This window comes from Sorex fumeus, unplaced genomic scaffold (genome assembly GCF_029834395.1).
Source record: "Sorex fumeus unplaced genomic scaffold, SorFum_2.1 ptg000064l, whole genome shotgun sequence".
Classification (NCBI taxonomy): domain Eukaryota; kingdom Metazoa; phylum Chordata; class Mammalia; order Eulipotyphla; family Soricidae; genus Sorex; species Sorex fumeus.
In genome coordinates this window covers 2,164,387-2,427,061 of record NW_026606121.1, presented here as the reverse complement: position 1 = coordinate 2,427,061, position 262,675 = coordinate 2,164,387, and the positions used below count along the sequence as shown (strand labels likewise).

At 51.5% G+C, this 262,675-nt stretch overlaps 5 protein-coding genes across 7 annotated transcripts; 3 read left to right on the top strand and 2 right to left on the bottom strand.

Annotated features, from left to right (window-relative positions):
* The first annotated feature begins 40,584 nt into the window (after positions 1–40,584).
* On the top strand, positions 40,585–113,570 carry LMTK2 (lemur tyrosine kinase 2). 2 transcript variants are annotated; one of them, XM_056128493.1, is made up of 14 exons: positions 40,585–40,976; positions 70,226–70,350; positions 72,421–72,565; positions 78,824–78,894; positions 83,245–83,363; positions 87,274–87,361; positions 90,564–90,697; positions 97,695–97,779; positions 99,042–99,163; positions 100,703–100,852; positions 102,401–105,188; positions 109,610–109,745; positions 109,845–110,090; positions 110,679–113,570. In XM_056128493.1, exons 1-14 carry the CDS (start codon positions 40,895–40,897, stop codon positions 110,705–110,707), a joined length of 4,320 nt encoding a protein of 1,439 aa, XP_055984468.1. In that variant the 5' UTR covers positions 40,585–40,894; the 3' UTR covers positions 110,708–113,570. The 2 variants fall into 2 exon arrangements, with proteins under 2 accessions (XP_055984468.1, XP_055984467.1); XM_056128492.1 differs by having other exon boundaries at positions 78,821–78,894.
* A 1,396-nt stretch (positions 113,571–114,966) lies between these two features.
* On the top strand, positions 114,967–116,579 carry BHLHA15 (basic helix-loop-helix family member a15). Its single transcript, XM_056128546.1, has 2 exons — positions 114,967–114,991; positions 115,516–116,579. The coding sequence occupies exon 2, from the start codon at positions 115,567–115,569 to the stop codon at positions 116,134–116,136; it is 570 nt and encodes a 189-aa protein (XP_055984521.1). The 5' UTR covers positions 114,967–114,991; positions 115,516–115,566; the 3' UTR covers positions 116,137–116,579.
* A 1,195-nt stretch (positions 116,580–117,774) lies between these two features.
* Positions 117,775–136,779, bottom strand: TECPR1 (tectonin beta-propeller repeat containing 1). Its single transcript, XM_056128554.1, has 24 exons — positions 136,732–136,779; positions 133,907–134,169; positions 133,418–133,600; positions 133,106–133,228; positions 132,442–132,570; positions 130,840–131,014; positions 130,652–130,752; positions 129,514–129,615; positions 128,884–129,029; positions 125,398–125,768; positions 125,161–125,306; positions 124,502–124,657; positions 124,129–124,278; positions 123,892–124,049; positions 123,398–123,525; positions 122,762–122,858; positions 121,163–121,259; positions 121,009–121,088; positions 120,414–120,470; positions 119,969–120,149; positions 119,680–119,815; positions 119,271–119,363; positions 118,805–119,031; positions 117,775–118,652 (listed from the first exon to the last, which is right to left on the bottom strand). The coding sequence occupies exons 2-24, from the start codon at positions 134,129–134,131 to the stop codon at positions 118,518–118,520; spliced, it is 3,396 nt and encodes a 1,131-aa protein (XP_055984529.1). The 5' UTR covers positions 134,132–134,169; positions 136,732–136,779; the 3' UTR covers positions 117,775–118,517.
* Positions 136,780–137,115: 336 nt separating this feature from the next.
* Positions 137,116–157,004, top strand: BRI3 (brain protein I3). 2 transcript variants are annotated; one of them, XM_056128551.1, is made up of 4 exons: positions 137,116–137,191; positions 146,219–146,393; positions 153,432–153,534; positions 156,629–157,004. In XM_056128551.1, exons 2-4 carry the CDS (start codon positions 146,285–146,287, stop codon positions 156,759–156,761), a joined length of 345 nt encoding a protein of 114 aa, XP_055984526.1. In that variant the 5' UTR covers positions 137,116–137,191; positions 146,219–146,284; the 3' UTR covers positions 156,762–157,004. The 2 variants fall into 2 exon arrangements, with proteins under 2 accessions (XP_055984526.1, XP_055984525.1); XM_056128550.1 differs by lacking the exons at positions 137,116–137,191; positions 146,219–146,393 and adding an exon at positions 152,794–153,068.
* An 893-nt stretch (positions 157,005–157,897) lies between these two features.
* Positions 157,898–237,957, bottom strand: BAIAP2L1 (BAR/IMD domain containing adaptor protein 2 like 1). Its single transcript, XM_056128511.1, has 14 exons — positions 237,682–237,957; positions 205,004–205,079; positions 199,723–199,809; positions 170,693–170,754; positions 170,518–170,589; positions 169,207–169,344; positions 168,561–168,713; positions 166,412–166,579; positions 165,435–165,582; positions 163,556–163,763; positions 162,974–163,051; positions 161,442–161,610; positions 158,809–158,846; positions 157,898–158,421 (listed from the first exon to the last, which is right to left on the bottom strand). The coding sequence occupies exons 1-14, from the start codon at positions 237,730–237,732 to the stop codon at positions 158,346–158,348; spliced, it is 1,524 nt and encodes a 507-aa protein (XP_055984486.1). The 5' UTR covers positions 237,733–237,957; the 3' UTR covers positions 157,898–158,345.
* Positions 237,958–262,675: the final 24,718 nt, after the last annotated feature.

The window sequence follows — 262,675 nt, the reverse complement described above, 5'->3', positions numbered from 1 at the left end:
GGGTATCCCCAGAACCCCAGGAGACAAACTGTATCACAACTTCAGACCCCTGCACTGAACTTCTGAGAATCCCAGTGGGTCCCCTGGGGGCCTCCTGAGCACTGCTAGGGACCCCACCTCTCAGCAAGAACAATGAAGGCCCTTAAACTGTGTAATATAAAGCAAAGCCATCCTTGGTGCTCCCCGTTCCCTTCTGTTTCGAGTGTGAGAGCTGAGTATGGAGGGCCCAGTGTTCCCCGACGCATGTGATCTTCACAGCTCAGCCATGAGCCCGTGAGCACCACAGCCAGATGTGAGGATGCACACCATCACCCCCACCCCCCACCCCGCTTCTGTGGGCACACGAGGACCAAGCAGAAAACCTAGAACTGCGTGAGTTTTGGCCTTCTGTGGAGGCCTGTGTGAGGTGGAAGGTGGAGAAGGTTCTAGAATTACTGGAGCAGTTATTTATAAATGAGCCACTTCTGGGCCAGGCGTGGTTTTTTTTTTTTTTTATTGCTTTTTGGGTCACACCCGGCGATGCACAGGGGTTACTCCTGACTCCACACTCAGGAATTACCCCTGGCGGTGCTCAGGGGACCATATGGGCTGCTGGGAATTGAACCTTGGTCGGCCGTGTGCAAGGCAAACGCCCTACCTGCCGTGCTATTGCTCCAGCCCTGGCCCTGGGCCAGGTGTTTCTTTCCCCCTCAAAGAAACTCAGCAACTGTTGGTCAAATCCCCATCATGTGTTGTGCAGGATGAGCTCCCAAGAAGGCCATGATTTGGCTGTTCACCCACAAAGCTGGACAAGGACCCCAAGAGTGGGAATTGGAGATGTCCCAGAGGCAGGAGGAGTTCGGCAGGTGGGTCCCGGCACACAGCTCCTGTCCCCCACCTCCCCTGGGCTTGGCATCAGTGATGTCTTGGACAGAAGTATCCCCGGTGACTGCTGGCAGCTGGGGTGAAGACTCTGTTCTGCCACGACATTCGGGTGTTGATAGTGTCACTCGTGGTGGTCCACACCAGGCAGGCAGCGGGTAGCTGATGGGCATCTGAGTCTGTCCCAGCACCCAGGGTGGACACCCTCGTTTCAGGGCCTCAGTGTACCTGTGACCTGGGCGTTCCCCAGACCTATGGCCTACAGGACTGGCAAAACAACCTGACAATGTAGAGGGTCCCCCAGCCCTGCCCGAGTGGTCTCTGGGCACAGAGCCAGGAGTAAGCCCTGAGCACCGCCCAGCGTGGCCCCAAACCCATCATCATTATCTGGAGATTCTGGCCTTCATGTCTTTCTTTATCTTGGAGATTTGTTTTTTTGTTTGTTTGTTTATTTTTTGCTTTTTGGGTCACACCCAGTGATGCACAGGGGTTACTCCTGCTTCATGCATTCAGGAATTACTCCCGGCCGTGCTTGGGGGACCATATGGAATGCTGGGAATCGAACCCGGGTCGGACTGCGTGCAAGGCAAATGCCCTACCTGCTGTGCTATCACTCCAGCCCCATCCGTCTTGGAGATTTGTTCTGATTTCTCAGCAGAGCTTGTGGCACGATCTGCCCTGGGTTTGACACACGCACCGCGGCCAGCCGTGTCCGTGTGGCTTTGCCTGGCCCTATAGGAGGGTCAGGGCTGAGATGGGTGAAGCTTTCCCGGCTCCCGGCCCTTCTGAACTCCCCAGGCATTTCTCTCTTCTTTCTCAAGCTGCTGGCAGTCTCCAACATGGACTTCTCAGGGACCGTGATGCCAGTGGGAGCCGGCTAGGGACCCAGGGGCAGCCTCGAGCCCAGACCCACTGCCGAAATGCGCCTGAAGCAGAACATTCATGGAACAGGACTGGCCACTGGCCCGCCTTGCCCACGAACCCACTGTTCTGCACTGATCACCCCAGCCAAGAGCTTGACTCAGATGACCAGAGGGGAGCCGCAGAGTGACCCCCTGACCTGGTGTGGGCCAACACAGTCCCCAGAACTGATGTTCCCTCTGGAACTACCTTGACCCTAGAGTCAGGCCCGGAGTGGGCACTGGACACACTAATGAGACCTGGGCCTGACTCCACACTGGGCACTTCTGGCCTCTGCTGGGGCAGGCAGGGGGTCTGGGGAGGTTTTTTGCCATTTCTGTAGACCCTGAGAGGAGCATCTGCTGACCAGCTCCCCCATCCTCTGACAGAGACTCTCAGAGCCTTGTCCCAACCACCGAGATCAGCTGTAAGGTCCAGAGCATGTGACTGGGGACAGGGCCCCAGGGCCTAAGACACATGGCTAGGGACAAGAGGTCCAAGGTCCAGAGCATGTGACTGGAGAGCAGCAGGCCCCAGGTTTGATCCCTGGAATCGCATGGTCCCCCAAGCGCTCCAGGTGAGACCCCTCCATGCTCCCTAGTACCACTGGGCCCGAGCACCATGTCACCAGCCAGATCCCTAAACCTGAATTAGGCCCATGCACCCTAGTGGACCCTGAGCACTGATGTGGAGCACCCCAAGAGAAGTCTGATTCGAGCATCTGCCTGTGCCCATTTTTTCCCCAAGTGCCGCTGAAGAAGAATCATGGCCAGACCCCCCAAGTTGTCTCTAAGTATTACGCTCCTTATTTCTCTACCAGCAATATTTAGCCAGTTGATAAATGATTAACTTCAATTCCCGGGTCAGGCTTGCAGAACAGCACATTAGAAACACTTATTGCTAAATGCAGACCCACATCCTCAGGCAGCAGGAAAGATCCGCGGGGTGTGTGTGTTGTGGGGGGTGGGGGCTGTCTTGTAGCTTAAGCTTAGGGGAACTGGAGGGACTTCTGGGCCTGGGACCAGCTCCCCAGGGGAATCTACTGGGTTTTGGGATCACCATGATGCCCTTGAAGTATCTTATTGGACCTCTTGCCTGGGGGTTGGCCTCGTTTTCTGCCCACTTGCACGGCGGGGTGGACATGATGGGTACAGTTCGGTCTCCCCGAAAAGCCTTTGCTGCCTTTCCCTCCCCTCCGGCCTGCCGAAAGTTGAGCCCCAGATACTCACGTTTCTTGTTCATGAAAAAATCAGTTTCCCGACGCTTTCCGTTTCTGTCCTCCTCTTTCACAGCGTCTGAGCATTTGGGGTTTGCCCAGTAATTTCTTCTCTCAGAAAATACAATGGTCAGAGCTGATGCCCTGTTCAGATAATCCCAGGAGCTTGTCACCATAAACATTCCAGGACAGTGTGGGAAGGTTGGGACACACTCCTGGCTGCTTGGGGGTCCTCCTGCTGGGCTCAGGGGACTGTGTGGGGTGCATGGAACAAACAGAGGGCAGCTGCATGCAAGGCAAGAGTCTTAACCCCTAAATTTCCTTTCTGGCCCTTTTTGTTTGATGTTTATTTAAACCGAAAATGCCTCAAGATCTTGTCAAGAAGTCCCTGAATGTGGGGTTACAGGGCAGCTTGACACCCGCCCAGTGATGGTGGCATTGGTGGTGTGGTGGTTGGGGTGATGGTGGTTATGACGATGGATGGTGGTGATGGAGGGGGACACTGGTGGCGAGTGTGCACAGGTCAGGACCCTTCAGAATCCCCTTCAGAGGTGGTGGTGGCAGCCGCAGTGGACGAAGTGGCACTATTACTACCTGATTAAAGAGTGGATGTCGAGTGACCATGCCCCAGTAACTGCTCGGTTCTGGCCCTGCACTCGGGTAGGGAGCTCAGCCCCCAAGCATCCAGGGGGTCCCCCCCACACCTGACTCACCATACCTGGCACTGCTGGGGGTGCTGGGGGGGCATGCCTGAGCATGCTCAGGGCTCCTAATTCAGCGCTGGGTCTTGGGGGTCCCCGAGGACCCCGCACACAGGTCCTCCCTCCCAGCTGACCCCTCCCAGACCTGGTCTCTCCTCGCTGCCTTCTCCCGTTGGGGCCTGCTGAGGTCTGTTGGCCTGCGTTTCTCCTGTGTCTAGTCACAGCGAGCACAGTTTCAGGTGCTTAGACCGAATGTCCCGAAACTCCCACAGGGAACCCCCGGCCTCACGGGGTGGTGTTTGCAGGGGGGTCCTGAGTGATGAGGGTGGGATCAGCGCTTCGGCCCCTTGATGGAACACAGAGCCGAGCGTGTGAAGCAGCTCTGCATGGCCCAGGCAGTGACTTCCAGCCCCTACCAGGGATTTCCACTGCGTGAGCGCTCACAGCCCAGCCTGGGATCCCTGCCGTGGCCACAGCCTTCGTGAGCGCCCGGAGGGTTGAGGGGCTGAACCCCATGAAGAGGTGGGGGGTCGGGCTCAGAGCAGGGAAGTGGATCTTTCCTCCACGAGGTGTCGCGATCCAGAGCCATGTGGTGCAGACGCTGGTGGTGGCAAGAGGTGGGAGGTAGTGGGGTGGGGAGTCAAGGCAGGGCTGGGCCCCGGCTGAGAGGGGCACAGGCTGGGGGTGGGGGGGGACTCGGGGGGCTAGCCAGGCGGATTGTGGGGAGCAAGGAGGCAAGTTCACTTTTCAGAGACACCGAGGCCAGAGCCGCTGGCCCGCAGGACCGCTGACACCGCTGGACGGGACCCGGGACTCCCATTAGCCAAATTTGGTGTCATCCTGACCCGCCACCTGAGCCGCTGCCCCGAACCTGTCCCCAGAAGTGTGGCAGCACCTGCATTATTCAGGCCTTCCACCCCCCGCGGGCCCGGTCACCAGTCTCAATTATTGAGCAGCTGGACGAGGTCTTGACCTGGGGCATGTGGGGTGCTCTCTGCAGGGTGGTCCCTGTGGAGTACTCTCTGCAGGGTGCTCTCTGGAGTGCTCTCTGCAGGGTGCTCTATGAAGGTTGCTCTTGGTGGGTGCTCTCTGCGAGGTACTCTCTGAAGGGTGCTCTATGGAGTGCTCTCTGAAGGTTGCTCTTGGTGGGGTACTCTCTGCAGGGTGCTCTCAATGGGATGTTCTCTGCACTGAGCTCTCCGCAGGGTGCTCTTGGTGGAGTACGCTCTGTAGGGTGCTTTCTGTGCGGTGCTCTCTGTAGGATGCTCTCTGCAGGTTGCTCTTGGTGGGGTACTCTCTGTGAGGTACTCTCTGCAGGGTGCTCTCTGGAGTGCTCTCTGCAGGTTGCTCTTGGTGGGGTACTCTCTGCAGGGTGCTCTCATTGGGATGCTCTCTGCAAGGTACTCTGCAGGGTGCTCTGTGGGGTACTCTCTGCAGGGTGCACTCAGTGGGGTGCTCTCTGCAGGGTGCTCTTTTGGGTACTTTCTGCAGGGTGCTCTCTGGAAAGCAGCGGAAGTAAATTTTTTTGTTATTTGGGGCCAAGTCTGGCCAGATTCAGGCCTACTCCTGGCTCCATGCTCCTGGGTGCCCAGGGTTGCTGTGTGAAGACAGGCGCCCTCCCCTCTGTCCCCTCTCTCCCCGGGTGTGGCTTCCCAGGGGAACTGGGTCTTTACTAACACTTCCCAGGGGCTCCCACGCCAGTCACCCTGACACTGTATAGCCTGGACAGCCTCGGGTGCAGAGGACCCTAAGTTGGCCCTGGAGGGTCCCGCCTCTACCTGAAAGGAAGCACTTTGAGTTCCTGTGAGATGGTTGGTGGAGACAGCTGTCATCCCACTGCTGTTTGTATCCAAACAAACTTCACGTGGGCCACCTGATGTCATGCTGCTTGGGCACAGGCAAGCTCAGGGTCCACCAAGCCACATCCGGTGCTGCTAGGACTCCCTGAGGTGCCAGGGACCTGACTCAGGGCCCTGAGCATGCCAGGCATAAGCCCTGCCACTTGAGCTCGCCCCCTGCCCCCAGAGGGGCTCTGTTTTCTCTCTCACCGATGATCATCTGGCATCTATTATCAGACTGTTTTGAGGGTCGTGGGGCCTTATCTAGCTGTGCTTAGGGATTGAGTCAAGGTCCCCATCAGGCCACAGCACGTGCCTTCACCCCTCTACTCTCTCCCTGATACCCCAGACCAGCTCGAACATGAATCACTCCTGGCAATAGAAGAAAATTCCATCCTGGAAGCAAAGCACAATGATCCCTAGTGCTGGGCCCAGTGGGCCTGACTCTGTCTGAAGGTGAGTTGATAAGGACAATACTCAAATCCTTGCTTTGCTGAGTTTGGGGAGCAAAAAAGTGAACCCACATACCTGGCTGCCAGGTCTGTGTGCCGACATTTCCCTGTTGATGTTGCTGATGGCCGGGTTTGGATTTCTGGCTGGGGGCCATGCTCGGCGATGTCCAGGGCTACTCCCAGCTCAGGGGTCTAGGCGGCGCTCGGGTGGGTGCTGGGTCTAAGCCAGGATGGAACTGGACACCCATGGCCATTGCATTCGCCCAGCCCCTTCCAGCTCTCTCCTGGTCTCTTGCTTATCTTGTTCTCAAGCTGGCTAAAGATTTTAATCCCTTACGCCCCACAAGTGCAGGGCAGCAAGAGACCATTCATGCATATTATATGTATTTGTGCCAGACTCTAGAGCTAAAACGTTTCTCTTTTTTCAGGTCATACCTGGCAGTACTCAGGGCCTACCTCAGGCTCTGTGCTCAGGAATCACTCCTGATTGTGCTTGGGGAATCATATTTGGTGCCACCGATCAAATTCAGGTGAGCTGCATGCAAGGCAAGCGCCTTAACCCCTATACTATCTCTCCAGTTTATTTTTAACCTGGACACCATAATTAACAATGACATTAATACACACAATACATATCTCGTTCTTACCTTGGAGAAACCGGCAGGCTACCGAAAGTATCCTGCTCGCACGGCAGAGTCTGGCAAACTTCCCGTGTCGTACTCAATATGCCAAGTACCAGTAACAATGATAGGTCTCATTCTCCTAGTCCTGAAAGAGCATTGAATATGGCTCTTTCAAAATTTCAGGGCCGGGAAGAAGGAGACATTACTGGTGCCTGCTCGAGGCAATCGACGAACAACAGGATGATTGTGATCGTGACCGTGATTGTTAATACATATATTTCAGGATGGTGATGTTACCCCACCATCCCTGCCACTAGAGCATCCCTCCTTCCCTGACCTTAGCTCACTCACTGTCCTACCCTCCACCCCAGCCTTAGACCCTTGAGGCATTGAAATGGGGCACGCATGAGAGGAAGGAATAGGAAAAGAGAAGAATCTATTTACTACACATGAAGTGCATGCATGTTGTCTGTGTGGTTAGCTTCAAGGATCAGCACTCTCATTTTGTAGATGGGGGAGACTGAGGCTCAGGGGACTCACCCACAAATGAGCTGGGGTTTGCTCTAGCCCCGTGCACTGAGGCAAGCCCACAACCTCATGGGGTAACCGTTCAGGTCGCCTGCCACCTTCAAGGAACATCCCTGGAGCATGGTGAGAAATTCCCTTCCTTTTCCTACTGAGAACTCTTCTCTTTTTTGCCAGGACCATGTCTTCTTTTGTTTGTTCTGTTTTGGGCCCACACCCAACAATGCTCAGGGTTACTCCTGGCTCTGCACTCAGGGATCGCTCCTGGTGGTGCTCGGGGGACCATATGGGATGGCGGGGATTGAACCTGGGTTTGCCACATGCAAGGCAAACACCCTCCCCGCTGGACTATCGCTCCAGCCCCAGAGCCAGTCCTTTAGATCCATGATTTGTGGCTGGTGCCTGAAGTGGTTCCCTCTGACCTCAGGAGCCCCATCTCCGTGCAGGGCCTGATTCAGAGTGAGGACACACACTCTGCCCTTGTTTCAGAAGTGGGACAGCCGCACACACCTGCTGGAGACCCGCACAGCCCTGGGATGTGATAAGAGATTCCTTTACTTCTCAGGACCGGGGAAAGAGGTAATAAGCAGAAGGGTGGTGAGAGCGCACACAATTTGTCAGCAGGTCTGTACCCCGTGGCCATCCTGGATACAGGATGGTTTTCACAGATAAGTAAATTAAGTCTAAAGAAATGAGGGCGCATTCTTCATCATGACCACTAGATGTCACCACTGCCCCGGGTAGCTCTGGCCGGTGTTTCCCCCCCCCCCCCCAGCTCCTCCTCCGGCCCTCACTAGGTTTTTGGCTTTTCCTTAACCGGCCTGCCTCCACCATCAGTCTCCCTCGCCGCCCTCACGGCCCTGGGTTGTCTTGTTTGATGCGATGGTTCCATTTGTGGTCCCAGGGACGCAAGGACAGGTTTCACAGGGAACCAAGAATTCCCACAGTGCCCAGGGCAATGTGCCCTCAGCCCAGCCCTCCTGGGAGCAGCGGATAAGCAGGCCAGTCCTGTGGCCAGGACCTCAGGCAGGGAAATGCCCCAAGGCACAGCAGGCAGCCAGAGAAGGTTCTTGAAGCTCAAAAGCCCATTGTTCAAGTAGCCAGTTGCAACTTTTTTTGGGGGGGGTAGGGTAGAGGTTTGGGGCCACTGTGCTCTGTGCTCAGGAATCACTCCTGGCAGTGCTTAGGAGGCCCTATCAGATGCTGGGGATCAAACCCAGATTGACCGCGTGCCAGGCAAGTGCCCTCCCCACTGTTCTATCTCTCTGGCTCCACAACCTTTCAAGAGAATCTAAAAAGGCAAATTTGTTTCCCCACACGGAATCTCAAAATGTTGGAACCTGGCATTTACTTCCCAGACCTTCCATCTCGGGGTCCTCTCCGAGCCCCTCAGGCCGCTTGGCACCATGTCCGGGGGTCTTGCTGGCAGACAGTGGGGACTGCGGGCTTCAAGCACTTCCGCCCTCCCTGCATCTCCCCGAACCTAAGAGCAGCAGCCTGGCATGGAAGGCCCATTCTTGCCACACTGACCAGTGCCCAGCTTCACTGCTTCCTTCCTGTCCCAGGGCTGAGAGATGTGAGAGGGCTGGGCCCTGGGCACCGAGGGCGGCAGGGGCACTTCTGGTCTAGACACCACTCTGACCTGTGCCAGGACCACTATGGAACATGGTTGGAGGTGCACGTTGGGACCACCATGGGACGTGGCTAGAGGTGGACATGGCTCAGACCTGTGCTAGGGCCATCGGGGAGCACAGTCAGAGGTGGATGCTGGGCTCTGGCCTGTGCTGGGACCACCATGGGACACAGTCAGAGGTGGATGCTGGGCTGTGCCAGGACAACATGGAACACAGAGGTGGACACAGCTCTGACCTGTGCTAGGGCCATCGGGAGCACGGTCAGAGGTGGATGCTGGGCTCTGGTCTGTGCCAGGCATGTCACGAGAACAGCAGCTCTAAGTGCACGTGAGGTTCAGACATGCTGAGGGGTCACATGGCAGGAGGTAGCCTGTTCTCATGGTCCACCCAGGAGGAGAGTATAAGGGGGGGGTTCTGCAGCTCTGCCCCCGCGTGGATCAGCTGCACCTCTGGAATGGGGAGATGTACATGGCGGCAGCCGCCTGGGTACCCAGATGCCCCTCCTGGCCAGGGCTGGTGGACCTGGCCACTTCTCCAGCCAGCAGAGCTGAGGGGTGACCCATTTCCTAACTGGGGACCGAGAGTGGCAGCTCTGTGGCCTCAGGCTTCCTCCCCGGACCAACTTCCTTCCAGTTCTGTCTGCAGCTCTTGAAAGCTGTGCTTACACAGTCATGTATGCGCAAGGACTACACACGCACATGCACGCTTGCACACGCATGTGCACATGTGCGCACATACACTCACACACATATACACACGCACGTACACTGATAAAATCCAGTGCTGAGTTTTTCAAGTGGATTGATCCAAACAGCTGGAGCTCTGGGGGCGACATCAGTTCCCTGACTCAGTGCCCATTTGAGAGTTGCTCTCAGCCACGTCCTGAGTGGTGCTAAACCGGCTTCCTGCCTGCCTTGCAGTGCAGAAGCATGCAGGTTGGTTGTGAGATCCCGCTGCTGCTGCAGTGGGGAGCAGGGGAGTGCGGGGGCCCAAAAGCCCCCTCCTCCAGGGGCACGTGAGGGCCAGCAGTGGAGGACGCAGGTGAGCCCTTGCCACTTAGGCTACACCCAGCCAGGAGAAGAGACGGTGACTCACATTCCAGCAACTCTCCCCTCCCTTCAGCATCAGGCCTGGGTCCAAGAGAACGGGGTGTTCAGGTGAGCCGGGGAGGTTCCAACAACCTGGAGGAGGGGTCACCCCACCCATTAGCCTCCTATTCCCTTGGGGCAGCCCCAGGTATGGGGGACCAGGTCCCAGAGCTGTCAGCTCTTGTCCCAGCTGGAACTTCCGGGCTGGACAGGGCCATGCCACTGACCTCAGATCCCCTTGGGCCATTGGGGCATTGAACTGTCATGGTTCAGGGAACCTCAACAGCCCCCAGGCCAGAGCCAGAGGAGGCTCCTGCACGGAGAACCTTCTGGAACCAAACTCCAAGTCACTCTGTTTCCATACCGCCAAAGACCCGGTAGCTCCAGCTGATGGAGCAACTGGAGGACGCGGATGTGGGCCTGGGGGTGAGGTACGCATGGAGGTACTGAAGCTCATGGCACCTAAGGGAATGAAGTGAGCAGCTGGGGCCCCTGTGCGAGGTGGGGGCTGTACATGGCCCCTGGAAAGCTAGGCCCTGTGCATTTGACCTGAGCCCACACCCCAGAGGTTGTGGCTGCCTTCTCGAATGGGACCCTGATCTTCATGTATGTGAGGAGAAGGACGAAGATTTGAGGGTCTCGTCCGGCTTCTTGGATCCATGTGCTTTGGGGAGACCCTGGTCTTTGCTGTGGCTGCCTGGGAAGAAACAAGGGCGTGTGACCCTTCTTCTCCTGGGGCCCATCTGCCCCCCCCCCCCCCGCTTGGCGTCAAAATCCATTGGGAGGGGCCAGAGCAATAATACAGCGGGTAGGGCTTTTGCCTTCCATGGGTTCAATTCCCGGCGTCCCATATGGTCCCCCGAGCACCTCTGGGAGTAATTCCTGAGCGCAGAGCCAGGAGTAACCCCTGAGCACTGTCAGGCATGGCACAAAAAGCTAAAAAAAAAGAAAAAAAATCAAGAGGTGTGTGAGGTCTGAGGTATGCTCAAAACCGGAAGTGGGGGAGGTTCGGTTCCGGGGTAGGGAATGCTTGTTTGGCTGCACTCCCAGGGGTGGCTGCTGGGGTGTCTGCCACGGGGACCCCGCCCGGCCCAGCCCCAAGGCGTGGCTCCTTCACTCAGCCCCTGTTCCCTGATTAATGGCAGGAGCAGATCCCATGCCTCTGGCTGAGCTCCTGCGTTGGAAGGAGCGTTTGGGCCCGGGCTCCGGAGCACAGCACACAGCCCTTCTGCCTGACGCTGCATCAGTGAAGCCAGAAATAGCGGCACAGAGCAGGAGGCCTGCAGACGGGCCCAAGGGACAGTGGGGAGGGTGCCTGCCTCGAACACCCTGCATCCCATAGGGTCCCCTGACCACCACGGGGGGTCATTCCTGAGTGCAGAGCCAGGAGTCACCCTGAACACTGCCAGGTGTGGCCCCCAAAACAAAACAAAACAAACAACAAATAAGAGGGCTCTGCCTGAGAATGACAGGTCGCCCCTGCTGCCTCCCTGGTTTGTGGAGCAGAAAAGCGTTTTGTGGGACGAAGATGAACCCACCGCACCTATAGGACCCAGCACCAGCTGATCAGCCCCTGCGGGCGACTCTGGTTTTCTCAAAGGCATTCCTGGGAAACAGGGCTGTGGGGGCTGAGGGGCACAGGGTCTCCTGGAGCCCCTCCCCGTGAGCCCCTGAGTGATGCTCCATTTTCTGCAGGGCGAAGGCACCATCGGGGCACACACGCAGGCTGGAAGTAAATTCCTCCTTGTCTCAAGGCCTCTCTGGGGTGCTAGGGGAGAATGAGCTTCTGGGACTTTGCACATTAGAAGGAACCATGACCGCATCTGAGAGCCTGACTCCATGTGGGAGGAGCCTGGTGCCTCCAACCTGGTGCCCACATGAGTTAACCTGGGGCCGGACCCAGAGGCAGGACCATTGGCACCGCCCACTGAGGCCTGAGGAAGGACATGTCTGTCCGGGGCTCACCCAAACCCCAGCCCCAAGGCTGAACTCCAGGTGGGCACGTGGGCATGTGGTCTGGGGACGCGGGATGTCCCGTCCCCAGGGCATGCTGCTCCCATCAGCTGCTTACTGTGGCCTGTCTTGGCACAGGGCACTGAGCCCAGCCTGGTCTGGGTCTCCTGTCCTACACCCTCAAGGGAGGTGAAGAAGAGGTTCCCCACGCACACCTTGCTTTTTATTATTATTATTATTATTATTATTATTATTATTTTGCTTTTTGGCTCACACCCAGTGATGCTCAGGGGTTACTCCTGATTCTGCACTTAGGAATTATTTCTGGCAGTGCTCAGGGGACCATATGGGATGCTGAGGATCGAACCCAGGTGGACCGCATGCAAGGCAAACACCCTCCACACTGTACTCCAGCTCACAGACACCCCGTTTTTGTCCACAAACACAGGGGTCAGCCACAGGGTCCTCTAATTCCAGTGCATCTGTGGGTTGCCTGGGAGGTCCCACAGTGAGTCTGTGGACAGCCGCCTCCGCACCCAGCCTGGTGTCCAAACTGCCGAGTCATTTGGACCCTTGGGATAATCACTTGGGGCTATTTTTATCCAAGGCTGCTGCTTGTGGGGGAAGCAGCCCGCAGCTACATCTGGGCAGCACTGGGCAGAGCCGGTTCCCGAGGCTCTCTCAGGAGAATCTCTGAGAAGCCCGCGGCAGGCCTCAGGGTGGCTGCAGCACAGAAGAACCGGTAAGGTCAGATTTGCTCCTGGGCGACCCGGGCACAGCGGGGAGTGACCTCTGGGCAGAGAACCTGGAGGAGCCCCTGAGCCCTGCCAGGAGTGACCCCAAAGCAAACAGTGGCTGGCCAGCATTGCAGAGTGTGGACAGACAGATGGGGCTTCCGGATCTCGGCTCCTGAGAACACGCTGCTCTGAGCAGGGGTACAGGTGCCCCTAGGAGACCCCGGCTATATCCTTTGGAGAGACGGTGTGGGAACTGGAGGCTCGGGCCTGTCTAGCTTCTGATTAGTTTGTGGGTCACACCCCCTCCCAGTGCTCAGGGCTTACTCCTGGCTCTGCACTCAGGAATCACCCCTGGTGGTGCCCAGGGGACCGTGTGGGCTGCCAAGGCTCGAATCTGGGTCAGGTGAACACAAGGCAGATTCTCTCCCTACTGTCCAATCTCTTTGACCGCTTGGTTTTGGTTGGTTTTTTTTTTTTTTCCTTTTTGGGTTACACCCAGCGATGCACAGAGGTTACTCCTGACTCTGCGCTCAGGAATTATCCCTGGCGGTGCTCAGTGGACCATATGGGATGCTGGGAATCGAAACCAGGTCGGCCGCGTGCAAGGCAAACGCCCTACCCGCTGTGCTATTGCTCCAGCTCCTTGGTTTTGGTTTTTGGAACCAACACCCCATTGCCCTGGAGTTTGTCCACCCCCAACTATGCCCCAGCAGTGTAAGTGCCCCCAGAGCAGTGGCCTGTCTGTTTTCCTTGAAACGACCTCACACAGGAGCCAGTCGTGGGCGGATGTGGCAGCTCATGTCTGCTCTGGAGAGGGAGAGACGGCATGTCCCAGAAGAGCAACATGATGTACTACGGGCCCCGGATATGCCATGGGCCACAGGTGAAAAATAGCATAAATGAAAGGGGAGGGAGGGTCACTGCATGAGACTAGGAGCCCTTGGTAAGGCCACAGGAAGAAAACAAGATCAGAAGGGGACAGTGGACAGCAGGGCTGATCGGCCAGCGGAGGACACGTTCTCGTGGTCTTGGCCCGAAAGTGTCCTGGCCGTCACCGGTGTGAACTCCATGGCCGCTATCTCGGTGGACGCCGGGGCCCGTCTGCAGTTCGAATTCGAGTTCTGCACCCCTCCTGCCTTTCTTCTGTTGGTGGCCCCACAGAGCACAGTGCTTCCCTCTTGGGGTGTCCGCCCGGCCAGACTGATGTAGGCAGGTGGACAGAGAAAGGCCCCATGGCAATGAAACTTCTGGGAAGGACAGTCCTAAGGCTGACCCACCTATGGATACAGAAAGCAAGGCCCAATGAGACCTTCAGCCGCCAGCCCTGAGGGGACTGGACCCCTCCCCATGGAAAGGGGGGGCCTGCAAGAAAAATTTTCAAAAACCCTTAGACCCCTCTCTTAATCTGATCAATCAGCTAGTCCAGACCAGAGAAGACTGGCCCCACCCTCTGAGAGGAGATCCAGCAGGAACTTAATCACTTAATCACTTAACTTCCCGTTAGTCGTCGATTTGCTCGAGCGGGCGCCAGTAACGTCTCCATTTGTCCCTGTCGCGTGCTAGTGTAGCCCAATGGCATCTGTTCGCTCCGGGAACATGAAGGGCCTCAAACCGATCGTTCATGATCTTGACGAAGAAGTCTGACCATCTGGTAGGTGGGCGGCCACGCGGTCTTTTGACATCCCGTGGAATCCAATCAGTAACAGCTCTAGTCCAACGGTCGTCTTTAAATCTCATTACATGACCAGCCCATCTGATTTTCGACACCTTGGCAAATGAGACAGCGTCCCTGATCCTTGATCGTCGACGGATGTCAGAACTCCGGATTCGTTCTCTCATTTGAGTGAAACGTGATATTCCAAGCATAGCTCTTTCTATTCTTCTTTGGGAGACCTGAACTACAACTGGTCTCATTCATTCCAGCAGGAACAAGGTCAAGAAAAGGAATTTCAAAGATGACCACTCCAAACTCTACCCACTTAGCAACAACCCTAACAACAAACTTTTTTTTCCCCCTTTCTGGGTCACACCCAGCAATGCCCAGGGGTTTCTTCTGGCTCAGCACTCAGGAATTACTCCTGGCGGTGCTTGGGGGACCATATGGGATGCTGGGGATCGAACTCGGGTCTGCTGGGTGCAAGGTAAATGCACTACCTGCTGTGCTATCACTCCGCCCCTGCAACAAACTCTTATTTAGCTAAAAAAAAAAAAAAACCCACGTGGGGGTGGCTTGGAAAAACCTATAAAAGCCACCTTAAATAAAGGAAGGGTGCATATGCTGCCCAGGCCCATGCGCTGCTTGTGCCCACGTGGCCGAGCACATTTGGCGCCTGCATCTCCCCTCTTGAGATGTGGACCTTTCATCTAACACTGGGGTGTGTGTAGGGGCTCCTCCATCTTTGGGGAAGCCCGCGCTCTCTCTGTTGACTGCCTTACTCACTCTCTCCCACTTTCCTCCTTCCCTTCAAAAATCTCCAAATAAAATCTGTTTCACATCACACTGCTCGTCTACTCGTGAAATTCCTTTCTGCGAGGTGAGACAAGAACCCAGTAACCCTGGGTCCCGAATGGCAGAGGCAGACGGGGAGAAAGTGACCATCTTTCTCCTCCCCACTTTACGTGAGACACCCATGGACCCCTGACATCGGGATTCGCCCCCTGGCCACTGGGCAGAGTCAGCCTGTAAGCTTGGCCTCCTGGCCTGACTTCCTTCCATTCATGTGGGAGCCTCCCCCTAAGGCAGACGCTGTACCCCAGGGACCCAGACATTCCCCACAGCACCCACCTGGGGCTGGGGGCTCAGGGTGCCCATGGGCACTGCTCTCCTGGCCTTGTGAGGGCTCTGTCCTGCCCTGATCACTCAAGAGTCTATTCTGAGAGTCTGCTCTCCTCACACGTGCTTGAGGCTCCCCTAGATGTTCCTCATTCCTGGCTCCCAGTAGCAGAGGCGGCCCCGGGGGAGAGAGTTCTGGGGTCCAGATGGGCCTGGGGGAGCCAAGTAGCATGTGCCGGGGTGGTGCGTGGGAACCAGCCTGCCAGTCACAGTCACGGGTTCCAGCTGGGTCCTGGGAAAATCCCCCTGCCCTCCTGCCATCTGGGGTGCCTCTGCCACCCCTACTTGGGGGAGAGGCCCTTAGTTCGGGGCAAGGGAGCAAAAGTGGTTTGCTCCCTGAGTCTGGTGCTGAGACTGGGGAGCTGCAGGCTCATGCAGAGTCCGGGGTTCCCCTTCTCATCATTCCCAGAGCGAAGTGGGGGCCTTCTCCTCCCTCACCTTTGTAATAGAATTTCCCTATTTTCACATGAGGCGGGGCCCAGCAGGGCTGGGGATCTAACCTGGGACCTCCTGGGTGCAGGGCATGACCTCACCACTTGCACCACGAGTGGTCCTTCTCTCACCCTCCTTACCTGTTCATTTTTCAGGTGAAGGTTTTTTTGTTTTGTTTTGTTTTTTGGCTTTTTGGGTGACACCCAGCGATGCTCAGGGGTTACTCCTGGCTCTGCACTCAGGAATCACTCCAGGTGGTGCTTAGGGGACCATATAGGATGCCGGGGATTCAACCCGGGTCCGCCACGTGCAAGGCAAACACCCTCCCCGCTGTGCTATTGCTCCGGCCCTTTTCAGGTGAAGTTTAAGTTCACTTATTTCAGGGCCCAAGAGAGCACAGTGGGGGGCACTGGCCTAGCACTCAGCAGAACAGGTTCCTTCACCAGCACCTCCAGGAGTGACACCTGGGTACTGCCAAGAGTAACTCAAAGAAGCAAAAAATTAATAATGTCCCTTATTCAAGGAGATGGTATACTTTTTGAAATTCAAAGCTCGAAGAACCCCCACTGGTGATTTCCGGGCATGCATCATTTAGGAAGAGCGGGCGCCCAGGGTGGCTGTGGTACAGGAGACACACCATCCTGTCTACGTACAGCTCAGCCACATCCTCTGACTGCCCTCTAGACACCCCGTTTCACACTACATAGTTACGTGTCATCCTGCTATTCTAATTCGCCATTGTGCCACTCCAGAAAAGCCTGGAGCATGTCCTGGAGGTGACCGACCTCGTGGCCTGCCTGTCCCCAACACTGCAGGGTCCTTTCAGTAGAATTGGAAATATCCCATCTGCAGAGAAATGGCAACATCAACTGCTCCTTTCTCCCTCTTATTGGAGGGAATTCTCATTGTTCTTTTTTTTTTTTTTTTTGAGCAGGGCAAGGTGAGGAGTTGTTTTATTTGTTCTTGGGTTTTTGTTTTTGTTTTTAATCCTAGAGTATCACACATGCAAGGCTGGTCCTCTACTTGGGGGGGGTCTCAGTAACATTCCACTCCTATTCTTGCATTTCTGAATTTCTGTGTTTCTGTGTTTTGTTTCGAGGTCACACTGGCAGGGCTCAGGGGACCGACCATGCAGTGCAGGAGATTGAACTGGGTCGGCCATGTACAAGACAAGGCAAGCATCCTTATATGTGTATACATACACACACACACACACACACATACATATATATATATATATATATATATATATAGAGAGAGAGAGAGAGAGAGAGAGAGAGAGAAAGAGCCCTCAGTTCTAGTTTAAAAAAAAAGTTTTGGCCGCACCCAGCATACTTAGAGCTTACTCCTAGCTCTGTGTTCAAAGATCGGTCCTGATGGTACTTGGGGGACCATATGTAGCCAGCCCCTGAGCATTGTCAGGTGTAGCCCTCCCACAAAATAAAAAAAAAGATACTCCTCCATTGTTGGGGATACCTACCTCAGAAAAGAGTGAAGACAGAGGAAGGAAGGAACGGACCCAATTCCGCAAGGGGCTGCCTCTGTGAGGAGGCACATGAGGTCCAGGAGGGCAAAGGGGATTTACATTCAGGGGGCTCAGGGCTGAAGGCCGCTCCGCTGATGCATTGAGGCATCTGTTTCCGCTGCTGTGCTGGGGAGGGGGGGCGGGGGGCTGGGGGGGCCCGCATGTGGGGGTTGAACCCAGAGCCTTGTCGGGACAGGCATTTGCTCCAGCCCTCAGCTAGTGACTGGCCCCATGGGGATTTTTAATTTTTTTTGGTCTGTGTTTGTTCTGTTTTGGAGCCACACCCAGTGGTGCTCAGGACTCACTCCTCACTCTGTACTCCGGAATAATTCCCGGAAGTGCTTAGGGAACCCTAAGTACCAGCCAGGCATCGAACCCGGGTCAGCTGGGTACAAAGCAAGCACCTTAATCACTGTCCTAGCTCTCCAGCCCTCCCACGGGGATTTCCTAAAATAGAATTCACATGCATGGCAAGCAAAATGCCAGCCTGTTCACTGTTGAGAAAGGGCGCAGTCTTCTCCCTATAGCTTTCGGTATGTTTGGATAATGCCATAATCTTTTCTATTCCATTTTTTAAAGAACCAGTGGTTTCCATGACTGTATATATTCCAGGGTACAATTTCACACCTCTTCAAAATACATCTTGCCACGCTGCTCCCACCACTTCCACAATTTTTTTCAAGAAGGGGGAAAAAAAAGATAGTGTGAAAGTTTCCCTTTTTTGTTATTTTCTCCTCCACAGTCTCTGCCCTTTTGCAGGGAGGAGGGAGGCCATTGGTGGGGATGTTGGGAGCCACACCAGGCGGTACTTGGGGACCAGGTGGTGCCAAGTAAGGAAGCAGGACAAGTGCTCCATCACTGAACCCTCCACCAGTTCAGTCTTTGGCTTTCAGAATTGGAGAAACTAGACCGAGACTGAAGGTCTTGCTCTGAGTTCTGATGTATGTACACACACACACACACACACACACACACACACACACACACACACCAGCAACAACAGAATTGGACAGTTGAACTTTACATGCAGGCAGCTGGGGCTCAATCCTCAGCCACGCGGAGCTGGAGTGGCAAAGGGGCGACAGACAGGTGTGGAAACAGGCTTGTGGGATGCTGGTGCCCTGAGAGAGACGCTTAGCTGGCGGGTCGTTTGTCTCCACCCCCTGCCCAGTTGTATCCATGGCAACGGGTGCAGGGCTGGACCAATCACCAAGTCAGACTCCCAGGCACCACCTGGTCGGAAAGGGGGTCCCCCAGACGCGTCAGAGGCCCACCTCGAGGGGCGTTCCTTAAGTACAGAGATCTGCGTCATTCTGGCTCCTGGCTGCCCTGCCGCTGGGCATCTGCTGCCCTTGGGGCCGCGGCAGTTCACTCCAGAAACGCTTTTCCCTGCGCGTCCGTGGCCGGCAATGGCTCGAGGCCACGTCCCTGTGTGCTGCTTTTTGGGGAACCCCCCCCCCCAGAACTGCGGCAGAGATCCCCGGGGATACCCAGGAGAAAACAGGTCTTTAGAATACATCAGTGCGGAGTTCTCATTTGAATTGCACGTCGTCACAGGCTTGGGGGCGGGGGGGGGGGGAGCGCCTTTCCTGTCCGCCCGAGGCTCTGCGGGCTCGCGGCTCCTGCGGGCTGGACCTGGCCGGCTCTGCGGAGAAGCGGCTGTAACGGGTCTCCGGGGTCCAGCCCGCAGCCCTCCCGCCCGGAATCCCAGGGGTCCAGCCCGCCGGGGTCCGACCCGACCCCCTCCCGCCCGGGGTCCCGCGTGGGGTCCAGCCTGCAGCCCTCGCAGTCCTGGAGACCAGCTCCTGGAGAGGCTGGGCCTGCCCACGGCCCTTCTCTCTCTCTCTCTCTCTCTCTCTCTCTCTCTCTCTCTCTCTCTCTCTCTCTCTCTCTCTCTCTCCCACCCCCCCTTTTAGGGCAGCGTGGAGTGTGATGTTCTTATCCCAGGCATACGGCCTCCCCCAGGGCTGTAACCGGCTTCTCTACACCCCACAGCTGTGGGTTCAGTCCCCGCAGCCTCCCCGGCCGCCTCCCACCGTGCCTGTCTCGCCCGCTCGGAGACGCGGCACCGAGTGACCCGCTGCAGCCAGGTACGGAGCCCGGGACTCCAAGTCTCCGCCCCCGGGACAGGTAGCCAATCAGAGCGTAGAACGGGAGGCTGGGATGGGATTTAGCTGCAGGTGACAGGAGGCCCCCAGCGCCCGCATGCCGCTTTGGCCTTTGCACCCACATCTCTCTCCCTGGAACCCCTGGGTCAGGCAGGGCTACACCCGCCTGGACAGGGCCTGGTACAGGACAGAGCCCAGCCAGGGGCAGAGCCCAGACAGGGCCCGGACGCTCAGAGGGATAGAGTGCTGAGCCCAGGACCCACCCCCACACCGGCCGTGGTCGGAGAGTAGAAAACTGAGGCTAGACGACAGGAACTGCCAGTACCGCTGGGAGGCCCACGGATGGTCTGGGCGGCTGAGGTAGGACGAAAGCGCAGGGACCAGACCAGCCTCGTTCAAAGGACGAGAGCAGACAGCATGGGACAGGACAGGGAAGTCACTCACAGGACCGGGCAGCTGTCAGGATAGGACCTGGTCATCATTCACGGGTAAAGGAGAGACCTGGACATCTGGGGAGGGATCCGGAACTACCTACCTTTTCTGTACAATAAACTTTCAGTCTTCTGAGTTTTGTCTGCAAATCTTTTATATAATTCCCAAGAACTCACCGGCTCAGAAAAATCTGTTTCCGTGCTAACACATGGGCCAGCGTAAAGCTCAATGTGGTAGCCAGATGCCCCATGCAATATAGCCCAGCGCACATGTGCAAGAGAGCACCCCTCCAAGTGCACTAACGCCCCCAAAAGGCATGTGCACTCGAGCCCCCAGGGCATACGTGGGTTAGAGACCCAGGTGCATGCAGCTCAGGGGCCTGGTGCCCGAGGCCAAGCGCTGGATGGACAAGCCATCCAAGTCGCTTGCCAGTGTCACTGACCCTGGACAGCCTGTGTCCATGGACACTGGAGACTTAGGAGGTTGCTGACATGCTGGGTGAGTGGTCACACATAGATTGGACCTGGTGCAGCCTCAGACCACGGCCTCTGCCTCCGGGTGTGACCAGCACAATCCCGGCTTCTCAGGTTGAGGGTGTGGGCAGGGCCAGGGCTGCCTCTCCTGAGGCCTGTCCCTCGTGTGCAGGCATCCTTCCTGTCTCCCCAGACAGTCACTCTGTGCAAGTTTGTCCCCATCTCCTTCCTTCCAGTCATGATGGGACACCCATGCGGCCTCCTCTCACCCCTCCTCAGCACCCCGTCTCCCCAAACCGGCCCTTGTAGGGGTGCTACAGTGCAGACAATTCAGGGGGAGCTCATGGGTTTAGGACAAACCTAGTCTTGTTCTTTGGGGTTCCCGTGGGCCTGCGCTGGCCCTGGGCCCAGAAGCTCCAGGTTCCCTGGCTGCGTGTCTGGACCAGGTAGAGACACCAAGTCTGCCAGGTGCTCTGTGTGTGTGTGTGGGGGGGGGGGTAGGCAAGACCAGACGGGGCAGGGCAGGGTGAGGGACAGGTCCTGGCGGCCCCCTGGCTCACCTGCAGGAAGACCCTGGCAGATCAACCAGCTGGTGGCCAAGTGGAAAAGAACAAGCCCTCAATTAGTGCCTCCCAGGCGGGCAGGCTGTGGGGAGATGCACAGACAGGAAAAATTTCCATCCACAGAGGCTTGCAAATCCTCAGGGACATCCCTCCTGGGGAGGCTGGCCCTCAGGTGTGATAAACAAGCCTGTGTTTCAGGCAGGGATGGGGACCTGCCAAGAGTGGGGTGATGTGATGGGGGGTGGTGACAAGGGATGATGGGGAGAGGTGGCATTTGAGCTGAAGCCTAAAAGCCAAGGACAATCGAAGTGTGGACAGATCCAGAGCCTGAGTCTCCGCATGGCACTATGGGGGCACACAGGAGGATTCTTGGTGGAGAGGGATGGGCAGTACCCCCACACCCCCCAGGAACACGTTTCCCTCCTCCCCTTGTTGTGACAGTTGTGGGGAGCTGCTGACCCCTGACCTGGAGGAAGTACGTTCCGGGAAGCGGGAACAATGAACACGCAAGCCCTGAGGTGCGGCAGCTCTTCCGGGAACAGAAGTTTCCAGAAACAAATGTTGTCAAGGAAATGACAGCTCCTGTGTGGAGGCCAATGGGAAGGAGAGTGGGGGGGCTGGCGGGGCTGTGGCTGGGGTGGAATTCAGTGGCGTGGGACAGCCCCCCACCCCACACTCTGGCCGCTGGGGTTTCTGAGCACAGGTGAATTGGACAGCTGCTGTCCGGAGACAATAGGGACAGGTCACAGCAAGCTTGTGGCTTCAAGCATCAGAAAGCCCCAGTCTGGGGGCCTGAGTCTCAGTGGAGGTGGCAGCTGGCAGGACTCTAGGGAAGGATCCTTGCTGCCTGCCCCCACATGGATGACCGGGCACCCCTTGGCTCGTGGCCACATCCTTCAGGCTCGTCAGTGACCTGTCTCTGCTCATCCCCCTTCTCCTTAGGACACCAACCACTGACCATGGGCGATTTCGGCTCCAGAACCTTGGCCACTGTCATCTGTAAAGACCTAATTTGCAAATAAGGTCCCACTCTGGGATCCTGGGTTGGTGTGAACAGGAGCAGTCGCAAAGAGAACGCTGACCATCTCCACTTAGGACTGGGTGGAACCAGCACTCCAGGGCACCCAGGGGTGGGGAACACATTCCCACAGCAGGAAATCTCCACAATGTGATGGGGTGCCCCCACTGGGGCCCTGTCCTTCGGTACTTCACCCTGTATGAAGGCTCTGACTTCAGGAGCTTGTTGTGCGGTTGGGGTACCCTCCTCTCCACCAGCATCCGGGTTCTGTGCTCCAATCCGGAGACACCTTCATTTTCCTGAGCCCCCGAGGAATCACAGGAAAAATTTTCTTCCCAGATTAGGTGCCTTTAGCTCGGGGACCCCAGGCGAGATGCCAGGATGGCCAGCACCCCTCCCCCAATGCAGGCTGTGTGGGACCCCTGTGCAGGCTGGGTGTGGGGGCTCACTTCTCAGGTTCCCGCAGGGTGGGGGGCACTTTTCTTATCTTCAATATTGAAGCCAAAGAGCAAGTGGCCTCAAGGTGGCCCCTGCAGACACTGCCCCTCCCGTCACAACTTCAGGCCAATCTGTTTGCTCTCTTTTTCTTTCTTTCTTTCTTTCTTTCTTTCTTTCTTTCTTTCTCTTTCTTTCTTTCTCTTTCTTTCTTTCTTTCTTTCTCTCTTCCTTCCTTCCCTTCCTTCCTTCCTTCCTTCCTTCCTTCCCTCCCCACTCTTTCTTTCTTTCTTTCTTTCTTTCTTTCTTTCTTTCTTTCTCTTTCTTTCTTTCTCTTTCTTTCTTTCTTTCTTTCTCTCTTCCTTCCTTCCCTTCCTTCCTTCCTTCCTTCCTTCCTTCCCTCCCCACTCTTTCTTTCTTTCTTTCTTTCTTTCTTTCTTTCTTTCTTTCTTTCTTGCCATACCCAGCGATGCTCAGGGGCTATTCCTGATTCTGCACTCAGCAATTGCTGAGTTGGGGGGACCATGCAGGATGCTGGGGATCAAACCTGCATCCACTGCATGCAAGGCGAACTCCCTACCCACTGTACTATGGCTCCGGCCTCTGGTTTTTATAACCTGGAAGCCATGGAATGGATGCATTTGTACCTCTGTACCCTCCTGTGACCCCCAAGACTTGCCAAGACTTTCCAAGACCTGGTGGCACCAGGGCAGGCCCTGCAGCCCCCAGGCAGAGCTGAGCCCCCTTTCTTAGGAGGCACCGACGGCAGGGGGGCTGCCCCTCCCATAGCCCTCAGGATCTTACACATGCAAGGCAGGTGGCACTCCTCGGACTGACCTTTCTGCCCAGACCTGCAGCCCCCAGCCGGGAACCCAGCCTCTGTCAGCTGCTCTCTGTCCCCCGTCGCAGATCCCCAAAGGTGTGGGGAGATGGACCCGGGCACAGCCACGGAGGAGGTGAAGCTCCATCAGCACCCGCAGCTAACCCAGGCAGCAGCCGCCTCTGCAAGGAGCCTCCCTCCTCCCTTCTTGGCTGTTCTCCTGGTGGCTGCGACACTTCCTTGAAGCCCCTGAGGATTTCCCCCCCAACCCTTTCTCTTTTTATTGAGAGGAAATCTACATAATACAAAATCGCCCATTAGAAGCAGACCACACAGTACCGTTCTCGGGGCTGTGTAACCTCTGTCTGGTCTTCCACGTTTTCAATGCGCCCAAAAGCACATCCCCCTCTCTGCCCCTCCTGCTAGTCCCTGGAATGCACCTTTTGACCCTGGTGCTTCCACTCCCGCTCCCAGTGTTAACTTTATTCCCTTTATTAACGTTGCCGGGCACTGTGATCTGAAGCCCCACGTCAGCATTGGTGCCTGTATCATACCGGACATCCTGGAGCTCAGAGCAGGAAAATTGCCTTGCAGGGCCCGAGGACCGAGCCAGACCTCACGCTGGTGGTTTGGGCCAGCAGGTTCCTCAGTCCTTGGAGTCTGAATGCCCGAAGGGCAGGTTCAAGGAGTGCAACAGGGTCTCCGGAACATCAGGGCTCTGTGGTGATGGTGGGTGGGAGTTTGGGGGTGGGGGAGGCACTTCAACTTCCTTCCTGAGCTTCCCTATACCCTTGGCTAGACTCCAGAGTACCTCCCCAGACACGGGATTTTTCGGTGAATTGAAAGCAGAAGGCAGGCGTGTGGGTGCTGGGACCTCACAGCTGGCTCCTCTCGGGTTTAACTGTGACATCTGTCCCCAGGGTGGAAGCTTAAGCTCCTGTCATTAGGAGGGAATTCTGCTGTAGTCTTGTCGTTGCTGAGCTCACAGCCCCTGGCCTGCCAGTCATCCCGTTGGGGGTTGCTCAGAGGTACTGGGGACCCCTGTCTGGACTGGAGGACCAAAGACCTGACCGCAGTCTGGATGTTAAAACAGACTCGGGCGCTTTCATTGTAAACTCCACCGTTAATGCGAACACGGCCCATAGGACACTGTCAGTTGTCAAACAATCCCAAAAGATGGGACCTAATACTCAGGATTTAGGATTCAGAAACTGGCTCACAGCAGCCCCATCTCACACTGGAGGCCGGGGCGGGGCAGCAGATTTCAGTTCCCTGAAACCTGAGTGGTGGAGGAGAACTGCACCTCTGCTGATGAGTCCCGCCCCAGTGCAAGCCCAGGATCTCCGCAAAGACCGAAAGATCATTCAGAGATTGTGGGTTCTTCTGAGTTTGTACCTCAATAAGAAAAACCCGAGAGATAAGACAGTGGGCAAGGCGCTTGCCTTGCACATGGATCTCCCTGGTTTGATCCCCAATAACACATATGGTTCCCAAGCCCTGTCAGAAGTGAGAGGGGTGCCATCCCCCCAAAAAGAAAATTAAGGCACTGCAGAGACAGCACAGGGGCTCCTGGGTTCGATCCCCATCATCCCATATGGTCCCCCAAGCACCACCAGGAGTGATTCCTATGTGCAGAGGCAGGAGTGACCCCCTGAGCAGCACCGGGTGTAGTTCCAAAACAAAAAAGAAAATATGCTTGCAGCATTATCCTATGTTCTAAGGTTAACATACACAGCAACAAGAACTGGAGTCGCATGTGTGGCTGAGAGCCGTGTGACTGACGGCCAGCCATCTGCAAGAACACGGAACCTGGAGGGGCCGGGATGTGCTGGCGGGCTTGGCTGGCGCCTGAGCCAGGCTGGCTGCAGACTGATCGACTGCCTGGCTTGGCAGAAGTCGCGGTAGCCCAGGGTGTCCGCTGTTGGTTCTCTGCTGGTCTCTAGTCTGGCCTGGATGGCACATGCCCACTTCTCCTTTGCCACGGAATCGCTGAGCTGGTCGATAGACACTGCAAAGGTGGGCTCAGCGAGGGTTCAGCCTCTCCGGCCTCTCTGAAGTCCCTAGTGAGGGTGCCTGGTGGAAAAGTTGAGCCCCTGCCTCTAAGCAAATTGCAGGAAGGGTAAGGGGGGGAGGGGGGCCAAGGAAAGGCAGCCTCAGTGCAGCTGGGACGGGTCTGGTGCCACTCACGTGAGAAGTGGAGCTGGGGGTTGTGGGGCTCCTAGCCCTGGGGGTAGCCCTTGTTCTTAAAGGTGCCAGCCTGTTTCAGCCTGGGTCCATCCCATGTCTCAACACTGTGATTCTGGCCCTAGAGCAACAGTACACTCTTCAGGTTCCGTCCAACCTCACCTCTGGCTTCTGTTTTTGTTTTGCTTTGTTTTATTTGCTTTTTGGGTCCACCTGGCAATGCTCAGGGGTTACTCCTGGCTCTGTACTTAGGAATTACCTCTGGTGATGCTCAGGGGGTCATATGGGATGCTGGGGATCGAACCTGGGTAGGCCACGTGCAAGGCAATTGCCCTACCCACTGGACTATCAGAAGCCACCTCTGGCTTCTGATGATCAAACTCTGCACCATTTTCCCTGTATCATGCATTGTCATTCTCCTTTGGATTATTTTCCAACCACTAATGAATGTGAGAGCCTTTATGGAAAAGAGGTGAAGTTTTGGCCAAACGTTTCAAGTGGGGCTGCCAGACACTCAACCCCAGTCGGCCTGGCCCCAGTCCCAACCGGCCCAGCCTGGCCAGCCCGAATTGTCCCACTGTTAGTTGCTGTGCAGAGGCAGGAGTGCAGAGACCTTCACCAGAGCCACACTAGGGAAGCAACCGCAGGGTTCAGTGACAGGGCAGAGGAAGGAAGAAATGGGCCAGAGACACACGAAGCACTATGGCGCCTTAATAAACACAGAAATCCGGTCACTGGTGACTCGCAGCGAAGGGCCTCGAGGGCATTTTGCTGACTGAGACAGGTCCATTGTATAAAACAATCACTGTGTGGGTTACATTATATCCAAAATGCAGGGCTGAGGCGGGGAGAGAGGCTGAGGCTAAGGCACTTGCTGTGGTGCCGTCCCCAGCACCAGATGACCTGGTGTTCCCAAATGTGGCTCCAAAGGTTCCTCTCCCCAACCGCCCCCCCCCCAAAAGTAGAAAGCTGGACTAGCAAAAACAAAACTGAAGATAGTGACCAAGAGTTATGGGAGGGAAAGTTAGAGGGAGTTTGAAAATCCTAACTAAGAACTTACAGAAAAGTCAGCCCTACAGTTTAGACGTCTAGTGCTAGTAACGCCTGGGGCTCCGGCAGAACTGAGGCTTTGCACTTAGGAGTCCCAGGTGCCATCCCTGTCACCTGTCACTGTAGGATCCCCCAGCACTGCCAGGAGAGCCTCATCCTCAACAACAATAACAACAAAAAAGTTCAGTGCTGAGAATATGGTTCAATGCTAAAGCATGATGAGACCCGATTGATAACCTGTATTGCAAAAAATTTTGTTTTTAAATATAAATACTGTATATCCACTTTGAAGTTGCTGAGAGACCAGATCTTGATTGTTTTCCCGAGAGGCAAAGTATAATGTGTGCGTGGTTGGGGTCAGCTCCGGGGAGTCTGCAGTGAGTGAGTGACCAGTCCACGGCGTGCTAGCACTGAGTCTGTGGGCTGGTATGGCTCTTTTTTGTTTGTTTTTTGTTTTGGGGTCACCCGTTCAATGATGCTCAGGGGTTCCTTCGGCATCTCTGCACTCAGGGGTCGCTCATTCCTGGTGGTGCTCAGGGAGCCCTATGGGAAGCTGGGGATCGAACCCTATCAGCTACATTCTTGGCCAGAGTCCTCCCTCTTACCCACTGTGCTACTGCTCTGGCCCCAGTGTGGTTTTATTTTTATTTTCACTTATTTATTTTGGATTTTTTTTTTTGCGGGGGAGAGGTCATATTTGGCAATGCTCAAGGTTTACTTTTTGTTCTTGGCACAGGAATCACTCCTGGCAGTGCTCGAGGGACCATATGGGATGCTGGGATCAAACCCGGGCGGCAGTGTGCAAGGGGAGCACCCTCCCTGCTGTGCTATTGCTCTGGCCGCAGTTTGAGCTCCATCTTTAAACATGACAACTGTCCTTGCTTAAGGACCTCACCAACAAGCAGCAGAGTCTGGCTTGGCAGCTGGTCCCAACTTGTAGTTCCTGTTGAAGGCTGTTCTCTGCGTCTCGTCACTGACCTGGGCAAGGACGGGAGAGAAGGAGCGCCAGGAAATCAGGGTCTGGAACCCACCTGTCTGCCACCTGCAGCCCACCCATGCTTTGTCACGAAGTCGATTTTCTTGGTTCTGTTGCCTTCCACTGGCCTGCAGCATGAAACTCTGTGTCTTGGTCATTTCACGCACCTACTGGGAGGGGAGCCCGAAGCACTGGGCCCCAGGAGGGGGGGCCTGGAAGTCCAGATAGGGGGGTCAGGGGAGCTGCACCCACTATGGGAGATGGACAGTGTGGAGCTGGTGCCCAGCTTATGTGGAAACCCGCACACCAGGAGTAAGCCCCGAGCAGCACTGGCTGTGTCTCCCAAACAAAGCAAAGAGGGGGTTCTGTTTTCTGGTTGGGAGGGGGAGCCTGGGTCACACCCAGCGTTGCTTAGGGACCCTTCCTGGCTCTGTGCTCAGGAGTGACCCCTGGCGGAGCTTGGGGGCCACTTGTGATGTAGGCATGGAACCTATGTCTTAACTCCTGGGCCACCTCTCTGGGAAGGGGATTCAGAATGTGTCACCATCGTGCACAGCCTTGGACAGCCTTGTCACATTCTGTGACAAGAAAGAAACCAAACCTTGTCACATCGTGCACAGCCTTGTCACATTCTGTGACAAGAAAGAAACCAAGGGACTAGAGAGATAATACAGTGGGGAGGGCATTCGCCTTGCATGGGACTGACTCGGGTTCGAACACCAGCATCCCATATGATTCCCCCGAGCACTGCCAGGAGTGATTCCTGAGTGCAGAGCCAGGAGTAACACCTGAATTCCAGCGATAGCACAGCGGTAGGGCGTTTGCCTTGCACGCAGCCAACATGGCCGACCCGAGTTTGATTCCTCCGTCCCTCTCGGAGAGCCCGGCAAGCTACCGAGAGTATCTTGCCCGCACGGCAGAGCCTGGCAAGCTCCCCATGATGTATTTGTTATGCCAAACACAGTAACAAAACAAGACAACCCCAGAAAAACAGACATTCCACGATTCCACTCACACGGGCACTTGGGGGCAAATCTATTTTTTTTTTCTTTTTGGGTCACACCCAGCGATGCTTAGGGGTTACTCCTGTTTCATGCACTCAGGATTTACTCCTGGCGGTGCTCAGGGTACCATATGGGATGCTGAGAATTGAACCTGGGTCGGGCCGCATGCAAGGCAAATGCCCTACCCACTGTGCTATCACTCCAGCCCCTTGGAGGCAAATCTGAAACGCTGCGAGTCGTGGGCTGGGCTGGGGTGGAGGGTGGGGTTGGATGGAGAAGGCTGGGTGTGGGTTGAAAGGTTTTGTGGCAGCTGTGTAGAGTGCCCGGGTAATCACAGAGCCAGACACTTAAAAAGGATCAAAATGGGAACGCTTCTGTGAGGTGTATTTGCCAGAATTGTTTTTATTTGAGGGGGCGGGGGGAACAGTTGGTGCTACCCTCAGTGGTACTCAGGGGATCACTCCTGGCAGTGCTTGGGGAGCCATATGCGGTTGCCCAGGCTTGGCCATACACAGGCGTTTTATCCTGGCCTTGTTTTACCAAAATTTTTGTTTTGGTTTTGGTTTTTTTTTGGGTCATACCCAGCTCTGCTCCTGGCTCTGTGCTCAGGGATCACTCCTGGCAGGGCTCAGGGACCATATTTGTTATCAGGGAGCTCTGAGGGGGCTGTGTGCAGGGTCAGCACCTTCGCCAGCTGTACAGTCTCTGTGGCTCGCACCCAGACTTTTAAATGAGGAAAGAATAAACTTGCGCCTGAGTTTCTCTAATTCGGGGGGTGCAGATGGCTGATAGTCACGGCTGAGCCTAATTTTAACTGGTCAGCCCTGATGAATCAGTCTGGGTTCTCAGTTGTAACTGCAGAAACTAATGACTGGCTTGTACGGAAGCAGGCTGTTTTAAAGGACACTGGGAAAGTGACAGAGCCTGCAGCAAGGCTGGACAGTCAGTCCTGGACGCTCCCCAGCTAGGAATGAGCCTAGCCATGCGACACGGCCGGTTTGTGCAGATCCCACTGGTAGAAGCCCACCTGCTTCCCCTCCTTCACCCAGGGCTTCTGGAACTTCCTATTCGCTTGGGAAATGCCACTCAGGCAAGCACTGTCAGAAGACACTCGGATTGATCATGCAGTTGGTTCAGGGTGTGAGTACTTGTGACCCAGAGGCCAAGGAACCAACAAACACAGTTCCAACAGCAGGTTCTGTGTGTGCGCGTGTTTGCCGTCATCGTCAGTAGGAAAAGTCTTGCCCAGAGCCTCGTGTCTTCAGGGACTCTCGGGTTTTTCAGCAGGAGCAATGCCGAGGAACATCTTTCCCCCAAATCACCAAAGCCCACTCATTGCCCAAGCCCCCTGACCATGGTGGTGGGTTCAGAGAGACCAACACACCCACTGGAGCCAGCACGTGTGGGTGAGGGGCGGGGAGGGGGCAGGACAGGCCGCACCGGCTGAACCCCTCTAAGCTGACCCACGGAAAGGGGTGAACTCCATTTAGGTAAGCCACAGTCACGCAGCCCTGCTGCCTCCAAAGTTCTCTCGGCCTGTGCTGGGAGCCCAATTTCCCTTGGCTAGTGGCACCATGCGCAGCTCTGACGTGGGCAGGAACCAGTATGCAGGCAACTTCTACCTCCCGGCAAACCCCAAGCATAGGAGCAAGCCAGTGGGAGAGGCACTCAGGCCATGAGGAAGCAGTCTCTTTCCAGAAGCATCTGGAAGGAATTGGTAGACAAGGTCAAGCACCCCTGCCCGGAGACCCCAGTTATCTCTCTCTCTCTCTCTCTCTCTCTCTCAAAAACAAAAAGGGCTTTTAAAATTTGAACACTTCGCAGCAGGCAGCAGATTTGGGGCCTCCTTGGGAATCAGCACATCATCAAGCCACCTACCCTGAGTGAGAGAGAAAACATGGTCTGGGAGCTCGAGCTCTGGGGACTCTGCAAGGAAGCCCACAGGTCCCCAAACCCCTCGCGCAGTCTGGTCCCCAGGTTCCCGGTCACCATCGTCTTGGAGTTGAGCCTGGAAACTCTTCATGTAGCTTAGAATCTGAAGAACCTGCTCACTCTTCCCCCTAAAATATCTGGGGAAGCAAGAAAACGCACCCCCACTTTCATTTTAGGAAAATAAGAAAACGAACCCCCCACTTCCACCCTGCTGTCCCCACTCTTCCTGCCAAAAAGGGGCAGGGTCCCACTCTGGGTCCCACTCTGCAGGGCGTTCCATCCTCATGAATATGTATGGAATGCAGATTCCTGGGCTGGGGCCCTGGACCGGGAGCTTGTCTGGGGTCTGCACACGTTTCTCGCTCTCCTGAGGCCTTCAGCCTTTCTATTTCCCACCCAGTCCTGGGGGCCACGCAGGGGGCACCCAGCCCACAGTGCCCCCAGACTGACCTCTGCCACCAGCCCCACCCCCAGGACTTTTTCCCGGAAAGGCCATTTTCACTGGCCCAGATGTTTGCATTGCAGTCAGCGGCCCTGCCTATTTCCACTCCTTCGTCCTCTCAAGAAGAAAGTCTAGGGGGGTTCTGGAGGAATCTGGGGCGCAGCGGAGCATGGCATCAGCACAGCCCAGCAGCGGTTTGTCAGACCCCGCCTGCCTGCTGGTTCACAGGTGGCAGTCAGCACCCCACCCCTTCCTTTCTAAGCCCTTCCTTCTCGCTGCCCGTGGTCGTGGGGAGAAAGAGACGCCCCAGGTTCTGTAAGCCGGCACCACCCGCACCCGGAAGAGGCTTTCCAGGACACTCAGGAAGGGTCCTGGAGTGTCCTGGGCAGTGCCCATGGGACAGCCACACAGAGTGCCTGGGAGGGGAGCAGAGAGCACCCCCGCCCCGTCCCCACTGTGTGGGGTGCCCCCAGGCCCGAGCAACCCGCCCTGCTGATTAACAGCTGCCACACCCATAGAATAAATTCTTGGAGGGCAGGGCGGGCAGCCAGTTCTGGCCCGGCCTGTCCAGCGGATGTGGCAACAGGTTGGGGCGCACCCAGCTGGGGCAGAGGGAGGAACTGCAAGTCACCTGGATGCCCCACCTCAGCCGGGAGCAGCGGGGTGTGGACTGTGGGTGTGGCTGCCCAAGGACGATCCTGGCTCTGGCCTAGCTGCTGCAGCCTCTAGGCCTGTCACTTCCTCTCTCGGGTTACTGGAAGTGTCACCCCTACTCTGTGACTGCTTCTCTCCTTGGGGGGGGAGGGCGGGAAGGGCATAAGGTCAGGTAGACGGTTCCAGAAGGAAAATCGGGAAAGTTTTTTCTCTGCCCCGCCACCCCCGAGGACCCCAGGGACATGGGATGAAACAGGGCGGCACCAGAGAAGGGACTGGGGGAGTTCCCACAGGTGGCCCAGACTCAACGCCTTCAGTTCAGAAGCTTCCAGAAGTTTCCATGCCCAGCCCCAGCCCAGTCTGTGCAGTACTGCCCGTGACACTGCACATAGGCTGTGGCTTCCCGGGCTGGGGGCAGGGACTGGTTGGAGGGGAGGGTCCGCCTGTCTGGAGCATCCCCACCCGCTGGCAGGACCCTCAGCTTCCTGTCCCCCTGTCCCCCCTCCCACACACTTCCCTCCCACACTTCCCTTCCTTCCCTCTTCCTCCAGTTAATGTCAGAGGTGCTGGAGGGAGGGGACCCCACCTACAGGACAGAGAAGTGGGGTCGGAGCAGACTGTGGGTGTCCCTGGACTGGCGGCTGCTGTGGGGGGCATTATGATGTGAATCCCAGGGCAGCAGGGAGACCCCTCCTGCTGTGACATCTACAACATCTACGAGTTGGCCAGTTGGGGGGGCATGCAGAGCTCTGGCCTGGACTTGGCTCACGCTGTGATGACCTGAAGGATTGCCCACAGGACACGGGGACATGGCCACAGAGACACCTGGCCGCTGCACCCCATGGACCCATGGCACTTTACGTGAGATCTCCCATGAACTCTGCAACCTGAACCAGGCCTCGCCCTCCGCCAGTTTCCTACCCCTGGAGACTGGGAACAATAACTTCACAGCCCGTTACACACACACACACACACACACACACACACACACACACACACGTGCACACGTACACACGTGTGCACGACACACGCACACCACACATGCACGCATATGCATGCACACACATGCCCACACGCGTGCACACATAGCCATCTTTCATCGCGGGACTGTCCATGGAAGGGGAGCCTGGAGGAATGGACGGCTGGTGAGAGGTTTTCGGAAAAGGGTGCAGTGACACCCGCTTGCACTTAGATCAGTCACTGCCCCAGTGTCCTGGTGTCGGGGATTTCACTTGTCATGTTGAGGTGAAAGTTGCTCCCCAGGCAGGCGGATGTGGGGGAGAGACCTTCTTGATAGGGCAGTTTGGTTTAGGCTTGGGGGGCCACACCCGAAGCTTCCCCAGGGGCGCCGCCAGCTCTGTGCTTTGGGTTCTGGCTGTACCAGATGGACCATGGGATGCTGGGGATCAGCCTGGGCCTCCCGTGTGCAGAGTCTGTCATCAGCACCCTCCCCGAACTCTCCCTGGCCCTAATCTGGGGTTTTGGGGCAGGGCTCCTATCCCTGCATCTTCCTGTTGTGCCCTTTTTATTCATCTTAGCGTTATCTCGTGCATTGTTATGTGCAGTAAACATGTTTCAGACCGAAACATCAACACATACATGAGCCTCGCATCCACATTTATTTCTATTCACTGCTTGGCACCTGCATTTTTACTACTCTTTGCTCCCAAATGGGTGGCAGCTATGCTGTGGAGGTAGACACACCTGGTGAGCTGTCCCTGACTCACCCCCAGACAGGACCTGGGAGGCATCAGAGGGTGTGCACAGATCAAGTTGGCTGTCAGCAGCCAGGAGGTATGTGGCCTCTGGCTTTCTAGGGCTACCAGGGAACTTTCAGTATCTGAATCTCCTGATCTCCTGAGGCTACAGGCACAAGGGCTTCAAATCAGCAGAAGGGCCTCGCAGGTGCCCCAGGGGAGCCATCAGTGCTAGGCACTGGGCTGAATAACAATTTGGGGGGGACAGGGTGGCGGTGGGGTGAAGGGAAAACCCTGATGGGTACTGTTTGCCAATTGCCGTGGTGTAAATACTCAGCCATGGTTTATTTCGAGCCTCCGACTCTAAATGTCAGGGAGAGACGCAGCTCCAGCCTTCCATGGTATCTGGGCAGATGGCAACAACTCCAAGACTAGAGATAATAGTAACACAAAGAGTGGCAACTAGTGAACCCTGACTTTCGGTATTGAATACTGTTTGCTGTTGTTTTGGGGTTACACCTAGAGTCGGGTGTGGAGGCTGCTGCCTTCAGGCTCGGGGGCATCAGGGATGGAAACCGGGGCTCCCTGTGCAAAGCCCGGTTCCACCCGTCCGAGCCATCTCCTCCGCCCAATACCTTTGCTTTTTTTTTTTAAGATATCTCCAATTTATTTATTTATTTTTGCTTTTTGGGTCACACTCGGCAATGCACAGGGGTTACTCCTGGCTCTGCACTCAGGAATTACTCCTGGTGGTGCTCAGGGACCATATGGGAAGCTGGGAATCGAGTCTGAGTTGGTCGGGTGCAAAGCAAATGGCCCTCCCCGCTGTGCTATTGCTCCAGCCCCTACCTTTGCTTTTTTAATGGCTTTGCTATCATTTACAACACACATAATTCACCCCTTTAAAATGATTTACAGGGCTGGAGCAATAGTGCTGCAGGGAGAGCATTTGCCTTGCACACGGCTGATCAGGATTTGATTCCTGGCATTCCAAGCACCACCAGGAGTAATTCTTGAGCACAGAGTTAGGAGCAACCCCTGAACCTCACTAGGTATGGCCTCAAAACAAACAAAAAATAATTTACTGAGGGGCCTGGAGCGATAATACAGTGGGTAGAGTGCCCACCTTGCACACAGAGTACCCGGGTACGATCTTCAACATCCCATGTGGTTCCTTGAGCACTGCTAGGAGTAATTCCTAAGTACAGAGCCAGGAGTAACCCCTGAGCATTGCTGGGTGTGGCTCCTGCCCCCCCCCCACAAAAAGGTTTACACAGTTGTACACCCATCACATCAGCTAATTTCAGAATATTATTTTGTGATTTTTTTTGCGGGGGAGGCAAAGCACATTTGGCAGCACTGAGGGCTTATTCCTGGCTCTGTGCTTCAGGGATCATTCCTGGCAATGCTTGGGGGACACAGGATCGAAGCGGGCCCAACTGTGTGCAGGGTGAATGCCTTAGCCCCTCTGCAGCCCACTTTATTACTTTTTACAAGGATATACCATAATTTGTTCCGAAACCCAAGAGTTCATGGGGGAGCCGGAGCGATAGCACAGTGGGTAGGGAGTTTGCCTTGCATATGGCTGGCCCGGGTTCAATCCCCAGCATCCTATATGGTCCCCCAAGCACCACCAGGAGTAATTCCTGAGTGCAGAGCCAGGAGTAATCTCTGAGCATTGCTGGGTGTGACCAAAAAGAAATTAAAAAAAAAATTAAATCCAAGAGTTCATGGGCTGTATTTACCATTTGTCTATAATGAATTTTGCTGCTTTGACCTGGATTTCATGTGGGCCAGTGTCTTCATTACTTTAGAAATGGCATTGCTGGGTTTATGGTAACTCTATGTTTGACTTTTCTTTTTAGCTTTTGTCTTACAGAGTTTCAATTGCTATAAAAAGCAAAGTATAATTGCTTGTTTCAGTGCCAATAAAATTTTGCCAGTAAATTTACTTACTTAACAGGTAAGACATGAAATCAATTTTTCTAACAATAAATCTCTGGGACTTTTTGGTCCATTTAAACTTTAGGGCCACTTAAAAAATTAATAGCTGTTGCAAACAGATAATACTTTTTGAAAAGCTGCGTGACCAAACTATTTATTTTCTGTACATTTTATTGTTAGGTACTGAAGTTTTGATGGACTGTGAGACCAGCGTTCTCTAAGTGGGTGATACTGTCCCTCCTGGGCAGGATTGGATGCTATCGTGGGTTACTTAATTTTTTTTTGTTTGCGTAAAAAGGCGTATTCTCTCTCTCTCTCTCTCTCTCTCTCTTTCTTTCTTTCTTTTTCCTTTGCTTTTTGGGTCACACCTGACGATGCTCAGGGGTTGCTCCTGGTTCTGCACTCAGGAATTACTCCTGGTGGTGCTCGGGGGAACATATGGGATGCTGGAGATCGAACCTGGGTTGGCCTAGTGCAAGGCAAATACCCTACCCGCTGTACTATTGCTCCGGCCCCAAGAAGGCAGATTTCTAGGGGACACTGATTTTTTTCTTTCTGAACAGGGGCAGCAGCCATGTGGGTTTGGAAACGTTTGCTCCCGACTTTTCTCCAGAGGGCTGAATCATTTTACATTCCCATTGGTGGTGAACGAGGGTTTCCATTTCTCTATGTGCTCATCTACACTTAAGACTGTCTGCTTTTTAAAATCAGAGGCTTCCTCAGGACTTGAGCAATAGCACAGCGGGTAGGGCGTTTGCCTTGCACGTGGCCGACCTGGGTTTGAGTCCCAGCATCCCATATGGTCCCCTGAGGACTGCCAGGGGTAATTCCTGAGTGCAGAACCAGGAGTAACCCCTATGCATTGCTGGGTGTGACCCAAAAAGGAAAAAAAAAAAAGAGCCTTCTAGAGCTGGATGATAGTACAGAGGGTAGAGCACTTGCCTTGCACGTGGCTGACCCGGGTTCGATTCCTGGCACCCTATATGATCCCCAGAGCACAGCCAGGAGTGATCCTGAGCACAGAGCCAGGAGTCAGCCCTGAGCACTGCTGGGCATGTTCCCCAAACCAAAACCAAACAAAAACCTCACCATCCTAGTGTGTGACGTGTCAGGCCTTTGTCTTTCCTGCTGCCTCTTGGTGTCAGCATCTTTCATTCATTTACTGTCCCTCTGCCCAGGGAAAGGGCTACACGTGTTCTTTGCCCTCTCTTAACCTGCGGTACTTATAATTGAACCAAGAGCCTTTCTCTAGCCCAGATGCAAGCACCAGCGCAGATGAGCGTTCTCCATTCCCTGAACACTTTCTCTTTCTGGACCATGTTCTTTGAAAGCTCAAAGACTTTACTTTTCATGACTTGAGAAGTTTAATTTCAAAGTCCAATAAATGTTTTTTTTTGTCCTTGCACTTTTGGTATTCATAGCTACATAGCCACCAGCAAGGTCACCAAGTTCTACTCCTGCATTTCCTTTTACACATTTTCATCGTTCTAGCTCTTGTGTGGATGTTTTCAGCCCATTCAATTTTTGCATATGGGTTGATGAGGTGGTTCATATTTTCCCATGTGGACCGCCCTGGCACCCATTATTGAGAAATGATGATTCCCCATGGAATTGTCCTGTCACCCTAATTGAAGAATGGACCCACTTCATGGTGGTTTATTTAGGTTTTTATATTTATAACTGGAATCCCATTTTTATTGTTTATTCTTCATGCCTGTCCTTATGCCAATCTCACATTATTTTGATTAGTTGCTTTGTAATCAGGAAATACGAGTCTTCCAACTTCATCCTGGCTCATTGTTTCGACGCTCTCGGGGGTCTTGGATTCCCATATGAATATTAGGTTCAGTGTCTTGATTTCTGCAAAGAAACTGACTGGAATTGGCTGGTAACTGAGTCTCAGATCACTCGAAATATCAGCTCCTTAAAACTATTAAACTTTCTCCCCCAGAAACTTGGGAACTTTTGTTCCATTGATTTATTTATTCAGGTTTTTTTGTTTGTTTCTGGGCACTGCTCAGGGTTTATTCCTGGCTCTGTGCTTAGGGATCACTCCTGGCGGGACCTGGAAGACCAGTGGAGTGTCAGGGATGGAACCCGAGTTGGCTGCATGGAGCGAGCGCCCCTGCCTGAGTCCTATTACTCTTCCCCCTGCTTTAGGTCTTCTTGAATGTCCTCCTGTCCACCTTTGTCTCCCTGTGCTTTGAGTTCCTTGGACTTACATTTAACAGTAGATTTATTTATGCTTGATTTTATTTATGTTTGATTTTCATTTGTTTTTGTTCTGGGCCCACACCAGCAGTGTTCAGGCCTTACTCCTGACTCCGGGCTTAGGCATCACTCCTGGGAGTCTGGGGGCCATATGGGGTGCCAGGGATCAAATTTAGGTCAGCCAGGCAAGCATCCTACCCACTGTACTATTGCTGCAGCCCTGTTTGATTTTTTTTAAAATTAATTTTCTGTGTTTATTTATACATAGACTTTTTGCCCATTAACTCCATCTTCTTCTTGGTTTCATGGGTTGAATATTTTTAAAAGGTCTTTAGTTTTTAAGCTTTTGGCTTTGGGACACACCCAGCTGTGCTCAGGACACACTCCTGACTCAGGGATCACTCCTTATGGGGCTCAAGGAACCCTAAGTAGTACCAGGATTGAAGCCAGGTTGGCAGGTTGCAAGACAAGCACCATATTTGCTGTACTATCTCTCCAGCCCCTTCATTCCTTTTTAAAATTTTGCATATGGAACCCACTTTCCCATTTCTTTGCATGTCACATGATTGTTTTTCATTTTATTTCTGGTCTGGGGGTCACACTTGGTGGTGCTTGGGGTATTCTGCTGGGCTAAGAGCGAAGGGCAATTGTCTTGTGAAAACTGAACAATTAGAATCATGTAACGAGGCAACTCTGCACAGCAGTTCCCCTGATTTCCCCTCTCCCTAGGGTGTGATTTTTGCTGCTGCTGCTGCCTCCATCCGATTGTTGAGTGACTTTCCTTACTCGCTCTGTCCAGGCTTCATTTTTGTGTGTGGCTACCGCTGTGATGTGCTAGCTAATGACAGTATAGCACTGTAGCACTGTCTTTCCGTAGTTCATCGATTTGTTCGAGTGGGCCCAATAATGTCTCCCTCGTGAGACTTGTTGTTAGTGTGATTGGCATATCAAATACGTCATGGGTAGCTTGCCAGTCTTTGCCGTGACGGTACAGCAACTTCTTAAAATGTCTTGAAGCACCGTGTTTGGGCAAGAATCTCCGCCTGGAGCATGGGGCAAGCCTTCTGGGCTCCACAGTTGAAACTTCTGTGGGGAAAAGAGACTGGGATCTTTTTCGATCTCCGATCTTCTTTGATCTTTTCCTGGGTACATGCGCACAGCATCTTGACTTCTAGGCACGGGCTGTAGGTCCCTCCTGGAAGAGATCGGGGGACCCTATGCATCACCGAGGAATTGAACTGGGGTTGGCTGCGTGCAAGGCAAGTGCCGTGACCCTTGTACTATCCTGTGTCCCCTCATTACCTACATATTTTTAAATTCTGATGGATCAACTGGGCTGGCGGGCTCAGGAAGCTGAGGTTAACCCACTCTGGAACTAGCCAGGCTGTTTGTGCTCTGGGACCGTAGAGCTCTGTTATATCAATGCAAGTGCTGAGGAACCTTCGTAGAATTGCTGAGAGTGGAGCTGGGATGACTGTCGGGATGCAGCTGGGCATGAGGTGTGTGTGTGTGTGAGACCCCCGACCTGTCCCATTTCCTCCAGCGGGCCTGACCAGACTGCTCATTTTTCAGAATTGTGTGTGTGGTGATGGTGTGTGTGTGTGGGGTGGGGCCGGGTTCTGTTCTCCCCCTCCACACCCAAGGAGTGTCCTCCTTCGTCCCTGTCCGGTGTCACGAAAGAGACCAACAAACCAAACAACCTGTTTGCTTTTAAATTTGGAGGCTGGCTGAAATCACCATAAAACCTGTTTGGGGATTGCGGTCTGACATGTTGGGGTGCACTTTAATTATGGTTCTCTGGAGCAGGAGGCAGGCCCGGGTGGGGCTGCCCACACGTGAGCATCCGCTGGGCCTGCTGCAGGGCGTCTGACTTCCTGAGAGGCCGAGAGCAGGGCCACGCCGGGTTGGACCTTGGCCTTCCTTCCCGTTTCCCACGCAGAGATCAATCAGAGCACCCACCCCGCAGCTTGTTTACCAGGTGTGCCAGGCTTGCCCCATCAATCACCAAACACTCTCCAGGCAGTGGGCGAGCATGCAGTGCCCAGTCAGCACCAGAGAGTTGTCGGGTGGGCCGTGCAGGAGCCCAGGAACGGAGGCTCCCCCGTTGACCCGCCTTGGGTAGCGCCCCCATCTGATAAGATTCTGAGTCCCTCTCCTGCACACATGGCAGAAATGCTTTCACAGAAAGCCAGGATGGCCCCACCCTAGGCTCTGGCAGCTGAGATGGGCTTGGAAAGGAAGTTCTCTTCCCTTTTTTTGCAGGCCCAGGTGGTAGGGCTCTGACCCTGAGGTGGGGGTGTGTGCAGAGGCTGTCCAGCATCCCCAGCGGGCAGCATTCCTTTGGAGAGAATCTCCTGGGATCTGGTGCTGACAGGGACCCAGATCCTGCCCTCGGGAACCTTATCATTACAGAAACAAGAAAAATCAAGACAGGGGCTGGAGACATAGTACAATGTGTAGGGCACTTGCCTGACCGGGGTATAATCCCTGGCACCCTATATGGTTTGCTGGGCCCCGCCAGGATTAATCTCTGAGTGCAGAGGCGGGAGTAAACCCTGAGCACCATCACCACCACCACCACCACCACCACCACCACCAAAACAGGGCAGCTGGCAGAGGTGGGGAGTGGGCGGAGGGTGTTGTGCCAGATGCATGACACATCTCCGGGAGGGAGCTCCGTGGACCATGTCACTCTCCAGGTAAGTTTGAGGGAGGAGAGGAGGCTGGCCAGGTGGGTGATGGCACAGGAACGACTTTTTTTTTTTTTTGCTTTTTGGGTCACACCTGGCAATGCACAGGGGTTACTCATGGCTCTGCTGGGATATGGGATGCTGGGAATCGAACCCGGGTTGGCCGCGTGCAACGCAAACGCCCTACCTGCCGTGCTATTGCTCCAGCCCCAGGAAGGACGCTCTTGGCTCAGGCGCTGGACCCGAGTCAGCGGGTGACTCGGGAGCAGTGCCCGTTCCTGTGGCGCTGAGTAAAAAACCTCTCGGCCCCGACGTGGCGGTTGGGGTGTGTAGGGTAGGAAGAGCCTAAACCAGCTATGACACATAAACCAGCCTGATTGCCTACGATTCAAAACACCAAGCCCCCAAACTTTCAGTCTGCCTTGTGGATGCTCTTGCCCCTGTTTGAAATTTGTTTGCAATTGTGGGTCTCACCTGCTGCCCACGCTCTCCGCCGCCGGCAGGGGGCGCACCGGCAGGCGGCTTTCCCTCCGCCAGAGCGCTGGGCGGGGCCTCCGGGCCCGGCGCGGAGCGCGCGAGTGGTTGGCGGCGCTGTCCGTCACGGCGGCCCGCCCCCGCCCTACGTCACATGACGCAGCGCATCATGGCGGCGGGAGCGCGGCTGCCCGGGCCCGGCGCGCTGCGGGGCTGCCGCCGTTGCTGCTGTTGAGAGCGGCGGCGGCCACGGCGCGGGCGGGCGGCCGGGAAGGATGTGCGTTCTGCGGCCCGAGCCCCGGGCGCGCACCAGAGGCCGGGCTGAGGCGGGGCCGCAGCGACGTGCGCTCGGGAGCCGCCGGCGCGGGCGCCGCTGAGGCTGCGGCGGCGGGCGAGCGACGGACGGACGGACGGGCGGCCGGGCGGACGGCGGCCGGGCTGACGGACGGCGAGCAGGGCCGCGGGCGCGATGCCGGCACCGCCGCCGCTGCTGCTGCTGCTGCTGGCGGCCGCGGGGGCCGGGGCCGCGCCGCTCGGGCCGGCAGGTGCAGGTGAGCTCGCGGGCGGCGGCCCAGGCCGGGCGGGCGGCGCTGCCGCAGGGCGGGCGGGCGGGTGGGGAGGGGCCGCGGCGCCGCACCTGTTGCGGGGCCCGGGGCTCCGCGCCCCCCGACCACTCGCCGCCCGCGGTCAGGGACCGTTTCCCCGCCGGGTCGTGGGGGATGCGGAGGACCCGGAGCGGCTGCCGAGTGGCCCTCGCGCCCGCGCCGCCGGCTCCGAAGTTGCCAGTGGATCATTTTTTTTTTTTTGGGGGGGGGAGGTCGGCAATGCTGTGCGTTCATATTCGGGTCGGGTCTCTGGGCGTGCGGAGGAAACAGCTTCCTAAATATCGCTATTTTCGGAAGCCGGTGATTAGAGTAGCAGCCTTTGAGTAACTATTGACAGAATGGCCCGCGGGTGATCGCGATTTCTATTTTAGCTGCCGCAGACGGTGTGTAGCTGCTGCTTCCTTCCTCTCCATCCCCATTTTAATTCGATTGTAGTTTATTTTCCTAGATAGACTTCAGCTCCGGCAAAGCATCTCAAATTGAGGCCTTTTTTTTTTTTAAGAAAAAAAAAACCGAATATAATTCCTTTTCCATTCTCTGTAAAGGAGAGTCTTTTATAGAATTGGGAGAGATCAGAGAAAAAACGACGTCGGATTTCTTCGTTTTGTGATTGTGTTCTGAGGCCCTGGGCGGCAAATGACCTGCCCAAGGTGATGTGGACTGAGGCACGATTCACTCCCAGCACTTAAGAGCCCTGAATGTGTGATATTTCCATGAAAGGGCTCTGAGTCTTTTTATCTGTTCAGCAACACTCTTGAGGCCAAGAGTTATTTTAGAATGATGTTCATATTGTGGAAGGTACTGGTGCTCACTAAGACACGTTTCTCAAACCCATGTTGATGGGAAATACGCCTGTAATCCTTTCCACAGTCTCAGATAAATAAATGTCTTGAGTGCCCTTCAGCTGAGTGTTAGCAGTTACCTTTGCACCAGGTAATGTGTAGCTAAATTTCTGCAATAGCCCCTGACCCCCCATCTTTGATCAAATATTTGTAAGGCAAATTCGGTTTTGTGATCTGAGAGATATGACAGCCTGCTGTGAAAGGCGGGGAGACAGCTTAGGTAAGAGTCTGCAGTGACCTGGAGGCTGTAAAGGCTGTGTGGGAAGACGTTGATATCAGTGGTAGAACTGCCCTGCGGACCAGGGTTGAGGACAAAGAGCATTTGTGTGGGGCCAGAGAGGGCTCCAAGGTCTGGAGTACATGCTTTCCATGTGGTAGGCCTGGACTCGAACCTTGGTACTGCATGGTCCACCCGGAAATTGTGCTGGGAGTGGCCCCCCCAACTCAGAATAGCAGCAACAAAAAGTATGTGAAAGGAATGAAGGAATCAATTTGTTTGAGTTTGCTCGTAGTTGCATCTATACGAGTTGGGTTTTTTTAAAACTTTTTTTTAATTTTAATTTTTTGTTTGTTTTTGGGGCCATATCTGGACTACTCAGGGATTACTCTGGGCTTTCTGGCTCTGGGCTCAGGGATCACTCTGGCCCTGACATGAAAAGTATTTCACAGTATACTTGGGTAAGACATACTCTTATAGTAGAAATTCAAAGTCTAGGGAAATAAATTCTTTTTTTTTTTATATGCGCTTTGGAAAAGAGAGTCTCTAGAGGAACCAATGGGCATGTGCCTGTTAATCCCCGTCCAGTCTCTTTCTCAGGCTAGTCCATGCATGTGTGAATCGTACAAACCTTCTAGTGTTGTAAAACAAAACTACCAGAGAAATTCATCCTTAAGTAAAAATGACAACCTTGAAAACGTAAATAGTTGGTAGTTTATAGTAGCTCTTGCCCTCCATATTCTGGTACTTGGGGATTCCAGGGGTAGGCAGGTGGCGGATGAAAGACGGGACCTAGGGTAACTGGAAAAGCTGCATGTTCACGCAGGAATTTGGGGGTTTGTCTTTCCATCCCAAAGAGATTACTAATCCTGGTCACTTACCTGTGTGCTTTCTTGTTTGTTTGGGGCCACACCTTTTGGTGCTCAAGGTCTGTTTCTGGTGATATGTAGGGGACCATGGCAAGCTGTATCGAACCCAGGACTCTTGCATGTACCATCCCCCTGGGCCCTGAGTTACAGTTTTTACCCAGAGTATTAGACCCAAGAGTAAACAAGCCTGTGAGGTAATTTTGGGAAGTGAGCTTGCTGGTTAAGAAAGAACCTGTGGGCCTGAGCAGTAGCACCGTGGGTAGGGCGCTCGTCTTGCACCCAGTCAACCTGGTTTCGGTCTCTAACACCCCATATAGTCCCCCAAACCCCACCAAAAGCGATTCCTGAGTGCAGAGAGCCAGGGGTGACTACTGAGCATTGCCAGATGTGACCCAAAAATCAACCCCCCCCCAAAAAAAAAAACCTAAAAGAGAGAAGCTTGGCATGTAGGCAGAGAAGAGCAGTTAGCTGCGGGACACCGAGAGAGCGTGCTCTGCATGACCTGCAGCCTGTGCTCCATGGAGCCTGCCTGCAGTCTCCAAATGCAGGACCAGCCTTCCCCACATTGGCCTTGTGATTTCGACTTAAAGTTTGAGCTGGTTCGTACTGGTTTGGAAGAAAGCATGACATTCAGGAATGAGTTGGGGGGGAAAATTTTTTTTGGGTCACACTCAGCAATGCACAGGTGTTACTCCTGGCTCATAACACTCAGGAATTACTCCTGGCAGTGCTCAGGGGGCCATATGGGATGCTGGGAATTGAACCTAGGTCGGCCGCATGCAAGGCAAATGCCCTAACCACTGTGCTATTGCTCCAGCCCCTGGAAAAATATTCTTGAATTTTATCTTTTGCCAGTCCTTGTGCTTAGGAAAGAAATGAGACTACTGAAAAGCAGCATGTGAATTGAAATTCATTTATCCAAGTATTTTTGTCATCTCCAACCATTTCAAGGTCCAAAGTTGAAAGGGCATTTGCCCATTTGATGGTCATAAATCTTTGTAAATATGTGATTGTCTTTTCCCACCAGGTCATAAAATGTTTGTTTCATGAATTTCATTAGGCTTCTTTAATTCAGGGAGTCTCTGTGTATGTGCATGTATGTGTGTGTGTGGGGTGGGGGGGGCGGGGTTTCCAGGCAACGCGCTGGTCCTGGGGGCCACTCCTAGCAGTGCTTGGTTCTGCTTTGTGTGTTTGTGTGTGGTGCTGCTCAGTCAGTGCTGGGGGCACCATGGTGGCACCGGGCCATACCTGGAGGCTGGGAGCATTCGGGATCCGACTCCGGGTCTCTGGCGTGCCACACATGTTCTCTGGCCCCTTGGACTATCTCTGGCCCCTCGGGGAGCCTCTTTTCCTAAGATCCTTATTTCTTCGAGGGCTCCTGTTGTGTAGGTGAAGTCTCGGACCCCAGTAGGATGCCGACAGAGGGAGGGACCACTGCCACCAGGGTTAAGGCCCCACACTGAGAAGACAGGGAAGCACTTCTTTCCTGCAGGCCGCAACACTCCGCTCTCTCTCCCTCAGAGAACATTCTGGTGTCTTTTGTGAGTCGTGCGTGAGCAGCAGCTTGTTATTAATATTGGGACAGTGGTTAGACAAGGAAACCCCCTTCCATTGTTGCGCAGCTTGTCAGGTCGCTGAGGACAGAGGAAGCTTTTAGCAGCTCAGATAAAGGACCTCAAGGAAGTGTGCGGGCCGGCACAGGGCCGCGGCTACTGATTAAACAGCCGCTTGTGAAACAGCTCTCGCCTTAGATGAAACAGACTCGTCTTTTAAGAAAGAGATGAGTAAAGGAAATGTTTTTGCTTCTGAGGTAAAGGAAATGTTTTTCCAAAGTGTGAATTTGTGTGTGTGTGTGTGTGTGTGTGTGTGCGTGTGTGTGTGTGTGTGTGTGTGTGATCAGCTTCTCAGGCATAAGAATTCTTTTCCACAGACGTTGGGAACGATCATTGCAGGGTTTCTGGCCGTAGGGCCTGAGACTGGGACCGGGTGGGAAATACTGTCATTGCTCTGAGTGGTGACATTGGGGCTTAACACAATATGCTTGTTTGTACCGCGATAGGAAGTCTCCAACGGTTTTGTAACAGATCCACATGAAAGTTATCAAATCCCTACAGTTTCGCTGGTATCAGGGTGCCTGCTGACAGCCTGTGTGAGTCTCTAGAAGTTTCGAGCCTGGGACCTCTGTGTGCCCTGAACGCTGTGCTACTTAGATAAAGGCCGTGTGTGCCGCCAACAACAGGGACTTCAGCACACATCCTCACAGTCTGTGCAGATGACATAGAAGAGGACTCCAACTTTCCACTCAGCTGAGAGGAAGTCAGGGCCGCTCCTAGGAGGAGCTTGTGGTGTAGACAGAACTTGGACTGTGCAGTTGGTCTGGGTGGGAGGCCTCCTTCTGCCCTGCTCTGCCTTTCACTCCGTGGGCAGGTGCTTGTCCTCTTGAAGGGTTGATGGGGCCGTTGTCACCCCTGGGCCATATCCTGTGTGCCAGGGCCGCTGCTGGCTGAGCACTCGGCAGTGTGGCCTTCTCCATGTGCGATTGGTGGGTGGGCGCGCCTGAGAGGGGAACTCGAAGTGGCTCTTCATCATGGGACACCTCCCATTTAATTTCCAAAATCTTTATGACACAGAATGACTTGTCTACTGATGGTGAAGGATCCTTCCTCGGGGAGAAATCTGACACAAGTGAGTTCCCGAAGTTCAAAATGCTGGGGACTAATGTTAAACAGAAATTTAAGGTGATCTGGATTGACTTGCTTTTGTTTTGTTTTACTTTTTTGGTTTTTGGGCCATGCCCTGGCAGTAATCAGGGCTTATTCTCACCCCTGCAGTATCCTCAGAGGGCCCTGTGAGTTGCCGGGGATCGCACCAGGGGCCGTGCATACAAGGCCAGTGCCTTCACCCCGTGCTGTCTGGGCCCCATGGATTAGCCTGCTTTTATATAATAAACCTGTTTTTAAACATCAGGATGACTAAAGCTCCTGTATGCAAATTATTTCTGGTTTTAATTTACTTAAAGGAGCCACCAGCAATCTTAAGTTTAGTTGATCCCCAGCAAAACTGTACATTTGCCTGGAGTGTGAACACCGAACTGGAGATGGCTGGTTCTGTCTGGCTGTGGAGAGGCACTGGGCAGATGTTTCCTAGAGAAGCTCCGCGGACAGAATCCTACACCTGCTGTTCTCTCTCTCTCTCTCTCTCTCTCTCTCTCTCTCTCTCTCTTGCTCTTTCTCCCTGGTTAGTTGTGTTTTTGCAATCTTCTACCTGTGCTTTAACTCTTACAAATATTAGAGGACTAGAGAGTTAGTGCAGTGGGCAGGGAGCTTGCCTTGCATGTGGCCTGCTCTGGTTCGATCATCAGCACCACGTGATGCTGAGCCTGCAGGAGGGATTCCTGAGAGCAGGACCAGGAGCCAGCCCTGAGCACTGCTAGGTGTGGCAAAAGAAAAAAAAATTAGTAAGAGCCAGAGAGAAAGCATAATGGGAAAGAGCTTCCCTTTCATGTCACTAACCAGAGGGCTTGATTTCCGGTACCACATGTTCCCCCGAACCCCACCAGGAGAGATTCCTGAGCACAGAGCCAGGAGTAAGCCCTGCGCCCCAGTGGGTATGGCCCCCAAATAAAACAAAACAAAAATTAATTAGTCAGACACAAACAAGAGTGATTTGCCAAGGAGAAACTGGGCAAACAGTTCTGGTCTATAGCAGGACTTAAATTTTTCGCACTCAAGACCACTTTTCACCTGAGAAATTTTTACATGACCGGGTATATAGGAATAAAAGAGGTTTAAAAAGAAATTTATATAGGAATACAAAGAAATGTTCACCAATAACAAGTTACAAATTTATTTTAAAGCCATTTTTAGATTTGTTTCAGGGCCACACCCAACGGTGCTCAGGGCTTACTCTTGAACGTGTGCTCAGGGATCACTCGGTGGGATTCAGGGGTGCTGGGGATTGAACTCAGGTTGGCTGCGTGCAAGGCAAGTGTCTTACATGCTGTCTTATCTCTGGCCATTTTTCTTTCTTTTTTTATTAGTGAAACACCATGAGGTACAGTCATAGGCTTACAAATTTTGTGCTTGGGTTTCAGTTATACAATGATCACGTGCCCATCCCTCCACCAGTGCCCGTCATCCATCACCACGGGTCCCAGCATCCCCCCCACCCCCTTCTCTGGCCATTTTTAAAGATATTTTGCCACCTTCACATTCCATGAAGACCTGCAGTTTAAGAAGTTGGGGTCTTCAGGGGCACATCGTGCTAAGTAAGAGAAGTCAGCGTGGCAAGTGCTGTAAGATCTTACTCATGTGGTGTCTGAAAAAGACAAACGCAAACAAATCTACAGACAGTAGATTCAGTTGCTGTTGTTCTAAAGTTACAGACCTTTAACCAGTAGCAACAGCTTTCCTGGTACAGTGCAAGACGTTCAGTGTTGAACGCAGACGTGGTATGAAATGATGAACAGCCTCAGCCAGCCCTGCTGCACCTCAGATGCATAGTGGGCGAGCTCCAGGGAGCCTCCACAGAGGACACGGCGGGTCTGGTCTGGAACCTTTGCCTCTGAGGTGGTTCTATGCTTTTTGGGTCACACCCGGTGATGCACAGGGGTTCCTCCTGGCTCTGCAACTCAGGAATTACTCCTGGTGGTGCTCAGGGGACCATATGGGATGCTGGGAATCAAACCTGGGTCAGCCGGGTGCAAGGCAACGCCCTACCCGCTGTGCTATTGCTCCAGCCCCTCTGAGGTAGTTCTAGAATTGCTTCTCAACTTCTCTGAATCTCCAGAGTTAAGCACGGTCATGAGAGAATGCGGAGGAAGTAGGGGAGAATCAGTTTTGCTGGAGCAAAATATGAGAATGAAGTATCTTCAAATGGGAGCAAGTGACTCATTTGGAATGATGCCTTGGCATTACAGTTATTTGCCACAGAAAAACAGACATCTCAGAAAAACAGCCCCAGTCTTTCAGAAAGGTGTTTGCGTTTCTCGTTCCCTCAGAGGTTAGCACAGTGCAGCGATTCCGAACTTCATTGAATTTTTATTGTGCTTCAGGTGAGGACAAAAACGAGGACTCTTGCTGCCGCATGTCTCAGCTTGGAGCCAGCTACGAGCCAGTGCCCGGGCCTGCCCTGGGCTCTGCCATTTCCCTGCCAGCCATAGGAAATGACTTTGTTCTCTTTTGCCCTCCTAAATTTGAGAGGGTAAAGCTAACGTTTTATTTTTGGCAGTTTGGTAGATTTTTGCATTTTGCTGTATAATAAGTATTTATTTAGAAAGGCTTAAGTTACTGTCAGGTCAAATAGTGCCAAGACCATGGACTGTGCTCTGACGAGAAGGAACCCTAGTTTGGGAAGCTTTGATCATGGGCTGCGGCGGGGGGGTCGGGGGGGGTGCGGTCTTTGCAGCCAGATGTCTACTGTCCCACTTCTCCTTTCACAGTGCTCTGTCAGGGCTGACTGCTGAGGGTTTGCCCATATGCCGTGTGAACGCCCCTCTGACAGCTCTCGCGCTGCTCCTAGCTTGGTGCCTGGGGGTAGTCCCTGATCCACGGGGGACCCAGATGGTACTAGGGATTGAACCCAGCCCTTTGAGCGATCTCCCGGGGCCTCTATTCCTTTCCCCACTTGTCTGTCTGTCTGTCTCTTGCCTCTCTGAGTGCTGTCCTGTTTTCGTTCCATTTCTGGTGGTGCTGGGGATGGACCCCCAGGCCTTACCCATGCTGGGCAAATGCTCTACCCCTGAGGAACATTGCCAGTGTGTCACCCTGTGGTACTTGGGGGCTTCGGGGCAGGGCAAGGCTGACTCCTGCACACGTGCTCCAGCTCCCTGTGCCCGCCTGGCTTTGGTGGTGGTTTTGCCAGTGAAGCCAGCAATTGTCTCTTCTCCATCTCTGCACCCCCCCAAGACCTCGCTTGCTGCTCAGTCTTAGCAGTTGCTGCCTTCAGCGAACGACTGGCACTGCCCTCTGGGGCAGATGTCCACGGGGTGGTGCAGGATGAAAACACAAGCTAAAAAAAATTCTCATTATTTCCATTTTGGCCAGGTGACTCTGGCCTGTCATTTTGGTGATTTGAGCCTGCAGTGCCCAGGGCTTTCCAGTCACAACTGGTGGATTTGGGGAGGGTTCATCTAGTACTGACATATATATGTCACTCTGGGTTCCTTCATGCTCACCATGTGCTCACCACATGAGCTACCTTTGCAGCTACACCCTAACCTGGTACTGACTATTTGCTACATTCTAACCTGTACTGGCCTTTGGCTACACTCTAACCCTGTACTAGCTGTTGGCTATACTCTAACCCAGTACTGGCTATACTGTAACTCAGTACTGTCTATGGGTGTACTCTAACCCCAACTGGCCATTGACTGCTCCAACCAAGTACTAGCCTTTGGCTACATTCAAACCTTGTACTGGCCTTTGGCTACACTCTAACAACCCCTACTGGCCTAGGTAACCAGCTACACTCTAACCCAGTACTGGCCATTGGTTACAGTCTAACCCCATACTGGCCAGTTGGCTACACTCTGACCCTCTACACTCTGATCCACTACACTCTGACCCATGCTAGCTGTCACTACACTCTAACCTGCTACACTTTGAGTGCTGGCTGTCACTACACTGCAATCTGCTACACTCTGACCCTGCTGGCTGTCACTACACTGCAATCTGCTATACCCTGACCCTGCTGGCTGTCACTACACTGCAATCTGCTACACTCTGACCCGTGCTGGCTGTCACTACACTGCAATCTGCTACACTCTGACCCTTGCTGGCTGTCACTACACTCTAACCTGCTACTTACATTCTGACCTGTGCTGTGTCGAGGAAGAATCATGAAGGCTGTTTCTCCATGAGGAAGAGTGGCTGGTGGCAGACCCCTGCCTGCCGGCTGGGTCTTGTCTGTCTGCAGCCTCGGTGCTGTGGCCGGGGCCTCCCCGAGCCGGGCCCGAGAGCGCGAGAGAAAGAGCAAAGCGCCGGTTCCTCGGCCTGGTGTGTGTGGGGAAGGGTGAGGTTCGCACCGCTCTTCTGCCAGGTTTGCTTTTTCTCTGACCCCACACCTGTGCCCGGTGGAGTCCATTTATAGCTGGTTGACGTTGATCATTAAGCGTTTTCTTCCAGAAAAATTGTAGATTTGGGGCTGGAGCAATAGCACAGCGGGTAGAGCGTTTGCCTTGCATGCGGCCGACCCAGGTTCAATTCCCAGCATCCCATATGGTCCGCTGAGCACTGCCAGGGGAAATTCCTGAGTGTTATGAGCCAGGAGTAACCCCTGTGAATTGCCAGGCGGACCTGAAAAACAAAACAAAAAAAAAATGTAGACTCACAGGAAAGCTGCTTGGACCGTACCGAGAGTCCTTCTCCACCTGCCCCCTCCAGGTGGAGTGCGTGCCTCTCCGGAGCCCCTGGTTCAGGAGCCCTCTGTCGTATTTGGGTGTCTGCTGTCTGCCCCATATTGTCACATGACCTCGAGTCATTGTGTCTACTTGTCTCTGGACAGTTTTAGGGGGAATACTGGTTGGGTGTTGTGGGGAGTCTATTTTTTTTTTGGCTTGTCGGGTCACACCCGGCGATGTTCAGGGATACTCCTGGCTCATACACTCAGGAATCACTCCTGTCGGTGCTCGGGGAACCATATGAGATGCTGGGAATCGAACCTGGGTTGGGTCGCATGCAAGGCAAACGCCCTACCCACTGTGCTATCGCTCCAGCCCCGGGGAGTCTAGGTTTTGTCTGTTGTTTTTGCTGTGGTTTGGGGGGGAGGGTCATGGTTCAGGGAGGACGGCCTTAGAGCTGTGCTTTCCACTTGATAGCCACCTTGCTGACCTCCAGCTACCCTGGGCAGCCCCCACCATACCCCACAGAGGTGCATAGCAGGACCCACCAGGAGGGTGGGAGGCTCGGGGCACTGGCCTGCGCTGCTCTGGAGATGGGACAGTTGACCACGTAGGTGCTTATGCTGTTGGATTGTATTCCATGTGGACACCTGGATTTGCTCTTACTCTTTGGGGTCCGGCCCATAACTGTCATTTACAGTGTGGCTCATGCTTGGCTGTTGGGAGACTTTCATTTCTTTGGCTCTTCCCCATTGCCAGGGCCCACCACGTTTACTTAAGCACTTTCCCTTTTACTTAAGCACTTTCCTTTCTGCCGAGCACTGCCCCTTCAAGCTCCTTCTTCAAGGAAGTGGTAGTCAGGCCTCTCCTGCAGTTCCCATCCCAGCCTAGAGGTAGCCTTGTCTTGGCTGGTTCCTTTTATTAAAACTGTTTTTATTTTTTTGGGCCACAGCTTGTGATGTTCCAGGGTTACTCCTGGCTTTGCACTGAGGAATGACTCTTCGTGGTACTTGGGAAACCCTATGGAATGCCAGGGATCAAACCTGGGTTGTCTGGGTGCTAGGCCAAAGATCCTATCCACTGTCCTGTGGCACTGGTCCTTAACTGGTTCCTTTTATTGGAGAATCTTTTGGAAAACCAAGTTTCGACTCTGCTGGTGTGACCCTACTAGTGGGCTGCTTCTGTAGTTGATGCTCTGCCTCTGGTGTCTAGTCATGTTGGGGGCGGGCGGTGAGGGGAGAGTTTGGAGAGACAAGACCTGATGGAGATCTAAGACTTGGAAGGGCCCCGTCGACATTTCCTCCCTTCACCCAGCTGCCTGTTAACAGGATATTTCTACATTTTCATGTTTGGACATAGTGATATTGGTTGAAACTTCTTTGTCTTTAAAACAGTAGATTTATGAAAACTGGATTTGACCATCTCTGGGGTACCCTAGTTAGTCCTTAAGAGTATAAAGGAACCCCCTTAACAGAAGAATTTAGTTGGAAGTGCTGGAGAGAGTATAGAGAGAGGGTAAGGCGTTTTCCGTGGAGCTAGCCAACCCTGGTTCAATCCCCAAAACTCTGGTCTCTGCACTACCAGGAGTAAATCCCTGGGTAAGCCAAGTGAGGCCCAAAAACGAAAAAGAAAAACAAGAAACATTAGTTGGAGGGGCGGGTTAGGGTCTATAGACGAGCGTGCTGGTCCTTCATGTGGCAGACTCTACCCCTCAGAACCACATGGTTCTTCAAACGCTGGGTGTGCCCTGGACACTGGGTGGCTCGGTCATCCATGGCACTGGCGGACCCTCGGGGGCATTGAACCCCCTGGCCTCTTGAGCGCTGCTTGGAAGTCCTCCCCGCAAAGATTTCAGGTCTAACCCCTTTAGGGGTCCATAAGCGCTAGGAATTGTGGGAAGGGCTTGCAGCCCCTTTCTTTAGGGAGCTTCAGACCTGATCCTGGCAAGGCCTAGGGCTTGGGGGTGGGGCTCTGGTTGGGTTTTGACCTCTTTACAGAGTAGTTTCAATGCCTGCCGGGTTTTTTTTTTTTTTTAATGGAAATTTCTGACAGCCTTAGAAGTGGAGCAGTGATTTAATGAGCCCTCAAGCACTCTTCACCTGCTCCTGCAATCTTTATTGTATTGTCAGTGTGTTTACCTGGCCCCAGCCAAAGATGCTCATTGTGTGGATGTGAATGTCCGACAGTACCTGGGGCTGAAAGGGTTTCAAGAGAAAGGGAAGATATTTTTATAAAACAGGATGGCCGTTATTAAGATCACCCAGTTGTTTGTAGAAATGTAGATTTTGGGGCCCAGATGAATAACTGGATGAATCCTGGGGGGTTGGTCTGAAATTCTGTATTTATAACACATTTCTAGTGATTTCTTTGCCCCAGAATACAGATCTTGTCATCTATTAGAGATAAAATGATACCAGTTGCTTAATAGAAATCTGTTGACCTGTATAGCCAGTCCGACTCAAGGAAGGAAGAATAACAACAAAATTTAGAATGAATATTCACAATTAAAACCCAAAGAGATTTCTGCTTCTGAATATTTATTCAGAAGCCTCTTCCTGTTCAGATTCCATATGCTGTAACCACAAAGAAGCCGGAACGCTTCAAGACAGAACACAGTTGCAGATGCCAGTTGGGAGGGTTTGTTTTTAACTTCGGCCCTTTGTCTGGAAGTAGTGAAAACAGTCCCCTTGACACTTTTACGAACACCCCGTGTGAACTGCTCAGGAGAAGCTGAGCCAGTGGCCTGATGATCAGATGCTGGGAGGTGAGAGCCTGATGTGCAGAAGTGACAGCCACCCGCACTGCCAGGTTCCCGCCCACGGGCTTGGACCAGCCGTGTGCACTCCCTGGGGGGCTGTTTTCTCATTGTCACCTATCATGCCACAACATCTTGCTTGAAAAGTTGATTTTGTTAGTTTGGGTTTTTTGTTTGTCTGCTTGTTTGGGGCTACATCCCTGACTCTGCACCCAGGGATCACTCTTGGTGGGACTCGGGGGACCATAAGGGAAGCTGGGGATTGGGGATTGAACCTGGTTTGGCTGTGCGCAAGGCAAACACCCTAACTTCTTTTCTATTGTTTTGGCTCGAAAGTTATTTTTCTAAGCCGGCTTTATTTGTTCCCAACCTGCTTTGCTGCTTTGTTTAGGATAGGTACCTTATTTTGTATTTTCAACGAGCTTTTTTTTTTTTTAAAGGCAGAAATATGTGTTTATTTTGGGGTCACACCTAGCGTTGCTTGGGCTGTTCCTGGCTGTGTTCAGGAGTGAGCCCTGGTGGTGCTTGGGAACCATATGTGATGCTGGGATCCAGCCAGGCTCAGCAGGATGCCAGTGGCACCCCCTGCACTCACTCTCTGGCCCTGGTTGATACGTTTTGACCTATTCGGGTGGCTCTCTTGTAATACCTAGAGAAGAGTGGGAGTGCTCCCGAGGATCAGTGGGTCTGTAGCCCAGGGGAGGGGTTGGGGCCAGTGGATAGGTAACTCTGTAGTCTCCTGTTTCTCTCTAGACCCAGGTGCTGGAGGTCACCTGATGTTTGTCCTCCTCTGGGTAACTCACCTGGCATGATGCCCTCCAGTTCCACCCAGGTAGCCGTAAACTGCAGGATTTCATCTTTTCTCATTGTTGTGTGGCAGCACTTCTTTTTCTGTTCATTTGTCATTGAACTTTTTTCTTTTTTTTTTTCTTTTTGGGTCACACCCTGCGATGCTCAGGGGTTACTCTTGGCTCTGCACTCAGGAATCACTCCTGGCAGTGCTCAGGGAACCATATGGGATGCTAGAATCGAACCCGGTTGGCCGTGTGCAAGGTAAATGTCCTACTGGATGTGTTACTGCTCCAGCCCCAAACATTTAAAAAAATTTTTTTAATTAAAAAATGTGTGTGTGGGTGTGAGTGTTTGGGAAGGTATCCCGACAGTGCGCAGCCACTGTTCCTGACTTTGTGTTCTGGAGTGACCCCTGGAGGTACTCAGCAGATCACATGCAGCCCTGGAAAGGTGCGGCCAGTGGTTCTGAGAGCACTTTCTTCTCCTCACTGCAACTTTTTAAGCTCTTGTTTCTTTTCGCCCTTGAGGTCATGTTCCTGTCCATCTACAACATTTTTGTTGTGCTTTTGTTGCTGTACATTTTTCTCAAGGAGACATGGGTTTGATCTGATAAAATTACAACTTTAAATTAGAAGTGAAACTGACTCTAATTATTTTGTACGACAGTTTCATTTGTTTATTGCAAAATTGAAGTGTTGTGATCTATGGGTTTCCTCTCAGGTTAGCCTCAATTAATTTTTTTGGGGGGGGGTGTCTCAACCAGCACATGGCAGGGGCCCACCCGCCATTCATGGCCGGTGATTCAGTGCTAGGACTAGAGGATGCAGTGCTCCTTGGGCCCTGTGGCCTGAGGGTAACCCAGGCCACCTGGGCAGTGCTGAGCATCTCCAGGGCTGTACATAGCGGTGCTTGGGGGACCCTGTAGGGTGAGGCTTCCACTGGACGTGCTCCCTGACACCACACGCCCTTCCGGCCCCATTGGCGTTTGATTTGTACTGCGGTGGGTCAGACAGATCTTATGCAGTCTCCTTATACCATTGAGCTACATCTGGAGTGTAAGCTTAAACCGGTTTTCACATCAGGGATGTTGCTCAGAGCTAGAGGCCCCGGTTTCACCCCGGAGCCCCGCAAACAGCAACAGTGCCAGAGTTTGCAGGTTATCAGTGTCCTCCTGGGAAGGTGCGTCCGGCGCCCAGCTCAGCCTGTGGTGGTTTCCAAAGAGAACTCTTTCCCGGCATAGCAGCCTCAGTCAGCAGAACTGTTACTTTCCAAGGATCCAGCCTGCCTGGGACAGACAGCGCTCCCCTGGCCTCTGACTTTAGACTATTATTAAAACGCAACACCCGGCACTGATTGCTAGTGAGGCGCTGAAAAATAACAAACTTACGAAAATAGTCCCCTGGGAACACTTCCACTGGCGGTCTGCTGCCAGAATAGAGCACCAGGAAATCTGTAATTTAACCTTCTCCCCACCCCCTCCTCCATAAGTTGACTGTGGAGCTGGAAAGATAGTGTAGCAGGTAAGGCGCTTGCCTTGCCTGCCGCTGACCAGGATTCAACCCTGGCACCACACATGGTCCTCTGAGGCCTGCTAGGAAGTGACCATTGAGCCTGAGCCGAGAGTAAGGCCTGAGCTGGGTGCGCCCCTGCCCCCCACCCCCCCAAACAAAAGTCGACTGCAGTAACAGATCTGATCAGTACCAACTGTGTAGGCGCTTGGTAGACTCATCCCATTTCAGAATTACAGATCCCGGGCCAGAGTCATAGTACAGCAGGGGGGGCGTTTGCCTTGCATGGATTTGATCCTCAGCATCCCATGTGGTCCCCCGAGCACTGCCGGGAGTAATTCCTGAGTGTAGAGTCAGGAGTAACCTTTGAGCATCCCCGAGTGTGACCCCAAAAAGAAGAAAAAAAATCAAACCCCAGAATTGCAACTCCTTCCTTAACGGGACATTGGAAGGGACTGGTATTAGTGCAGTAACGCCAGCCAGCGCAGAAGGAGCTGCAGCCTTTCTACCCTCTTCCCGTTCACTGCCTTGCACTGGAAGACCATCCGTGGCCCCGTTGGTGTTAGGGGTCCTGACAGGGGCGACACACGCCTGCCCAGAGGTCACACATCTCGCTCTGGCGCGCCCTATGGTTTGCGTCTCCAGCTGTGCTTGCACACCTGCTCCCGGGACTCACCCCTCAGAGCCACAGTGCTCTCCGGGGTAGCCGTGCGGATCCACGTGTGCTCCCAGCACTCACGTGCCTTGCTGCCGTGCTCACACACACTTGGCCGCGGTGGCAGGGACCTTGGCCCTGGGATCTGTGGGGCCTTGTCCTGTGACATTTGCATACGGGGAGGGTGCTGGGGGCCCGGGACCTCCGACTCTTCGTTTCTCATGCTCTTGGAAGATGCTGGTGTTAGGTTGGGAAATAAAGACACTCTAACTTTTTTTTAAATTTCTATTTTTTGGTCACACTTGGCGATGCACAGGGGTTACTCCTGGCTCTGCACTCAGGAGTTACTCCTGGTGGTGCTCAGGGGACCATGTGGGATGCTGGGAATTGAACCCAGGTCGGCTGTGTGCAAGGCAAACGCCCTACCTGCTGTGCTATCGCTCCAGCCCCGACCATCTCACTTTCATTTTTAAGTTATTTTGGTGATTCTTAAGAATAGCAATTTATTGTCTGTGGGATGGGGAGAGGTGGGCCACCCTTGTCTGTGCTCAGGTTTGAGTCCTGTTTGGCTCAGGGGATGTGTGTGATGCCCCCTGATGCGCTGTGGCTCCCACCCGGCAATAGTGGTTCAGGTGCTGCCAGGGAAGGGAGGTGCATGATTTAAAGGTGATTAAAACTATTTCTAACTTTGACAAAATATGTCATCGTGTGTGTGACCCAGGGTTCCATCCCCCCCAAAGGCACACAGAGGAAATAATGAACACAGAGTCAGCCTCCAGTCAGTTGTGAAGTTGAGAGACGCTCACATAGCGCCTCCTCGGCAGTACTTGGACGAGTGTCTTTGGTCTCCAGGACCAGGTGGCGACTGGACAGGTGTCCCTTCTCTCCCTCCGCTCCCTAGAATCAGCTTCTTGCTCTAGTCCCTGCCCTGTCCTCTCTCCGTCGCCTTCCGCTTCTCTCCTGACCCCCACTGGCCCAGCGAACTGTCTTTCCGGGCGAGCTCCGACAGCCGCGGCCGTTTCTGGGTTGCTTTTGTCGGTACGGGTTCTCAGCGGCAGAGAAGCAGAACCTCCGGGGGCTCCTCCTCCTGGTTCTGCTGCTGCTGCTGTTTCTGTCCAGGCCACTTTGGAGCTCTCCTCTCGCGTCTCCTACCATGCCCGCTCCCCCACACCCCTTCCTGCTCGCTTGGCTGTTCCTGTTCCGGGGATACTCCCGTGCCCATGTCCTTGCCCCTCCCCTTTCCTGGCCCTTTTCTGTTTCATTTGTTGTTGTTGTTGTTGTTGTTTTTGCCACACCAGGTAGTGCTCGCGGTATCTCCTGCCTCTGCGCTTAGGAATTACTCCAGGCAGTGCTGGGGGACCACGTGGGGTGCTGGGGATCGAGCCTGTGCAATGTAAGGCAAATGTCCTACCCACTGTACTATCCAGCCTTTTCTCTGTTTTTAAATGGCAGTTCTATTGTTTGTTTTGGGGTCATACCTGGTGATGCTTAGGGATCACTCCTGGTAGGCCAGGAAGACCATATGGGGTGCTGGGACTCAAACTGATAGAGGCCACATGCGAGGCACTCTCAAGCCAGCCCCTAAAGTGGCCCGCCACCCCCTAATAATATGCACGCTGGTGTTTGAAAGGACTTACAGTGAGTCCCCAGTGCACGCCACAACACTGGCCTTCCGCTGGCAGCACATGGGCCCTGCAGCCAGCCAGCACCCATGCGTGTGGGTCGGTGAGGTGTTCCTGCTGTAGCCCTGTTTGGAGGTGTGGGTGTGGGTGTGGGTTGGCGAGATGTTCCTGCTGTAGCCCATGCTCATAGCCTCCCTTATCTCCAGCTGTTCTCACACCTCCTGTCTGCTCCCTGGCCACATTTTATCAGCCCTTGACTATAAACACCAGGGGATCCAACTCCCCTGTGTGCCTGTATTGATCACACATCCCCATCCTTGTTTCCTCCAGACGTGCACTGTGGAGCTTGGCTGTGAGGCTTCATGTCTCCGCTATGACAAGCTTCAAGGCTAGGCCAAGTCTTCTGTTTTGTGGAGCTCAGTCCCTGGCGCTCCCTTAGTGCTGGAAGAGCACAGTCTGTGGTTCTGGACGAATGTCACTCACTTCTTTCTGCTGGTTATCTCTTCTGAGAATTTTATTAGTTGGACATTGACTTCCTTGGAATGACCGTCTCCTTTTGTCTTTTCATCTCTTTATGTTCTTTGTCCTACAAACCCTGTGTTTCCCCTCCCTTTGTGGACAGGGTGGTATGTGTGTTGCAGCCAGGACGTCAGCATGTGGGGTGGTCCCTGTGGTCACATCAGGGTCGTGTCTGCAGACAGGTGCTCCACCGTGAGCCTTCGGGCTGAAGGGTCTCTCCCCTGCCCCGGGCAGAGGGGCTTCTCCTGTGCATGCAGCAGTTCCGCTGGCCCTGCAGATAGTGTTCACTGTTGTTTCTGTGGTTGTTTTCTTGCCGAGGGGTCGGGGGTGTTGCATGACCCCCAGTGGGGCTCAGCTGGACCACGTCCCGGACAAGCACAATGGTTACCCGTGCTCTCTCTTGCACCTCGTTTGCATTTTTTCGAACTCCTTTATTGTCTGTGTCTTTCAGGTTTGCTTTTTGGCTGGATTTTTTCCCCTTTAGGAGGGAATGCACAGCGTTGAAGGAAGGATGAGGGTCTGAGCGCCTCCTACTTGGGCCTGGGTGTTGCCCCGCCCACCTCCACGTGGGCTTCAGAGGGCGGTGTGTGCTCTGATCTCACCTTGGCAGGTGTGTGTGTGGGGCTGTGATGAACACCCGCACTTTTGCCGTGCTTGGCGTTTTCACTTACAAATGGGGTGTTTGACTCCAGGGTGGAGGGCTTGCGTTGCATGAGCAAGGCTCTGTGTCCCCCGGCCCCACCCCCTGCCCTCAGCCCCGATATCCCCTGAACACCCCCAGGTATGATTCCCCAAAACAGTACAAAGGGGGCTGGTCGCCACGCCTGTCTCCAGCAAGGGGGGTCACGCTACAGCAGTGGCTGCCCGCTCCTCTTAAAGAGTCACTGTTTTTATTCTTTTTCTTCTTTCTTTGGTTTTGGGTCACACCCGGTGATGCTCAGGCTTACTCCTGGCTCTGCACTCAGGAATTACACCTGGCTATGCTTCGGGGGCATAGGGGATGCCAGGGATTGAACCTGGGTCTGCTGTTTGCAATGCAAGTGCCCTCCCTGTTGTCCTGTCGCTCCAGCCCCAAGGATCATTGTTTTTAGAACCAAACCACAATCATGGATCACGTGAGTTATTAGACATTCAGACCTTTTCCCTTGATTTTGTCTCTGGAGACAGTAGCCAATGAAAAAAAAACCTGAGATGCTGCCCAGTGAACTGAGGCCAGCAGCGGGCCTGGGGGCGGCAGAGGGACCTGACGCGGGGTGTTGGCACTGTGCTGGCGTCTGTTCACAGGGAGCCTGTGGTAGGAGTGTTGGTGATACCCAAGGGGACATGTCTGATGGGCACATGAGAGAAAAGCTGCTGCCCTGTCGCTCCCGCATTTTGCGTCGACCCGTGTTTCTGCCATCCTGAGTGACCGCTTGGAGTGCCGCCGCCTCAGCCCCTCTGCTCTGGAACCTGTGCAGGGCCTGTCTGTCCTGTGGCGAGGCTCAGAGAACTTCTCTTAGTGAGCGGATGTGTTGGGTGGGACTCGTCAGTTGGTGAGTGTCCAAGGAAGGTCTTAGGACACCTGTTCCCTTCTGATCACCACTACCCCCCACCATGATTCTGGTTGTTTGTGTAGGTATGTGGGCCTACCTGGCAGTGCTTGAGGGACCCATGTGCTGCTCGGCATTGAACCCCGGGCCTTCTGCATGCGGGCCTAGCACACAGTCCTTCGTGCTGTCTCGTTGGTCCTTGCCATGCTTGGCTTTTTTTTATTATGGTCACATCCCTGGTGCTTAGGGGCTCCACCTGGCCCCATGCTCAGGGCTCATGTGGTCCAGGCCTCTCGCATGCAGCTTGTGTCGTTGCTCCAGCCTGCCTGCTCTCTGAATTCTCTGTGGGCCCTTTGTCCAGCGCTGACACCCGAGTGTCTGCAAGCACTGGGTCACATTGGATTAAATTGCCACTGGGTATAATATGAAGGCATTTCAGCGTGTGCTATCAGCTGGGCATCAGAAAGGTAACCTCGCCCCCTGTGCTGTGGAGCCCCGGCCGGCAGGCCTGTGCTGGCAGTAGCGTCTTCCTTAGCTGGGAAGATAGGACAGCCAAAGGGAGGCGAGAGAATAATGGGGCCTGTGTGCCCATTCCTGCCACCCACCTTCTGCACTTTCTCAGGAGAGCACTTGGAGCCGGAGTCTTCTGGTGCATTTCTGTGATGTTGGCAGGAATTTCAAGTGGATGTGGGACTTTGGGAAGGTTCTGAGACTAGGTCGGGCAGGGGGAGTCTTCAGGAGGAAGTCGCTGCCAGGGAAGTGGGGAGCATATAGCGGGGTCCCCCACTGGGCCCCCCTTCCTCTGGAGTGTTGACTGCCCATTTCTGCAGCACAGGCAGAGGTTGTGTGGTGGGACCCTAACGGGGATGGGACGCTGGAAGGCAGATGCTGCCGTGCCTGAGCCACCCACCTGGTGGCATCTGCTGATAAGCCTGACCCCAGCCCTATTTCTTGGGTCGCAGAGGTCCCCAGGTCTGACTTGGCTGGCCTCCCCCTGCCCCTGCTCTCGGAGTTGTTCCTTCCTTTCAAGGTCAGTGTTTTTGTGGGGGCCCTCCTGGCGCCCTGGGCCCAAGGCCCAGGGCCTCCAGCCTCTGGGCTCCCCTGCCCCCACAGGGATTTGAAACGGGACGAGATGAACCTCTGAGGGCAGGTTTCCTCAATCGGCTGAGGAACAGCACGCTCACGTGCGCGATGAGCTCACTCGCAGGTATGCAGGCGGCGTTGGAGTTACGTAACCTTCCCCAGCTTCTGACAGACAGCGCTGGGTGGCTGACCTTGAGGATCGGTCCTGAGCAGGAGCCGTATTTCTCTGCGCTGAGCACACTTTGTCTTCAGGCCGTTGACAGTCTGGCTTCAGTTCTCTGTGGAATCTCTGATTCATCCCCGATCATCAATGCACTATTTACTCTTCTGTGTGGCGGGGTATATTTAGTGCTGCACTTGCCTGCCTTCCTAGCGTTAGAATACGCTAGGGAGAGTCAGCATTCTTTTCTGTTATTATAAATAGATGTATTGTTAATAGGCCCCCCCCCCCCAAAAAAAAAAAGGAATGACTTTAGATTCTGTGCACTGGAGACCTTTCTGATAGGTGGGAATTGTGTTCTGAGGTGTCTAGCAGAGAATGTGTCTCTCAGTGATGGCCCCATCCGCCCGCCTCCTCCCGCCCTCCATTCGAGTCACGCTGTGGCTTATTTTAGTCAGACTCTGAAGCACTTGTCAGGTATCTGGGAGATGAGTGCTACCTGGTCCCACCCAGTTTTGTGTCTTTCCGGTTCTTACTTTTCCTTGGTGGCCGCCTGGCTTGTGTTGGGGCACATGACTACTTCTGAGCTGCCCGCAGGGCTCCCACATTTACCCGGGGCGGCTCGCTGGCCAGTGGCCAGCTGCTTCCATTGTCAAGCAGACACAGGGAATCTCTCGTGTGAATTTCCCGAGGGGAGGGGAGGGAGGAAACAGAATCAGACACTCGGGGTCACTGCGCTGCCCTATCCTGTTCCTGAGCGTGGAAGGCGGCGTGCACTTGACCCGGAGCACTCTCCCTGATGCTCAGGGCCGGGCCCTCCACCCAGGACCTCCGCTGGGGCTGTATTTGGAGAGGGTCCCTGGGGGGAGTGGGCAGGTAGAGAGACCAGCAGCCAGGGCCCTTGGGGGGGGGGGGGAGCAAGTCTGGGTGTGTCCACAGGAAGGTCAGGCCTGAAAGCGGCAGAGGTTCAGCAGAAGTCCTCGCCACACTGCTGGCAGTCTGAATCCCAAAGGGAAGAGCCCCTCCCCCCGCCACCCCTGTGGGTTTGTGTGTGCTGTTCACACCTTCCCTCCTCTCCCCTCCCCTCCCCTCTCCTGTGCACAGGATCCATCAGGCCTGGTGCCTTGGTTTGCCAGGTGTGCGTGTCAGTCCTTTGAGCTACCCCTCCCCCACCCCTTTTATTTTCATTTGAACTTACAGCTTGGCAAATGAGGTTTGAGGCGAAGGGAGATGCCTGCCCGCCCCTCCATCCTGCCCTGGGCTCCCCCAGAACTGGGAGGCCTGTCTCTGTGAGGGGCGGGGAGCCCAGCGTGGGTGCTCGCCAGCAGCTCCAGGGAGCCTCCGGGAAGAGCGAGCGCAGACTGGCCACGGCGGCGTCCTGGTCCTGCCTGAGCCTGCTGGGGGGGGGGAGGAAGCAATCCGTGTGGTCAGTGGCAAGCTTCAGCCCCAGACTCGGGCAGGGCCTGGCACTTCTCACCTCCAGCGGCTCTTGACTGCCTGCGCGCCCCCTGCTCCCCACTGTTGCTGCTTTGAGGCGGGTTCTGGCCATCAGTGGTGGGTAGGTGGCCAGCTCTGAAAGATAAGATTTTTGCGAATGGCTTTGTTGCTCCCAGGAGACCTGACCCGCCCCTTCTTGATGGGTCAGTTGTCCAGTGCGGTGGCTCAGGGTGGCGATGGTGCCCTTGGGCGCTCTGAACCCCGACCCATGGAGTGGTGTGTCCTCGGGACCCCTCTGTCCCCTGCCACCCTCCCCTTGGGGCCAGCGGGTATTTCTCGGGCTTATGTTCTGCTGGCTTTGGGCTGGTGGTAGTCTTTAACCTACTAAACGTTTCTCTCTGCTTCTGGTGTCCCAAGACGTTCAGCTCAGGCTGGGTCGGCTGCGCTGTGGGAGGTGGCAGTGCGGGTTTCCGAGGGAGGCGGGCCACACGGTGCTGACCGTTTTGCTGTATTAGCTGGTGGCAACTGCATGGCCTTGTATGGGTTTCTGTTTGTCTTGTCTGAAACAGCAGGCTAGAGGTGGAAGCACTGGTCTCGGCTTACAGGCCCAACAGAACCAACACTTGCCGATCACCTTCCTGTTTGTGCTCTGGGTCTCCCCTGTGACTGGGTGGGAAATAGACGTTTGATCTTTATCTTCCTCCTGGCTGAGATGTCTCGAGCAGTGCGGGTGGCAGGAGCCATAGTGCCGCACCCACTCTTACTCTAAGGAGCGTCCCAAGCCCATCACAGAGCCAGTCACAGCCTACATGAAGGGGTCCAGAGAGTTGCATGGTACAGGGCACCCCCGGGGCCCAGCGCCACAGGATGCTGTTGCCATGTGTAGGACCCTTCTAGAACTTGCCATCTGTACCCTTTCATCCAGGCATTTCGTATTACCTTTTATAATCAACTGGTACTAATAAAACATTTTCTGGAGTTTCATGGGCCGTTCTAGCTAATTATTGGACGAGATGGGGAGGGAAGTAACACGGGGGTGACCTGGGGGCCTGGACTCGCTGCGTGGGTGGAGGCAGCTAGCAGGGCACTGCAGCCACCTGCAGTGTTGTGAGGGGTTACTGGAGGCCCAGCAGGAAGCCAGTGACTTCCTCCAAAGACTGCCGTGTCCATGGCAGTTCACCTGGAAAGAACTGGGGCTTTGAGGGAAGTGATTTTTATCAGGCCTGTAGTAGAAAATCTGAAATGTGAGCACTGAGCGGAGCAGGAAATAGGACTGCTGGGATCCCGGGAGGGGGCTGGGCGCCCAGCTCTCAGCAAAGCCCAATAAGAATTAAGTGCTGCGGACGACGAACCACATCAAGCGCTTTCTGGCTCGTGGTTCGTAATATCTCCGAACACTCGCAGACACGGGCGAAGCGACTCATTAGGGCTTGGGGGAGGGAGAGCCTCCTGGGTGCAGGAGCCCGGGGCTGGTTCTTGGCCTGGTTCTGTGCCAGGGCCCGAGGATGTGGTGCTGCTCCGGCTCATCGGGACCTGGTGTCACTCAGACCACCCAGGTGGTGTGTGGGCCTTCTGGCCACACCTGGAGCTGCTGGGGATCGAACCCAGGTCAGGACCCTAATTTCTTAAGAAGCTGATAAATGGAGATATTCAAGTAGCCAGTTTACCTCTCCCCCTAACCTGGAACCCTGTGTACCCAAATCCTAAAGGATCACGCCAGGGCCCAGGGATGGCTGAGGGTGGAGTGCCTGAATCCCACGGGGTGTGGCCCCCAAACATACAAACCAAAAAGACTGGACAGAGTGAAACTCAGGCTCTGCAGTCTCTCACACCTCTGCATATTGATTGTCTTTTTATCTATGGTGCTTTAATTTTTTTTGTTTGTTTAATCCAAAAATGGGTTCAGCAGTTAACTAACTCTTCAGTTAATTACACGTGTGTTCCATCGTAATGGAGGCCCTGAGCAGGTATTTATGGTGGTTGAATTAATAACCAGGCAGTGCCCCTGACTTCTCTGAGTCATTACTGAGAAATTGCATTCTCCAAATTACCTGTCTATAAAACAGATAATGTATACCTGCCTCTTGGAGTTTCTCAGATTTGTTGCTTATTAAATCAAGTACTAGATAGCTATTAAGTAATGGGTTGGAAACTATAAAATGGAAATTCCGAATGTGCTTCAGAGATGCTGGGTTATTTTTCTTTGGGGGTGGGCTGGGGCCAGGTCTGGGGGAGCTAACTGTGCCAAGTGACGCCGGCTCAGGTGGTCATTGGAGAAGGCCCTACTCACCCACCTGCCGCTTTTCTTTTTGGAGATGATCCAGAAAGTTCCAGAACTGGGTATCGTCATAGTTCCTGACAGTTGGAATCAGGAATCATCCGGGGTTGTTTCTGCCTGGAGTTTGGGGTTTCCATTTCTCCTCTGGGGGTCCACTATACCCCTTTCGTGCTATCGCCCTTCCAGGTCAGCTCGATCTCTTTTTTTTTTCATAGTTTTATTTATTTTTCTTATATTTATTTATTGAATCACTGTGGGAAAAGTTACTAAACTTTCAGGTTTAAGTCTCGGTCATACAATGATCTAACACCTCTCCCTTCACCAGTACGCATTTTTCCCCACCAAGAGCCCCAATATACCCTCCTCCCACCCCTCCCAGTGCCCGTGAGACAGATGATTTCCACTTAACTCTTCTCTACATTGATTACATTCATTATTTCGACAAAAGATGCACCGTTATTGTTTAGAATCCCCCCCCCCCCGCAACAATCAGAATTACTGAAAAGGCATTGTGAAATACTTTGTTTTCTATAGCTGGTTATGAGAATCATGCTCCCTTCCACGTGCCCCCCTCCCCCGCCTCAGAGCTTATAGGAAAGCCAGGTATGAGCTGGCGGTGACGGGCAACTGCAGTCTCATGGGAAGGGGGACGGTACCGGCTCATGAGTGGCTCTCCGGCACAGCCATAACATCAGCTCTATCTCTTCCTCAGTGCTTTGGGCTGATCAGAAGACAGTGGAGTCAGTGAAATCATTTATTTCGGCTTTTTTTTTTTTAACCTTAAAAATTTTTTTTTATCAAGGCACTGTGATTTAGAAAGTTATTCATGATTAAGTTTCAGGCATACAGTGTTCCAGCACCAGTTTTTTCAGCAGAGTCCACTCGTCCACCAGTGTCCCCAGTTTCCCCCTTACCCCCAGGCTGCCTCTGTGACAGATACATTTTTATTTTTTCCTTCTAGGCACTGTGATGTACAGTACTGTTTTTGGAAGGGTTTAGTGAATTACACTTTACCACCTAATGAAATCGATTGTGTCTACCTGCGGCTGCTTCCTCCTTTCCAAGGCCCCGATTCCGTGCTTCTAGGGGTGGGGGTGGGGGATGAGGCCGAGTGGGCTGGAATGCCAAGGAAGTAGGAGAGCAGAACTCCCTCAGCGCCTTCCCAGAAATGCCTTCGTCCCCCAAGCTGCTTATTTTTAGCCCAGGTCCGGGTGGTCATGCCCACCTGCTGACTCACAGGGACACTCTGAATAATCAGGTAATTGAGCTGCTCCCGGCACTTCTGATCACATTTTTGCAATAAATAGCGCGTGATGATAAAAAGTCAGGAGTGAAAAGAGAGGAAGAAGCAATTTAGCGTCCTCTATGTGGGGTTTGGAGGAGAGCTCTGGAAAGATGAACTTTCTTAATGGGAGACGCTGATAAAGTGGGTTCAAAGTACTGAGGTGAGACTGGTGAGGTGTTAAAAGTTAACCATCTTGAGACAAAGCGAGGTGGCTGGGGAAGTGGGGGCGGGGGCGGGGCTCTCCTATCTTGTGTCAGTGCCAGGAGTCCCCAGGGGCGTGTGAGGACTGAACTGAGCAACAGTAAATACGGTATTTTCCAGACTCCCAGGCCCTTTGCCCATGCCCTGCCCTTATTCCTGTGCCATTTAGGAAGAGGGGGGCCAGGGAGGTGGTTCAAAGGGTGGGAGCAGGTGCTGTGCTTGGTATGCAGGAGTCTGTGTGGTCACGCCCCCTCCCCCCCAGCACTGAGCTGGGAGACTGTGGCCCCTAACAGGGGTTAAAAAAAAAACACAATGAATCAGACTGCTGCATAGACCTTCTGTCTCTGTTGTGAGATGCTGCTGCTGGTCAGTCGCTCTGCTGTGGACAGGCCATTTGCAGAGTGTGTGTGAGAGGGCTGGGCTCCTGAGGCTCTGGAGGCAGAAGCCACCCCAGTGGTCCTTCCGCTCTGCCTTCCTGAGCCTTTGTGTGGTGCCGGCCGCCGGCAGCTCGGCTGGCCTGAGCCTCCCTGAGTCTCTGTCACTGCACGGATGCAGGAGGTCAAGGCTGGACAGTCTCTGACCAGTGGGAAAGCAGCTTGGGCCCGGCGTGGCATCTGCGCCTCTGCTCCAGTCCTACCATCCACCCAGGAGTCCAGCCGTCCTCCAGGCTCGCATTGTCACTGCAGGAAAAGATGGCAGCTGCGTGTGTGGCATCTGTACCTGTGGACAAGGGTTTCAGGAAAGTTTCTTTCTGACCTAGTGGGGCGACATTTCACTGTCCGTGCGTGTGTCAGGTCAGCCTGGACACCTGGGAGTCATTGTCTTCAGACCCGCGTGACGGCGCTGTCAGGTTGGGGGGGAGGGGCGGGTGCTCTGCCTAACCCAGAAAGGGTCCGGGTACCTTCCGTTGAATGCGTGATGCTTTCTGCTTGTGAGTCTGCTGGAATTCGGGTCAGAATTTCTGCTCTGAGTAGGGCTTGGTGTTCTTCAGCTTAGAGAGCGGCACCTGGGGTCACTCTGATAGTGCTCGAGAACCAACCCAGTGCCAGTTGTGTGCTGACGTACTTAGTAGGAGATTTCAGGCTTTGTAGCTCAGGTGTGATCATACCTGTTGCAAATTCTCTTTTTTGTTTTGTCCACCATTGTCATCATCAACATGATTGAGTTTTTAAACAGTCCTTTTATTTATTTTATTTTATTTTGCATTTTGGGTCACACCTGGTGATGCACAGGGGTTACTCCTGGCTCTGCACTCAGGAATTACTCCTGGCGGTACTCAGGGGACCATATGGGATGCTGGGATTCGAACCCGGGTTGGCCACATGCAAGGCAAATGCCCTACCAGCTGTGCTGTTGCTCCAGCCCCTTAAAAAGCCCTTTTAAAGTTAAAAATCTTTAAAGGTTTTTAAACAGTCTTTTGAATATGTAGAAGTCGGGGCTGGAGAGACAGTCCCACTTGGGAAGCCACTGCCTTGTCAGGTGGCTGACCCGGATCCGACCCCTGGCACCCTTGTAAGGTCCCCCAAGCTCCACCACGAGTGGTTTTTGAGCCAGGAATAAGCCCTGAGCACTGCTGGGTGTGTCAAAAAAAAAAAAAGTAAAAGAATCCCTGAAGTTCGTTTTTGGCTGGGTCTCCCCCGCCCTGATCATTGGCCAAGGCAGGCCTGCTCTTGTGGATAAGCTCCTTCTCGTGACTTGGGGTTGGAGGAGCGGCGGGTTCCAAAGTGGGAGCAGGGAACTGCAAGTGGACGTGCTGCTCCTTGAAGACCAGGGAGTCCGGAGGGGTTGGAGGAAAGGAAAGGAGCGAGCAGGCCAGACGGACTTAGGCCAGAGCGCGAACATTGTTTCTTTGGGCCACAAGCTAAGTAGTGAAGGTGTTGGCTGGCAAGTAAAAGAATGAGGAGCTTGTTCTGCGTGACTGCGCGTGTGAGCGTGGGGGCCAGACCTCCCTCCCCCTGTGGGTGCTGCGGGCAGCTGTGTTGTAGGGTCTTACGCCTGTGTCTGCGGAACCAGTGTCCCCCAGGAAGGCGGCTGCGTCCCTGGACTGGGGAAAGGGAGATGGGTCCTTCCTGGAGGGGTCCATGGCGAGCGAGGGAACAGTTGTGTCCGCAGTTCAGCCAGCTGCATTCCCAATGCTTCCCGTGGGGCGTGGTCTAGAGGGACTGTTGGGGCTGGAGCCATAGCACAGCGGGTAGGGCGTTTGCCTTGCACACGGCTGACCCGGGTTTGATTCCCAGCATCCCATATGGTCCCCTGAGCACCGCCAGGGATGATTCCTGAGTGCAGAGCCAGGAGTATCCCTGTGCATTGCCAGGTGTGACCCAAAAAGTAAAATAAATAATTAAATAAAAGTCCGACTATTAGGGACAAGGAGAGACGGACAAGTGCCAGAGAGGACAAGCTGCGTCCTGGGCAGCCCAATTGAGCCGTGAGCAGGGAAAGGTGAGGTCAGAGGAAGCCCAGCCGGTGCTGCTGTACTGGCCCTGCCGGTCTTCAGACCAAGGCTCTTGTTGCGTCCGTCTGTGAGGTGTGGTTGGGGGACAGATGGACCCTGTGTGGTCACAAAATATGAATGTGCTCTCTCTCGCCATGTGCATTTGGTGATCAGGCCACCTTCCCACCCCAGATGGACAGAAGGTCTCTGGAGAACGGGCTGAGCTTGTTGGTGATCAGTTGCCATTTGTTCCAATCTAGTCTCTCTGTCCTGCATTCTAGGCTCACCCGCTCCTGTAATCCTCCTCCTACTTTCCCCCATGCTTGGCTCCCTGTGCCCAGTCTCACGGCCTTAGTCAAGAGCCCAAAGATTTCCTCCTGCCAGGAGATCCACTCAAGGACGGAATTTCACCTAAGGACATACTTCTCCTTTCCTTAGTCCATAACCGTTTGAACAGTCTTAAATTTACTCCTTAATAATCTTTCTAGTCAATTTGTGTGGACTCAGTAAGAGAGATGTTAAACTTATAGGGTGGCTCTCCTGGGGACATCTCGCTATAATCCCAGACTACAGTGCGCAGGCCAGACTAGTACTTCCTAACCCCAGCAGGGTCCTTGTCCAGTTACTTTTCTTTGGGTCATGACAATTTGCCCACGACTGTGCTCTTAACTTACAAGTTTTATGCCACATGACTGCCCTGATTCGATGCCAGGGTAGCTTAGAGTTTGCCCTGGGTCCATCCAGTCCCTTCGTTGGGACACTGCGATAGCACAGCGGTAGGGCATTTGCCTTGCACGCAGCCAACATGGCCGACCCGAGTTCGATTCCTCCGCCCCTCTCGGAGAGCCCGGCAAGCTACCAAGAGTATCTCGCCCGCATGGCAGAGCCTGGCAAGCTCCCCGTGACGTATTCGATGTGCCAAACACAGTAACAACAAAGTCTCCAATGGAGACGTTACTGGGCCTGCTCGAGCAAATCGATGATCAACGGGAGGGCCTTTACCTTTACCTTTATGAACTAAGGGCAACTGAGGCTTAAGTTGAATAAATCTGACATGCCCAGGAATAAATATTCTCCGAAGTCAATTAACTCCCAAGTTACAAAAGCATAGCATTAACCATTAACTGTCTTCCTGTGTCTATACAAAAAGGACATTGCTCTAAAGTAAACTGTGCAAAGAACATAAGGGGGAAAAAAGGCAGTATTTCACTTACAAATGCAAAATTCAGAGCCCTTAGAAGAATCTGACCTTACAAGTCACAGGGTCTGATGTGGGGATATATGTGATCAACAGATAGGGGAAGCAGAGCACAGAGGAGAAGTTAAAGATAAACACAGAGGAATGGGAGTGCCTCGGGAGCACTGTGATGGGTGTAACCCAATAAACCTAAGCTCCAAGGGAGCGGCAAGGGAGAGAGGACAAACCTATGTTATCCTACAGGGCCCCTTTGTATTGTTCCCTAGGGCCTCTGCAAATGGACAGTTGTTTCTAAACAGAAAGTCTTAGCAAACCTCAGCTCTTTATCCTGGCTTGGTGGTCAGCTCTGCAAGCCTGTGAGCCTCGTTTGACTCAGTCCCTCTTGGGCCCAGTAGAAAATACTCGGATGCTTGTTCACGTTGGCTTTGGGATACTTGTGCGAGGTTGTAATCCTGTCTGGTTCCTCTTCCAGGAGAGGCGCCTGCTGTCGAAGTTTCCCCGTCCGCGGTGATCCTGTCTCTCTGCAGCTTACTGCTCTTGATCGTGTCCATTGCCAACTGTGCGTCCTGCTGCAAGGACCCACAAATAGACTTCAAGGTGAGCACTGATGGAGGAGTGCGGGGCCAGAGGAAGGGCTGGGAGCGCTGCCTGTGGGCGCCGGCGTGTTGCCTCTTGAGTCCCGATGGTCAGGGATCAGCACGGGCTCAGGTGTGGCCACTCAGTGCCTGCTGGCCCTGCAGCGCTGCCACAGCCAGCGGCACTGTGGGAACCTGCCCCATGGCCGTGACCCCACGCTGCTCATTGTGCGGGTGCGCGGCCTGAATCGCTCTCCTGTGGCGGTTGGCTCTGTGGTATCCAGTGTGGAGGAGGTCAGAGCCCCCCCCACCCCCCAGTGTATTTTGTCTATGATAAAGAGCAGCCTTAGTGGAATTTCCAGCACCACGTGGCCCCTGAACATTGCCAGATGCGGCCCCGGAGGCCCCCGAGTACCCCCAGGCCTTGGCCCTAGCTGCGGTTCATCCTCTGTGTCCCTGTGGCCTTTTGTTTTGTTTTCGTTTGGGGGCCACAGTCGGAGATGCTCAGGGGTTGCTCCTGGCTCTGCACTCATGGATCACTCCTGGTGGGGCTCAGAGGACCACATGGGATGCTGGGGATCGAACCCAGGTTGGTCACATGCAAGGCAAATGCCCTCCCTGCTGTCTGTCGCTCCAATTCCTCTGTCTGGCCTTTTTATTGAGCACTGGCCTGGTTGATCATGAGTAGCCAGTAGGGCCTCTGGTCCTCCTGAGTACTGCTTGGGAGATCAGAAAGGAAAGAAGGGGCTGGAGTGATAGCGCAGTGGGTAGGGCGTTTGTCGGGTAATTCCTGAGTGCAGAGCCAGGAGTAACCCCTTGTGCATTGCCGGGTGTGACCCCAAAAAGCCAAAAAAAAAAAAAAAGAAAAGAAAAAGGGAAAAAGCAGAATGTTGATTGAAATCCCTGGTGATGGTAATCCTGGCGATTGGAACCTTCTGATTGTCATCCCTGGCTGTAGCAGCAGAGGAGGTTGCAGGGAGCCTGCTGGGGTGATCTGCCCTAGAACTCAGCCCCTGTTGTCTGTTCCAGTAGCACGGAGGGAGACTCATTAGGGATGGAGACACGCAGAGGGTCTCCTTGGGGTCCTCAGGGCCAGTTGCTTAAATGGCTGCGGGGGGGCATCTTCTTGCTGCTGTTTCTGTGAGCCTTGATCCCCCCCCCCCCCCCCCATGTGTCACTGGTCCCATTGTTGCCATTGCCATGGCGGTGATGGAAGCACAACCCGTGTTATTGTGGCCACATTCCCCTCTGGGTGCTGGGAGCGGCTGGGCCCCGTGCTTGTGGAATGAGGCCTGTAGCCTTAAAAATAAGCCTCGTGCCTGCTGCCCTGGGCTTTCTCTCACACTCCAGCCCTTTAAGCCAGTTCCAAGGTCTTGCCAGAGAAATAAGGTTCACTTAAAAGCCTTCTCTGTGGGCCGGGCCCTCATGCTCTGCTGGTAGGGGGTTCCCTGACACCATACATGCAGAAAGAAAATTCTGAGTCTTCTATCTGTACTCAGTTTGGTAGAATCATATCACAATTGGAAATGCATATACAGTGTGAAAGTAAATTTAATTTGATAAAGCGAAGAATAACAAAAAGGGAGAGCTTGAACTAGTTATTGAAAACTAAAAATTGTGAACCTAGCAGTATTTCTGGGTCTATTTTTGTTGTTTGGTTGGGGTCTTTTTTTTTTTTTTTTGGAGTATTTCTGTTTTATGTCAATGGGCATTTTAGAAAATTTCACACTTTATTCAAGCTACCAGTTTCAAAAAGCTACTAAAATCCTGTGATTTTACATAAAATCTTTATCCTGCTCTGTGGAGCTGGAGGGTCCAGCTTCTGTGTGTTTTAATTAAAGTCAGTATGATTTGGAGAATAAGTACTGGCCGCATCTTTCACGTGAATGGATAACACTGAGATCATAAATGCTGGCAAGGCAGTGCCTCGCCATGTATTGTGTGCCTGTGACCCTAGTTCTATCCCTGGCATTCTTGCCAACCCCGACCTCCCCCCCCAAACAAATAAAGCTGGCAGATGCATTTAAATTGCCTTAATATTTGCTCTCAGACCGTTCCATGTTAGGATAACATTGGTCTTCTTTCATGGCAGGAATTTGAAGACAATTTTGATGATGAGATTGATTTCACACCACCAGCAGAAGATACTCCCTCAGTTCAGTCCCCAGCGGAGGTTTTCACACTCTCAGTACCGAATATCACCCTCCCGGCCCCGTCACAGTTCCAGCCTTCTGCGGGTAAGACCTGTGGCCTGGCTGCCACGTGTGCATCATGGCAGAGAAGGGAAGGGCCAGCAGCTTCCTTGTCTCCTGCTCCTGGGGACACTGCAGTCTCATGGGAGGCGCACTGGGAACGGCCGGGATAAGAGGACATTGGCCACTTGCTGTCATAGAGATGAGAGACTGGGATGGAGCCGCAGGACTGTGAGTCTTGTACTCGCTGGCCTGGGTCGGCTTGTCCTACTGAGGGCAGCGCCTTTGGATGAACGGCGTGACTGAGTCCTCTGCTTCCCGGCAGAGAGGTCTGCTGAGAGGCTAATCGATCGTGTTGTAAAATAGAAATGACGAGTGGGTCAGGATCAGGGATGTCTAAGAGCACCACGAGGAAGTCTTTGTGGTAGGCCTTTGCTGTGTGTTGGCCGCGGCCACATGTGACCAGGATGCCAGGTGTTATTGGACGCAGGGAGTCTGTGTTGTAGAAAGTGATTGTGGAGGTGGATTTGACAGGTGTACCCTTTACAGCATGAAAGCAGTGACTGTCGGGCCAGGGAGATGGAGTGTGTGCTCTGCATGCTGGAGGCATCGCTGGGCCGCAGAGCTGCCAGAAGCCACCCCTGAGCTTTGCTTGGTGTTGCTGAAAAGCTGAAAGGGGAAAAAAAATAGACCCGCGGGGGCTAGAGGTGACCGCTGGTCATCGACCTTCCAGCAGCAAACAGCTGGAAGGGAAGTGGGGGAGAGGGGGTGCAGAGTGTTTTCGCTCTGGTTTCCTTGCATCCCCGTGCCCGCTCTGCCCGCTGGTGGGTTGTCCGCTTTCCTCCCGACGGCTGCAGCCTTTCTCAGGCCCGGCGTCTCTCCCGGGCACTAGATTCCCGGCGTAGGGCACCCGACATTGAAGAGACCCTTTTCTGACCCATGGAAGGGGATTCTGGGAGGTATGGCAGTTAAGCTGACCTGGGGGTCAGCAAGGGCCAGAGACTTGAGCTGACCAGGGCCAGCATTTTCATTCACTCTTCGCTGGCCCTTCTCTTCGCATGTGGGCTCACTCCTAGACTGGCTTCTCCACACATTAGGCAGCGCAGCTGCTGCCAGCCTGCAGCCTCAGCCCGTGGCTCTACAGAGCCAGAAAGGAGCGTCTTGTCTCGGGCCAGAAAGAAAGGCGTTGTGTTTGGGCTCCCCTCCCTTGCTGTGGGCCTGTGGGCCGGAAGGAGGGGGCAGAAGGTCCATGCAGCTCTCCTGGGCAGCTGTCTGGGTGATTCTGACAGGCTCTGTCTGACTCATGCCCCCTCCTCAGACACCCTTAATAGAAAGTCATTGGACATTTCTCAACAGGGGCTGGAGCGATGAGACAGTGGGTGGGCGCTGGCCTTGCATGTTGCTGACCCAGGTTCGATCTCTGGCACCCCATAGGCTTCCCCGAGCCTGCCAGGAGTGATTCCTGAGCACAGAGCCAGGAGTAACTCCTGAGAATCTTCAGGTAGAACCTCCTCTCCCATCCTGCCCCCTCCACCCAAAATAATAAAAGGAAGAAAATTCTCAATGTAGGAGACTCACAGGATATCTTTAATTACCTGGGAATAGGAGAAACCTTTCAAGCTGGACACCAAAGACAGAAATCATGAGAGAAAATATCACCAATTTTTTTTTTTTTATCGAATCTTCGTGAGATACAGTTATCAGCTTTCATGTTTGAGTTACAATCATACAATGATCAAACACCCATCCCTCCATCAGTGCACATTCCCCACCACCAGTGTTCCCAGTATACCCCCCTTTCCCACCCTCCCTCTGCCTCCATAGCAATTTCCCCCATAGTCTTGCTCTACTTACGGTTTGCAATACAGATACTGAGAGGCTATCACGTCTGGTCCTTTATCTACTTTCGGCACATATCCCCCATCCCAAGCGATCCCTCCATCTATCATTGTCTTAGTGATCTCTTCTCTGTTCCAGCTGCCTTCTCCCCCAGCTCATGAGGCAGGCTTCCAACTATGGGGCTACGACCTTTGGGTGTCAGTCTCATGTTATGTTATTTTATATTCCACAAATGAGTGTGGTCTTCTCTGTCTGTCCTCTCTTTCCGACTCGTTTCACTTAGCATGAAAATACCACCAAACTTGACTCATAGAATGAAACAGATGGGGGAGTCGGAGAGATAGTGTAGCGGGGAGGGTGCTTGCCTTGCATGTGGCTGACCCAGGTTTCATCCCTGGCACCTCATAGTGTTCCCCAAGCTTGCCAGGAGTGATTTCTGATAATAGAGCCAGGAGTAACCCCTGAGCATCGCCAGGTGTGACCCAAAAACCTAGGGGGGATTAATGAAAGCCGGGAGCTGGGGCTAACTCGGTGGCCAGAGAGTCTGTGGCTGGGTTCCAATAGGGGCCTCGTGGAGGCTGCTCAGTGGGGGCTGTCTCAGACTCTCTGTGAGCACTAAGACTGGAGTACTGTGAGCACGATGGCCACCAAGCAGAGCTCTTTGACCTGGCGGCCGCCAGGGAGCCTGTTTATAAAGGGGCGTCTCCTTGGGCAGTTAGCGGGGCTGCTGCTTCTCTTCCATTGAAAATAAGCCTTGTTACCTGGGTTATTTTGCACAGTACCGTGCGGGGGTGTATGTAGACCAGCTTTTCTAAACTGGGTCAGAGATTACGTTTATGATTCTGCTGTCTGCTGCCAATTTACCCTTCATGGGACTTGTGCCAATTTATATTCCTGCCAGTAGGGCGTCAGATGGTTGATGCTTTTCCTATTGAAGCTAAGTTGGTATCAATTCAAACTGTTGTTATAAATTTAGGGTGCTAACTACAGTCTCCATGGTAACTACTAAGAAAATAACTTAAAAATACACCGAAAGGGGAATAAGAGAAAATTAGAATGGTACTCTAAAGAACTTATCAAGTGTTCACAAAAAAAAGGAGTGTGCGTGGAGGTGCAGGGTTGGGCCACACCCAGCAGTGCTCAAGGGTTACTTCTGGCTATGAACCCAGGAATTACTCCCGGCTGTGCTGGTGGGGACCATACTGATGCTGCGGATGGAAACTGGGTCCTGGCAAGGCAAGTCTCTCCTCGCTGTATCTTCTCTGCAGCTCCAGAAGGGGATTTGATGAGCATCTAATTTTAATGTGGTCAAATTTAAGACTGTTTTGTTAGGGCTTTGTATGTCTTGAGAAATCCTCTTCTCTTTATTCAGTAATCAAAAAGATACTTAGCTGCCTTTTATTTAAAACAAATCAGGGGCTAGAGAGAGAGCACAGCGGGTAGGGCATTTGCCTTGCATGGCCGACCCAGGTTTGATTCCCAGCATCCCATATGGTCCCCTGAGAACCGCCAGGGGTAACTCCTGAGTGCATGAGCCAGGAGTAGCCCCTGAGCATCGCCGGGTGTGACCCAAAAAGCCAAAATAAATAAATAAAACCCAAAAAAGAGACACATTTCAGTGTCTTGATTTGACCGTTCCTGCAACCTGCGGGTCAGGACAGGCCAGGAGGCATCCCTGGAGGTCCCTTCTCTGGCTTCATTCAGTGATTGCTTCCTCCTTTCCTCTGTGAGCTCCGCCTGTGTCTGCTTCTCACTGTCTAGGGTGGTTCTTGGCTCTGCCCCTGCTGTTCCCTCAGACCTCCCCATCGTGATGACGTCACCTCTATCATGTATGATTTGCAGATATTTTCTTCGATTCTGTCTTTTCGCTCTTTAGGTAGTGGCCTTTGGTAACACAAAAGTTTTTCATTGTTGTTTTCTTGTTATGTGCATCGGAGGGGCCATTGTAAAATTCGAGGTCATGAAGATTCGTTCCTGTGTCCTGTGTCAGCTCTCAGTTTTATAGATTTTGTGCTTAAGTACTTTGATCCATTTTTGATTTTTGTATTTGGTGGGAGATAAGGTTTCGGCTCCATTCTCTTCACGTGGATATTTTGTTTTTGTCTGTTTTGGACAGGGGTTGTGCTCCAAAATAGTGCTACGGGGCCTGGGGCCTTCTGGGTGCTGCCTCCACAGAGCCTCAAAGCACGTGGGGCCTGTGGTGTCGAGGCAGCTCTGGGGTCACTCCCGGCAGGGCTGCGGGACCCTCCCTGCTGCCCAATTGCTCCACCCCTGCTGTGAGAACTTTCAAAGAGATGATTTTTCGCCTTGAACGGGCGTGTTGAGATTCAGAAGGCTCTTCTGGCCAGGCTTGCTTTTGGACTGCGCTCCTATTCCACTGATTTGTTTGTCTGCCTTTCTGCCAGCGGCACTCTTGGCTGGTTTTTGTTTTTGGGGCCACACCCAACAGTGCTCAGACCTACCTGTTGTACTGTCTCTCCAGCCCCACTTTTATGTTTATTTATTTTGCTTTTTGGGTCACACCTGGCAATGCACAGTGGTTACTCCTGGCTCTGCACTCAGGAATTACTTCTGGCGGTGCTCGGGGACCAAATGGGATGCTGGGAATGGAACCTGGGTTGGCCGTGTACAAGGCAAATGCCCTACCCGCTGTGCTATCACTCCAGCCCCTATGTATATTTATAAGTTACCTTTTAAATGATTATTTTCTGTTTTATTTTCATTTGGGGGGGTCACATCTGGTGATGCTCAGGGCCTCCTCCTGACTGCACTCAGGAATCACTCCTGGTAGAGCTCCAGGGACTCTGTGGTGCTGGGGATTGAACCTGGGTTGGCCACATGCAAGGCAAGCACCCTACCCACTGTAGTATTGCTGCAGCCCCGACCATTTTAGTGATTATTATGGAGATGACAGTTATTTTTAATTTGTAACAGTTAAGTCAGAATTGACACCAACTTGGCATTGATAGCATAGAAAGGGGCCAGGGAGATGATGCGGGGGATGGTGGAACTTCCCTTGCACATGGCTGGTCCCAGTCAGTCCCCGGCACTGCATATGCCCCCAAGGACCGCCAGGAGTAATCCTGGAGCACAGAGCTACGAGTCACCCCCCCCCAGCCCCAAGTCCCCTTCAAAGAGCACCCGAGAGCTCTGTTCCTCTATAATGCAGTCCCTTCCTTTAAAAATAAATTCGTCTTTATAATTAAATATAAGTTATATTGTATTAATATCAACTCGGTTTTCTTACATATTTGGGGTAGGGGCAGGGAGCCAGGCTGCCCGAGTGGCACTCAGACCCAGGCCTTCCCAGGACTCTTGGTCCTATATGAGGCCCTGGGCCCCAGTGCTGGGTGACCTAGTTCCCCCGGTGGTGCTCTGGGACCTCTAGGGCTGTCGCCAATGATAAGTGAGTGACCATGTGATGCCGGGGATTGACCCAGGGTTGGCTTAAAATCACATCCCCTTGCCATCACCTGTCCGATGGGAAACTGAGGCTCATGCCTGTGTGGCCCTTGGCATGGTGACTTCTCTCTGCTTCCAGTATCTGCTGGTTACTGATGGTTAGGTTTTAAAGTGTCCTGTTGAGAGCTTCAAGTTCATTCTGCTTGGAGTTTATTGAACATGTCGGATTGTAGACTCGCGTCTTTTACTGGATTAAATTTCAGTCTTTTTGTATGTGGGGGAGTCACAGCGAGCAGTGCTTAGGGCTTAATCCTGGCTTTGCTCAGGGACCAGGCCTAGCGGACTCAGGGGGCCATCGGGGGTGCTGGGGATTGAACGCGGGTCGGCCATGTGCAGGGCAAGTGCCCTCCGGTGGCACTGTCGCCCCAGCTCCTATCTTTTTAGTGGTTATTATGGAGCTGACCGTTAGCTGTGCTGTGGTCTGTGCTTTCTCCAACCAGCCGTCAGGAGTGAGGGGCCTTCTGTCCCCTTCTCTCCTCCTTGACTCTTCGTTGGTCTCTGTTGTTCACTTAAAGGTGCACCGCAGCTCCTCGGGCCTCGCCCACTGGCCTGGTCTCTGTCCCTCAGGTGGGCCTTCATTGGTGGCATGGTCAGCAGCGCCTTCTGGCGCCTCCCAGCACCACATCTGTTGATCTGCTGTGACTCTGGGTCCTTTATTTCGAGGAGCATAAAGACAGTCACTGAGTCTCACCCATAGGCCCCTTCCTTGGGTTTCCCAGGGAGGGTTTCAGGGAAAGGGAGAAGGCCAGCAGGAACCTTGTGCATTGGCTCCACGGCACCCTTCTATGTGCTCTGGAAATCCCCAGCTTTCCTGCCGGCACTCGGAGGCTGGGCCAGGGGAGTCACGTTTGCAATCGGGTCCCTATGGGCTAGACGGGGGGTTCGGACTGTTTCTGTCTGACTCATATTCCATCTGCGCGTTAGAGGGTATCTTTCTGAGCTGGTTTCTGTCCGATAGTAATGTCGAATCTGAATGTTCTTTTTTTTTTTTTTCTACAGAAGGTTTGAAGTCTCAGGTTGCCCGGCACAGTCTGAACTACATACAGGAAATCGGGAATGGCTGGTTTGGAAAGGTATGTGTCCACCCTCCGCGTCCACCCTCTCTGCACTGCTCACCAGCTCCTAAAGATTGTGTGAGGTTTCACCCAAGGCCTACACTCTCCAGTGCTCCGCGAGTGACCCCAGTTGTGGGGGTGTGAATGTCCCCGAGATGATCTTATGTATCTGGGACAGAAAGGAGGGCAGGAGACCCGGGGTGGGGCCTTGCGTGTCTGGCCTGGGCTCTCGGCTTCCTGCCCTCCTGTCGAGTCTTCCCTGCCTGATGGCCGGCCCCGTTGGAAGGCTGTGGCTCAGTGACCTCGTTATAACCCGGGCTGTGAAGAGCTGCTGCTTCTCGCCTGTCAGGTGACCCGTACACCCTGCTCCGTGCAGCCTTTTCCCTGATGGTTCGAGGAGAAGCTTATTATAGCTGTTGTCTCCGTGAGGTGGCAGACGCCGCCGAAGACTCCCGGTTGCTCGGTGCTTGCCTCACCAGCAGGGGCTCGGTGAGAAGCTGTGTTGCTCCGCAGAGAGCCTGGCAGCACCGTCTTCCTGTCAGGGGGCCGTGACCCCTCTGTCTTTGATGTCTCCCAAACGTCGGCTCCTCCATGCCAGGCGTTGCTCTGTGCTGGGAGCTGCCTGTCTGACTGCCACATTGTGTCAGCGAGGTCCGCGGCCTCTCTGACCTGTGTGTGGACAGTGAGCATCTGTCTGAGGGGCCACGTGTGTGCGGGGCGGGGAGGACCCCGAGTTAGAGGAGCAGGGGGCCCATTGTGGTCCTGAGGGCAAGACGGACAGCTGGAGCCCAGCTGTGGGTACTACGTGTGGCAGGTGACAGCGGCCAGGGATGGGAGGATGGGGTGGGGTCCAGGCTGGCCCCTGCGGGACCAGGGGGACAGTCCATGTGCTCTGCTTGTGAGACTCCAGGACAGCCTTGGTGTGTGCTACGTCTGGCGGTGTCCGGCTGAGAAAGCCTCAGTAGGAATAGAGAGACGTGGGGGGGTCCGGGCCTGCGCCCCAGGTTCCGTGATGCTGAGGCCGGCATGGTTGGGGGCAGTGGGAGAGGAGCCCATGAGGAGCAGCGCCAGTGCCTCTGGCCTGGAGTGAGGTCCGGGAGCGCATGCGGGCCCCGAGCTCTGTGTGAGACTCTCCTGCTGTGCTCTGTCTGTGCTCCCCGGGGCTCCCCCCGCAGCCCCCCTGCACGGTGCTGGTGTTGTGTTTGTGTCCAGCTCACTGCTGTTGATTTGCCTTCCCTGACCAGTGGTGACGCCGGGCAGCGTTTCATACACGTGCTGCCTGTTTTTCTGTCTCCTTTGAGGATGTTCCTGTTCATGTCTTCTCCCCATGTTTTGGGGGTAGAGTTGGGGTTTTTTTCTTAGTTTTATATATCTCAGATATGAACACTTGTCAGATGAACAGTGGGCAAATATTCTCTCCCCATCTGTGGACTGTCTGTTTGTTCTGGACCTCGTTTTTTGCAGTGCAGAAGTGTCTTAATTTGATGTCGCCCCATTTGCTTATCTTGGCTGCCGTTTGCTTGTCCAGTGGTTTTGAATCCTTCAAGTGGGCAGGTAGTACCCCCCCATACCATAGGAGAATGGGGTGTCATGAAGGCGTTAGGATCCAGCTGGCTGGGGTAAAACGGTTTCATTGAAGGATTAGGAGGGCAAGTGGTGTGATGGTTGGATGAGAGTGTCACAGTTACTGGTAGAAATAAAAGGGCTGGTAGGGGCTGGAGAAGTTACAGTCCAGGCTCCTGGGGCTGGGGAGAGCACACAGAGGGGTGAGCAGAAACGCAGGCCCCTCCCTGCCGCAGAGGCCCTGGGACCCCACTGGGTGGAGGACTGCGGAAAATAAAACTTGAGGTTCTGGACCTGATATAGTTACAGCCAGGCCCATCCCACGTGAGTTTTATTGAGGTTGGGTTAGTTTGTGATTAATAGAAATGAATTCAAAGAACTTGAATTCAAAGACTGAAATCCCGGGGCCAGAGCGATAGTACAGCGGGTAGGGCGTTTGCCTTGCACACGGCCCACCTGGGTTTGATCCCTGGCATCCCATATGGTCCCCCAAGCACCTCCAGGAGTAATTCCTGAGTGCAGAGCCAGGAGTGACCCCTGAACATTGCTGGGTGTGACCCAAAAAGGCAAAAAAACAAAAACAAAAAAACAAAGACTGAAATCCCTGCAGTAGTGGAGCCCGTCCAGTTGGACGAGAGCTAGAAGGGTTAGAGACAAATAAAGACAATCCCAAACTTGTTTCTTGTACCACCTCTTTCCAGAAAATAAATGATGATGATGATGATGATGACGATGATGATGATGATGATGATGATGATGATGAATCACTTAGCACCTCCCTGGAAATCTGCTTTGTTTAAGTGAAATAATTAGATATAGAAAGTGTTTCTCAGTTGCACCCAAAGCTACTATTGCCGTGTCCTGTCCCCCAGACCACCCTCTGCTCCCCCACCCCCCTGTACATGATACCCACTTTGGAAGACTTTTGACAGTTGTGATTCCCTTTTCCATTCTAGGGTTATTGTGGGGTCATTTTTGGCAGTGGTGGTCATGTGGTGCAAGGTTTGAACCCATGTCAGGCATGAGCTTGGCTCTCTCTCCCCTTTTACAGTGGCACGTTTCATGGTGGCTGGTCAGCTGGAAATGAAGCCTGTGCCTTTGTAAACCAGCAGTTTCTTATTCTGCTCAGGTCACAACTCACGTTCCTAAAATACAGGGTTTACTCCTGGCTCTGCTCTCAGGAGTTACTCCAGGCAGGGCTCAGGGGACCGTATGGGATGCTGGGAATCGAACTCGGGTTGGCCGCGTGCAAGGCAAATGCCCTACCTGCTGTGCTATTGCTCCAGTCCCTGGATTCTGTTCTTAATATCTGTTTCCAGGGCATTTAAGTAGTTGTTTCACAAAAATATTAAGACACTCTTTTTTGGGGGGGGGCACTTCTGGTGGTGCTCAGGGATCACACCTGCAGGCCTAGGGTGCTGGGGATTGAACCCAGGTCAGCGTTGCATGCAGAGCAAACACCCACCCTCTGTAGTATTGCTCCGGCTCTAAACACTGTTTTAAAAGACCTCTTGGTTTTGATCATTCTCAAATTAAGTATCATCATTTACTTATTGTTGTCTTTTCCTGAATGTTGTACTGTTCATGGTACATTAATTGTTTCACTTGTAACTTGCTCTTTTATGAGGTTGCTTATTCTTGTGTTGTTAATTTCAGAGGGATATTTTTTTCCTCTGTTTTGACTGGAATTGTTAGTACAAGATAAAGGACTGGCATAATTGGGATGCCATGGATTTTTAAAGTTAAAACATAGTGAATTTATTTCTCCCTGGGCGTTTGTCACTTTACTTGAGACAAAATGGTTCATTGAAGTCTTTTCAGACACAGTTGAGTTAATTTTGTAATGAAATATACAATATTGCTGCTCTGTAGGATCACCATGAATGTCAGTGAAAGTATAATTTGTTTAAACAAAAAAGGAAAATGTATTAAAAATATGGGCTTTCTGCATTAAAAGCCATGATCCAGAGACTCACAAATGAATCTCGGACAAGCAGCTTGCTGCAGGGATGGTTCTGTACCCAAGTTATTTAAATTCTTACCATCTCAGAAGCGCGGCAGCAAAAGCGACCATGCAATATCTCATACTTTTTTCTTTATTTTTGTCCTTTTTTTGTTGAATCACTGTGAGATAGACCCTTACAGACATCTAATACTGTCTATAGCAGCGATACAGAATAAATTATCTAGCATCTGCCTAGGGGGGCAGACTTAAATGGTGGTTGGAAACTTTGAAATACTGGTAGTGGGAAGGTGTAATGGTGGTGGGATTGATGTTGAAATATTGAATGTAATTATTGTGAACAACCTTATGAAAATAAAATTTAAAAATTAAAAAAATAAATATATGGGCTCTCCTTAATCTCTGGTGAATGCTTTAAACATTTCTTTAACTGAATGGAAATATTTGGGTTTTCCAAGGTTTGGGAGGATAGTCACGGTCACAGTCCTCCCATTGTTCATCGATTTGCTCGAGCGGGCCCAGTAATGTCTCCATTATAAGACTTAATTGTTATGTGTTTGGCATATCGAATACGTCACGCATGGGTAGCTTGTCCGGCTTTGGCGTGCTGGCGAGATACTCTCGGTAGCTTGCCGGGCTCTCCGAGAGGAGCGGAGGAATCGAACTCGGGTCGGCCATGTTGGCTGCATGCAAGGCAAATGCCTTATCCGCTGTGCTATCGCTCTAATAGAAGGTAGTCTAGTTGCAACTTATTTCCCTTTGTCCCATTTCCTGATTAGTGAGGTAGATTTCTTGACTGTTTTGATGGAAGTGAAATTAAAAAAACTGTTCTTTGATTTTAGGTTCTTCTCGGAGAGATCTACACTGGCACTAGTGTAGCAAGAGTCATAGTGAAGGAGTTAAAAGCAAATGCAAGTCCAAAGGAACAAGACACCTTTTTGAGAAATGGAGAACCCTACTAGTAAGTTGGCCCGATCTCCTGCTTGCGGACATAAACACAGTGTACGGTCTGTGGAGCATCAGGGGATTAAAACTGGTTTGGGGCTGACAGTTGCATAATGTGTGATTTGGTAAGTGTCGTAGGGTTAGGCCGTATCTGACTCTGAGACAGAGACCTGGTGTATCAGGCTGGAGAGCTCAAACATCGGCACATGCTGGCGTGTGGAGCCCAGGTTTGGTTCCCACACACTGCCTGGTGTAGCCCCAAATCCCTTCCTCCCCCTAAAAAGAAAAAAGGCCCAATGTGGCCATCATAAAAAAATGACTTTTTTGTTGTTTCGTTTTGGTTTTTGGGTCACACTCAGCGGTGCTTGGGGCTTATTCCTGGCTTTGCCCTCCGAGATCACTCTTGGCCAGGCTCAGGGGACTGGATAGAGTGCCAGGGATCATCAAACCCACGTCGGCCGCGTGCAGGGCAAGGTCCCTACCCACTGTCCTTTGCCCCAGCCCTGAAGATTCTTTTTAATGAGCAGTTAAGTCCCTTTGAAAGAAACGGAAAAAAACCCAAAATCTCATCAGAGACATAGAAGACTTTAGTAGAGCCTAGATGGAAACTTTTGAACTGAAAAACAGAATCATCAAAATCGCAGATTCCGTGGATGCACAGGATGAGGAGGACAGAGTGAGCGACAGTGAAAATAGAACAGGAGATACTGCCCAGGTTTACAACCAAAGGCAAATAGACTTTGTTCTTCTTTTGGTCACACAGGGGAGTGAGGAGTCTCGTCCTGACTCTGTTTGGGCCTTGCGCTCTGCTGTGCCCAGGTGCCATCTGTGTTGGGGGCTGACCCCAGGCCTCCTGCACGCAGAGTGTCCACATAGCTCCTGGAACAGCAGAGAGCACACAAAATTGAAGGAAGGGAAAAGGCCTTGGGGACACGCTGGACTAAGGAACCCTCACATTCTTGTTTAGATATCCCGGAAAGGAGAGAAAAGGTCTGGCCAGAGAAAATTGAAAAGCATTTATTTAATTCAGATTATGTGAGGGGGAAAAAATGTGAATGACCAAATTTGGAAATGTCATACTTACAGATATTGAGAGAGTTTAGCAAAAGTCAAATAATGTAAGTCCAGAGGACTTACAGACAGATATCTCAAAACTAGACCTGAACAAGAAAGCTTGAAAGTAGGAGGGAGAAATGGCATTTATTTTAGGAAAGAGGAAAAATCATAGGTTGTTAAGCATAGATCTTAAGCTGGGGGGGAAGGGGGGAGCAAATGAACTCCAGAAAGCAAAGGAGAGGAAAATATCAAAGAGCAGAAATCAATAAAATTGAACACAAAGTCAATAAAACCAAAAGCTGACTTCAAGAAGGTAATAAAATTAATAAACATGCTTGATGTAAGCCCAACACATTAATTAGTTCTGTGGATCATAAATTTCAAAGTAAACAGTAAAACTATAAAAACAAAATCTTTCCTAATAAACAGGAATTTTGTGGGGTTCTAGTGTTCCAGGAAGTGGGGAAGTGGTTGTTTTGGGGCCATACTTCGGAACGGTGCTCAGGACTTAGGGAACCAACTCCATTTGCTGCCTGAGATGAAACACAGGTCAGTCACTTGCATGGTGCTATCTCTTCCCCTGATGAAGTATTTTTAGACATAACAGAAAGCTGGATACACTTCTTTAATTGGTAAATTGGATCCTGAAAGTTCATTTTTATTGTGTAGAGTCTGAAAGGACCCACTGCAGGTTCGGAGAGACTGCAGATGCTTTATCCAACATAGCACTCATCTAGACTCAGATCAAAACAAACAAAACAAAGACCCGGAGTCCTATGACCAAGGAGGACAGCTAAGCCACTCACATCGGCTGTCCACGCTCTGGGGGCGGCCGGGTGAGCCGCTGTGACGCCATCTCTCTTCCTAGCTGTGAGGAAAGCTCAGATAAACAGGGATAGTACCAAAAGTGGGTGAGGATGTGTCGCATGTGGTTCCAAATGCATTCGTAGAGCATTAAATGGCACAGCCTCTTGAAAATAGATCTGACTTTTATTTACAAACTAAGCACATACTAATTGTGTATATTAGGGTTCTCCAGAGCAGCAGCAGTGATAGGCCAGGCGGGTGGGCAGGAACTGGAGACTTGCTGGGGAGAGCCTGAGCAGGGGTCAGGGTCTGAGTCAGCAGACAGAAGTCCAGTCTTTGCTCTGTTAAGGTCTTCAGCGAGGGCCAGAGAGAGTCCAGGGGGTGAGGCACTTGCTTGCACCCAGCTGACTCAGATGGCATTTCGTAGGGTGCTCTGAGCATTGCCAGGAGAAATCTTGAGCACAGAGCCAGGAATAAGTCCTGAGTATCACTGGGTGTGTCCCTCAGCCCCCCAAAAGGAAAAAGATCTTAAGCTAATTTGATTTATCTGCATTATGGAGCACAATCTGCTTTAATGAAAGCTCACTGGTTTGACTGATGATCTCATCCAAAAACACCTTCACAGAAACATCCAGAATATTTGACCAAGTATCTGGCCACTGGCCCAGGGAAGTAGATATATAAAATTAGCCATCAAATTACATAACCCTCCTGTTCCGCTCTTAGACATGTATTTCAGAAAAGGAAGACATTTCCACTCAGAAACCTGTGCATGATTATTCTTAGCAACTTTAAGTGTAATAGCCTAATGTTCATCCTTTCAATGAATAACCAACCGGGTACATGCCGGCCATGGGTCCTGCTCGGTGGTCAGAGGAATGAACCGTTGGCACGGCAGCAGCGCAGATGATCTCAAGGCCGTTATGTGCAGTGAAAAAGTCCGTCTCCAAAGGCCGCTTACTCTGGGATCCCGCTGGCATAACCTCAGAATGGGAAGGCTCTGGATGGAAACAGGCGTGCTTGCTCAAGCTTAGCAGCTGAGAGCGGAGGGGTTGAGGGGAGGCAGGGCCAGTGATCGGGGGCACAGAACAGATCTCCTGGGGAGGACTTGGTTCTGTGTGTCTCTTGAGCTGGTGGCCACGTGATTTGTACTCATGGAAGCTTGCTCTTGCACTGCGTTCTGCTGTCCCGTGACCGGGGGCGGAGGGAGCTGGCCGCTGGGGGCAGCTGGCCAAGGCAGGCAGGAAGGCCCCTGTGCACCATCTTCATAGATGCCTTCTCATCCATGCTGTTCCCTTTTTAAAAATTTTAGTTTCGTTTTTGGTTTTTGCGCCACACATGGCTCTGCTTAGGGTTAGTCCTGGCTCTGCACTCAGGGATCATTCCTGGCCAGCTGGGGGCCATGTAGGGTGCAGGGATTGAACCCGGGTCGGCCACGTGTAAGGAAAATATCCTTACCACTGTACTATCACTCCAGCCCGTGTGCCCCGCCCCCCTTTTTTTAAAGATCCATATTGTTTTACTAAAAAGTTGATTCTGTGAAAGTTGCAGTGTTGGCGTACTGTAGTGGGGCCATGTATATAAGCCAGATAAGCGGCAGCAGTAACTGAGTCATCTAATGTATGGATCATGCTTATTGGCTCTGTTTCTGTGGTCTGCCTTCTTTTAAATGCTGCCTTTTAGTGATCTCTGTAGGTTTAATGACTAGACTCTTAGGTTAGGAGTTACTTTTTCATTTGTCTCTTGGGTCACACCCAGCAGTACCCAGGACTTCACTCATGACTGTGCACTCAGGGATTACTCTGGGGGGCTCGGGGGACCCTGAGGATCAAGTCCTGGCTGGCCCCATGCAAGCCGAGTGCCCTCCCCGCTGTAGTCGCTCCAGCACCTGAGAATAATGGATGGATTGGAATCCCTTGGTTCAGGGGTAACTTGGTTACCCTGCTGAGTCGAGCACCATCTGATGTATTCCTGCCAGGCAGTCATTCCGAATGCCAAGATGTAGGGGGCTGTGCAGTTTCCCTGGCCCCACCTAACGAGACGCTCTGCCTTTGTCTCTCCAGCATCCTCCAGCATCCAAACGTCCTCCAGTGCGTGGGGCAGTGCGTGGAGGCCATTCCCTACCTCCTGGTGTTGGAGTTCTGTGACCTGGTAAGTTGCTCGTCAAAATTCACGTTCCCGTCTGACACAGAGAATGCCCGATGTGGGGGCCAGAGACCTGGGTGCTTCCGCCAGGCCCTGCTTTAGCTATGCTTTATGTAAGATTAAAACCAGGCTCACGACTACTGAGGAATCGTACCCTCACGAGTCACGGCAGAGCCGAGCTGGGACTTATTTGTCCTCCTGACTCCCGTGAGACTGTGAACCACGTTCCCCACCCAGGGAACTCACGAGTGTCTTTTTCTGGGGAGCTCGCGCCTTTGAAATAGCACGTGTAATGTTTCCAAGTCAACTGTTTTCTCAGCCTAAAACGAATGACCTGTTTCTTAGGGTTATGTAGTACTTCTTAGTGCAAGTGTTTGCCAGGGCGGCTGAAGAGGCAGGGTCTGCCCGGGGCTGCAGAGACAAGCCCTGCGAGACAGGAGGCGGAAGGTGGCTGTAGGGCTGGGCGTCAGCATGATGGGGACCAGGTTTCAGTGTGGGGGTTGGTGGGAGGCGGGGGCTGCATCACCTGCATGTGTGCTCTGGGGATATGGTGACGGGAGTCATGTCACCTTGTTCCATTTACTTGCACAGCCGGCAAGATAGGCGAGATCAGTGAGAAAGTGCCAAGCCGTGTCACGGGTGGGCGAGGGAGGTGGGGGGTCGGGGGGGGGGCGCTGCCTTGGGAACTGTCAGAGTGTGGGGAGGCCAGTCTCGTCCCAGGGAAGGCCTTTCCTGACCTGCCTGAGGCCTAAGCTCGTGTTTGTCTGCCCATCGCACCCTGGTCAGCCTTTAGAGGGAAGCAGCTCCTGCCGCCAGCTGGGCCTGCCCGGGGTCCCCCGCGCTAGAGCCTAGTTCTCAGGGTTGGGATGTGCAGAGGCTGTGGCAGAGCTGACACTTAGCGTCAGCCGAGGGAGCCAAAGGATGGATGGTACCTACACAGACCCCGGGCTCCCCTATCCCCCCATGAGGCACGACACTGGGTCCCGGCCCAGGGGCCCAGACACCTCCCGAAAGTAGGCTGGCAGGGCCAGGGTGGGCACCTTGGCAGAGGCCTGAGGGCTGTAGCCCTTGCCTGGCCCTGTTGGTGACCACTGGTGGCCAAGACCGCGGTGACAGCCCGTAGGAGCAGCAGGGCAGGGTTTGGGGACAGGGGAAGGGCTGGGCCAGCCCGAAGAGCCAGGCTTGAGGAGTGACCTGGGGGTGGGGGGGTGGCCACACCTGCAGGAAGGAGTGAGCTTGGTGTGCTGGGGATAGTCTACACCTGCGGGAGGAGAGACGAGGGTGCAGAGCGCCCGGGCCACGGGCACCACCTGACCATTCCCACCATTCTTCATTCATAGTTTCTTAACCATAAAATTCCCCAGATCATAAACATAACTAACCACAAGTCAGAAACCTCGATAACCATAAAATTTCAGTTATTAAATGATTTGTTGAGGTTTTCCCCACCGCATCAGCATTAATTTATGGATCTGCCTCCCGGGATGGGTGGCAGCGCCCTCCTGGCAGCCTCTGCGGGAATTTCCCGGGACGCCTGGAGTCGTTCCCGGAGGGAAGTGGGTCTCAGTGTCAGCGAGGCTCTTTGCCGCCCTCTAGCGCTGCACAATTTTCTTGTGGAGTTTTACAGGGTTAGTGGTGGGTCAGGAATGTTTCCAGCGTGGTTAAGGGAAACGGTTGTTTTACTGGGCCTCCGCGCAGTGCCCAGGAGGTCTGCAGGCCCCACTTCGAGGGCCACTATGCAGTGCAGGACAGACACCTCACCAGGCCAGAAACCTGCAGGTCATCGTGGCAGTGCTCAGGCCACCAGGAACGGTGACGTTCAGGGGATCTGAACCCAGATTGAACCATTGTGCTGTCCCCCAGCCCTGGACGCTGTCTTAATTCAGAGCAAATTGCACTGTCCCCCCCCCCCCCTTTGTTGTGTTGTTGGGGGCGGGGATCACACCCGGCAATGCTCAGGGCTTACTCCTGGCTCTGCACTCAGGAGCTACCCCTGGGGGTGTTCGGGGAACCATATGGGATATTGGGAATCGCACCCAGGCCGGCCATGTCCAAGGCAAACGCCCTCCCTGCTGTCCTTCATTCCAGCCCCTTTGTCCCCTTGAAATGACGGACCAGAGTAATGACTCCTCCATACTCGGGAAGAATCACTAAGACAGAAACAAACCAGAATCTAAGTACAGCTTTTTCTCTTGAAGGAGGAATAAGTCTGAGTTTTGGAACTTCCTTAATAGAAACATTCTAACTGTGATGATTTTATGCTGACTTTGCTTCTAAACTGGCAGCAGGCGACTGAAGCTCTTCTAGGACGTAGCCCTTGATCCCATCCCATCAGAGACCTCTCCTTCCCAAGACTGTGGTCAGCCTGCCCGGTCGCAGCTGACGGACCCCGTGTGAGGTAGAGGGTGCCAGTCTAGGCTGTGTGCCAGCTTCCGGTGCCTGAAGATTCTTTACTGTTCTGAAGCAGTCTCTTCTGTCTGCTCGTGGAATAGGGCAAGGTGCTTTGAGAGGAATGAGTGGGGACTGCTTCTGGTCCCTGTCGCCCCCAGTGCCGCCCCCTCTGCCCTCCTCGCCTTTGTGGCTTTCTGCTTGCAGTAGCGTCTGTATGCCTGAGAACTTCCCAAGGTGGCAGTGGTCCCCCCTCTGGGGGAGGTACCGCACAGGACGGGGACGATGGCTTCAGGTGCCCTGGGGACCCTGGGACGTTCTCTGCCCTAGCCCCACCCAGCATCTCCCCGGGGGCACTGCAGGTGAGGGGCTGGATGAGGGGCTATATCCCCTGTACCCGGGTGGGGCATCAGGCTTCCCATCTACGCTGGGCAGCTCGGAAGCCCGGTGGGAAACGGGGGAAGCTCCATGGTTGGGGAGCACTCGTGCCCTGGCAGGAAGCACTCGTGCCCAGCCCGTGTGGGCCACCCACAGGCCCATGGACCTGCCCTACGCTTCTGACTGTGGCGCTATGGAACGGGCCATTGATCCACGGGCTTTTTGATTCCCACAGCCAAGGGGCTGCTCCGACCGTGGCCCTAGATGCCAGCAGCTCCGTGTTACCTGCCCTGTTGACACTTGCTCGCCGCTGTGGTGGGACCTGTGCAGCGGTCCCCGCCTCAGAAGGATCTGGAATGTTTCTTCGTTACCATCCGAACCCTTCCGAGGGGTCCGTCGGGTTGGGTGGCCGCGTGGGCGCTGACCAGTCGTGTCTTTGCAGGGCGACCTGAAGGCATATCTGCGCCGGGAGCACGAGCACCTGCGGGGCGCCGCCCAGACCCTGCTGCTGCAGCGCATGGCCTGTGAGATCGCCGCGGGGCTGGCCGCCATGCACAAGCTGCACTTCCTGCACAGGTGGGTCGGTGGGCCAGCGGCTGCCCGGTCCAGGGGTTGTGAGTGAGTTCCAGATCTCATGGGCACCGGAAGTGACATGCTGCTGTCCTGTCAGGCCATTGGTCTCCCACCATGGGCATTGACCTGGGGTTGGGAATGAGCGCCTGCAGCCGGCCTGGTTATTCCCTGTCCTGTTGCGGCATTGGCCCTTGGCCAGCGGCCGCAGTGTCCAGTCCCTGTGGCGGGTCAGTCAGCATCTGATTCTGCAGGGCAGGGGCGGGCCACGGGACTTGGGCGTTTGTTCGGAGGCTGGTGGGATGTTTGCAGCGAAGGCCACAAGACCTTAGTCCTCTCTGAAGCGGCAACTCTGTCACCCCAGAAGGAACTTTTCAGTTGCTTCTCCTCGGCCCTTACAGCTCTGATGGGTGTTTCAGGTTTGTTTAAAGCCGTTTCTCAATCTTCCCGAGAGCCAGTGGTGCGTGTAGTCGACTGGAAGGAAGTTGTGCCGTGCTGCACAGTCCAGGGCTTGGTCTCCCTGTGGGGGGCGCCTGCTCGGAGACCCCTCCTGGTGGTGCTTGGGCCTGTATGTGGTGCTGGGGATTGAACCAGGCTTGGTTGTGTGCAGGGAAGGTACCTTTCCTGCTGTGCTGTCTCCAGCCCGAGTGCATTTAGAACTGAGTGTGGGCAAGCCAAGAGCTAACTCAGGGGCTGGGGGCCTTGCCTCATGCTCAAGGGTTCAATTCAGTCGCTATGTGGCTGCCAGCACTGTATTACTGTCATCCCGTTGTTCATCGATTTAGCTCAAGCGAGCGCCAGTCACGTCTCCATTCATCCCAGCCCTGAGATTTTAGCAGCTTCTCCTCTCGTCCTTCCCAACTCTGCCCTGTTGGAGGCTCTTTCAGGGTCAAGGGAATGAGACCCATTATTGTTACTGTTTATGGCATATTGAATACACCATGCCGTGGCTCCCAGCATAGGAGATAATACAACTACCAGTAGATCTTGCAGCTACGTCCAGACAAACATTCCGCTTTTCACAGATCAGCCAGGCAGAAGGTCAGCAAGGGAATCAGAACCCTAAATCAGGAGTCAGAAGAATCGAAATTAATAGACAAGGACAGAACCCTCACCCCCCAAAAGTCAGGTACCCGGACATAGCCAGATAGAGTCCTTGAGGCTCCCGGCACCACCCAGGGTGGTCCCAGTAGCCCCCGGCATTGCTGGGCCCGTGCAGCACCTCAGTGTTGGGGCCTTACTTTGAACCAGTTGGCGGGTATTACCGGAAGGGCTCCTGGGTCCTCTGAGCACTGCTAGGGAGGTGCCCCACCCTCCCACCATCAAAAAATAATTGGAATTTAGAATAATGATTGGCTGACTCAGAGTCCTCCTGCTGTGCCGGTTGAAAATAGAGCAGCCCACATACCCTGCTGACGGCTCTGTGTGCTCGGAAATAGCCGGTGTGGCTCAGCCTCGCTCAGGGAAGCCTTCCTGGACCCGGCCCCTCCCGACACTGCCACGTCGGCAGCAGGGGCTGCTCATCGCCACATCCCTGCCCTGTTGGCTGAGGAACTGAACTTCTGTCCCCAGCTGTCACTCTGCTGCCCCAGGCTCTGTGGGCCTTGGGGTGCTCCAGGCCTCCCCTGAGGATCTTGGTCATGTCTAAGCCAAAACAGAGACGTCCTTGGCTGGTCTCCAGGTTTTCTGGCCAAGACCCAGCCTTGGTACCCGCCCTCGGGGCGTGGCAGGCAGTGTCGGGAGCCTGTGTGTGACTCATGTCTGTGAAGGTTCATTTGTGCATGTGTGAATCCGTGCGTGACTTAATGCAGGTGTGGTTTCATGTGTGTTACCATGCGTGTGTGCGTGCGTGTGTGTGTGTGCGTGTGTGTGTGTGTGTGTGTGTGTGTGTGTGTGTGTGTGTGATCTTTAGACTGCCTGTTCTGGAGTTCCGAGGACTGGGAGAAATGTGTGCTCACACATGGCCAGCCCAGGGTCAGCTCCTGGCACCACTTGGTCTACTTTTCTTTTCTGCTTTTTGGGTCACACCCAGCGATACGCAGGGGTTACTCCTGGCTTTGCACTCAGGAATTACTCCACGCTCAGGGGACCATAAGGGATGCTGGGGATCGAACCCGGTCTGCCACATTCAAGGCAAATGCCCTCCCTGCTGAACTATCACTCCGGCCCCCACATGGTCTCAGACATCTTCGCTAGCATCTCAGGCCCGAACAGCATGGCTTCCTGGGTGTCGCATGTTCCCCCTCTCTAGAGGAGGACGCTGCTGGCCAGAGTGGCCCCTGACTCAATGGGCCGTTGCCCCTGACGCTCGTCCCGGGGTGTGCTCTGGAGGGTGACAGGCGCTGTGCGTGCAGCCTTGCCTCAAGCGGCCTGGGCTCCACTGATGTCAGTTCTTCTCACTTCCTGAAAGCAGAGGCCCAGGCCGGAGAAAGAAGGCTGGGAAGCTTCTCCAGAGAGCTGCCTAGTGTGTAGAGTGGACTCAGTCAGGATGAAGGAGTTTGGGGTTTGCCAGGGACAGCAGAGGGAGAGGCTGTACCGAGGCCTGTGAGTGTCAGGACCCTGAGCCCCTGAGCGCGGGTCCCCTGCACTGGGGGCTGGTCTGGCCCCAAGAGACTGCGGCAGGGAGGGCACCAGCCCACATGCTGAGAAGCGGAAGCCTTTCGTGGGTGGCTGAACCGGAAAGGCGAGTTGGAGTGGCCATAAAGAGGTTCCATCCAGGGCCTTCCTGTTCACCAGCCTTTAAAGGACAGTGGTGCCCGCCAGTGCCCAGGCAGAATGGTGAGCCGAGCTGAGTTGCCTGGCAAGAGAGGGCATGAAGAACTCCAGGGCCCAGGCTGCTGTGAAGGAAAGGCGGGGGGTGGTAACAGTGTCTGTGCAGGACGGGAGGAAAGGGGTCAGAGCCTCACGGGCTGCCTGCGGCCCACTTGGCCCACACCAACTTTCCTGGGCCCAGCAGGGCAGCTCTGAAGGCCAAGAGCCGTCCTTTCCCTCCCAGGCTGCAGTCTGGATGTGGTGCGTCTCCCGGGCGGGGGACAACGCACCCAGCTGCTGTGGGCAGGGGACGGAGGTGGCACCGGGCCCTTGAGAGGGTTCGTCAGTGTGCCTGGCGTGGAGGGCAGGGCCCGCCTGCCCGACCCTGCAGTGTGCCACCAGTTCGCGTGGGGAATCTGCTGTGCAGGAGCCTCGTGGGCCTCCTTGAGGAAGGCTTGGGGGGGGGGGGCTGAGTGGGAGGCAAACGGGCTGCTCAGTGTGTGGCCCTCACACTGGCCAGCTCACTTAGTCTGGGGCAGGTGCCCTTGGCACTGTGTGGGAGAGAGGGTGTCGGACGGAGCCATTAAAGCCGAGGAGGACAGGAGGTGCTGGGAGGCATCGAGCAGGCGACATGCAGGGCCTTGTCACTTGTCGCAGCCAAAGAGGGGTGGCTACATCGTGAAATGTCGGCCCACTTGGGAGCTAGTTGGGAAAAGAATTTGGACTGTATCGTCTCATACATAAAAGTACAGATGGGGCCGGAGCAATAGTACAGCAGGCAGGGCGTTTGCCTTGCACGCAGTCAACCTGGGTCCATTTCCCTTATTGTCCCCGAGCATCACTAGGAGTGATTCCTGAGTGCATGACCCAAGCGGAACCCTGTGCATCGCCAGGTGTGACCCGAAAAGCAAAAAACAAACAAGCAAACAAAAAAAAGTATAGGAGACTCAGGGGCCGGAGTGATAGTTCAGTGAGGAAGGCGTTTGCCTGGCATGTGGTTGACCGGGGTTCGATCCCCGGCATCCCATTCATCCCCTGAGCACCACCAGGAATGATTCCTGAGTGCTGAGCCAAAGAGTAACCCCTGAGCATCGTTGGGTGTGGCCCACCTTCCTCGCCCAAAAAAGTAAAGAGACTCAGTCGCGTGTAGGACAGCGGGGAGAATGTTTGCCTTGCAGGCAGCCGACCTGGGTTCCATCCCCTACTCTCCCGCTCCCGCAGCATCCCCCAAGCCTGTCAGGTGTGATCCCTGAGTGCAGAGCCAGGAGTCAGCTCTGAGCCCCAGGTGTGGCACCAAATCCAAACAGACTGAGGGAGGCTCGTGGGGGACCCAGTGGCCACGCCTGGAGACACCCCTATGCCTGCCCCCAGGCTCTCCCCATCTCTCAGCAGCTTCGGCCCATGTCCACCAGCAGTGTTTCCTGTGGCCTGCCCGGTCCCGGGGTGGGGTGGGGGGGCGTGGGGTGGTGTTGGTGGGGGGGTGTGGCGCCAAGCCGTGCCACTAGCCAGCAGCTGAGAGTCAGCCAGAATCTCTAGTGCATCTTGGCCTTGCACACGGCTGAGCTGGGTTTGATTCCCGGCATCCTATATTGTCCCTTGAGCTCTCCAGGAGTGATTCCTGTGCACTGCCGGGTCCGTCCCTTCCCCCCAATCCCCGCCCCCCAAAATTTATATATATATATATATATATATATATATATATATATTCCAGAAGAAGAAAAGAAAGTTTCTGGAGCCTCGGCTCCATCTGAACGCAGGCGGTGTGGAAGCTCGGGAGCCGCAGCCGCCACGCCACTCCTCTTTCCGGCCTGTGAAATGGGTCACCTCCGCCTCCAGAGCCTCTTTTCTCTGAAACAGGCACCATTCGACCCGTGGGGCTGGGTCAGGGTTACATAAGGAGCCGGAGCCGTGTGCCCAGCCCCCGGGGGAATGGTTACCTCCAAGTTCCCTCATCCTGGGCTGCTCTCTGTCAGGCATTGGCGGGGCAGCAGGAGGGAGCTGTGTGAGGGATCCTTCCAGAATAGGTGGGCGAGGGGCACGGATGAGGGCACCCTTCCTGGGTCCCTCCTCTGACAGCCAGGTGCAGGACAGGGCCTTGCTCTGGGCCGCTGCTGGCAGCCGGGCCCCTCGACCTGTTTTTCAGCTGAAGGAAGACTTGCCGGGCGTGTTTGCGTTTCCCGACCAGAACTGGCATTGACGTCAGAGTCGGCCTGCCGTGCAGGAGTGACGCCTTGGCACTCTCGGGTCTTAGCTCTGAGCACTTGCCGGGCTTTGGGGAATGTTTATTTTGACCCACTTTGAATCCGATGGTATCAGCTTGAACCTTGGGGGGCAATCTGTTTTCAAAACATCTCAGGTTTTTTTTTTTTAATTATTTTTTATTTTTTCCCTGGAAGAGACACCTGTTAGCAGGGACAGGCGCCCCCCCCCCCACCCTCCCCCCCCGGAGCCGGTGGGGGTGGCAGTGAGGAGTCTCTGGTTGGTGCTGCCACCTGCCCAAGGCCGCCTGGTTCTCAGCCATGGAGCGAGGCCAGCCCCGCCCAGCTGCATCATCAGTGCTGCTTCCTGGGTGGAGGGCAAGCAGGTGGGAGAGATCCACTTCGCCGGTGCCTGTTTCCTTCCTTATTACTTGGAGTTTCAGGTACCGAAGGAGCAGGAACAGCCCCCTCTTCCCCAAGTCTTAGAAGCATCATTGTTTGGGTCTTAGAAACATCCAGGCCCTTGGCATGGTGACATTTTCATCGCTGGTCAAACGTTTGCTTTGGATGGATTTAAGTCCCAGGTGGCCGCGAGGAGGGAGAGAGGAGACAGGTGTGGCGAGAGTGCCCGAGGGAAGGTGCCAAGTGTCCCCCAGGGCACGCCAGCCCAGCACACCTGCAGGGCGGGCACGCTGGCAGCCGCCCTCACTCAGATCTCAGAACGGGGGTGCTGGGAAGTCCAGAGAATCTGTTTCTCGAAGCTCCAGAGCCGGGGCAGCTCTGCGAAGCACGTGCGTTTCCGGTCAGCCTGCATCCCCACGCCAGCTGCCCGGGGGCCCCAGCTAAGCTCCCGTGTCTGCATTTCCCTGCTCCTCCCTCTTGGGCATAGGGCGTAGGTGCTCTGGTTCGTGGTGCCTGGAGTCCTGCCTTGGCTGCCCTGGGGGTTCGTGGAGTGGTGGGGAGAGCCAGGGGCCACCTCCTGGGAACCAGCGTGCAGGACAACCAGGGGACGCCCGCAGCATGGCCCTGTGGGTTACAGGAGATGGACAGACATCATTCCAGGACACACCTGGGGGTCCGTGGGGTCCATCGGCAAGGAGGCCCTGATGGTGCCCCTGGCTGAGGGTGTGGACCCTTGTTGGGATGAAGAGCCCAGGGGGCTGGCACTCCATATACATTAAGTCTCTGAGTTGAGGACATGTGTGCTCAGAGCTTCACCAGGCTTTGACCCCGGGCCCTAGGCCTAGGCCTGCGTCCTGCCAGCCCAACCTGAACCGTGAAACTGCGAAGGAGAATTCAGCTGGACACGCGGCGTGTGTCTGGTCTTCTTCAACCATGTGAAGATGGGAATGTCTCTGTGTTTAGGGGGCGCATCCCAAGGAGGTACTCAGGACTTGGGGAGACAGGGCAGGCTTCAGGGTCGGGGTCAGAGAGTGTGGTGCTGTGAGAGCCCTGACACCCGGTGGCGCTGGGGTGGGGTGTGTACAGGAGGCCCGGGGTGGCGAGCATCGCTGCATGACCTAAACACAGACAGGCAGAATCTAGGGTGAATGCAGAGCAGGAGCCGGCGCCAGATTCGTTCACCTGTGCATGCGGCGATTTGCCCAGGGGTCGGGTGGTCACTGGTGGTCATTGAAGAGATCTCGTGGTTGGGAGTGCCCTTTGCATGTGGGAGGCCTGGGTTTGATCCCCGGCTCTATAGGGTGCCCCAGTCCTGGAGCTGGGAGTGGCCCCAAGAGCCAGAATGAGTATGCTAGCGCCCCTTTTCTGTAGAAAGGGATTTTAAAGCGTTTGTGGTCACTGTTAAGGCTTCTACATGCTCTTTTGATGGCCAGCGAACAAGCTGTCTCTCCCTGCGCTTGTGCTCTCGTCTCCCTTTCCATTTGCAGTGACTTAGCTCACGTCTCCCTTTCCATTTGCAGTGACTTAGCTCATGTCTTCCTTTCCATTTGCAGTGAATTAGCACACATCTCCCTTTCCATTTGCAGTGACTTAGCTCATGTCTCCCTTTCCGTTTGCAATGACTTAGCTCACATCTCCCTTTCCATTTGCAGTGACTTAGCTCTGCGCAACTGTTTCCTTACCTCGGACCTCAATGTGAAAGTGGGCGATTATGGGATCGGATCCAGCAGGTACAAGGTGAGCCTGGTCTGTGGGCTGTTGCCCTCCTTGGCACCGACCTAAGTGACAGTGGGGACCTGGATCCCAGGGGGTACAGGGTAGAGATCTGGTGGTGGCACCTTTGAGTGTAGGGGCTGTACCGCCTTTATAGCTGGGGGGCGTGCGTGCGTGCATGTGTGTGTGCGTGCATTCCTGTCTAAAAATGAGATTTACGAGGCTGGAGTGATAGCATAGCAGGTAGGGCATTTGCCTTGCATGCGGCCGACCCGGGTTCGATTCCCAGCATCCCATATGGTCCCCTGAGCACTGCCGGGAGTGATTTCTGAGTGTAAAGCCAGGAGTGACCTGTGAGTATTGCCAGGTGTGGCCCGAAAAACAAATAAATAAATATGAGATTTACGTGGGGTCTGAGCAATTAATTGCACAGTGGGTCGGACGCTTGCCTTGCACGTGCCCTTCCTGGGTTTGATCCCTGGCACCTCCAGCACTGCTGGGAGTCTGAGCGCTGCTGGGTGTGGCCTCAAAACAAAGATTGATACAGCTTGATGTGCATGATAAGTGTCACCTGAGCATGGGCAGTAACAGTCACATACTTCTCTATTCCCTGCTCAGTAAATTTTTAGCTCAGATTCATTAAACTTGGTCTTTGGATCCCCTGTCCATTTCCCACCCCCACCCCCCCATTGAGAGAACTGACAGTCCTGTATCCATTTAAATCGTGCAGCACCAAGATTTGGTGTACTTGTTTTAGGAAATGGTCACAACAGGGAAAAAATGTATGTTTTTCTTGTCATGAAAACTTTTGGTGTCTTTAGTGTGTATGTGTATGGAAAGTGTGCGTGTGTGTGTGTGCGTGCGTGTGTCTGTGTGTGTGTAGGACCTGATCGTCTTTCCTGCATGTTGGTGTGAATGACCCTCACAGCCTCGAGCATGGGCTCGTGTCTTTCTTCTGATGGGGCTGCAGTGAGGGCCCAGGCCCGTGTTCCCAGCACATAGGCCCCGGTCGATGCTGACCTGAAAGGGAGGTGGGCACGCCCCGTCGCCCCGGCAGAGTGCAGCTGCTGCCTTCTGGGGTTGGTCTAGGTACCCCTCTCTTCTGGGAAAGGCTGCGGAGCCCCGTCAGCTGCAGAGAAGCCTCCCTCCTCACACCTGGCTGTCTGCTTCAGGCCCCCTTGGTCGTTTTGGGGGGTTGAGTGTGCTTTCTGGGCGTGGCCTGCAGTTGTCATCAGGTGCACTGGAAGTGTGGCCGGGCTCCAGATTCTGTGCTCTTCTCCCACCAGGAGGACTATATCGAAACAGATGATAAGAAATTGCTCCCTCTGCGCTGGACTGCCCCAGAATTAGTGACCAGCTTCCAAGACCGACTCCTGACTGCAGATCAAACCAAGTACAGTAACATCTGGTACGTGTCGACTCCCTTTCTCATGAGCACTTTCTCGAGGAAAGGTGATGGAAGGAGAGGTGGGGACAGGTAAGAAAGTCGGTGCCAGCAGGGGGGCAGCCGCAGGGACAGATCCTGGGCGCAGCGTCGGGGCAGGGACATGTCTGTTCTTGGGCTTTGGCGGGGCCTGGCACAGGATTGATGTCTGTTGGGTGTTTGTGAGGAAATGGAGAGGACACAGCAGCTTGACTCCTGTGTGAGCCCATGAGAGGAAGTCAGTGTGAGGGAGACCAGATCTGCCCTCAGCACCGTGTGTCTGTCTGACTGACAGCTTCTCTTCCAGCTTTCTGCTAGTGTCCACCTTATTTGCTATTGTCCTGGTCTTTCTCTTCCTCCTACCTGCTTTTGGGTTGATGTTAAATTTATTTTATTTTATTTTATTTATTTTTGCTTTTTTTGGGTCACACCCAGCAATGATCAGGGGTTACTCCTGGCTCTGCACTCAGGAATTACTCCTGGCGGTGCTTGGGGGACCATATGGGATGCTGGGGATCAAACCGGGTCAGCCGCGTGCAAGGTAAATGCCCTCCCCAGTGTACTACCACTCCGGCCCCTGGGTTGATTTTTAAAAATAACTTTTTCCCCCTCTTAACGGAACCTGCATATTAAATTCCCTTGCTTTTATTGCTCTCCACAGACATTGTAACATGGATTTTTCACTTACTAAAGTCTAATATTAATTCCTTTCTTTGTTCTCTTTCTGAACGGTAAAAGGAGGAACTCAGAAATTCACATTCATTAACACACACACACATCCAATTATGTTATTATCGTAGGGTATGTTAAGTCTTTTATTGTAACTTCTCTCCATAATAATTTTCTTAGAATCACTATTTAGGTATATCCATATGATCAAATCATTTTGCATTTTATTCTTTTCCTGTTTATTCTCAGACTTTCCATCTGGGACTATTTCTTTTGCTTGAATATGTTCTGAGGTGTTTCTTTCAGAGACTAGAATGCAGCTTGCTTGTGAGTCTGGAGTTTGAGCCTCCCACATGCCACAAAACAGCGGCCCCCAAGGAGGTGTGCCGGTGTGGCTCTTCTTGCTTCTGGAGGTTCAAACGTGTGTTGATTTTGTTCTCAACGTTTAAGTACAATTTTACTCAAAGTCAGGATGCATTTATTCTGCTGTCTTCTGACCCCCCAGTGTCGACTTTCTGCGTCTTTCTCGCCAACTGTCGCGTTCTCTCTCTCATCTCTCTTCCCTTGACCCCCTCGATAACCCTCCAAACTCTGCCATTCTGCCAGGACCTTGGATCATCCTGAGGAGCTCCCTCGTGGTTTCTGGGGTGGCATAGCACCTTCTCCCTGTCACGTGCCTCTTCTCTCTGGCTTTGGGCCGCGTGCGGGGATGTCAGCCAGGGCTTGTGGGTCATGAGGAGGTGGTGCTCACTTGCCCTCCTTTGAGCAAAGCCATTTCCGGTGCGTCCAGCTGAAGAGCTTGCCCGGCCATGCGGGTCTGTGGGCAGGAAGAAGTCACCTCTGGTTTTCCCGCAGGTCCCTGGGTGTGACACTCTGGGAGCTGTTCGCTAATGCTGCTCAGCCCTACTCCAGCCTCTCGGATGCAGACGTCCTCCACCAGGTCATCCGCCAGCGGGACACCAGACTCCCCAAGCCGCAGCTGGACCAGCCCTACGCGGAGCGATGGTGGGTGCCCTGGGGCTTGGCGGCTCCAAAGGCTCAGGGAGCCCCTGCCCTGCCCGTTTGAAGTCACTGTTGGGAAACAGTCTTCTGCGTTGTTTCCACTTGATTTTAGAACGAACGCCTATTCTTTGCGTTAATGGTGTTGGTGAAAAGTGCAAGCAGGGAATGTGTTAGAACATACAGTAAGAAAGATTTAAAAGTCTGAGCCTGGGGCTGGAGCGATAGCACAGCAGGTGGGTGTTTGCCTTGCATGCGGCTGGCCTGGGTTCAATTCCCAGCATCCCATATGATCCCCCTAGCACCGCCAGGAGTGATTCATGAGTGCAGAGCCAGGAGTAACCCCTGTGCATTGCTGGGTGTGACCCAAAAAAAAAACAAAAAACTGAAAACTAAAAAATAATAATAAATTCTTAAAAAAAAAAAAAAAGTCTGAGCCTGTAAGCAAAGCTGCTGGTAAAGGGATTTCTGTCCAGGAGCTGCTTCACTCTGATGGGGGAGAAGGAAAGGAGGAGAGGCGCCGGGATCCAACCCAGGGTCTCAGATAGGAAGTGTTTTCGATTCAGATGTTTTTAGTGGAATGGTTTTAAATGAGACTATTCATATTATTGATCGCGAGTGTGCGAGAAAGATAGCATAGAAAGGATAATATTTAATTTGGCAGTTGGAACTAATTTTCATAATGTATGTTGACACTTGCAAAACAAATGTATGTTCTTTTACAAATTTATAAATTCATTCCTGGGGACCAGTTCTTGCCGCATTTCTTTTTTTCTTTTTTCTTTCCCCCCACTTTTTGGGTCACACCCGGCAATGCACAGGGGCTATTCCTGGCTCATGCACTCAGGAATTACTCCTGGCGGTGCTTCTTAGACCGTATGGGATGCTGGGAATTGAACCCAGGTCAGCTGCGTGCAAGGCAAACGCCCTACCCGCTGTGCTATCACTCCAGCCCCTCTTGCCACATTTCTAATTGGAGTCAGGGTCAGCTCCCCTGGACCTCTGTGGGCAACACTCCGTGCCCAGCTTCTTCGCCTCTGAGGCCCAGCTGCTTCTCCCTGCGTCGGGGCCACACACAGCCCTGCGGAGCGGACACTGGTGCATCTATACATACAATGCTTTAGACCCTCTGTGCTCCTCCAGTCTGCTTGGGACGCGGTTTATGATGCTGGCGGTTCCAGTAGCGCGTCACGGGCCGGCCCCTGTGTGCTACCTTGTTGTGGACCCCCTCAGACTCCTGCTCTGCCCCTCCTTCAAGTACAGGTGTGCCGAGATGCAAGCGGCCCGGAGCTGGGCATTGACCCTGGGGCCTCACATGCAAAGCACGGTCCCCTGTTGCCCAGCTCTGTCCTGCTGGGTGCAGGCTGAGGGTCCCTATAAAGTTAGTGATTCTGACGCCTTGGGTCACTGGGCCAATCCTGAGATCCCAGGACAGGACACGGATGCGCCTGGCGCAGGAGCCACCATTAAGTCCAGCTCTGCGCTTTGTCTGTGGCGCGTGGGGCCCAGCGTCCTTGGGAAGTGGCTTCTTAACTTGGCTTTCATTGTTGGCAGGTACGAAGTGCTGCAGTTCTGCTGGCTGTCCCCGGACAGGAGGCCGGCGGCCGACGCCGTGCACCGACTGCTCACCTACCTGCGCATGCAAAGCCAGAGGGACTCGGAAGTGGACTTCGAGCAGCAGTGGAATGCCCTGAAGCCCAACAGCAGTGGCAGGGACGTGGCCAGCAGCGCCGCCTTCCCCATCCTGGACCCCTTCCCCCGGGACCGGCTGGGGCGAGAGATGGAGGAGGTGCTGACAGTGACGGAGACCAGCCAGGGCCTGAGCTTTGAGTACGTGTGGGAAGCGGCGAAGCATGACCACTTTGACGACCGTAGCCGCGGCCCCCCCGACGAGGCCTTGTCCTACACGAGCGTCTTCTTCCCGGGGGAGGTGTTCGAGGGCGCACTGCCGGAGCCCGGGCCGGGCAAGCTCAGCGGCGGGCAGGACGCCCCGCTCCGCGCGCCTGGCGTGGTGCCCGTGTTCGACGCACACAACCTCTCGCTGGGGAGCGACTACTACATCCAGCTGGAGGAGAAGAGCGGGAGCCACGTGGAGCTCGACTACCCACCGGCGCTACTCACCACTGAGATGGACCCCCCGGGGAGGGGCCCCAGCGACGGGCCCCCGCTGGTGACGCTCAGGAGCCTGGACCTGGAGGAGTCCAGCGTGGATGAAGATTTCTTTGCGACCACTGCGGACCCCAAAAACTTGGGCACCCCGGGGGACGCGCATGGCCCCGGCACCCCAGACAGCCCCTTCAACAGTCTCTTCAGTGACTTGGACGGAGCTGAGCAGCTGCCTGGCCACCAGAAGCTGTTTGACTTGCTGGACCTCAATGGGGTTCAGGCTGACTTGAAGCCGTCGGCTCTGATTCCGGGGCTGCGCACCCCCGGGGAGCCCACGGCGGCCCACCCATCAGAGAAGGACAAGTCCCCGAAGCTCTTTGACCGCGAGCCGCTTTGCCTGGCGGGAGACCTGTACCAGGATCCCTTGGCCCGCCTGGACATGGAGGAGCTGGCAGAGAACTTCTTATTTCTGCAGGAGAAAAAACTGCTCAGAGACTCGCCCTCCAGCCAGGGGCCCGTGAGCGATCTTCAGACAGAGCTGAGAGACGCAGGTTTCACGGACACCGTGCCGGACACGCCGCCAGGCAGTCTGGACACCAGGCACTGGCTGGTGGGGGGCCCGCAGGACAGCGAGACGGGGCTCATGCTCCAGGCAGCCCCCACCAGCCCCGTGCTGCCGCTGCCGGGCTCCCCCACAGTGCAGGCACCACCTACCTCACTTGAAGCAAAGGAAACGCCTCAGGAGGGGCCCCTGGAAGGCCCCCCGCAGCAGGGAGAGCCCCCGTTCCCGCGTCCAGCTGTGGGGACCCATGAAGACAAACTGCCCCAAGAAACCAGTCCCGACCCTGCGGCTGTCCCCACCCAAGTTCCCACCAGCAGTGCCGGGAGCCAGGGGGCCGGGAAGGTGAGTACTGGGAGCGGCCAGGCAGAGCCGGGAGGGAACGCATCACACGCGCTGCTCGCCACAGAGCCTCCTGCCGAGGTGGTGGCCAGGGAGGCCCTGGACCAGCCGAAGTGCCAGGACATGGCCCCAGAGGCTGGCTTGGCGTCCACCCTGTCCTCGGACTCCGCCAGCCAGGACAGCCTGCTGGAGGACAGCCTGTCAACACCTGGCCCCACCTCCACCTCTGAGCAGCTGGCTGACACCCCCGACTCGCTGGACTCGCTGGATGGCCACGAGGTCCTGCTGGGCTCCTTGGGCGCCCACACACCCCAGAAGCCGCCGCCCCCTGATAAGCCCGCGGACAGTGGCTACGAGACAGAGAACCTGGAGTCCCCCGAGTGGACGCTGCACCCCACCCCCGACGGCTCCTCGGCTTCTGATGCAGCCCCCACAGGCCATGGGCCGGACAGCCTGTCCCCCAACCCCGTCATTGTCATCTCGGACATGGCTGATGGCCACCGGGGGCCCCAGGTGACCGCCCAGACCTCGGTGCTGGGGGCACAGAGCTCATACAGAGACTCCGCATACTTCTCGGATAATGACTCCGAGCCCGAGAAGAAGTCCGATGGGGTCCCCGGCGCTTCCACCCTGGCCGCAGACCAGTCTTCGCCCGAGCTCCAAGCTCCAGAGCCAGTGGTCAGCTCCGGGGACAGTTGCCCGGATCCCCACCAGAGCCCGCCAGGCCAAAACTGTGAGTCCAGTTGGCCTGTGCCTGGCCCCCCAACCGATGTCTCTCTGGAGGCGCAGTCCCCTGAAGACAAGACTGGCAGTCCCCTGAGGGCACTGCACTCGGAGCCGAGCCACAGCGATGCTGGCGAGCCTCCCAGCGACCGCCCCTGCACCCTTGCCTCCACCGGCACCAATACCAACGAGCTGCTCGCCTTTGCTGCCAGCCTCCGTGCCGGCAGCGCCCCGGAGTCGGGTGCCGACAAGCCCTTCGCCGGCCTCGGCGATGGCCCCAAACTGAAGGAGCCAGACATGGAAGGGAGGTTCTTGGGGAAGCTGGGCGTGGCCGGTGTGCTGGGCCTCTCCGAGGATGGCATGGATGCGGACGAGGAGGATGAGGACAGCGATGACTCGGACGAGGACCTGCGGGCCTTCACCCTGCACAGCCTCAGCTCTGAGTCGGAGGACGAGACGGAGCATCCGGTCCCCGTGATCCTCAGCAGCGAGGACGGCCGGCACCTCCGCAGCCTGCTGAAGCCTGCTGCTGACCAGCTGCCGCCCGATTGGAAGAAGGACAGGAAGGCAGTGACCTTTTTCGACGATGTCACCGTCTACCTCTTCGACCAGGTACCAGTTGCCACTGAGAGCGGGCGCGAAGGTGATGTGTGCTGTTCTGGGGCACAGAGCCCTCAGTCGAGATGATTTGATTCAGGTTTGGTTCTTTTGTTTTTGGGCCACATCAGCAACACTCCTGGCTCTGAGTTCGGGAATTACTCTGGGGCCCAGCAGGGCTGGGAGCACGCAGAGGCTTGCCCATCTCTTCCTGTGAGCCCTTTGACTTTTATTTTTAAAACGCTCATTAAGATTCTCTCTTTTCTGGCTCATTCTGGGGGTGGAGGGGATGGATTCTCTTCAGTGCCATCGACCTGCACCCCGACTCCCTAAACCAGACCCACGGCTCTGCATTGTCCCCATTGGTCTTGGGAAAAATGCCCCCGAATGGCCCTTCCAAATTCTCCCTCGAATGTATGTGTGTGTGTGTGTGTGTTCTCCCCCGAATCCTCCTTTCCGTTTGCTCAGGAATCAGACCTGGTGGTGGTGGTGGTGGTGATAGTGGGGTGTGTGTGTGTGTGTGTGTGTGTGTGTGTTCTCCCCCGAATCCTCCTTTCTGTTTGCTCAGGAATCAGACCTGGTGGTGGTGGTGGTGGTGGTGGTAGTGGGGTGTGTGTGTGTGTGTGTGTGTGTGTGTGTGTGTGTGTGTGTGTGTTGGGAGGTGGGGTGGTCTCCTGCCCCTGCACTGTTTCTCTGGCCCTTCTGCAGTTCTCTGGTGGTGGTGGTGGTGGTGTGGTGTGGTGTGTGTGTGTGTGTGTGTGTATGTGTGTGTGTTGGGAGGTGGGGTGGTCTCCTGCCCCTGCACCGTTTCTCTGGCCCTTCTGCAGTTCTCTGTCTTAAATGGTCCCGAGCTGGGGTGGGCAGACACGTCTGTTCAGCCGTTGTGGGGAAGGCGTGAAGGACATCGGGTTTCTCTGACACTGGGCGTTGCAGACACAGCTGCTCTCAGTGACCTGGCGCAGGCTGTTGCATTCCTGCCCAAGGACCCCGTTACTTCAGGAGCTGCTCCAAAAGGACTTTGTTCATTTGGGGATGGGTACTCGGGTCTCGAATCCAAGCCTTGTGCACACAGAGCCTTTGCTCCAGCCCGTGGCGCCACCTTGCTGGCCCCATAAAAAGTATTTTTTTTTTAAGTTCTGGTTTCCCATGGCACCTGGTTGGTTCCTAGAAATGAGCGCCCTTGTTTGTTTGCACCTCGTTTCTCTGTCCATGAACGGGCCCCAGGCCTGGTGTCTTCTCCATGTGCTGCTGCGCGTGAGCTGGGCTTGGTACCTGGTCCCGAGAGAACTTCGTCTTTAACCATGAATCCGGGTGTCCGTTCTTGGGAGATGCCATTTGTCAAGTCAGAAGCTCCGCCTTTGCTCTTAGTTTGAGAGACGTTTCATCCTGAGTCATGTTGAATTTTTGTGAGGTGCGTTCTGTCTTCTGCCAGCTGATAGAAGCCGGGGTTGACATTGGTTTCCAGGCACTGAGCCTGCCTTCCTGGCCTGGCCCTGCCCGCTGTGGCTTGAGGCGTTTGTGTCTGTGAGGTGTGTTGGCCTGTGGTTTGCGGGTGAGGGTTTGCTTGTTCCACTGGTTTGGGGTTTGAGGTCATGACCTGTGTTGGGTTTTGATATCAGGGCATCAGTGCTGGTCTCATAAAGTCAGTTGGGAAGTGTTTCCTCCTCTCCTCTTTCTCGAAGAAATTACATAGATGTATTGACCTTCAAAGAACTGCTCTTGGTTTTGTGGACTTCTTTTTTTCTCTATTGTTTTCCTTTACATTTTAGTGATTCCTTGATCACTTTTTTTCCTCCTTGCTTTGGGTTTGGGTTGTGGTTGCGTTTTAGACTCTTGCGGTTTGAAATGTTTCTTCATTTTTTGCTTGTTTTTTGGCCACACCCAGTGATGCACAGGGATTACTCTGGCTCTGCACTCAGGAATCACTCCTGGTGGTGCTCGGGAGACTGCATGGGGTACTGGGGTCCAACTCAGGCCAATCACCTGTAAGGCAAATGCCCTCCCTGCAGTACTATCACTCTGGCCCCATGTTTTTTCTTTTCTGATAAACATCTATAGCGCTGTACGGTTCTACTTGCGCGCATCCCACGTGTTATTAGGCTATAGTTTGATCAGTGTAAAGTAGCTTATCATTTTCCTTGTGATTTCCTTTTTGGTCATAGTGGTTGGAGCATCTCTTGTTCATGATTGCTAGTCTGATTCCGTTGTGCTTAGTTTGAGGAGTGCTGGAAGTGACCTGTGCTGGCGGCCTGCAGCCCTGGCCCCCGTGTGGAGAGTATGTCCAGGAATTCACCAGGTTTGCTGTCTCAGAGGGACAGAAGCCTCCTTTATATAGAGAGCGACTCTTCCTAGTGAGACTCCAGCTTGCTCTGGATAAATATTTACAATTTGCGGGGGAGGAGGAGCCTGCGGTGCTGGGAGTTCTCTGAGACACCCCAGTTCTGCTCGTGGGCCCCCAGGGCTGCCCCCGGCAATGCTTGGGGACCTTGGTGGTTCCAGAGGCAGAATTGGGTTCGACTGCATGCAGACACTTGGAACAAAAACCTATCCAACCTTGCTGTTGTACTTCCAGCCACTAAGTTTATCTTAGGAAACTCAAGGTATGAGGTAGAGGGTCAGGACAAAGGGGAAGGCGTTTGCCTTGCATGCGGCTGATCTGGCTTCGATTCCCAGCATCCCATACGCTCTCCCAGCACCACCAGGAGTAATTCCTGAGCGCAGAGCCAGGAGTAACCACTGAACATTGCCGGGTGCGACCCAAAAAGACCAAAAAAAAAAAAGAGAGAGAGAGGCTGGAGCGATAACACAGCAGATAGGGCGTTTGCCTTGCGCACAGCCAACCCGGGTTCAATTCCCAGCATCCCATTTGGTCCCCCGAGCACCACCAGGAGTAATTCCTGAGTGCAGAGCCAGGAGTAACCCTTGTGCATTGCCGGGTGTGACCCAAAAAGCAAAAAAAACTCGAAGGAGGATAATTCTTTTTGTCCAAAGTAAGCAGTAATCTTCACTTCTCTGGTCTGGTCTCTGTGTGCATGCACGCAAGTGTGTCCCTGCATATGCACACATGTGTGCGTGTGCCTGTGCATGCTTGCATGCATGCGTGTGGTGTGCATGTCTGTTTTGCTGGGGAAATGTGTTCTATACTGAGCTACATCCTTAGCCCACTGTTGTTTTTCTTTCTGCTTTGTTTGTTCTGTTTTGGGGCCACACCTGGCAGTGCTCAGGGGTTACTCCTGGCTCTGCTCTCAGGGATCACTCCTGGGTGGGCTGAGGACCATAACGAATGCCAGGATGAGGCCTAGACCAGCACCCGGCCTGGCAGCTCTCACAGCAGCCCTTTGGGGCTTCTCACTGACATAGGTTCTCTCTCTGACCTACTGGGTTTTGTTCTTAAGGGGATCTGCTGCAAGCGGCTTCCCGCCACCTCCGCCTGCTCGGGAACCGAAGCTTCCCTTCTGCCTCGTCTTGTTCTGGGAGATCTTACTCGTCTGGGCTCAGCACTGGGATCTCTGTCCTGTGGGTTTCTGGCTCGTGGCCCTGCGTTTCATGTGTGTGTTCGGTATTGAGCCTGTAGTTCTGTCTTTCACCAAGTCTGAGACATCCTCAACCTTCCTTTCACTAAACGCCTCCCAGGGGCCCCTTCCCGGCATCTTGGACCGTTTCTGTTGATCTCCTTCCACTCAGTATTGAGTCAGCTGGTGGGTTTTCAGTCTCAACAGTTGTAGTTTCCTGCTCTGTATAAGTGCATTCTCTTATTTTTTTCCCCATTTGTTCTGCCATGGCACCTGCATTTCTGCCCATGTGAGTGTCTGTCCTTCCTTAGGTGGTCGCTCAGTTTCCGTGGGAGTTCCACAGGTGTCCTGTCCGTCCTCTGAGGCCTGAACCTCATTCCTTGCCGAGCCTTAGGCTGCGGGCTACTCCTGCTGGCTCCTTCTTTCTGGCCAGATTCTCTGGACAGTGCTGATAGTTTTGTCCTCCTGGTTGACCCCGACCTGGGCCCAGCCACGTGGAACCTGGCAGCGTCTCCAGGTGTCTGCAACACTTTAGGGAGACCCTCTGGGTCAAGTCCACCACACACAGTCAAGCAGGAAGCCCCAGAGCTCAGGCCTGCTGCTCAGGCACTCCGGAGGTCTCTCCACATGGAGAAGAGGTGTAGGGTGTAGGGAATTGCGGGGCTGCCCCCCCTCAGGGTGGTCACACAGCCCTTTTGGGGAAGAGGAAGCATCACACTCCAGAACTCAAGGCCCACCCAGGGTTGCCTGGGGCTGGAGGGAGAGGATGAAGAAAAGAAGCATCTGGAATTTCCTCCCACCCCAGTGATGTCAGAGTCCCCGTCCTCCCTGCTTCCCAGGCCAATGTGCTCTGGCTGTCGGCTCTGTCACTGGCCTGCCCCTGTGAGCACTGTGCTGATGGGCACTGCTCTCTCGGCTTTCCAGGAGACGCCAACCAAAGAGCTGGGGCCCTGCGGCAGCGCGGCAGCCCGGAGACCCGAGCGGAGTGGTGCAGCCCCTGGTCCTGGGGCCCCTGGCTTCGGCAGGTGCATGAACTCCGAGAGCTCCACTGACGAAGAAGGTAGCACGCTCGCCCCACACATGCCGCACCCCTTGGGGCCCCCTCTGCCACCCTCTGGGGGTCTGGTGAGGACACTCCCCGCTTGTCACTTCTCTCTAGGTGGAGGCTTCGAATGGGACGACGACTTCTCCCCAGACCCCTTCCTGGCCAAGACCACCAGTAACTTGCTCGGCCCCAAGGCAGCCCTGCAGACAGCCAAGTACTTCTCCCCGCCGCCTCCGCCGCCGCGGGGCCTGGAGCCCAGCTGGCCACACGGGCCTCCCTATTCCAGGTTCTCCATCTCCCCTGCCAACATGGCCAGCTTCTCCCTCACGCATCTCACCGACTCAGACATGGAGCAAGGAGGTGAGCGGGAGCTTCCGGTGGGGGCTCGGGGCTCGGGGTTCTGTGGTGGGCGCCAGGCACCCCAGGGCAAGTTCCAGCCCACGGATTGCCCCCCTGGTGTGTACCCGCCACCTTCCTCTACCCCCCTCCCCACCTCTGCTGGCTGCCCTGTGGGCATGGGAACGCCCTAGGCACCCTGGGAATGTTGACTTTGCCATTAAGTGCCAGTCTTGGCCATCACAGGGGCCGCGGGGCAGGGTGAGGGGCAGGGCGCATTGCAAGTCGCGTTGTCTGAAGAGCCCCGCCCCCCCGCCCCCCCTCCCTTTCCCCCGTAGATGGAGTGATATGCTAGCTGGTACATAGCTTTATGTAAAGTTTGCAGACCAAATAAACATGCTGGAGCGTAGAGGGGTTTTATCTGTGCCTGCGCTGTGTGAGCGCCGATTAGATACTGCCGTTCCTGAACGGCCTGTCCGCGCCAGAGCTGCCCGCCCAGCCCGCACTGACATCGACCTGCGTGTGAGCCGAGCAGCTGGGCGGGTGAGAGGCCTGGCAGGTGCTGAGGATGGCCCCCTGCAGTCCCTGCTCTGCTTGTTCTCTCCTCCCCAGGAAGCAGCGAAGATGGAGAGAAAGATTAGGCCCCAGGCTGCTGGGCGGGAGCAGCATCCCCGCGGCCAGCCGAGCCACGACACACGCGTGCCATCTGCTGAGACGGGAGAGACTCAGTGGCAGAGGGAGGCCCCGCCGGGAGCACGTCCGACAATCCACGTCCTGGGGGCCTTCGCCCCGCTGTCCGTGCGTGTGTGCAGGATGCAGCCGCGTTCCCTGCATCCAGCCATGCGTACAGAGCCGGGTGCGGCCAGGACCCGCGCTGCAAGTGGGCACCAGTGAGCCATATTGTTCCCTTCAAAGAAATCACTGATTGCTTCTGTAATTGCACTGTGGACAACTGTTCTAAGAGTCCCCGATATTGTACAGAACCCTAAATTATTCCAGGAAACTCTGGCAGGTCAAGCTGGTGCTATCCACTAGTTTGATTTTTTTTGTTTTCTTTTTCTTTCTGTTTCACAGTGTGTTTGCTCTGCATGGTACTTGTAGCGCTTAACTATTTGGAGAGTTCTGCTGTCTTAGAGACGCTGGGGCTGTACATACGGTACTTTTTCGTGAATGATAACTGATTCCGAATGTCCGTGTTTTATGTTCTGACGGGAGTATTTTTGAGGAGTCCAAAAAGACTGCTCGGCTTTGTCGTTTGAATGAAACCCGTTTTTGTCTCTTTCCCCACCGTGGCTTCCTGTCTCACCTGAGGCTTCTCTGAGGAACCGCGGGGTCTTGCAGCCCCTCACGTGATTCTCTCACGCTGGCCCCCAGTTTTCTGAAGCCCTTTTAGTGAAAGAGGAGGTGGTAGGCCCGTCCGTGGCTCCGGGTTCGACTGTTGTGTCCCCACCCTCCCTTGCCCAGGGCGCGAGCACCCTGCTCGATAGCCATCTTGCTGTCAGTGTCCACTGCCTGGGGACCTTCCCAGTGTCCCCCAGCATTGCCATGTCCCTTAGATCCTCACGACCAGCTCCCGGGGTGGCATCTGCTACTGAGGAAAGACCCAGGTACCCCACAGCTGCCGCAGTTGGGTCCCTGTGTCACTTCGTTACCCGAATTTCTGCATGGTGTCCCGTGCTTGGGCCATGCCTGCCCAGGCTCTTCCAGGCCGCTGAGCCCGGTCCCCCAGATGTTGGTCAGTACCAAGCTGCGCTGACACTAGATCGCTCTCCAGGCCTGGCTGGGACACGAGCGGGCACCTGCAGGGCTCCAGGGCTCTGTGCAAGCAGTTACGCGGGCTCTGTGGTCCTGGCTCCCAGCAGGGCACCAGCGAGGCACTCCTCCCGTTCTCTGGATGATGTCTGGCCATGGGCACATAGATGGGGGTGGTTGACGGGGATTTCGCCGCACTCACCCTCTCAGTGTTTGGCTTAGGAGAATTTATTTTCTGCATTTTTACCTCTAGCCGCAGTCTGGTTGAGAGAGGAAAGAAAGGTGATTATACTCATTTTCCAAATGATGGGTTCGCATAGCCCCAACTGTGAATGACACAAGTCACACAAAATCCTAGAGTAGTCACCTTCAACAGTCAGCCCAAGAGAACAAGAGAAAGGTATTAATCGTCGGGGGCTGTACTTATTTTGTCTCTAATTAAGGAGATTTTTAACATAATTCCCATTTTATTTTAAGTCTATATTACTCTCATGATTAATTGCCAAAAAATGCATTTTGTACATTGAGTTGGGGGAGGGTGTGGAACGGTAGCTATTCTGTGGTGTTGCATGGTGGGGGAGATTTTATATTTATAATAAACATGTTGGTTAACATGTTATTTTGAAACCTCAAGCAATACACAGGAAATAAATTATGTAGATTAAAATTCCCAGCCCATTTCTGAAGTGATAGCATGTGCTTTGTTGTTGATCCTTTTTTTTTCCCCCTGTTGTTGTTGTTGTTTCTTTTTTGAAACTAAGTTGGTTCCCGGTTGTGGGTTTTCATACTGTATTTGTTCTCCAGTATGCAGTTCAGTGAATCAGCGGGGTTCTCCTAAGTGAGGTGAGGCTTGTGACTCCTGAGCCCCTAGACCATCTCCCGGGCCCTCTCTGGAACCTGCCAGATTTTACTTTATCTTTCTTTGCTGGAGTTTACGCGTTTCAGATCCTGTAGTGAAAATAATCTTTCCTTTCCACCCTTGCCCAGAGGTTGATTTGTGTTCTCAAATGACCCTGTCATAAGCCAGAAAGAGGAATGAAGAAAGGTGCTGCCAGGCCTGCCCTAGGGGCTGGGGAGGGAGCGGAGCCTCTTGAGGATGTCGCGGAATACGGAATGGGAAGCTACCTTCCCTCTCAGATCCCCTTGTCTGGGGAAATGGCTTCGCCGGGCTCCACCTGACCGTCGCCTTTCCACGCCTCGTCCTCGACCAGCATTTCCCACAGGTCTCTGTGGGGTTGATGACCCTCGGGAGGCAGCTCAGCGGTTAGAGGGTCTGTGAGGTGAGTTGGGTCCATGGAGCTCAACCTCAAGAAGTTTTCCCAGGGGGCCATGCTGTATTGGCTGTTAAACTAGAAAATTTTAAGGCTGTTAAAATATTCCCTTCAGGATAGAACTAAACTCTTAAAAAAATGTGTTGACAGTATTGAATTGCCAACAACCTGTGTAGGGATTGGCTGAAATATGTTCAAGTTGTCCTGGTGGCCCTGGCTGGGCAGAGCTGAGCACTGGACCGGCGTGGATGGCAGCTGCTTACTTCATTCCCCAGTTGAGGACCCAAGGGCCACCCCGCCTGCAGGACGCCGTGTCAGAGTTCAAGGCAATATAACCGTTAATGAACTTTGAATTTAAATTGTGTACATTTTTAAATTGTAAGATTTTTACTGTATATTGATGCATAGTGTGATTCAATAAATTGCTTGTAATTTAAAAACTATTTAATATTCAAAATAAATATAGATATATATTTATAAATTCCGTGGCTGCGTTTATTCTGTGACGTCTTCACTCGCCCAGGCAGGTGCCTGCCTTCCCGATGCCCTCACTGTGCCCAGTCGAGATGGGGGCTAGGGAGATAATAGGAAGGGCTGGAGTGTGATTCCAGGTATCAGCCCAGCAGAGCAGCAGCCTGACTCGTGGGAAGCCCCAGGCTCTGTCTCAGCACTGCCAAAATATGAAGGGCTGGAGAGGACATTTCTCCCCACACTCCAGGGAACAAGATTTGTAGAATTATTAAAAACTACATTTTGATGCAGCTTTTGTGCTGCCTTAAATTTTATCTAAAGTTTGTGGTGTTTGCGTGTACTGCCCAATCCCTGTACACTTTTGCTTCTGAGCCCCGGCCTCGGAGCACCAAGGCGGAGAGGCCGGTCTGCTCAAAAAGGCCTTTTCAATGTCCAGAGCAACCTCCTTGTCACCCTGCGCCCCTGTTCTCATTCCCGTCTGAGCAGCCACGGGCATGGTGGCCAGCTACAGGGCAAGCTGGAGACTGGCATAGCTCAGCTCACTGCTGCCCGGAGTAGACGGAAACCTTCAGTGCCCCTGTCGGGTGGGACGCTGCGGCCGCCACCAGGTGGGCTGCCTCGCGCAGAAACGGCTTGAACGCCAGCTGATTGGAACCCCTGGGTGGCAGCTGGTTTTGAGCCCAGACTGCCAGTTTCCCAAATGGGCTCTACGGCCTGCAACCAGTTAATTCCCGAGATCCGCACGCGGGTGTCCACGCAGGTGCTCTGCGCGCGCCCCGTCGGGCTCCGCCCAGCGTCCGGCCCCGCCTCTCCTTCCAAGCCCCGCCCCCGACTTCGCCCAGCGACTGGCCGGGTCCCGGCGCCGCACGGCGTCGGGCCCCGCCCCTCCCGTCAAGCCCCGCCCCCGGCTCCGCCCGGCGACCGGCCAGACCGCGGCTCCGCGCTGCCCCGGGCCCCGCCCCCGCCCGCCGGGCCCCGCCCTCTCGCACCTGGCCCGGCGCCCGCGAACTGGGGGAAGTCCCCATGCCACCTGGTCGGTCCGAAACATCGGGTGGAGGCGCGGGGTGCCAGGGCCGCAGCCCGTCTCAAACCCAGTATTCGCTGCAAGACGCCTTTTGCCAAAATCCTCTTTGGGTTGGAGTTCAGAGCCCTAACCCCAAGGCGGGGGGGGGTGAGTGCGGGAGGGGGCGGATGCGACCTGGGGCGTTCCCGGGACTCCCCCGCGGCTCGCGGGGGATTCAGGGCGGGGGCAGGGCGGCCCCGTCCCGCAGGTGCGCCGCCGCCCCCCGCTGGCGACACGCGGACACCGGCCCGCCCCGGGCCCGCCCCGCGAGCTCATTTACATGCGGCCGCGGCCCCGCCCGGGGCGGCTAAAGCTACGTGTCCTTGTCCCCCGTGGGCAGCCCGGCGCGTGCAGCCGAGGATCCCCAGGTAACTGGAGGTGGGAGGGGGGGATGCCTGGGGTGAAACCTGGGTGGGGGGCCATCCACATGGTCAGGCTGGACAGCCGCAGGCCCTGGTCATCGGTCTGCCGACCTTTGACAGCTGCCGCATGGCCACCGCGGGGGGTCCCCATGCTTGCGCTGAGAGTGGCTCCCGGCCCCTGCCTGCCTACACCGGGCAAACAGGACGCAGGGCCGCCTCAAACCTGGGTCAGCTCTGGGCGAGTCATAGGGGCCTGAGCTTAGGCGGTGCTGGGAGGTGAGTGAGGGGCACAGGGCCAGTCACGGGGACCAGGGCTCATCACCCAGGAGGAGGACCACCAGGTCAGGCAAAGGCCAAGGGTCAGACATGCTGTCCAGTGGGCACTGGAACATAAGAAGTTAGCTCTGGGCCCCGTTTGTAACTGGGGAGGACCCGGGGCATGGAGAAATCGTCTGCCCTGAGTGAGCTCTGGCCATGGGCAAGTGTCCACTGCTGGGTGACAACAGGGTGGCCTGTATTCTGGATTTCAGCTTCCCAGGCCTCTCCTCTGAGCCTTTGCCCCTAGGATCACTGCTGGGGCCATGAAGACCAAGAACCGGCCCCCCAGGCGCCGGGCGACCCCTCAGGACACAGAGGCCAGCCCAGCGGAGCAGACCCCAGACAGGCCCCAGCTGGGCTCTGGGCAGGAGCCAGCCAAGGGTCTGCGGAGCCGAGCATCACGGGCGCAGGGGGGCCGGGCTGAGGGTGGACGGCGGCGGCCTGGGCTGGCGGGACCTGGTGGCCGCCGGGAAAGCAGCATCCAGCGGCGGCTGGAGAGCAACGAACGGGAGCGGCAGCGCATGCACAAGCTCAACAATGCTTTCCAGGCGCTGCGTGAGGTCATCCCGCACGTACGCGCCGACAAGAAGCTCTCCAAGATCGAGACGCTCACGCTGGCCAAGAACTACATCAAGTCCCTCACTGCCACCATCCTAGCCATGTCCAGCGGGCGCCTCCCGGGCCTGGACGGGCCGGGCCCCAAGCTCTACCAGCACTACCAGCAGCAGCAGCAGCAGGTGGCCGGGGACACGCTGGACGCCGCCGAGGCCCAGCCCGAGGCCCACCTGCAGAGGTACTCCACGCAGATCCACAGCTTCCGAGAGGGCTCCTAGCGCCTAGCCCGGGGGCCACAGCTTCCTCCTGCTGGGGGCCCTCACGGCACAGGAGGTGACGCCCCAGAAGATCCAGTTTTCCTGAACTTGGCTGCCTCCTTGGGGCATGTCCTGACCTTCGGGGGGGCCAAGGCCAGTGAGTAACTCTGGGCAGTCCGAGGTCCTGGCCTTCTACATTGGACTCGGCAGTGGACTGGCCTTGGCCTGTGTAACTCATCTCTCTCCACCCTGACCCCTCTGGCTATCAGAAATCTGCGGGGAAACGTTCCTTTGGTAAGTTCCCCCACCATGGCCGAGGCCCCTTGTAACCTGCATCATAGGGCCAGGTGGGGTAAACCAAAGCCCAGGGCCAGCAGAGCCTGAAGCCACGTGGGAGGGTGGCCAGGCAGGGGTCTGAAGACCCTGGCTCAGGACCCCTCAGGATGGGGTAGCTGGGGCACGGAGCTGGTTCCAGGCTCCAGGCTCCAGGACCCGGTGCCACCCTTCTGGGCCCGTTGAGGAGGAGCCATGGGGTCCTGGCCTCCAGAGCAGTGGAATCAGCTTCAGCCTGTGTTCGGGGTGGTCCCTGCCACGTGGGGCCCTGGCAGCGCACTAGGTTGTTCCCAGGGCCTGGCTGGAATCCGGGCACCCTGCCTCCACCCAGGTGCCGCTCCTTCCTGGCGGGAGGGCAGCTTGGCCGGTGCCCACTGCCCCAGGCCAAGCTTCCTTCTGTTTGCGGCTGCTGGCTCTGACAGGCCAGGACTGTGCTCTCCTCCTCCCCCCAACCTCCCTCCCTGACCCCCATCCAGGAAGGAGACACAGCAGAAGGAGCTTGTGCTGGAGGAGTGCCTGCCTCATGGGGCCCATTTTTCTGAGCCCCGACTGTCCCAGAGGCCTCTGGGGCTCAGACTTCCCGAGGTGCTGGGTCAAGGTGGCCATGGCCAATGACCACATCTGTGCACAGGGGTCAGGAAGGGACTGCCTCCCCCCACCTCCAGATCCTGACAAGTCCAGTCTGACTATGGAACCAAAAGGGGCCTGCTTGGAGCCCAGGAACTGTGGGCGCTGCCAGAGGGGTGCCTCCACGGCAGGGACATGAGATGGCCAATGGCATTGTCCTAGCTCGGCCCCCAACTTGCGAATAAACCCAAGACTGACTGAGAGGAGCTGAGACAGGGCCCAGGCCTGGCTGCCTCATGTGGAACCTGATCTTCGTGGCATTTTCTCTGTCCCCCACCGGTACTGCTCAGGGGTGACACGTACCAAGGCCAGCTGCTCACCTGTGCAACGGTGGACCCCTTGCTCCTGGGGGACAGACTTTCCACCTGTCGGCCTGGACCCCAATTCTGTGCTGGACTTGGGGTCACCACCCTGCTCAAGTCTGAGACCTGGCCAGCGGGTCAGAGATGCCGCGACTGCCTGGCCTGCACCTGGGACCCGATCGGGGCTGGAGCTGGAGCTGCCAAACAGGCAGGACGGGAGTCAGGACTCGGCGCTGATACAGCCCAGTGTTGGGGGCTGCCTGGGGGGAGACAACTGGTCTGCAGTTGTCCTAGCGATCCCCTCTCAGAACCCATGAAGCTGCTCCCTGATGTTCCCCAAAACAGCACCCACCCCTGCACCGGCTGCTTGGAATGTCACAATAAAACAGACAGTCGCTTCCAAACACTTGCCCCAACTTTACTGCAAAGCCTCCGACTGTGCAGATGCTTGGGGGCTGGGCGTGCGAAGAGCAGGCTCAGTGAGGACATGTAGCCCTGAGAGGGCAGGGTGGTGCCAGTGCTGTGGGCCCCGCAATGTCCTTGTGCCCATCTCCAGGAGATGCTGCCAGGGAAGGGACCCCCAGGAGCACCCCGGGTCAGCTTCCCGGCGACCAGCACCCACAGGAAGCAGGGGAGCCTGGGGCCACAGAAACGAGACCAGAAGTCGGGACACAGGGTGGCCAAGGTTGGGGTGCAGCCCCCAATCCAGTGTTTGCTTCCAACCTGCCACCCTTCTGTGACCCCCAAACTCCACCCCGGGACCCGCCTCTGAGAAGGGACAGGCACAGCAACTCTGACCCCAGGGTCCTGGTTGCAGGTGGATGCCTGGGGCTCGGGGACACAGGGGTTCCCGTCCTGGAAAGCAGGGGGGGGGGCAGAGCCACGCCAGCCCAGGCCTCCTCACACGCTCGCGCGTGGGGCGCTGTCCGGTCTCCAAAGCTTCACATTTCTAGGTGCCCTCTGCCAGGGTCCCTGAGGGGATGGTGTTCTCGGGGCCAGGCTCTGTTCCAAGGCCGGGCCCCATGCTTCCACATGGGGGACTCCCATCACCGCGATCCTTCCATCCGGGGGCTTCTCACGACATTTCCACTCGTGGCTCAGCATGCCTTGATTCTCCCACTAGGCCCCTTCCACGGTGGCTCAGCAGCACACGGGGCCCACGGCCTCCTTGGGGTCCCCGCTGGGCGCCCTGCTTGACTCCCGGGCTGTGTCCTGGGTCTCATTTCTAGGGGCCCTGGTCGCGTTGGCCCGAACCGAGATGTGGTCCCAGCCCCCCTGCAAGCAGAGGCCATGTCCTGAGGGGCTGGATTGCAAGCAGGGATGGTCCCAGACCCCACCCCCACACCCCCCTGCAGCCCCGCCTGTTCACTCTGGTCCCGACCCCACCCCACTGGAGACCCCGGACCCCTGTGGCCCCACTTGCTCACCCCAATGCCGTAGTCCCAGCCCTGGCCCTCGGGCGTGGGGGGCCGCACCCCGACACGGTGGCACACGGTGCCCCGGCTGAGGCTGTGACTGCCCTGCACCTTGTCGGCGATGACCCAGACCTGGTCCAGGGGCCCCACAGACACCAAGCGCACGTTGTTGGACACGTGTGCCCAGCTGCTGCCCTGTGGGTAGCTGGGCGTCACCCCCCGGCGATGCCATAGATTCCCTGGAGAGAGAAGGGAGCTGAGGCCCAGGGTCACAGGAAGGCCACACTCCCAGCATGGCCCTGGGGGTGTCCCCCGACCCCCACCTTCAGCACTACTCCTCTGTGGGTGCCCCCGTGCAAGTGGGAGTGGGGACCTCACATGGGGGACCCCGAAACTACCAATCCCGGGGTAGATCAGGGGCTCATTCCATCACGGTGCTTGGCGGAGGGGTCCCAAAGGCTCCCCAATGCCCACTTGCCATTTTCGTCCAAGGCGAACACGGACGTCTGCCCCACAGACACTTGCTTCAGCCTTTGCTTGGGGGGTGATGGGATGTGGTACCAGCAGTCACCTGCAACGGTCACGGGGCACCATGCAATGGGCAGTCCGCCCAGACCCCAGCCCTGGCCTCATCTGGACCCCTGGGTCCTACAAAACGGGACCAGCGAGTGGGAACCCCGAGTCCAGGTGCAAAGAGCCGGGCAGCACGCATGGCAGGGTGGGAGGTCAGACCCCCACGGAGGGGGCCATGTGGACCCCCCCCCCCCCGTCCCCGGGCTCCCCGATGGCCTTAGGAAATGCTTGTGCGGCTGAACTGGACTTGCCAGCCCCTTGAAGCAGCGCACAGGGAGATGGGCTGGGGGGCCACCTGGGGTGTGCGCACTCACCAGCCGGCTGCGAGGGGGACACGGCGCCCCGGTAGAAGGCGGAGCCGTCCCTGGCCACAGCCCACACCTGACAGCAGCTGCCAATGGATATGGAGCTGAAGGGCTGGTCCGTGCCCACGTGCAGCCAGGAGCAGCCCTGAGGGGCAGACCTGAGTGAGGTCCAGGGCCAAGGCTGGGGGGGTGGTCCAGGGTGCCCTCAACACCCGTCTCCCTACCCCCCACCCACTGCCCGCAGAGCCCAGGGGCCTGGGGTGGGGGGGCAGGCTGGGCCCCACTGCTGGATGCTCACAGCGGGGTTGAGTTCAGTCACACCCAGGCGACACAGCACGTCCCCCTTGTCACTGATGGCCCAGAGTGCAATGGCCTGGCCATGCTCCGGTGTGCCAGGGCCTTCGGGCATGATGGACACATCCGCCAGGCCCACTGGGGCCACCTCCAGCCACGGGCCGCTGGTCAGCAGCTTGCACTTCCTGTGTGGGGGAGACTCGGGGCTTAGTGCATGGAGCTCCAGAAGGCGGGGAGGGGGTGAAGGGCCAGTCCCCACCCCCACCCTGGGGGCAGTGAGTGACATTTCTCTTATTTGCTCTAGAAAACAAACGCAGAAACGGGGAGCCTGGGTGCCCGCGGGCACTTCCTGGCCTGACATTTACTTTGATTCCTTGCCCCGCCCCCGCCCTCCCCATTTCCTACAGGGGGGCCCCCCCACACCCCACCCCTGCCAACTCAGCCCTTACCTGGCCCAGCACCTTCTCCTGACAAAGTCCTTCATGGTCTTGTACCCATGGTAGGAGCTGTGAGAGAGAAGCCAAGACCCAGACCACAGCGTGGAAGTTTCTGGAAAGTGACACTGCACAGGCCCGACGGGGCAGGGCTGTGTGTTGGGGATACCTAGAGGGGACCCTAAGCCTTCCCAGCGGTGGCTGTCCCACCTAGGCTGCATTCAGGGGATAATGTATGCTTCCCACCGGGCCCCTAGGGATAGTCCAGCACAGCTTCTCAGAGGCCTGGCAGGGCTCTGGGGCACTGTCAGGACCTGAGGGGGTGCAGCCCCCAGACAGGGCAGGACTGACACCCCCTTCTCTTACTGCCTCGCTCTCCAGGACACCCCTGGACTCACTCCCTGCTGGGCTCAAGCTTCCAAGTGGTCCCCTCCCCAGGGCCTGGCCCAGAGCCCTTGCAAAGTGTCCCTGAGGCCACGACACTCCCTCTAGGGACCCCAGACAGGCCTGCAAGCCCTCCTGTGCTGGCTGCTGGTGCTCACGGACTCTCCCACGCCCCCCCACCCCGCCACAGGAGGGGCACAGTGTGGCCCCCAGAAGAGATGCTCACGCAGGGAAGTCGCTGGCATACTGCCACCCCTCATGGTCCGTGCCCTCGGGAACGCTGAAGTCCACGAACCAGTCTGAAACCTGGGGAGGGGCCGGTCAGTACAGGCACGTGCCCCTTATCTCTGCCCCGACCTATCCCCTTGTCCCCTGCTCACCCAGGTCCACTGCAGGGAGGGGGGCTTTGTGCCGGCCTTGGTGCACTCCTGAAGGCCAGAGGCATCGCTCCACATGTACCGGTCCGTGGGCAGACCCCTGCGGGAGGAGAGTGGTAGTGGACACTGGCATTGTCCTGTCCCCTGAGAAGTCCCAACCCAGGGAGAGAGGCCACCAGAAACAGGGTGTGTGTGGAGGTCAGGGTGAGCCAGAGCTGTGTTCACTCCGACAGTGGGAGGGAAAGGGGCAGTTGGCCGGGGAAGGAAAGCACCACGCGTGGGGTGGGCTGCGGCAACCACACAGGAGGACACCATAAGATTTCTACTAGTAGGTGTAGGATTGGGAGGAACTGTCCCCTGGCAGCAAAAATCTATGGGTTTTTTAAAATTTGTTTGGGGGCGACACCTGGCAGTGCTCAGGGATTATTCCTGGCTCTGTGCCAGGGCTCACTCCTTGTGGGTTTGGGGGACCATATGGGGTGTGGGGATTGAAGCTGGGTTGGCAGTGAGCAAGACAAATGCCCCCCCCCTGCTACCACTGCTCCATCCTTGACTTTAGAAATCTGGATTCCAGCCTGAACTGAGAATCAAGAGCTACATAAGTTACCTGGAGTGGCAGAGCCCAGGTGGCACTCGGATCCCTCAGGTGGGGAGCTGTGCTCCCCGGGGGGTCCAGAAGGCACCTCTTCCCAAGGCCCAAGGTGGGTGGGTGGGGCACCAGTGGGGCATGAGTGCCTGCAGGGTGCGCGGCAGCCACTGGCATGAACAAGCTTGGGCCCTGTCTCAGCTATGAACAGAGAAGCCACAGATGGGCACCGGAAGCTGCTCACCAGCGTGGTACAGACAGCTGGGTAGAAAAGTGGGGACCCCCAGCACAGGATGGAGCCATGGGCTTCCCACATGCAGGCTCTAGCCTGAAGTCACCTCCTGGACTGGATTCAGGTGGTAAAGACCACGACAAGAGTCCCCTGAACTGCCACTGAGGGGGCAAGAACTGAAATTTGAGAGCTATGGCATTCCCCGGAGCCTAAAGCAATGAAATCACCATTTTTTGGGGAGGGTCACACCTGGTGATGCACAGGGGTTACTCCTGGCTCTGCACTCAGGAATTACTCCCGGCAGTGCTCAGGAGACCACAGTGGATGCTGGGAATCAAACCCATGCAAGGCAAACACCCTACCCGCTGTGCTATCACTCCAGCCCCAGAACCACCATTTTTTGTCTCCCCAGAAAACTGCAAAAGAGCCAAAGAGGAGTTCAGGATGGGGAGAGAGGGAGCAAAGGGGAAGGCTCAGGACCAGGCAGCGTGGGGTGGGAGCAGCCAAGTATTGGCACTGGTGGGGGGGGGTCCCCAAGGTCAGCGGCCCCTCTCGGTGTTTCTGGGTGCACACACCTGTGTTCCAATATCGGGCACCGAGTGGGTCACACAACCTCTGTGTACCCCACATCTAAAGACAGTTTCTCCGACGTGTCTTGGTGCCTGTCAACTGCCCCTACCTCAGGCATGGCCATGCTGGGCCACCGTCCCTGACCTCAGGTGTGGCCATGATGAAGCCCTGTCCCCCACCTCAGGCTCAGCTGTGCCGGGCTGCCACCCCCCACCTGGCAGTGTAGCCTGTGACGGGGTTCCAGCGCTGGTTCTCGTAGATGCGGACACACTTCACGTCTGACTGCGGGTAGACGTTACTCGAGGCCAGTCCTGTGGGGAGGGGAGGCTGCGGGGGTCAGGCCTCCCCTGATCAGTGGACCAAGGTAGGAGCAGGGACACAGATTCATTCACTGCTCTGGCTGCATTTCTCAGCCTCCTGCCCCCACCCCCAGCTGCCTCTGCTCACTCCCTCCTGGGAGCCTCCAGAGCCCCAAGGCCAAAGGTGAGTTTCTGGCCATTCTCCAAGCGGGGTGGACTGTTTTGCTCCCAGAACTCGGGGTGCCCTGGGGGGTTCTGCGAGCTCATTCCCTAGCACAGGAACAGATTCCAGGGGGTGGGATCATCCAGGGGTGGGATCATCCAGAGCTGGGCATCAAGACCTGGGAGGGTGGGTGGCCCAGGGCTGCCCCCCTGGCCTGAGGCCTCAGCTGTGATGCACTGGGACATGGTGGGGCTGCCCCCTCTAGAACCTTCCAAACCCTGTCCAGTATGAGTGTGTGGGAAGGAGCTGGCGCTGAAGGTCACTCAACTCAGGATGGAGGAGGGGATAAGGGGAGGGAGTGCACGCGGGGGTGGGGGGGAGCCCTCACCTGAGAAGCAGCCCCCGCCATAGCCGCCAGTGTAGACCCAAGCCGTGTGGTCGTACCCGATGCCCCATACCACGCCTCGGCCGTTGGCCTCCACAGCCCGCAGGTGGCCCCCCATCTGCCGCCAGAACCTGGGAGCACAGGGAGAGGGTGGGAACATGTCCCAAAGGGCTTTCCAGTCCTCGTTCCCAGCACCCTACTGCACCCCAATACCTATTGAGACAATGGGGCCACCTGTCCTCCCCAGTGGGTGCCACTGTCGGGAATCCTATGGGTGTGAGACCCTCAAGAACTGCCACCTGAGCCCCAAGCCACATGGGGGGATGGAAGGTGCATGGCCCAAAGCCACTACCACATGCGCACCCTGAATGTCACATTACCTGGTAGGTCCACCCTGAGGCGCTTGCACAGGATGGGGGGCTGGGGCCTGGGACATAGTGAGCGGGGTGGCGGGACCCCCCTTCTGGAAGCACAGCCCAAGAGGCCTGGTCACTCACATCTGGTCACAGGGCAGCGGGTGCTCAGCGTCCTCCAGGTGCAGGCCTGGCTCGCTCACAAAGATGTCCCCCTTGCAGGTGACAGACCAGATGGCCTGCGGGGACGGGCGGCCATGCAGCCTTCGGCTCTCGCAGCAGGACTGGCTGAGCAGGGCGAGCTGGGCAGGGACATGGCACATCAGCAAGGGTGGGGCTGGGTGATGGGGGCCCAGCTGCCCCCACCCGTGGGACCCTCACCCAGTCATTCATATCCTGCTCAGTGGCAGCTGCCAGCCGCACGGGCCATCTCTGGTGTGTCCTCTCCGGGGTGTAGAGCGCGAAGGAGTGTTTGGTCTCATTGAGCACCGGCACCAGTGCCGTCACCTCGTTGAGGAACAGGTGGATGTACTGGTGACAGAGGCGAGTGTCGCCTTGGGGCAGGGGACACACACCTTGGGGGCCACCTCCACCCCATACAGCTGGTCCAGGGCTTGGGTGGAGAAGGGGGCAGGCTGAGCAGGCTCTTAAGATGAGGGTGCAGAGGGGCTCGAAATCACTGGGTACCCCTGAGTCCCGACCCAGCCTGGGGGCGGCACTTTCCAGATGCAGGTCCTGGTCCCCCCTACGGCACCTTCTTCTCCTCGTGCACCATGTAGTAGACAAAGAGGATGCTGTCCCGGGCGCCGTCGAGCCCCGTGAACTGCTCCAGCGCCACGCGTACGTCCACCCACTTGTGGGGTTTCCAGTTGCACCACCACTGCAGGGTCCCCGTCTTCACCCACACCGACTGCAGGGAGAGTGGGGGGCGGGGTTAGGCGGGTGGGCGGGGCCGGCAAGCCAGGTGGGGTGGGGTTAGGCTGGTGGGCGGGGCCAGTCAGGCAGGTGGGGGCGGGGTTAGGCGGGTGGGCAGGGCCAGTCAGGCAGGTGGGGGCGGGGTTAGGCGGGTGGGCGGGGCCGGACATAAGGGGTAGAGGCAGAAAGATGGGGAACCCTTCTGTCCTGCATTCCCTGCTTCCCTCAGGTTCGTTGGGGCTGCTGCCCATGACAGGAGGGGTGCTGGGTGCTGCCCCGAGGTTTTGCAAACAAGGGTGGCCCCAGGCAGGAACCCGATACTTCCTAGGCCTGAACCTGGGAACTGTGGCAGGGCTGCACAGGCCAGGTCGGGGATTGGTCTGTCCCCCACCCTGTGCCCCTGTGGCATCACCACACCGGGAGCACAAGGGTTGGCCTGAGGCCTGTGGGTGCCAGGGTAGTCTCGGGGCTGGTCCTCTGGCCTGGGTGGGCACCCACCTGCTCCACGGCCTGTTCGTAGTGGCGGAAGTTCTCCAGCTCCCGCTTGGTCCTCTCTGTGAGCTGCTGGAAGATCTGCTTGCGCCAGGCAGCGGTCTGGGCGGGTGTGATGGACAGGGACAGCGACTGCATAGACGAGGACAGGCCTGTGGGCAGCCGAGATCTCAGGGGCTGCTGGGGCACCTCTCGGAGAGGTGGGGACGGGCTGGGAGGCCCGGCATCCATCCCCAGTCTTACCCGAGGGGATTGTGAACCACTTGAGTGCGGCGTGGGATTCCACAACGCAGGCCCCTCCTGATACCCAGGCCCACAGCAGGTGGTCGGCAGCGGCGGCGTAGGGCTCCTCCAGTGCCAGTGTGGGGCCAGGCACCCGCGGGGCCTCCTTCAGGTCAATGTTGGTCCAGGGCAGCTCAGCTGGGTCAGGGTGCAGCTCGGGCCCCAAGGCCTGGGGGGCTGGTGCAGGGGCCTCGTCGCACTCCGGGTTCCTGGGGCCATCCACCAACTCTGCTGGGACGGGCTGCTCAGACCCAGTTTGCTCAGCCTCTGCGTCACTCGGCATGCAGGACTCGCCACTGCCCCTCACCTCGTCACCGAAGAAGCATCCAGCACTGGAGGGAGGAAGTGTGCATGAGCCCCAAGAGGACGTGCTGGTGGGGGCATCAGCTCAGCACACACCCTCCCCGTGCCCTCTTCCTGAGAGCTGGACGTGGCCCCTCTCTGTGCCTGTGGGTAGACGGGGCGGGGCAGCACTTTGCACTGAGCCAAACTCGCGCTGAACTGTGGCGCCCACTACTTGGGTTTGGGGGCACTCACGGGGCCCTGGGCCAGGAGCACTGAACTTGAGCATTCACATCATGCGATGCAACAAACCCGCTGGCCCTGACTCCAGGGGAGCTCGTGCCTGCTTTCCGCCCTCTCTGCCCCTATACCAGCTGCCTTGCCAGACTCTCAAGAGAAGTGGCTTCCCCGGAGGGGACTGAGCATGACAGTCCTCCTTCTCGAGCCTGGTGTTCCCCGAGGCCATGTCAGACAGAGCAAAGCGCTATGGCACCTCCTGGTCACACTGGCTGGTCTCCACCTTCAGCTCTTATTGAGGGTGCGTCGTGTTATTCACAAGTGACAGCTTAAATGTCAGCTTCCACTATTTTTTTTTTTTTTTTTGCTTTTTGGGTCACACCTGGCAATGCACAGGGGTTACTCCTGGCTCATGCACTCAGGAATTACTTACTCCTGGTGGTGCTTGGGGGGGGCCATATGAGATGCTGGGAATCGAACCTGGGTCGGCCGCGTGCAAGGCAAACGCCCTATCCGCTGTGCTATCACTCCAGCCCCACCAGCTTCCACTTTAAGGGTGGAGGACAGCCACAGCCAGAGGTGTTCAGGGATCACTCCTGGTGGTGGCGGGGGACAGAAATGGGTCTCTGGCATACACAGGTTGTGCTCAGTCCTCCAGCCTCGGCTCCTGTCTCCCCGGCTTGAGGATGCCCTGCCAGTCTGTACCCTGTGGCAAGGGAGGGTCCCCACATCCTGTCCACACTTGCAGCCCATTGTCGTGACAGCTGTCCCGCGGTGGAAGTGGGTCTGTGGCTATAATTTGCATTTCCCTAAAGGTCGCCCACAGCAGCTATGCACCTGCTGTGACCCCGAGCCCCTGGGGAGGCGCACCCATCACATTCTTTACCCTTTGGGTTTCTGTTTTGTTTTGTTTTAGGGGCATGCTGGGCTGGTACTTGGGGGATCCTGAGGTGCGGGGTCAAGCGTGGGCTCAGGTTTGCAGGCCCCTGCTTGGTCCTCAGACATCTCTCCTTGGGCCCTTTGGTCCTTGTAGGATAACATTGGTTTGTCCTTTCCGCCTTGCAACAGGGAGCTTAGGTTTATTGGGTTACTCCCATCACAGTGCTTCCATTCCTCTGTGTTTATTTGTAACCTCCTTCTTTGTGCTCTGTTGACTTTAAATACTGTTTTTCTCTTCTCCTTAAGTCCCTTGCATAGTTAATTCAGCGCAATGTCCTTTTTGAATGGCCAAAAGAAGACAGTTAATTTGCTTTTGTAACTTGGGAGTTAAATGACTCCGAATAATATTCACTTCTGGGCATCTGTTCTCTTGACTTAAGTCTCAGTTGCCCTGACTTCCTAGCACCCCGAAAGCAAGGTCCCAATGAGGGACTGGATGGACCCAGGGCAAGCTGTGAGTTATGTGCTACCCTGGCATCAAAATGGGCCCGGCCAAATCACCATAATACTTAACTATAAGTTAAGAACATGGTCATGGACAAATATTATCTAAAAAGTAATAACTAGGTTCGGACCCTGCTAGGATTAGGAAAGGTTAATCTGGCCTGAGCACTGTAGTCTGAGTCTGGTGAGATGTTCCCAGGAGAGCCACTCTACAAGCTCAATCTATCTGTGTCCATAAAAAATAACTAATATTAAGAAGTAGCGTTAAGATGTAATTAAATTATTGGACTGAGGAAAGGAGAAAAACACCTTAAGTGGTGAGCAAACACCTTTCCTTGTGAGCAAAGGAAGAGCTTTCTTATGTTGATTTTGCTATTGAACTGGGTATAGAGTCTACCTCCAATGTTGGGGAGTTGGAGAGAGATGGGAGAGAGCGCAAGGCAGCAAGATGGAGCTCGGAGAGACTAGCAAGGGGGCAGAGGGAGAAGAATGTAGAAGAAGAATAGAGGATGGGGCTGGAGCAATAGCATAGAGGGTAGGGTGCTTGCCTTGCATGCGGCTGACCGGGGTTCGATTCCCAGTATCCCATATGGTCCCTGAGCACCGCCAGGAGTTAAGTCCTGAGAGTAGAGCCAGGAGTAACCCCTAAGCATTGCCGGGTGTGACCCAAGAAAGCCAAAAAGAAAAAGAATGCAGGAGCAGGCACGTGGAGAGAGAGAGCCCAGAGAGCTCAGGGGACCGTGGGTGGTACCAGGGATCCTAGGTAAGCTGCATGTAAGGCAAGTGCCACCTCCCTGTACTGTCTTGGCCATTTTTAATTGGGCGCTTATCAAAGCGGAAGACGGCAGATTCTAGCTCTGGCCCCTTGTCCGACAGTCTGTGAAACTGCCCTGTGTGAGCTGCTCTGGTTGGCACACAGGGTCTTGGGGGGCTCAGACATTCTGATAATATCCAGTTTCTTCTGTGTTGTACAGTGAGGCTGGAGGGGACCCTCAACTGAGGGACCGAATCAGACCCTCCAAAAAAAAAAAATGGTGGTACACAGTGGTACACGGCGGGGCAAACAGGTTTATGCTGAGGTGTGGCGGCACCGGGCGCAGACAGGAGCAGAGGAAAGGCTGTGGGGACCCGGCCTGGCTGGGGTGTGACAAGCTCTGCGGGGTCCTGGTTCCAGCCGACAGTTCTGTGTGCGCCTGGACTGGTACCAGGGCAGGGCTTCCCACCCCCACCTCAGCCTTTCCATCCCCCGACAGTCAGCACACCTGGGATCTTATGAGAAATGCAAAACCTCCTCCCCAGGGCCAGATTCGCTGAAACAGAAACTGGGGGGTTGGGGCCAGGGAACCAGATACCCCACCATGGGGGCCCAGTGCTGAGCTGGCTTCTCGCACTGTCTCGCCACCCTGCTGGGGACCCTGCAGGGATAGATGTGCCACCCCAGCCGCAGTTCACCTATCACCTCTCCCACCAGCCATGCCCAAGGCCACCGCTAGCTGAGCCTGGATCCTGGACCCTGGACTCCTCTCAAGGTCTCCCCGCAGTCACCTGAGCAGGCTGGAGGAGCTCCCTGAGTGGGAACGGTCACAGTCCCGGCCGGCCATGATGACCTTCCACATCTTGCCACTCAGCTCACTTGGGGTGACGCCCTGCCGGAAGTAGATGGCGCGGTCCTCCCCGCCGATGCCCCAGACCTGCAGAGACAGGGGCTGGGTGAGTGCACTTCCAACAAGGCAGAGGACTGTGTACTACAGCAGGATGCTAAGAGGTGGAAGGAGAGTAGCGCTTGGGAGTCCCCAGCTCAGGAGAAACATGGGCGCCACCTCTAGACACTGAGACTCATGTGAGCCCAGAGGGTGGTGCACCCAGAACCCTGTCTGTGACCCCGATTTCATTTTTTTTTATGAGGGAAGGGTCACCCCTCGGGCTCTGGACCACATATGGGAGCACAGGGAGGGCGCATCCCTTCCCCTGGGCAGAGCTGCTAATCAGTGCCATGGAAGGAAGGTATCTCGCTTCAAGGCCCCCTCAAAGCCCACCACCCCCCAGTAGGGTCCTGGGGAGCTGCATTCGAGGAGGAACTTCAACCCCTGAGTTGGGGAGGAATTTCCTCCATGGGCAAGTGGCAGCCCCAGCAACCTCAGGAGGGCCAGGAGGGATGGTCAGGGAACCACAAACCTGGTCATGAAGCCCGACACCAACCATCAGCATCTCCCCGACCATTGCCACCCAGCTTGTGCCACAGGGATTGTGGGAGTTGACGCCTCTTCGAAACCAAACCTGAGAAGCCAGAGACACAAGGGCTTCTTGTAGTGGGGTGACTGACGCTGGAAGTGGCAGGGCCCCCCCAACAAGTGGGCTCAGTGCTGGCATCACTGGGGACCTTGGAAAGGAAATGTCTCTGCTCCCCACCCCACCTGGGGCTGCGGGTCACCTGCTCAGATGTACCTGTCCTGGGGCTTCTTGTTTGTTCTCTGGCTGCCTGATTCTTTTGAGAACCTTCTCTCCACCAGTTCACACTAGGGGAAGCCTCTTGACACAGGGTAGTAGCCAGCTCATTGCAACAGTGAGGGGTGGGGAGGGTAGAGGTGCCCCCTGGGAAGTGGGAGGCAGGGCAGTCCAGCCACATGTTGAATGCAGATGGGAACCCTTCTCATTTTTTTTATTTTTTGGGTCACACCTGGTGATACTTAGGGGTTACTCCTGGCTCATGCACTCAGAAATTACTCCTGGCAGTGCTCGGGGGACCACATGGGATACTGGGAATTGAACCTGGGTTGGCCGCGTGCAAGGCAAACGCCCTACCCGCTGTGCTATTGCTCCAGCCCCCACAGAACCCTTCTCATTAAGTTGGTCTCTGAGGGGAGGATCCTCATGGTGGGATGGAGGAAAATCTTTCCTTTCTTGCCTCATTACCATGACAAGCTCTATCTTTGCCAGTGTTTTCTGAAATAGTCTCTTCTAGGCTAAACAGCATGTGAAAATATAAATAGAAGGGCTGGAGCAATAGTACAGTGGGTAGAGCACTGTCTTGCATCTGACTGACCTGAGTTCCATTCCTGGGACAGCAAACCCTGAACTGCTAGATGAGACCCTCACACAAAAAGAAACAACAAAAAAAAGCGCGGGGTTTGGCAGATTCCAGTGGTCACCAGCAACCTGCCCTCTGCTGCAGGAAAGGCTGGAGCAGGCGCGGGGAGGCGACCCAGGACCAGCTTGGAAGTGGGGACCCAGCAGTGCCTGTGCTTTGGGTGAGGGCGCGGACTGGGGGGGTCCAAGAAGTGGAATCCGCACCCTGGAACACTGCCCATCTTACCTTGCGGTCCTTGGTGACAGCCCAGACCACGCAGACACCGACAGACACGTGCATGATCCCATTCTCGGTGGTGGGCGGTTCCACCACAGACCAGGAGCTCCCTGCCCGGCCCCCAAGGAGAGTAGGGTACCCGTCAGAGAGGGAACTCCACTTCCCCCTGCCCCCTCCCCCTGCTCCTCAGTGCCCACCTTTGGGATTGTTCCTGCTCACGCCTTCACGGACCAAGGCCTGCCCCTCCCAGAGTGTGGCCCACAGGAGGTCATGGGGCCCGCAGCTGACCTGTGCCACCTCCCCTGGGGTGTCCACCAGGGACCATGAGGAGCCTTCGGGGCTGCAGTGGCTGACGCCTTCTCTGTACCATACCTGGGGGGTGAAAAGCCCACGGGGAGGTCAGGCGCACATTCAGGGTTGGGGGCCAGGGCAGACTTGCAACTTGTACCCCCATGTCCCTTCCCGGCACACCACTTCCCACCTTGCCAAAGTCAAACCCCTCAAACCTCAACTTCAGCCTTCCTTGGGGTAGGACGGGGTCCCTTCGTGTGTGTGAGAGCCCCCAAATCCCTACCCCACTCATCCCCCCACTTCCCACATTCCCTCCTCATCCTGCTCCTTTCCCACCTCATCCCCCTCTCACCCACGCCTCAGAGCGGGCGCTGGTGCCCTGCGCCCCCTGGTGGCCAAGTGCCCAACTGTGCTCTCTAGGGGAAGCTGGGGTCCCTGAAGGTTAAACAGGAACACCCCAAATCTCCCCTTCACAGAGGCATTGAACACGCTCGCTCCTCCTCTCCCCGGCCTAAAGGGGATGTGCAGCCAGACACCGGGCTCAGCACAGGCCTGCTGGGGCTGTCTGTCCTTATATGAGATACACTGCTGAGGGTGCCTGCTGCCTACTCTGCTCTTAGAACCTCCTGGTTATGTTACACCTGTCCAGTCTCTGTCCACCCGCCCACCCTCCCCACCATACACACACCTGCCCAGTCACTGTCCACCCGCCCACCCTCCCCACCATACACACACCTGCCCAGTCACTGTCCACCTGCCCACCCTCCCCACCATACACACACCTGCCCAGTCACTGTCCACCTGCCCACCCTCCCCACCATACACACACCTGCCCAGTCTCTGTCCACCTGCCCACCCTCCCCACCATACACACACCTGCCCAGTCTCTGTCCACCTGCCCACCCTCCCCACCATACACACACCTGTCCAGTCACTGTCCATCTGCTCATCCTTCCTCTCACCTGCCCTCCCACCCCTTATGCACCCATCCATATACCTACCTACCTACCCTCTCTCCCCGTTGCTCTCCCACCTCCATGCACCCATCCATACACTCACCCATCCATACACCTGCCCTCTACCCCCTCCCCCCACCCCCCTCCATGCACCCATCTATACACCCGCTCTCTCGCCCCCTCCCGCCACTCCCCCCATGCACCCATCCTTCCGTGTACCCTCCCCCTTCCATCCATCTTCCCCAGTTCCTCCCAACAATTCCTGTTTGACTATGTGGAGGCCCCATGAGGACTGGTGCCCCAGGGATGAGACCCTCTTGATAGCACGTGGACCCACAGTGGGTGCTCCTTAGTGTTCTGGGAGCTTAGAGGAGAGCAGGGCAGGCCCAGGGTGGGTGGCTCAGAGGAGCAGGGTCTCAGGGGTCCCCAGGACAGGATTCCTGGGGGACAACTGTGGGCACAGGCCACCACCTGTGCGGGGCAGTTCTGATGCAGGTGTCAGGTGCCCTGCTCCCTGCCTTCCTGCAGGTACACATAAGGGCCGAGCCTTACCTTTCCCTGCAGGGACACAGCCCACACTGACAGGTGACCCACAGGCTCGTCTGTGACCTCCCACCCTCCCACCGAGAGGTCGTTGAAGGGGTCCTCCAGCTGCTGGGGGTCGTCATCCATGGAAGGGATCTAGATTGAACCAAGAAAGAATGAGGCTGGGGCCACCACCCTGGGCACCAGGCCAACAGGTGGCGCCGTGTCCCTCTTAGGGGCCTGGGGGTTCGCCCACATGCCCCTCCTGATTACCGGCCCCCTTTCTCCACCCGGTCCTCCGTGTCTCACCAAGCCTGGTGTGAGCTCCCCCGCTCTAGACCCACTGGGATGTGACCTGTGGGCCTTTGTCCAGGGTTCTGAGGGGCTCAAGCCTGTGTGTCCTCCAAGGACACTCAGGAGCCCTGTGCGGGCCTTGAGTCCCTAAGTTGGGAACTTCCTCTGAGTCTGGAGAACAGCCCGGGAGCCAGAGCAAGGCAGGAGGGTGTGAGGGGCACAGCAACAATGACCAGACCAGCTCTGGGCCAAGGCAGCCAGACCCCACGAGCCAAGAGGCACATGACAGGATACATCACTGGGACAGGGCACCTCTCAAAGGCCAGGGAGCTGCAATGCACACATGACCTTCCACGGAGCCCTGCCCCTAGCCGGCCCCACCACACGGCCCCCAAACCTTGGCCCAGGTGTCTCGGGACTTGTACTTCCGGTAGCGGATCCAGCGCCGCCGCCTCACGCAGGAATTCCACTTCTGGTCCCTGGTATAGGTGGCCGGGAAGTCGATGGCATAGGTCCAGCCCTGAAAACAGGAGAGTGCTCTTAGGGTCGGGCTGCAGGAGATGCCGAGGGAGGCAGATGGGGGAAGATGAGGCAGGACCCAGCCAGGTCAGGGGTGATGGATGCTGGGGCGAGAGGGGGGAAACTGGGGGACAGCCGAGCCCAGAGCGCCCCTCCCCACACAGCCACAGAGGAAACCCCGTTCACCTACCCCTTTCTCGGTGGGTTCCCCGCCAAAATTCTCATCCACGTACCAGTCCGACTCCCACTCCCAGTGTGGCGAGGGCAGCGCCACCCCGTCCAGCGGCCGGGGCTGGAGGCCACTCACGTCACTCCACCCCCAGCGGTCGCTGGGCAGCAGCTTCTCACAGAAGCCACCCACCGGGTTCCAGCGCTGCGGGTCAACCAGAGAGGACCTGAGTGGACTGGTGGGGGGGGGACCCTGGGACCCCTTCCTGCCCCCCTCCAGGCAGGGAATGAGCAAGGGCCCACCCAGATGATGGGGTCTCTCTCAAGAGCTGACCGGCCCCTCAGGGTGACCCTAGAGGGGGAACGCACTCTGGGGCTCCTGGAACACACCAGAACCTAGTCCAGGGGGCCTGGCCAGCCTCCCAAGGTGAGGTCACTGGACAGATGCCCCTTGCTGTTGGCTCTCTCCCTGAAAGCAGGATGGCAGCGCACCCCACCCTGCAGCCCCCACCTGGTTCTCATAGGCCTCCTCCCGGCACCGGATGAGGACGTCGCTGGCACACACGTACACGTAGACCTGGTTGTCGCAGGCGATGCCCCAGCAGCACTGCGCAGTGGCGCTGACCCGCTTGAACTCCAGCTGTGTGTCCTTGCAGAGCTCCCAGTACTGACCGGCCGTGGACAGCGTGTGTACGTGCCCAAACAGGTCTACCGCCCACAGCACCGAGCTGGGCATGGCGGCTGTCAGCGCCCCTGGTCTTTCTGTCCCTCCAACTTGGGGAACATTTGTTCCAAACAGAGAAGTAGAGAGGAAAGAAAGAAAATGTCACTCCCAACCATCTAGCAGTGAATTTGAATATTTGGCTATATTTCCTTCTGATCTTTCAGGTCAAAAAGCATCAGACCTTGGGGCTGGAGCGATAGCACAGCAAGTAGGGTGTTTGCCTTGCATACAGCCAACCCGGTTTCGATTCCCAGCATCCCATATGGTCCCCTGGGCACCGCCAGGAGTAATTCCTGAGTACAGGACCAAGAGTAACCCCTGTGCATCACTGGGTGTGACCCACTGTCACTGTCACTGTCCTCCCATTGTTCATCGATTTCCTCGAGCGGGCCCAGTAATGTCTCCATTTTAAGACTTGTTGTTACTGTGTTTGGCATATTGACTACGTCATGGGTAGCTTGCCAGGCTTTGCCGTGCGGGCAAGATACTCTTGGTAGCTTGCTGGGCTCTCCAAGAGGGGTGGAGGAATCGAACCTGGCTCAGCAGGGCTGGCTGCACACAAGGCAAAAACGCCCTATCACTGTGCTATGGCTCCAGTCCGGGTGTGACCCAAAAAACAAAAAGAAAACAAAACAAAAGCATCAGGCCTGGGGTGAGGCTCAGGGAGAGTATGTGCCCAGCAGGCATGAGGCTGTGAGTTCGACCTCTGGCACCTCCCCACATGCCATCTGGGCAGCACACTGCACCCAACTGTGTGAGCCTAACAGACCAGCAAGAAGATGCAGGGTAAGAATAAACGGCTGCTGGGCTGGAGCGAGCTTGAGGGGCTGGAACGCACTTCACACGCAGGCAGTCTGGCATCCATCCTGGGTACCACAGGGTCCCCTGAGCACTGTCGGGGTCGGGAGTGACCCAGGAGCAGAGCTGGGAGTAGCAGAGGGCAGGTTGTGGCCTGACATTTAAAAGGGCTGGATGGGACTGGAGTGATAGCACAGCGGGTAGGGCGTTGGTCTTGCATGTGGCCGACCCAGGTTTGATACCCAGTATCCCATATGGTCCCCCCAGCACCACCAAGAGTAATTCCTGAGTGCAAAGCCAGGAGGAACCCTTGAGAATCACCGGGTATGACCCAAAAAGAAAAAAAAAAAAACTAAAACTAAAACTAAGGGCTGGAGCAATAGTACAGCGGGCAGGGTGTTTGCCTTGCAAATGACTGACCTGGGTCAGTTCCCTGGCATCACATATGGTCCCTCAACCTTGCCAGGAGTGATCCCTGAGCACAGAGCTAGGAGTAAGTCCTGAGCACTGCTGGGTGGGGGCCAAAAACCAAACAAAACCAGAAGATCTCTCTGCCCCAATTCACCCCACAGGCCGCCGTTAGTGGAGTGGGCTGTGTGCGGGCACTCATCCGCTCCCTCCTTCAGAGAAGTGACTAAGCAGTAATCTCCACTTGGCATAATTGGCCCTTGGGGCAACTAAAACAGGAGACTGTGGTTCTGAGCGAGGATTGGGTGGTGTGGGTGTGGATTCTGGGACCAGCGACTGTCCAGGCAAAGACACAGGGGACAGCAATGTCAAAGCATCTCCTTTTCTTTTTAGCATTTTGGGTCACACCAGTGACAGTTGCGAGTTAGTCCTAGCTCAGCGCTCAGGAATTACTCCTGGTGGTGTGCAGGGGACCAATGTGGGATGCCGGCTTCCAAACCTGGGCTTGGCTGTGTGCAAGGTGAACACCCTCCCCGCTTGTACTATGGGCTCTGGCCCTTAGAGTACCTCCTTTGGTCCTGCACCCCCAGCTCCTCAGGTGCCTCTTCTGGGCTGACCCAGGTAACTGTCCGGGGACACGAGGTCAGAGGGAGCTCCCTGAAGGAAGGCTGTCGCGGGGACAGCAGGGCCCCTGGGTCACGGGGAGGAGGGAACACCGTCCCCCAAAAGCAAGCGCAGCTTGAGCGTCCCAAGCGTCTCTGCCGCGGGCTGGCGCCGCCCTCGGAGCCATCTGCATGTTCAGGCGCTCGGGGCCATTAGCCGAAGGAAGCCTCGGGGGACTTCCAGAAAGTGGGGTGTGGCGGCAGGAGGGGCGGTCCCTGCCGACTGCTACAGAGACATCTGTCACTCCGGCCGTGTGCAAACACACCGCGGCTCAGACGGCGGCAGGGGCGACCTCAGGGTCGCGGGGTGGGGGGGGGTCGCAGTTTCTGAGCTGGGGGTCCTGCCCGAGAGCCCGCGGCGACGCGGCCGTCCGCGCTCGGTCCCCCGCAGCGCCGCGCAGGCCGGGCCGCAGGTTGGGGCGGGATCGGCGCGCCCCGGGCGACAGGTGGCCCGGCCCGGTGCCCTCCCGCCGCGCTAACCCAGCGCCACGCCTCTGTCCCGCCGGCTGGGCTGCCCAGAGCGGGGCGCCGCGCTCCTCGCGGCTCGTCTCTCAGCCCTGACGGCCCCGACGCGGGCGGCGCGGTCAGGTGGCCGCGGGGATGCCCGGACGCCAGCCGAGACGGGGGCGTCGCTGCCCGCCCGGATCGGAGGCCCTCCCTGTCTCCTGCCGCGGGGATCCCGGGCCCTGGCCCAGCTGTCCCCCCGCCGTTGTTCCCCGCCGCTGTCCCCGCCGCAGCACTCACCGTGCCCGGCGCCCCGCGGGGGTCGCAGCGATCGCTGCACGGCTCTGAGAGAGCGGCCGGCCTCCCCCGCGGCGCCGCCCCCGCGCGCAGGAAGCGGCAGCCGGGCCCGCACCCATTGGCCGGTCTCTCCGTGACGCAACGCCAGGCGCTCCGCGATTGGCTGAGCGGCGCCAGGGAGGTGGGCCGGCCGGGGGTCGCGCGCACGCCCACTTCCGGGGTCGCCCTGGTCTGTGGCGCTGAGGGCTCCCGAGGCGTCTGTCCGCGCGCCTTTCCCGGACCCGCGCTCGGCTTGCAGGCGAGGAGAGGGGCTGAGGGGGACTGCGGGGGGCACCGGAGACGGGCTCCTGGGGTCCCCGCGACGTGCTGTGTGTGTGTGTGTGTGGGGGGTGTGATTCCCCGCTGAGCCGGAGCCCCCGCCTTCCCGCCGCGACCCCACGACTGCGGGAAGGAGCGAGCTGAGGCAAGTGACAGGTGACAGGTCAGGGTCCCGGCCCCCCCCCCCCGGCCCCTGCCTTCCTCTCCCCCGGAGCCCGCGAGGCGCCGAGGGGTGTCGTGTCCGTCTCCCGGAGGATGGACCCCGGGGCGGGGCGCCCGCCCGCGGATCTGAGGCGAGCCCTGGGGACACAGCGAGGGGAGCCTTCGGTCTGGATTTCTTTCCTTTCTTTGCTTTTTTGGGTCACACCCCCGGTGATGCTTAGGGCTGACTCCTGGCTCTGTGCTCAGGAATTGCTCCTGGCGGTGTTCGGGGACCCAATGGGATGCCGGGGGTCGAACCCGAGTCGGCCCAGTGCAAGGCAAACACCCTCCCTGCTACGGCCCCTCCAGTCCGAGATTTCCAGTCACTTTGTCCTCTGTCTTCCCAGCCCTCAGAGCGGAAGGCGGTGTTGATTGTATGTGGGCTCTGGGCACCGAGGGGGGTCCCTGAGGAAAGTGGGGTGCTTTGGGGGGGGCTCTGACCACAGGGACTGACAATTCGGGACTCTTGTCTCCAGCTATGTCCGTGAGCTTAAGGAGCTCACGTAGCACCTGCTGTGCCCAGGTGTCAGGACAGAGTTTAAAGCCAGTTTTCTGCAATCCAGTGGCTGAGTTTCTGGGGACCCATGTCCCCCCACCCACCCTACCCCGCCTTTGTCCTGGCCTTTATCCCTCAGCGAATAGGCTGCCTTTTACCACTCACCCAGAGTTGGCCTCATTCCTTCCCACTTCTCTTTATTATTTATTTATTTATTTTTGCTTTTTTGGGGTCACACCTGACGTTGCTCAGGGGTTACTCCTGGCTCTGCACTCAGGAATCACTCCTGGCGGTGCTGGGGGGACCATATGGGATGCTGGAAATCGAACCCGGGTCGGCCGTGTGCAAGGCAAACGCCCAACCTGCTGTGCTATTGCTCTAACACCCTCCCCCCCCCCAATTCTCTTATTTTAACCTTTCCTCCTTGCTGTCTTTTTTTGTGGGGGAATTTTGGAGCCATACCCAGTGGCGCTCAGGGCTTACTCCTGCCTCTGCTCTCAGAAATCACTCCTTGCAGGGCTTGGGGCACCCTGTGAGGTGCTGGGGATGGCACCTGGGTTGGCTGGGTACAAGGGGAGTCCCTTAACTTCTGTGCTCTCTGGACCTTGCTTTCTTTCCATCCTAGTCTCGCCATCTCCTGGGTCAGATCGTGGGTTTGAATCGAGCTCCGTCACAAAACTCGGTTCACAGCCTTGGAACTACTGTTCCTCTCGGTAACAAGGGCCATCCCTCCCCTCCACCCCGCCTCGCAACCTGTCTCTGGGTTATACGGGGAGGTAGCGAGAAGATGTTGGGAGAGTGCTTACATGCCTTGCACCCAGCAACTGCTCCCATTTTGTTCATAATTTTATTATAATTGTCATTTTTATTATAGCACTGCACTGTATAGCACTGTCCTCCCATTGTTCATCGATTTGCTCGAGTGGGCACAAGTAACGTCTCTATTGTGAGACTTGTTACTTTTTTTTTTTTTGGTTTTTGGGTCACACCCGGCGATGCTCAGGGGTTACTCTTGGCTCTGCACTCAGGAATTACTCCTGGCCGTACTTGGGGGACCATATGGGATGCTGGGAATTGAACCCCGGTCGGCCGTAGGCAAGGCAAACGCCCTACCCGCTGTGCTATTGCTCCAGCCCCAAGACTTGTTACTGTTTTTGGCATATCGAATACGCCACAGTTAGCTTGCCAGGCTTTGCGTGTGGGCGCGATACTCTCAGTAGCTTGCTGGGCTCTCCGAGAGGCAGAGGAGTTGAACCGGGGTCGTCCATGGTCGGCTGCATGCAAGGCAACCGCCTTGCCACTGTGCTATCGCTCCACCCCATTTTATTATAACCTTCATATATAGGCTTGGGGCCATTGGCAGTTGCTTAATGAGAGTCCCAGAAACCTTTTTGCACCAGTACTGGGCCAGTCCAATTTCTGGTGATTGCTCGAGAAACAGATACCTTGCTCCAGCACTGGGGATTGTGAGGGGGCTGGGCTGATACTGGACAGGACTGATGGGCCTCCTCCACAGCCACCCATGAGCCACTGGAGAGAACCCCAACTTGCGCACAATTTTCTCCTTAGGAACCTCAATGTAGGGTGGCTCCTGTGAATTTCTAAGCTTCAGCCTTTGGTCGAATTTACTGCTATGGGCCCTCCATGGCCCTGTGCCTGGCAGAGGAAACCTCACAGATAACATTCAGAGAAAAGTGCAATTGAACTTCATTTTTGGGTGTAGATTCACATATCTATTGGCCACAACACTTTGAAGAAGAGAAATTATGTATAACCTTAAAATCTCTAAAACCTGTGACCAAAGAGCTAGTAAAGGGGTTAAGGCATTTGCCTTTCACGAGGCTGACCCAGGTTCAATCCCCAGAACCAGCTAGGGTCCCCTGAGCCCTGTTAGGAGTGATCTCTGAGCACAGAACCAGGAGTAAACCCTGAATATAGCAGGGTGGGACTCACAATTAAAATCTCAAATATCTAAAGCACAAACACAGACATTGGACTAAACTTGGGAGCAGTCACAGTTGCCAGTGAAAATAGCTGTTAGACTTTCTCTTCACTTTGCGAAGTCATGTGAACACAGCCTGCAGCTCTGCACCCCCACTGCAGGCAGCCCTGGGCCTGCGGGTAAAGTCAGTGACACTCTGCATATACCACGGGGAATTCTTGGGTTGCGACCCAGAAAGAAGCAGGGCATCCGCAGAAGCTTACTGTGACACTTTCCGAATCAGCAGAAGGGCTGGACAGCCCGAGTCAAAGAACAGGTACCATAGCCCACACTGGCCGCAGCATCCACTGATGTGGTACTGGTGCCCGTGGCATTGCCTGCTGCCTCTTCTGCCACTCATTCTGGACTCAGGAGGCGGGATGCTGTAGCCACCAGAGCATACATCCAGTCTGTCCTTTTATTTATTCATTTTGCTTCTTGGGTCACACCGGCAATGCTCAGGGGCTATTCCTGGTTCTGCACTCAGGTATTACTCTTGGCGGTGCTCGGGGGACCATATGGCATGCTGGGGATCAAACCCTGATTGGCTGCATGCAAAGCAAATGCTCTGCCCGTTGTACTATCACTCTGGCCCAAGTTCTTTTATTTTTTAATTTAAAATAATTGAGTTTTGTTTTGGGCTACACCTTTCTACTCCCTTCCTGGCTCTATGCTCAGGGATCACTCCTGGCAGGCTTGAGGGATCATATGTGGTGCCAGAGATCGAACCTGGGTGGGCTGTGTGCAAGCATCCTACTCACTGTACTACCTCTCCAGCCCTCAGTATGTCCTTTTTTATTTTTTTATGTTTTTGTTTTTTGGGTCACAACCAGTGGTGCTCAGGGGTTACTCCTGGCTCATGCACTCAGGAATTACTCTTGGTGGTGTTTGGGGGATTATATGGGATGCTGGGAATCGAACCTGGGTCGGCCGCGTGTGAGGCAAATGCCCTACCTGCTGTGCTATCGCTCCAGCCCTTCAGTCTCTCCTTTTGATGACAGTGTAGACAGAGTCCAAAGGCTGTACAAATACCAATACTGTGGTATTTGCCTGTGAGCAAAACCGCTCCCACCAGCAGTTTCCCCACAGGCCTTTGGTGAATCTTAGGCCCACAGGCAGAGCAGACAAAGGCCAGGAGAAAGAAAGCTCTGGGCATTTAGGGATAGTCTGTCTGGACATTTTGGGGAGACTGACCGTGTCCTTCCACAGGTAGCCAAGGATAAAGACATGTCCCTGTTCAAAGGAAGTCAAGTGAAGAAAAACTTCCTAGAGGACAACTGTGCAGGGAGCCAAGTATGCCAGGAAAGGTGCAGGGGTGGTAAGGCCCTGACTAGCCGGAGGGCCTCCAGAATGAAGACATGTGCATCCTGATACTACGTGGAGCTCCTTTTGCAGGTAGAAAGGGGGCTGGGTGGTGTGTTTGCAAGTCGGTGTCCCTGAGCACTCTGGCCTTCACCCTCACTTGACAAGGCTGGATCTGGTTGTCTTGGGTTCAGCCTTCAGGAATTGGCCCTGAGCCATGCTCCTGATCCTGCTCTCCTGAGCTGTGCTCAGCTGTGGGATTTCTCCTGTGAGGCCTTGGGCAGGCGCCCAAATCAAGCTGAAAGAATGGAGCCTCAGAGCAGTGGCCCAGCCTGGCATCCAGTAGCCCCAGGGCCCAAGAGCAGAGGAGCTTGAAGAACATGGAGGACTCTGGGAAAGCCCCCTGCACCCTGATTCTGGGAGATGGCTGCTGCAAAGCAATAAACATGGGCGGGACGAACAATTACATCAGTGTAATCTACAGGTCCTGGTGACCTGTCACTTCTCCATATAATCCCTCCTACATGGTGACATGTGCCGATCTCGGCTTTTTCTGGGGAACAGAATCCTGCAGAGTCACAGGGTTGGCAGTGGGTGTTGAGTGGCTGTGAGTTTGCTGGAGGGAGCTTGGATTTGAGTCCAGAGCCACTGAGGCTGGTGGTGCTCAAGGACCCTTTGTAGCATTGGGGATTGAACCTGGGTCACTGTATGCAAGGCAAGTGTTTTAACCCATGGATTATCTCTCCGGCCCCAATGATTTTTAAATTCTGAATTGGTGTACATACCCATTTGCATTTTTATGGTTTATTAGTCCTGCTGTTACAGAATACCTGTGACTAGCATTATTTGAAATGTATGTTTGAGGGGACCAGAGAGAGAGCAGAGGAGGTAAGACACTTGCCTTGCATGTGGCTGACCTGGTTTTAATCCTGCGCCGTCTCCCCTGAACACTGCCAGGAGTGATCCCTGAGCTCAAAGGCAGGAGTAAGCCCTGAGCACTACCAGGAATGGCCAAATAAATGAAAATGAATCACACTAAGGGAGGCACCATTACAAAGAACTAAGTTTGATATGAAGGGTTTAGGCTGTCTAGATATGACCAGACTATCTAAGTGTTGACTCTTTTTTTTTTTTTTAAGATGTTGACTCTTAAGAAGATGATGTGTAGTCTAGATTGAGTGAATTTGAGGAAAGCAAATCTAGCCAAGAATCCATATTTTGCCAAGATGCTTTAACCTAGCTGGTTAGATATGCTTTTTTTTGGGGGGGGGGTTGCTTTTGGGATACACTCAAGGATGCTCAAGGCTTACTCTGACTCTACACTCAGGAATCACTTCTTTTTATTTATTAAAAATTTTATTTTTCTTACACTTTATTTAAACACTGTGGTTTACAAAGTTGCTCATGGTTATTTGTTACAGTCAATATACCAACCCAATCCCACCACCATTATTTCCAGTTTCCATTCACCCCTTATGCCTATCCCCGTAGCAGGCCTTCTACAATTTATTTTATATTTCTTGTTATAATTTGCTAAAATAATGATCAAAAAACGTTTCCTTAGAAGGTTAGTGAAGACTAACTGCCCAATGGCTCACCATGGAGCCATTAAGCCCTTGTACAAGACATTATGAAGATGATGTTACAGGTTAAGCTTTCTGTGCTTCTATTTTGTTAATCGAGATCAGTTGCCTTTTACATTACTTCCCATCCAATCTGGTGTGCTACTTCTGCTTTATCAGTGTTGTAGATCTTGAGATGTCATGTGGCTACATCCAGGAAGTCCAGAATTTTCAACAGGGTGATACAGCTGGATTTAAATTTTTAACTGGGTAGTGATGCTGGAGAGTGTGCTTTGACTGCCAGAGCTTTGGGAAGGACAGGGAAATGGGGAGAGGTAGCCCATCCCCAACTCTGGAAGCCTGGAGATTTCAGTCACAAAACCGGCATACCTGAGATTAATTTCTGGATGAGGCTTAATCACGAGTAGTGTAGTCTGGCTGGGAGCATGGTGGTAATTGTGGAGTGTGGAGGCTTTTGACTCCAGGTCTGTTTGGGTGGGTGCTGGGCTCATCCCTACCCCCCCTCCCAAACCCACACTTCCAGGGTGCCCCTGATGACTCATGCTTGCACAGGATTCAGAAGAATCTCTCACTCAAGGATCATTTCAGACAGGCTCAGGGGACCAGATGGGATGCTGGGATTGAATCTGGGTCAGCTGTGTGCAAGGCAGACACTCTATCTGCTGTACTCCAGTATTGCTATTATTATTATTATTATTATTATTTCTTTTTGAGAAGGAGCTGCTCTGCTACATACGAAACCCTGACCCAGAAGCAGGTCATCTATGAATGGTTTAGCACCAGGTTCCCCACGAACGTGCGTTGTGTGACAGGCAAGGGGGCAGCCGCCTTTCCAGCCATGCCCCGATTCTCAAGACGAGCGGCTCTGTGCACCGGACCCTGGTCCCAACGTGCAGCGGGGACAGCGGGGGACCGGCTAGCTGGGGCCCACCGAGGCTCCTGCAGTGCTTCCGTGTGTTCCGCCTGAGCAGAATTCTGTCTTAGAGGGGTTCAGTCATAATCCCACAAATGATAGCTTCGCCCCATTGGTTCTTCAGTCAAGTACATACACCAAATGTCTGAACCTGCGGTTCCCCTCTTACTGAGAAGGATTACCATGGCAACAACACATCATCAGTAAGGTAAAACTAACCTGTCTCACGATGGTCTAAACCCAGCTCACGTTCTCTATTAGTGGGTGAACAATCCAACGCTTGGTGAATTCTGCTTCACAATGATAGGAAGAAACCAACATTGAAGGATCAAAAAATGATGTCGCTATGGACTCTTGGCCACCACAAGCCAGTTATCCCTGTGGTAACTTTTCTGATATCTCCTGCTTAAAACCCCAAAGGTCAGAAGGATTGTGAGGCCTCGCTTTCATGGTCTGTTTAAGCAGGACTGTTCTACTATACAGGAAGAGAGAGATCCACGACATTGGCAACTATCGCCCGATCTTCCTGTTGTCTGTTGTCTACAAGCTGTTCACTTGAGTCATCCTGAATAGGATTGGCAGAACACTAGATGAAGGACCACCTTGCAAGCAAGCTGGATTCCGAAAAGGATTTAGCATAATAGACCATATCCACGTGGTAGCCAAACTCATTGAGGTTTCTTGGGAGTTCAAGATGCCGCTCTCTCTAATGTTCATTGATTTAAAGAAGGCTTTTGATTCTGTTGAGATTAAAGCAGTCATCGAAGCCCTAGCCAAACAGGGCGTTCAAACTCAATACATCAGGATCCTCCATGAGCTGTATTACGGATTCACTACCAGGATCTCATCATTCTACAAAGAAGTAATCATTGATGTCAAGAGGGGTTCGGCAGGCTGATACCATTTCACTGAAACTCTTCAATGCCACCTTCAAGAATGTCATACAGTGACCCGAATGGGAAGGAATGGAAGTGAAGAGAGACGGCCGGCAACTACACCACCTTCAATTTGCTGATGACATCATTCTAATAACACCAAACATTAGCCAAGCGGCACAAATGCTGGCTGACCTCTACCGTGAGTGTGGAAAGGTTGGACTGCAGCTGACTCTCACAAAGACAATGTTTATGAGAAACGGACTCGTTCCTGACATTCCATTCGCTCTCGATGGAACGAACATCTCCAAATGCAACAGTTATGTGTACCTAGGTCAAGAAATCAACATGACAAATGACCTGGCACCTGAGTTGTGCAGGAGGAAGAGAGCAGCTTGGAACGCCTTCAAGAGCATCGAAGAAATAGCTAAGAGGATGAAGAACCTCTGGCTCTGGGGCACATCTCTTCAATTCCACTGTTCTTCCTGCATTAACATATGCCTCAGAGACCAGGGCCCTATGAAAATAGGATGAGAATGCTATTCGGGTCTCCCAAAGAGGAATCTAAAGAGCTATGCTTGGAGTATCACGCTTCACTCAAGTGAGAGAAAGAATCCAGAGTTCCGACCTCTGTCGATGATCAAGAATCAGGGATGCTATCTCGTTTGCCAAGGCATTGAAAATCAGATGGTCTGGACACGTAATGCAATTTGGAGACCACCGCTGGACTAGAGCCTTTACCAACTGGATTCCACGGGACGTCAAAAGATCGCGTGGCCACCCACCTATGAGATGGTCAGATTTCTTTGTCAAGACCCTGAATGATCAGTTTGAGGCTTTTTGTGTTCCTGGAGCAAGCAGACGCCATTGGGCTACACTAGCACGTGACAGGGATGAATGGAGACGTTACTGGTGCCCTCTCGAGCAAATCGATGAGTAACAGGATGTCAAGTGATCAAGTGATCAAGTGATTTCTTTTTGAGTCACACCTGGCTATACTCAGTGCTTACTCCTGGCTCTGCACTCAGGAATTACTCCTGGCAGTGCCTGCAGTACCATATGGGATCCTAGGGATTGAACCTGGGTTCGCCAGGTGAAGGACAAATGCCCTGCTGTACTATCACTCCAACACCTCCTGCTATTATTTTTCTTTGGGGCTTTCAGCCCTGGAAACGTATCAGAACAGGTCTGGGATGCTACTCAACAATATATCACTTGCCTTGCATATGTGAGACCCTGGATTTGATGTCCAGAAACACATTCATGAGCACCTGCACGTGTGCACACATACACAGACATGTAAATCTCGATTTTCTTTGGGGGGGTCAATTAAGGGAAATAAAGTTAAATCCATGAGGTGTTAAGAGTAGTAAATGGGATTTTATTATGGAAGGGGATTTAGGCAATACCTGGCAGTGTTCTGGACTATTCCCAGCTCTATACTAAGGGGTCACACCCAGTAGTGCTCAGGAGACTCTGTGGTGCCAGGGATCAACCTAGGATTGGCCTCAGGTAAGGCAAAAAAGCCTTAACCCATATTCTTCTCTCCCGCCAAGAAATTTTTTTCTCCTCGTTGTTAGGATACACTTAATTTGCTAAGGTGTTTGTAATATTCAAAAAGAACTGTGCCACATATATAGTTGCAGCTTAAAATGCTTTTGTTGTTTTGGAGCCACGCTCGAGTTGTGTTCAGGGCTTACTCCTGACTTTGTGCTCTGGAATCACTCTTGGCAGGACTCGGGGGACCCTCTGAGGTGTTTGGGATTGAACTGGGGTCAGCTGCGTACCAGGCAGCGTCTTAACCCCTGTGCTGTCTCTCAGGCCCCTGCAGCTTAATCATGTGAGAGAAATGGGCGCTGGGAATACGGACACCTGTGTGGACTCTCCATGTCTCATCGGAGAACCCATGGCTGCCTGCCTGCCTCACTTTTCTCCAGTGGGAAGGATGTATCTGAAGACAGCATCAGTGCTAGCCAGGCGTCCTGTCCACGTGCAGGTGAGGGGGTAGCCCGGGTGGAGATGCCCTTTCCAGGGGATGATCCACTCTGGGTTTGTGCTGGGGTTGGCAAATCAGCGGGGGTACAGACAGGGCGAGCTGGGCCTGTGGGCAACGCTTTGGGGGAGGATTCTTCCAATGGTCAGTGTGCAGATATTGAAGGCTGGGGGACCCTCTGGAGGTTTGTTGGGTGACAAGGGCCAGGATGGTGAAGGTGAGATAGCAAAGGAACCTCCCAAGGGGGTAGCATACAGAGACTCTCACTTTGGTTGTTTCAGAGCCTTTTGGGGCTGGGGAGCAGACACACGCAGTGAGGTGCTGGCTGTGTAAGTAGCCGACACTGGGTCCATCCCCATCATCGCTCACAGTCCCTTGAGCCTTCCAGAACAGTCCCTGAGCATCGCCAGGTGTGCTGTCCCTCCCCTTGCGCCCTCCACCCCCTGCAGAATAATCCCACCAGATGGGATGGAGAGATAGACAGGTGTTAAGGTGCTTATTCTGCCCTACCCCAGTTTAATCTCCAGCACCACATGTAATCCCGAGTTCCACTGGGGCAGAGTCAGAGTCGGACCTGAGCACCTCTGGATGTGGCCCCAAGATGAAAATCGAGCCCAGATGGACTGGGGAGCTGGCTAGGGTGGAGACCTAGCAAGTGTGAGCCCCGTGGCCCCCCTCCACCCATGAGCCCCAGAGCATTGCTGGAACCCCAAAGGCCTACAGCCACACACCCAGCATCCCGGCCCTGTCCTTCCACCCCACCTCTAAGCACTGCCTTGTCAGCGCAGGAACACAGCAGGGAGCTTTTCCTCCCAGGGTTTCTGTGCAGCCAGAGGGGGGACCCAGGACAGTGAATATGGACCCCAGGACCAGAACCCAACTGCTCCCCACACCTGCTCTTCCCTCCTTTGCTGTCTGCCTTGGAACTGCCACCTTGCTCTCAGGGGCCCTCTCTGGGCAGTATGGGCTGGCAGGAGGATTGCTCAGTTCTGGGATCTGCTGCAGGAGGAACTTGACCTTGGACATGAAAGGTGGGCAAAATGTCCCCAATGAAGGCCCCTCCCCCACCCCACACATGCACACACAGTGGCAGCCTCGCTAGAGGGGTTTCCCTACATATCACACACACACACACAGTGTATGCACGCACACATAGTGCACACACACATACACACACAGTGGCAGCCTTGCTGGAGGGGCTTCCTTGCAGATCTCACACACACACACACCACACATGCACACAGTGGCAGCCTCAGTGTAGGGGCTCGTTCCTGTACACACCACACACACACACACACACACACACACACACACACACACACACACACACACAGAGTGGCAGCCTTGCTGGAAAGTCTCGTTCCTGCATCTCACAGGCCCTAGCTGTCCGCATGGATACTTTCTTTTTTAGGGTGGTTTGCGCCATACCCAGTGGTGCTGGGGCTTTCTCTTGGCTCTCCACTCAGGTCACCCCTGGTTGGTGCTTGGGGGACCCTCTGGGGTGCTGGGTAATGATCCGGAGTCATCTGTGTGCCAAGTGCCTTACTCCCTGTGCTGTTTCTGGCCCCAGCTGATACTTCAGAGGGTCACAGGTGAAGCCGGACCTGAGACTTTTCGCCTTCGGTGTGTGGTGCCCCGTCACCAAGCCGACCCTGCGTGTGGTCAGCCCTGGCCGTCTCAGCCATCCCAGCCCTGGGCTGGACCATGGCCACATCTGGTCTAGCTGCTCCTCATCCACTTTCCCTTGGCGGTCTCCGGGCTCAGAACAGAGAACCTTGGCGGCGGGTGGATTGTGAGGCTGTGTTCTGTCCTCCTCCTGCCTTTGCTCCACAACCTCTGTGGTCCCATGCCATCCGTCACTCCTCCATGTCATCTGCTGCTGGAACTCCAGGAGTCCTATCCCTGCCCTATTCCCACGCTCCCCCTCGCCACCCCTGGGGTTCTCGGCAAGGCCAGCCATGACCACAGTGCATGAAGCAGGTAAGAGCCACGGACAGAGTTTGGGGGTGGGGTGGAACCCCAGAACTGAGAAGGGCCAGGGGAAGAGGACCCTGCCCACTGCGCTGTTCTTTCATGGAGCTGAGCCCCCAGGAACGCCCCCCCACCCCTGCTGCGTTAGTCTCTTCCACATCACTGTAGGGGTGTTGGTCTGTAGCGTGACAGCTGAGCAAGGGGGAGACTGTCGCCAGACCTAGATGCACCCCCATCTGGGCTGCTCACAAACCCCCATCTCATCCTGGGATGCTTGTGTCCCCAACCCAAGGCCTGGTTGCCACTGGTAGCAGGTATTAAGTTCCCTTTCCGTTCACCCTGTTCCCCTCTGCCCAAATCCAGCAAGGGCTCCCAGAGACAGGGCAGGGGGACAGTGCTTGCCTTGCAATGTGGCTGACCCTGTTTTCATTCCTGGCATGGCATAGGGCCCCCTGAGCTCCACCAGGAGTGCTCCCTGAGCACAGAGCCAGGAGTGAACCCTAAGACAGCAAGGTATGGACTCCCCAGAATTAAATATAATGACAATGGCGGGGGTGGGGAGGGCACAGAAAGAGAGTATAGAAGTTAAGGCTTTTGTCTCCGTGTGGCTGTGGCTGTGACCCTGGTTAGAGAGAGACAGAGACAGAGACAGAGACAGACAGACAGACAGAGGTAGGGGGAGAGAAAGAGAGAAAAGTGGCCAAGGGCCAGTGATGACTCGGGGTCACAGGCCCACAGCCCACAGGCCCAAGTCCTGCTCCATCCCCAGTAGCAGATCTGAGGAATTTCTATTTCTGTGGAGGTGCAGAGATGCTCATTTCCCCTGAAAGATGCTCTGGGATCTCAGGGAAAATAATAGCACAGACATGGACTGGTCACTTACTGACCTCCCCACATCCCTGGCCCTCCCCCGACCTGTTCTCCCCACCTCTCCTCTCTCCTTCCTCCTTCCCATAGTGTGCCCAGGGATCACTCCTAGTGGTGCTTGGGGACCCAATCTGGGTCAGGTGTGTGCAAGGCAAGCCCTAGCCACTGTACTACCTAGGTCAGCTGTGTGCAGGGCAAGCCCTACCCACTGTACTATCTCTCCAGCCCCACCCACCTTTTTTTTTTTAATTTTCACAATGCTGGGGACCAAATCCAGAGCCTCACACATTCAAAGCAGGTGATTGTCTTCCGAGTCACCTTCCTGACCCCATATGTGTTTGTTTATAAGATCTGTGGAAATCGCTCTTTCATTATACTAAGGCTTGGTCTAGGCTGACCCCGAAACCTAAAACTTTGTGTCTGTCTAAGAGAAATGGCAGATAGGCAGCAAATATTTGGCTTGGGCACGCCCTGAGCGAGGAGCTTGTCACTGGCTGTGTGGCCTTGGACTTGGGGTCACACCGACTTCTCTTGACTGTTACCATGTTCCAACCCTGGGGGACCCCAGGACCACCTGTGGGGACAGCCCTTGGAGATGGAGTGTCTGGAGGATGGCACCGCCCCCTCCCTGGCCTTACCAGTGTCCCCGCCCTGTGCACAGGTCAAACTTCTTTAGGGAAACGGAAGTGCTTTTCATTGTCCACGTGAGAGCCAGAGACACACCTCCAAGGGTGGAGCGCAGGCTTTGTAGGCAAGAGCCCTGGGTCCCTTCCCCACATGATCCCCCAGCACCACGCTAGGAGCCCCCAAAGCACTGCTGAGGAGGGCCGATGGGCAACACAACAAAAACCTCTCTCTCCCTCCTTCCTTCCTTCCTTCCTTCCTTCCTTCCTTCCTTCCTTCCTTTTCTTTTTTCCCTTTCTTTCTTTCTTTCTTTCTTTCTTTCTTTCTTTCTTTCTTTCTTTCTTTCTTTTCTTTCCTTGGACTTTACTCAGCGATGCTCAAGAGTTACTCCTGGTGGGCCTGGGGAACCATATGGGATGTTGGAGTCAGATCCGGGTCGGCCATACGCAGGGCAAGCATCCTACCTGTTGTACTATTGCTTCGGCTCCCCCCATTATTTTTGGTGGGTTGAGGGGCCAGAGAGACCGTCTGGGAGGCCAGCTAGTTGCTTTCTTGCTTTCTCTCTGGCAGCCGTGATCTCAGTCGAGTCCCCCATGCTATAGATGGTCTCCAAGCTGCTGAACAGAGTCAGGACTAGCCCCTGAGCACCCCCAGATTACACCCCCACAAATGAAGCCAGCTGAGAGGCTCCAGGGACGTGGTCTTGAGCACCAAGCAGCCCCCGCCCACCTACTTCATGGAACCTCTGAGGAAGGTGTGGCTCTAGGGATGGCAGCACTGGGCTCTGGAGATCACCTCACGGTCACAGAACTGCTGGGTCTATTTCCTGTGACCCCTTGGGGGACAGTGGTGTCCTGGGCCCTTTCTCAGGACACTGCTGCCCAGGCCACCTTGCCTGAGCATGCGCCCTCCTACTTGCACACCCACACTCCCGTCAGCCTGTGGGGGGTACTACCATACCCCCGAGCGGGCACTGACCTATCTCTGCTCAGCCTGTACACCCTCCTGGGGTCCCCACCCTCTCCCAGGATCCAGACCTTCCTAGGGTCCCCCCTTCCCTGGGTCTCATCCCCCACCTCCCTCCAGCTACCCCTGGCCCAGGCCCACCCTTCTCCATATGGCCAGAGCCCACTTTTTTCTTTGGTGGGGGGTAGGTATGTCCACACCCGCTGGTTCTCAGGACTTACTCTTGGCACTGCACTCAGGAGTCAATCCTAGTGGGGATCAGGGGACCATATGGGGTGCTGGGGATTGAAGCTGGATCGATTACTTACAAGGCAAGTGCCTAGCCCCAGTTCTATCTCTCTGGATGGACCTTCCCCCTTTATTTTGGTTTTGGGGCCACACAGCTCAGGGGCTGTTCTTGGCTCTGCTCAGGAGTGATCCTGGTGGTTCTTTTTTTTTTTTTGCTTTTTGTTTTGGGTCACGCCCAGTGATGCACAGAGGTTACTCCTGGCTCTGCACTCAGGAATCATCCCTGGCAGTGCTCAGGGGACCATATGGGATGCTGGGAATCAGACCCGGGTTGGCTGTGTGCAAGGCAAACGCCCTACCCGCTGTGCTATTGCTCCAGCCCCTCTTGGTGGTTCTTGTGGTGCCAGAAATTCAGCGGGATGCAGGGGTGCAGGACAAGCACCTCCACCCCTGCACTGTCTGTTTCTGAACAGTTAGACCAGATATTCATATGCGGGGGGTGGAAGGAGAGTGTTCCCTGCCTTGTGCTCCTCTCATGGGCTTTATCCGGAAATTCTCCTTCTACTGGATGAACACGCCTCCTGGTTCCTGAAACCAGCTTGCCCCTGGTTTGCCACACTGGCATTTCTGGGGGTGCCCAGGACAACCCTTGTGCCAACCCTCATTTTGCTGGATGCTGTCTGGCCCTGTTCCCTTGTGTCCCTGTCTTTTGGTTTTGAGCTTGGGCAGATTCCCGGTGCTGTGTTGGGGCACCTCTGCTTCCGGGGCTGGGGCTGGTGTCCCCTGCCCCCCTGCCCTGCCAGGTGGGGCTGCTTCTTGGGGTACCTGGTAGTGTTCTAGGTGATGTTGGGTGGCATGGCATGGAACACCCCTACGTGCTTCACTCAATTTCTGAACCAGGGGGCTGGCTGTTGGGGGGGGGGGTCCCTGGTTACAGGGGAGAAGGGAGCCAGAGGCCAGGCATTGCATTGAGGGAGTTAGGGGACTCTGGCCTGCAAGCAAAGGGGAGCTGGACAGGAAACTGATGGACATCTGCCAACTGAATTCAGCCGGAAGAGGGAAGGACGGCCCGGTCCCCCGCCTGTTGCGGGAGGTGGCAGCTTCATCAAGGGGGGGTGGGGGTGGTGATCAAGATCGGGCTCCCGGGCCCTGCCTGCCAGGGGGATTCACTATGCTCCCACTACTCACAGCTGCCCAGGAGCACAGAGCCTGTCCCCGAAGACCCCCAGGACCAGCAAGCCTTTCAGGATTCTCCTCAGAATGCGCAGGACTGGACACAGGCAGGGAGCGACACTAGTGCTCAGGAGATAGGACTGCCTCGGAGTTGGAGTCGCCCCCCCCGGTTGCAGACCCAGGAAAAGGGGGGTGGAGCAAATGGCACGGAAGGTCTTGGAAGGGCTGCGAAGGGACCCGACCCCAACTTATCTCGGGGCCCGCACGGGTCATTCTGACTCCAACTTGTCTCGGGGCCCGCACGGGTGCCCAGATGGGGCGCGGGCCTCACGGGGCGCACCAGTGAGTCGAGGGCACAGCTGGCAAACCGCGTAGGACGTGCCGCGCCCGAGGGGACCCCCGGGGCCGGGCCTCCGCGCTCCAGCGGGCGCCTTAAAGGTCGCCCGGGCTCAGGGCCCGGGCCCGCCCCTGGAGGGCGGCGCCGCGCTCGGTTCCGGCCAACAAGTGGCGGCGGGGCGGGCGCGGCTCCTTTAAGGCGCCCCCCCCCCCGCGGAGCGCGCCACGTGACCCGGGTCTTGTGACCGCGGGCGGCGCGGGGGAAGCCGGTGCGGCCGCCTCCGAGGGGCCCGAGCCCCGCCGCCGCCTGCACCGCGCCCGCCGCCTGCAGCGCGCCCGGCCCGGGGAGCCGACCGGGGGGGCGCCCCGCCATGGCCCACAAGCCCCTGCTGGGGGAGCGGCCGCCCGCCTACAACCTGGAGGCCGGCCAGGGCGACTTCGCTTGCGGCCCGCCCGGCTACGGCGCCATCCCCTCGGCGCCCCCGCCGCCGCCCTACCCCTACCTCGTCACAGGTGGGCCGGGGGGGACCTTCCACCCCGACGCCAACTTTTCGTGGCGGGATCTGGGGGCGCCACTAGGAAGGGGGCGTCTGGAGCGCCACCCCGGGTGGGTTTTTTGGGGGGGAATTCACTGACCGATTGGAGTTGGGGAACTGCTGCCCGCTGGGACCCCGGGGCAACTTTCCAGGGGTGCTGCCCGACGTTCGGCGTCCCAGGAAGCTGGGAAGCTTCTGAGCGCGGGCGGCCGAGGGCTGCACCTCGGGACGCGGAGTTTTGTGGGTGTGTGCGTGGGGGGTGGGGTGGGGTGCGGGAGGTTCGGCCGACGCCCCTCTTCTTTCCGCCGCTACTTCCTTCTGACGCGCTCTTTGCCCGCAGGGATCCCCACCTCGCAGCCTCGAGTGTACAACATCCAGAGCCGGAGCGTCACCAGGTACCCCGCCAATTCCATCGTGGTCGTCGGAGGCTGCCCCGTCTGCAGGTGCGTCCCCAAGAACAAGTGGCCCAGTAGGCCTGTTCCCTCGAGCCTCCACCGGTCCAGAAGCACGGGCAGGACCTCTGTCCTCAGGGCTCCGGTGCCATGGGTTGGGGTGCAGGGATGTGGGGTATGAGCCTGGGTCTTGATTGCAGGAGTGGGGGGATCCCTGCGTGGGGCTGGGTGCTGGCAGGGTCCAAGTCCCCTTCTCATGCTGCCTATCCCCCCTGCCATCCCCAGCTGCTCCTCCCTTGCTTGGAATCGGGGTTGGGGGCGTCTCCTGACATAGCTGGTGAAACTAAGGCCCTGGGGGCAGCCTGTGTTTAGGGTGGCTCGGGACAAGGCTTGGCCCCCATGGCGGGAGCCCCTTGAAGGCTGGTGCGTCCTGGCAGCCTTCCCCCGGAAGAACCTGGGACCTTTCCTGTGGTGCAGGGGTGTCCTGGGAGGAGCGGGTCTGGTGGAGTAGAAGGGGTGTCTGGTGGGACAGTGATGAGGCAGGCCATTGGCTGCTTCTGGGTGGGACACGTTTGTCCGGATCCTTGCTTGGCCCCACTGGCTGCAGGATGGAGGGCTGCCACCCATTGTGCCCGCATCAGGCTTCTCCTTTTATGGGGGCTGTTGTCCCCCATCTCTGGCAGGGCGTCCCGGGCAGTGCTTACCTCCTAGCTGCTGAGGAGGTAGCCATGCCAGGGCAGCAGAACCTGGTTGGGACAGTGGGTGTGACCTCAGCTCTGGATGTGATGCCAGGCCTGAGACACATTTCTTCTCTCCCGTGGCCATGCTGTGCCTATCCCCCCTTTGCTTGGCAGGCCTGGGTGGGGGTCGGTGTCATCTTGGGGTGCTGGCAGCCTGAATTTCCTTGGCCTTTTGCTGCTGCTTGTGGTAGCGCTTCCCAAGTTGGCCCTGGGGAGGTGCGTGCCCCTCACCTCAGCCCCGGGCAGTGACTGTGCAGGGCAGGTGGCAGTTTGTGGGGTGGCCTGGCAGCTCCGAATGGAGGTGAGAAGGGGCTTATTGCTGGGGTCTAGTTTGGGGGCACCAGGGCAGTCAGAGCTAGTCCAAGTGTCACCCATTCATGGTCATCTGCCTCCAGGGATCAATCCTGGGGAATCAGAGTGGCTGCAGGTGACTCCGGTAGAGTTCTGGGAATATGTGGAGGGGACCATTGGGGGTGTGAGATGCTGGTTACCCTGCGGGCACCCCCGTTTGCACGGTCTCCCCCTCTCTGGCTGCACATGGAAAGACCTGTTGGAGTGGGGACCCTGGGACCCTGAAGGTGGCAGAGGTGCTGAGGGTGGGGTGTGACCTGGTAGGACGAGGGAGCGCTGTACTCCCTCTGGGGTTTGGGAATTGCTCCTGGATCCACTATGGGGCCTCAGGCCTGAGCGGTCCTTCTCAACTTGGCTGTTGCCACTTGTGTGGGGACAGTGACACCTGAGTGATGGCACAGGGGACAGGCTAGTTGGAGTGAGTCCAGAAAGTCCAGCGAGCCATTAATTTCTGGGCTCCACACCTGCACGAACGGGAGGTGGGAAGTGGGTGCACCCAGGGTTCTGCTCTGGGAACTGATGGGGTTTGCGGGATGCGCCCCGCACCTGGGATGGGTCTGCCTTCTGCAGTGCCAGCTGGGCTGCAGTGGGGGCTCAGGGTGGGGCTCTGAACCCTTCTTGGAGCCTCCTCCAGCAGGACACTGTTGTCTGGGCCTCAGCTCAGCTCCTGGCACTTGCAAGTGCTTGGCATCCTGGGGATCAGGGGTGTGTGATGGGGTGCAGGGGTCTTGCAGTACCAAACAAGTCTAGGAAAGGGGGGAGTGTTCTAGAGAACACTAGGTGTTGGGGGTGGGACCTGGGGCTCCTGCATCATCTCCTTTGTGCATCCCTGTGAGCGTGTTCTCGTGCGGATGGTGTCTGCGGAGGCACCCCAGCTGCAGCTCAGCTCTGGGGACCCAGGGCCCTGTCAGCACATGCCCCCACAGTATTCTGGGGGTCATGGGCTCAGGGTCAGCGCCTGGGCCTTGTGGTAAGGGTTGGTGGCCGAGGGTGACATTTCCGGGCAACCTCCAGTGGTAAATGGCATCGAGCAGGGTTTGGGGTATGGGTTGAGAATTTGTGGGAGCTGCAGGTCTTTGAAGCTGGTCCAGGAGGAAGCAAAGGGCAGGTTGATGGTGGCTGAGGGGGCCCGTGGAACCGGGAATCCCCTGAGAGCTGGGTCCCAACATTGCCAGCCCCTCCCTTCCCCCATCTGGGGCACTGAGGTCAGTCTGCAGGTCCCTCTAGCCATGTCAAATTCAGTCTGACTTTGTAGAGTTACTTGTTGTTTTGGGGTCACACCCGTGCTCAGGGATCACTCCTGCAGGACTGGGGACTGTATGGGGTTCTAGGAATCACACTCAGACTGGCCACATAAGGCAAATGTATGATCTCACTGAACCCCCCCCCTTTTATTTTTTTGACTTTTTGGGTCATACCTGGTGATGCTCAGGGGTTACTCCTGGCGGTGTTCGGGAGATTACATGGGGTGCCGGGAATCAAAACAAGGCAAACACCAATCCTGCTGTCCTATTGCTCAGGCCCCTAACAATGTTTTTCTAAGGAAGTTTTGTTTGTCTTTGGGCCACACCTGGCAGTGCTCAGGTTTTACTCTTGGTGGTGCTTGGGGGCAACATATGGGTTGCCAGGGATCAAACCAGGGTCTGGTGCCTGCAAGGCAAGTTCCCTATCCACTTCTTTATTGCTCTAGCCCCAGGAGTTTTTTTGGGAAAGATTGTGTAAGACTTATAAGGGGCGTGTGTGTGTGTGTGTGTGTGTGTGTGTGTGTATATCTCCCCCTCACCCCCCCCCCCCAAAAAAAAACTTCAGCATTTAAAAGTGTGTTTTGATCCTGTTTTTAGAAAGGCAAGAATTTGGCTTGTTTTGTTTGTGGGATGGAATTTTGGGGCCTTGGAGTTGGGTGATTGGGTGATTCCGCATCCCATTCCTCAGGGTTTCCCGGGGCTGTGTCTGTCCTGCCACCCCTCGGGTTCCTCTGCAGGGCAGTGTGCGCTGTATTCTGGGGTCCTGTGTGCCCTCCGGGCTGCAGCTGGCTAATCTCATGCCTTCCACAGGGTTGGCGTCTTGGAGGATTCCTTCACCTTCCTGGGCATCTTCTTGGCCATCATCTTGTTCCCCTTCGGTTTCATCTGCTGTTTCGCCTTGAGGAAGCGAAGATGCCCCAACTGCGGAGCCTCCTTTAATTAAAGGGAGCCTGGGCCCGGCTGTCCTTCCTAATGTAAATGTGTGTACAGTCGCTTTCCAGTTAAGCTTCAGGACTGCTTGGGAGTGTGAGGTGGGATCTGTGTGGCACTTGCCAGCCCAGGGGTTGCGAAGTGGGGACTTAGAGCAGCAGTGTCCCCTGGCTCATGACAATAAAACACTGCTTTTATTTTCGCAGTCTTCAATTTGAGAAAGGTGTTTTAAATAAACGAGATTCATACCACTGCCGACCTGTGCTGCTTATTTGGGGCGTGTGTGCTGCCACTTCCATCAGGTTGTGAGGGAGCCCTCAGGCCCCCCCACCCCCAGGACCCGCTTTTGCTGGAAGGCACAGCCTGAGGGAACGTGCTGTCTACCTCTTTGTTTCCAGAATGGACTGGGGTCCCCTGATGGTTGCAGAGTTTGGGGCCCTGGGAGGCAGGTGAGTGACGCCGCAGCTCTTTCCTGGAGCCCCCAGCAAATTTCTTCTCAGAAGCCAGCAACCTAGTCTTAGCCCAGCCCAGAGGCCAGGGTCTCCCCTAACACCAGCCCTAACTGGCCACCACTGCCTGCTCCTTACTGCTCAGCCAAGGCACAGCAGGGGGCGCTAACTTAGCTTCCTAGATGGACTGAGCCCTCAGGTCAGGATCCTGCCAGTCTCCCCAGTGGGGGTGTGGAAGTGCAGTGGGGTGCAGACCTGAGGTGTAGGCTGGGACTGAGGTTCTCACGATTCACCTGTGTGGACCTGGACCAGGTCAGGTGGGAGAAGAGAGAAACTGAGCACTGGATCAGGAGCTCCACATCAACAGCCACTTGGGGTGCACTCCCCCAGAAGCAGCATTCTAAGTGGCAGATCTCGGCTGAATGAGACCCTGAGGCCCCCTGGCCATGTCTGTATCCCCCCACCCTGCCCCATCCCGGTCTGTATGGGACTGGGACACACTGGGGCCTTGCAGGTTCTGAGTGCCCAGAGAACACTTGGGGGCGTGTGGGCTGGGGGTTCCTATTCGTCAGCAAAGTCAGGGACTCCACTGCGAGCCCTTCACCCATGTCTTCCTATCATCCCTCCCCCAATGTAAAATGTCGGGAGTGTGGGCATTTGCCATTGCTGCTCTACATGTGATTGTACAGAAATAGAAAAATTTTAAATTAAAAAATTAAATTTTATACAATATTCTTATAATTTATATTGCTTAAAATCATGATTTGCATGCTAAGATGCAAGTTTACACAATATTTTCTTTCAAGGAATGTAACACGACTTCAGAGCACGTGCTTTGACGGCCAGAAGCACGGGCTGCCCTTCCTTAGCTATAAAAATAATCAGGGTATTTAAAACAATGATACACGGATTGGAACCACATTGGCCATTTTTTAAACAGAATGGGGAGAAACTATTCGAAACAATCGGGCTGATCACTAACATACTCATTCATCTCCAGTGCAGCTGGGAGAGAAGCGCTGACTGCTACATCGGGGCAGCTACATTTCAGCTGGGGCGGGCGGATCACGGGGCAGGTGCGGGTTGATCATTTCGCAGGTGGGAGCCGGATGTCAGAGGAACCTACCGGGGCGTCCCCGGCTACCTGTTCACCGAATGATGGGTGCAGAGCGGTCGTTTGTCACCGTGGGCCGGAGCTTCACAGTAGCAAAGGGGTTTTCTCCACTGTGGGGGAGCAGAAAGCAGCAGAAACAGGACAAGGTGGATGGATTGAACCTTCCTGCTGTGGATCCTGCTACTCCCCGCACCTCCACCCTGGCCTGAAGTTTGAAATGTCATTGACACGGGAGTCCACCCAATGTCCTACTTGGAGTGAGGGTGATATAGGTCAGTGGACAGACCCCTTGAGAGGAGAGGGTTCTGGGTCACTAAGATGCTAAAGGCAGCATGTGATCAGGAAACCCTCCTTTGGGAGCCCCCAGGCCCTATACCCCAGAGACAAAGGGAACGAAGTGACCACATTCTCAACCCTACTCCTGGGCAGGGGTACCCAGGACCAAGCACAGGTCCTTCTGGGAGTGCTCCTGATCGTGCCCCAGGAGGGAGACATACCTGAGGAAAGGCGGCTTAGGGGTCCCATTGGCATCATTCTGTGAAGAAGACAAGGGTGAAGTTATGGACCCCGTGGGCCATCTGGGGAAGGGGGAGGGAGGGACAGGAAAAGGGGGGGAGGAACTTTTTAGTGCAGAGGGAAAACCCAGGGAGGTAGGCGGATCAAGTCCATCATCTCAGACTTTGAGCCTGCTGCTTGGGTCTCTTCTGGCTGGCTTTTGGGGTGCTAATTGTGCAGATCCGGTGACCAGCTACAAATCCAGAGTGGGCGGGGCTCTGCCCTGACCAGTGTGCAGCTTCCCTTCAGCGTCCAGCAGAGGGCAGTGTGGTGCTGTCTGAGCTGCCTCGGTCTCATGCGACTTGTGGCTGAGAGCAGGATGAGGGTTGGGGTTGGGGTGCAGACCTATACTCCCTGCCTTGGGATCTTTCACACCTTGACCTGGCACCCTGCAGTCTGCAAAGCGGGGAGCTGTAAGCTGTGCCAAGGCAGGTCTTGTTGGCCTCTGCACCCCCACTTGATCCTGGGCATCTGTGGTTGCGACCGGTTCCCACCTGAAGTGCCAGCAGACCAGGGCTGGCTGGTGCAGCGTCACATCACGTGACCATCAAGGGCACACTGGGGAAGCGTGCACTGCCACCTGTAAGTGCCCAGGGGCCCCAGACTGCCTGGCGGCAGAAAGCCCAGAGAGAGTGGCCTGGAAAACATTGTAAAGCCAAACCCAGTTCCTGGATAGGGTGCTGGGTTCTCCCCTGGGGCAGGACTCCTGTCCTCCCATATCTGGAAGCCAGAGCTGCGCCCCACTGGGAGCCTGACTAGCTGTCCGGAGGCAAAGGCTCAGCCACCTTAGCCTGAGTTTAGCTACATGGACATCTGTGAGGCACCAAACGGCGTTTCAGAACATCAGCACCGTGAGGAAGAAGGGCTGGGAGCCAGTGAGAGTCCCATGCGCCCAAAGCAGCGAGGGGGTCCCAACCCCTGCCAGGACACATGGCCGCAAGTTTCCAAAATCCAGGTGCCACCACCAGTAGGGCCACAGCCTGTGATTGTGCGGGCCCCAGAGCGTGGTCTGCCCGGCCGCCTGTGCAGTGTGGCTGCTCTGCTCCGTGTCCGGCTGTGTGTCCCCTGGGAAGGTGCTTTCCCAGAAGTGGCTTCCGGTCCACTCACAGCCTTGAATCGGCCTCCAGCCCAACACCCGCCCACCTCCCGCAGACACAAGCCGGACTGTCCCGAGAGAGCACTGGGGGCTGCTCTACCTCTGGCAGTGGCTCCCTGCAGGCACCCCGCAGTCCGCAGCCCTGCTCCCTCCCTGCTGCTCCTCAGTCTCCAGTGAGCATAGGCCATGGGGGCTGTTGGTTGGCCCCTGAGGCCGGGCAGCACTGTGGCCATTCAGGACAGTTGTCACCCAGCACACAGGTGGTAGCAGGGACCAGACAATGTCACATGTCACTGTGTGTGACAGTCGCCCATGGTCAAGAGGGCACAAAGGGCTTAGGATGGCCAGACAGTGCGAGGAACGCCAGCCCATGCGCTGCCTGGGGCCAAGCGGGGATACAGGCAGAGTGGGGGTCCAAGTCCAGACCAGCATCGGTCAGCAGCTGACCTGGATTCCATGCAGCATTGACCACCTGCCTGTGGGCCTGCAGGGACTCTGGCCCCAGTAGGCAAAGTAGGGCCCTGCTGAAATGAGGTGCTACAGCTTCTCTGTGCCTCTGGGTCCACCTGGCAACCCCTTCTGTCACCTGCTCTGTTGCAGGCCTGATTCTCTTCAGACAGAACCGCTGGTGCCAGTGAGGCATGGGGCCTCCTCCAGCGCACCTCTGCCCCTCTGCCCTGTGTTAGAATGAGGACACTGATGGCTGTGCCAAGGCCTGGAGGACTCCAACAGGAAGGGCAGCCGCTGTGACTTGGTGGAGGCAGAATGCAATGCCCAATCTTGCCCTTACCTTCACTCAGGCCACCTTCACTGGCAAGGCGGAGGGGGTCACGGGAAGGAATGTGGGGGATGGGGGCAGCGGCTGGGCCTGGCTGTGGGGTGTTTCCTGTGCTGCTTATCTGGCTTGGGTGGGGAGGCACGGGGCCTTCCTCTGGAGACGCCCTACGTGTGTCTGCCCCTTGGCTCTATCCCACCAGGCCTCCCCACCCTGTGAGCGGCGCCTGTGTCGCAGGCTGATGCCCTCCTGAAGACGTGGGGGCGCCAGTTCCCTGTAAGATGGTCTGTGCACCGCTCATTCTGTAGCTCCCAGGGGCCGCCTCACAGCACACTTGCCACCCAGGGGCCGAGTGCGGTGCCCGCCCCCCTCTTCCCCCCCCCACCCAGTGGAAGAAAATTCACACTGCACCTAGTATAGCAGAAAGTTTGGGAAAGTGGAAGAAAATGCGGAAAACAGCTGTGGCCCACAGCCGTCACCAAAGGCAGAGACAGAGCCTGATAAAATCTGGCCAAGGGGACCTGCTGTGTTTAAAGCGTTTCCAGGATAAAACAGAAACAGAAAGTGTGAATTTAGGAGATGGAAAGGCTGGTGGCTGAGGAAATCCAGAGGAAGTGGGGCAGTGCGCCCACCCCCCCATAGACTGAGGTGGGAGGAACAGCCCCTCCCACATGGTGCTGGCGGACCCCCAAAGCGCTACTCACAGGCAGTGGGGGTGCGTCGGGCCTGGGTGCCGGGCCTTTGAAGGTGAGTGCCGCCCGGGGGACACCTGCCTTCTTCTCCCCCAGACTCTCCCCATAATCCGGCGGGGGCAGGGACACGCTGCTTTTCTCCGATAAGTTCACAGTGCTGATGCTTCTCACAGGGGCTGAGCTGGAGAGCAGAGAACAAGTGGCAGATAAGCGCCTGCCGGGAATCCCAAACATCCCAAACATCCACCCCACAGCCAGAGCAGATAAACAGCAGCTGGTGAGGGAGAAGGTCACACACATGCAGAGCAATCTGGGAGCTCTCCAGCGTGGAGGGTCCCAGCGAGGGGCCCATCCTGACTCACTGACGGAAGCCACTAAGATAACAGTCGAGCACGACGAAATCCCGAGCGAGAGTACTTCAGAGTTAAACAAAACCTGAGGCCAGAAAGTGCAGTGGACGGGCACTTGCCTTGCGTACGGCTGACCCCAGGGTTGGTCCCCGGCACCTGATGTGGACCCCTGAACCTGCCAGGAGTGATCCTTGACCACAGAGCCAGGAGTCAGCCCTGAGCACCGCTGGGTGTAGCCCCCAAACCACAACAATAACAATAATCATCACTGTCATCTCAGAGGTGGTTTTCTGGGTTCCACTCCAGCCCCTCTCTCTCCCCACCCCATATGCCCACTCCCTAGTATGACGCGCTCAAGGCTCTGGGCTGCTTTCTCAGCACAGTGGCAATGCAGCTGTTCAGCTGATGGCTCAGGGTTCTGGGCCAGTGAATGGAAGGACACGGGTACCCACAGGGCACTGGGGAGGGGATGGATTAGGAGAGACCAAAGGAGGAAATGGGGAGCACAGAGGGAGGCAGACACACTTTAGGGAAGAGCGGAAGAAGCCCTGTGGGACAACTGAGCAGCACTGCCTGGTCTGTAAGTGACGGTAGGTTCTGGTCTCCAACATCCCTGCTGGGTGCCCTGGAGTTCTGGACCCTTCAGTGCTCCCCACCCCCAAAGTGGGGACCTATTTCACAAGCTGGTAAGAATGAAAGGGGCTAACCCAGGTAGAGCAGTCTAAGTGATGATGAAGGTCTGGCTCGGAACACATACTTGGGGGTGATGGATACAGAGAGCTGAAGGAACCCCTGGGGCACACAAACCTAGGACATGCAGAGAAAGCAAAGAACTGAGGACAGACACACAGGATACCTGTATGTCAGCACTCGCAGAGGGAGGCCCCAAAGGCTGAGGAGGGCTGGCTTGGGAGGAAGGAAGAGAGCCAAGGTCAGGAGAAGCGGAAGTGGTGCCTGCCGGCATCAGGGGCTACGGGAAGCCCGAGAGGGAAACCGGGTGCCATGGACTTCGCCAGCACTAGGCGGTGGGCACGGAGGGCTCTGGGGGGCTGAGTGAGGGCTGAAGGCAGGGGCTCGGTCCTGTGGACAACAGAATTCAAGAGAAATAGCAGGGAGCAGCCCCTTCTCCCTTCGCACAGAATTCTGGCCCAAGGTGAGCTTCCTGTGGCTGAGGGATGGAGCCAGGGGTCCTACCTGGGCGGGGGCGCACTCGCTGGTTCCTTCGTGCTTTCTTCCAGCAACTTGGTGTAGGATGACGGGAACCAGCCCCTCCTGTACACAGAGAGATCTTGTGAGCACTAGTCAAAAAAAGCCCCCGAGAGCCCTCCAGGGACTGCGTGGAACACTCTACACACAGACCCACCATCCCCAAGGATGTGGGGGGCATGTGACATACAGCATTTTATTTTGGAATTTTTTGGAATCATTTTTTTTTCCCCATAGTGGTTCTGTTTAACACCTGAATGATCTACACAGAAATGGATTTAACCATATACATTGATGAAATGGTGAAGGTATTAAATTGCTTATATGCTGAGTCTTCAAGAATGATATTCAGATCATCCTTAGGAAACCAGAACTTGCAGTAAAATACACATAAACCCAGTGACAGGGATGGCCGCAGGGGCGTCACCTGCCCGCACACAGATCAGACAGCACAGGAGAGAACGGCTCCAGCGCACTGAACGGGAAGGAAATGCGGAGTGCAGCTCCAGTGGAGCGTGACGGAATCCACACAGAGAAGGTGGTGGGCATCCACCGCGGCTCTGCACCTACACTTTGGTGCCATCGTGCTCCCCGTACAGCCAGCCGTCCTTCTCCTCTGACACGAGCAGGGTGATGATATCTCCTTGGGCGAAGCTCAGGAGCGTCTGGTTGTTGCCAGCGGTGTGGGGGAAGATGGTCTTCACTTTCTGCTTCTTCATCAGGTTCAGTCCGGTGGCGACTGACACAGACCGCTGCAAACTCGGGTCATCGGAGGAGTCTGAAAGAAAACAGGGCAGGAGGCTTTCAGGGAGCAATAACTGGGGGTTCAAGTGAGCAAACTCTACAAGGGACATTCTCCTCTTGTGGGAACCCCACAGGGCTTCCTCTGGCAGGACGACAGGGGCTGCAGGGACAGAGGTGGACAACAGGGCCTGAGAGACCAGGAGGATTGGCGCCACTGGTGCTTCTCCAGCAGGTAATAAATGGAGGCCATGGAGCTTCCTCTGCCACTGTCCAACTCAGGAGATGCTAGAACTGTGCTCTCACCAGGAATGATGGGGGGTGGAGAGCAGGGGGACAGTAGCAGCCCCAGGTGCAACCAGGGGGAGCTCTTCCTGTGTTTCTGCTTAAAGAAGGTGGGTTTCAGGCACGGGAGGCAGCAGGCAAGTCGGTGGGAACCTCTACTCCCGAGAGAATCACTGCGGCACCAAGCAGAGTGCTGCTGCCTGCACTCACCCGAGAGGCGGTTGGAAGCATCAGCTCATACCCAAGTGCCTGTGCCTGCCTAGGCCCACAACAGAGAAAGAATGAAGGTTTTTCTTTTCAGATTTCTTTCCTGCTAAAATTTTGCTAGCCTAGTAACATATCTAGTATTCTTACAGTGACCATGAAAGATCCTTTCTGTCTAATTCTTGTAAATCTGTTTGTTTTGGGGCCACACCCAGTGATGCTCAGGGCTTCCTCCTGGCTCTACACTCAAGGATCACTTCTGGCAGGGCCCAGGGGGTGCTGGGAGTCAAACCTGGCTTGGCCGTGTAAGCACCTTACCTACTGTACCACTGCTCCGGCCCATAATTCTTTCAAACTCTTACTAATTATAATATCAAATGTGTCATCCTTAACATGCCACTACTGAGCTATCTCTGTCTTAAGGTAATAAACCAGTAACTTTTATTTACTGTGGACTGAGAAGACTCATTTAAGTGGCTGGGCCGCACAACCTTTCTATATTTAGCTTTACAGTGTTTGTAATGTCAAAAGTATCGGCAGATAACCACACTCTCCTCCCAGAGGCTGACAGGAAATTCCCTCCTCGCTTCCTTCCCAGCGGCAGTGCTGGTGCCTCGGGCTTCTGCAGCAGTGCACAGCTGCCACCCCCTGCATGTGGAAGGGGCCTCATAGATAGAGGCCTCAGTCTGCAGAGTCCTGGGTGCCCGGCCACATGGGCAGAGGAAACCGGAACCAAAGTCACCTGAAATGTCTCCTTGATCACTTGTCCCAACCTGCTAAAACAGGTTCAGTGGAGCTGAGAAGTGTCAACAGGAGAATTCAAGCTTCCAAGTCTACTCGTGAGGTGAATATGCATGATTTTGTCAGGTGAACTTTTATCGTTTGTTGTACTGAAAAAGAAATTTTACTACGACGGCCTCCAGTATGGAACACAGTATGAGCCTCTGTATATTATATGGATTTATTTTAGAATATAAACCCTTTCATCAGTATGTTCACTCTGTATGCAGACTGTTGGAGAAACTCATGATGTCGGAGCTGTCTTCTGGGATTAGAAGAGTCCAGAACACTGTCTGTTCTAGGGAATTCCCCAAAATGGTGCTGAGCAGGTGGTGCCTCAGATCTGTTTATGCACTGCTGCCTCGAGAGACACTGATCCAAAGCATTTATTTAAACCACCTCAGAGGTATTTTAAAGGAAACCAAACGAAATAACTTACCTGTTGAATTATTTATCTTTTCTGGATTCTGTGTGACTGTTGCTGGATTATTAAACATATCGATCAAAGGACTGGTATAGGCTTTGGTTGATGGAGCTGGGGGCATCTTTGGCGAATATTTAGAAAGTGTGTCATAATTGTTCCCAACCTGTGAAAATTTTATTACTAGTCATGAAACATAGCAATGGGTTTCCACAGACCTCAGGCAGGTCCATAGCACAGAAACCCCGCTTTCTGTCCCAGAGTCTGTCTGTCTCTCCTCTTTCTTTTTTTTATTGTTTTGGGGTCACACCTGGATTCTCAGGGGTCACTCCTGGCTTTGCACTGAAGAATTATTCCTGGCTCAGGAGATCATATAGGATGCTGGGGATCGAACCCAGGTCAGTTACATGCTAGGCAAACACTCTACCTGCTGTATTGTCTTTTTAGTGCCTTCCTGCCCCAGACACTTTTTAAAAAAAAAAAAACAGAGATGGTATAGTGGAAACAGACAGGGCCTTGTCTTGCATGCAGCCAACCTGGCTTCATTCCCCAGCACCCCATATAGCCCCTTGAGCCCTACCAGTAGGGATCCCTGAGTGCAGAGTCAGGTGTAAGCCCTAAGTACTGCTAGGTACGACCACAAAACCAACAAACAAAATGGTGGGATAAACATCCAGTGCTCAGGGGCTTTCTGGTACCAAAAATGGAACTCAGGGCTTCACACATGCAAGTCAGGTAATGTACCACCCACTTGAGCTACATCCCAGCCCTGGCCTCAATTTCCTGCTAGCCCTGGCATCTACTTCCTGTCTCTAAATTTGAGGCTCCATATGAAATGCTACTAAGCTTCAGGATTCTACATTTAAAATAATGCAAGAGCTGGAGAGACAGGACAGCAGGAAGGGCTCTTGTCTTGGATGCAGCAGACCCCGGTTTGTTCCCCAGTACCCTCTATGGTGCCCCAAGCCCCGCCAGAAGTGATCTCCAGTTCCTACCATGCTGCTTCTCTCGATCATTGGTGAAGGCTGTGGAGTTCCAGAAACTGGGGTGGAGATTGGGGTCTTTATTTCTTCGATCATGTTCATGACTTTCTCAGGCACTTTGGTGGCATCACCACAAGTTTCCTGCCACCTGGGCAGCTTGGATTTGAGCAATTCTGCAGACTGGAAAGGTAAAAGAAATAAAATCAAAGACACAAAGGTGAACTGTTCAAGCTGAAGACAAATTATATCAAATAATACTGCTCAGAACATAGAGTACCAGAAGTGTGAGGACTGAGTTAAATTCAGGGAAAAGGGGTCAGAGGCATTGCTCAGTGGGCTGGTACACAGGCTCTACAAGTGTGAACCCCAGATTTGCTCCCTGGCACTTAACAACCAGTGGGCACTAGGAGTGACCCCCTAAGCACAGAGCCAGGAATAACCCTGAGCAGTGCTGGGATGGCATTTTGGAGGCAGGGCTGTGCTGAAGCAACGTCCAGCCCTGACTGAGGCTCTGGGACCAGGAGCTTGAGAGTTTTGCAGATGTCATGGCTAAAGCTAGTACAGATGCTTCCTCACAAAATGATCGCCTCATACAAAACAACTGCAAAGCATCTTTCCTGCCATAATTTCAGATCTTGTAGGAGAATATTCCTCACGATGACGACCATCCTGTTGTTCGTCGATTGCCTTGAGCAGGCCCCAGTAACGTCTCCTTCATCCTAGCCCTGAGATTTTTTAAAAAGTGCCATATTCAAGGCTCTTTCAGGGTTAGGAGAATGAGACCCATCATTGTTACTGGTATTTGGCATATTGGGTACGCCACGGGGAGTTTGCCAGACTCTGCTGTGTGAGCAGGTTACATTTGGTAGCCTGCCAGTTTGTCCAAAGTAAGAATGAGATAATAAGATGTCTTATTGTATCATTCTTATCGCTTCCGGGAGCTGGGGAATATTCCTCAAGGCTGCAAAAACTTCACTGAATATGCAATATATGACATAGCTCTTTCCTAGAGCGAACAGACGCCATTGGGCTACACTAGCACACGACAGGGACAAATGGAGACGTTACTGGTGCCCACTCGAGCAAATCGACGATTAACGGGAAGTCAAGTGATCAAGTGATCGTGACATAGCCACATACACTGGGTCAAGATTTCTCCCCTTCTAAGAAGTTGCCCTCTGTTCAGCTCTTTCAAAGCTGCTCACAATGGGCCGAAGAGATAGTACAGAGGCACTTGTCTTGCATGTAGCTGACCTGGGTTTAATCTCTGGCACACCACACCAAGTGCCCTGAGCTCCACTAGGAGTCATCCCAGAGTGCTGACACTAGTGGGTGTGGCTCAGCAATATTTGACTTCAGTCAATCTATCTTTGGATGTCTGGGCTCAAGAACACAGGTTCTACAGAACGCACAACGGAAGAAAGAGTAAAGGTGGGCTGGGATGTGGTTAAAACACAAGCCTTGGAGGTATGAGGACCTGGGCGGTATGAGGACCTGGGTTTGACTGCAGGGCAAAAGGGAGGATTTAATACCCGATCTGTAATGATTCCACTCACAAATGCATATGCTTCAAGGAGGCCAGTAAAGCCTCCAGTGCACGTGACTGTGAGTAAACCAGGAGTGAGGAAGTAACTGCGGTTACACGTGATGCTGTGAATGGGGTCTGTGGCCTGCGTCAAGTCGTCAATGGTACCTTTCCACACAGAGGCCCAACGAAGACTCTCAAACCCTGCAAATGGGTGGAGCTGGGGCCTGCCGGGATTTATCCTGTGGCTTAGGTGAAGCTGAAGATGCGTCAGAGTCTGAGAAAAGCTGACTCACAGATGAGTAAGCCAAGTGAGTAACTTAGCATCGAGAACACTACTGTGCTTCCAGCATGAAGCATCGCCTTAATGCTTAATGACTAGATACAGATGTATCAGTTAATAAAATGTTCTGAGTAGGCACCTGACCATTTCACTTAGATTGAGAATTTTTCATGTTCCAGTTGGCCTGAAACTCTTCCTTAGAATCTTTTTAACTGATAAAATACGCCATCATTTTATACAGAACATGTGCATAAGACAAAGGATTGGGTGCATTTAAATATGAAGTAAAGTACTGGGTACATTTAAGTATGAAGTAAAGTTAGTGCGGGCAGCCCCATCAATGACACACCCACCTGCAAGTGATAGTAATGGATGTGATTTGCAAAACTGCAGTGTTTGTCCACCAGAAAGCAGAAACGCCTTTTCTCTTCAAGAAGAGCTTCTTTGCAGCCATCTGCAATAAATTTCTGGACTTCACTCTGCCGAGAAGTAACGGTTTCTACATACTAGGAAAACAAATAGTGATTACACACATGTGACATGAGGACTCAAATTGCTACACAGCTTGAGTGGCTCGTCTGACACCTTACGCTCGGCCTGTCAGACAGTGGAACACACACCTGGACAGCAGCATTCACCTCAAGATGCCCAACTCACCAGAGAAGGAAAGTTGGCCAAGACCTTAGGTTTACACTGGGAAACTTGTGCTTCAGGGATATGCTCGCCGGAAAATCATGGGCTTTGTGGATTTAAATTCAAATTCCACTTCAGAGTCATAGTGAGGTTCCCAAAGCCTCCCTGCTCCCCCATAATGGGGCACCAGGTCGAGTGTGGTGGGCTTGGCACCCTCGGTAGGGAGACATGTGCATGCTTCTGGGGGACAGTGACACACTAGGTCAACACATTTTGTAACTGCGAAAGCAGCAGCAGAAAGAGCAGAGAAGTGTAGGCTGCCCAGGGCAAGCAGACGTCCTTTAAGCTCAACAATACAAAGCTCACCTCTAGTTCTTTGTGTTCGTATTTAAGCGCATTCCGTCCTCCCTGGCTTTTCCTCCTGATCTTCTTTAGCTCAGCTTGTGACTTCTCCAAGGAATCAAGTTTACTCCTGTGTTCTGTCTGGTATCTTTTGAGGGTCGCCTGTAGGTTAAATGTCACACTCACTCATTGGAGCCACATAAACTGTCACGTGATTTCTTCTGCAACCATTTTACTGGCCTGGCTAATGGTCGCCACAGTGCTCCCACCCCCCAGCATCGTTCACCTTGCCTAGCCCAGGTCCAACCTCAGGCCCCTTTCTATGTGAGGGGACCTAACAGGAAGTGCAACTCTCCAGAATAACAATGGGTTCTTTCTTTTTAAAATTTCTTTCATTTACTCCCTCTTTCCTCAGGTTTTTAGGTACAAGGTGACAGTAAATGCTATGGTGGATAAATAATGACATCAAGTGCCGTATTTCTGAATGTGGTTGACTTTTGGTTTCACGAGCAGCATGGACAAGTGTGTTCACTTCCAGCTATTTTATTTGCTGGGAAGCAGCATTTACTACAGCTGACTGGAACCCAATGGCCCTAGGTCAAATTCTAGTCTCATCTTCCATCACCTAAGTGATCTCCGCAATTACCTGATTTCTCTAAAACCCTCTGTTCCACACTGCAAGACCACCCTGAGTCTCAGTTTGACTTTTGTTAGATGCGCACAGAAGGTGTCACCTTCAGGACTCTGAGCACCAAATGACCTCTCTTCTTCCTCTGAAGCACCATGCATTCTTGGGCAGCAGGGTTACTGCACACTATCCCTGCACATCAAGCCACTACTCTAGAGCAGAGAGGCAGGAAGGAAAAAGCCCTTTACGCCAGCCGGAGTCAAGGTGAGGCAGACAGAGGAAACCGTAATAGTGACAATACCAAGCAGGAGAGGTCTTCTGACAACTGCACCTGGGAACCTCAGGGAGTCCCCAACGGTGCCTCCCACTGCCCCATCTCATGCTTATGAAAGCCACGGGTGCACTAACCTTGGTGCAGATCCCACCCACATGCATCTCTTTCAAAAAACTTTCTGAAGCTGTGTGATTCCTGGCAATATTTTCCCTGTGCTTTTAAATAAAGATCCCAAGTGTTAGCAAAAATGATCCCACTTAGCCCAAAGGGACTTTGTTGGTTTTATGTATCTGTGGATTTTGCTGCTGCTGAGTAAATAGTCAAGAAATTTTCTCCCAGGTTCAGCCAACAGGCAAGGGCAGCCTCCGGAAAGTGCAGCTTCATGCCCAGACCCCGTCCTGCATAGCAGGGGGAGCAAAAACCACAGACTTACGTTCATGTATTTGACATCAAGTTCTGTCTTCTTCTCTAGCTCTTGGATAATCTCTTTATGAAATTTTCGGAACTGTTAGAAAATAAAAAAGAAAAGAAGAGAAAAACATTTGTACCTGAGGATATCCATAAAATAAAATCGATCCATCTTGCAAATATAGAAAAAGGTTACATACATTTTCATCCAGGCTCTCATTGAGTTTCTTGTGGGTGCTGGAAATCTCGATAAGAACATGGCCTGTGAAAAAAAAACATGAGGGAGAAAGTCATGGGGTATGTTTTTACAGACATTCACAAAGGATCGTGAAATCATGGAGGGAAGCAGGAGCAGCACTGCCCTGGGTTCTGTCAGCACCAGGCTCTGTCCCTCAGGAACCCAGACTGATGCCCCAAGGCGGGGGCAGACAGGGAATACACAGTTGCAAGCAAATTTATGTTCAACAGAGGGTCTGAAACATATTCATTGTATTGCCTCCTTTCCAGAAAAATCACTCAGTGCCTTCTTTGACCAAATGCCCTCTGGCATTGCACCCAGTAAGCACTGTCCCTAGAGTACTGATGTGGCGCACGCTGGGGAAGACACTCTCCAGTCACCTAAGGACCCCACACCTGCAGTCACACTGTTCTCGCCTCATGCCCTGCGAAAATTCGATTTACCTCAGGTTTGAAATGCTCTTACAAAAGATTACCTTGCTCATTAGAGCAGCTACCTATAGGAACAGATGATTTATTTTTACCTACTACCCAGAGTGATAGATCTATCAAGCATATATGGTGAAGGTGAAGGCCCTCCCGTTGACCGTCGATTTGCTCGAGCGGGCCCAGTAACGTCTCCATTGGAGACTTTTGTTGTTACTGTGTTTGGCATATCGAATACTCTCGGTAGCTTGCCGGGCTCTCCGAGAAAGATTATTTTTCCCTCATCTTTACCTTTATTGTTCTGGAAAATGTCAGGTGCCATGGGAAATGAAGGCAGGCACAGGGCTCTGCCTTACATCTCCTGGATGACACTGATGGTCTGAAACAAGCTCAGGGGAGGAGGGTTTCCAGGACAAGGGAGCTGCCCTGCACGAGAGCAAAAGACCACCTGGTCTGCAAGGCCCATACCCAGGATTGGTGGGCTGGAACATGGAGAACAAGAGCCTCTGCTGGGTCATCCACAGGGGACCACAGTGTCTGAGAGAGACAGAGAGCTCTCCTCCTGCTCAGGGCCAGATGATAGGGAATTCTGGGGGTGAGCAAACAGATAGCAGGACTTGGGAGGGCCAGGGAGAGAACATGGGACACACAATGGCCTCAGCTCCTTCCTCCATTGAACTCAACCGAGCCAGCCCTCCACCCTTGGGTGGCGGAAGTCCCTTCTTCCCCTCATTCAGACCAGAGATTTGATCCTTCCTGAACAGGCCCAACAGTGTATGGTACTGGGTCACCTCCAGTTGGTAGACTGAAGTTATGCCGCGCCCTAATCCCTGCTCTGGGCTGCTGGCCAGCCAGTCACCAGGACTGAGACCAACTCTCCCTGGGTGTCACACCCGTTCCTGATACTGGGGTGCTCTCACCTGAACCAGCCCCTTTCTCACCCTGCTCCCCAGCAGCACAATGCCTGGGGGAGAAGGCAGGTGGAACTGACATAGGAAATCTGACCAGGCAGTCATTTGTTCCACAGATGTGGGGGAGCCTCTAATTTCCCCCCTGATATCCGCAGATATACAGTCAAACCTGCCAGTCAACCTCTTAGGAGTTACCTCTCTCCACAACACTCAAATTCACATCATTATCTTCTCCCAGATCACTTTCTTCTGGGTCTTCTTTCTCTAAGGTGTCCAGAAACAAATACAATCTGCCATCACCCCCAACCCCTGGAGTACCCCAGATATAAACCTACTCCTCAGCGTGAGAGGGAGTGAACAGGGTGGGATAAGACAGTGACTTGTTGGTGAACCCCTTATAATGCTCGAAGATGTACCAGTAAGCCTTAAGCACTGTGGGGTCCCAGTCCCCCAACAGCACTTAAAGGATAAGCTCCTGCCAGGACCGTCCTGTGTGCTCACAGCTCCACCTCGCCCATGTTACATCCTTGACACTGATTTCATTTGCCCATAATGAAATTTTCCTAAAATAACACAAAACAAACTAGACTTCTGCTGAAAGGAAGCCTTCACATGAACAAGAAGAGACATATTATTTCATTGATTGAAATAATCTGAGTTCCTTTCACTTTTGGGGCAGTGCTCCCAGGGCCCTCACACAGGCAAGGCAAATGCTCTACCACAGGGCCAGGTGTGGGGCCTCAGTTCTGCTTAGACCCTATCGGCAGCTGCTGGCTAGAGATGAAAAACAAGCACAACAAAAAGTCATGTTGATTATTGGAAAATCAAGCCCTCTATTCTGGCAAATCAGATTACTAAAAAAAAAGTCTAAAAATAATTCCGCTTCAGTCATTCAGTGAGTCAGGCTAGAGCAAGGCCTTCATATGCTTCTTCATCCATCACGAACTTCTGCAGCCTTACACAACCGAGATCTCTGGGAAGTGCAGTCCACAAGCAGGGGCGGGTGTGCGGGAGGGCACCGCAGGGCAGCACTGCCACCTCACAGCCGCCAGGCGGGCACCAGGTGGAAAGGCGCCGTCAAACAGCCCATTCACGGCGGCCAGGCAGGAGCACCTGACCTGACCCTTGTTTTTCCTGTCCCTCACAGTTCGTGGAATTTAAACGCCGACCTCAGAACAGCAGCCACTGAGTCCATAGTCATAAAAAGGATTAAGAAACATTCTGGCCATGATTATTCAGGCTGCCAGAGTGGATCTGGAAACGGAAAATGAAAACAGTCTTTATGTTCAATCTACAGGAGTTTCTTCTGTCAGCAAGTGCAGCTCCATGTCTGAATGTGGCATCACACGTTTGTTTACTCTTTGCTCTGTGACCCACTTTTCCATAAATCACGATGGGAAGAAAATAAGAAAGGCTGACGAGGTGGAGTCAGGAAAACTGAGCGGAGGCTCTGACAGAGCAGAAGGAAAAGCCCCAAGAACCTTGAGTGGTGCCAGAGCCCCATCACTGCCTGCGCTGCAGACACGGGCCTCTCCCCAGTTTTTGCTACTTTTTCTTTTTGGGTCACACCCAGAGATGCTCAGGGGTTACTCTGGGCTCTACACTCAGGAATTACTTCTGGCAGTGCTTGGGGGACCATATGGGATGCTGGGGATTGAACCTAGGTCGGGTGCGTGCAAGACAAATGCCCTACCAGCTATACTATCATTCCAGTCCTAAGACAGAAAACTGATAATTTCAACTCTGAAAGCAGATCAAGAATATAAAAAAGGGGGGGGGGGAGGCTGGAAAGATAGCATAATGGGTAGAGTGTTTGCCTTGCATGTTGTCAACCTGGGTTCGATTTCCAGTATCCCATATGGTCCCCCAGCACTGCCAGGAGTAATTCCTGAGTGCAGAACCAGGAGTAACCCCTGTGTATCCCTGGGTGTGACCCAAAAAGCAAACAAAACAAAACAATAAGGAATATAAAAAAGCATGGAGAGCATTGTTGGGCCCGAGTACCACTAGGTGTACCCTTTAATAAGATAAAAAAAAAAATGAGGCTGGGAATACCTAACAAATGTTAAGAACTTTCCTTGCATGCAGCTGATCCCGGATCATTCCTCACCTCAGCACTGCCAGGAGTGATCCTGGAGCATAGAGCCAGGAGTAAGCGCTGAGCACCACAGAGTGTGGCCCAAACCACTCCCCGCCCCGCAAAGATTATGGGGCCCAGAATGGCTCAGTGGCAAAGCGTCTGCCTACCAAGTGCAGAGCCGTGAGTTTGAGCCTTGGCACTGCTTAAGAAGCACCAAGCTATCTCCTGGCAGCTCTGCGGTCTGGGATCGCTGGTGCCAAGTCACAACGAGTATGTGTCTGAGCACTGCCATCAAGAAAGGGAATAAAAATTAAACAAAAGGAACCAAATAAAGCCTTACTATATTTCCAAAGACTCAAATCATATGGAGTGTGTTTAACCACAACACAATTAGGCCAGAATTCATAACAAAATGAAACAAATGTAACAGAAAATGTTCGACTGCTAGAAATTAGCCAACAGTCCTGGGTAACGGCACAGGTCAAAAGATGTCATGATGGAAGTGAAAATTATTTTAAAATGAAAGGCCAAAGAAAATACAGCATCTAAAACATGCAAGAGGCTAAAGTTGTGGCTGGTTTAGACATAACATAGATTGAGATAAACCAGAGAGGGTCCTAAACTTATTTGGCCTAGTATCTCCTTTTCAAAAAGTGAAACATATTTACTGCCCCTCCTTGAGATCTACTCTTTTAAAGGGAACAAACAGGGGCTGGAGAGATAGCACAGTGGGTAGGGCGTTTGCCTTGCATGCGGCCGACCCGGGTTCGATTCCCAGCTTCCCATATAGTCCCCTGAACACCGCCAGGAATAACTCCTGAGTGCAGAGCCAGTAGTAACCCCTGTGTATCGCCGGGTATGACCCAAAAATCAAAGAAAAAAAAAGGAAACAAACAGAAAATGCCCCAATTGAACCCAAGCCTCCGTGGATGGGGTCAGTATCACCCACTTTGGAAAACATTGTACTAAATGAAAGAAGTCAGACTAAAAAAGCCTCATGCTTTTTTATAAGTGGAACCCCATGATTCTATTTATAAAACATTCTGGAAAAGACAGAAATGACAGTTCTGACTGACAAATCTCCCTCCTCTATGACCCTCCTCAATACCTACGTGTCCTCCCAGAAGAATGAGTCTATGGGGTCTGCAACAGACATGATCAAGAATATTCTCAGTGGTTTTATTCATCCTAGAAACAACCCAAACATCTATTAACATTAGAACAGATAAATTGGCAAACTTACACGGTGGAGCAGGTCAACCCCAAATCTGTGCGCAATGCCCTACTAATCTGGCTGACCAAGTGACAGTATAGCGGGGAGGATGCTTGCTGTGTATACAACTGACCCGGGTCCATTCCTGGCACTCCTGCCAGGAGGAGTGGGGGTGGGAGTGCTGTGGCAGCCATTCAGAAGCCAGCTGGTATGTCAGTTTTGAGCACAGGGTGTGCTAGCCCAGGACAGAAAGAGCTTTACTGAAGCCTTATCTGATCTGGGGAAGGTCAGTCAGTTCATTCCAGTACCTCTAGCTTTCCTGATTCAACAAAAGGGGAAAGGGGCCCGGCAGTACAGTGGATAGGGTGCTTGCCTTGCACGAGGGCGACCCAGATTTGGTCCCTGGCACCCCATATGCCCTCCAAACACTGCCAGGAGTGATCCCTGAGCTCAGAGTCAGTTGGGAGTAAGCCCCGAGACCAACAAAAGGAAAAATCAGAAAGAGGGGAAATGGCATTGGCTCAAAGGACCTTAAAGAGCCTTGGTTTGATCCCTGGGACTTCATGGTCCCCAAAGTGCCCTAGGAGTGGCCCCTGGGCACCTTTGCTGGGAGCTGTGACTCAGGCACTGCCAGGTATGCCCCTGTCCCCCTCCAAGAAGCAATGGACAAGTACAAGGATAGAAGTAGTCACAGATATGGCAATATTAGCCTAACCCTGCCACTCACCCCTTTGATTGTGAATGTTCTAAATGCACAGATTAAAACTTAACGAGATGGGGCTGGAGCCATAACACAGTGGGTAGGGTGTTTGCCTTGCATGCGGCTGACCTGGGTTTGATTCTCAGCATCCCATATGGTCCCCGAGCACCACCAGGAGTAATTCCTGAGTGCAAAAGCCAGGAGTAACCCCTGAGCATTGCTGGGTGTGACCCAAAAAACAAACAAACAAACAAACAAACACAAAACTTAACAAGAGATTACCTGAAAAGAAGGTAGAGGCAGAGACAGGGCAGGAGAATAAACAAGTAAAGGTTTGAGTCGCTGCTGCTCTGATCTTTCGCTCGCTCTCCACATATTTGTTACAGAAATTCCTATAGGAAAAACAACTGGTTGAACCTGAAGGCCAGGTTCCTAACTTGTCCTTCCCTTCTTTCCCCTCTACTTAAACAGCTGCTTTCAGATGGAAAGAGGCTGCCCTGACACAGAACTGACCCGATTGCATTTGCAGTGTGACCCTTAGGGCACATGACCGTGTGACCTAGAACCCAGCAGAGCAAGGCCTGAGGGGGCAGGTGCCGGATGACCAGTTTCCACCCTCTGAGCCTCCAGGAGCAAATTCCTGGCAGCTTTTGTTTCCTATCACACCAAGAAGGGTTAGTAACACCCAGATCTAGTAGTCTCAATTTTCAGCCCAAAACAAGATGCTTATTTTTTTTTTTTTAAAAAGGACATTTTTGTTTACAAAATATTCACTTTGCCAAGTAAAAAGCTACAGTATCTGACTGTGAGCTCAGGGCAGAGCATTGGCAGCCTGGAGTCAGGATTAAGTGCCCCGAGAAAGAACATGTGCCCACATACCAGATCGTGCCAGGCTACTTCCAGCACCTTTATTTCTGGTGAAAAGTGAGGAGGTAACAGAGAGATGATGGAGAAAGGCAGAGGTCAGTGTATTACACATACTTTGGAAGTTTAGCAATGAAAAGTGAAAAAAGCGGGCGACCAGATGGCCAGAGATGACAACATTAAATGCTTTTTTAAAAAAGAGAATAATTTAAGTCTTGAAGCATTAAAGCCGTTCGTTATTAAACCTACAAGCCTGACATTCTACATAAATACTACAGGACAAGAGAGAGCTCAATGGCCTTCGCTCACACTTTGCATACACAAAGACAGGTTTTGATCCCCACAGTCCCATGAACTCCACTGGGAACAATTCCTGTGCACAGAATCAGGAATAGCTCCCGATCACTGCTGGGGTGGCTCATAAACCAAACCAGAAAATAGTACACACACACATTACTGTTATTCTTGAAACAGGCTTTAAATCACAATGGGAATTGTCATTATATAAAAAATTCTGTATTTTTTGGGGGAAGGGACCACACCTAGTGATGTTCTGGGGTTACTCCTGGTTCTTTACTCAGGAATCACTCCTGGTGGTGCTTGGGGGATGCTGAGGACTGAACATGTGTCAACCACATGCAGACAAGCATCCTACCTGCTGTACTATCACTCTAGCTCCCATACTGGATATTTGAAATCAAGGTTTTACAAGTGAGGTAAAAAGTAAATGTAAGCTGAGAACAATCAAATCCAGTCTTTCATTTCTTAGTCAGAGCTTCCGCTCTGAAAACTGTAACCAAATGATAAGTCAAGAAATGAGAAGATTTAGGAAGCAAACTAAATTTTTATTACCCACTTCATTTTTTATTAGAAATTAAACTAAAATTAGTCTACCTGCTATATATTCAGTCAAGCTAAACAAAACACAAGGTTTCTAATGACAAAAGAATACCTACCAAGTGGATTTTATTTTTTTTTCTTTTTGGTTCACACCCAGCAATGCTCAGGGGTTACTCCTGGCTTTGCACTCAGGAATCACTCCTGGCAGTGCTCGGGGGACCATATGGGATGCTGGGAATTAAACCTGGGTCGGCCGCGTGCAAGGCAAACGCCCTACCCACTGTGCTATTGCTCCAGCCCCCCAAGTGGATTTTAATGTACTACTTATTTTAGCTAAAAGGACAAGGTCAATTTATTAAAGAATCTCATTTACTATCACACAAATAATTTATCAATTTTGAATCCACATACATATTATACGGAATTGTTTTCTTTACATCTAACTGTAAAATACAGCATTAAAATATGAAAAGTTTTCTACAGTTATTATACTAAGTGAAGTAAGTAAACATTAATTATTCATCTTCCTTTTTCAGTGATTAAAAGATTAAGGTTAAATACAACCATTTTGACGCTAACAAAAGCAAGCAGGTGCATTATCAATAGTGACTGAGGCTGGCAGCTACTTAACCAATTAACTGAAGCATCTTTGTTTAAGAAATTTGAAAGTTCTTTAAAAATATGAAATATGAATACAGAAGTGAGGTTTTCAGTGAGTGCAAAAAGCGGGAGAGAAGGGCCTCAGAGACTTTTCAGTTTAGTATTATTGGAGTATTATTATTATTATTATTCAGTTTAGTATTATTAATTTTTTCAGTCAGGTTTTTTCAGAAGATCTAGCTTATTTTGTTTGTTCTGAAACCACACTTCTCTTGAACAAGCTAAAAACACAGACTAAAAACTAGTGCTAAAAACTAGCTGCTAAAACCTAGTGGCCAGAGGGCTGAGTGGGATCCCAGAAGCAGGAACTCGAGGTTGGACAGGTCACCTCCAAGCATTTCAGCTGTGTCTGGATGGCACAGGAAATCCAAACCTCTCTGGGACCCCCGGGAACCACGTTCCCCCACACTTGTAATAGCCCAAACACAGAAGCCTTAATTTTGAACCAAATAGGTGGACCAACAGCTGGCTGCTTGATGCAGTTGACTTTTCTAAACAAACCAAAAAAGGTTCGGTAAAGAAACACGGTTGGCATAAAGAGATGATTGTCCCTTACAAATGCAGGTAACATTCACATGCCTGCAGAAGAGCTTCCTGGAATAGGGGTGTGGAAGAAAGGGCAGCCTCCCTCCCTTCCCCTGTGTGGGCCCCAGAGGCTGAGCCGAGGCCTCCCCCACACCCCTTTCTGCCCTGCAAGCATGGTGAGAAGCACAAGTAAACAGCCCCTTACAGGACCTGGTGAGGATCAAATGAGAAAACGGAAGTGAAGCAAATGACACGCTGTGATCCTCAATAATTATTGGTTTCTGACTGAGGGAAGCCACGGGGCACTGAGTGTTAAGTATCAGCGTTGTTGAGCAAGTCAAACGGGGCCTGCCTTGTTCACAGGGATATAGAGCTACACGTTCACACAATCAGCTCTGGGGTCACATTTCTGCTTGGTCTGATGGGCATCTCCCCCAGCTACACATCATGGATTTCTCCACACCTGACCATACATGCACAGAAAACCCTGTCACCTCTTGCCTCAGGCCTCGCGCAAGCCATGGGCTTCCTCACCTGGTCAGCCACAAGAGCCTCCCCACATGGCCCAACTCAGTTGTCTACCAGGAAGAATCTTTCCAAGAAGTAAGAGCACATTGCTGCTGAAGTCAAACCCAGAGGCGTTATCCCCCACCCCGCTGCCTGACCCCAGGTTCCAGGTTCCAGGCAACACTGGCAGAGGTGAGGGTGATCTGGCTAGGTCACCTGCCGCCCCACAATCACCAGGGTGGATCCTGCTGTGCCATAGACATGGAGCCCCACCAGAAGCAATCCCTGAGCACAGAGCTAGGAGGAAGTCCCAAGCACTGCTGGGTGTACCTCCCCCCCGCCCTTTTCAAAAAAAGAAGACTGATGAATATTTAATCACACATACTAGCTCTGCAGGGGAGGGTCTGAGGGACAGCAGTGGAGGGGCAGACACGGCACGTCACTGGGTGGGAAAGCCGTGGAGATGTAACTGCAGAGCTATGAAACGGTATGCCATGCAGTTTTGTAAACCAACATTTCCTCAATGAAAAACTTGCATGAAAACGAAGATAAAAGCGAGCTTAGTATGTTACACATTGCTCTGGTTTCAAAAACAGAAGCATAGCTCTGTTATAAATACTTGAGTCACACATTTATCATATTTCGGCACTCAGGAGTTACAGGAGCAGACTGATTCTGGACTCTGAGAGCGCGGATCTCAGTCTGCCATTTAATTTGCCTCTTTAGTCACCTGAGAACTTCCTTATCTTTGAACCTCTGCTTCTAATATATTAGTCAGCTTTTAATAAGGCAAAACCTTTTAGTCCTAATATTTATTTCAGTTTAAAATGAGCCGTACCCAGGCAGGGTTGGTGGCCGAGCACGTGTAGTGACAGGGTGTCAGACTTCCTTTGAAACTCCCATGTTCCTCTCAGGAATCTGAAATCCTAGGCAAGCAGAAATACCCACTGTCCCTCCAGCAGGGATCAGGACAGCATTCCCTGGTTCACTTTTGCTCCACCTCTTCTGCCCCGGGCTGGGGTGAGTGCCCCTTTCTGTGAAATCCTGGGGTCTCCGTTCCTTTGCTGGGCACTGACCCCTGTCAGAGAGAAATCTGCATCTCTTCTCATTCTGCTCTCACTCGGTTGCAGGCACCTTGAAGGAAAGCCCAGCCTTGTTCATGCAGTAAACAGGAGCAAGGGTTCCAGAAACCCTATTCTGGGGATGGACGAGCCCAGGAATTTGTGGGTTCCCAGACTTTTCTCTTCTTACCCGAGAGTGGAACTACTTCCCACATCTCCGCCTCTCCCAAAGTGCCCTCCATGGCACTTCTGGAAATGCCCCACAGCAGACATTGCAGGGACCCTCAGGATTTGGCCTTGAAGTCCTTGAAACACTCTTGTGGGTTTCACAGGACTTGTCCCAAGGCTATTTTCTGTGCTTACCCGGCCTGGCCCACTGCATCCTTCCAAGGCATGGAAAGAACACTCGGGCCAGCTGATTTCCTCTCTCACAGGCTGGTTCACCTAGTTTTGACAAATTCCTCTCACCGTCTGCTTCCTGCATGGAAACCTTTTGCGTCGAGTTCTCTTTAAGAAACGCAAAGGTACAGATTCCACAGTAAACTCAGGATCTTAACAGGGTGAAACTGAGAGGCCCAGAAGCCGAAGCTCCAGCCATCTGTGGCAATCCTCGGCTCTCCAGGCAACCAACAAGCTAGAATTTAACCCCCAGCCTCCCTCCTTGCCACCTGCATGTATGTGGAGGATGCTTCCATTTTCTTCTCCATGAAATGGGGATGATACATCCTACCTCAGAGGACTGTCTTGAGCACTGAATGAGCCTCCTGCATTCATCATTCCACTAATGCCAACCAGTGCTTTTAAAGCATGACTTGCTGTGAATCAGAGCGTGTCACCACTTCCTGGGGTTAGAGGGAGGTCAGGAGGTGGCACTGTGGGGCAGGCACACAAACTGTCTCCGAGATTTCTCATCACCAGGAACCTACTTCAGGTTTTCAGATTTCTCCTCTTAGATAAAGTTTTGAAAACAAGGTCGCAAGAAGATGCTAAGACATGGCTGCTGGGCTATCCTTTTCAAGAGGGCCAGCAAGTTGCTAAAATAACTGTTAATTCTACAGGCTTAGGTCAGGGTGTGAGCCAGAGCACAGCGGGTAAGGCACTGTCCTCGAAACCTGCTGACCTACACTTAAAATCTCCCGCACCACATATGGCCCCCCAGCATGGCAAGAGCTCACTTCTGAGCACAGAGAATGGAAGAGTCACTGGGCAACAACAGATGTGGCTCACAAACAAAAAACAAAGGGTGTGTACAACCATCCTCTCAATTGTCACCTACTGCTCTGTTCTTAGCAGTAATGAATTAGGATATCCATTCAGAGAATTTCTCTTAGTGACATACTTGGTGATATTTTTGTCAGTTTTTTTTTTTTAAAAAGGGGGGGAGGTGGGTGTTGCGAAGATAATGGATAAGGCATTATTTGTCTTGCATGTGGCTGACCCTGGTTTGATCCCCGACTCCACATATGGTCTCCTGTGTACCACCTGGAGTGACCCCTGGGTGCAGAGCCAGGAGTAAGCCCTGAGCGTTGCTGATGGGAACCTAAAACAAACAAAAATCTAAAAAATTGAAAATAGAAACCACACTCAGCAATGACCCCTGGGGGCAGGTCCCTGGGATCACTCCTGCAATGTTCAGCTAGGAGATGTGGGCCTTAAGGTTCAGAGTTCAGGCCCTGCCATGTGGTGCTCTGGACCCAACCTGGGTCTTGCACCTCTCTAAGCCCTCTCCGCTAGTGTTCTTTGCTTTACTGTTCTTCGCATGTCTGGGGGCCACACCTGGCAGGGCTATGGTAGGTCACGTTTCACGAGGATTTACCCATAATGACATATCACATCTCGTATGAATATTCCCACCATTGCCATCACTTTCCAACACACGCCCGTGGCCTGAAAAGTTCCTCGCCCTAAGCAACCATTCCTAATTCCCCCCCCCCCCCATCTCATCCCCACCAAATCTGCTTTCGCTTTCTCAGAAATTTCTTGTAAGTGGAACCATAAAACGTGGTTTTATGTCTTTTTTGTCTGTTCTCTTTCCATTAGTATATAGTTAGGGTTCATCCATGTAATAGCATGTATTTTTTGTCAGGATGGTTTTATTTGTTGGGTCACACCCAATAGGAATGCTCAGGTGGCTCTGTGCTCAGGGTCATACCAGGAAGTGTTCAGGGAACCCAGCAATGCTGTGGATCAAACCTAAGCCTCCAGCATGCAGAGCACACTTAGCCCTTAAGCTCTCTCCAGCCCCATCAGTATTTCTTTTGAAGATGAAATAATAGTCTATTGTATGAACAAACATTTGTTTATTCATTCAACAGCTGCAGGATATGTGTGCTATCTCCCCACTTTGGCTATTATGAGCAGTGCTACTATGAACTTCCATCTACAAGATTTGGAGTGTGTACACATTTCATTTCTCCCTCCCTTTGGTTGTTGTTTTAGGCCATACCTGGTGGTGGCAATGCTGAGGATTTACTCCTCGCTCTGCACTCAGGGGGCACTCCAGGCTCAGTGGACCATATGGGGTGCCAGGATCAAACTGGGGTTGGCTGCATGTAAGGCAAGTGCCCTGTGTGTTGTACTATCTCTCCAGCCCCCTCTCTCTCTTCAGTTGATGCACTGTGGTTTTCAGTTATTCACAGTTGAGTTTCAGACCAAGTCTCATTTCTCTTGAGTGGTCACCTAAGGCATGCAGTGTCTGGGAACACTATCCTTACATTTCTAGGAACCAGCATACTGTCTTCCACCACAGATGCTCCATTTTATATTGCCACCAGCCATTACAGGGGTTTCTCCACATCTCTGGCAACTCCTAATATTGCCTATCTTTAATTACAGTCACTCTCTTGGCTACGAAGTGGCATCTCATTGTGGTTATGACTTGCATTTCCCTGATGGTTAATAATGCTGACTATTTTTTCATGCTTTGTTGGCATCTTGACTTTTAATGATTTTGATACATCATTCAGAATAGGGAAAAGAAAAAATATTGATGAAATACATTTACTCCCAAATCACAAATCATCCTGTTAATCGTCAATTGCCTCGAGCAGGCCCCAGTAACATCTCCTTCATCCTAGCCCTGAGATTATATTCAAGGCTCTTTAGGAGAATGAGACCCATCACTGTTACTAGTATTTGGCATATTGGGTACGCCACAGGGAGTTTGCCAGACTCTGCCGTGTGGGCAGGCTACATTACTCCCAAATGGTTGGAGATTAAAAAAAAAAATAAAGCTTCCAGGATCTCACTTGTTTTTTTTTTCTTTTTTTTTGGGGGGTCACAGCTGGCGATGCACAGGGCTTACTCCTGGCTTTGCACTCAGGAATTACTCCTAGCAGTGCTCAGGGGACCATATGGGATGCTGGGAATCAAACCTGGGTCGGCTGTATGCAAGGCAAACGCCCTACCCGCTGTACTATCATATCACTCCAGCCCCCCAGGATCTCACTTGTACTAATAAGATGTCTACCTTCTTAATCAGTGGCAAGTCGGCACTTTCCTCAAGTTCCTTTGAACATGTGTGTGCAGGGGTGAGAAGGAGTGAACCACATCTGTTTTTGCTGTGGCCTCTCCCCTTTCCGTAGCTCTCCTCCATCTTCCACCTATCTCTGGCCATATCCCTTTGCTGTTCCTGACCAGAAACACTCTAAAATCCCTCCTCTATTTTTTGTTCCAATGGGGTATAATGTTGGACTTAAACTTTCAGGTCTACCACGGTGCCAGAGATAGTGAGCGATCTGCAGGCGTTTGTAAGAGGTGTGAGTGGCTCTCGTGAATGGTCCCAGCCATTGCTGTGGTTAGGGCTGAGAGTCTAAGAACTGGCACCGGCACCCCCACAGCTTGACTGGAGAGCACTCTGGAAAGGTTCTTCATGGACACGACCACCTTGGGTGACTGGGAAAACTAGGTCCAAACAACATACGTGGCATACCCTTCCGTCAAAGATCTTAGAGATCAGGCAAATGTAACATAGCACAGGGGGAAAATGGGCAATGCTGTTCCAGATTCCCATTAAGGATGTATCCATCAAGCAATCAGGAAACAGTAAATGTTAAACTGACTAATCTTCATTTAATGACATGGCTTTTCATCTGTAGTTTTTACTAATTATAGTATTTCATTTACATATATACTTCAAAGCTGAGCAAGAAAGGCTTTTCTCAATTTCCTTGGGTTCATGGGCCACACCTAGCACTGGTGCTGGGTGTCACTCAGGGTGGTACTTTGGAGATCCTTGGTACCAGGGATCAAACTGGGATCAGCTACATGCAAGGATAGTGCCTTAACTCTTATACCGTCTCTCTGGCCTAGAAATGTTTTCTTATAACAAACTTCTATAAAAGGCAAAAATCATCATATAAAATTTCCTCTGAGAGCTGGAGCGATAGCACAGCGGGTAGGGCATTTGCCTTGCACGCGGCCGATCTGGGTTTGATTCTCAGCATCCCATATGGTTCCCTGAGCACCGCCAGGAGTGATTCCTGAGTGCAAAGCCAGGAGTAACCCTGAGCATCGCCGGGTGTGACCCAAAAAGCAAAAAAAAAAAAAAAAAAAAAAAAAAAGTTCTAGTACTTTATATATACTGTCCTGATACTAATAGCCTTAAATGATATGCAAACTTGTATATAAGCACTCTATGGACTTTGAAAGTTACAGAGACTAGAAATCATGACAATCTTTCTCTATAATTATATAGATAAGATCTTTCTAACTCACCAAGAAACAAAGATATGGTGAAAGGACAACTGTCAATGAAAGTGAAATGACAAAAGTCACTTGCAAAGACTGAAGGCATGCATGATATATACAATTCAGGTGAAAACTATCTTCTCCTTACTCCCAAACTAAAATTAAATGGAAAAGAATTGGAGTATGTTATGTTAAATCAGTTTTAGACTCTATGATGGATCACCATTTAACACAAAATTATCTGCTATAATAGTATAGCGGAGGTATAACAGGCAGGATAAATTAAACAAAACACATCTTTTGACATTAAGAAAATCAAATCAGTGTTAGTGACTATAGGATAACACTGTTTTGTCCTTCCTCAGGTAGCTTAGGTTAATATTATGCTTTGTAACTTGGGAGTTGATTGACTCCAAATAATATTTACTCCTGGGCATCTGCTTTCTTGACTCAGTTGCCCTTAGTTCCTAGCACCCAAAAAGCAGGGTCCCGACGAGGGACTGAATGGACCCAGGGCAAGCTGTGAGCTACCCTGGCATTGAAATGGGCCAGGCCAAAGCGCCACGATACTCAACTATAAGTTGAGGGCATGATTATAGACAAATGCTGTCATGATCCAAAAGTAAGTAACGAGGAGACTAGGACCCTGCTGGGGCTAGGAAGACTAACCTGGCCTGAGGACTACGGAATGTATAATGAGATGTTTATATCTCTTACTGTGCTCACACAGAATGACATTGCTAGAAATATTAGAAGTAGATTACAACGATTTAAGTAGACTACTAACTGAGGGAAGAACACACTTTTGTTGAGATCCCACCCTTGAGCGGATCTCCTAGTAATCTGGAGTAATCTCTTTAGATGAGATTTTATCCTTGAGTTAATCTCCTGGAGGAGTGGTCTTACTTCTCTTTGTTGATTTGTTAATGTTCAACCCACCTTTGTGTCACCACCTTATGTGATTGCTATATAAACTAAGACTCTAGACCTAGGCGAGGGAGATTCAGAGTCAGAGTGAGAGGGGCTCAAGCTTGAGAGAGAGAACAGCCGTTCTGATCCAGGCCACACACAGGGCTCAAGAGCACCGAACGCGGGCGATGAGAAAGAGCTGTCCAGAGAGCCCGCGAACACACAATCTTCAGCGTGCTAAGATTTTACAAGTGACCACAGAGCTGGCAGAAGATCGGGGGTGATATTAACAAGCCACTCACCAGCTGCATGACCTGAGGAAGATGCTCTCTGAAACCCAGTTTCTTCATTTTCAAAAGCAAATAACAGAATGTAATTCAGAGAGAGGGCTGTCAAGAGAGTACAGGAGCAATAGTACAGCAGGTAGGGCATTGCCTTGCATGAGGCCGACCAGAGTTTGATCTCAGGCACCTCAAATAGTACCCCCGAACATTGCCAGGAGTGATTCCTGAGTGTAGAGTCAAGAGTAAGTCCTGAGCACAGCCAGGTCTGGCTCAAAAACAAAGAGAAAGAGAAAGAGAGAGAGAGAGAGAGAGAGAGAGAGAGAGAGAGAGAGAGAGAAAGAGAGAGACAGAGACAGAGACAGAGACGAGGAGTTAGTATTTGTCAGGTGCTTAGAACAATGACTGGCATTTAGTACTATTAAATCAATAAATAAATCCTCCTTTCTTTCTTTTCTATTTTTATGGGGAGGATTTAAATCCCTTCAAAGTGAGCCTGACCTCCATATGAAAACTAAGTGATTTTGGTCATAATAGCTTCTTTGGTTCACCTGAGCTCTCACTGACTCTGGTGTGAATTTTTATATTTTATCTAGACCCTAGGAAAATACTTATAATATTTTTGTTTAACTATTTATTTTAAAATATTTCAAGTGCTTTTTGTTTTTATTTTTAAGACTTAAGACTTCTAGGCTCAATCCTAAATGTTAAAAAGAAAATGACAGGGGGCTGCAGAGATAGTACTATGTGCAGGATGCTTGCCTTGAATGCAGCTGACCCAGGTTTGATCCTTGGCACCCTGTATGGTCCCTTGAGCTCTTCCAGGAGTAATTTTATTTTTATACTGAGCTCAGAGCCAGGAGTAGGCCCCAAGTATGGCAAGATGTGGCCCCAAAACCAAAGAAAGAAGGGGAAAAAAAGGAGAAAAACTACAGGGGTCAGGAAACAGTGCAACAATTTGGGGCCCACATGTGTCCAACCTGGGTTCTCCCAGAACCACATGGACTTCTGAGTACTTCCAGGTGCTACCCTAGAGGCCTCAAAGCACAGCTGGGGCATCCACATGTCTCTGGCACCATGTTGGTTCAAGCATCATTGCATCCCTGGGCCCTTGCATTGCACCAATTTGGCGGATTGAAAATTAACAATGGCTTTCGTGAGCTCTAGCTAGGAACCCCCAAATTATAAAGAAATAAGTTAATTCATTATGATGGGCTACCTCTGGCTCTGTAGTTAGGAGTGAACGCTGGCAGTGCTCCAGGGGCGAGTTGGAGCACCAGGAACTGAACCCAGTTCTGCCATGCAGGGCAAGCACCAAAAACCTAGGACTCTCTTTTGGCTCTGTTTATCAGTATTTTAAAAGTACGTGACCTGTAAACATTTAATCAGTAACAAAAGAAAGCCTAATTCCCTAGGATTCCTGGTGGTGAGGAGATGAACTCTGCCCGCCCTGCAGACCCAGAGCTCAATGGGTGGGCTAAGCATATGTTTTGGATGCAGGACTCACATTTGATCCCCAGCACAGCATGTGGCCTCCCAAGCACTTCCAGGAGTAGCCCCTGTGCTCCCTGTGTATGGCTCAAAAAAACGAAATAAATAAAACCTGTTGTGTGTCCAATTTAAGAAACTGGTACAAACAATTTAATAAACCATTGAAAATAATATGACAGCTGACTAAAATAGAACAAAATAACAGTCAAAATGTAAGGTGCACTGTAAAGACCTCAAAGCAAACCCATAAACTCCCTGAAGAAAGTCTCTTGTTATTTGTTGAGAAATGAATGAGAACTTTATTTTTCTGTGCTCCAAAAGATGAAAAAAACTGGTTCAAGGTTTCTTCTAAATATTTTTGCCAAAAAGTGGTCCTCTGACCACTTCTGTTTTCTCTTCCTGAAAAATACCTTTTCAACATTTTCTAAGTTTTAAAAAGTAAATATTGGTTGATTTAGAGACAAAACTCAAAGTTGTACACAAATTTCCACTTCCTCTTTTCAGTTTTCAGTGAGTGCTGTTCCCTGAGTCACACTATGTACATGTGATAAAGATTTGTGTGTATTACCGCAGGCACACACCCTGACAACCTGAGTCACATGAATTATTATTTAGGACTTATTATTTAACAATTAAACATAGTGGATTAAAATATGCTCCCTGCCCAGCCATGGCTACAGCGCCCCGGTGTTGGCTCCAGGTATGTTTGTTCCTCCGAGGAGGCAACCTGTGCACACACTTGAGATTCTTAAGCCGCTGTGGGAGTTTAGGGTCACATTGTTAACGTCCGGTAAACCAGCACTCAGAGCAGGTGGCAAGGAAGTGTTCTTTCTTTGGAGAAAGGATATCCAATCTCTCACATGATTACTCAGTCCTCACCTTGGTGCCGCTGTATGACACGAAAGGTCATCTACTGGCAAGGCAAGGGCCTGTGGAGGGCCAGGCTTCTCTGCTGCAGCCCATCCTTCCGGGCCTGAAAGCCACCAGAAGCAATACGTGAACAAGAAGGCATAGCCAAGAGTCGATTTTATTTGCAAGGAACTGTGGCCAACCCCTGGCTCTAGTTTGCGCATCCCTGCAATGACGGTACAACTGAAAAAGGTGATACTTTAGCAAAGAGGATTCGGAAGAGACTTCAAAAGATACACAGATTATTGTGATTGGACATATTTATCACTAAAATGACAAGAATATGGTAAAGGTAAGGTAAAGGCCCTCCCGTTGATCGTCGATTTGCTCGAGCAGGCCCAGTAACGTCTCCATTGGAGACTTTGTTGTTACTGTGTCTGGCATATCAAATACTCTCGGTAGCTTGCCGGGCTCTCCGAGAGGGGCGGAGGAATCAAACTCGGGTCGGCCATGTTGGCCGCGTGTAAGGCAAACGCCCTACCCGCTGTGCTATCGCTCCATTCTCTTAAATCTGTTTCTCTATCACTTCCAACAGAGGTGAAAAAAAGCAGTGACACATTTTCTGAATTCTATCTGTAATAGGAGAATAGAGTATTTGGAAAGAATCTTTTATTTTCAAAATAAAAGGATCAGGAAATGCCTTTTTGGGAGGAAGGATATGTGGTAGATTCATAGAAAATTAGAACATGCTGTTATTTTTGAGTTTCAGATAATATGAATAATTTCCATATTGTGTGTGTTTACATTAAAGTGTTTTCCATAAGTTTGAATCACTTACCCTGAAAAAAACTGCAGATTGCCTTTGTACATATGCATGCAGCAGAGAATAAAGAGGCTTTTGAAATGTCAAACACTGTCATAAGTCATACACTGCATCAGATATTTTTATTTTCTAAAAAGTGAACTCCAGTTTTAAATCAGAGACCTTGAGCCACTATGTGGAAGATCTCCTTTACATTTTTAGTAATTTTTAGTGACAATATTTTTACATCCTCCAAATGTGATCCCAACATGGAAGAGAACATAAAAAATAACAAAAAGATCCTTGGAGCAAGAACCTTTCATAAGGAGGAAGAGACACAAACAGTTCCAGCTGGGTAAGACCCTTAAGAACTTCAAATAGGGGAACTACTTGCATGGATGACAGAACAGCATGTAAACAAAATGTTAATCAAAAGTTAGTTTGCAGACTCAAAAACAGAAAGACAAAAACTCCCTTAAAAATGGCAAAGAATCAGAATAGAGAAATCTCTTTATAGATATTTCTCAAAGAGACACGATTGCCAAAAAACCATGAAAAAACACTCTGTACCATAGTCACAAGAGAAATATAAATCCAAACTGAGACACTATTTCACTCAAAAAGTAACAAATGTTGCTGAAGATATGGAGAAATTGGAACCCTCATATGCTGCAGGTGGGAATGTCAAATGGTACAGGCACTTTGAAAACAGCCTGGCAATTTCTCAAAAAGTTTAATTTGAGTTACCATTTGATCCAGCAATTTCACTTCTAAGTGCATCCCCAAGAGAAAGTAAAGTGCACTTCCACAGGAAATCTGTACATAAATGCTCACAGCAGCATTATTTTCAATATACAAATGGCCATCAACTGACAAATGGATAAGTGCGTAACATATCTCTATATGGAATATTACTCCTCCATGAAAATAAAGTATTGATATATTCTACAGTTTGCTACATGCTATAGTGGGAATGAAACTTGAAATAATACTATTATAGAAGCTAGTACAAAAATTGCATATTGTATGGCTCCATTCATATGAAATATACAGTATAACCAATTCTGTAGCAAGAAACTATATTTATGGTTGGATATGGCTTAAGTTAGGGTGAATGGGTAGTAACTTCTAATGGTCATGGGAGGTTTCTGGGGAGTAATAAAAAATATACTATAGGTAACTGGTAACCTCACAATTTAATGAGGTAGTAAAAATCACTTAGCTATGCACTTTTTATTTTTTTTTTATTTTTGGGTCACACCTGGTGATGCACAGGGGTTACTCCTGGCTCATGCACTCAGGATTGTTCCTGGCAGTGCTAGGGGGATCATATGGGATGTTGGGAATTGAACCCGGGTCAGCTGCATGCAAGACAAACACTCTACCCGTTATGCTATTGCTCCAGCCCCAGCTATGCACTTTAAAATAATTATTTACTTATAGCAAAAATCAATAATTAAGATATGAAAAAATGTAAAGACCATTTATCATAGGACCGAATCACAATAACCATCTAAGAATGCATACATAAAAACATGCAAGACTTCTCCAATAAAATACAAAGTAGTGCTGGCAGAAAGATGTTCCAAATAAATAAAAGCATATAACATCTTTGTGAATTAACACTCAGTATTGTCAAAATGTCAACTAAATCCATCTTAATGGATTCACTATAATCCTACTTAAAATCTTGATTTTTTTAGTAAAAAAAAAAAAGATACCATTATAAAAAATAAAAAAGAACAAAAAAAATCCAACTTTGAATCTATAAACTATGAAAATATAAAAATCCTGACAATAGCTAAGGTCATTTCAAATGATGAGATCTACTTATGCTGCTTGATATTTATCTACTGTTAGAAGTCAAGAATCATCACAGTAATTGCCCTGGAGCCACAATGGTGTAGGAGAGTAAACAGAGGAGGAGGAAGCTTGTCACATTATTGCCTTCTTGTCTCCTAATGATAAAATCATGTAATATGTTACAAAAATGGTAACTGAAAAAGAAAGTGCAACAATGAAATGAAAAATGGTAATAAATGTGAATAGAGTTCTAGAAAAAAGAGCTGTCCAAGTGGAAGGTCCACACTGGCAGAGAACTTAGTAACAGCTCAAAGGTACCAAGGTACTTTGAAATAAAAAGGATGAAGGTATTTCAGAAAAAGAGGTGAGCTGAAGAACTTTACAGGAAAGAACTCTCAAGGCACTTCACAACAGTGAAGTCACAAAGGACAAGAGGTGAGAAGCGAATTTAACTGAGTAGTAGGACAATTTGGGCTGGAGCGATAGCACAGCGGGTAGGGCGTTTGCCTTGCACACAGCCAAAATGGCGACCTGAGTTCGATTCCTCCGCCCCTCTCGGAGAGCCCGGCAAACTACCGAGAGTATCTTGCCCGCATGGCAAAGCCTGGCAAGCTACCCATGGCGTATTCGATATGCCAAACACAGTAACAACAAAGTCTCACAATTGAAACGTTACTGGGCCCGCTGGACAGTAGGACAATTTGTGGCAGTGTATATGAATCTTAAATTGAAAGAGAAGGTGACAAGTGCTGTTGAAAATAATTCTTGGGCTGGAGTGATAGCACAGCAGGTAGGGCCTTGCATGCAGCCAACCCGGGTTCAATTCCTAGCATCCCATATGGTCCCCTGAACATCTCCAGGAGTAATTCCTGAGTGCAGAGCCATGAGTAACCCTAGTATTGCTGGGTGTGACCCCCAAAAAAAGCAAAAAAAAAAAAACCCTCTCACAAATAACTTTAGTGTTTCAAATGTTAAATCACTGTGAACGAAATGAATCTTTGTTCTGAGAAAACCCTGGCTACTGGGGTCTTGACAAAGCCCTGTGAATTCCCCATAAAAGACCAGCCCACTTGCTGCCCAGGGCTGGACTACATACACCTGTCCCTAGACTTCTCTCCCCAGACCTGAGCTGTCCTAGGGGCGACAATCTTATGTGGCCTGTCATTCATTCAGCACTTAATGACTACATAAATATTAATTTCACTGTTTTCTGCTTTCCTGCTACTTTTTTCTTTTTGGGTCACACCCAGCGATGCTCAGGGGTTACTCCTGGCTCTGCACTCAGGAATTACTCCTGGCGGTGCTCAGGGGACCATATGGGATGCCGGGGATTGAACTGCGTGCAAGGCAAACATCCTACCCACTGTACTATCGCTCCGGCCCCCATCAGGCTACATTTATGACTGCCATTTGGGGTGTCTTTGATGTTGCTCCCAAACACTACCTTAAGTCCTGAGATAATCAGTTTTCTCCATTGATTAGATGGCTCTGCATGGTTTAAAAATTTTTATAGTCCTGAAAAATGAGACCATGATTTAAAATTAGAGTTAGGGCCAGAGACTAACTGAACAGGCTGAGCTTGTATTTTGCACAGGTTCAACCACCAGCACTCCATGGTTCCCCAAGCACCCTTGGTATTGGTATTGGCCCCTGAGCACAGAACTGGGAGTAACACAAAGGACTTCCAGGTGTGATCCTTTTTTTTTTTCTTAAACTGTCACTGTCCTCCCGTTGTTCATCAATTTGTTTGAGCAGGTCCAGTAATGTTTCCATCGTGAGACTTGCTGTTACTGTGTTTGGCATATCGAATATATCACAGGTAGCTTGCCAGGCTTTGCCATGCGGGCGAGATACTCTTGGTAGCTTGTCGGGCTCTCAAAGAGGGGCGGAGGATAGAACCAGGCTTGGCCAGGCCGGCTGCACGCAAGGCAAACGCCCTACCGTTGTGCTATGGGTTATCCTGGGTTTGTTTTTCTTCTTCTGGCTTACTTCACTCAATTTATCTTCCAGTTCCAACCATGTTGTAGCAAATTGCATGATTTCACTGTTCCTTGCAACTACATAGCATTCCATTGTGTATATATACCCCATCTTCATAATCCACTCACCTGTTGTTGGACACCTAGGTTGATTCCATATCTTAGCTATTGTACTGAGTGCAGCAATGAATAACAATGTGCATATGCCCTTTCGAGGGAGAGTTTTTATGTCCCAAGGATAGATACCCACAAGTAGAATTGCTGGGTCATACAGCAGTTCAGTTCTAAATTTACTGAGAACTCTCCATCCTGTTTTCTATAGGAGTTGTACTAGACATAATTACCACCAACAGAGGATGAGAGTTCCTTTTTCACAACATCCCCACCAACACAGATTGTTCCTACTATTTTTGATATGTGCCATTCTCACCGGTATGAGATGGTATCTCATTGTCATCTTGATTTGGATTTCCGATAAGTGATGCTGAGCATTTTTTAAATGCTGAGCATTTTTTCGCGTGCCTACTGGCCATCTGCCTGTCCCTGTCTCCTTCGGAGAAGTGTCTATTTATTTCCTCTTCCATTTGTTAATAGTTTGTTGTTGTTGTTGTTGATCTTTGTGAGTAATTTATATATCCTGGATATCAAACCTCTATCTGATGTGTTGAATGCAATTTTTTTTTCTATTTAGTTAGCTGTCTTTTAGTTTTAGCCCATGTTTACTTTGCTCTGCAGAAGCTCTTAACTTTATGTAGTCCTATTTATTTTTGATTTTGTTGCCTTTGCCAGTGGTATCAGGTCATGGAAGGCACCATCAAGGCCCAAATTTTGAAGTGTTCTGCCTGTATTTTACCCAATGTACTTTGTTGTTTCTGGTCAGATTTCAAGGTCTTTGATCCATTTTGAATTGACTTTTGTGTGAGATGTAAGATGAATCCAGCTTTAGATTCTTACATTAAGTTATCCAACTTTCCCAGCACCATTTGTTCAAGAAGCTATCTTTACTCCATTTCATATTCTTAGCTTCTTTATTGAAAATTAACTACCCATATATATGGTTTTTTTCAAAATAGGATATTGAATTCTGACCCACTGATCAGAGGGTCAATCTTTATTCCAGTACCATGTAGTTTTGATCACTATAGCTTTACAGTTCCAAATTAGGTTATGAAATACCTTCCAACTTCTTATTTTTTCAGTATGTTTTTCGCTATTTGTGGTATTTTCTGATTTCATACAAACTTTATTATTGATATTTCTGGGAGAATGTAATCTGAATCTGGATGGGGAATCACTGTCACTGTCACTGTCCTCCCATTGTTCATCAATTTGCTCGAGTGGGCCCAGTAACGTCTCCATTTTGAGACTTGTTGTTACTGTGTCTGGCATATTGAATACGTCACGGGTAGCTTGCCAGGCTTTGCCGTGCGGGCGAGATACTCTCGGTAGCTTGCTGGGCTCTCCGAGAGGGACGGAGGAGTCAAACCCGGCTCTGCCAGGCTGAATGAGCGCAAGGCAAACGCCCTACCGCTGTGCCATCATTCCAGCAGGATGGGGAATACATTGAATTTATATAGTAGCTTAGGTAAGATAGCAATTTTAATAATATTGATTTTCCCAATCCATGAGCATGGGATATTTTTCCACTTCCTGAGGACTTCCTTTATTTCTCTCTCTCTCTCTCTTTTTTTTTTTTTTGCTTTTTGGGTCACACCCAGCGATGCACAGGGGTTACTCCTGGCTTTGCACTCGGGAATTACCCCTGGCAGTGCTCAGGAGACCATATGGGATGCTGGGAATCGAACCCAGGTCAGCTGCATGCAAGGCAAATGCCTTATCCACTATGCTATTGCTCCAGGCCCTCTTTGATATCTTTCTTAAGTGATTTAAAGTTATTGTGGTATAGATCTCCCAAGTCTATTGTTAAGCTGACTCCTACATACTTGATGTCTTTGGATACAATTTTAAATGAGATAGACTTCTGGATTGTTTTCCTCTTGCTTCATTCTTTGCATATAAGAATGTGAATGATTTCTGTGTTATTGACTTTGTACTCGGCCACTTTGCTGCATTGGTTTATTGTTTCCAGGAGGTTTTTTTGTGGACTCTCTAGGGTCTTCTATGTATATTATCACTTCATCTGTAAAGAGTGACATTTTGAGTTCTTTTCCAATTTGTAACCCTTTGATTTGTTTTTCTTGTCTGACTGCTATAGCCAGGACTTCTAATACTATGTTGACTAGAAGTGGAAAGAGTGGACATGCTTACCTTGTACCTGATCTCAGAGGGAATTCTTTCAGTTTTTCACCACTATGTGTATCATCCAGTTGTAAATTTGTTATAGATGACCATTATTATCTTGAGTAAGGTGCTTCCCACCCCTATTTTGCTGGGAGTTTTTATCACAAAAGGGTGTTGAATCTTATCAAAGGCTTTCTTTGCATCAATTGGTATGATCATATGATTTTTCTCTTTTATCAATGTGGTATATTATGTTTACTGACTTGTGTATTGGATGAGGAAATATACTGTAGTAAAAGGGGATGCCTAGATCACCCTTGACAGACAGAGAAGGAAAAGAGAGACATACAATAGAAGAAATAATGTGAAATAATGGGTAAACGGGCTTCAGTTATACCAGTAATATGAGTGAGTGGTATAGCCATATATTCAAAACATAGATCCAACAGAACTGAAATCATGAGATCTAAGTGGCAACCACTGAAATTTTGTAATGTGTCAGTCAAGTTGCCAGGTGGGGTTCAGGATGGGGAGAAAACATGGGAACACTGGTGGAGGGAGGTTGACACTGGTGGAGTAATTGGTGTTGAATTATTGTATGCCTAAAATTCAACTACTGTTAATTTTGTAAATCATGGCTCTTTAACAATAATGAAAAAAAAAACTTAAAAAAAGTACGGGTTAAATGTATCACTTCAGAAATTAGAGTAAGTGTATGTTCCCCAAATATAGTATAAAAAACAAACTGAAGATGTGAATATATTTATAAAATAGGAATCAAAGATGTAAGGGGTTAGTTGAAAAATTGGTTCATAGGGCCAGAGTCATAGTACAGCAGGGAGGGCATTTGCCTTGCACGTGCTGCCCACCCAGGTTTGATCCCTGGCATGCCATATGGTTCCCCAAGCACCACCAGGAGTAATCCCTGAGTGCAGGGCTACGAGTAAACCCTGAGCACTGCTGGGTGTGACTCCCCACCCAAAAAAGTACAAAAAAGAGAGAAAAATTGGTTCATGAAGAATCAAGAAAAATTGTGTTCATACAAACTCATACTGTCTACTTTACAGAAGAAAAGAATGTCAGTGTAAAAAAAAAAAAAGGTCACATGTTTTGATTTCCTGCATATCTGTCAGTATGTGAAACACAAGAGGCATTTCTGTGGTCTTTGAAGCCTGAGTCCACAGGCCCTGCTTCATTTCATTTTCACACATCCGTAAGGGCTGCTCTCGCTCCTTGTTGGTCGAGGATGCACACTGTCAGCAGTGATCTCAGAATGCAGTTTTCCCAGCCCCTGAAGGTGCTCAGCAGCAAGCGGTCTTGCAGAGCCTGAGGGTTAGATTTGGCCTGATCTCTCTGTCTGGGTCACAAGATCCGTCCTGCACTCTGGCTGGGGAGGGGCCCCAGTAGTGCTGTTGCCACCTCCACTTACTATCCTTTCCCAGAAGTCCCACCTCCACAATCTTTGCTCCATTATGCTAGGTGACACAGCACATGGTGAGGGACCAGGACCCAAGGTAGAAGGTGATCTAGGAAAGCATTTCTCAACCCTATGTCAAGTTTACTCTAAGAAAACACTGGGTTTGTGTCCAAATTGCATACCACACAGAAAAGAAAAAAAAAACACTGTTCCTGCATCACCAAGCATGGCCCTGGAGGCCCAGGACCCAAGCAGCACTGCATTCTCAGGCCTAGCACACAACTACCAGGCAGCTGGTCAAGTATTGCCAGGTGTAGCATCTGGGCCCCTGAGCACTGCTCAGAGGCCCAAGAAAGAAGAGGCAAGATGATCAATGAGAAGATAAAGGTATTTCAGAGATAAAGTTCTGAAGGAAACACAGTTTTGAAATGATTCACAATTTTTACCTATGTAACACTGCGTCAGTTGGAATTTTTGTTTTGTTTTGGGCTACACCCAGCTGTGCTCAGATGACTCCTCACTCTGCACTCAGGGATCAATTATGCCAGGTTTCAGGGGGCCACATGTGGTGCTATGGATGGAGGTCAGTTGTGTAAGGAAAATGTCCCACCCCCAGGACTATCATTCTGGCCTCAAGACAACTCTTGTTGTTGTTGTTGTTGTTTTTGTTGTTTTGGGGCCACATTTGGTGATGCTCAGGGGTTATTCCTGGCTCTGCACTCAGGAATCACTTCTGGCAATGCTTGGGTACCATATGGGATGCTAGGGATTGAACCCGGGTCAGGCGCATGCAAGGCAAACACCCTACCCACTGTACATGGCTTCAGTCACACCCAGGATAACTCTTAATGGGATAACACTCTGTCATGGAATTGTAAGAGTAGAATATTAATTATGAGATGATAAGCGAACACGAGCAAAAGGACAATTTGAATCAAAAATTTAAAAAAACTGCAAAAGTTATTTCCATCTGAATCCATATCCACATAAAAGAAACTTCACCATTGCAACATATTTTCCTTATTGAAACTAAAATTTTAAGGCTCTGTTTATAACAACATGGTTGCCATGGAAAAAGGTTGATTCAATACTATGGACTCAGCTGAATAAAGCTAGGTGTGGAACAGAAGTCCTATTCAAACAGTGGCAAGAGCCATAAAACATTCAAAAGGCACACTGACTGACAGTGAGTCACAGCGCCATATGTTTTAATGCAAGGGCTGTTCAGTCTCCCTGGACGCCTGACACAAATAGGATGTTTCTTCTTAATTTAGTCCTATTTTTGGAACCCTGTAATCATCTCAATCATCCCCCAAAGGTTCCAAGTTTTACTGACTGATTCTGTCTCCATAACGCAGTGTATATTTTATTAAATTGATTCTGTTTAGAACAGAGTAACTCTCATTCGGATCTGGCCAGAACACGCAGAAACTGTGGCACCAAAGAACACAAGTTAGGCTTTTAAAAATATTCTGCATGTCACTGACTCTGTTAAATAGAGCAGGCCTGAACTTACTCATCACATACCGTCACTTCAGGCTTACAGTTAACCTTTTCCCCACACGTTTCCAGACTCATTAAAAGCTCTTCGAGTATAAAAGGTGTCAGAGGTTGTTAATGAACACCTAGGTCCATTTCCTCAGTCCAGTCCAACCCCAGCAGTCACCACCTCTCAAATTTGTCACTTGGCTTTTATGGGTTAGTTAAGAGCTTTCCAAGCAATCCTGAAAACACTCTAGATACTTTATATAGAAGTGGTATGATTATTTGGACCATAAAGATATGCTCCAATGTCCTGCTCTGGGGTTTGAATCCAGGGTCTCACACACGCAAGACATATGCTCTACCACTGAACCATACCCTGGGTCCCCTCTCCACTGTTTAACTGGAGACATTGCTTCCTTTTTGAAATTTATCTGGACTTGAGGGACACATCTGGAAGTGCTCAGGGGCTACTCGACTCTGGGCTCAGGAGACTGCATGTGGTGGATCAAAGTGGGGTGTGCTGCATGTAAGGCACCTTCCCCTCTATACAGTTTCTCCAGCCCCTGGACATTTTTCTTTAAATACAAGCAGACTTTGCCAATCTTTTCCTCTGGTTTTCTGAACCTTTCAAATTATGATGGATGTTTTTTGAGCCAGAAAACTTACCCTTTGAAAAATAAAACATATTCCAAGTTTTTAAAGTAGTGTTTTTGTGTGGGGCTATGAAAATCCTCGACCTTTTCCCCCTTTGGAGAGGTCTAAGCTCTAAATAGAAACCCTGCTCCCCTCGCAGCTGGCCCTGCCGAGGGTGTGGCCACTCTCCCTGTGCACAGGGGATCGATTCATACTGGCAAAACCGGAAAAATCACAACTGAGCAACTGTGAAGCAGCACCAGCCAAGTGAACAACGTAAAAGGAGTCTGACTTTCTGTTAGGTGAGTCACAGGAAACACTCGGGCCAGAGTCTGGAGGCCCAGCATGCCATGCCTGGCTCCTTCAATTAAGAATGTAGGTCAAAGCTCCTGTCTTTGGCGCTGCAGGAACCCAAGGGGAAGGGTTCCCAGGAAAAGGCCTGGCCCAGCCCCCCACTTCCGTCACATGTCACATGAACTCATCCCAGAAGTGAACAGGCTGCAGTGCTGAGCTAGACCTCCTTTCCACTCCAGATTTGGACCACTTCCTGTGCCCACAATGAGGGCTCACTCAGGGCCTAGCACCGCAATTCCAGTCAGGTTTATACAGAATGCCTGGTAAGCTCACCTAGTTCTGTTGACACAGGCGACCCAGTGGCCATCTCACCAATCTTGGCCACTCCATCGTAGTAGGCTTTTCCCGCCTGGATCATAGCTAGATAAAAGATGACACAGAGAACAATTAGATGAGAAATGGACACAGAGGTTTTCTCCCAAACTCCCTCAGTCCTTCTGGCTGCCCAGCCTGAGCTGTGGCAGGTGGAGTCTCAGAAAGCAGGTCTTGTGCTTGACAGCTGTGTTGGAGCAGGGGTGAACTGCATTTCCAGAGCTCCTCCTAACCCAGTGGAGGGCCCCAGGGCATCCCCTATTCCTTTGCAGTGGACACTGCTATCTGTCCTTTGCTGTCCTCAATTTTAGCTCCAAACAGTTATATGGGGCACTTTTGGAAAGCTCCAGGACACAGTGGCCAGGGTCCACACTGGCCAACTCATCTTGTTCATCTGCATCTGGCTGCAGAACAAGGAGCATATGATTGACATTGTGTGCTGGGGCTAGGTCAAGTTCAAGTGCCTTGGCCACAGAAGTGGGGCTTTACCAAGATTACTGCAGGTGAGTCTGAAGACATGGTGGCTGAAAAGCAGTTTCGTCCCAGTGGCTGGGAGCAAATACATTTTTGATCATGGACACACTGGTAGGCACTGCCTTCCAGAGAGCCTCACAGCTGTCCTCTAGACCCCACCCCAATAAGTCCTACTTCTTTTAAAGAGCCCTCCTCACTCTCTCTCTCTCTCTCTTCCTCCCTCCCTCCCTCTCTCTATCACAAATACACACATACACACACACTTCTTTCTAACAGATTCTGAATAGTAAATTATAAGGGCCAAAAATATTTTCCTTCCTTTTCTTTCTTTTTTTCTGGGGAGTGGGTATCTGGGAGGGGTTACCAAAGAAAAGATGACCAGCTCTGGTTCTACTTGAGTCAGAATGAATAACCTGGGATAAGTTTGTGCTCACAGTACCTCAAAGTGAGTAGTGATGAACAAAAGGAAGATGCCAACATTGTTCCTTCTTTCCCTTCTAGGGAAAGATTGGTTTGGGGGATTGGCTATGTATTTAAAAGCAAATCTTTGGACAGGTTAGACTATTTACTGTGATTTTGGAAAAATAATTTATTATAATTACTCAAAGTTGGTGCCTTCACTGGTAAGGCAACAGTTTCTCCTATACTGTTGGAGACCACAGGATTAAGCGGCTAAAAGAGTTCTCAGGAATCTCTGAGGTTTCCTTTTATTCACTGCAAAGACAACCTGAGACTTTCTGGCCACATCAGCTGCTCTGCCCTAATTTAGAATGGATTGTTTTCAAAGACATTTTAATATAAAAAGGGTGTGTGTGTGTGTGTGTGTGTGTGTGTGTGTGTGTGTGTGTGTGTGTAGAGGGAACAGTCACACAATGAAGGTAAAAGTCCAAATGAAGATTTTGTAAGTCCCCCTAGAGAGTTTTTTGAAACCAGGGATAGAACCTTGACCTCAGACATGAGGAGCATGTTGTACGCTACAACTGAGCTACATACCTGGCTCAAAAAAAATTCAAATGAAAATTATTAATGTATTTTTAGGAGCCAAAAAAATAAATCAAAGGGCTGAGTGTATGCTTTGCCTCCAGAAGTCCCAGAGTTGATCCCTAGCACTAGGCTGGTCCCCCAAGCACCATCAGGAGTGCCCTGCCAATAATGTCACTTAGTGTTTATTGTAGAGCTAAAATCATAAAGGTAATGCATTTTGTATGTGTGTGTATATATATATGTAATAAGTCTGGAGAATATAATATTCTATAATATTGAGACTAGGGCAATATTTTAATAAGACTGAGGATAACCTTAAAATACAAGTATGAAAAAGAATATATAGCCTATATAATCTAATTTATTAAATTCAATTACCTGACAATGCTAGACATGGGTCAGGAATGGCATCCCTCCCTGTCTCATGAAAGGAAGCAGAGTGGAAACCATCTGGGAAGTGACCAAGGTCAGTAGTGACTTAGACACTGTCTACCACTCTGCTAAACTACTTCACTCTCTGCCTCTAAATTCTGGTGCTTTGGGGGGCCAGAGCAATAGTACAGTGGGTAGCATGTCTGTCTTGCATACTGCCAACCCAGATTTAATCCCAGGCACCCTCAGAAGGTTCCCCCAAGCATCTCCAGGAGTGAATCCTCAGTGCAGAGTCAGAAGTAGTACTGAGCACTGGATGTGACCCACAAAACAAAACAAACAAATTCTGGTATTTATTCACTCTTTGTCTCAAATGGAACTGAGAAAGAGATGACCCCACCTAAAAACAAGGTTAGTATCCAGTAAACCGTCAAGTTAGTATATGTAATATTTTAGCATGAAGATTTTAAATTGCACGGTACTGATAAGCTACAAACCAAATAAGTGGGAGAATGGTACATGGGATTGCACAATATTTAAACAAAATTTTTGTTTTACACCCACACATTAAATTGAAGTTGTTCATTAACTTATTTTTGAATCAGTGAAAAAATTTTTTGGTTTAAACCCGAAAGCTTTGTAACTGCTCTCACAGTGATTCAATAAATAAAAATATAAAAAATGAAAGAAAAAAACATTTTTTTTTGGTGCTAGAGATTAAATTCAGGATCTCACCCATTTAAAGCTTATGTTCTACGTCTGAACTACATCCCCGACTCTCATTAATTTGATTTTATTTACTTTCAATAACTTATTTTTGAAACCAACCTCCTCATTCTAATAAGACTTTGATTATATATGAACCTGTATTAACTTAAAAAATCATATTATTTATCCATAATAAAATACTTTCATAATTTTGCCCCTTTTGTGCAAACATTGAGATTCTTCTATATCATTTTATGAATGAAACATACTGTTTCTATCTTAGTGGCTGACCAATTACTTCATTAATCTATACACTTCTATCTAGCAGTTAACCTTTTTAAGTTAAAATATGATCTCATTAGATAACTGTCACAGGGTGAAGCCCTTCCATGACCTTCCACTGACAGGCAAATTCAGAGTAGGCTCTGATAGTAATGGCATTGCAGGATCCTGCCTGCCAGGATTCCCAGCCTGTAGAGTCTCATATTATATACATTGAGGTTGGTCATGAGTTTTCCTCTGGCCAATGGGGTTATCAACCAACATAATTCCCAGAGGGACAAACGTTCTTGGAACCAGCTGCTGAAGGTAACAAGACCAGTCCCCAGCCTAGCACAGGTCCCAGCTTATCCAAGGAAGAACCCCAGGAGTCCAGAGAAATGTGCTGCCTTTGTAGGATCATGAGAAACAGTAACTATTACTGTCTAAACCACCAAGCTTAGGGCAGTTTAATATGTGGCTACAGATACCTGAAGTGGCATTCAAAGAGACAAATGATCTGACACTATTTGCCATCAACTTTTCAACAAGCTGTGTGAGAAGGTCTTGGCCTGGGCACTGTCTTTCCTGCCAAAGCCTCAGCCTCAGGGTCTGCCGGCTGCAGCTACATCTATCAGCAGCTGGTTCAGTTCCTACAGTGCCTCCTGCCTGCTCCAGTCCACCTGATCTCCCCTGCTCAAATCCTGAGGCAGGGCTTACCTCAGGCCCTTTCTTAACCCTGGGTCCCTGTACCTCCTCAACTATTCCCACCAAGAATATTACAGATTTATTTACCTTCTCAAGGCATCAACAACAATAACAACAACAACAAACAGATGGCCTACAGAAATTCTGGAAACTACTTTCAAAGTGTAGATTTTCAGGGGTGTTAAAGTGCTAAGAGCCATTGGGGAGAAGCCCCTTAACAGGAGAGCAGCTCCCTGAGTCACCTTGTAAAACTGCCTCGGAGCAGTGGCTCATGCAGAAATAAATGCCACTGCAGGTCACAGTGCCTTCCTTTCCAGGGATGCTGTGGCTAAGCAATCATCAACCTGTGCAAGGTTGCCAAGGCAAGGTCTGGGGGCTCCCTGAAGGAGAGAGTAGGGCACCAGCAGAGCCAGGGCCACTGGTACCCCTGGAGGGCCAGAGAGGAAAATCCCGGCTGGAATTTCTTGATGCTGTCAATGTCTGGCAAACAACATGAAGTTCCAGAAGAAAGTAAATAAGCATTTCCCCCGTGACCACAAGAGTGCCCAGACAATCAAGTCCGAAGTCTAATCGGCACTCTACTCCCATCCCCTCCCAGTCCTGGGGCACGTTCCAAATGTGGTGTGAGTCCAAAGTTTACTTTCAAAATATCAACAGGGAGAAGCCAAGGTGGGTATGGTGAGATAAATAACAGATACGAAAAAGATTCGCAATTTCATTTGAAGCTGCTTTTCAGCCTAAAACCACTGGTAACAAGACTGCTTCTATTACTTGTTTAGTGAACCAGGACAAGGAGAACCCAGAGAGGCTGGGAAGGCGACACCTGTTGCCCAGGGAGCACTGCTTTAACTACGTTAGGACCCAGTGACTGCTAGCACCTCAGGTTTTTAGGGTTACCGTTGCTATTGTTCTCCTTTTAGGTAGGGAAATCCATGTGGATTTCAAATAAAATCCCTCAAACTAGCCAACAACCTTGGCTCACAAAAAGCCACGGTTTAGGTTCAGTTTTGTTTTGTTTTGGTGCCATACCCAGCGATGCTCAGAGTTTACTCCTGGCTCTGCACTGAGGGATCACTCCTGGTGATGCTCAGAAGACCATATGGAATGTTGGGGATCGAACTTGGCTGGGCCCCTACAAGGCAAGTGCCCTGCCTGCTGTTCTATCTCTCCAGCCCACTGGGCTCACTTTAAATGAAGTGTTCATTTTGAAATTAAAATCTAAGTTCAGCTTTAATCTACTTATCATGTTTTAGTTCACCAAAATTTTGTTTTTAAAAGTAGGGGCTCGAGCGATAGCACAGCGGGTAGGGCGTTTGCCTTGCACGCGGCTGACCAGAGTTTGATTCCCAGCACCCCATATGGTTCCCTGAGCACTGCTAGGAGTGATTCCTAAGTGCAGAGCCAGGAATAACCCCTGTGCAACGCCGGGTGTGACCCAAAAAGCAAAAAAAAAAAAAAAAAGTATAAAACATGTTTATGTCATTGATAAAGATAATCCAAGTCAAAAAAGCATGATTTGATAATTAAAACATACCACTTACAATAACAAATTATTCAATTTACTCATTTTAAAATAACTAATGCCCTATTATTTCAAAGTTCTATAATTATAATTCTAACCAATTAAGGGATTTTAAAAATTCTTTATTAAGACTTCTAAAAATAAGCAAAACTATTTACTGAATGGATCCTAAAAGGTTCTATGCATTAAAATTTTTAAAAAAAGAAATACACTTACCAGTTACAGCTTTTTCATAATTTTTCCCCAGATTTATTAAATTTCGAAGACCAGGGTTGAATTGTTCCATGACATTCTGTCAGACAAAACAAATTAATAAAATTAGGAAACAAACCAAGTCATCTTTAGATTTTGTCAATGACTAGCCTAGGATCCCTATGTGTGCTTGGGAGTACAAAGAAAGACATGGGAGTTGATTTAGAAGCAAAGAAGCAGCCAGAGAAACAGCTCAACCAGCTGGAGTACAGGCTTTGCATGCAGGAGGTCTGCACTGAACACTCAGCACTGCATAGTTCTGAAGCTCAGAGCTGGGAGTGGCCCCAGAGCTCTATTGGGTGTGGGGGAAAAAACCCAAATAAAAACAAAAACAAAGTAAAAGCAAAATGAAAAGCACTTCCTTCTCTCCTTCCTTCCTTCCTTCCTTCCTTCCTTCCTTCCTTCCTTCCTTCCTTCCTGTTCCTCCTTTCTCCCCCTCCCTCCCTCCCTCCCTCCCTCCTCCTCCTCCTCCCTCCCTCCCTCCCTCCCTCCCTCCCTCCTTCCCTCCCTCCCTCCCTCCTTCCTTCCTTCCTTCCTTCCTTGCATATTTCTTTCCAGTGAGGCAGGGTATGGGCAAACACATAACACCAAAGTTCTCCAACCACCCCAAGGCTTCCTGTAAATGGAGCAAGAAACAGATGTGTCTATCTCTATAAAGCGCACCCAGTGGGGAATGTGGGCCCAGAGGCTGATTCTCCCTTTCAAGTTGGTTCAAGGACTTTGAGGGCTGTCATCTGAAAGTTAAGAAACTGTATAATCATAAGTTATACTGGCATTGTCCTAAATATCAATGGGACAGGAATTTCCACAGGACTTACATTTCATTTGGGAAGGCAAGAGGACAGCAAGTGGTTATTGCTAATTGCCACAGGTCAGCCTGGAACCTTCTTTCAAGGAAGTCACTGGTACTTTTGCCCCTGTCATATTAATTAAGAACTTACTATGGAGCAAACACTGGACAGATAGGAAGACAATTTCCTCATTTGGGTTTCAGGGCCCTTGCTTGAAGTACTGCTTTCTTTTCTTTCACTATTTTGCTTTTTGGGTCACACCAGGTGATATTCAGGGGGTTACTCCTGGCTCTGTGCTCAGGAATTACTCCTGGCGGTATTCGGGGGATTATATGGATGCCGGGGATTGAACCCAGGTCAGCAACATACAAAGCAAATGCCCTACCTGCTGTGCTATTGCTCTGGCCCCACTGCTTTCATTTTTTTCCCCAATTTTTGGGGGGTCATACCCGGTGATGCAGAGGGGTTACTCCTGGCTCTTGCATTCAGGAATTATTCCTGGCAATGTTCGGGGGACTATATGGGATGCTGGGAATCAAACCCTGGTCGGCCGCATGCAAAGCAAACGTCCTACCCGTTGTGCTATTGCTCCAGCCCGTTTTCATTTTTAAGTGTTGTTTCATACCACTAGTAAGTCCTGAACATGGAGTCAAATGCTCTGACCAGAGAAGGCAGGTAACTGAGAAGACTGGTGGACATTTAAAATACTCTCAGCCAAAACTCAGTGAACAGATCATTATCATTAGGCTCTGTCTCAGAACACACGGAGACTGAATATATTTGTTCCATCTATAAACAATGAGTTTTGCAAAATCAATCATTCCAAATAGACTGCTCATCTCTTTACTCTCCCTCTTAAAGTGTTTTTCTGTTTGTAGATTACCAGGTAACACAAAGAATGAAAAGCTGCCCTATCTTCAAAGGGCAGACACTTGACCCAGCCTCTTCAGGATGGTGTTTCTTCATTATAAATTAACAGAGAAAAAATAATTTCTATTTTTTAGAGATAACTCGTAATATATGGTTTCTAACATATGGCATATGATTTGTTTTTTATGTCTGATATAACAGAATGTTTCAGTTAATTTTAAAATATCAAAAGTATCTCAAAACTTAGTTAAAAACAACCTCCATTTAGGGGGCTGGAGAGATAACACAGGGGTTAAGGCATTTGTCTTAGATCCCACCAGCCCTAGATTAAATCTCTGGTACCACATACCAGAGCACCACAGGGTGTGTGGCCCTTAAATTCAAGTAAACAACTTTAAAAAAAAGTAACATTATCTCAAGATTTCTGTAGGTCACTACTTTATTTTTATCAAACAGTGATAAAAGCTTTATCAAACAACCCAAGCCTCAACCTTTCCCTACCCCTGGGCTTACTCCCAAGAGTACTTTTAACTAAACTCTTAGTCTTATAGGTACTGCCATAGTACTGACTAATAATATTGACTAATAATCTTGATTTCTCAATTGTAGAGAAAAACAACTGGATCTCATAGATAAAGACTTTGCTTAGTGTTCTCAGAACCAAAAAATAACCTACCAAGTTATACTAAATAGAAATGTTCTCTCTTTGGATAGTGGGGAGGGGGACTGCTGAAAAATTAATAGTGTTTCTTATTACTCTGGAAATATTGGTCACAAAAGTACAAGAACATTTCTTTTCTTGGTGTAGTCTTTTGACTTTTTCATGAAAATCCTCTCATTTCTCCCCTTACCCCACTTTAATTTATTTATGTATATGTATCTTAAGAAGCCCATCAATGGCAACTGAAACCTCATGGGAAGGGGGGCGTTCCCGGCTAGTTCTTCACGCCCTACCGAGGTCACGAGTTGCCCCCCATGAGCAGCTCTCCGGCACGGCCATGGCTCCAGAGCCACAGAAACCAATCTCATAACTATCTGACTCTCGGCAGAAATACTTCCAGGCTTAATAAATAAAAAACCAGAAATCCAAAATCGTGCGGCCACTGTTGCGGCCGCACAACATCATTTGGTTCTTGTAACCAGCTGTAGAAAACAAATTATTTCACAATGCCTTTTCAGCAGGTCTAATTTTGGAATGTAAACTCTAATAATGCATCTTTTGTCAAAACAATTAATCTAATCAAAGTAGATAGAGTGTTAACTACTTTACCATCTGCCTCACAGGCATTGGGAGGGTTGGGGGTGTATACTGGAGTTCTTGTTGGTAAAAAATAAGTACTGGTGAAGGGAAATGTGTTTGATGATTGCATGACTGAGACTTAAACCTGAAAGCTTTGTAACTTTTCCCACAGTGATTCAATAAAAAAAAAATAATAAAAAATTTTTTTAAAAAGCCCATCAATATAAATTTTCAAATGCATAAAGTCGCCAGCTAATCCGCCATTCCTTTTTACTCAACACTTCCTCCAAGGACTCTCTGTCCTGCTCAGGCTTGCCTGACTGTCCTTGCCATGTGGCTGCCCTGGCCTGTCCCTTTTTAGTCCGCCATAATACCGCTCTTTCGAGGCGGCCTTCAAATCTTCCTCTTGCTTCATTTCTCTTTACTGGAGATCGCCCTCCAAAGAACAGCCAATGATTTGAGTGGCAAGTTTTCAATCCTTATGTGTCTAAAATCATCTTTGACTTGACAGGTATTCTAGGTCTAAAGCAATTTTCCAGCAGACTTTTTAATGTACAAGATCCACATCAGTTGAATTCTGGGGGGAGTCAAGTCCAAGCCGGCTATGCTTCAGCTCAGCCCTATGGTGCTACTTCACCCAGCAGTGCTGTGGCTGCAGAGCCACCCTAAGCACTCCACAGGCCCACAAAGGCAGACCCAGGGGTGCCACGGAGTCAGCGTGCAGTTCTGGAGAGTGGACCCAGGGTCTGTGTTCCACCATCAGAGACATAGACTAGGCCTTGCCAACCTTAGACCTTTTAAGTTGTTGCTCCAATATCCTATTTTGTTATTGAGAAATTAGCTGGCCATCATTTCTTCTTTTGCCTCTTTTTATTCCCTGTTTATTTCTGAAAGATTTCTCTTTACCCTTGTGTTTTCTAAAACTAACAAAGTCTCCAATGGAGACGTTACTAGGCCTGCTCGAGCAAAATCGACGAACAACGGGAGGGCCTTTACCTTTACCTTTACATAATGAATCTATCTTAGTAAATTTTTTTTCCCATGTTATACTGGGCACCCAATAGAGCCTATCCATACAGAAAATTATGTCCCTGGGCCAGGGAGATATCTCAAAGGGGGCTGGAGCACATGCCCCCAGCACAAAAATGAAAGCAGCCCAAAAACCAAAAAGAAAAAAATAAAGACCCTTATTAGTTTTTTAGATCTGAAAAATGCTCCTATTTTCTCTCTTCAGCCCCAACTCTGATGAGGCTTTTACACATCCTTGATTAATTATCTATTCATCTTACTGTTTTTTTTCTCCATTTTTTCACTTTTGGTCATTACTTCTGATAGATACCCTCAACTTGACATTCCTCATCTTGTGCATTTTTAAAATTTCTGTTTGGTGTCCTATTTTCTTCTTCTTCTTTTTAAATGTAGGAGTACTGCTATTTATTCAGCCACTGATTAAGATAATTGAAGCAGGCATGAACTCCACATTACTTTAAAATAAAATATTTTTTCATTGAATATCCGTGAAACAGACCATTACAAAGATGTTTATAATTTCAGTCATACAATGATCCAGCATGCATCCCTCCACCAGTGTTCATTTTCCACCACCAATGTCCTGTTTCCCTCCTACAATCCACAACACCCCACCCCCACCCCCAGTCTTCATCTATGGGAGGCCCTTTCCTTCTTACTCTCTCCTTTTTCTTTTGCTCATTATGGTTTGCAATACAGGTACTAAGAGGTCATTGAGTTTGCTCCGAGTCTTCAGTATTTTTATTGGTATGGTAAGGCTGGAGTAGCTTTTTAACTGGGTGGCAATTTTGGGGTGTATATGTTACTGCCAAGATTTCTGGAAGTACAGAGAGGTGGGGGAAGGTAGCCCATCCTGATCCCAAAAAAGCCTGGAGATTACAGTCACAAAACCAACATACCCGAATTCTCAGCAGATTATGTCTCAGTGAGGATCATCCTGAGATGGTAGAGTCAGGCTGGGGGTATGGTGGCAATTTTGGATTGTAGATGCAAGTGGCTGCCAGGGGCTTTGCTTGGGTGGACACTAGGCCAACCTGTCCCCCTCCGATTTACCCCATTCTGTTCAGCCATGTGTGGGTCTGAGATTAAGTGTAGCTTTTGGTCTCTTTCAAGATTTATTTATGGGTCTCTGAAGCAAGACCAAAAGAAGAGTGGTGCTGGAGGTGGTTCTTGGGGGTGACTGTCAGTACTTCCAGGAGTATTGAGAAGTAGGAGGAGGTAGCCCATCCCGACTCTGAGAAAGCCTAGAGATTTCAGTCACAAAACTCACAAAACCGAATTTTCAGCAGCCTCTGCCCTTCTCGGAGAGCCCGGCAAGCTACCAAGAGTATCTCGCCCGCACAGCAAAGGCTGGCAAGCTATCCGTGAAGTACTCAATATGCCAAACACAGTAACAACAGGTCTCAAAATGGAGACATTACTGGGCCTGCTCGAGCAAATCGATGAAAAACGGGAGGACAGTGACAGTGACAGATGTCTTGGTGAAGTTCATCCTGAGATGGTGGAGTCAGGTCGGGGCGGGGGGGAGGGGAGTATGATGGCAATTTTGGATTGTGGTAGCAAGCGGCTGCCAGGGCCTCTGCCTGGGTGGCACCAGGCTGACCCACCCCCCTCTGATTTACCTTTACCTAGGTCTGTTCAGCCATGCATAGGTCCAAGATTTACTGTGGCTTTTTTTTTTTCTTTTTGGGTCACACCCAGCAATGCACAAGGATTACTCCTGGCTTTGCACTCAGGAATTACTCCTGGTTGTGCTCAGAAAACCATATGGGATGTTGGGAATCAAACTCGAATCGGTTGTGTGCAAGGCAAACACCCTACCCGTTATACTATCGCTCCAGCCGCCTTACTTTGGCTCTTGATCTCTTTCAAGACTTATTTTTGGGTCTCTGAAATAAGATCGATAAATGAGCTTCTATAGATGAGCTGGAGGTGGTTTGTGGGCATGGCTCCCAAATACCTATCCTTTGGCCACTTAATTTCTTGGGAAACTTGGTCCCAAGTTGTTACGGTCCAGCTGAAGGAACAGGCACAATTTGTGGGTATCAGGAAGCCTGAAGCACCAACAGGCTGCTAATGCACTTGCCCCATGGTGTCTTATTTTCAATTTGCACTTTTTTGCAAAACCCGGTAGTTTTCAGGGATCACTCGTAACAGGGTTCAAGGGACCATATGGAGTGCCAGGGGATGAAGCAAGGCAAGTACCCTATCCATTGTACTATTGCTTTGGTCCCTTAATTTGCATTCTTTTCAATGTTTTGCTTATGTCTCTTTAAAAGACACCTATTCTGATTTATTAGCTACAGGATCATGAATAAGTTGTAGTGTTTTGGTGTGTTTTCTTCCAACTCCTGTATTATTTCTGCTTGTTTGATATTTCTGTCTTTTCCTCAGACCCTGGTGATCCCATCAAGGATTCAAGGATCCATCCTATCAGCTGGCCTCTAGGAGTCAGTTTCTCAGCTGCTGGCTGGAAGCTTGTGGAGTAGGAACACAGCCTGGTTGTGCCTGAGACAGCAAGTCAGCTGCAGTAAAGCTGCCCACCCAGCGGCAACGTGGGGTTACTAGGTTTCTCTAGAGACCTTTCAGGCTGGAGTACTGGTGGTTTGAGTATAAAAGAGAATCTGGCAGTCCAACAACCTCGAGAAACTCCTATTTCTGTCCTCAGTGTCCTCTCAAGTCCCCACCCTTTACAGGGCTTGCTCCCCAGTCTGTAGTTGGGATGAGTGGCTCGTTCAGCTCATTACTCCTCTCAGCAGGTTGGGTTTTTGTTTTGTTTTGATTTTGGGCCACTCCCAGCAGTGCTTAGGGCTTACTCCTGGCAAGCACCTTACCCATCTGTACTACAAGTATACTTTCACAAGTAGACTTTCCCCAAAGAGAACATATTTCCCAAAGATAAACACAGCACAACTGTGTTCCCCAAGAGAACACAGCACATTTCCTGGCCCTGGAAACTGGTGATATCGAACAAACTGTAAGTCTTAATTTATCTCTTAATAATAATAATTATTATTATTATTAAGAGATAGTAGTTTCGTATCTCTCGTTTGGTGTGTATGTCTACAAATTTTTATCACTTGCACAGATCTGTATAATCATCACCATAATTACAAATTAACACAGAGATTTCCTTCATATACCACATTTTTTTATCAATCCTAACTCATAAAAACTACAGTCCTCAATCATTATAATTCTGTCACTGTGAGATTGTTATATAAAAGGAAACATTCTGTATGTGAACTCTGATATTGCCTTTTTTGTTTACCATAATACCCTTAGAACCATCCAAGTTGTTAGAGATTGTTGAATATATCATAGTTTATTTCTTAAATCTATTTGTTCCTTGTATTCTGTGATGTGGATGGATCATTATCAATTTACTCAGTGAAAAACATTTGGATTCCTTTCAGTTTGGGGAAATTACAAATAAAACTGATATGATCAAACATGTAGAAGTGTTTGTGTGAATATAAGTGTTTATATCTCCAGGATAACACCTGAGAGTTCAACTGCTATCTCATATGGCAAATGAATGTTTGGCACTCTTTACAACAAAGTGCCAAACTATGTTCAAGAGTAGCTGGACCATTTTATATTCTCATAAGCAAGGTACCAAGTTTCAATACTTAAAAAAATAGTAACATCATTAGAAGTGGTTACTTTCTAAAAAAAAAATAAAATTCTTTCTAAAATATTGTAATAATCTTATGAGAATGAGTCTGGATGGTAAATATAAAAATGGATATAGAATAAACTGTTTACCTATAGCACACAGTACAGATAGCAACTTAAATCTACGGTCTTAAAATCATTCTTCAGGGGCAAGAGTGATTACAGAAGGCAGAGCTCTTTCCTTGCACATGGCCAACAAGAGTTCGATCATGCACCCCATATGGTTCCTTGATTCCTGAGCAAAGAGCCAGGGGTAAGTCCTTAGCATCGCTGGCTATAGTTCCCCCAACACCAGAAAAGTTATTCTTCAATTTATCCAAATAAGAGGAAATGTAATTTTATTTCTTAATATAATTGTGAAAACATTTATACAGAAGTATTAAAATATTTAACAAGAACTTCTAAATTCAAATATTCAAATATGTCAAAAGTTTAAGACAAGATTACAATCAGTCTCACAGAAAAAAATGAGTTTTTAAGCTTGATAGTTCAATGTATAAACTTTAATTCTTTACTATTTAAATTAAACTATAGAAATCTCCCCCTTCGAAAATCTGGCTCTTTCAGCAATGGAAAATCCATTTCTAGACTGACTTTTGGCCAGTTAATCTAGTTATTTTAGCTGAAGTACATGTATTTTTAAACCCAGGGACAAAAAAAGCAGGGCTTTCTTTGTATTTCTCAATCTGTAAAAATTTTATAATAGCAGTGGATATCCTGGTGAATTGGACGGGTTCCACATTTGGGGATAGGGAGGCAATTGGGTCAAAGTTGATGTTATATCAAGATTTAAGACCAGAATTGTTCATGAAACCTAAAACTTGAAACCACAAGTAGTAATGAAAATTTCACTTAAATTTATGTTGAGGGGCTGGAGCAATAGTACAGCGGGTAGGGCATTTGCCTTGCACGTGGCCAACCAGGGTTCAATTCCCAGCTTCCCAAATGGTTCCCCGAGCACTGCCAGGAGTAATTCCTGAGTGCAGAGCCAGAAATAACCCCTGAGCATCACTGGGTGTGACCCAAAAAGACAAAAGAAAAAAAGTTATGTGAACACTAAAAGTAAAAAGATACTAAATATATAAAAAGAAAGAAATTTTTTATAATTTATAAGATTAACAGACCAAGAAGCATCATTCTTTTATAACCAGTTACAATTACAAAAGCTTGTAAGGTATACTAGTTACTGCCTAGCAGCAAGCATAATTCACCAATTCAACCAGAATGAGTTTTATTTTCACTTAGGAAAAATATGGGAGGCAGAGTAACAGTATAGCAGGTAGGGTGCTTGCCTTGCATGTGGCTGACCAGGGTTATATCTTTTGGTATCCCATATGGTCCCCTGAGCCCTGCCAGGAGTGATCCCTAAGCACAGAAACAGGAGTAAGTTCTGAGTACCACCAAGTGTGACTGTAAAACAGGAAGGAAGGAAGGAAGGAAGGAAGGAAGGAAGGAAGGAAGGAAGGGAGGGAGGGAGGGAGGGAGGGAGGGAGGGAGGGAGGGAGGGAAAGGAAAGGAAAGGAAGAAAGAGAGAAAGAGGGGGGAGGGAGGGAAGAATATGAATACAGTTATGAGTAAACAATAAATTCTAAGCTAAAATAAAATGACTGACAGTGCCACTAATTACCTGTGTGGAATCTCCTACAAAGAGGGGTTGGTCCTACCACATGATGCCAGCTAGCAGCACAGATGTGGAAGTTACAGTGTCAAGAAATAGGCAACCAAGAACTATAGGCACATCCTACCAGATTTCTGCCTCGTCTAGAGCTCCTCTAGGTAGTAACTTTAAAATAAATTATACAGTACTTTATCCCATTTTAAACTTCCTATTTACATTTTTCTCTCATTTTTGAAAAATGACTAACTTTAACAATACAGAACTGTGGACTATGAAGCATAAACAGACACACTCATGACAGGCCAGTTAAACTGAGTAGACTTGACATATCAATCTTGACATATCAAGAATTGGCTTTTTCGGCCTCACATGCTGGGGGAAAAGGCAGCTCAAATAGAGAAGGGACCACCAGTAAATTCACTCAGGATGGGAGATGCCAGACTGAAAGTAGACTATAGACGGAACATGATGGCCACTTAGTGACTCTATTGCAAACCAACACCCAAAAGGAGAGAGAGAGAGAGAGAGAGAGAGAGAGAGAGAGAGAGAGAGAGAGAGAGAGAGAGAGAGAGAGCGCAAAAGGGAATGCCCTGCCACAGAGCTGCGGTGGGGTGGAGGGGACAGGGTGGGGGTGGTGGCAGAGATGCTGGGACCATTGGTGGAGGGATGGGTACTTTATCATTGTATAACTGAAATGCAAACATGAAAGTTTGCAAGTCTGTAACTGTACCCCATGGTAATTCACTAATAAAAAACTAGCACTGTAGCACTGTCTTCCCATTGTTCATCGATTTGCTCGAGCGGGCTCAGTAACGTCTCCACTGTGACACTTGTTTTATCGAATAGGCTTTGCTGTGCGGGTGAGATACTCTTGGTAGCTTGCTGGGCTCTCCAAGAGGGAGAAAGGAATCAAACCTGGTTCGGCCGGGCTGGCTGCACACAAGGCAAATGCCCTACCATGTGCTAACGCTTTGGCTTTTCTTTCCATTTCTTTTTCAAGTTCTCTATTTGATCAAGATATTTCTCTATTTGACAAGATATTTTCTATTTTATTTGTTCTCAGTTGAAAAATATGTGTAACATTTAGACTGGAAAAACTTTAAAAGTGATTTAAGAATCTCAGTAAGTAGGAACTTTAATATTTAGATAAGTGTTTTATTCCATATAATCTCATATAAATTAATCTAGCAATATCACAAGTGCTTAAGCTAATCAACATATGTCCTAATTATGTGTGAATAAGATAGGACCTGCTGTTTGAGAGTACTTCTAAGGTAGAGGTTACTCCCTCCTTCCTTGTTGGAATTTGGGTCCTGGACTAATGCAATACTTATTACTCCCCCATCTCTAGGGAAAGTATTTGTGAGTGGCACAGTTACTCTGTGGGCTGCTGTTGTGGGCTCATAGACAGTCACAAATCATATTTTTCAAGCCCATCTTAAATAGGGATCACAAACAAAATAAAGAAAAATCAGCTGGAGCGACAGCACAGCAGTAGGGCGTTTGCCTGGCACATGGCTGACCAGTCAACCTGGGTTCTATTCCTCCACTCCTCTTGGAGAGCCCGGCAAGCTACCGAGAGTATCTCACCTGCACAGCAAAGCCTGGCAAGCTACCTGTGATGTATTCAATATGCCAAACACAGTAACAATAAGTTTCAGGATTGTGATGTTTCTAGGCGCGCTCAAGCAAATCAATGAATGGGAGGACAGTGACAGAAAACTGAGATGGTTCTGTCAGCAGTATTTGAAACAGAAATACTGATATTCAAGATAGAAACACCCTAAAATGCTTCCCGAAGTGGAGTATAAATAGGTACACATACCTCAGTATGCATTATCTAGTTATTCTACTAGTTATTCATTTGTACTATGCATCGCTTTGAGTTATCTGTAACCAGTCACCCCATTAGCATTGAGCCTAGGGAGAGAAACTCTGGCCTTAGTCCTTCAGTAAATGTTATTGATCCCAAGTCTTAGTCTCTTCCTCTTTATAGTGGGAAGCACTCTAATTTCCACCTCATAAAAGGGATGAAAACTCTGAGCTAGCAACTAACATGCACTGTCTTCTTCCAAGCACCTAAGTGCCCACTGAGCTAACTGCAGTGATTAATATTGCAAAACAAAGTTCTAAAATGCTAGTAAGCAATTCCTCAAAGGGATGATAATTCCTACTGGCACCAACATCTCTAGGTTTCCCTCCTTCCTCTCTGGAGATAAATGAGAAAGAAATGATATTAGTGTCTCTGATGCCCAGATGAGATCTCTCTCAGCTGAGAAAGAAGAGGCAAAGCAAGTTCCTGGAGGCCTTCCTGCCAACCTGACCACTTGCTTCTCAGGCCTCACCCCAAGTTCCTGGAAGTGAATTTTGCAATAACATAAGATAAAAATATTGTTATGGCAGAGCTGTTTTAGGGTGATAAATTATGGGAGCCTCTATAAAAGGAAATTTCAATACCTGCAGTTCTCACATGAATAAATGCCGCCAACATTGTTCTATTGACTTCCCTGGCAAAAAGGTAAAAACATTACAAACTTCAGTGCTTAAACTGTTCTCTTGGGGCTGGAGTGATAGCACAGCGGGTAGGGCGTTTGCCTTGCACACAGCCAACATGTTCGACACAGGTTCGATTCTCAGCATCCCATATGGTCCCCCAAGCACCGCCAGGAGTGATTCCTGAGTGCATGAGCCAGGAGTAACCCCTGAGCATTGCCGGGTGTGACCCCCCCCCCCCCAAAATTGTTCTCTTCAAGTCTGTTATTCCTTCTTTCTCCTCTGAGGAAACTGCTTATTAGGACTGATGCTAAACTTTCAAAGTCATTTTACACTTTCTAATGCTCATTTCTTCATAATCAATATATTATTTTGCTTCATACATTTAATAAAATTAACTTATTTCAGGGCCAGAAAGATAGCAGAGTGGGTAGGGAGTTTGCCTTGCATGGGGCTGACCTGGGATGGACCTGGGTTGGACTTCCATAGTCCCCTGAGCACCACCAGTAGTTCTTGAGTGCAGAGCCAGGATTAACGGAGTATCACTAGGTGTGACCCAAAACAAACAAACAAAATATAAACTTAATTCACTTACAGTTTATTTTTTATTCAACATTATGCTTCTGTGGCCTATCTACCTTGATATGTATTGACTAAGTTCCAATTTAATATCTGCCAGAAACCCACTAGTTGTAAATCGGTGGCTAGGAAATAGGGCCTAGTAATCAAACACTAATTCGGATGCTGCTGCAAAGGAATTTTGAAAATGTGGCTAGTATCTCTAACAAGTTGACTCTATGTAAAGAAGATTATCTCAAATTTACAAGTGGGTTTCATTTCTGTAGCACTGTAGACTGTCCTGTTGTTCATTGAATTTACTTGAGTAGGCACCAGTAATGTCTCCATTGTGAGACTTGTTGTTACTGTTTTTGGTATATCGAATACGTCACAAGTAGCTTGCCAGGTTTTGTCGTATAGGTGGGATATTCTTGGTAACTTGCCGGGCTCTCTGGAAGGGACGGAGGAATCGAACCCGGGTCGGCCACGTGCAAGGCAAATGCCCTACCCGCTATGCTATCACTTCAGTCCCTGGGCTTCATTTAATTAAGTAAAAAGTAAAGTAAAGGCCCTCCCGTTGATCATCGATTTGCTCAAGCGGGCCCAGTAACGTCTCCATTGGAGACTTCGTTGTTACTGTGTCTGGCATATCGAATACTCTCGGTAGCTTGCCGGGCTCTCTGAGAGGGGCGGAGGAATCGAACTCTGGTCGGCCATGTTGGCTGCATGCAAGGCAAACGCCCTACCCGCTGTGCCATCGCTCCAGCAATAACCATTTAATTAATAGAATTAATTAATTAATTAAAATTATTTAAATAATTAAATATTTAAAAATTATTTGAATTTTAATTACTCAATTATTTAATTATTAATTAAAATAATTAATAATTAATAAAACAATCATTTAATTAATAATTAATAAAAACTGAGGTGTCCCGTAGAAAGAGTTGGCTCCAAGCCTACCTCCAGTTTTCAGACCAACTAGTTCACCACAACTACATGTGCAAATTTCCTGATTTCTTCCATTGACAGACATTCAAGTGGTTTTTAGGTTTCTGCTAATACCAATGATTGTGTATATCTCCCTGGGCACATGGGCATGAGAACTTCCCCAGAAATGGAATTGCTGGGGCCCAGGATATGAGATCCATTTTTCTATTTTGTTTGATTTGAGAAAAGTGGCTGCAGCAATGTATGCTTCCGTGGCCACTGTAGGAAAGCACCACCTCACTATAACTGACAATTGGTGTTGGTACAATTTTTGCTGTGTGCTGGGTGAAAACAGTATTATCCTTTAAAAAGTACCATACAATTGTTTCCCTTGCCAAATATTAGAAAATGTAAAGTTTTTAAGCAGGAGAAGACATGTAAGATGGTTTCCTAAAATCTGATGGTTTATCTTTAGCTCTCTAGCCTCTCCCGGTCAGTAGGAACTTCTGTCCTTTTAACAGCCTCCTAGGAGGAAGCATCCCCAGCCTGAATACTTCCTGCAACCAAGCCCTTTGTCCTGAGGTCACCTCTTCCCCACTGCCTCTCTAAGCTCCAGGCCAATGGTCTCCAGGCTGTTATCTGTACAGGGAAACCATTTTTACACCAGGGGATTTCTCTAGCTTTTCCCCTGGGCACGCTCCCACCAGGATCTCCCACTCCTAAACATCAAACACTGCAATGGCCTTTACTCTTGGATCGACTTCCACTCCAGTCCCCTTTCCCTTTTTAGCCGCTCCCTATTTCTTTTTCTTACTCTTGTATGAAAAAGATTCTTGGTGGAATCTGCTTACTCTGATCTTGTATGAAAAAGATTCTTGGTGGAATCTGCTTACTCTGATCCCACTCTACTCTTAGGACCAAGAACCTACCAGTACGTTGAAGGGCCCCTGGGTCCTCAGCTGCAGATGACTGGGAAGGTGTTTTGGAGCACAGAAGAGGGTGAATTGTGTATCAAGTGCTTGCAGCTCACCTGAACACTTAGCTGCAGACACCAAGGCCCACTGGGCCAATTAGCCCTGCAGCCTGGGCATGAGGTAATGAGGCCACTGCTTTTCACCTTCATTAGCTCAGAGGAAAGGCCCCAGATGAGGTCTGGGAAGCTGAGGCTCTGTCCTCCATCTACTCAATCAGCACAGATTACACCCAGAAAAGTCAGTGTTCCTTGTGCATTTCTTTTTTCAGTCTTTTTTCTCCAAATTGACAATTAAATTACTCCTTAAGTTTTAGGTAGCAGTGTAGCCCCTAGAAAAAAATACCTTGGTGGATACAACCCAAGAAACCCATCAGCTAGTGAGCAGATGAGCAGATGAGCAGATGCGGGGCCTGCACAAATAAATCTGTACTTAGTCATTAAAAGAAATAAAGTACAGATCCACACACAACGGGGATAATTTTACTGCACTTTACTGTGAAAGAAGTCACAAAAGACCATAGGACTACATTTATCTGAAACTTCTAAAAAAAACTAATCTAGGGGCTGGAGAGATAGCACAGCGGGTAGGGCATTTGCCTTGCACGTGGCCGACCCGGGTTCGATTCCCAGCATCCCATAGGGTCCCCTGAGCACCGCCAGGAGTAACTCCTGAGTTCATAACCAGGAGTAACCCTTGTGCATCATCAGGTTTGACCCAAAAAGCAAAAAAAAAAAAAAAACCCTAAACTAGAGCACCCCAAAACACATTAGTGATGGACCAAGGCTGGGGTGGGGAAGGAGAAATGATAACAAATGGTCATGAAGCCCTTTTGGAAATAACAAAACTGTAGTAAGATTGGACAGTGAGGTGGAGGGATGGGTAATCGATCATTGTATAACTGAAACCGAAGCACAAAAAATTGTAAGTCTACAACTGTACCTCATGGTGTTTCACTAATAAAAATTTAAGAAGAAAAAAAAAAGATTGGACAGTGATGGTTGCATGATTCTGTACACTGGTCACCTAAGATAAATGCCTGTTACGGGTCCAGAGGAACAGCACAGTGACTGAGCACACTTGCCCAGCAAGCACACAGTCACAGATTCAAATCTCTGGTATCTAGCATGTACCCAGCACAATCCCGGCAGCCCTGTTTGAGCCTGGCAGTTCTGCTGTTTGATTCCTGGCACTGCAAGTCAGTTTCAGCTGCAGCTGCACTGCATCCAGGAGTGTGACCCCCACAGTGAGCACCACTACTAAAAGACATGTGATGGGGCTGGAGATATATATAACAGGCAGGGAGCTTGTCTTGAACGCAGCAACCTGAGTTCCATTTCCGGCACCCTGTATGGCACCCTGGCACTGCCAAAGAGGAAGACTTGAGCATCCCTGGGTGTGGCCCCCAAACAAAAACTAAATAAATACAAGATGTGCAAACATTATGGCTAGAAGTATGATCCCAACAAGCACAAGCATAACTTGTGTGCCTCAGCTGAGAGTGTGAGCCCTGGTAAGCATGGAGGCCAGCACCACAACCAAAGGTGTGACCATCAATGAGCACTAATGCCAAGTATGTAAGCGCTACAACATGAAGTGCAACCCCCAGTGAGTACAATAATCAGGCATGGGAGTGATCCCCAAGTCATCTCAACAACATCAACAGCAATGAAGGGAAAGCAAGGCAGAAGGGAGGAGGGGATAAGAAAAATAATGAACTGGGCTAGAGAGATAGTACAGTGGGTACGGTGCTTGCTTTCTACAAGGCCAACCCAGATTTGATCCTTGGCATCTCATATGGTTCCCTGCTAGGAATGATCCATGAGTGCAGAGCCAGGAGTAAACCCTGAGTATTGCCAGGTGTGGTTCAAAAACAAAAGTTGTAAAAACCAATGACCAACTTAAACACACACATACACACATTCAATCACATACTCAAAATGAGTAAAGTTTATTATTTTTAAGTTACTCCTCAACAGAACTGTATTTCTTGTGAACTGCTGGTAGGGATATAAATTGGTTCAGTCACTGTGGAAAATAACAGAGACTCCTCAAAAAAAATGAAAAATAAAAAATACTGTATGATCCACTTCTGGGTAGTTAGCTAAAGAATATGAAAAAACTAAGTTGGAAAGATAATGCAACCTGTGTAATCAAGGTATGGAAATCACCTGAATGTCTAGAGATGGATGAAAACAGAGGAATACTATTCAGATATATATATATATATATATATATATATATATATCCTAGTAAATTGAAATAACAAAGTAAAGGTAAAGGTAAAGGCCCTCCCGTTGATCGTCGATTTGCTCAAGCGGGCCCAGTAACGTCTCCATTGGAGACTTTGTTGTTACTGTGTTTGGCATATCGAATACTCTCGGTAGCTTGCCGGGCTCTCCGAGAGGGGCGGAGAAATCGAACTCGGGTCGGCCATGTTGGCCGCTTGTAAGGCGAACGCCCTACCCGCTGTGCTAGAATCTTTCATTTTTGGGGTGGGCCACACCCAGCAATGCTCAGGGGACCATGTAGGATGCTAAGGATCAAATCCAGGTCTGCAGCGTGCAAGGCAAGCACCCTATCGGCTGTACTATCACTCCAGCCTGTACTATCTCTCTAGTCCCAAAGTGGAATCTTGAAGGCATTGTGTTAAGTGAAATAAGTTAAAGACAAATAATGTATGATTGCCTTATCTTTGAAATCTAGAGCAAAACCAGTAACAACCTGACTCTGGATGTTCCAGGTTGCTATGAATTCAGCTCTGAATCCTTAATGTTGTGGTGAAGTGTCTGCTCTGAACTGGCTGATTCTAAACTATCCTGCCTGTGAGAGAATGAGGTGACTGGACCAGCAGATGGAAGTGTTGATCACCAGTGAAGCACTTATGCTCAGGGCTGTTTGAAGCGACTTCCCTCATAGGGTCCTGGACTCCTTAGTAGAAATAAATAACCCAGCTATTCTGAGACAAATCTCCTGCTGCATTAGCAGTTCTCTATCCAGTTCTGATTAGGGAAGGATGGGAGTGTTTCTCTGGGGGGAAATCTTACTGTGTACTTCTACAAAGTACTTCCTTAGGAAACCTTCCATCCACAGAGGGAATTTTCATCTGTGAAACTTTTACTCTAGCTTAAACACTGCTTTGCCTTCCTCCTTCCTTCCCTTTCTTCACCCATAATCCAAGGTTGATTTGTAAAGAGTTATTTTTGCAAAAGTAGACCTTCCATGTGCAAAGCCCTAGGGCCTGCAGGTTTACTATTCAGTCCACTCTCTCCCTAGATATAAGAATGAGCATGAGCAGCTAGGTAACAAAACACTGGGCCGTTTCTTTGGCCTTTGCCCCCGCTAGAATATTTTGAGAGTTATAAACATCCCTGAGTTCCATAAGAACTAAATGATTAGGACCAACGTGGTCATCCAGAAAGGTAAATGCTGCTGCTGCTGCTGCTGAGAAGCCCCCACTCCTGGGCCATACCTAGCAGTGCTTGGGGGCTATTCCTGCTCCGTGCTCAGAGTGACCCTTGCAGGTGCTCAGGGAACCATATGCAGTGCCAGGGATTTGGACTAGATTTGCTGCTGCTACTCTGTCTCTCTCTCTCCAGGTGCTGTTTTTACAGATATATTACTAGAAGCTGCTATTTTTTTTCAAATATAATTTTCAGAGGCAATCACATGACCTTTCATTTCACTGTTTAAAGAAACAGATTTTAGGGACAAACAATACTTTTCTTATTTCCTACTAGTAGACAGCAAGACAAATTATGAAACAAACACATATTTAAAGAAGACAAAAAGGCCTTAACACACTGGTCAGAGAAAGAAAGGGGTATGCTCTTGCTTTGAAAGTTTGAAGTTCAAAAAGTTTGAAACTTGGTGCTGGGGAGTAAAGCTTGGTCCCTCCACAGGGGAGGCATGCACTCTGCTGGTGGGCTACATTCCTGACCCCAGCTGTCCTCATCACCATTTCAAACACTGTGTACTGAGAATGATAGGGAATCTAGGTTCATAATTACTTGAGAAAGTACACTGAAGGGAAAACCATAATCAACACTATCAAATTCTTGTTTTAAATACTAGACAAGTCTTCTATGTATGGTTCTGGGAATGACTCAGAGATAGTGCTCATGCCATGCATGTATGAAGCCCTAGGTTTGAGACCCAGCACCACCAAAAACAGTATTTCATTTGTCTGTGGGTTTCATTTGTTATTTAAGTGTAGATGGTTTGACTGGGTTCAAGGGTTAGTAGGGGCTTTAACTCCATAAAGTCACATGTATTTTTGGCAGTGCCAAGAAAGTCACTGGGACTGATGGTAGGCATTCCCAAAAGGGTTAGTAGGGGCTTTAACTCCATAAAGTCACATGTATTTTTGGCAGTGCCAAGAAAGTCATTGAGACTGATGGCAGGCATTCCCACCTCAACACTTAGCACACATTCAGTGATGATCATAGCAATATTTAGTTCACGTTGCCCTCCCCTGGACACAGGATTTGCAGACCCTGTCCCAGAATTCAATTAACTTTTGGCCAATGAACTTCAGAGGAAATAATTCCTATGAAACTGAAGTAAAAGCATTTTTCAAAATTCCAAGTATGATAATGGCAAATGTCAGTATCCAGTTTTTCTTGGTTCCTGAAGTATATATTCCCATAATTCTATGAAAGAATAGAATCATGGTCCTTTCTCTAGTTACAGTACCAGGATGACTACATACTACTTTCAGTTAGGCTCCGAAAATGTGCCTCTTTCCTAACCTTTCCTGTGAGTGAGAGACTATAGAACAAGCACAAGATAACATGTGTACTTACTTTGAGATTTTGAAATCACATTTAAAAAGAAAACATCTGTTCAGTTTTGATTGCATACCTACAGTGAGAACATACCTATGACAGACATGGAGAACATAGAAATTCTATGTTCTAAGGGATTCTAACTTCGAAAATGCAGTCTAGCGACTGGAAAAATAGTTCAACAGTAAGTACCTTGAACTTATGGTCCCATATGGTCCCCTGAGCTTGCCAGGAATAATTCCTGAGAATAGAGCCAGGAGTAAACCCTGAGTACCACCAGGTGTGGTCCAAAAACAAACAAACAAACAAAACAAAAAGAAAGAAAATGTATGATCCAATAAGAAGACAAGTAAGAAAAGCAGTAAGGCAATTCAGATTGATATTACAAAAATAAGACACTCAAGACACTCAAAAATAAGGATGGATATACTCTTCAAAGTACACTAGACTCATTTAGGTGTTCTGCCTGCCTATTTACTGTTTTTAGAAGGTGTATCATGGATTAAAAAACAAGCATTGAATTTACAGGAAAGGCAGTTTCATGTGTTGGCTGGCATTTGTTTAAGCAGCTCGAAGGACTTAGTATGCCTATTGCCAGGAACTTCACAAGTTCAAAGTAAATGGCTGATTTCACAGAGCAAGTGCCATTCCTTTTTTGGTTCATGAGTTCTTTCTAATGCCACTCTTAGCATGGCATCTGAAATAAATCTACTGCACTTCCTCCAACAAGACCCTTTGAGAGGGTTCATTCTGCTCTGCATTAAAACCAGTCTTTAAAACCTGAGATATATTGCTCAAGCCTCAAATAATTAAAAAACAGTTCAAAGGGCTGGAGTAATAGTACAGCAGTTACGGGGTTTGCCTTGCACATGAACGACCCAGGTTTGATTCCCAGCATCTCATATGGTTCCTGGAGCACCACCAGGAGTAATTCGTAAGTGCAAAGCCAGGAGTAACCCCAGTGCATCGCCGGGTGTGACCCAAAAAGCAAAAAAAAGAAAAGAAAACAAAACAGTTCAAGTTCATTGTATATGTTCCTCAGATAATAGTAAGAATAACCTAAAGTGTCCCCACTCCCCTTACCCCCCTCCAATTCTCAGAGTACTCGGCCCATAGTTCAATGCAAGGTACAGAGAAGATGTTGCTTAGGCCTGAGGGGTAGGGGGTCACCTGGGCCACCCTGGTGGTGCTCAGAAGTCTCCAGAGTTGTTGCATTTGGAGATGCTTTAGCCACCATGTGGTGCTGGTTTCTAAAACTGGGGTGGCCATGTTCAAGGCATGTGTCTTAACCCCAGTACTCTATCTCCAGTCCTAAAGTTCTTTTTTGTTTCCCTTCAACTTCTCATACAACCAACTTTCTAAAGATGTCTTACAATTTTCCTAAAACCCATAACCTATGTATATTTAAAGCTTTTCTTCCTTTCTTTCAATACTGAAAGTAAAAAAAGTTGAACTGATAGAGGCAGAGCCATCTGGGAGAGAGGGTGGGGACAAAACATAATAGATAGCACTCAGCAGGACCTATCAAGGCAAAGAGAGGCAGCAGCTGCTAACACTTGGGCACGGTTGTCCCACCATGAGTTATAAACTCCAGCAAACACGGACTCTGTCTTCAGTGCAGTTCCCAGTGCTGACTAGAGTGTTGGGCACAGCTATGTGCACAAGTAAACAAATTTAACATGGTAACAAGCCTGGCACATGAATAGCAGGTGTTAGAACACAGTAACTCTTCTGTGAGCACTATTTTAGTCTCAGTGGCCACAGAGCGAGGATTTTAGTAACAACTGTGCAATAAGCACAGCTATTCAAGTTTTTGGGGGGGCATTGTGGTTTGAGTGTTTGGGCTACACCTGGTGTGCTTGGAGGGGGGTACTCCTGGCTTTGTGTTCAGGGGATCAAACCCAGGCTTCCCTCGTGCACTACCGTGATTACTCCTTTGAGCTATTTCACCAAGCATGTATGTATTCAACAACCACTCTTTTGTTCTTACTACATATTAGCAGTGAGAAATTAAAACCCTAAAGGGGTGCATAGATCAATGACAGAGGACATTTATAGCACTAATTTCACCACTATTAGGAAATATTTATTCAGCTCTGCCTATGGGTCAGTCACCCTTCTGGATACTAGGAGGCAAACAAAACATGAGCTCTGAACTTAGAGATCACTCCTGATGGTGCTGGCGGACCATTTGGGGTGCACGGGGGAGTGAACCCAGGTTGGCCAGATTTAACACAAGGATTATCTGCTATATTATGTCTCTGGCCCTAGCTCAACAGTTCTCAGTAATCACTCTTAAGCTCAACAACAACCATATGAGGCAGGCACTATTACTATTCTTATTTACAAATGAGAAAACTGAACAAAATCAAATGAAGGAATATGACATTATCAAGTAAATACAAAAGTCTGGGATTACACAAAGGATGGGACTGGTTGGCTGAAGCTATTTTTTAATATGATTAAGAGTGGATTGTGTGAAGAAGAACAATCGTCTGGTAGTGCTCAGGGAATCACAAACAGTGCTGGGGATCAAACCTCCATCGAAGCATGTAAGGTGAATACCTAATTCCCTCTACTATCTCTCAGGCCCTCCCACTGACATTTTTAAATTTTGTTTCCTTTCTGTTTGGGGGCCACAACCAGCAATTCTTAGGGCTGACTCCTAGCTCTGCACTCAGGAATTATTCCTTGTGGTGCTTGGAGAACTATATGGGATGCTGGTTATTGAACCTGGTCGCCGTGTGCAAGGCAAGCGCCTTACCCACTATACTACTGCTCCGGCCCCCAACTGACTTTTTAACAGACGTATTACCAATTCTGAACCTTTTTATGTCTTTCTTTAAAAAAAATTTTTTTTTTTTAAATAACTGTAACTTTCAAGGGTACAGCTATGCCCTAAAAAGAATCAGCTGCTTGCAACATCAGGCTTTAAAGGGCAGTCAAAACTTGGAATTTGGAGCTGGAGGCAGATAGAGCCTTTGCCTTGCACGCAGCCAACCCGGGTTCGATTCCCAGCATCCCATAGGGTCCTCTGAGCACTGCCAGGAGTTAATTCCTGAGTACAGAGCCAGGAGTAACCCCTGAGTATTTTCAGGTGTGACCCAAAAAGAAAAAGGAAAAAAAAAAACTTGGAATTTGAACACTCTCTGTTTTGTTGAATTATTTTTCTGTTGCATTTTTGGACTGAAGTTAGCAAATGTTAATAATGTTTTCTCAGGACTGGAGAGCAAGCTGAGTGGTCGGAGTTCCATCTCCAGCACTGCATGGTGTATCCTCCTGAATGCTGTGGGATGGGGCCCTGCAGCTCCCTGTCTTGCCATGCAGCCATGCATTGCTGGGCCAAAGCACTGAACCATGAGTGGTCCCAGACTCCTCAACACTGCCTAGGAGGTCTCCTGCTTCCAGAAAAAAATGTACTCCCGTAAGTTAAAAAAAGAGAGAAAGAAAGAAAGAAAGAAAGAAAGAAAGAAAGAAAGAAAGGAAAAAGAAAAACTGTAGTTTTAAAATTAGATTTATTTTTGAAAAGTTAATTTTCAAAACAATGAAAACTTAATTTTTAAATTTTACTCATCAAAATGGTATACATAGCTATCAATTTTTATTTTTTTATTTCTGGGGGGCAGGCACATCTGGAAGTTCTTGGGGGTTTCTCCAGCTCCTGGTGGTGCTGGGGAACCATGCAGTCCTGAGGATGGAACCTCGGCCTCCTGAACCCACAGCATGCACGCCAACCCACTGAGCTCTCTCTCTGGCCCCTCTATTTTTCTTTCCACATACGTATCATAAAAGTAATCCACTCACATAAAGAAAATGTAATCATTCTAGAAGGTAGCACAGAGGGGAGAAATGAAAGTTTCCTGTACCCTGCCCAGGAATAAGGAACTACTGTTGTTTTGGGAACTGTTTAACCACCTATGGACCACATAAATAAGCCTCATTTAAGCAACAAATTCAAGGATAACTTGCACCATCCCTGTTCTCTCTAAGGCAACCTGGAACTCTACCAGGCAGTTAGAAATCAGTTTCATCTCTGAGAGCTGTTCATTTATTTTGCTTCCTGGATTGGAAACACATCCTGGAAGCACATTCATTTATTTCAGAATGAAAAAGAAACTAACAACACTTTATCTAATTTACATAATTCTCACCTTTATCCATGTAGAATTAAGGCAGCTGTTACAAACAGAATATGGTCTTTAAAATTAGGATAGCAGAGCCAGAGAGATAGTACAGGGGGTAGGGGCTTGCCTTGCTTCAGCTGACTCAGATCAATCCCAGGTCCACCATATGTTCCCCCAGCTCTGATAGGAATGATACCTGAGCTCAGTCAGGCATGCATTAACCACCTTCGGCAACCCTCCCACTCTATTCCGCAAATAAAAAAGGATAGCACAGACAGATTTAGGTCTGAAAAACATGAGCACAAGTACAAAAATTAAGGGTCAGAAAAAATAAAAACAAAAGTATATAGGTCCAGGGCCTGAATGATAGTACAGTGGACAGAGCGTTTGCCTGGCACATGGCTGTCCCGGGTTTGATCCCTGGCATCCCACATGCGTCCCCTCCCCCCCTCACTGCCAGGAGAATTTTCTGAATGCAAAGCCAGAAGTAACCCCTGAGCATCGTCAGGTGTGACCCCAAAAAGCCAAAAAAAAAAAAGTATATAGGTCCAAAAGGCCACAGAGCTGTAATTACTCTCTCTATATATCTACAAGTACAAAGTTTACGGGAGAGATAGTGGTAGACAGTAGTGGTAGACGTGAAATCTCTGGGGCTCTCCTGGCCAATGTTCATAACTACTAGCTCATAACTTACAATATATTACAGGTACAGGTACATTTTTTTAAGGGCTGGAGCGATCACACAGCGGGTAGGGTGTTTGCCTTGCAGGAGGCCAACCCTGGTTCGATTCCTCTGCCCCTCTCAGACAGCCTGGCAAGCTACCAAGAGTATCTCACCCACATGGCAAAGCCTGGCAAGTTTTGCGTTATTCAATATGCCAAAAATAGTAACAAGTTGTGAAACCTTACTGGTGCTAGCTGGAGCAAATCTATGGACAATGGGAGGACAGTGCTACAGTGCTACATTTTTTTAAAGCTACTGTTTTATTTTGTTTTTAAATTTTCAAGGGGCATTTAAAAGAAAAGTATCAGTTTTAAAAGATCTCCTTAATTGGTTGGGATTCAGGAAAGGTGGATTTCACACAGATTACAGTACTATATGGGCAAATTTTCTAGAAGGCATTTTGCAACATGTTGCAAATATGCTTTAAATTGTAAACCTACCCTTTGACCCACACTCCCTCCTGGGAATTTAGCTTAAGTGAAACTCCATGGATTTGTGCAAAGCAATTGCTGCACTGATGTTCAAGGGAGTGCGGTAAGAGCAAATAGTAACGATCTATCCAATAACAGGGCACCAGATCAATAGATGATGATGAAGAATACAGTACTGTGGAGTCATCAAAATGACTAAGCATGGATACGCACTGACATGGTAAGATACAGAAATAAAGCAAAAAGCAGCAAATTAATAGTGTTATCTCTGAATTGTGGAAGTCAGGCTCTTACTGCAAGAAGATGTAAATACTCAGAGCAAGTTTGGAAATTTTCTGTTATCGGGAAAACTAAAGTTTTAAAAAGCTTCTGATGGGCCAGAGAGATAGTACTGTGATAAGGCAACTGCTTGCATGGGACTGACCCTGATTCCATCTGGCACTGCATGTGGTCCCCCAGGCACCACCAGGAGTGATCCCTGAGTAAGAAACAGGTGTGGCCCCAAAGCAAAAAGAGCAAAAAGTAAGCTTAGTTCTATACTGACTATACAAAGCTCCTTCCCTACTTGGGAGGAACTTTTGTTCTCTTCTACTTTCCAACAAACTTTTCTTTTTTCAAAAAAATAAATAAAATGTTTGATATCTTCAGTTGTAATGACTTTCGAGGCTAATGAAATCAATTCATGTCTTATTTTACAGAATACCAAACTTTTCTCAGGCCCATCCATATTTCCTAGGATCTGTTTTGACACCTGAGTCCCCTATAGGCATCAGGTTCCAGCTGGAGTTGCAGATATTCAACCATAAGCCTGGAAAAAAGCCATAGGTTGTCAGTGGGGAGTGTCCCTTCAGACATAGGTGTCCCTCCTGGTGATTCTTGGATAACTGTGCTGTGGCTCAACCCAAGAGACTGAGGAAGTGGTGCTTAGGGCCTCCAAGTCTGCATCCAGTGATGCTGTGAGACCCTGTGGTACTGGGGACCAAACTGGAGTCTGCTGCATACAAAGCAAACACCTTAACTCTGGTACTCTCTCTGGCTCTAGTTTTGTGTGGCTGGCAGGTTCCTATTAGCAGACACCATGGGAAAGGCCTAAACTACATCAACTACTGGTTTGCACACAGAGCCCAGGCTGGTGTTCCCACACATTGGGGTGGGGACATAAACTGGTGGAACCACTTTGGAAAAGTATGGGGCAGATTAAGCCCAATCAAATACTGAAATACCTACACCTCACTCTTAAGTATATACCCTAGAGAAGTGAGGACCTGGGCCAACAGCCAGCTCTAAGAGCATCCTGTAGTCATCTGAAAATAATCCAAATGCCCTTCAAGAGAAGACACCACGGTCTATGACATATTCACACTGCACAATATACAGAAAAGTAAGATGACTACAATCCTCCCACAACCAGCAGTAAAAGAAGGCAGTAAACTGAGCTAGACAGCCAGTGCTGTCAGAAATTAGAAGAGCTCCTCAAAAGAACTAAGGTGCCTACGGGGACATGAGAAAACTGCGGGGCCTGCTATGGTTGGCTGCACCCTCTGGGTACTGTTACACAGGTATGCTGGGTTTGCCACAGCTTAGCAAACTTTCTATACCGCACCACACCTTTCTGTGTATCATCGTTAAATAAAAAGTCTGAGACAATGGCCTAGAGAGGGAGTAGAGCAGATAAGTGGCTTGCCTTCTGTGCAGCTGACCCCAGTTTGATCTTTGGCACTGCATATGGTTCCCTAGCGATAGCACAGCGGGTAGGGCGTTTGCCTTACAAGCGGCCAACATGGCCGACCCGAGTTCGATTCCTCCGCCTCTCTCGGAGAGCCCGGCAAGCTACCGAGTGTATTCGATATGCCAGACACAGTAACAACAAAGTCTCCAATGGAGACGTTACTGGGCCCGCTCGAGTAAATCGACGATCAACGGGAGGGCCTTTACCTTTTACCTTTATGGTTCCCTAAGTATGGACAGTGGTCCCTTCTGAGCACACAGCCAGGAAAAGCTCCTGAGTACCAGAGGGTGTGGCCTAAAGCCCTCCCCACAAAGTTTAGAAACAAAACTTTGCAAGGAACAAGAAATAAGTTAATTTACTGTCTGTTATTTCTTTTTTTGTTTGTTTTTTTTGTTTGGGAGCTATACCCAGCAGTTGCTCAGGGTTTAATCCTGGAGCTGTGCTGCGAGGGATCAAGCCTGAGTTGGTCACATGCAAGGTAAGTGGCCTCCCCACTACACTATCACTCCAGTCCCACTTTTATCATTTTCACTTTGGAACTACAGAATGAAGAGCTGTGTGGAATGTTGAGGAAAATAAAAATTCAGTGGGTTGCCATTCATACATATTAGAGTTCCCTCAAAGGTCAGCCCAATGCTCACTACAAGAGGTAAAAGGTAAGAACTAACACCCAATACTGAAATAATGCTACAAATGTCAACCTACAAGCACCCTGAAACCTGAGAATGGTGTTCCAGTCTTTTTGGTTCTAGATTCCCAGACTTCCTAATAAGGGTGCTGCTCTGTCTGTTTAGCAACGAAAGTTATAAGAGTTCTCAAATCTCTCTTCAGTATGGGGGGGGGGGGCGAAAGAAGTTATGACAGAAAAAAGGAATTCACTAGGGTTTTGGGGGGGGAGAAGTGGTGGGTAGGGCATAAAGCCAACAATGCTCAAGAATTACTCCTGGATCTATGCTCAGGGATCATTCCTGGAGGGGCTCAAAAGACTACATGGGTACCAAGGATGGAACCCAGGGCAGCCACATGCAAAGCAAGCACCCCACAAGCTGTTGTGTTGCTCCAGCCCTGATATTCTTTGTTTTGACTCTGTTTCCATTTTACCAGGCAAGAAGCTATAATACTGAGTTGCTTAGATCAGTGTTTGGTACCCATACTCCCTTCTGCCTGATGCCACCTAGCATGAGTCTTTTTCTTTTTTGTTTTTCGGCCACAACGCAGAGCACAGAGTCTCCTGCCCCCGCGCCTGGCTGTCCTCATCGGGTTTTCCTCCCCGCCCCGACCAGGGCTCCGGCACCCGAAGACCTCCAGAACCAGCCACCACCCTGCTGAGACCACTCTCCACACACATGAAGGTACCGGCAGAGAAACAAAGGCACGTGAGTCCCGGGGCTGAGATTTCCAAGCCTACTCGGATGGGGCTGAGCATCCTCCACCCAGATCCTCCAAATTCCAGTAGGCGGGGGTCACATCCACCAACTGGTCCCCTGGTGCCGTGTAATCCCATCAACGGCCAAGACTCAGAGACTATAAAAACCAGCTCCCGGACATCTTATTATGACATCTTATTATCTCATTCCTACTTTGGACAAACTGGCAGGCTACCGAATGTAACCTGCCCACACGGCAGAGTCTGGCAAACTCCCCGTGGCGTACCCAATATGCCAAATACCAGTAACAATGAAGGGTCTCATTCTCCTAACTCTGAAAGAGTCTTGAATATGGCATTTTTTTAAAAAGTCTCAGGGCTAGGACAAAGGAGACATTACTGGGGCCTGCTCAAGGCAATCGACGAATAACAGGATGGTTGTGATTGTGATTGTGTGTTTTTGGGCCACACCCAGCTGTGCTCAGGAATAATTCCTGGCAGGGTTTTGGGGAATATATGCAGTGCTGAGGATAGAAATGGGGTCAGCTTCCTGCAAGGTAGTGCCCTACTCACTGTCTCCGACCTAACAGATGATTCTTACTGATTCTTTTTCTGTCACCATGGAGCCAATAAGTGGTCTGGGCATCGGCTTGCCTATAGTAAGGAGTTTTATGGCACAGATAAAATAGTGTATATAGTCACAGCAATGAAATAAAAAGCAGAAATTAAATACAACATACAGTAAGGTGCTTGCCATGCATGTGGCTGACCCAAGTTCAATCCCTGACACCACATAAAAATGATCCCTGAGCAAAGAGCCAGAAGTACTGCCCAGTGTGGGTTAAAAAAAAATGAAAGAAAGAGAATTTAAAGTGTGAAAAGCTAGACCTATACAGCAAACTCCATGCTAAAAACTAGCCAGGTAGGAGACTTGACTCACAGAGCCCCATTTAAACCCATGTCTAGAAAATAAAAAGCCATTAAGCAAGCTAAACCTAGTACACACACCAAGACTGCTTACTTTAGCAATAGGAAAACAAAAATACCTTACTTAAAAAAAGGTTTGTCTAAAAGATAATGATGATGGGGTTGGGGAGACAGTTCAAAGGGTTGGAGCACATGCCTTGCCTGTGTGAAGTCACGAGTGTAATTCTTGCCATGCAGGGCCCCTCCCAGCACTGCCTGGCTTCCCTCCCCCAGCACACTGTCAGGCCCTAGCTAGCACCCAATGTTCAGGCCCTCACCACACCAGGGTATCATGACAGTGGCTGTTTGGTGCTGGAGTATCAATGGGGAGGATTCCACCCCCCAACCCCATAAAAAAACAAAACAAAACCAAAAATCAGAAAAAAAAAAAAGCCTGTTGATGATGACAGAATGAAAGAAAATGTAGGTAACATCTTAGATCACCAAAATATGAAATGTATTTTGGATTGTGCATTTGTGGGTCACTAGAAACAAAATGACTTTTTTAAATAGGCCCACACCCAGGGGTGCTGAGGGAGGCCCTAGGACTACTTCCTGCGCTACGAAGCTTGGAGATTCCAGCCTGACAGTTCAATGTTGGAGTCAGCAAAATCAGGGGCTACCAGATTTTGATGGGGGTCGGGTGAAGAGCAAGAGGGGGTATGCGATCAAACTGGGGGTCCTGCACATGTCACATGCCAAGCATGTCCTCTACCTCTTTCAGTCACATCCCAGGCCCTCATTACTATTTTTTTTTATAAGAGGGGTATATAGGTTGGCCTGGTGAGTAGCACGTGGGCCAAGGGCACCTGGTTTGGCCTTCGGTTTCTCACTGGCAGAATCCATATCCTCACCTCCAGGGCTCATGTACACTCTGATGAAATCAAAGCTCTCAGTGTCAAGGGAGGAAAGGGAATCTTGGCAAGCACAGGATATGTTGCTAAGTAAATTAATTAAGTGCTAATCTATTCAACAAATATGTGCTCCTGTTTCATTTGTTTCAATGCTCAAATTCTAACTGGAGTGGGAAGAAATATAATAAACTAGCACAGCAAGTGGCTTGGTAGGAGAATGTAAGCCAGCACTAGGAGAAGCTGGGCAATTTTATATGTTTGATTGTTTTGAGGTGCTGAGGATTCACTCAGCAGGGCCTGACACATGCAAAGAAGGGCTCTACCTCTGGACCACATCCCTGACCCTTGCCTACATTTTAAAGAGCTGTTTGAACAGGCCTCTTTGAGAAGGTGACCTTTAAACAAAGACTTTTGTGTCCTCTGTCTCCCCCTCCCCCCTGTGCCCCCTGCAAGTGTCATTCACACCCCCCATCCCCACCCCCTACTGTTGCTTTAGCAAGAATAATGTAGGCACAACATCCCTGGCTGATGTCACCCTCATCCCTCACACCCTCCTAAAACGCTGAGAGTCCTAACTTCTAGGAAGGTTGTGGTTACTCATAATTAAAGACTTAAAAACCAAAACAAAACCTGACTTTTTCCTTATACCATTAGAGCATGTACTCATCAGAAAACCATGTAAAATCACAAGAAGCTACCTAGGACAAATTAGAGACAATGCAGACTAAAGTGAGGGAAGGAGGAGGCTCTTGAGCTTAACTCTAATTAGCAACAGTGACCTAACTTGACAATCTGGCACTGATTTATTGTGCCATTTGTTTGAAAAGCCATAAAACACACATTCCCTGGGGAATTGGCATGGTACCTCAAGACACATTTGTCTAAGTATATATTTTAGAAAACTCAGCAAATGTGTAAATAAATATTTAAAGATACTTGATACTGCACACACAGAGAATCGTGTCACTTTATAATCCCCCATTTTTTCTAAAGAGTATTCCCCCTTTACTTCAAAGTTGGAGACATTTGAGTACTTAAAAAAATAAAAATTAAAAATCGATACCAGCAATTCATAAAATCTCATTTGCAGGAGCCTTTTGTAAATGCACCTGGTCAAACGGTGTTTCCGTTAGTAAAATATTGTAGACTGCTAGGTAATAGAAAGGAAACCTCATTTTAAAAAAATAACATTCATGAACTGATAGGTTTTCGCCATATTAAGCTTAAATTGTTTTCAGAACCCAATGAGGAAGTGGTAAAAGGATTTCAATCTCTGGAGCAGACCCATGAAGGTGCACTTCCATCAGAGCTAAAGCATGAACAAGCAGCATTCACTTTACAGATTGCATATAACTTCTAGAGGTCTGAATGCTCTTTCTCTCTTTCTTCTTCTTTTTTTTTTAAGCACTGTGCTGGGAATTGAACCCAGGGCCTCACACTTACGGGACAAGTGTTCTACTTCTGAGCTACATCCCAAGCCTATAGCTGTAGATTCTTATCCCACCAACTCCACATTGGTGGAAAGGAAATAAACAATACCCAAACATTAAGGACAAAACAGTGATTAAAATCAAACAAATGTTTATTTGTTAATTTTGAGCATGTTTTAAGACACCTGGGAATGGAAAGCAAATAGACGGTCTCAGATTTTCAGTCTTTCAAAACAGGAGAATGATTTGATTTACACTGCCTCTTGTCTATCCATGTAACTCAGATGATGAAATCCATACTATTTTCCCCTTCTGCCCTCCAATCTTTTGGGTAAAGAGATATGCCAGGGCTGGAGCGGTAACACAGTGGCACAGCGGGTAGGGCGTTTGCTGACCCGGGTTTGATTCCCAGCATCTCATATGGTCCCCCAAGCACCACCAGGAGTAATTCCTGAGTGCAGAGCCAGGAGTAATCCCTGTGCATCGCTGGGTGTGACACAAAAAGCAAAAAGCAAAAAAAAAAAAAAAAAAAAAAAAGAGAGAGAGAGAGAGAGAGAAAGAGCGATATGTCAAAGAGGTTGGCACTGCAATTCAGAGTACAACAACCCCTTTTCTGAGTCATCCTAAAAGTGAAAGTCAGAAAGACTTATTCAGGAACATCCAATGGCCTGTCTCAAACTGGCATCTCATCTCAAATTGGAAAGATTGATGTGTCTGCTCTTGGAGGAAGGGAGAAAGGCATTTCTCTGGTCACGCATTTCTATGCTGGAACAAATACTTGGACACTACCTCCAATATGCAATAATCTGCATTCCTCAAAGACAGTTTTCCTTTCTCTGTAGTCATCACAGTGAGGACATCTCTGTCTGAGAATGTTTATTTAACTATCTGTAAACACCACGCACTTCCTCTCCCACCATCGCCAAGGTAACTTAAACATTAACAATCCCAGTACACATTTCTGGGATTTCTAAAAATTGACTTTATTAAGAAAACACAAGTAAGGAACAGATTTTGGTCAGGGATTACTGGGGGTTACTGAGGCCCCAAATGCTGTGGCAACTTTGTCCATTTCCATATAGTATAATTCATGTTATAATATTTGGGTATTCCTTTATCAGGAAGTGAAATCTTCTAAACCTCAAAAAGATGATGAATCTATCAGTCAAATGAACTGTGATTTCATAAGTTTACCCAGACCTTGCAAATCTAGAGACTAAATTTGAGCGGCCTAAGAAATCTATAAAAGTGACCAAATGGGGCCAGAGAAGTAGTACAGGGGTGGGGTAAGGTGCTTGCTTTTCACACTGATGACCCGGGCTCCATTCTGCCACTTGTCAGAGGGTCCCTTGAGACCCAGCAGGAGTGACCTCTGAGCACAGAGCCAGGAGTAAAGCCTTGAGCACTGCCAGGTGAGGCCACACATACAAAACAAAACAAAACAAAACAAAACCCCAAAATCCAAATGGTGAGTCTTCCCAACAGTTACATGAATTCAGAGAACCTGGGATCCGCGAGCCCAAGCCAAATTAAAAACAAAAGTTGTTTTGTGTTCTATTAATAGCAGACGATTAAACACATATCTGATTTCAAGTGGAATTCATTTATAAGTACTTAAACTCACTAAACTGGCCACTAATCCTAAAGTCTGTGTCTGCTTCTGGAAAAATCCTTTCATAATAAATGCAAGGTTATGGAACCAACACACATTCCTCACGGTTAGGTCAAACCCCGGGCGCCCGTGGATCCCACAACCCCCAATAAGCTCTCGGGAGAACGCTCCGCGCTCGGCCTCCAGCCCCGACCCGCGGGACCCGCTGGGCTGCGGCCGGACACCCACGGGTGTCGCGAGACCCCTCACTGCCCTGCGAGGGAAGAGTTGGTCCGTGGGGCGCGGCCGCGAAGTTCCCGCCGGACCCTGCGGTGGGCCCTGAGGTGGACCTCCCCCCCGTCCCCGCCGAGGCTCTCGCCGCCCCGCGCCCCGGGCTCCCTCAGCACCTCAGGGCCCCCGCTCCGCGCCGCCCCCCGGCCCCAGCCACCCCGGGACGCTCACCCGGTAGGTGCTCTCCGTGAGCCGGTTCACCTCCTCCGGCCCCCGCGACATGGCTGCGGCCGCCGGGTTGAGGAGCGCGGGACGACGCGGCCGGGCCTCGTGGCCGCCCGACTCTCCGCGGCCGGGAGTCCGCGGGAGCGAACGCGGGACCGTGGAGGCGCGGCTGCTGCCGCCACCGCCGGCCGCCCCTGAGTGCCCGCGCGCGGCTCGACCGCCCGAATGTCAAAACCTGAGGCGCCGCGACCGCCGCGGACACTGAGGAGCCGAGCGGACGCGGCAGGCGCGGCCGGGACAGACGGGGCGGGCCCCGCGGCCCCACCTGAGGGAGCCGGGGGCGGGGCCGGGCGGCCGGGGGCGGGGCGGCCCCACCTGAGGAGACGGGTGGGCGTGGCCGAGTGAGGGGTGGGCGGGCGGCTCCACCTGAGGAGGCCGGGTGGGCGTGGCCGAGTGGGGGGTGAGCAGGCGGCCCCGCGTGAGGGAGCGGGGCGGCGCGTGGCCGAGTGAGGGGTGGGCAGGCGGCCCCACCTGAGAGAGGCGGGTGGGCGTGGCCGAGTGAGGGGTGGGCAGGCGGCCCCACTTTTGAGCAGGCTCTGCTGGGCGGGGTCGAACGGCCAGGGGCGGGGGAGCCCCGCCTGAGGAAGTCGGGGGGCGTGGCCCGGGCGGCCCCACCTGAGGAGCCTGGGGTGGGCGGAGCAGCCCCACCTGATGAGGCGGGAGTGGGTGGAACCGAGCGGAATGGGGGAGCGGGGTCTGCACCCCCATGGATGGTCCGCACCCGAGGTGGCCAGAACGGGCCTGACTGCGCGCCGCCCCACCTGAGGCTGCGGGCGGGTGGGGCAGCAGGGCCTTAGTGGGAGGGGCCCGGTGAGGGGCAGGGCTTCCTGAGGCGGAGTGGTGGGCGGGGATTCGAAAGCCACCCCCCCCCCCCCCCCCCCACACACACACACACGCAGGTGGGCGGGGCGGAGGAAAATCGAGTCAGATGGGCGGGGCGGTCTCCTGGCGCATTTTGCCCACAGCTGCAGGGGTCGCACAATCAGGCTAGGAGGACTTTGCAGGGCGCCTTGGTCAGTACGTAAGCCCAGCACTGCAGATCTCTGTGGACCTGGAGCCCTCTAGTGTCTCGTACAGCGCGGGCTCCGGAGGCCCCAAGACCCACGCTTCCTGCAGGCACTCTGCCCACTAGCCCAAGCCTAACTCTTGTAGGACCACGGGAAGAGGAATCTAAGTCCCTGGGGTTATTTTGCTTTTCTTGCTCAGTCCCTCCCCACGCACCTCTCTCGCTCACCTAGAAGAGTACAAGCGTTTGTAGCTACAGAAAAGAACTATATTTCAGATATATCTAGAAAACCTAAGGAATGACAAGATCTGGATATAGGAAAGGCATTATGTTTCTGAACATACATTATAAAAGGTAAAGGCCCTCCCGTTCATCAATTTGCTCGAGCGGGCCCAGTAACGTCTCCATTGGAGACTTTGTTGTTACTGTGTCTGGCATATCAAATACCTCACGGGGAGATTGCCAGGCTCACCGTGTGGGCAAGATACTCTCGGTAGCTTGCTGGGCTCTCCGGGAGGGGCGGAGGAATCGAACTCAGGTCGGCCATGTTGGCTGCGTGCAAGGCAAACGCCCTACCGCTGTGCTATCGCTTTAACTAGTGCTATTTAACCACTTCAGCCTCAAAATCTTTATACGGTTTAGAAAACCACTGACATGGGTGTGTTGGGAGCTTAGTCCTCCTTCCTGCAACCAGAGTCTAAGTAGGTTATGGGGTTCCTGAGGTTCCCTTTTAGCCTCCATCCTAGTAAAATCTCTCTTGATCTTACCATTTGTTGTTGTTTGTTTTGGGGCTAACTCCTGACAATTCTCAGGGCTCACATCTGGCTCTGCACTCAGAGATCATTCCTGATGGTTCCCCAGGGGACCATATGGGTGCCAGGGACTGAACCTGAGTCTGCTGCATGTAAGGCAAGCACCTGTTCTATTTTTCTAGCTTGCCTTAAGCCCTGTACTATCTTTCCGGCCCCCTGACCTTATTGTTTTTTATACTCCAATCACTACTATGTATTCATACTTCAAGTATATCTATTAGTTTTCATTTAACTTGGAACTTTCCCCCTAAACATGGCAGATTAACTTTCAGTGCCTCCTTTCTTTTTTTGGACACCAAACTCAGACCTCCCTGAAGCACATCCAGGAATCTGTGTCTGTGGATTCAGCCCCACCCCCTACAAATCACCTTTGTCTAGAACTTCCTCTGAGGATCTTTCTACTTTCTGCAGCCAGGCAGATAACCAAGAAACTGAAAGGAGCGCAGAGTCTTAACCTTTTATACCCTACTGCTCAGCATTATGGCTCAGAGGCAGAAAAGACAGATAGAGCCAAACACCATAATGTTAACAAGTTCCTCATTCAGTCCAACACAATTGCCAAGGGTGGAATTTGATCGAGGGACCAGGTTCGCACTATATGCAAATCTCAAAAACATCTTCGATCTGTTCCACTTGGCCCTCCCTGATGGAAATCGTTTCCTGATTAGGACATTCTGCTCCTTTAGAATCTTTGAGAAGAGTCAGTGCTGGGACTGGATGGACCCTGAGGACACCTCTTCCTGCTCTCCCCCAGCCCCTGTTTGGTGCAGATTTGCCTGGTAAGTGTGTGTTGATGTGTTGAGCAAAAGCACATTCTGGTGACTTGCTCGGAGTTCTGTAGATCAGCACAAACCTAGCTGGGAAGTCTGAACGCCCCCTTCCTGCCCAGTCTGGGTCATTCTGAGACATCGTGATGCTCAGAGCAGAGGAGGCAGAATTTATGATAAACCAGGACCCCCCTGAGGGGTCACTGTCTCCTGCCGGACCAACAGAATGAAGGAACATTGGCCTGGCCTCCCCAGAAAATGGCACCACACTTCCCAGGGGAACAGGAAACCCAAGTTGGTTTTCTGTTTGTTTGTTTGTTTGCTTTTTTAGCTTTTGACCATCATAAATCCAGTGTGCTACAAAAGTTGTACAACAAAATGGCAAGGGGCAGTGTTAACACAGTTTTGAGTGATAAAAGAGTGGTTAGGGTGTTTGCTTTGCAAGTGACTGAGTCTGATCCCTAGCATCCCATATGGTCCTCCGAGCATTCAATCAATCAGGATTGATTCCTGAGAGCAGAGCCAGGAGTAACTGCTGAGCACTGTTGGGTGTGGCCCCAAACCAAAACACTAATATATACACATACAAACACAACCCCCACCCCTATGGTTTTAAAGCTAAGTTCCAAGGTGACTACTATTGGAGGCTGATGCTGCCTTTTCAAAACACTATGTACGTGCATGTATGTGTGTAAGTTTGTATATATGTGTGTATGTTTGTGTGTGTGTGTGTGTGTGTGTGTGTGTTTAGGCATGCTAATGGTGTCTCTCTGCCTTGTTCAGTGCTCTGGAATATTTACAGAGGATTCCCATTACAATGATGATAGAAGAGGTCCATGATAGTAATAGTTTTGGGGGAGCAGTTTCCAATAAAATATCAAGGGGAAGAGGAATGACTTCTGATATTTTTTATCTGATTTTGTTGTTTGGCCACACCCAGAGGTGCTCAGGACTTACTCCTGACTCTGTGTTCAGGGAGCACTCCTGGAAGTGCTCAGGGCACCACATATGCTAGCTCTCTGGCTCAAGCCCATTTTGAAATTGTATAATTTTATCTTCTTTTTGTTATTTTCAGAGTTCTTAATATATTCTGGATGCAAGTCCCTTATCAGATATCTGACTTATAAACATTTTCTCCGATTCTATAGGTTGTCCTTTTCCTACCTTGCATCCTTTAAAGTGCTAGTTAGTTAGGGTTGAAGAGACAGTATAAGAGTGAGGTGCTTGCTTTGCACATATCTGATACCCTAGTTCAGTCCCCAGAAATCTATATTTTCCCCTGAGCTCCTCTAGGAGTGATTCCTGAGCATAGAGCTAGAAGTAAGCCCTGAGCATTATTGGATGTGCCCCCAAAGCAAAAACAAACAAACAAAAAGCACAAAATACTTAAATTTAAGACATCTATTTTTCCTTTGTTGCTTAGGATTTTGGTGTCATTCAAAAAAATCAACATTTAAGGCCACATTTATCCTTATGTTTTTCTTCTAAGTGTTTTGCAATCTTAGTGCTTTTTGCTTTTTCACCCACCAACTACTGTGTAATCCCAACAACAGCCAAGATCCAGAGACTATAAAACCAAGCTCCCGGAAGCGCATGGCCGCATTAGCAGCCAGGCGACCTCTTATTGTCTAATTATTGGCACAGCGGGTAGGGCGTTCGCCTTACAAGCGGCCAACATGGCCGACCCGAGTTCGATTCCTCCGCCCCTCTCGGAGAGCCCAGCAAGCTACCGAGAGTATCTCGCCCGCACGGCAGAGCCTGGCAAGCTCCCCGTGACGTATTTGATATGCCAGACACAGTAACAACAAAGTCTCCAATGGAGACGTTACTGGGCCCGCTCGAGCAAATCGACGATCAACGGGAGGGCCTTTACCTTTACCTTATTGCTCTCAGAGAACCTGGCAGGCTACTGAGAATATCTTGCCTGCATATATGCCTGACTAGGAACACCCGTGAAGGTGATTAGGGGCTGCCCCAAAAGCCTCCATCCCTCTCAGAGTGCTCGGCAAGCTACCAAGAGTATCCGGCCTACACAGCAGAGCCTGGCAAGCTACCCATGGCGTACTCGATATGCCAAAGACAGTAACAATGGTGGTCCTCATTCCCCTGACCCTGAAAGAGCCCCAATATGCCATCGGGCTACACTAGCATGTGACAGGGACGAATGGAGACATTACTGGTGCCTGCTCGAGCAAATTGATGAACAATAGGGTGATAGTGATAGTGGTAGTGCTTTTGTTTATTTTGGCAAGAAGTTTCCTCATTGACTGGCCCATATCCACAAGAACAAAAGCAACCGGTGCTGGCACAGATGTGGCGAGAAAGACCCACTCCTTCACTGTTGGTGGGAATGCCGACTGGTTCAGCCCTTTTGGAAAACAGTATGGACGATTCTCAAAAAATTAGAAATTGAGCTCCCATTTGACCCAGCAATACCACTCCTGGGAATATATCCCAGAGAGGCAAAAAAGTATAGTCAAAGTGACATCTGCAATTGTTTGTTCATTGCAGCACTCTTTACAATAGCCAGAATCTGGAAAAAACCTGAGTGCTTGAGAACAGATGACTGGTTAAAGAAACTTTGGTACATTTACACAATGGAGTACTATGTAGCTGTTAGAAAAGATGAAGTCATGAAATTTACATAGAAGTGGTACTACATAAAAAGTATCATGCTAAGCAAAATGAGTCAGAAAGAAAGGGATAGACATAGAAAGGTTGCATTCATCTGGGGAACATAAAGTAACAAAATAGGAGACTAACACCCAAGAATGGCCGAGATTAGTACCAGGAATTTTACTCCATGGCTTGGAGGCCAACCACACATACTAGGGGGAAAAGGGAGCTCAGATAGAGAAGGGAACACCAAATAAAGGAGTTGGGAGGATCCTCCCTGGACGGGAGAAGCATGCTGAAAGTAGACTATAGACCAAACATGTTTGTCACCACCCATTGCCTCTTTTGCAAACCACAACACCCAATAAGAGAGAGAATAAAAGGGAATGCCCTGCCACAGAGGCAGGGTGGGATGGGGGGGGATGGGGGGAGGGATACTGGGATCGGTGGTGGTAGGAAATGGGCACTGGTGGAGGGATGGGTATTTGATCATTGTATAATTGAAACCCAAGCACAAAAATTTGTAAGTCTGCAACTGTACCTCATGATGTCTAGCACAGTGGTAGGGCGTTCGCCTTACAAGCGGCCAAGATGGCCGACCCGAGTTCGATTCCTCCGCCCCTCTTGGAGAGCCCGGCAAGCTACTGAGAGTATTCGATATGCCAGACACAGTAACAATAAAGTCTCCAGTGGAGACGTTACTGGGCCCGCTCGAGCAAATCGACGATCAACGGGAGGGCCTTTACCATTAGTCTCACTAATAAAAATTAAAAAAAAAGAAGTTTCCTCATTGAATTGTCTTGACATCCTTGTCAAAAAGCAGTTGATCATAAATGAAAGAACTTATTTCTGACTGTCAGTTCTGTTCAGTTGATCACAATCTGTTTTACCACTCCATAACCCTGCCGCCTCAGTGGCTATAGTTTTGTAATAAATTTTGGAATCTGGAGGGGGCTGGTGGAGCTTCCTCTAATTTTATTTCTCTTTCTCAAAACTGTTCTTACTACTCTGGGTATTATGTTTTTATATTCACTATCACTATCACCCCGTTGTTCATCGATTCACTCAAGCGGGCACCAGTAATATCTCCATCCATCCTTGTCACATGCTAGTGTACACTGATGGCATATTGGGCGCTCTTTCAGGGTCAGGGGAATGAGGACCATCATTGTTACTGATTTACTTGTTAATTTATGCAGGAAAACTTTTGGTGACTTTGAAGAGGATTTATATTTTTGGTGGGGTGCACACCTGCTGATGCTCAGGGCTGACTACTGGCTCTATACTCAGATCACTCCTGACAGGGCTTGGGGGCCATACGGGATGCCAGGGATCGAATCAAGGCAAGTACCCTACTCTCTGTACTATGCCTCTGGCCTCTGAAAAGTTTTTTTTTCCTTTTTGGGTCACACCTGGCAATGCACAGGGGTTACTCCTGGCTCTGCACTCAGGAATTAATCCTGGTGGTGCTCAGGGGACCATATGGGATGCTGGGAATCAAACTTGAGTTGGCCGCGTGCAAGGCAAATGCCCTACCGCTGTGCTATCGCCCTAGCCCCTAAAAAGGATTTTAATTAGTAATTTGGGTAGCACTATTATCATTTTTTAAAAATTTTTATTAGTGAGACACCATGAGGTACAGTTGTAGACTTACAAATTTTGTGCTTGGGTTTCAATTATACAATGATCAAATACCCATCCCTCCACCAGTGCCCATTTCCCACCACCACGGATCCCAGTATCCCTCCCCCTCCATCCCCCCCATCTCACCCTGCCTCTGTGGCAGGGCATTCCCCTTTGTTCTCTCTCTTCTTTTGGGTGTTGTGGTTTGCAAAAGAGGCATTGAGTGGCAATCATGTTTGGTCTATAGTCTGCTTTCAGCATGCTTCTCCCATCCTGGGAGGATCCTCCCAACACCCTTTATTTGGTGCTCCCTTCTCTATCTGAGCTGCTCTTTCCCCTAGCATGTGTGGCTGGCCTCCAAGCCATGGAGCAAAATTCCTGGTACTAATCTCGGCCATTCTTGGGTGTTAGTCTCCTATTTTGTTACCTTATGGAACATTACTATCTTGACCAGTCTTCGTTCTGATCCATGAACCTGAAATGTCTTTCTGTTCATTTAAATCTCTTTCATTTCTGTCATCCATGATTTGTAGTGTTTAAGGTGCACATTTTATACTTGTTTTGTTGCACTTATTCCCAAGTGTTTTATTTGGAGGAAGGGGTATTAGAGTACATGGAATTGTTCCATTTTTATGTTCAGCTTGTTATGATTTTATGGTGATAGAATTGAACAGACAATCAGATTGGTGGTGGTGGTGGTGGTGGTGATGGTGGGGTGTGTGTGTGTGTGTGTGTGCGTGTGTGCGTGCGTGCATGCGTGTGTGTGTGTGTGTGTGTGTGTGTGTGTGTGTAGGTTTGCTGGCAGTGAGCTCTTGGGAGGCAATGAAACCAAGATGTAATTCAAATGAATTGCTCTATCCCTAGCCCTAAAGTACCCCCCAAAAGTGTTAAAGCCAGATCCAGTTTGTGGGCATAGGACTTGAAGCTGCTAAGACTCTAACTGGTTTCAGCACTGATCCACCTCTGCAGAGCAGTAGCCCCAGCAGAAAAAAAAAAAGGTTGTGATAAGAATATGAATGTGGGTGCCCGCAAGGACAAAGGTTGTCCCCTGACAATGTCCTACTGCAGCCTTTTATCTACACAGAAAGCCCCATGTGGGGGCAGCTTGGGAAAAAACCCTATAAAACCAACTTCGATAATGTAAGCAGGACACTTCCCATTTCCCATTCTTGGGACCGTCAGAGTCTCCAGTGGGATGCATAACTGCTTTCTCTTATTTTATGGGGAAATAAAGGTCTTTAAGACCTCTCCCTTTGGGGGAAAACAACATTCTCTCTTGAATATGGTGCTCTCCATTTTTTTTCCATCCTCATAATCTCTAAATAAAAGTGTGTGTGTGTGTGTGTGTGTGTGTGTGTGTGTGTGTGTGTGTGTAAGTTTTTGGGTCACACCCGGCAATGCTACCAGTTACTCCTGGCTCTGCACTCAGGAATTATTCCTGGCAGTGCTCAGGGGACCATATGTGATGCTGGGGATTGAGTCCAGGTCCAGGTGCAAGATAAGCACCTTACCCACTGTACTGTCAATCTGGCCCTTAAGTAAAACTATTTTTACTTCCCCATTTCTCTCATCTTGAAAATTTTTTCTTTGAGGAAAGCAATAGAGCTGTAAAGAACCTGGGCAAAAGTTAGAACTTATTTTCCTTTTTCCTGCAAAGAGTAATTCCTTGCTCCAGCCTTAGTCCCATGGCTCCCCTGAACTCGACTGGCAGAGACCAATTCCCATGCTGTGTCAATCAAGTAGGATTCAGGTAAAATCTAAGGACTGCCGGGGCTGGAGCGATAGCATAGCGGGGAGGGCGTTTGCTTTGCACCCGGCTGACCCGGGTTCGATCCCCAGCATCCCACATGGTCCCCCAAGCACCGCCAGGAGTAATTCGTGAGTGCAAAGCCAGGAGTAACCCCTGTGCATTGCCGGGTGTGAACCCCCCCCCCAAAAAAAAATCTAAGGACTGCCGAGTGGAGTTGGTGGGATGCAGGCACCCATGCCCTATAGGTCCTGTGGAAAAATCGATCAATTCAGATCCAGTCAGGCACTTCTGTGGTGAGGGTGGGGTAGAGAGAAGAGCAGCCCCCATTCAAGGCTGCTGTTTTCCTTCTCCTCATTCCACACTAATCACCTGCAATGGAGTTGAGTGTTATTTCTCTTGTAACCACAAAGCTAAACTTGTTTATTCTAAGAGTTCCCAGATTGAGGAAGCCTGCCTGTTTCGAGTGTATTATCATGACAAGGGCATGGATTTGATCAAACCTTTTTTCAGTGTCTGTCAATATGATCACTTTTTTTTTTGTCCCGCTGCTGTAGTGTATCAGTGATTATATATTTGGAACCACCCTTTCTTTCCTGTGACAAAGTTCACTTAGTTTCAATGTATGATCTTTTCCTCTCTCTTTCATTGGCTTTAGTTTACAAGTATTTTGTTGGTAACTCTACATTTGTATTCATTAGCAATGTGTGTGTGTGTGTGTGTGTGTGTATAATGTTTGAATAGTTTTGTCTCTGTTGGGGTGTGTGTGTGTAATGTTTGAATAGTTTTGTCTCTGTTGGGGTGTGTGTGTGTGTGTGTGTGTGTGTGATGTTTGAATAGTTTTGACATGACAGCCATATTTGCCCTTGTTGTGCCCAAGTTTTACATCCCCAATTGTGGAGAGACCAAGTCCTCAGACAATAATACAAAAACAAAGGAATTTTATTACTAGCCCGAGCCATTGCTAGCTCGAGCTAAGGTCCAAGTCTCATCCAATGCAGTGGAGTCTTGACAAGGACCCCGACTCTCAATCACAAGCAGTTTATATAGGGTTCAGAGTTAAGAAGCAATTTTTATACTGATCTATTTTTAGCATTGGCCCTATTGCAATGGTGGTCAGCATTTAGACAATGGTTAGCAATGGTTTCTAAGGAAGGTACAGTGACCCTACATGACTGGCCAGACCCAACTGCCAAATTCCTTATCTTGGCAAATTACTCAACTGGGAGTTTACCAGGAACTGCAAGTCCTGCTTTGGGGAAACAGAAACTGACTACTCAGACTACTCCATTAAGCTGAGACTTAATGTTAGTTGCGGCATGTAATGGCATCAGTTTCTCCCTCACACCCTATGGAAAGAAATGGATGTGGTCTCTAACATCTCTATGTTTATGTTTTTTTTTCTTCTTGGGTCACACCCGGCAATGCTCAGGAGTTACTCCTGGCTCATGCACTCAGGAATTACTCCTGGCAGTGCTTGGGGGACCATATGGGAATCGAACCCCGGTTGGCCGTGTGCAAGGCAAACACCCTACCCACTGTGCTATTGCTCCAGTCCCATTTATTTATGTTTTGGGGCAAATCTGGAAGTTCTCAGACTACTCCTAACTCTTTGCTCAGGGGTCACTCCTAGCAGGACTTGGGGGGGACCATGTAGTATGCTTGGATCGAAGCTGGGTGGATCAAAATGCAAGGCAAGAGTCCTACCCACTGCACTATATCTCTCTGGCACAGTGTTCTCTCATTTTTCAGTTTCTGTAAATGGTTGGTATTTATTGTTCTAGAAACATCTAGCCTGGCAAGCTACTCGTGGCATATTCAATATGCCATAAACAGTAACAATAATGGGTCTCATTCCCCTGACCCTGAAAGAGCCTCCAGTATGGCAGTGTTGGGAAAGACGAGTAAGGAGAGGCTGCTAAAATCTCAGGGCTGGGACAAATGGAGATGTTACTGGTGCCCGCTCGAGTAAATCCATGAACAATGGGAATTACTGATTCTGTACAGTAATACAGAAACATCAAGAAACATATAGTGATTCCCAGAGGAGTCTCCCCCATCTCAGACTCTGTTTTGTGGGGAGTTCTTCCATCTCCTGCTCTTGGGATTTCTGTTTCTTTTCCCAGGTGGTTCTTCCTTGGGTTTTTTTTTTTTTTTACTTCTCCCCACTAATCACGGCAATATCATTTTATGGCCAGTCTCAGATAGCTCTGTGCAGCCTGGGTCGGGCGGGGCTCTTTATTGCTCCACACTGCCAGTGCGGCTCCCAGGTGCTGCTATGGAGGGCCACCCCGTATCTGCTTTGGTCACGTTTGTATTCTGGGGCCATCTTTAGTGGTGATATATTTGGCCCCGGTGTCAAGTATTCCTCCAGAAATGGTTGGCACTTGCTTCTGCCAGGCTCTCACGGGCCACCCAGGGAGAGGGTGAACCAGCGCTGTGCCCACCCACCTCCCTGATGTCTTTGCTCAGTGACCTGTAAGGTACCTCTACCCCCAACCCCATCCTGGGCCTCTAACTATTTCCTAGTGCCCCTTCCGTGGCCTTACCTGTGTGAGCAACATTGTGTGTGTGTTTCTGTATGACCCTGTGATGGTCCCCTGACCCTTCCCCAGGGGCCGCCATTGGTGTTCTCCCATTTGCATGTCTGCTCCCTGAGCTGGTTCCCCTTCTCTCACCAACTCAGCTCTGGGTTAAAATACAGTGGACACCCCCAAGGCCGGCACCTGCAATGGAGAGGGTGTTCTGAGCACACACTGGGGCCTGAGATGGCTTTCCGAGGGGTCCCCTCGACAAGGGGATGAACCCAGCCTTCTTCCAGCTGCCCTCTACCAGTTAAGTGGGATTGGCAAGACCTTTTGTTTTCTTTCTGCTTTTTCTAATCTCTTTAATTTTTTTTTAATAGTGAAACACCATGAGGTACAGTTGTAGACTTACAAATTTTTGTGCTTGGGTTTCAGTTATACAATGATTGAGTACCCATCCCTCCACCAGTGCCCATTCTCCACCACCAATGATCCCAGTATCCCTCCCACCACCCTCCCCCCATCCTACCCTGCCTCTGTGGCAGGGCATTCCCTTTTGTTTTCTCTCTCCTTTTGGGTGCTGTGGTTTGCAAAAGAGGCATTGAGTGACAATCATGTTCAATCTATAGTCTACTTTCAGCATGCATCTCCCATCCTGGGAGGATCCTCCCAACACCCTTTATTAGATGCTCCCTTCTCTATCTGAGCTGTCTTTTTCCCTTGCATGTGTGGCTGGCCTCCAAGCCATGGTGTAAACCTCCTGGTACTTATCTTGGCTATTCTTGGGGTGTCAGTCTCCTATTTTGTTACTTTATTTTCCCCAGATGAATGCAATATTTCTATATCTGTCCCTCTCTTTCTGACTCATTTTGCTTAGCATGATACTTTTCATGTAGTACCACTTGTATGTAAATTTCATGACTTCATCTTTTCTAACAGCTATATAGTACTCCATTGTGTAGATGTACCAAAGTTTCTTTAACCAGTCATCTGTTCTCGGGCTCTCAGGTTTTTTCCAAATTCTAGCTATTGTAAACTAGATTCTAGCTATTGTAAACTAGTGCTGCAGTGAACAAACAAGTGCAGATGTCACTTCGACTATACTTTTTTGCCTGTCTGGGTATTGCTGGGTCAAATGGGAGCTCAATTTCTAATTTTTTGAGAATTGTCCATACTGTTTTCAAAAGGGCTGAACCAGTCGGCATTCCTACCAGCAGTGAAGGAGGGTCCCTTTCTCACCACATACGCGCCAACACCGGTTGCTTTTGTTCTTTTGGCTGTGGGTCAGTCTCTGTGGTGTGAGATATCTCATTGTTGTTTTGATCTGCATCTCCCTGATGATTAATGATGTAGAGCAATTTTCTCATGTGCCTTTTTGCCATGTGGATTTCTTCTTTGACAACGTTTTTGTTCATTTCATCGCCCCATTTTTTGATGGGGTTGGATGTTTTCTTCTTGTGGAGTTCAGTCAGTACTTTGTATATCCTTGAGATCAACCCCTTGTCGGAAGGGTATTGGGCGAATATCCTTTCCCATTCTGTTGACTGTCTTTGTATTTTGGTCACTGTTTCTTTTGAGGTGCAGAAGCTTCTTAGTTTAAGATAGTCCCATTTGTCTATCTCTGTTTTCACTTGCTTGGCCAGTGGCATATCTTTGAAGATACCATTAACTTCAATGTTATGAAGGGTAGAGACTGGGGTTCCTCCAGGCCTTTTGACACATTCCCCCTGTGCAGCAAATTCTCTGACTTATTATTAATTTTAAATTTTTATTCATAGGACCTGGAGACACAGTAAAGGGGGCTAGGTACTTAACTAGCAGGGGTCACTCCTGGGCAGAGAGCCAGGAATACCCACCCCCAGCAGCCTGGATATGCCTGTCCCCCTCAACCCTCCCCTCCCCCCAACATCTGGCCACTGCTCTGAGCCTGTAGCCTGTTTTTCCCTCTGGGTACATGTGAACACCTCTGAGGAAGGCTTTGGGCTGTGATAATCTACACATTTCTGACTTTGTCAAGGAGAGAAAGTGGTCTCTAGTCTGGGGTCCTGAGGACTCCCCTGTGTTCCGGGAGCTGTGGCCAGCTTGGTGGAGAGTGATATGCTTGCTCTTTCCTCCTTTACCCTTTCTTGATTTTTCCCTGGAGACAACATTGGCAGAGAAAATTCCAGGCGTTCTTTTTCCTGAGCTGATTTGTCAATGGATTTATCAAATTCAAAACATCGGTCCTGTCCGCCCAGTGCCTGACAGCTTTCCTGGACAAACAAGCTCAGTACGTTCTGGAATAACCTGAACTTCAGCTGGAGCTCGTTCTAGAGGGAGAACTTGGCAGGGAGAGGGGGGAAAAAGATGTTCTGAAGCGCTTTTACAGAACCGGATGGAGTCAGAGAAACACATCTGTCAGCCTGGAGGCCAGGCCAAAAACCTTGGATCCTGTCAAGCAGTTCCAGAAAATTAAACAGCAGGGGGCGCTATCCTGCAGACTAGAATTCGTCTTTCTCAAAAAGATTGATTTGAGGCTTTAAAGCTTGGATTCTCCTTCAGGGAGAGTCATGGGCCTGTCTTTGATGCTTTTTCCGTATCTCCAGTGTTTGCATCCATGTGCCTGCCGGCTACCCCTCCCCACTAGGGACCCTTCCCTGGCGGGCCCTGACATTTACAGCCACGTTGCTTCCAGAGAAGCTCTGCCCTTCTGCAACCTTTGCCTCTGTCTGTAACTGTGCCTCCCCCGACTCCGAGTTTCCGGGGATCTATAGGGCGCCACAGATGAGCAGCCAATGCAACCATTTCACTAAAAGGGGGAAGTATCCGCCCCGGGGACCTTGAAATTCAGCACAAAACAAAAATCTCCATTAGACAAATGCACACAATTATAAATAATTAAGCAAAAACCTTCGGCAGTAGTTTCTGTGTTTCCTTCAAAATGTCCCTGACATATTGACGCTGGCCAAGAAGTGCAGAAAAGGGCACAGGAATCAATGGAAACTGCCGAGGCGGCAGCCCCTGTGTCTGATCACCAGGAAGCAGCAGAGCCTGGCGTTGGCTTCGTTGTTGGCAGCACCTGGGGCCCCGCAGAACTCAAGAGCTTCTTGCTGGGTGCTCCTGCTCTTTCCTCACCCGGCTCCACAGCCTGTTTTCTCGGTGACCCTCAGAGCTGGGGAACCCCGCACTGGTGTGAGACAAAAGGCCACAGGGGAGAATAGATGCTTCGTGTTTCCTCTAAAATCACATCTGGAGAGCAAAACATTTTTTCTCTTCTTCTTTTTGGTGGGAACCAGAGGGAATTCCTTCCTTGTGGTTAGAAGTAGCAAAATAGGTACAGTGATGGGCAAAGAAAGAAAGAAAACAAGGGTGCCCCAGAGGATGAAAAGGGAAATTACACACACACACACACACACACACACACACACACACACGTGCACACACGGGTGCCCCCATAGCTTTTTAGAAAGCAGAAGGGAAGACCCTGCAGCCTCCATCTTGCAAACTTAAGGCCAGGTTCAAGGACTGGGGTGGGCACAAAGCAAAGGGACTCTGGCACCCACTCAGCACCCATGAGAGAGCTCACTTTCCTTCTTTCTTTCTTTCTTTCTTTCTTTCTTTCTTTCTTTCTTTCTTTCCCTTCCTTCCTTCCTTCTTTCCTTCCATCTATTCTTTCTTCCTTCCTTTCTTTCTTCCTTCCTTTCTTTCTTTCTCTCTTTCTTTCTTCTTTCTCTCTTTCTTTCCTTCTTGATTTTTGGGAGCTGTACCAAGTACCCTACTCACTGTATTATCCCTCATAATCTCTAAGTAAAATTGTGTGTGTGTATGTGTGTGTATGCATGTGTTTAAGTTTTTGGGTCACACCCGACAATGCTAGGGGTTACTCCTGGCTCTGCACTCAGGAATAACTCCTGCAGTCCTCAGAGAACCATATGGAATTCTGGGAATCAAACCCAGGTTGGCTGTGTGCAAAGTGAGCCCCCTACCCACTGTTCTCTCTCGTCAGCCCAGACCACCGAGCTTTCTGTTCCCGGAAACTGAAAGCGTTCTTCAGTGTCATTATGGAAGCCAAGAGAGTTTGAGATTGGCTTGAAGTGAACATACAAAAGCATAAACAGCCTTCTGGTGAGAAATCCACATGACAGGCGAGCACTGTCAGAGCTTTCAGCGAGTCATAGGCATTGGAAATCAGAGGAGGGAACGTTATTAAAGTGGGCGCTCTTCTAGGGAGGCCCCTACTGTCTGCGTGTTGAGATCCTAAGGCCATTTTCTGGAAGTACTTTCATTTCACTTTTAATCAGAGAACATAATTTTACATCCGCAGTTCCAAGAAAATACGTCTGTGAAACATTCCTCAAAGCTGGCAAGTAAGGACCTCACAAGGCTACATCCTGCACTTAGCTTTGAGTCGGTCACGCTCCCACAAACGGCAGCAGCTCCCCGAGGCCCCCACGGAGTCTTTCTGCATTATTATTAGCTCGGCGACACCGCGCTGCGCCTGTAATTGAGTTCATAATTCTTGGAAGGCTCCTGCGGCTGGGCCCTCATCCAGACACCCCAGGAGACATGGCTTGGGCTCAAAGCGCCATTTCCAGCTCCCCTCTACTCAACCATTTGGATCCTTGACACTGAGCAGACCGAACATTTGGGGTTCTGCATCTCCTCCTGTGCTGAGGAGCCTTTTGAGTCCACTCACAAGCAGCTGGGAGGCGGCCACAACTGCGTGTCCAAATACCGTCCCGCCTTTGTACATCTGACATCTCTGTGAAGGGGCCCCCAGCAGTTGGGATCAGACCCTGCGTGACTCGGTGCCTCCTTGCTCCCACTGACATGCATTTGGGTGAGATGAGAGGGCACTGAGGACCCTGTCAGAGAGCATTGTCCGCCCCCCCACCCCCGAGTCCTCCAGACTTTCACTTTGCTCTTGGGGTTCCTGACAGCAGGGGTGGTCCAGGTGAAGGCAGGGGAAGGGTATGCATGAGTCCATATTCTGAACTTCCACCCTGCCTTCCTCCGCCCCTCCAACCACCTCGACTTCCAGAACATTCTATTGCATTGTCAGCAGAGATGGCAGTGCAGACTAGGATTGCGGGATGCTGCCCTGTGCCCCCAACTCATAGGCTCTAAGCTTGGTGGGGAAAGCCCTTTGTTCCCTGGAAGTCCTGCTCCCCAGAACCAGGAGACATTTCTCCGGTGGGAGGCCTTAACGCTTTTTGTTGTTGTTGTTGCTGTTGTTTTGTTTTTTTGTTTGAGGATTTAGCATTTGCTTCTGGTTCTGTGCTGTGGGGTCACTCCCGACAGTTCTGGGGAACCATCTACTGTGCCAGGGATGGGACTGGTTTGGCCACGTGCAAGGCAAGTGCCTCCTCCCCTGTTCTCAGGCTAGGAGCAGGGTTTTGTATACCAGTCATCTCGGGAAGGATCATTTCCATCTGGAAAGAGCTCAGGGACTTGGCTCCCAGCTCTGGCCTGCCCCGCTCTCTGCAGAAGAGGTCGGTCACCTTCTCCCCCAGGAGCTTGCAGCGCCCCCTCCAGGCCTGGAGCTGCCATGTCTTCATGCTCCCACAGCGCTGCTGGGCCCGGCCACCTAGTGGGGGTGGCAAGTGTCCCTTATCAGGACTAAGTCCCAAGTATGGCTAAACCCTCCATCTCCCCTCACCCAAAGACCATGTGATACCTACCACCTGTGGGTCTGGGAGCCAGGTGTGTGACAGCTCCCGCTGCCATTGTGCCACTAGATGGCGCCATCTGCACAGGTGAGCGCCTCTGCACTCTGGCGCTGTGGCCTGCAGCTGCATGGACTCCTCAGGGTCCACCTCTCCAGACCTGAAGGAAGAGACTAGGTCAGGGGAGGGGTGGCCTTTAGTACTCAATACATTACTGACCTTATCCCAGACTCCCCTTCTTATGAAGCCAGTTGTTGGGAAGATGTTTGGGAGGCAACTCTGAAAACTGCGTGTGTGTGTGTGTGTGTGTGTGTGTGTGTATGCGTGCATGCATGCGTGCGTGTGTGTTTATGTGTGTGTGTTGTGTGTGTGTGTGGGGGGGGATGCTAGGCAATAAATTTTGTGGTTTCCAGAAAGTTCTGGAGTCATCCGGCTTCCTTCCTACACAGTTGTGGCACCTGTATTCGGTTTGGGGTCCTAATTTCCCGGCTCAGGTAAGACTCTAACCTCGAACCCGCCCATTCGTTCCACAGATGTTTGCTGGACACCCATTAGATGCCAGGTTCCAGGTAGGCACTGGGGGTACCCAGCATTTTGGGGCTGGCATGGGGCACCCATGAAGCTGGTTCAGTCATAATAACCAGTGTGTTCTCTAAGAGCCCCCAGTGGGCCCCGGGTAAAGAATGCATAAACGGGGGCACAGGCAGGATCTCCCCAACTTTGTCAAGGAGGTGGGGGGGGCATTTCTGCTACATCGTTTCCAGTGATCCCAGCTCCCATTTGTTGTTTGTTGTTTGTTATTTTGGGCCCACATCCAGCTATGCTCAGGTCTTACTCCTCTGCACTCAGGACTTTGGGTGGGCTTGGGGACCATATGGAATGCCAGGGATTGAACCTGGGTTGGCTGTGTGCAAGGCCAATGCTGTCCCCACTGTGCTGTCACTCTGGCCCTGCCCTGCCAGTAGATGGTCAATGCCAGGGAGTCATTCCGTGTGCTGGTGTCAGGAGCCTACTCTAGCCCGTGGCTCCAGTTCCTCCTCTGCTGAGTCTTCCAAAGCCCTGTTTCCCCGGCACCGGCAGAGCAGACCTGCTTCCGGCAAAATGAAAACTGGGAAAGCGAATATTGTGTCTCTTTTCTCCGTGGCTGCCAGGGAACTCAGAGTCAGGCGTGATGGACAGTCACTATCTGGGTCAGCCAAGAACAGATTTATGTTCTTCACCTTCTCTGACCTTGACTTTCTACTTTTCACTCCCAAACTTAGTTAAAGCATTTTTTGGGTTTGTCCCATATGGGATGCTGCAGATCGAATGTAGGCTGGCTGCCTGCAAGGCAAGCACCCTGCCAGCAGTGCTATCACTCCGACCCCCCATTTTTTTCTCATTGTACATTTCTTCCAGAGTTATATCACTTCTATATGGAACATGGTGGAGTGTAAAATAAAGAAACAAATATAATTGTGGAAAATTTCTTTTTAATAACAATACAACTCATTTATAAGTGAAAAAAAGATATTGAAATTTGTCTTTGAAGCAATTTTCAATATACAGGATTTTATATTCCAGCTGACTTTCATTATAAAGTTGAAAATGTGTTCCTCAAGGAGAAGAATTCTCATCCTGAAATGTTATAAAAACCCTATTTCAAAATTGCAGCAAATAGGCTAACTCACATAGTTTAAAGAAAGTAAGTTATCTTAAGCCACTGGGAATAAAATGCAAATGATGTCACAAAATGCAAATGCAAAATAACCAGAGTGGTTTTCATGCTTTAGGGCACTGATGTCAAGGCATGCAGGCAAGAGGCGAACTGGTGGCACGCTCTGTTCTGTAAGACACCATGTCCCCCCTGCACCCCCGTTTCTCTGTGAAACCTGCCAATCAGAGTTTCCCAGGTCTCCTTTGCTTCTCTGCCTCCACCTCACGACACTCCTAGGTGCACCTGTAGGACCAGTTGCTTCTTGGAATCAATTTATTTTGTTTTGGGAAGCAAATTCATTTCAAGGGGAAATGGTGCAAATACCAGAGTAGGCATGGATTTGTGGGTTGGTATTTTTCTTGAGGCACCTTGAGATGGATTTGTAAAAGTATTAAGACAAAAAACACACAATGCTTTTCCTTAAATGCATTTCCCTAAAGAAAAGAAGGCCTTTTCCCGTGCAGTGTGGGTGAATGGGCATTGTTTGTGGGGTCTGCCCTGGAATGCCAGGCCACCCCCAGCCTGAGCAAAGAACCGCGGACTCCTAGAAACAGTGCCCATTCGGCTAAGGGGGAGGACCCTGGCCTCCATGGTGGGACAAGCAAAAATGATTCCTCAGAGAGAGGAAGAGAGAAGCTGTGTGGGATGGGGGGAGTAGGTCTGTCAGAAAGTGTCGCATTAGGACTTTCAGAAAGATCTTTTTTTTTTTTTTTTGCTTTTTGGGTCATTCCCGGCGATGCTCAGGGGTTACTCCTGGCGGTGCTCAGGGGACCATATGGGATGCTGGGATTCAAACCCTGGTCGGCCGCATGCAAGGCAAACACCTTACCCGCTGTGCTATTGCTCCAGCCCCAACTTTTAGAAAGATCTTTAGGGCTCAGGGAGACAATCCAGAGGAGATGGTGTATGCAGAGACTCCCTGCCCCCTGCCCTGGGTGGCCCCCGCGGTCCCTGGTACCGCAGGGCGGAAGTAGCACTACCTTCTAGGGCCACAGCACTGACCCACTGGCCCTGTTGGCCGAGAAACTCTGGGAGTGGCCTTCGGATCCCTGAAACACTGCTTGGGTGACCCCAGTCACCCCAGAAAAAGATCTCTTTTTGTTTGTTTTTGGGCCACACCCGGGGGTGCTCAGAGTTGACTTCTGGCTCTGTTTAGGAATGACTCAGGGCTCAGGGGTTCATACAGGGTGCCAGGCACTGAACCCAGGTCAGCTGCATACAAAGGGCCCCACCCACTGTACTATCCAGACCCTGGAGGGCACGACTGCCTGTGGGTCCCAGTTCCCCCTCACCCTTGGGTATGCTTGAGACTGACTCCCAGGACAGAGAGGCCCACTTGGGCTCTGGGACCAGTAGCACCCACACCCCTGGGAACTGGCCAGAAATGCAAACTCGCTGAGAACAAGTTTGGTGGGAATGACCAGAGCAGGGGGCTGGTCCAGGGGGGAAGGAGGGAACTTTCTAGACAATCAGCACTGCGGCCCCAAGGGTGCTGGCTACTGGGCTGCTGCAGTGTTGAAACTCCTGGTTTCTGAGCTGGGAGCTCTAAGCGATCATTTCCCTTTGAGAACCACGAATCTGGAGTCATCGTGCTGAAGAGAAGTGGATGCCAGGGACAGCGTGGTCAAGAATGACAAGTGGGTGGACGCAGGATGTGGGGGTCTGAACCTGTGGAAATGGTTGTTCTTGGGGATGCGGGTGTAGGAACATGCAAGGGGGAGAGAGACAGAGAGAGATAGAGAGAGACAGAGACAGAAAGGGATCGAGATAGACAGACAGAGACAAAGATAGAGAGACAGAGAGAGACAAAGAGACAGAGACAGAGAGAGACACACACAGAGACAGACAGAAAGGGAGACATCTTGAACTGGGGCTGTGTACTTGGGTGTGTATGTGGGTGCATCCTTCACCAAAATGAGAATTACTGGGCAGAGTCCAGCCACCTCTGGGATCAGTGAGTCTTCTTGTGTGGTAGGGCGGGGCCCGGGCCAATTCCCACCATGCACTGGAGAACAGCTCTGTGAGATTGTACTGAAAGAAACCGAGTGATTCAATACTGTTTTACAGTTTGGCAAGCTGCAACCTCCAGGCGAGGAGGGTTGAACGCAGACGCGTGATCTCCCTGCGTTATTTCTTACCCCTGCATGTGAATCTACAATTATCTCAAAATTAAACGTTTAATTAAAAACATTGGTGACCCAGAAAGTCAGGACGCAAATGGAGTGAGAGGAGCCAAGGGCAGGAGCTCTTCATTTCAGCCCACAGAGAGTTCTCCAGCTGGGGGCAGCTCCCAGGATGAGGCCCAGGAAGGCCCAGGGTTGGGGGAGGAGGTGCAGGGAGCAGTTGCAGCATCTCAGTTTCCTTCTTTGGTGGGCAGAGGGGAGGGGAAGTGGCTCATCTCACCAAGACCCTGCCAGGGGACAGGGAACTTGACCCGGGAAAGGGACTTCAGGGTTCAGCTCCTCTGGCTGGTGCAGCTGGGAAAGGGCCTGGTGGCCATGGGGAGCAGCAGAAGCCAGAATGACTCCCTTGGCCCCCTCTTTCCTGCTCTCATTAGCTCGATTCAGGTTTGGGGGGCAGAGGGTGGGGGGAGCATCTCATCTTGATATTTGCAGATTTATTCATGGATCTCCCCACACATCTGGATGAGAATATACGATGGGACCCCTAGAGGAAAGAGCTAAATGAATCGCTAAAGCACAAAATGTTCCTGTAAAATTGCTTCCATATTTTATTAGACGCAGACGAGCATGAATTATTGCAAAGCCAGCAGAAGGGTTTACAAGTATGGCTCTTGCCTTCCCACAAACGACCCTTCCTCACCTCCATGGCTATGGAAGGGCTTTAATGACTGTTGATTTGTCATTAAATAGTCTATTCACGTATTCATTCAAGCAGCTGCCCATTCACCCACACGTCCATCTATCCATCTGCCTTCCATCCATGCTCCTCCATCTCCCATCACCCATGTATCTGCTCACTCACCCACCCCCACCACACACATCCATCTACTTTACACTCATTCCATTCATCCACCCACCAACCATTCACCAATCTACCCATTCACCCATCCACCCACCCATTCACCATCTATCCATCATCCATTCACCTATCCAGTTGCCAATCTATTCATCTACTCATTCATCCACTAACCATTCACTCATCCTTTCACCCATCCATCCATCCACCAGTTCACCCACCCATTTATTCATCTGCCCACCCATTTACTCATTCAACCATCCATCCATCCACCTATTCACACACCCATTTATACATCCATCCACCCATTCACTCATCTAGTCATCCATCCACCCATCCACCCACCCATTAACTCACTCATTCACCCATCCAATCTTCTATCCATTCATCCATCCATCCATCCATCCACCCATCCATCCATCCACCCATTCACCCATCCTGTCATCCATCCATCCATCAACCCACCACCCATCCAGTTACCCATCAATCCATCCACCCATTCACCCATCCAGTCATCTATCCATACATCCATCTAGTCATCCATCCAAACACCCACTCATCCAGTCACCCATCCATCCATCCATCCATCCATCCATCCATCCATCCATCCATCCATCCACCTATTCACCCATCCATCCACCCTTCCATCCATCCATCCACCCATTCACCCATCCAGTCACCTATCCATCCATCTACTCATTCACCTATATAGTCATCCATCCATCCATCCATCCATCCATCCATCCATCCATCCATCCATCAACCCACCCATTCACCCATCCAGCCATGCATCCATCCTCCCACCAACTCCCTGCTACTTCCCAATGCATGCTTCTACCAGGCAGATTTATTGGAACCTCTACCAGATAGATTGTACAAGCTAATTTGCTGCTATGGGTATCATTCTTATTGGCTAGTTTTCAGATAATACCACAAAGTCCTTATCCTTCTGAGCCAATATTTTTGTGATTGGTTCCCAAATTCAAGAAATAATGCAAACCAGTTCAGATAAATGATACTTGTTTTGTTTTGTTTGGGGGCCACTTCTGGCTCTGCACTGAGGGCTCAGGGGACCATATCAAATGCCGAGCACAGAACCCAGGTTGGCTGCGTGCAAGGCAAGTACACTGTGCTATCACTCCAGTCCCCAGATAAATGATCTTACTCCTCCTCCTCTTCTTTGTCCCGGATAATATGAAATTATTCAATTCATACCTTTCCTTCCTATTAGCGACCCCACATAGCCAATCATATAAATTCTTTTTCAGGTATATTTTAGTGGGCTCTTTCAAACACTATATGACATTTCTTCTTCTTCTTCTTCTTCTTCTTCTTCTTCTTCTTCTTCTTCTTCTTCTTCTTCTTTCTTCTTTCTTCCTCTTCTTCCTCTTCTCCTTCTCATCCTCTTCCTACTCCTCTCCCTCTCTCTCTCCTTCTCCTTCTCTTTCTTCCTTTTGCCCCCATTTGCAACACATTTCTTTATGGGTGCCATTTGGGGTCAGTTTGGGGTTTGAGGGCACCATTTCTTGAGGGAGTTTCTCTTTCATGTATCTCAAAGGGCTACAGGCCCCAGAGAAGGAGATATATTCCCACATACCTCTCCCTGCTATTTTGATTCAATTCTTCTTCCTTAAATCTCATTTGTGCCAGGTGTGACATTTCCTGGGGGAAAGGTGGACACAGAGGTGAGTGACAACCTGGGGTGCCTGGGATCTTATTAGTTTCTCACACTCCTTGTGGCTCTTTCCAGTTGATCCCGGGGCAGAGGCGATGGGCATGAGACAATGAACAGTGCTTTACTTCCCCTTTGGGAAGTTAAACATGTCTGATGTCCGGGGCTGCCCGGTCACTCAGTGACGGAGGGACAGCCATAGTCCCTGTCAATTTTGCCTGGTTGGTGGGGCCGGGTGGGTGGACCCTCACCCCACGGAGCACAGCAAACTGAAGACCTAGGATCTGACCCCGTGACCCCCATAGGGCTCACCTGGTTGGGCCAGGGTGATGAAGCCCTCTGATCCAAAAGGGCCACAGAACCCAAAAGCCAAGTGAGAGCTGGTGAGAGGGGAGCTGAGGCTCTGTATCACCATGGCCCTACCCGGGTCCAGACCCTCCCCGGCATCCTGGGGATCCTGTCCCAGGTGGAGATACCCTGTCTCCAGCGTCACAGCTCAGGGTCTGGCCAGCACCTCCCCGGTCGCAGGGCTCCCAGCACTTTGCACATTTAAAAGCTGTTGGGAAGTTGCTGCTCATCTGGTTCCCTTACCGCTCAGCACAGATGCTCATCAATGAGTGTCCCCCCCCCCCACATCCCTGGAGAGCTTCTGAGGCCCCACTCAGTGCTCCTTTGGCACAGGTTCCAGTCAAGAGCTGCCCATGAATCATGCATTAGTTCCTGTGATCACGGCACATGCTCTCTCTCCCCCCTCCTCTCTCTCTCTCTCTCTCTCTCTTCTCTTCTCTCTCCTCTCTCTCCCTCTCTCTTCTCTCCCTCCTCTCTCCCTCTCTTCTCTTTCCGTCTCCCTCTTCTCTCTCCCTCTCTCTTTCTCCTCTCTCTTCCTCTCCCTCTCTCCTCTCCCTCTCTCCCTGTCCCTCTCTCCCTCTCCCTCTCTCCTCTTCTTCTCTCTCTCCTCTCTCTCTCCCTCTCTCCTCTGTCCCTCTCTCTCCTCTCCCTCCTCTGTCCCTCTCTTCTCTCCCCCTCTTCCTCTCATCTGTCCCTCTCTCTTTCCTCTCTTCCTCTCTCTCTCTCTCCTCCCTCTCCTCTCTCTCCCTCTCCCTCTCTCCTCTTCCTCTCTCACTCCTCTTCTCTCTCTCTCTCTCTCTCTCTCTCTCTCTCTCTCCTCTCTATCTCTCTCTCTCCTTCTCAAAAAAGGGCAAGACAGTGGGTCTGGGATACCAGCAGGAGAGGGACGAGTGGGGCAGCAGACCCTGGAAGCGGGCAGTGATGGGTGAGGGCCCTGGTCTTTGTCCTTCTTACATGCTCACCCACCCCTGTGTGTGAATTTGTGTATCTGGGGACCCACAGATACAAACAAATCCCAGGAGGCTGGAGAGATAGGTCAGTGGGGAGGGTGCTGGCTTTGCATGCTACTGACCTGGGTTCGATTCCCGGCACGACATATAGCCATGAGTGATCCCTGAGAGCAAATCCAGGAGTAAGCACTGAGCACTGCCAGGGGTGCCCCCAAATAAAGCAAACACACAAAAGCAACAAAGTGCAGTGGAGGGAGAGGTCCCCAGGCCCCCGAAGTCAGCAGAGAGCAGAGAGATTTGGGGGTCATCTGCAACTTCCATATAAAAATTGCACCAGGTTCCTTCGAGAAACCCCGAGGCTGGCCCTGAGAACAGCCTTTCAGACAGACAGACGGATGCTTGGGGGAACCGTCTTGTCTTCTGCCACCGTCATGTCCAAAATGCATGATTTTGATTTTTGAGGGGGAGGCACAAGACTTCACGATTTCACTTTTAAAGCAATTCTCAAAAAGTGAAAAAAAATCTTATAAATGGAAAAGAATCTAGACAGGCTC

Coding starts and splice junctions, on each gene's coding strand:
- BRI3 (XM_056128550.1), top strand. CDS start 152,927: ATGGCCCACAAGCCCCTGCTGGGGGAGCGGCCGCCCGCCTACAACCTG. Junction 153,069..153,431: donor CTACCCCTACCTCGTCACAG/GTGGGCCGGGGG, acceptor CTTTGCCCGCAG/GGATCCCCACCTCGCAGCCT. Junction 153,535..156,628: donor GGAGGCTGCCCCGTCTGCAG/GTGCGTCCCCAA, acceptor TGCCTTCCACAG/GGTTGGCGTCTTGGAGGATT.
- TECPR1 (XM_056128554.1), bottom strand. CDS start 134,131: ATGCCCAGCTCGGTGCTGTGGGCGGTAGACCTGTTTGGGCACGTACAC. Junction 129,030..129,513: donor GTGTCGGGCTTCATGACCAG/GTTTGTGGTTCC, acceptor CTGTCTCTGCAG/GTCTGGGGCATCGGCGGGGA. Junction 118,653..118,804: donor GCTGGGACTACGGCATTGGG/GTGAGCAAGTGG, acceptor CTCTGCTTGCAG/GGGGGCTGGGACCACATCTC.
- BHLHA15 (XM_056128546.1), top strand. CDS start 115,567: ATGAAGACCAAGAACCGGCCCCCCAGGCGCCGGGCGACCCCTCAGGAC.
- BAIAP2L1 (XM_056128511.1), bottom strand. CDS start 237,732: ATGTCGCGGGGGCCGGAGGAGGTGAACCGGCTCACGGAGAGCACCTAC. Junction 170,755..199,722: donor GCCTGTGTCAACAGAACTAG/GTGAGCTTACCA, acceptor TTTTTTTCACAG/GCCATGTTCTTATCGAGATT. Junction 169,345..170,517: donor TTGATGTCAAATACATGAAC/GTAAGTCTGTGG, acceptor TTTAACCTACAG/GCGACCCTCAAAAGATACCA.
- LMTK2 (XM_056128492.1), top strand. CDS start 40,895: ATGCCGGCACCGCCGCCGCTGCTGCTGCTGCTGCTGGCGGCCGCGGGG. Junction 70,351..72,420: donor ACCCACAAATAGACTTCAAG/GTGAGCACTGAT, acceptor CTTTCATGGCAG/GAATTTGAAGACAATTTTGA. Junction 78,895..83,244: donor GGAATGGCTGGTTTGGAAAG/GTATGTGTCCAC, acceptor CTTTGATTTTAG/GTTCTTCTCGGAGAGATCTA.